This window comes from Colletotrichum abscissum (assembly GCF_030869225.1).
Source record: "Colletotrichum abscissum strain IMI 504890 chromosome Unknown Scaffold_60.1, whole genome shotgun sequence".
Lineage (NCBI taxonomy): Eukaryota > Fungi > Ascomycota > Sordariomycetes > Glomerellales > Glomerellaceae > Colletotrichum > Colletotrichum abscissum.
The window spans coordinates 1-238828 of NW_026850504.1; the positions used below are offsets into that span (position 1 = coordinate 1).

The 238828-nt window shown below is 54.0% G+C and overlaps 92 protein-coding genes across 92 annotated transcripts; 44 read left to right on the forward strand and 48 right to left on the reverse strand.

Annotated features, from left to right (window-relative positions):
• Window positions 1-408: 408 nt before the first annotated feature.
• CABS01_14912 (uncharacterized protein) lies at window positions 409-1098 on the reverse strand (the record flags this gene model as incomplete). The annotated part of the gene is made up of 1 exon (XM_060548250.1): window positions 409-1098. The coding sequence occupies one exon, from the start codon at window positions 1096-1098 to the stop codon at window positions 409-411; it is 690 nt and encodes a 229-aa protein (XP_060392246.1).
• Window positions 1099-2244: 1146 nt separating this feature from the next.
• Window positions 2245-2697, reverse strand: CABS01_14913 (uncharacterized protein; the record flags this gene model as incomplete). Its single annotated transcript, XM_060548251.1, has 2 exons — window positions 2245-2366; window positions 2520-2697. 2 exons carry the CDS (start codon window positions 2695-2697, stop codon window positions 2245-2247), a joined length of 300 nt encoding a protein of 99 aa, XP_060392247.1.
• Window positions 2698-3690: 993 nt separating this feature from the next.
• CABS01_14914 (uncharacterized protein) lies at window positions 3691-4768 on the forward strand (the record flags this gene model as incomplete). Its single annotated transcript, XM_060548252.1, has 2 exons — window positions 3691-3872; window positions 4018-4768. 2 exons carry the CDS (start codon window positions 3691-3693, stop codon window positions 4766-4768), a joined length of 933 nt encoding a protein of 310 aa, XP_060392248.1.
• A 73-nt stretch (window positions 4769-4841) lies between these two features.
• Window positions 4842-6677, reverse strand: CABS01_14915 (iron only hydrogenase large subunit domain-containing protein; the record flags this gene model as incomplete). The annotated part of the gene is made up of 1 exon (XM_060548253.1): window positions 4842-6677. The coding sequence occupies one exon, from the start codon at window positions 6675-6677 to the stop codon at window positions 4842-4844; it is 1836 nt and encodes a 611-aa protein (XP_060392249.1).
• Window positions 6678-7483: 806 nt separating this feature from the next.
• Window positions 7484-8254, forward strand: CABS01_14916 (uncharacterized protein; the record flags this gene model as incomplete). The annotated part of the gene is made up of 4 exons (XM_060548254.1): window positions 7484-7489; window positions 7565-7688; window positions 7769-7873; window positions 7968-8254. 4 exons carry the CDS (start codon window positions 7484-7486, stop codon window positions 8252-8254), a joined length of 522 nt encoding a protein of 173 aa, XP_060392250.1.
• An 819-nt stretch (window positions 8255-9073) lies between these two features.
• On the reverse strand, window positions 9074-10273 carry CABS01_14917 (uncharacterized protein; the record flags this gene model as incomplete). Its single annotated transcript, XM_060548255.1, has 2 exons — window positions 9074-9699; window positions 9754-10273. The coding sequence occupies 2 exons, from the start codon at window positions 10271-10273 to the stop codon at window positions 9074-9076; spliced, it is 1146 nt and encodes a 381-aa protein (XP_060392251.1).
• Window positions 10274-10930: 657 nt separating this feature from the next.
• Window positions 10931-12251, forward strand: CABS01_14918 (ran GTPase activating protein 1; the record flags this gene model as incomplete). Its single annotated transcript, XM_060548256.1, has 2 exons — window positions 10931-11122; window positions 11181-12251. The coding sequence occupies 2 exons, from the start codon at window positions 10931-10933 to the stop codon at window positions 12249-12251; spliced, it is 1263 nt and encodes a 420-aa protein (XP_060392252.1).
• A 503-nt stretch (window positions 12252-12754) lies between these two features.
• CABS01_14919 (uncharacterized protein) lies at window positions 12755-13366 on the forward strand (the record flags this gene model as incomplete). The annotated part of the gene is made up of 1 exon (XM_060548257.1): window positions 12755-13366. One exon carries the CDS (start codon window positions 12755-12757, stop codon window positions 13364-13366), a length of 612 nt encoding a protein of 203 aa, XP_060392253.1.
• A 1874-nt stretch (window positions 13367-15240) lies between these two features.
• CABS01_14920 (chitinase 1) lies at window positions 15241-17027 on the forward strand (the record flags this gene model as incomplete). Its single annotated transcript, XM_060548258.1, has 4 exons — window positions 15241-15677; window positions 15748-15846; window positions 15920-16168; window positions 16247-17027. 4 exons carry the CDS (start codon window positions 15241-15243, stop codon window positions 17025-17027), a joined length of 1566 nt encoding a protein of 521 aa, XP_060392254.1.
• Window positions 17028-17610: 583 nt separating this feature from the next.
• Window positions 17611-18448, reverse strand: CABS01_14921 (uncharacterized protein; the record flags this gene model as incomplete). Its single annotated transcript, XM_060548259.1, has 3 exons — window positions 17611-17749; window positions 18006-18249; window positions 18322-18448. The coding sequence occupies 3 exons, from the start codon at window positions 18446-18448 to the stop codon at window positions 17611-17613; spliced, it is 510 nt and encodes a 169-aa protein (XP_060392255.1).
• A 1321-nt stretch (window positions 18449-19769) lies between these two features.
• CABS01_14922 (uncharacterized protein) lies at window positions 19770-20644 on the forward strand (the record flags this gene model as incomplete). The annotated part of the gene is made up of 2 exons (XM_060548260.1): window positions 19770-20187; window positions 20292-20644. The coding sequence occupies 2 exons, from the start codon at window positions 19770-19772 to the stop codon at window positions 20642-20644; spliced, it is 771 nt and encodes a 256-aa protein (XP_060392256.1).
• A 518-nt stretch (window positions 20645-21162) lies between these two features.
• Window positions 21163-23888, forward strand: CABS01_14923 (fungal specific transcription factor domain-containing protein; the record flags this gene model as incomplete). The annotated part of the gene is made up of 4 exons (XM_060548261.1): window positions 21163-21234; window positions 21494-22459; window positions 22521-23693; window positions 23748-23888. 4 exons carry the CDS (start codon window positions 21163-21165, stop codon window positions 23886-23888), a joined length of 2352 nt encoding a protein of 783 aa, XP_060392257.1.
• Window positions 23889-26434: 2546 nt separating this feature from the next.
• Window positions 26435-28383, forward strand: CABS01_14924 (alpha amylase; the record flags this gene model as incomplete). The annotated part of the gene is made up of 2 exons (XM_060548262.1): window positions 26435-26829; window positions 26970-28383. Coding segments are annotated over 2 exons (1809 nt in total), but the record flags the coding sequence as incomplete, so codon positions are not given.
• Window positions 28384-29009: 626 nt separating this feature from the next.
• CABS01_14925 (uncharacterized protein) lies at window positions 29010-29696 on the reverse strand (the record flags this gene model as incomplete). The annotated part of the gene is made up of 1 exon (XM_060548263.1): window positions 29010-29696. One exon carries the CDS (start codon window positions 29694-29696, stop codon window positions 29010-29012), a length of 687 nt encoding a protein of 228 aa, XP_060392259.1.
• Window positions 29697-31716: 2020 nt separating this feature from the next.
• CABS01_14926 (histone acetyltransferase subunit NuA4) lies at window positions 31717-32312 on the forward strand (the record flags this gene model as incomplete). Its single annotated transcript, XM_060548264.1, has 2 exons — window positions 31717-32034; window positions 32097-32312. The coding sequence occupies 2 exons, from the start codon at window positions 31717-31719 to the stop codon at window positions 32310-32312; spliced, it is 534 nt and encodes a 177-aa protein (XP_060392260.1).
• A 1839-nt stretch (window positions 32313-34151) lies between these two features.
• Window positions 34152-36522, forward strand: CABS01_14927 (prolyl oligopeptidase; the record flags this gene model as incomplete). Its single annotated transcript, XM_060548265.1, has 5 exons — window positions 34152-34256; window positions 34358-34560; window positions 34618-35981; window positions 36034-36353; window positions 36415-36522. 5 exons carry the CDS (start codon window positions 34152-34154, stop codon window positions 36520-36522), a joined length of 2100 nt encoding a protein of 699 aa, XP_060392261.1.
• Window positions 36523-37305: 783 nt separating this feature from the next.
• CABS01_14928 (bromodomain associated domain-containing protein) lies at window positions 37306-38534 on the forward strand (the record flags this gene model as incomplete). The annotated part of the gene is made up of 3 exons (XM_060548266.1): window positions 37306-37867; window positions 37948-38171; window positions 38220-38534. The coding sequence occupies 3 exons, from the start codon at window positions 37306-37308 to the stop codon at window positions 38532-38534; spliced, it is 1101 nt and encodes a 366-aa protein (XP_060392262.1).
• A 949-nt stretch (window positions 38535-39483) lies between these two features.
• On the reverse strand, window positions 39484-41656 carry CABS01_14929 (triose-phosphate transporter; the record flags this gene model as incomplete). The annotated part of the gene is made up of 3 exons (XM_060548267.1): window positions 39484-40331; window positions 40386-40689; window positions 40769-41656. The coding sequence occupies 3 exons, from the start codon at window positions 41654-41656 to the stop codon at window positions 39484-39486; spliced, it is 2040 nt and encodes a 679-aa protein (XP_060392263.1).
• An 804-nt stretch (window positions 41657-42460) lies between these two features.
• Window positions 42461-42799, forward strand: CABS01_14930 (uncharacterized protein; the record flags this gene model as incomplete). Its single annotated transcript, XM_060548268.1, has 1 exon — window positions 42461-42799. One exon carries the CDS (start codon window positions 42461-42463, stop codon window positions 42797-42799), a length of 339 nt encoding a protein of 112 aa, XP_060392264.1.
• A 95-nt stretch (window positions 42800-42894) lies between these two features.
• Window positions 42895-43140, reverse strand: CABS01_14931 (uncharacterized protein; the record flags this gene model as incomplete). Its single annotated transcript, XM_060548269.1, has 2 exons — window positions 42895-43028; window positions 43083-43140. The coding sequence occupies 2 exons, from the start codon at window positions 43138-43140 to the stop codon at window positions 42895-42897; spliced, it is 192 nt and encodes a 63-aa protein (XP_060392265.1).
• Window positions 43141-45720: 2580 nt separating this feature from the next.
• Window positions 45721-48682, forward strand: CABS01_14932 (glycosyl hydrolase family 15; the record flags this gene model as incomplete). Its single annotated transcript, XM_060548270.1, has 9 exons — window positions 45721-45857; window positions 46183-46284; window positions 46381-46559; window positions 46620-47160; window positions 47260-47627; window positions 47703-47726; window positions 47783-47965; window positions 48133-48345; window positions 48414-48682. The coding sequence occupies 9 exons, from the start codon at window positions 45721-45723 to the stop codon at window positions 48680-48682; spliced, it is 2016 nt and encodes a 671-aa protein (XP_060392266.1).
• Window positions 48683-49135: 453 nt separating this feature from the next.
• On the reverse strand, window positions 49136-50320 carry CABS01_14933 (RNA recognition domain-containing protein; the record flags this gene model as incomplete). The annotated part of the gene is made up of 1 exon (XM_060548271.1): window positions 49136-50320. One exon carries the CDS (start codon window positions 50318-50320, stop codon window positions 49136-49138), a length of 1185 nt encoding a protein of 394 aa, XP_060392267.1.
• A 1234-nt stretch (window positions 50321-51554) lies between these two features.
• Window positions 51555-52214, forward strand: CABS01_14934 (uncharacterized protein; the record flags this gene model as incomplete). The annotated part of the gene is made up of 1 exon (XM_060548272.1): window positions 51555-52214. The coding sequence occupies one exon, from the start codon at window positions 51555-51557 to the stop codon at window positions 52212-52214; it is 660 nt and encodes a 219-aa protein (XP_060392268.1).
• Window positions 52215-53495: 1281 nt separating this feature from the next.
• CABS01_14935 (6-phosphogluconate dehydrogenase) lies at window positions 53496-55586 on the forward strand (the record flags this gene model as incomplete). The annotated part of the gene is made up of 6 exons (XM_060548273.1): window positions 53496-53509; window positions 53892-53933; window positions 53988-54007; window positions 54065-54591; window positions 54651-55404; window positions 55465-55586. 6 exons carry the CDS (start codon window positions 53496-53498, stop codon window positions 55584-55586), a joined length of 1479 nt encoding a protein of 492 aa, XP_060392269.1.
• Window positions 55587-56385: 799 nt separating this feature from the next.
• CABS01_14936 (uncharacterized protein) lies at window positions 56386-58692 on the forward strand (the record flags this gene model as incomplete). The annotated part of the gene is made up of 3 exons (XM_060548274.1): window positions 56386-56424; window positions 56496-56759; window positions 56809-58692. The coding sequence occupies 3 exons, from the start codon at window positions 56386-56388 to the stop codon at window positions 58690-58692; spliced, it is 2187 nt and encodes a 728-aa protein (XP_060392270.1).
• Window positions 58693-60026: 1334 nt separating this feature from the next.
• On the reverse strand, window positions 60027-60493 carry CABS01_14937 (uncharacterized protein; the record flags this gene model as incomplete). Its single annotated transcript, XM_060548275.1, has 2 exons — window positions 60027-60063; window positions 60156-60493. Coding segments are annotated over 2 exons (375 nt in total), but the record flags the coding sequence as incomplete, so codon positions are not given.
• A 462-nt stretch (window positions 60494-60955) lies between these two features.
• CABS01_14938 (uncharacterized protein) lies at window positions 60956-63098 on the forward strand (the record flags this gene model as incomplete). The annotated part of the gene is made up of 3 exons (XM_060548276.1): window positions 60956-61169; window positions 61238-62013; window positions 62070-63098. The coding sequence occupies 3 exons, from the start codon at window positions 60956-60958 to the stop codon at window positions 63096-63098; spliced, it is 2019 nt and encodes a 672-aa protein (XP_060392272.1).
• A 1885-nt stretch (window positions 63099-64983) lies between these two features.
• CABS01_14939 (glutaredoxin) lies at window positions 64984-65822 on the reverse strand (the record flags this gene model as incomplete). Its single annotated transcript, XM_060548277.1, has 2 exons — window positions 64984-65061; window positions 65124-65822. 2 exons carry the CDS (start codon window positions 65820-65822, stop codon window positions 64984-64986), a joined length of 777 nt encoding a protein of 258 aa, XP_060392273.1.
• Window positions 65823-66805: 983 nt separating this feature from the next.
• CABS01_14940 (SH3 domain-containing protein) lies at window positions 66806-69247 on the forward strand (the record flags this gene model as incomplete). The annotated part of the gene is made up of 3 exons (XM_060548278.1): window positions 66806-67001; window positions 67085-69064; window positions 69123-69247. The coding sequence occupies 3 exons, from the start codon at window positions 66806-66808 to the stop codon at window positions 69245-69247; spliced, it is 2301 nt and encodes a 766-aa protein (XP_060392274.1).
• A 323-nt stretch (window positions 69248-69570) lies between these two features.
• Window positions 69571-69720, reverse strand: CABS01_14941 (uncharacterized protein; the record flags this gene model as incomplete). The annotated part of the gene is made up of 1 exon (XM_060548279.1): window positions 69571-69720. One exon carries the CDS (start codon window positions 69718-69720, stop codon window positions 69571-69573), a length of 150 nt encoding a protein of 49 aa, XP_060392275.1.
• Window positions 69721-70230: 510 nt separating this feature from the next.
• CABS01_14942 (uncharacterized protein) lies at window positions 70231-70787 on the reverse strand (the record flags this gene model as incomplete). The annotated part of the gene is made up of 3 exons (XM_060548280.1): window positions 70231-70258; window positions 70321-70529; window positions 70695-70787. 3 exons carry the CDS (start codon window positions 70785-70787, stop codon window positions 70231-70233), a joined length of 330 nt encoding a protein of 109 aa, XP_060392276.1.
• Window positions 70788-75002: 4215 nt separating this feature from the next.
• On the reverse strand, window positions 75003-77390 carry CABS01_14943 (arrestin; the record flags this gene model as incomplete). The annotated part of the gene is made up of 2 exons (XM_060548281.1): window positions 75003-76877; window positions 76938-77390. 2 exons carry the CDS (start codon window positions 77388-77390, stop codon window positions 75003-75005), a joined length of 2328 nt encoding a protein of 775 aa, XP_060392277.1.
• A 3673-nt stretch (window positions 77391-81063) lies between these two features.
• Window positions 81064-82933, reverse strand: CABS01_14944 (cell division control protein; the record flags this gene model as incomplete). Its single annotated transcript, XM_060548282.1, has 2 exons — window positions 81064-82832; window positions 82885-82933. 2 exons carry the CDS (start codon window positions 82931-82933, stop codon window positions 81064-81066), a joined length of 1818 nt encoding a protein of 605 aa, XP_060392278.1.
• A 902-nt stretch (window positions 82934-83835) lies between these two features.
• Window positions 83836-86346, forward strand: CABS01_14945 (MOSC N-terminal beta barrel domain-containing protein; the record flags this gene model as incomplete). The annotated part of the gene is made up of 2 exons (XM_060548283.1): window positions 83836-83911; window positions 83969-86346. The coding sequence occupies 2 exons, from the start codon at window positions 83836-83838 to the stop codon at window positions 86344-86346; spliced, it is 2454 nt and encodes an 817-aa protein (XP_060392279.1).
• Window positions 86347-88006: 1660 nt separating this feature from the next.
• CABS01_14946 (uncharacterized protein) lies at window positions 88007-88649 on the forward strand (the record flags this gene model as incomplete). Its single annotated transcript, XM_060548284.1, has 2 exons — window positions 88007-88060; window positions 88128-88649. 2 exons carry the CDS (start codon window positions 88007-88009, stop codon window positions 88647-88649), a joined length of 576 nt encoding a protein of 191 aa, XP_060392280.1.
• Window positions 88650-88792: 143 nt separating this feature from the next.
• On the forward strand, window positions 88793-89203 carry CABS01_14947 (uncharacterized protein; the record flags this gene model as incomplete). Its single annotated transcript, XM_060548285.1, has 1 exon — window positions 88793-89203. The coding sequence occupies one exon, from the start codon at window positions 88793-88795 to the stop codon at window positions 89201-89203; it is 411 nt and encodes a 136-aa protein (XP_060392281.1).
• Window positions 89204-89857: 654 nt separating this feature from the next.
• Window positions 89858-90179, reverse strand: CABS01_14948 (uncharacterized protein; the record flags this gene model as incomplete). Its single annotated transcript, XM_060548286.1, has 3 exons — window positions 89858-89891; window positions 89946-90067; window positions 90126-90179. 3 exons carry the CDS (start codon window positions 90177-90179, stop codon window positions 89858-89860), a joined length of 210 nt encoding a protein of 69 aa, XP_060392282.1.
• Window positions 90180-93910: 3731 nt separating this feature from the next.
• CABS01_14949 (uncharacterized protein) lies at window positions 93911-94735 on the reverse strand (the record flags this gene model as incomplete). Its single annotated transcript, XM_060548287.1, has 3 exons — window positions 93911-94068; window positions 94123-94404; window positions 94459-94735. 3 exons carry the CDS (start codon window positions 94733-94735, stop codon window positions 93911-93913), a joined length of 717 nt encoding a protein of 238 aa, XP_060392283.1.
• Window positions 94736-97090: 2355 nt separating this feature from the next.
• On the reverse strand, window positions 97091-98488 carry CABS01_14950 (uncharacterized protein; the record flags this gene model as incomplete). The annotated part of the gene is made up of 2 exons (XM_060548288.1): window positions 97091-97665; window positions 97933-98488. 2 exons carry the CDS (start codon window positions 98486-98488, stop codon window positions 97091-97093), a joined length of 1131 nt encoding a protein of 376 aa, XP_060392284.1.
• Window positions 98489-100109: 1621 nt separating this feature from the next.
• On the forward strand, window positions 100110-101288 carry CABS01_14951 (uncharacterized protein; the record flags this gene model as incomplete). The annotated part of the gene is made up of 1 exon (XM_060548289.1): window positions 100110-101288. One exon carries the CDS (start codon window positions 100110-100112, stop codon window positions 101286-101288), a length of 1179 nt encoding a protein of 392 aa, XP_060392285.1.
• A 687-nt stretch (window positions 101289-101975) lies between these two features.
• Window positions 101976-102685, reverse strand: CABS01_14952 (uncharacterized protein; the record flags this gene model as incomplete). Its single annotated transcript, XM_060548290.1, has 3 exons — window positions 101976-102446; window positions 102508-102591; window positions 102653-102685. The coding sequence occupies 3 exons, from the start codon at window positions 102683-102685 to the stop codon at window positions 101976-101978; spliced, it is 588 nt and encodes a 195-aa protein (XP_060392286.1).
• Window positions 102686-104327: 1642 nt separating this feature from the next.
• CABS01_14953 (DNA-directed RNA polymerase II subunit RPB7) lies at window positions 104328-105030 on the forward strand (the record flags this gene model as incomplete). The annotated part of the gene is made up of 4 exons (XM_060548291.1): window positions 104328-104576; window positions 104635-104715; window positions 104789-104958; window positions 105015-105030. The coding sequence occupies 4 exons, from the start codon at window positions 104328-104330 to the stop codon at window positions 105028-105030; spliced, it is 516 nt and encodes a 171-aa protein (XP_060392287.1).
• A 1214-nt stretch (window positions 105031-106244) lies between these two features.
• Window positions 106245-107395, forward strand: CABS01_14954 (HpcH/HpaI aldolase/citrate lyase family protein; the record flags this gene model as incomplete). Its single annotated transcript, XM_060548292.1, has 5 exons — window positions 106245-106413; window positions 106509-106601; window positions 106659-106684; window positions 106777-107044; window positions 107130-107395. The coding sequence occupies 5 exons, from the start codon at window positions 106245-106247 to the stop codon at window positions 107393-107395; spliced, it is 822 nt and encodes a 273-aa protein (XP_060392288.1).
• Window positions 107396-107572: 177 nt separating this feature from the next.
• Window positions 107573-108047, reverse strand: CABS01_14955 (glutaredoxin-like domain-containing protein; the record flags this gene model as incomplete). The annotated part of the gene is made up of 2 exons (XM_060548293.1): window positions 107573-107701; window positions 107841-108047. The coding sequence occupies 2 exons, from the start codon at window positions 108045-108047 to the stop codon at window positions 107573-107575; spliced, it is 336 nt and encodes a 111-aa protein (XP_060392289.1).
• Window positions 108048-109174: 1127 nt separating this feature from the next.
• CABS01_14956 (CORD and CS domain-containing protein) lies at window positions 109175-110374 on the forward strand (the record flags this gene model as incomplete). The annotated part of the gene is made up of 2 exons (XM_060548294.1): window positions 109175-109280; window positions 109515-110374. The coding sequence occupies 2 exons, from the start codon at window positions 109175-109177 to the stop codon at window positions 110372-110374; spliced, it is 966 nt and encodes a 321-aa protein (XP_060392290.1).
• A 2946-nt stretch (window positions 110375-113320) lies between these two features.
• Window positions 113321-114387, reverse strand: CABS01_14957 (uncharacterized protein; the record flags this gene model as incomplete). Its single annotated transcript, XM_060548295.1, has 4 exons — window positions 113321-113582; window positions 113671-113817; window positions 113877-114149; window positions 114224-114387. 4 exons carry the CDS (start codon window positions 114385-114387, stop codon window positions 113321-113323), a joined length of 846 nt encoding a protein of 281 aa, XP_060392291.1.
• A 488-nt stretch (window positions 114388-114875) lies between these two features.
• Window positions 114876-115166, reverse strand: CABS01_14958 (uncharacterized protein; the record flags this gene model as incomplete). Its single annotated transcript, XM_060548296.1, has 1 exon — window positions 114876-115166. One exon carries the CDS (start codon window positions 115164-115166, stop codon window positions 114876-114878), a length of 291 nt encoding a protein of 96 aa, XP_060392292.1.
• Window positions 115167-115424: 258 nt separating this feature from the next.
• CABS01_14959 (uncharacterized protein) lies at window positions 115425-117759 on the reverse strand (the record flags this gene model as incomplete). The annotated part of the gene is made up of 3 exons (XM_060548297.1): window positions 115425-116823; window positions 117517-117564; window positions 117731-117759. The coding sequence occupies 3 exons, from the start codon at window positions 117757-117759 to the stop codon at window positions 115425-115427; spliced, it is 1476 nt and encodes a 491-aa protein (XP_060392293.1).
• Window positions 117760-118266: 507 nt separating this feature from the next.
• On the forward strand, window positions 118267-119705 carry CABS01_14960 (proline-rich; the record flags this gene model as incomplete). The annotated part of the gene is made up of 2 exons (XM_060548298.1): window positions 118267-118389; window positions 118458-119705. 2 exons carry the CDS (start codon window positions 118267-118269, stop codon window positions 119703-119705), a joined length of 1371 nt encoding a protein of 456 aa, XP_060392294.1.
• A 2301-nt stretch (window positions 119706-122006) lies between these two features.
• On the reverse strand, window positions 122007-123359 carry CABS01_14961 (uncharacterized protein; the record flags this gene model as incomplete). Its single annotated transcript, XM_060548299.1, has 2 exons — window positions 122007-123187; window positions 123254-123359. 2 exons carry the CDS (start codon window positions 123357-123359, stop codon window positions 122007-122009), a joined length of 1287 nt encoding a protein of 428 aa, XP_060392295.1.
• An 808-nt stretch (window positions 123360-124167) lies between these two features.
• On the forward strand, window positions 124168-124530 carry CABS01_14962 (uncharacterized protein; the record flags this gene model as incomplete). Its single annotated transcript, XM_060548300.1, has 1 exon — window positions 124168-124530. One exon carries the CDS (start codon window positions 124168-124170, stop codon window positions 124528-124530), a length of 363 nt encoding a protein of 120 aa, XP_060392296.1.
• A 1151-nt stretch (window positions 124531-125681) lies between these two features.
• Window positions 125682-127214, reverse strand: CABS01_14963 (RNA recognition domain-containing protein; the record flags this gene model as incomplete). Its single annotated transcript, XM_060548301.1, has 3 exons — window positions 125682-126015; window positions 126069-126673; window positions 126729-127214. The coding sequence occupies 3 exons, from the start codon at window positions 127212-127214 to the stop codon at window positions 125682-125684; spliced, it is 1425 nt and encodes a 474-aa protein (XP_060392297.1).
• A 572-nt stretch (window positions 127215-127786) lies between these two features.
• On the forward strand, window positions 127787-128194 carry CABS01_14964 (NADH-ubiquinone oxidoreductase 12 kDa subunit; the record flags this gene model as incomplete). The annotated part of the gene is made up of 2 exons (XM_060548302.1): window positions 127787-128012; window positions 128115-128194. 2 exons carry the CDS (start codon window positions 127787-127789, stop codon window positions 128192-128194), a joined length of 306 nt encoding a protein of 101 aa, XP_060392298.1.
• Window positions 128195-128760: 566 nt separating this feature from the next.
• On the forward strand, window positions 128761-129505 carry CABS01_14965 (uncharacterized protein; the record flags this gene model as incomplete). Its single annotated transcript, XM_060548303.1, has 2 exons — window positions 128761-129163; window positions 129249-129505. 2 exons carry the CDS (start codon window positions 128761-128763, stop codon window positions 129503-129505), a joined length of 660 nt encoding a protein of 219 aa, XP_060392299.1.
• Window positions 129506-129847: 342 nt separating this feature from the next.
• On the reverse strand, window positions 129848-131332 carry CABS01_14966 (uncharacterized protein; the record flags this gene model as incomplete). The annotated part of the gene is made up of 1 exon (XM_060548304.1): window positions 129848-131332. The coding sequence occupies one exon, from the start codon at window positions 131330-131332 to the stop codon at window positions 129848-129850; it is 1485 nt and encodes a 494-aa protein (XP_060392300.1).
• An 837-nt stretch (window positions 131333-132169) lies between these two features.
• On the reverse strand, window positions 132170-133217 carry CABS01_14967 (uncharacterized protein; the record flags this gene model as incomplete). The annotated part of the gene is made up of 3 exons (XM_060548305.1): window positions 132170-132636; window positions 132687-133077; window positions 133140-133217. The coding sequence occupies 3 exons, from the start codon at window positions 133215-133217 to the stop codon at window positions 132170-132172; spliced, it is 936 nt and encodes a 311-aa protein (XP_060392301.1).
• Window positions 133218-133710: 493 nt separating this feature from the next.
• Window positions 133711-134820, reverse strand: CABS01_14968 (uncharacterized protein; the record flags this gene model as incomplete). Its single annotated transcript, XM_060548306.1, has 1 exon — window positions 133711-134820. The coding sequence occupies one exon, from the start codon at window positions 134818-134820 to the stop codon at window positions 133711-133713; it is 1110 nt and encodes a 369-aa protein (XP_060392302.1).
• An 835-nt stretch (window positions 134821-135655) lies between these two features.
• On the reverse strand, window positions 135656-137375 carry CABS01_14969 (eburicol 14-alpha-demethylase; the record flags this gene model as incomplete). The annotated part of the gene is made up of 3 exons (XM_060548307.1): window positions 135656-136792; window positions 136858-137055; window positions 137130-137375. 3 exons carry the CDS (start codon window positions 137373-137375, stop codon window positions 135656-135658), a joined length of 1581 nt encoding a protein of 526 aa, XP_060392303.1.
• Window positions 137376-141456: 4081 nt separating this feature from the next.
• On the reverse strand, window positions 141457-143310 carry CABS01_14970 (uncharacterized protein; the record flags this gene model as incomplete). The annotated part of the gene is made up of 1 exon (XM_060548308.1): window positions 141457-143310. One exon carries the CDS (start codon window positions 143308-143310, stop codon window positions 141457-141459), a length of 1854 nt encoding a protein of 617 aa, XP_060392304.1.
• Window positions 143311-144257: 947 nt separating this feature from the next.
• CABS01_14971 (uncharacterized protein) lies at window positions 144258-144713 on the reverse strand (the record flags this gene model as incomplete). Its single annotated transcript, XM_060548309.1, has 1 exon — window positions 144258-144713. A coding segment is annotated over one exon (456 nt), but the record flags the coding sequence as incomplete, so codon positions are not given.
• A 1365-nt stretch (window positions 144714-146078) lies between these two features.
• On the forward strand, window positions 146079-146462 carry CABS01_14972 (uncharacterized protein; the record flags this gene model as incomplete). Its single annotated transcript, XM_060548310.1, has 1 exon — window positions 146079-146462. The coding sequence occupies one exon, from the start codon at window positions 146079-146081 to the stop codon at window positions 146460-146462; it is 384 nt and encodes a 127-aa protein (XP_060392306.1).
• A 3237-nt stretch (window positions 146463-149699) lies between these two features.
• CABS01_14973 (kinesin motor domain-containing protein) lies at window positions 149700-152600 on the reverse strand (the record flags this gene model as incomplete). Its single annotated transcript, XM_060548311.1, has 2 exons — window positions 149700-151807; window positions 151862-152600. The coding sequence occupies 2 exons, from the start codon at window positions 152598-152600 to the stop codon at window positions 149700-149702; spliced, it is 2847 nt and encodes a 948-aa protein (XP_060392307.1).
• Window positions 152601-157769: 5169 nt separating this feature from the next.
• CABS01_14974 (uncharacterized protein) lies at window positions 157770-158138 on the forward strand (the record flags this gene model as incomplete). Its single annotated transcript, XM_060548312.1, has 1 exon — window positions 157770-158138. The coding sequence occupies one exon, from the start codon at window positions 157770-157772 to the stop codon at window positions 158136-158138; it is 369 nt and encodes a 122-aa protein (XP_060392308.1).
• Window positions 158139-159679: 1541 nt separating this feature from the next.
• CABS01_14975 (uncharacterized protein) lies at window positions 159680-160927 on the reverse strand (the record flags this gene model as incomplete). The annotated part of the gene is made up of 1 exon (XM_060548313.1): window positions 159680-160927. The coding sequence occupies one exon, from the start codon at window positions 160925-160927 to the stop codon at window positions 159680-159682; it is 1248 nt and encodes a 415-aa protein (XP_060392309.1).
• A 4471-nt stretch (window positions 160928-165398) lies between these two features.
• Window positions 165399-169009, reverse strand: CABS01_14976 (cyclic nucleotide-binding domain-containing protein; the record flags this gene model as incomplete). Its single annotated transcript, XM_060548314.1, has 5 exons — window positions 165399-166604; window positions 166654-167087; window positions 167139-167685; window positions 167735-167877; window positions 167950-169009. 5 exons carry the CDS (start codon window positions 169007-169009, stop codon window positions 165399-165401), a joined length of 3390 nt encoding a protein of 1129 aa, XP_060392310.1.
• A 2963-nt stretch (window positions 169010-171972) lies between these two features.
• On the reverse strand, window positions 171973-174345 carry CABS01_14977 (uncharacterized protein; the record flags this gene model as incomplete). Its single annotated transcript, XM_060548315.1, has 8 exons — window positions 171973-172066; window positions 172124-172656; window positions 172720-172874; window positions 172951-172964; window positions 173323-173548; window positions 173604-173983; window positions 174211-174250; window positions 174306-174345. 8 exons carry the CDS (start codon window positions 174343-174345, stop codon window positions 171973-171975), a joined length of 1482 nt encoding a protein of 493 aa, XP_060392311.1.
• A 485-nt stretch (window positions 174346-174830) lies between these two features.
• CABS01_14978 (uncharacterized protein) lies at window positions 174831-176346 on the forward strand (the record flags this gene model as incomplete). Its single annotated transcript, XM_060548316.1, has 4 exons — window positions 174831-174887; window positions 174946-175015; window positions 175066-175564; window positions 175788-176346. The coding sequence occupies 4 exons, from the start codon at window positions 174831-174833 to the stop codon at window positions 176344-176346; spliced, it is 1185 nt and encodes a 394-aa protein (XP_060392312.1).
• A 693-nt stretch (window positions 176347-177039) lies between these two features.
• On the forward strand, window positions 177040-178299 carry CABS01_14979 (splicing factor u2af-associated protein 2; the record flags this gene model as incomplete). The annotated part of the gene is made up of 1 exon (XM_060548317.1): window positions 177040-178299. One exon carries the CDS (start codon window positions 177040-177042, stop codon window positions 178297-178299), a length of 1260 nt encoding a protein of 419 aa, XP_060392313.1.
• A 667-nt stretch (window positions 178300-178966) lies between these two features.
• Window positions 178967-180143, reverse strand: CABS01_14980 (uncharacterized protein; the record flags this gene model as incomplete). Its single annotated transcript, XM_060548318.1, has 2 exons — window positions 178967-179064; window positions 179312-180143. 2 exons carry the CDS (start codon window positions 180141-180143, stop codon window positions 178967-178969), a joined length of 930 nt encoding a protein of 309 aa, XP_060392314.1.
• Window positions 180144-180831: 688 nt separating this feature from the next.
• On the reverse strand, window positions 180832-181209 carry CABS01_14981 (uncharacterized protein; the record flags this gene model as incomplete). Its single annotated transcript, XM_060548319.1, has 1 exon — window positions 180832-181209. One exon carries the CDS (start codon window positions 181207-181209, stop codon window positions 180832-180834), a length of 378 nt encoding a protein of 125 aa, XP_060392315.1.
• Window positions 181210-182835: 1626 nt separating this feature from the next.
• On the forward strand, window positions 182836-183132 carry CABS01_14982 (uncharacterized protein; the record flags this gene model as incomplete). The annotated part of the gene is made up of 1 exon (XM_060548320.1): window positions 182836-183132. A coding segment is annotated over one exon (297 nt), but the record flags the coding sequence as incomplete, so codon positions are not given.
• Window positions 183133-184210: 1078 nt separating this feature from the next.
• CABS01_14983 (uncharacterized protein) lies at window positions 184211-186808 on the forward strand (the record flags this gene model as incomplete). Its single annotated transcript, XM_060548321.1, has 1 exon — window positions 184211-186808. One exon carries the CDS (start codon window positions 184211-184213, stop codon window positions 186806-186808), a length of 2598 nt encoding a protein of 865 aa, XP_060392317.1.
• A 1138-nt stretch (window positions 186809-187946) lies between these two features.
• Window positions 187947-188746, reverse strand: CABS01_14984 (emp24/gp25L/p24 family/GOLD; the record flags this gene model as incomplete). Its single annotated transcript, XM_060548322.1, has 3 exons — window positions 187947-188152; window positions 188225-188432; window positions 188549-188746. 3 exons carry the CDS (start codon window positions 188744-188746, stop codon window positions 187947-187949), a joined length of 612 nt encoding a protein of 203 aa, XP_060392318.1.
• A 1503-nt stretch (window positions 188747-190249) lies between these two features.
• On the forward strand, window positions 190250-191067 carry CABS01_14985 (ADP-ribosylation factor; the record flags this gene model as incomplete). The annotated part of the gene is made up of 4 exons (XM_060548323.1): window positions 190250-190397; window positions 190518-190762; window positions 190853-190918; window positions 190975-191067. 4 exons carry the CDS (start codon window positions 190250-190252, stop codon window positions 191065-191067), a joined length of 552 nt encoding a protein of 183 aa, XP_060392319.1.
• Window positions 191068-192260: 1193 nt separating this feature from the next.
• Window positions 192261-194618, reverse strand: CABS01_14986 (ATPase; the record flags this gene model as incomplete). The annotated part of the gene is made up of 1 exon (XM_060548324.1): window positions 192261-194618. The coding sequence occupies one exon, from the start codon at window positions 194616-194618 to the stop codon at window positions 192261-192263; it is 2358 nt and encodes a 785-aa protein (XP_060392320.1).
• An 830-nt stretch (window positions 194619-195448) lies between these two features.
• Window positions 195449-196545, forward strand: CABS01_14987 (ribosomal protein L6e; the record flags this gene model as incomplete). The annotated part of the gene is made up of 3 exons (XM_060548325.1): window positions 195449-195568; window positions 195975-196310; window positions 196393-196545. 3 exons carry the CDS (start codon window positions 195449-195451, stop codon window positions 196543-196545), a joined length of 609 nt encoding a protein of 202 aa, XP_060392321.1.
• A 689-nt stretch (window positions 196546-197234) lies between these two features.
• On the reverse strand, window positions 197235-199795 carry CABS01_14988 (peptidase family M49; the record flags this gene model as incomplete). Its single annotated transcript, XM_060548326.1, has 5 exons — window positions 197235-197503; window positions 197569-197680; window positions 197740-197932; window positions 197985-199409; window positions 199497-199795. 5 exons carry the CDS (start codon window positions 199793-199795, stop codon window positions 197235-197237), a joined length of 2298 nt encoding a protein of 765 aa, XP_060392322.1.
• Window positions 199796-201939: 2144 nt separating this feature from the next.
• Window positions 201940-202140, reverse strand: CABS01_14989 (uncharacterized protein; the record flags this gene model as incomplete). Its single annotated transcript, XM_060548327.1, has 1 exon — window positions 201940-202140. One exon carries the CDS (start codon window positions 202138-202140, stop codon window positions 201940-201942), a length of 201 nt encoding a protein of 66 aa, XP_060392323.1.
• Window positions 202015-202466, forward strand: CABS01_14990 (uncharacterized protein; the record flags this gene model as incomplete). The annotated part of the gene is made up of 2 exons (XM_060548328.1): window positions 202015-202162; window positions 202327-202466. The coding sequence occupies 2 exons, from the start codon at window positions 202015-202017 to the stop codon at window positions 202464-202466; spliced, it is 288 nt and encodes a 95-aa protein (XP_060392324.1).
• Window positions 202467-207140: 4674 nt separating this feature from the next.
• CABS01_14991 (thermoresistant glucokinase family carbohydrate kinase) lies at window positions 207141-207918 on the forward strand (the record flags this gene model as incomplete). The annotated part of the gene is made up of 2 exons (XM_060548329.1): window positions 207141-207416; window positions 207475-207918. 2 exons carry the CDS (start codon window positions 207141-207143, stop codon window positions 207916-207918), a joined length of 720 nt encoding a protein of 239 aa, XP_060392325.1.
• A 1451-nt stretch (window positions 207919-209369) lies between these two features.
• Window positions 209370-210970, reverse strand: CABS01_14992 (2-oxoacid dehydrogenase acyltransferase; the record flags this gene model as incomplete). The annotated part of the gene is made up of 2 exons (XM_060548330.1): window positions 209370-210736; window positions 210802-210970. The coding sequence occupies 2 exons, from the start codon at window positions 210968-210970 to the stop codon at window positions 209370-209372; spliced, it is 1536 nt and encodes a 511-aa protein (XP_060392326.1).
• A 560-nt stretch (window positions 210971-211530) lies between these two features.
• CABS01_14993 (ATP10 protein) lies at window positions 211531-212632 on the forward strand (the record flags this gene model as incomplete). Its single annotated transcript, XM_060548331.1, has 2 exons — window positions 211531-211883; window positions 211960-212632. 2 exons carry the CDS (start codon window positions 211531-211533, stop codon window positions 212630-212632), a joined length of 1026 nt encoding a protein of 341 aa, XP_060392327.1.
• Window positions 212633-212912: 280 nt separating this feature from the next.
• CABS01_14994 (vesicle transport V-SNARE protein) lies at window positions 212913-213747 on the reverse strand (the record flags this gene model as incomplete). The annotated part of the gene is made up of 3 exons (XM_060548332.1): window positions 212913-213416; window positions 213506-213619; window positions 213679-213747. The coding sequence occupies 3 exons, from the start codon at window positions 213745-213747 to the stop codon at window positions 212913-212915; spliced, it is 687 nt and encodes a 228-aa protein (XP_060392328.1).
• Window positions 213748-214761: 1014 nt separating this feature from the next.
• CABS01_14995 (ribosomal L29 protein) lies at window positions 214762-215290 on the forward strand (the record flags this gene model as incomplete). The annotated part of the gene is made up of 2 exons (XM_060548333.1): window positions 214762-214910; window positions 215014-215290. The coding sequence occupies 2 exons, from the start codon at window positions 214762-214764 to the stop codon at window positions 215288-215290; spliced, it is 426 nt and encodes a 141-aa protein (XP_060392329.1).
• A 3251-nt stretch (window positions 215291-218541) lies between these two features.
• CABS01_14996 (uncharacterized protein) lies at window positions 218542-218892 on the forward strand (the record flags this gene model as incomplete). Its single annotated transcript, XM_060548334.1, has 1 exon — window positions 218542-218892. The coding sequence occupies one exon, from the start codon at window positions 218542-218544 to the stop codon at window positions 218890-218892; it is 351 nt and encodes a 116-aa protein (XP_060392330.1).
• Window positions 218893-218936: 44 nt separating this feature from the next.
• On the reverse strand, window positions 218937-221078 carry CABS01_14997 (zinc-responsiveness transcriptional activator; the record flags this gene model as incomplete). The annotated part of the gene is made up of 3 exons (XM_060548335.1): window positions 218937-219229; window positions 219281-219427; window positions 219482-221078. 3 exons carry the CDS (start codon window positions 221076-221078, stop codon window positions 218937-218939), a joined length of 2037 nt encoding a protein of 678 aa, XP_060392331.1.
• Window positions 221079-221557: 479 nt separating this feature from the next.
• On the reverse strand, window positions 221558-222278 carry CABS01_14998 (uncharacterized protein; the record flags this gene model as incomplete). Its single annotated transcript, XM_060548336.1, has 2 exons — window positions 221558-221712; window positions 221900-222278. Coding segments are annotated over 2 exons (534 nt in total), but the record flags the coding sequence as incomplete, so codon positions are not given.
• A 1032-nt stretch (window positions 222279-223310) lies between these two features.
• Window positions 223311-225214, reverse strand: CABS01_14999 (phosphoribosylaminoimidazolecarboxamide formyltransferase/IMP cyclohydrolase; the record flags this gene model as incomplete). Its single annotated transcript, XM_060548337.1, has 3 exons — window positions 223311-223466; window positions 223518-225000; window positions 225069-225214. 3 exons carry the CDS (start codon window positions 225212-225214, stop codon window positions 223311-223313), a joined length of 1785 nt encoding a protein of 594 aa, XP_060392333.1.
• A 1354-nt stretch (window positions 225215-226568) lies between these two features.
• Window positions 226569-227026, forward strand: CABS01_15000 (uncharacterized protein; the record flags this gene model as incomplete). The annotated part of the gene is made up of 2 exons (XM_060548338.1): window positions 226569-226787; window positions 226868-227026. 2 exons carry the CDS (start codon window positions 226569-226571, stop codon window positions 227024-227026), a joined length of 378 nt encoding a protein of 125 aa, XP_060392334.1.
• Window positions 227027-227409: 383 nt separating this feature from the next.
• Window positions 227410-231162, reverse strand: CABS01_15001 (DEAD/DEAH box helicase; the record flags this gene model as incomplete). Its single annotated transcript, XM_060548339.1, has 4 exons — window positions 227410-230054; window positions 230130-230565; window positions 230628-230903; window positions 231019-231162. 4 exons carry the CDS (start codon window positions 231160-231162, stop codon window positions 227410-227412), a joined length of 3501 nt encoding a protein of 1166 aa, XP_060392335.1.
• A 678-nt stretch (window positions 231163-231840) lies between these two features.
• On the forward strand, window positions 231841-232785 carry CABS01_15002 (HCNGP-like protein; the record flags this gene model as incomplete). The annotated part of the gene is made up of 3 exons (XM_060548340.1): window positions 231841-231900; window positions 231962-232010; window positions 232070-232785. The coding sequence occupies 3 exons, from the start codon at window positions 231841-231843 to the stop codon at window positions 232783-232785; spliced, it is 825 nt and encodes a 274-aa protein (XP_060392336.1).
• Window positions 232786-234398: 1613 nt separating this feature from the next.
• Window positions 234399-235616, reverse strand: CABS01_15003 (uncharacterized protein; the record flags this gene model as incomplete). The annotated part of the gene is made up of 4 exons (XM_060548341.1): window positions 234399-234722; window positions 234777-234901; window positions 234970-235397; window positions 235459-235616. The coding sequence occupies 4 exons, from the start codon at window positions 235614-235616 to the stop codon at window positions 234399-234401; spliced, it is 1035 nt and encodes a 344-aa protein (XP_060392337.1).
• Window positions 235617-238828: the final 3212 nt, after the last annotated feature.

The window sequence follows — 238828 nt, forward strand, 5'->3', positions numbered from 1 at the left end:
CCCCTCTCCCCCATGAGAAATCTCCAGGACTCTCTTCACGTGGGATCCTGTTCTGTAGTCCCTTCTAATGCCGTAACGCCTTTGGGTATACCGTATGCTTCCGATAAACAAGACATTGTTCCTCCAAGACATTGTTGCTCGTGCCCCTTTTTCTTCTCCTGTATCTGACGAAATCCAACGGTGGAGAAGGGGTATCTCTCTAAACGAACGCTCGATCTGATGCTTGGAACCAAGTTCGTAAGTCGTAAGTGGGAACTCTTTTGTCCCCGGTGGGCAGTATACATCGGTGCCCATATGTACGATGCTCTTCTCTGCTCTCTTTCTCTCTCTCTCTCTATTCCTCTGCGCGCCGTTGGCTGTGCATGTGTGCATGTATACTTCACATACTCACTCACCACCACGATTCGGTCACAACACATCCTGGGTAATAGGCCTCATCTGCTTCTCCTTCCAACTCGCAAGCGGGACCTTCACCCAGACGCCGTTACTCGCTCTCATCCACGTGAGATTCCGCGTCGAGATGAGGATCCTCGGCTTCTGCTTGGGGTCGGCGTTCGCCGCCGCCGCCGCGGAGAAGGCGGAGAAGGGGGATACGCGGGCCGCGTGGAGCGCGACTTGTTGGTTGAGCCAGTGGTCGACGCGGGCGGCGGTGGCGTAGAGGGATGCGAATCTCGAGGGGTAGGTTCTGACTGGTGCCGTTGCCGGCGCCTCCGGGGTGGGCGTCTCCGAGACCGTTGACTCTGTCGACTCCGTGTCTGTTGTCGATGGGCTCCCCGCTGCGGCTGGGTGTGCCGGGGTCCTGGGCTCGGGAGACTGACGGGAGCCCGCGACGTCTCGGTGGCGGTGGAGTTTCCGGCGGCGGCTGGCGGCGGAGGCTGGAGACGAGGACGACGAGGCCTTGAGCTTGAGCTTGATCGCCTTTGGCTTGGTGCCGGGGTTCGGGGTGGTTGTGCCTGTTGTCGTGGGCGGGGTGAGGATGGGCTTGGAGGGCAAGAGTCTGATTTTGGTGATGGGCTTGAGGTTGGAGGCGTTGGTGTTTGGTGTGAGGATGTTGGGGCCGGCGCCGGCACCGGTGGATGGGGTTTGGGGGTTGGCCATTGTGAAGTCTTGTAGTTGAGGTGTTTGATGTAGTGTAAGTGCTCCCTTTGGCCTGGATTGGCCCCTTCGATATGGTGAAGTTGGTTGGTTGGACTTTGAGGCCGAGGCGGAAGTTTATACTTATTATGCCCGGTTGGAAATCGCAAGGCGATTAAAGCGGGAGGAGAGTAAGTTGAGATTGAGGAAGGATTTTTGCCTTGAGTCTTGAGCAAGTCGAGTTGGAAAAGATGTTGATATCGAGGCCCAAGTCGTTTTTCAAGTCTTCGTCGTTGTTACAATATGTTTGCGTTTCTTCTTCAGATCCGCAAGGTGTATGAAGGATGTAGAAAGAACCAGAGAAAGATGCTAACAATAGTAGGGCCCGAGTACGCCTTTATAGATCGTTCAAAGGACGAAAAGGGCGGTTTCTCGAATATGGGCGGTGGCCGAAGAGGTGAGTGAACGAAACAACGGAGATGGCTATTTGCCTGATTAGGGAAATTACACGGCCAAAATGGGACTTTTCAGATGAAGAAGTTGGAGGGGAGCTTTTATTCACTTCCTTGCCCGGTCTGACCTTGCTGGGCTGGGCTGAGCCATCTCCGTCACAATTTTGAGGGCGAGGCGAGGCAAGGCGAGGAAATAAGGTCGGGTGGGTGGTTGGTGGTTGAGAGTGAATGACCGACCTGCCTGGTCCGCGTGACTACCTCACCCTACCAACCTATCTCCGTATACACCTCAAGACTCGAAAAGCCCCACAAGGCTCCAGCAGTCACTCGGCCTCTCTGTGATTCAGACAGTTACCATGCCTTGTCTTTTCCTAGGTTTTTCCAAGGTTCGTGGTTTTCATGGGTTTTGACAACGGAGAAAGATCAAGTTGAATGAAACGGCTCCTTTCACGCAAAAACAATGTGTTGAAACTCCCCTCTATTTCGGGCATCATACAAGCTAGACAAAGAGTTGATGTAGACAACGTACTCTCAAACACACAATGAAGAGGTCAAAATCCTTCAATACCTCTCTTGTTCTTTCGTTCTTTCCCACCTCAGTTGCAGATTTTGAGCATGGATCAACGAATATCTTGAACCCCTCCCCTTCACTCCCCTTGAACCAACTGACCGACCTGATAAGATAGATCAAATGGCGACCTAGGCGAAATTTGACTCTTTAATTTCTTGCCTTGTACTCGGCGATAATCTTGTCGATGCGTCGCTCAGCCTCCGGCGTCGTCTTTGGGTTATTTCGGGGATCGGAGCCGCTTCTTGGAAGTAACGGGTCCGGGAAATGCTCTGTTTTTTGGAAGTATTTTTGTAAGCTTAGCCCTCTCATCTCTTTCTCTTGACTTGCTTCAACCATGTCGTTAAGGTGGGTGCCATCAAATCACCTCACAAGCGGGGGGGGGGGGGGGGAGTTTGGAATTGAAGCGAACGAGGTTCACTTACTGGGGTCGAATCTCTGGTCGAGAAGTTTCGCCTTGAAAGACTCGTACTCTTCTCTAAACTTCTTATTGTTCCAGCTGGGTGCGGCCGCTACCGCCGCCGAGGAAGCTTTGGGGTCGTCTCGGATGCTTCCTCCAGCCTCGGAGCTGGGGGTCTGAAGCTTTACGCCACCTGCTGCCATTGTATCTGCTGCTAAATAAATTTCCTTCAACGTTGTGTAAACGCGGGTTGCTGAAAAGTGATGAGCTGTTTGCCCATGTATATCCTGGGGTTGGGTGTTTGTACCACCGCTCAGCTGTAGCTCGTGAACTCACCTTGAATCCCGACTGGGCAGTAGGAGGATGTGCCAAGAACCGGCGGACAGGGTTTCAGGAGATTATTGAACAAAGGCCTCGAGAGTTAGGAGGGAAGTATTGAAATGTGGGACCTTTTGCTAAATCCTGTTGAAGAAGCTAAAGTTGAGGTTATTCCGTCACAGCTCTGCCCAAGCACCGCAGTGAGTGATAGAGTGGTAAGTCAGGTATGAGGTGAGATGGACATCGCTCGCCTGCCTCCAGCTGTCACCCGGGCCCAGCCAACCCCACCATTCCAAGGGTGTTTCCAAGATCCGATGCGCCTGCTGACCCCTGGGTGCCCCTCCACACAAGTCCGGAGAGAATACTTATGTAGTACATAATTTTTCGCCCAGATAGAGGCCAAAGTCAAAGTAAACATCATGTCCATGGCTCAGCTGAGGGGAGCTAAAAAAAAAAAAAAAAAAAGCCGTAGCCGCCTCGGACGCCTCTGACCAAGGCACAACCGACAAGGGGTCCGTTAACCTCACTCATCTCATCCCACCTTTTTTCACCCTTCTACCTTTAACATCATTGTGAGCATCGACTTCACCACCCTCTGGACAACCTGCCATTTTTGGTTCTTGTGTGCTCACCTTTATCCTATCCACCCATCCAATGCTCCCACATTAGCCCGAGATCACCGCTCGCCTCGTCACGGTCACAGCACACCTCTCTCCTCCCTTTCAGGTCTCAGCTTCCTCAACCGATCGATCGCCCACCACCTTTCTGCAGGCAGGCCTCGACACCCTAGTGAAGCTTCACCCACCCCCACCATCACGGTCACGTTATCACAAACTTGGGTCGCTTCAGGAAACACCACCCGACAAGAAGCTGAAAAGATGGTCAAGAAGGGCGGCGCTTCTCTCGTCCCTGACGCCTGGGAGGATGATGACTGGGAGTCCGCAGCCGACAAGCTTGACGCCCAACCCACAGAGGTGCAGCCTGAACCACAGGTACCGATGACCAAGGCAGAGCGGCTCGCCCAGCATGCCGAGCAGAATCGAAAGCTTTGGGAATCAGCGTATGTCTTTTTACCCGGAGTTTTTCACGTGCCCAAACTTTGGCCTTTTCTTTAACCTATTCCTTGTACTGCCAATGGCAATAATTGTCAATAGGGAAAAAAAAAGAAGAGGCAAGCAGCTAACACAAACTTCAACCTTCACTAGTGACTCCCCCACGCCCACACCAATGACCTTCCTCGAAGCCCAACCCTCAGTCCCCCTCGCCACGGGCTTCAAACCCCAGGTCAAAGTCCTGAGCCGAAAACCCGCGCCCCGAACAATCGCCCGGCGCGACCCCGTCACCGGCCTCCTCTCCCACCTCTCCCTCGCCGACGATGACGCCGACGATCAGCACGCCGAGAAGAAGCCGCAGCTCACGCCCGAGGAAATTCGCGCTAAGCAGCAGCGTGAGCTCGAGGAGAAGCAGCGGCGGTACGAGGAGGCGCGCGCAAAGATCTTTGGCGAGTCGAACCCTTCCTCTGGCGCTTCGAGCCCGAGTGGGACAGTCACGCCACCTAGAGGGGGAGGAGGAGGTACCGAGAACGAAAGAGGTGGAGGGCGCGGCCGTGGACGAGGACGGGGTCGTGGCGGCGGCGGCGGTGGTGGATACCGAGGGAACTCGAATCGACAAGACGACCTACGACGACCTGGTAGCAGTCGATCCGACGCCGTTCGCGCCGAGAGCGGTCGTGAGCTCTACGACCCCGGATACGCACCCCGAGGCGGCTTCGGGATGCAGAAGCGTGGGGGCGGCGACAGCCCAAACACGTACAACACGTACAACCCGCATTCTGGACGTTCAACCCCGAGAGACGTCGAGGACCAGCCCAAGCAGGCCATTCGAGCTCCACGCGGACCGGATGGGACTGGAAGAGGTGGATTCGGCTTCGCCAAGCGAGGCACAAAGGAAGGATGAAATTATTGCTATGCTAATTTGACTCTTCCTTTCCTTCACAGAGAGAGAAAGAAGAAACAAGCAAAAAAAAAGACTACCAGCCTCCACCAATCTTTCCCGCCAGCTGAACGACGCGCTCCGTGTCGCTGGCCTTGTCCTTGCCCACGTCGCTGACCACCTCGCGATACGTGGTGAGGGCCAGTCTACCCAAGTCTATGCCAGTGCAATCCGCCCAATGCGCCAGGGTATCTCGAATGTAAGAAGGCGAAATTCCGTCAACAACGTCGTCTGCTACTTGCAGACCGTCACCGTTTTGAGTAATACCGTTGCTCTCCTCGCCGTCAGAGTCCTCTGCTGAAAAGTAGGCCTCGTCGACCTCGGCCAGGAAATCCTTCTGCTCCAGAGGGCCCGGCTTGCTCTCGTAACCCTTGCGCTCCACGACGATCGGGTCGTCCACCTTGATCTGCCCACCGCCGTTGGTGCAGCCGCCGGGGCAGGCCATGACCTCGACGTAGGCGTACTCGAGCCCGGCAGACTTCCCTGTAGGTCTCCTAGCGGCGCCAAACGCCTTGCCGCCGGGCATACGGGACGGCCGCGCCGGCTTCAGCTTGCGGACCAGGTTCTGGATATTGCGGAAGCCGTAGTACCGCGCAGCCTTGAAGATGGGGTCGCCCGTGGCGGAAGCGACGACGAACTCGACGACGTCGGCGTTGCGGCCGCGGATGACTTGGATCTGGGAGTTGGGGTGCTTGGAGGCCACGGTCTGGAGGGTGAAGTAGAGGTTGCCGCCGGAGGAGCCAGCGGCCACGGAAGAGCGGTGGGCTCCACGGGCCGGGAAGAGGAACTTTTCCAACCTCGCGTCCGGGAACGGCGTACGTTGGAGAACACCGGCGGGTGGCTTAGCCCGCGGTAGATTAAAGAAATTGAAACCCCTTGACTCGGCCAGCATGAGAACCTCCTTGCTCGTGATAACGCAGTCCACGTCGCGGACCCCTCTACCGGGCTTCCCGTCCCCGTCGGGACCCCACACCGAATCCGTCAGCTCCTCGCGACTAGCCTCGAGCTTCTTGTCGAAGCACGGCATGACGGCCAGATGCCAGATCCTGCTGGGCGGGATCCCTAGCTTCTTGCTCAGCGTCGTCTTGAGGAGGGTGCCCATGAGCGCCTGGGGCGACTTCACGCGCGACAGGTGCGGGAGGACGTAGGGGTGCGTCTTTTCGGCGTAGCACACCCACCCAGGACACGAGGATGTGAGAATCGGCTTGGTCGCGGGGGTCGACGGTGACGGGGACGGCGAAGCGCCTGCTGCCGCTGGGCTGCTGCCACCGCCCAGGACCTCATCCGCCCCGAGAACAAGACACGCCTCGCGCGCAACGTTGGTATCCAACACCCACGTGAACCCGTTCCCGTGCTTTCCCCCGCTGGCAAGACCTTGCTCGCCGCCGAAGAGCGCGTCCAGCATATACCCCGCCTGCCTCTCCGTCGTGCCATCCCCCGCAGCAGCAGCCAGGCTCGCCCTCGTCTGCGGCGAGACGCTCGCCACGAAGAGCATCCTGCTCTCGTCCTCGAGCCCCTGGACGCGGAACTCGCCCGTGGTCGGGTCCGGGCCGACGATGCGGAGGGACGGGCCGAAGTCGAGGGTGTTGAGGACCTCGGTGTGGGATTGCATGCTCACGAGGACGGCCTCGGCGGAGGTGACGCAGCCCGAGCAGGCGAGGCAGTCCGTGAGGGAGATTTCGGCGGGGGGCGCGTTGCTCGCTGCGGCGTTGGCGTCGGAGCCTGGTTGGCCGTCGAGGATGACTTCGTGTTCGAGGGAGGCGTCGAGGGGGGGTTGCGGGGGCGCGGAGGGGAGGGTTTCGATTGGTTTTATGCAGGCTACGCCTGGACTTATGAAGTCGTTCAGGTCGTCTGCGGAGAGGATTGCGCTCATATTGGAGGATTTTCTGGTCGTAGTGTCGTGAGGCGTAGAGGAGGTGAGGGAGGGAGGAAGAGTGGGAAGGGAAAGGAGGGGAGGCGGGATGTCGAAGATGGCGGGGCAATGCGCGGATGCGATGCGATGGAGAAGTTGACGATAAGAAGTGTGAGTCGCAACGCAGCGGGGTGTGAGAGAGACGCGAGAACACAAGCCGTTCGTCCAAGTACGAGTATGAAAACGATGGGAGAGAGCCTATCTTGGTTGTGGAAGACCTGTGGTTCCTCCTTGTGTCCCGCGAGGCCGGAGATGCGCAAACCGAGTGGTGGATGGGAATTAATCGTTGATTGCAAATCCATCCCCCACCACTGGGTTTTTTTTTTCGCAGAGTCAACACTGCTGACAGTGCAGGCGCGCCTAGGCTTTGCGAAATCGGCATCCACTCAGTGGCGGGATGGTGAAAAGTGGACAGGGACCTGGGCGCCCCTCGCGGCATCGGCCCCTGAGGACCTGACAGGATTACAGGGGGCATTGCAGCTGGCCGACGCAGGCCGTCAAGTGGTAATCGAGACTATGGAAGCCATGGCGGGCAAGGGGACGCGGTGCCGGGGGCCCGTCCAATGACGTCGGTTCGTCGTAGCTCTCTCTTCCCTGAGCTCAACCTTGAAGTCACCTCATTCCACGCGAGGCAACGCTCTACGAAGCTTCATTAATACAGCAACGCAAGCTCTTACAGCAGTGATCCGTAGCCTTCAACTTTTCAATTCCACCTAGATCACTCGTCATACAAAAAAGAAGTCGAAAACTGCTCACCGTATCACCCAATGGACGTAAGCCATCTTCCATCCACCATGCTCGTCTCATAGAAATCCTAGCTGACATGTAGCCCTACCACGAACCAATAGGCGATATCAACCTTCAGCTTCGGAAACCTGGGCTGGCTCGTGACCCAGGCCGTCCCGCTCATCATATGGCCGCGCTTCATCACCAACCTCCTCCGCCCCGATGACTACCAGTACGCCGCAGGCTGTAAGTCTCTCCGTCGCCCCCATCCCACCCACCTCGTGTGAGTCCCGAAGAGTTGACTGACTGACCAACATAACCCCCAGCTCTAGAAGACTACTTCGCCCGTTCCCTAGGCTTTGCCCTCCTGACCCTAGGCCTCCTCGTCGTGACCCTCTCAGGAGCATTACCCCTCGCATCAGAGGACCTAAGTACGATTCCCGTCATCCCCCCTCCGTCCCCTTGATGCCCGGACACCAAATCTCTTAGTCTATTCCCGGTTCGCACAACTAACCTCCCAAACAGCACCCGCAGGAACAGTCTCCCCCTACGCAAACGCAGCTCTCATCCTCTCCTCCGTCCACCACGCCTCGGCCGGCTTCTACTGCTACAGCAGATGGCTCCGAACGGGGCAGACGGCCTTTGCCCTCGGCTGCCTCGGCAGCGCCATCTTCGCCGTCTCGGGGCTGTGGTGCCTCATGTTCGCCGGGGACAAGTCGCGACGCAGCAAGAAGCACGGCTACGACAAGGACACGAGCTCGTTCCCCTTTAAGAATACCGAGTCGTATAGATCCAAGAAGAAGGGTTTGTAAAGTGGAAACGGAAAAGCGAAAAGAGAGAGAGAAAGATTGTAGCTGTTGTAGATCGAGAGGATTGGCGGTCATCTGAATGCTGGTGAACACAGAATGGTGGCAAATTAGCAATAATGATTTTCCTTGATTATGTCCAATGGGCCTTGACTGTCATCTCGTGGTTAAGGTAATACAAGAAAAAATTCACCCTTCACACTTTGCGCTGCCAAAAAATACCTTTGTGAGATGGCATGTTCGGAGTCTTATGCAAGGTTAAACAGGCAAAGAAATGATAATGAGAAAAGCAGTCATAAGCTGCTTCTTTAAGTGCAAATTGAAACACTCTCCCTAGTGTACATATACTCCATGCGCCTATTCCCCTGGTCGCCTTCCTCATGACTCCCGTGATGCATCAAGAGACGTCAAGTTGTGCTGTCCATACTCTTTGCTTCTTCTTGGGATGCTTTAGTAGGTATCGTTTTACGTCCTCCTGCCAGACGCCCGCCTCCGTTTCCTGCTTCCCTTGATCTCATGACGGCCTTGACGAGGGTGCGCAACGTTCTGCTTCTTTTTCCGCTGTCTGTTGTTTTTGGCAAGTCGGAGCTGTATCGTTTCCTATAAATTCCTCGGCCACCTCGACCGCTTCGAACGCACGCACACCGGTACCGTCCTTCAGGTGCGTTGTGATAAGGTGATAAAAAAGCATAAACCAGCCGCAAAAGATGCACAGAACTGGGGAGTCACCCATTCCCTAGGGGACTCCTTGATATTGCCGCCGGCCTAGGTCAATCTGTCCAACTAGAACTGGACGCCTGGGTTCCAGGATACCAAGCGCTGACCCTAACTAGCTGCCGCTACTTCGGTGGATTTAGCTCCATTCGCCAGAGTCTCTTCGGCCTTGGAGGTTTCCTGGGAGTCTGCGCCTTCTCCGTTGGTGACTGTTTGGTTACCTTCTTGGCTCTCCAGCACGCCCGAAAGCTGGACATCTGCTGCGCCAGAAAGGACTGCCTGCCTGCGTTCATGCCAGTCGACCTCACTCTTGACAACCTGGGAGAAGAGAACCTCCTTCTCGCGCCACAGGTCCTTGTACTGCTTCTCCCAGTACTTGACCTCTTCCGCCAGCTTGACCGACTCCTCTTGCGCCCACTTGACTTGGAATCTACAGAGCTTGTATAGCCTCTCAAGGGGGATCTTGAGCTCTTCAGGAGTGAAGCCTTGATCTTCAGTCAAGGGAGTAAACAGGTCGGCAGAGAGCTCGTCGTCGTCAGCTCCGTCATCGATGGCATCATCGTGTCCCGCAGCGTGTGATTGAGGAGTCTTGATGATGATTTTGAGCTTTCCCTTTCCCGTGGGGCCCGCTTGCATAGACTTGGGGACAGGGTCGGAGGGACGCAGGGCCTCTGTCTCGTGGACGGTCCGCATGTGCTTAGCGAGAGCATCTGATCTCGTAAATGATCTATCGCATTCTGTCTTCAAGTTAGCCGGTATGCCCCAAGGCTCTGCAAAGGATGGTCACAAACCTGGTAGATAACAGTAGAAAGGCTTCTCCCTGGTATGGCTTCGCATGTGGGCTTTCAATGCGTAACCACTAGCATGCCCCATGCTCTTTCTACTGCATCCGGTCCATTCGCACGTGTATTTCTTCTGCCGGCTTTCGATGTGATCGCTGTGAACATGCTCCACCAACTTGTCCATGTTGCCAAAATCACCCGCGTCGCAGCCTTCCCAGGCACAGGAAGTTACCTGCTCCTGGAAGTCTTCCTCGTCTAGTTTGGCGTTGATGGGAGAGCTGGGAATGTCGCCAGACGTGTCCGAAGACACGTCCGACATGCCCTCCAAGGGATCCGGCTCGGGTACGGCTTCTGGTTCGGGTTCCGCGACCACCGCAGGAGACGTTGTCGAGGCTGCGCCTAGCTTCTGGCGCTTCGAGGGACGCAGGAGCGACTCATCCTCATAATCGTGGACCTCCTCCTCCTCGGAGGTATCGTTGTGGTCCGAGGTGAGGGGTGAGTCGGGCGGTGTTGAGTCTCCACGAGCCATGTTGGGCCGTTGAATGATGGAAACCTAGCACTTTGAAAGAGGCAGCGATGAAAGGCTGTGGATTGTTCGGTGATCAAGCGTAAGAATTATCGCTGCGAGAGGGGGGAGAGATCGGAGATCAATATAATGAAAAACAAGCTATGCGCTGCTATCGTAGATGGGATGATGAATTAATTGGGAGTAGCCAGCGGGATGCAGGTCAATCGCTAGAAAAATCACATCGGCCTCGTTCCTGACAACTTTAATGATGTTTGCGCCTGGGCTCAATCCTCAGGGTGTCGCGACGAGCAGCGCGGCTCACGGAGCTCATCTTGTGGGTCCACTTACCAAACCAACTCTGCCAGGTGTCAGGGGTACCCTCAGAGGGCAGCCAGTGGGAGCCAGCTGTCAGCGTAAATGACGGCAATCGCCTCCTAGCCAGTCGGTGCCTGGCACCCTGTGACCACAACCAGGCACACAGAGGCAAGCCGCACACAGGCACCCACCCGGGCTCACCCCCTGCAACTGTGACTCGGGGGTCGTGTGGAAAACAAAATAAAGTGACTTTGTTTAACCCCTCCCCCACCATAAACATCCCCGACATACACTCATTTTGCGCCTTCGCTGCCACCTTGCTCCCAGCCTTTTCAACACTCCTTGCTTATCAACAAATCTATCATGGCGACCACGCGCAAGGTGTTCTCTCTTGAGGGAAAGGGTCTCAAGCTCGATACTGGCGCCGACCTCGAGCCCCACATCGCCGACTTGCGCTCGACCGACGTCGAAGAGGTCAGGTTCCTGGGAAACACCCTGGGAGTCGGTGCTTGCAAGCTCCTTGGTGAGGTCCTGGCCACCAAGAAGAACCTCCAGGTAGGCGAACAAGAGTTTCCAGCACACGTAGAACCATCCACTGACCAAAAGTGACTAGTCCGCCGACCTCTCCGACATCTTTACCGGCCGTCTCCTGAGCGAAATCCCTGAGGCCCTTTCCTCCCTCCTCACTTCTATTCTCAACCTCCCTAAGCTCACGACGATCAACCTGAACGACAATGCTTTCGGTATCAACACCCAGGCCCCGGTCGTTGCTTTCCTGGCTGCCCACGTGCCCCTCCAGCACCTTTACCTGAACAACAACGGCCTCGGCCCCCACGCTGGCATTCTGGTGGCTGATGCGCTCTCTGAGTTGCACGCCAAGAAGGAGGCAGCGAGAAAGGAGGGCAAGGAGGTCCCATACCTCGAGACTGTCATTTGCGGTCGCAACCGTCTGGAGAACGGCAGCATGCAGGCCTGGGCCAAGGCCTACAGCCTTCACAACAAGATCAAGGAGATCAGGATGATCCAGAATGGTATTCGCCAGGAGGGAATCAGCCACCTTATTAGTGAGGGCTTGAAGACTGCGACCGAACTGCGCATCCTCGATCTCCAGGATAACACCTTCACCATTAACGGTGCCAAGGCCCTTGCCGGTGTCCTTCCCAACTTGACAAACCTGCAGGAGCTGGGTCTCAACGATGCCTACCTCACGCCCAAGGGTACCAAGGTTGTCGCCAAGTCTCTTGCTAAGGGCAAGCAGGACAAGTTGGAGACACTTCGCCTGGCTTTCAACGACATCACCCCCAAGGCACTGGAGAGCATCGCCGGCGTTGTTACCGAGTCTCTGCCTGCCTTGAAGAAGGTTGAGCTCAACGGCAACAAGGTTGAGGAGGAGGACCCCTCCATCATCGCCATCCGCGAGTTCCTCGAGGAGCGCAAGGAGAAGATTGGTGGCGATGTCGTTGATGAGGACGCTTGGGGACTTGACTGCCTGAGCGACCTCGAGGGAGAGGACTCTGACGAGGAGGAGGAAGAAGAATCCGAAGAGGAAGAGGAGCTGGATGCCGAGAAGGAAGCCGAGATCCTTACCAAGGAGGCTGAGGAGGCCCAGGAGGAGCCCACCGTCCAGCTCAAGGACAAGGAGGTGGACGATCTGGCCAAGAAGCTGGCCAAGACGGAGATTTAAGAGATGTATGGAAGCATTTTCTTTGGTTTACAGGTTTAGATGATGGAACGCAAGAGGAATGACCCCCCATTATACAGGAGTGAGGAGACAGAGACGATACCCCCCAAAATTACACTTCATCCCAAACAGTCTTGACCGTGGTTATTACATGCAGATTGTCATCTGACCGGCGGGAGTCCGATGCAAAAATATCTACGTCATTCTCCTGGGCATTTAGGCTTGTCGCAGTACGGGTGGTGTGTCCGGGGTAGCACCAATCCCGATCGTCACTCCACGGTCACCCCACGAAGCCGGCATCCACGGCGATGCCATATCACAAGATCAACGAAATGGAATCGCGTGAGCTTGAAGGGTAGTATATAGTATGCGAAAGACTGTCCCTTTAGATTGATAGTTGCAACTACGAAATGATTTCACGAATAACTCGGGTAACGAATATACCTTGACGAACAAATACACTGCACAGAAAGAATTCACCCCCTACTCACCTGAAGCCAGCAATCATGGACTACTTCTTCAAAACCACAGACTCGGTCATTGAGATCCTATGGGACGTCGCGCTCGCCTTCTTCGTCGTTCGCATCGCATTATCGTACTTCTTCTTCACCTTCACCGCAACAACGCTGCTCTCATGGACCGTCTATACATATCGCCAATACTTACGACTGCCCCTCGTCTCCGATCAGCAGCAGCGGTATCTCACAACCTCACAAAGCGACCCTTTCGTCTCGGCGGTGATGCTTCTACAGATCGTGGTGGGCCTCGTCGTTGCGCGGTACGTGGTGGCGGTCTACGACGTGCCGCGCGTGGCGTGGTTCCGGCTTGCGATCGGAGGTCTGGCGGCGGCGTTCCTGGCCGGCGCGGAGGGGCTGCTCGGGTTGATTATATCTGTGTATCTACACGAAGGAGGGGAGGACGGAAGGGATCCATGGGTTTGGGAGAGTGGGGATGGATGGGCGTCGGTCGCGACGATGCTTGGCGGGTTGGTTGCCTTTGCGGCGATGCCTGCAGTGTTGATGTGGCTCGAGAGGGCCGAGAGGGCTCCGGCTCCTGCTGGAAGGGCTGAGGGGAGGGAGAAGATGGGGACGCAGGGGCTTGGTGGCAAGGGAGTTTGAGGATGGGGAATTTCAAGCCAGGGAGTCAAAAAGTCGGAGAAGCCCTGGCTGTGAGGAATATCGAAACCGGGATGCCGGCGTTGCAATGGATTTGTGTTCATGTCAAGAAAAGGGAGTCTTATTGTCTAACGTTTTGGAAAGCGAGACATGGCTGGATAGGAATCATCAGGGGAAAAGGGTTTTTGTTGGAGTCTTTGGTGGCCCTGCGTGTAAGTTTGAGTCTTGAGTCTTGAAGATATTCACCATGAGGGCATTGTGGTTGGTTCGTCTGGGGTTGGAGTTGAAATTACAGTGTATCCCAAGTTTATTGCCTTTGCTTCAGCCTTGAGGTCGTCGTCACTGAGACTGTAGGACTAGGCTATTGGATACTGAATTCTTTTGGATCGAGCAAGGATGAAATGAAGAAGGGCCTCCGAGAACCGGTAGAAAGTCAGGTATGTCAGCCGAGACATTGTTCTCAGAGGCGGCGCAGCGTTTGTGGGCTGTCAGCCATGTATTGGCGTGTAAGCCAGGGCGGGTCAAATTTTTAATCTCTGGAATGTTACGGCCTTCCTACTTAAGCTATCCTCCGGGAAGGTTTTACGCCCTCGTGGCGTTTGGCCTGCCCTTGGATCCTGCTTGCTTGGATTTATGGAAAGCTACAATGGTGCTCTGGGAAAGTTCCAATAGATGAATGAAAAATCATCAGGATACAGCTGCAACGGAACCGGTAAAAGAAGAAAAAAGCATTCGATTCTGAGAACCTGCGAGGTTGAGGTGGGATCGGATGGCAGCTGTCAGCGGGCAAGGTACATCGGGCGCTCCCGCTGTGGTGTCGCTGGAAAAGTGGCAGGGTTTCCATTCTTCAGCGTGGCCACCTCCCCGGGAAAAGCGGGGGCATATCCGGAACCCCTAGGCTACGGATACATCTGCCGTCTGCACCTGTCCGACTACCACCGTACCATATTCTCTACCCAACCTTGCATACTCACTCATATTTTCTAGCAGCACTTGAACAGCCTCCGATCTGCCAGTGCCAGAGACACCTTTTCATATTCAAAGGCATCACAAGTGACTAGCGCTTGTCAACAGGCTCACACGAAAGGATTCTGTCCAATGCTTGGGATATGATCTATTGGACTGGGCAAATATCTCTGAAACTCCAATCAAGCGCTTCTGTTGGCAGTTGTGTTCAATTTTGAAGTCTCATCGAAGCATCATTAACACGATCAAAGTTGATTTGGGAAGAGAGAAACCTTGCTCCAGTCACATTATCTCCTGTCCTGTCTCCAGCCAGACGAGTGAACCAGAGTTGGTAAACGTTGATGGGCGTCTTTCCGGGAAACGTGTGCCGGAAGTCTCATATTCCCTTTGCCTTTTTTCTTTTCCAGCCCATGTTGCAGATGTTCCCTGGCTGGGGCCCTGTGGCCCTGGAGGAGATCCAGAACTTCGGGGTGGAGGTTTCTCATTCCTACACGTGGTAGTCGACTGCGATGTCAAGGGGGGCTGCTCACAAGGCCACTCCACCACCACCACCTTCTCCTCCTCCCATTCCAGTGCCTCCAATACTGCTTTCTAGCATCACTTGGAAAGGTCTTGGAGGTTGGTGAAACTCGCACCACCAGACTCTACTCATTCCTCGTCATGAAGCATCCACGCAATACCCCTCCATCGTCGGGAATCACTCCCCCACTCTCTCTGGATAGTCAACGTGGGAGTCTTGAGAAGGGGAAAGGGAGGCTCAAGTAGCACGACCATAACCCAGAAACAATAAGAAGAGCCGTCCATCTTCGCACCAACCCGTCCAGACCTTGCTCCCCCCTTTTCCCCTGTCGATCAAGCAAGGTAAATCCAGCCTTCTCCATTCCCAGAAAGCTGAAGCAGTCTCGCCCACCATGGTCGGATCATCCCTCCTCCTACCTCTCCTCGCCGTCCTGGCCTCCATGGCCGGCGCGGTACCAGTAAATGAGCGCCGCTCCGTCCGCCCGACGTGCGGAAAGCCGGGCACGGTGGTGTCCACCACCCAAGTCACGATACCCACCTCTCAAGCGGCGACAGCAGCACCCACGAGTCCGCCCGCGGTGTCTCTTCCTTCACCCATCACCGTCTCCTCCTCCTTTGTCACTTCTCGTCTCGCCTCGTCGACTTCGGCGGGGGTACCTGGCGTTTCCTCGTCGTCGGCGAGAACGTCGGCGGCGGCCTCCTCAGCTTCTGCTGCGCCGTCTTCTCTATCAAGTGTGCGAGTGTCCAGCACGGGCACCGCCTCTCCGCCTGCCACCGGCACAGGAACCCCGGCATCGGGATACAGGAATGTCTTGTACTTCACAAATTGGTACGTTAAATGAAAACCCCTACACCTGCAACGGGACCCCAGATGTCCTCCGTGCTAACTTCTGCTTCAGGGGCGTCTATGGGGCGAACTACCAACCAGCAGACATTCCAGCAGACAAGGTGACGCACTTACTCTACTCCTTTGCGGATATCCAAACAGACGGCACGGTGTAAGTTGATCCCAAAATACAAAGGTAGAAAGTTTGCAAGAAGTAGGGAAGAGGCTGACGAAAAGAAATTCAGAGTCTCGTCAGACCCCTATTCAGACACGCAACGCCAGTACTCTGGCGACGACAACCAAGCAGGTAACGCCTACGGCTGCGTCAAGCAGCTCTACGCCCTCAAGAAGCAGAACCGCCAGCTCAAGCTCGTCCTCTCCATCGGCGGCTGGACCTGGTCCAGCAAGTTCCCCGCCGTGGCCGCCTCGGACACGGCTCGTAAGCAGTTTGCTTCCTCTGCGATCAAGCTCATGATTGACTGGGGATTCGACGGGTAAGAAGAACCACATACACGCAGAGACTCACATACACTTGTGCATGCCTTGCGCTAACAAAACCCCCCATTTCGCAGTCTCGATATTGACTGGGAATACCCAGCCAGCGACACGGAAGCCGCAAACTTCGTCGCCCTCCTGAAGGAAGTACGCTCCCAGCTCGACGCCTACGCCGCGGCCAACGCACCGGGCTACCACTTCGCCCTCACAATTGCCTGCCCCGCGGGTCCCTCGCACTACAAGCAGATGAACCTCCGCGGCATGGACCCCTACGTCGACGCCTGGCACCTCATGGCCTACGACTACGCCGGCTCCTGGGACACCACGACGGGCCACCAGGCCAACCTCTACCAGAACCCGTCCAACCCGACGGCGACAAAGTTCGACACCCAGACCGCGCTGGCGTACTACCTCTCCCAGGGCATCGCCTCCAACAAGGTCGTCCTCGGCCTGCCGCTGTACGGCCGCTCCTTTGAGAACACGGCCAACGGCGTCGGCCTGCCGTACTCGGGCGTCGGGACGGGCTCCATCGAGCCGGGCGTGTGGCACTACAAGGTCCTTCCCAAGGCCGGCGCCGTCGAGGTGTACGACTCGACGGCGGGTGCACTGTACAGCTACGACAGTTCCACAAAGGAGCTCATCAGCTACGACAACCCGGCGAGCGCCGGCGTCAAGGCCCAGTATCTACTCGACAATAAGCTCGGCGGCGCCGTCTTCTGGGAAGCCGCTGGTGACCGCAAGGGCGAGGGCAGCCTGGTGGGTGTGTTGGCGGGCAAGATGGGCAAGCTTGATTCGAACCAGAACTTGTTGAGCTACCCCAACAGTCAGTATGCCAACATTAAGAGCAACCTAGCGTAACAGAGGGGCTCTGGTTAGGTGCAAGTTATTTGTGCCTTCTTTCAATTTTGTTTTTGGGCAGGTCATTAGAGGCGTTGGTATGCGCTATGTTGCATTTCTTGACGGGATATGACTTGTAATGAAGTCTTGGGACACGGGCTTTTAGCGATGCATATGAGATACGGCCGAATGAGGCCAATGAATTAGACGGCAGCATTCAAGTTTCGCCGAGTACTAAAGAGGACTTTGCTTGTAATGACCAACATTCAGTGGACTATTCTGTATTGGAAACTGACCAAAGTCACCGTTGAGTAGCCACAGCATTCACGTAGAAACCAACCTACCTCTTTGATCAGTTCAGCTCCCTCAAGAACATGGGCGACAGCTGAGGTTGCTGAAACTAGTCAAGAACTTAGTGGGACTTTTGTGATGCAGCTCAACGGGCGCACAAAAGAAGAAACAACAGCGGAAGTATGCCGAACGGTCGAGCACTACGGAACGGGAGAGTATTGTCATCGGACCCGAACGCTCTATCCACAACTGCCGACAGCCCTGGCTCAGGGCTCCAGTGCAAAGGTCGAGTGGACTACCAACGCCGTACGTTTTACGACGACTGCATGGCGATCGCCCGTGAGGAGCTTCCAGGGGCTTGGCTCAGCGCTTCGGCAGGAGCCGAGGACTGTATGAGTTTAGTGCTGACGGGAGGGGGCGAATAATCGGTGATTTGGGACTCGACCGGGTCGCTGTAAAGGGGTTAGTTGGGCCCCAAGGACCGCCCACTGGCTCGATCCAATGGCCTAGACTTTGTTCTTGGTTCTCCATTCGAGCCTTGTAGGGTGCGGTGGGAGCTTGAATAGACTTCTGTGCTCAGTTAGATTGTCGAACCGAATTCTTGGCCTTGTCGTCCAACCAATTGTCAAGGTCTTGGTCCAACGTGAGGTTCCCAAAGGAAAGGCTCGTCCCACCGTGCAAAGGCTCCAAGTGGAAGCGACCCCTCACCGATGGAGGCCGGGGAGGCTGCCGAGGCTGGCCGATAGATGGGCCGTTAATCCCAGAACAGTCTGGGGGAAACTGCCGACCTGGAGATGGGATGACGATGTTGATGGGTGGCCGTCGTCACGATGGAACTCGACTTCAGATGGTTTTGCGTTCTTCGGCGATGAGTCGCTGACAAATCGAGGAGGAGAGGGTAAATTGGATGTCGGAATACGACTGGCACTCGGCGATAGAGTCTCAGGTTCTCCTAATGGTAACGGTCCATGGAGTGATTATAGGTTGGGCACATGTGCCGTTTCGTCGACTAGATGAGTCACACGGCCAGCGACCGAGAAAAGGCGCACAAGAGTACCAATGGCACCCTTGTCGGCGTATGAAGAGGGGGAATTGGCGGTTGCGGAGGCAGCGGAGCACCCGAGAAGATCGGCAGAGGAGTTGGTTATCATGTTTAGGCTACCGTGTATTCGTATGTGCTTGAATGCCTGTGTAACTGGTGCAGGTCAGACTAGCTGCTGGGCATAAGCATTCGACATGATGTTGAGGTTGTCTGGTTTATTGGTGTTGGTCGAACACCCAGAGCAGCAGCCAATATTGGATCGGAGCGATAAGCCTGGGGAATTGGGGGGACGTGAGGTTGACGTCAAATGGAAAGGATTCCTATTGGAGGGTTACATTGCTATACGGGCTATTCATCAAGTGGGGTGTTCTTTCTTTGACTCCAAGCCTCCAAGCCACCCCGCTTTCGTCATCAGCTCAGCTGGCGGACCGTGAGCCATGTATCCGTACCTTACCTTTCCATGCCTGTATTTTTCTCCGCCAGTTCCAGCTCTTGATTGAGCGCAATATTGCAATATTTTGGCCCAGGCTTGCTTCATCTTTTGTGCGCGGGGTGATGGAGACAATGATGTTGCTTAGTGACTGTCCATCTCTTCATGACTCGAACCTTTTGCAGATAACCTACCTACAGTAAGGTCAGTACTGCGTAAGTACCTAATGTCTTGTCCCATATCTCTTGCGTGTAAGCCGTTTATACGCAACAAGAATAAGACCGATGATGATCCGGCCGACGTCCAGGTCACTGGGCCGTGGTAAGCCGGTAGAAACATCGTGCATGACCTTGCACTATTCCGCATACCCCATAAGCTTTCGTAGTATGACTCTTGCGCTGTACTGAATCTCTAACATGGCAACGTCAACCAAGGTTTCCAGACCAAGGACTGGATGGCCGTCGCTGACAGCAGTCCACTCTTAATTCCGTTAAGTCCGTCGCAGGTCCAGAATGCGGTTTTGAGCCGCTAGCACTCAAAGTTATTCAGGGTTCCATCCCAGCCAAGAAGTTGCTGGAGACTTCCGACACCAAGCTTGGGGACTGGGTTTATCTTTTTACATTGGTGCTGAAGTGCGCTTCGGGTTCCCTATCTGCTTATGGAGTGTTGTACCCATATGCAGGCATACAATGCAGCTCGGATAGAAGCATGTAAGAGACATGTTCCTAACGTCTTTGGACCTAGAACGTGTGGGCAGCAGGGAGGGGTATGAACGCTACCCGAATTATCCATCGCCCAATCTTTTGGGGTGAGCGTGTATCCGAATAAACTACGAGATATGCGAGTGTCGGCAACCCACCACAACTCGAGAGTTCAGGACTCGCCAGGTGTGCTATGCCACCCTTGTCTGCGTTGCATCTTAGCGCCATCTGGACAGGGTTAGCTGTGAGTAGGCATCAATACACGCGTATGTAAGCCGTCCTGATCAGCAGAACCTCCAATGCGGCTACATTGCGGGACGAGAGGAGGGGAGCAGGTAGGAAGTGGAAGGAAAGAGGAGGGAGACGAAGGAACATTGAGGTGGTGGCGGGTCTCTCTCAGGTCTTCCCCTTCACCCCCTTACGTACCTATCCACCCCTGCCTGTCGTTCGCTGATCATGCTGATGGCGGCCTGCGGGTGCTGTTCATGATTTTGTCGAATCTTTCGACTGCGATAGTATCCGTAGCAATCTCAACTCTTCCCCTTCATCCTCTCTCTTGCTTGACCTTTGCTCACCCACCCCGCAAGTCGCGCAGCTGCTGCAGACGTTACACGGCAATCTCTCGACTTGGACTTTTCTCAATTCGTGGCTTGGTCATTATTCCATTTTCTTCCTTCGCGCAGAGTCTAGTACAGGGCAAAAGTACCCCCAAAAGTGGTGAGTCTTGACTTGCTTGGGCAGTCAGGTTGTGTGGTCGCGGGCCACTCGAATCCTTCCCTTGCCCCAACCCGAACCACCAAAAGCTGACGCCGCCGCCAAAGACGCGATCGCAACCTTCCGACACCTCGCCTTTCTTTCGCCATCTTGTCGTCGCGCTGACTTGCGCTACCGCTTTCCGACACTTGCCACAAACACCTGCGGTATATCGAGTCTACCCTTGCATTGCGCCCGCATCCTAACTTTGGTGCCTCGACGCCGACCCTATCTTGAGACCCCTGCGCATTGCGGAACCTCCCACCGACTACCATCTCCAATTGCTCCTTACCTTGTATCCGTACACGGGTCGACCGATCCGACCTACGATTGCCGTTGCCTGTCAGAACCTGTGGCAAGATTGCGCTTTTACTGTGGCGCCTTATCACACTGCGACATCGTCAGCAGCCTCGACGTCTAGCTGCCTTGCGCCCTTCGCTCTCTGCGAAGTAACGAGCTTCCCAAGCAGTCACTGACCTTTGAGGCGAAACCACGGTCATTGGTCTTATTCCAAGACTTCGGACTGTGACCAACGAAATTCGAGTAGCGCATCTTTGAAGGCCGGACGGTCACATTACTTGCGCTTCATACACTTGGCCGGGCCTTGCTGAAGTACTCGGCCACTACACCAACCTGCCGAGACCGCTCCTCCAGGGTTAGGCTGCCGACGGTCTGGCCGTTGTCAACGTTTCAGTGGCTAAATTTGTACACTCGTCCTGAGTGTCTGACAGCCAACTTATCGAGCTCTTTACTCTTGCCTCGCCGTATAAGGGATCTTTGTCGGCCAGTGCCATCACTGGTTCCGAAGCGAAGAGTATACACCTGCGTGTGTTGTGCTAGATAGGACCTCGAGTCCGGAGCACGTTTTCATATCCGTGGAAGCCATCGCCAGAGGTCTTTTACGACGCATCTACCTGTTCCACGGATTCCATTGCCATCATGACTCCCACACCACCATCCACGACGCCCTCCTCGGGATCAGGTCGGTCACCCGAGGAGCAGTTTCGAGTCGTGAGGAAGAGGAATAGGGTACCTCTCAGCTGCTATCCGTGTCGGACTAGGAAGTGAGTGCCAGATAAATGCCCCATATCGACTCAACTCGCTAACTTGCTTCACAGATTGTGAGAAAAGATTCACGGCCCGTCACACCAACGCAAACTGACCGATTTGTAGGAAATGTGACAGAGGTCACCCGTGCAGTAATTGTGTAAAGCGTGAGGGTGGTGATGCGTCCTCATGTTCATACGCTACTCCTGCTACTCGTAAAAAGAACCAAAGTCAAGGCTCTTCGAGCCCCGATGACATGCAGAACCGTATTGACCGTTTAGAAGGCCTAGTTTTGTCTTTAATGCACGGAGGTGCTACTATTGACCCTTCTACCGCAGCAGCAGCGGCCGCCGTGACAGGCGCCTCGACAACCAAGTCGAATACTGACAGCACACCTACCTCGGCCAAAATCGATCCCGACGACGAGACACAAATGCGAGATGACGATGAGGACAGTGATCCTGATGGCGAGCTAGCGACATCTTTAGGCGTATTGAAGGTCGACTCAGATAAGGGCAAGTCAATGTACATTGGCCAGGAGCATTGGCATACGATACTGGCGGACATATCTGAAGTCAAGACATATTTTGCGAATCACAAGAAGGATTTGGAAAAGAGCTATGAAAAGGTCATGATGTCGAAACCGGCCAGCGCCAGAGAAGGACCTACGTTTTTGCTTGGAGCCGCGCCAGCTACTGAGATCGAACTGCGAGCGGAATTACCACCCAAATCGGCCGTCCTTGCGCTCTGTTCCAGATACTTCAACTCGATGGACAATGCGGTAAACATTATTCACGCGCCGACTTTCCAGCAACAACTTCGAGCCCACTGGCAAGATCCGTCAAAAACGCCCATCATGTGGCTTGGATTGCTCTATTCTATTTTGTGTCTCGCCATGCTGAGCTACCACAAGGTAGGGGACGAACCGCCGGAGTGGAAAGGGCGGACGCTGGACCTGGCCTCCGAATATCGACTACGCACCGTCCAGTGCCTCATTGCGGCTGATTACACCAAGCCGGTGGAATACACCGTGGAGACGATGCTTCTCTATGTGTTTGGAGAATACTCTTCGAGATGGGATGCTGATCTGGGGCTGTGGCTGATCGTGTCCTTGCTCACAAGAGTTGCCTTCAGGATGGGGTACCACCGCGACGCAAAGTGGTTCCCGACGATTACACCGTTTCAAGCAGTGAGTTGTAGTGCTCCAGATATATATCTCTGGGCAAGTCAGTGTTAACATGGTATTCTAGGAAATGAGGCGGCGTACGTGGGCACTGGTGAGGATGGCCGATGTGGTGTTCTCACACCAAGTTTCGCTGCCATCCATGATCTATGGTCATGATTGTGACACTCAGTTGCCGAACAACATCTTTGACGAGGAATTCGGTCCCAACACCAAAGTTTTGCCTCCTTCACGGCCGAAGACGGAGCCCACCCCTATTGCGTACATGATTGCCAAATCCAAGCTATGCAACGAGATGGGTGACATCTTGCAGGCCACCAATCGTGTGGGCAGGCAACTACCGTACGACGAAATTCTGCGGTTCGATGCCCGGCTTCGAGAGATCAACGACGAGATCCCGCCTCATCTCAAGGTTGCAGCCTTGGAGGGTTCGCACGACCCAGTCACTTTGATCATCGCGAGGTTCAACATCAACGTGCTCTACCTCAAGATCCTCTGTCTTTTGCACAAGAAGTACGTGCCGCGAGCTCGTACAAATCCACGATATGCCTACTCGCGCAGAAGTGCAGTAGAAGCGGCTTTAGAGACGTTGCGGCATTTGGTTACCCTCGACAGAGAATCACAGCCTAGTGGCAGACTTCGATCTTTGAGGTGGTTCGTGAACTCGATAGCAACCAAGGACTTCCTTCTGCCTGCCATGCTGGTTGCGCTTGACCTCCACCACGACCGGGTTGCGGAAACGAGCGATGACCGCAGGGCGTCAGAGTCGGCCATGTTCTGGACCCCAGAGCAGCGGATGGAGATGCTTAGCAACTTGGAGCGGACCAAGGAGATCTGGCAAGGGCTTGCAGACGGGTCGATGGAGGCCTTCAAGGCATCCAAAGTCTTGGACATTATCCTGGAGAAGATCAAGGGCCCCAATCCTGAAGCCGAGGTCTTCAAGAACGAAAGCTTCCCGGGTTTTGAGACAAACCCGGAAATGCAATCGGACCACAATGCGGCAATGACTCTGGGTATGCTCTCTGGTGGCATGACGCCAAACACGGCAGCCGCGCTCGAAAGCAGTATGCAAAGTACGAACTCGTTTAGCGGCATGGACTTTGGAGTGTCGTTGCCCATGACGGGCCCAGGCATGACGCCAAACTTCCAGGGCGACATTGGCATGAACAACGCGGGGTCTCCGTTCTCGATGTTTACAAACTTCGAGTCTGGCGGAGATTTCCCCGCCAACTTCGACTGGGTATGTTGCGATTCCGCCAATGGCATAATGACGTGGTGACTGACAATGTGCTAGAACGCATTTGAGACGTACACGCAGAACGCGAACTGGGCAGCTGATACAGGGTTTGGGCAGATCTATCCAGGTCAATCCTCGCCAGAAACAGACGGTAACGGGATGCCGTTTGGCAACGCCAATGGCGGCATGGCAGGCTAAGGATGCGTTAAAGGCCCGAAGCGCGGGGAGAGCAGTGCAATGGATGAGGGAGGTAATGTGACGATGAGATCAATGACAGAATCAGGAAGGCCTGAGCGATTGGTTCGTTCAGGTGGACAAAATGGGGAACTAGGCATACTCACCTCCGCGTTAGGCTCGGCATGGTAGGATAGAAAGATGAATCCAGATTTTTAGGACATTTGGAAAATACAATACCCTGCTCCCTTTTTTTTTACACGTGCTTCTTGTTCTACCTCTACCAAGTTACACGTGCCAGAGAGATGGGAGTGGTGAATCGTGGAGACTCCGCCTTGAGGTGACATTGGATGAACCGCGAGTGTGGTGGTTGGCCACATGGACGGGATGACAGGTCCCAAAGCGGGCGTGGGGAGGTGGCCGTCCGGCGTGGCATTCGGCGCCCATGCCGGCGGTATGCACAGGATTCGGTCCGTCCCTGACACCATGTGCGACGGCTGAGGTGGGCGGGCGGAGGTTTGGCGGAGGTGATGGTAGTGTTTGGTGGTGAGTGAGCGAGCGATGTTCTGCAGATGCCAGCAGCAACTCTCTTTCTTCCTAGGTTAGGTTTCCCCCCGCGCCGCGTGCCTTGCGTCAGGCCCAAAACGTCAAAGTGAAATGTTGAATCCTGTGCCTGCAGCGTGGAGGGAACAATGCGGGGAGAGGGGATCTTGGCTTGCGCGTATTGGTGGGGGTATAGGCAGGAACAGGAACAGGAAGTTGGGAACACTCGCGCGGCGTTAGGAACATGGCATGCCGCATGTCGCACCACGACCACGACCACGGGATCTTTGAGTCGTTGGTTGATGGTTCCCTCCCCTTCAAGCACCCGTGGACGCGGCGACGCGCGAGCACTGTCCACTTGACGTTGCCGAGTCATGTCGCCGGGCAGGTAATCTGTCCACTGCGTCCAGTACCTATTACTTTTTTATCTGTAATTAATAAAAAGCATGGACGAGTGATGGCTCGCTTTCTGATAGCTCTTGTTAGTTGCCGGTACGCGCCGACGAAAGCGAGGTACGAATATTAGTGAACAATAGCGCACAGTAGGTACGAGAATACATCAAAGAGAGAGAGAGAGAGAGCAAAGTAAAGTTTGCTGTTTGGTATCAAGATCAGCAACGGCATCACTTATTCGGTCTTGGCAACGGCCCCCTAAGCTTTCCAAGTTTCCATCTCATTTCTCGGCCGTTGCTTGCTTAACTTTTTTTTTTTTTCCTTCTCTCAACCACTCAAGGCAACCTCAACTCCGCCTTTTCTCCTGTTTCCCATCTCGGACCTCTGACCCCCCTCTCCCACCCTTCGCTTAAAGCCTCCACGACCACAACGAGCAGAAAGAACAAGACCCCGGTGGTAGTCGTTGACTTGACCTTTTCGGACCTTGGCAACACCGATACATCACTTCACCAGTCTCCAGGAAAGTCCCAACTACCCCGTTAGGTAGCGGCATCCCGGAGCGGTGAGTGATGGGATAACCCCGCTGATAGGGCCGATCGTGTCTACCTACCCCAGTTAATACGACCCCCCCTTTCAAAGCCGCCTTCTTGAAGAAAAATCGAAAGAAGGAGGTGGGGGGGCGGGCGTCCGCTCAAGAAGTTCTCCACGGGACCTTGCCCTGTTGACCTTCTCCCGTCACCGGCCCCGGGTCTGGGAAACTGCAACAACGAGAAAGGCAGAGGGAAGGGGAACTCGTATTCTTTCTCTTTCTTTTTCCTTTAGTTCAAAAGTCGAGTTGGTTCCTGGTTCCTGGCAAGTTTTTTTCTTAGGCGAGGAACTAGGACTCGACTTCAACCTCCTCAAAGGCTCCCGCCATCCATCTCTTCATAGTCCACCAACGATTATTCGATCATCATTATCCGACCCTTCTCAACATCGACTGCCTGGCAGCGAAAGAGTCAGAAACCGAGGTAGTCATTATCCTTTCGGATAGAAGACAGCCTGATTGGCTTACCCTACATCGCGCCCCGGCCCCTGAGGACCCCGAGAAAGAGCCAGACGTCGCCTGCTCCGCTGACTACGGCTTCGGGGGTAAGTCACCTTACTCAATCTCCGCTGTAGCTCATCTCTTATAATCTGTTAAGCTTTCGCAAAGCCGGCCCAGCGCCCCGGTTTCCTTCAACGCACATCAGCAAGCCTCCCAACGGGCGGCTGAACCGCAATTCTCGCCTACGCCATCTCAAAGCATCGCACTCTTGCCGCCGCGCCCTACTCCGTATTCCGCCGCCTTATTCGGCTCTGGGGGGATCCCCTGCTCCAGATCCGGCGAGAAAAGGCTTGAGAGCGCAGACCGGGCATGGGGCCAACCGTCTAATCTTGTCAAAAAAAAAAAAAGTTCAGACTGAAGGTCCGCCAAGAAGTCTATCCGATTACTCGTTGCTGTTCTAAGCCCATTTTGGGTTTAAGGTTGAAGGGGAGAAAACGAACATATAAGTTACGACTTGGACGCCTTTCACGAAGTTTCACGCTTTCTTTTCGCTGTTTAGACTTGTTCTGTACACTCTTTTTTTGTTTGTTGTTTCGTCACTTTTCTTTACTTTCTTTTCCTGTTTAGTCTCTTTTCTTTCTTTCTTCGAATATCGGTCACTCTCACTCTCACTCTCACTCTCGGAAACCTGAAAGCCCGCGGAACGATGAAGGCTCCCACGACTTGGTCGATCCTGGCGGCCGCCGCCGCTCTGCACCAAGGCGCCGTCTCGGCACTGAGCGCGGCGGAATGGCGGTCCCAGACGATATACCAGGTCATGACGGACCGATTCGCGCGGACGGACGGGTCGACGACGGCGAGGTGCGAAATGTCGGATCAGACGTACTGTGGTGGTTCGTGGTTGGGCATTGCGCAGCAGTTGGATTACATTCAGGGTCTCGGTGCGACGGCTATCTGGATTTCGCCCTTTGTGAAGAATGTCCAGGGCAAATCCCGTGACGGGTGAGTTGGTCCCTTTCCTTTTAAGTTGTCATGAGATGAGGCACAGGAAGTGGTGCTCTCATGAGACATGATGAACAGCTCCAAAGAGAAAACTTGGTCCAACTCGGGAAAATAGAAATCACTTGCTAACATAACATCAGCGAATCGTACCATGGCTACTGGGCGCAGGACATCTGGGAGGTTAACCCACGCTTCGGCACCGCCGAGGATCTCATCTTCCTCGCCAATGCCATCCACGCCCGTGGTATGTACCTCATGGCCGACGTTGTCACGAACCACATGGCCTGGCTCGGTCCCGGCAATACGGTTGACTACTCCATCTACCGCCCCTTTTCCAACGCCTCGGCCTACCACACGCCGCCTTGCGTCATCGACTATTCCAACCAGGACTCGGTCGAGAGATGCTGGCAGGGTACCGACGCCGCTTCGTTGCCGGATCTTCGCACTGAGGACCCACGCGTGCGCCAGGTTTTCAACGCCTGGATCAAGCGCGAGGTCAGCCGCTTCGGCTTCGATGGCCTGCGACTCGACAGCGCAAAGCACGTCGAGCCGTCCTTCTGGCCAGCGTTCGAGGCCTCGGCCGGTGTCGCCGCCTTTGGTGAGGTCTTCCACGGCGACCCAGTCTACGTAGCCCCTTACCAGGACGTCATGAGCGGTGTTATGAACTACCCCGTGTACTACTGGCTTACCCAGGCCTTCCAGTCGACGACAGGCAGCATTTGGAACCTTTCCAATGGAATCAAGACGCTCATCACAACGGCGCGTGACCTGACGCTGTACGGGGGCTTCCTCGAGAACCACGACCAGCCTCGCTTCCTGAACCACACCTCGGACCGCACTCTCCTCAAGAACGCGCTGACCTTCAGTCTCCTTATGGACGGCATTCCCATCATCTATCAAGGTCTGGAGCAGGGGTTCAGCGGTGGTGAGACACCGTACAATCGCGAAGCGCTGTGGCAGACGGGGTTCAACACGCAGTCGGAGCTCTATCTCTGGATCTCCAAGTTCGTGTCCCTGCGCTCGACGCTGGCGGCGCTGGATGGCGGGTACCTCTTTTACAAGTCCCAGCCCATCCACACGGACGACCACACCATTGCCATGCGCAAGGGCTTCGACGACGGGCAGGTTGTGAGCGTCTACTCCAACGTCGGCACCAACCGCACCTACAGCGTGTCTCTGGCCCAGGAAGACACGGGTTTTCGGCCGTGCAAGCTGATCCTCGAGGTCGTTCAATGCCGACCCTACGTGACGGATGCGACAGGCGTGCTGAAGGCGACGAGCGGGAGCGGGGAGCCACTCGTGTTTGTTCCGGCAGACAAGGTCATGGGGACGGGTATCTGCGCAGGTGGCATAGGCAAGCGTCCTCCTCCTCCCCCTCCCCCTCGTCGTCACAAGCCTTCTCCTCCACCTCCACCTCCCTCTGGGACATCCACCGCAACTGCTGCCCGCTTCTCTACCACGCGCCTCGCTGTTGAGAGTACCGATTATAACTTAGATTCTATAGGACGTTTTAATAACATCACTTTGTCGCCTTGCTTGACATCCCAGCTTTGATACGTGTTCCGAAAATTCGAAACTAAAAGAAACAGCAGACTTTACATGCGGAAAAAAAAAAAAAGCTCAAGACGAAAACAACAAAATCAAACTCCCGACCAAACAGCAACAAGTCTTCTTTCACAACGCTCATTCGACAACTTACTTTCCTAGATATTAGTGTGTAGTTTTTTGGTTTATTCCTTTCCGACCTCTCACCCACCTTGGGCGACGGACTTGTATATCGGTAGGCAAGCGACTGGGCGAGAAGCCTAGGGGGGATTATTCACTTCTCTGCTCTAACGGTTGGCAATCCAGGACAGCCTGAGGACACACACTCGAGGCATCCTTATACCCGCAAGACCACCTTTAGGCGTACATAGTTTGTGTGTCGTTTTTTTGCGACCCCGAACATAACTTTACAACAATGAACATATGGGAGTTCTACACTTGTAGAAGCCACGGTTTTCAATCTCACACTTCGTCATCGTGGGGGAATGGTTACTGAGACTGGTGATATATTCGTGATTCATATCCCTATCCGATGCTGCCAGGTAAATTGAAATGGTATATACAAGAAGTTGAAAAAGGTTGAAGATGAAGAAGAAACGATACAGAGTCCAGCTCCGGAGTATCGATCTCGTGATTTATGCCAGCCCGAAAGCCCCCTTGGCCCTAGCCCAGTACGCGACACGGTCCTCGGTGCCCGAGGTACCGATGCAGTCCATGTAGAGGGTGAACCCCTTCACCGTGCCGGCCGCGAGGTTCTCCCTGACGTCGGCGTCGCACTGCGTCGTGAGGAACCAGGCGGCGGAGCCCCAGGTGTAGTCGTCCGGCATCACGAGCTCGAGGATCTGGTTCTTCTTGTCGTCCGTCAAGCTGTTTCCGTCCGTGACGCCGCCCGCGATCTCCGTCGCCTTGTCTTTCAGTTCCGGGATCGAGAGGGCGTACATGAGGTTGTACCCCGCCATCTGGAGGTTGCGGGTGCCCTGCCCCGGGCGGCCTGGTTCGGGGAAGTGGTTGCGGTTGTAGCGGAAGTCGCCCGTCTCGAAGGCCATTAGGGAGAGGAGGGCTGCCATTTCGCCTTTTGTCGTGACGTTGTATTTCTGGAAGGCTTGGGGCAGGTAGGACGCCACGTGGGATGCTGTTGCGCATTCGTCTGCGAAGGTGGTTACGCCGTCGCAGGAGGTTGATTTGGGGGCTGTTGTGGCGATGATGGATGTTGCGTTTAGGGGGGCGTCTTCGTTTGCGCGGCGGGTTGGGAGGATTGGTTTGGCGAGGGTGGAGGGGAGGAGGAGGGCGAGGGCGAGGGGGAGGAGGGCTGTGAGGATCATGTTGGAGGTTGTTGTTGGTGTTGTTGTGGTGTTGGTTTGAGGTGGGTTGTAAGAGGTGTAAGAGGTGGATGGGTGATCTTGTGTAAGGTCAAGAGGAGAAAGCGTTGGATGGCGATGATGCTGATCGTGAACCGTGATATAGGAAGCCAAAGGTTACACTGGTTATGAGAGAAAGGCTTTTCAAACGAAACAAAGACCCCGAGTACAGACAGAGTACCAGAGCCGCAGCAGGTGAAGGAACGATTGTAAGGTGGCAGAGTGAGTGACACAGTCAGATCAGAAAAAAGAAGCGAAGGACTGACGAGAGACAGAGAGAATATGAGAAGATGAGAAAGCAGACGCAAGGAAGAGCGAGGTGTTTGTCTTTTTTTGGGAACCCCCCCGGGAAAGGAACCAAAGGATCAAATGAACCGGGCTGGGATCTGTGGGTTTTGAACAGTCCCGCCCCTGGGCACAGCATCTTTTGACGCGGGTTCACTAGAGCCCTGGAGGTGAGGTGGTCATGCGCGCGCGCCGTGTAGAAAGACTTTCTGCTTAGTCGAAAATGCAGGAACGAGAGCCAGTGCCTTGCTCCGTTCGGAGTTCCCTTGAGGAGTTCCATTCCCTTGGTGGAGGTCTAGTGTAGAAGAGAGGTGATGTTCCCGTCGCCCCTCCGCGCGCTTGCGCCAGTAAGATTTGCAGCTTTCCTCTCCACACGGGATGACCCTGTTCAGAATCATTGCCGCTGTCCGCATATTCGGCAGAAAGACGTCTAAAGAAGTAAAGTTCTTTTGGGCAAGTTTGTGAGGGGGTTCCCAGGATAGGGGGTAAAGAAGGGATGGGATTGGGAGGGTTCTAGCTAGGTGCAGCGTGCTCGTCAGCCAGAGATCTTCGGCGAGGCCTCTGCGAGGTGGTCGTGGTGAAACGAAACAGGGGCCAAGCCTACCCCCGTCGACATGTCAAAAGGATGCAGCTGCGCCGTAGTGATTGGCTGAGGGGCTGCGGCTGATGGTGCGGAGCTTCGTGATGTTGCCTCCCTCCCCCCCCCCCCCCGGCTCGGGGGGAATTTGGAGGGGTAATTGGGTGATGCCGTTGCTGCCGAAAGGGCGGCAGACTGAAATGCTTGAAGGAGGCTGGCTGGCTGGTGTGTGTTTTTCCCTTTCCCATCACCTGTTGTGTAAGTCTTGTGGAGTTTGGCGAACAGCATGGGCTGGCGAAAGCAAGTTGCCGCAGCAGCTTGCACGCATTTCGAAACCCACATACACATGATATGGCAGACTTTTTGCTTCTTGGGCGGCAAAGACTTGCTGTCATCCTGTCTTTCGTAGCAAGAGTCAGGGGCAGTCCCAGAACGACGCTCGTGTACTCTGCACTGTTGCAGATAGACTGGCGCGAGAGATGATGATCCGTCTTGGTTCATGCGCCTCGGACGGCCAGCCTTACTAAGGACTGGGGTGTGTCACTGTAGTACTATGTATACTACCTGTACTGGCGGCCTTGAAATGTACTCGGGAATCAAAGTTAATTTTGGCAGAGAGCATGACAAAGACCCGGTGGAGTCTCTGTCCGTGTTCAAGATGCTTTGATTGCGAAAGGAAACGCACATAACGTCAACAGGGAATTGTTTGAGCTCTGGCGAACATGGGCGCTGAGTGAGATGTTGAAGCGAAGGATTTCGAGTCCGATGAACTGCCCTGTTCAAAGCCCCTTCCTTGTCAACTGCAGCCACAATGCTCTGCCCTTGGCTGCTTGACTAAGCAATTCCCCGGTCTCCACCCAACCCGAAGCGGATCGACCAATGAGAATGTGTGCCTGGCCTAGTGACCATCAGCGCCAAAGTGGTCGGCTCCTCAGCCCATTGAAGCTCCGCGACCGCGACAAATCAATCATACAATCCTCCCCTCGTCGCGACCAAATTCAGCTTCGACTCGACCGCGCCGCATCGAGTCAACCCACACAATCCGACAACTTACGCGCGCCCGCGCGCAAATAACAACCGCGCACACGCACACGCACACGCACCTCTGACGAACAAAAAGCCATGGGCGAGAACCAAGCGAATGCCGCCAACGCGGCGCAAGGCCCGGCTCCGACAATGCAAATGTACAGAGAGGAACAAGTCCGCCTGCGCCAGATGCTGGACAAGAGGGCAGTGATCGCCAGGAAACTCGCCGCCATCGAGGCCGACATTGAGCAAAAGGAGACGGCCTACCTCGACACCACGCCAAACGGTAACATCATTGCCGGCTTCGACAACTACATCAAGGGCTCCGGCGCGGCCGCCCAGCGGCGCAAGGCCGGTGCCACGGAGCAGAACCGCGTCTTTTCACGGAGTTCGGTGTCGTATCGCCCTGGCAGTGTACGTCTCCCCATCAACCGATATCGCTCTGGACACAGCCGCTAACACAAAAAAAATTGTAGGAAGCCACGACGCCCGGCTCGACCCCCGCTTCGCATGCGCCGACTCCCTTGTCGACGTCCTTCAAGGACGGCGGCGGTTCGAACCACGCGACGCCGACCTCCGCGACGGCATCGAAATCCGGCAAGAAGAATAAGAAGCAGAACGAAGAAGACAGCGACCACGACTCGCAAGCGCCGAACAAGAAGCGCATCAACTTTGGCGCCGGACGCAAGTGAGAAGGTCTCTGTACGCCAGGCTCCATCACACATGTTGGATGAATCGGCAAAGAATGATGTTACGAAGATTTTCTTTCGGATTATGGCAATTTCATTTCGCCTATTGCTGAGGCGACTTCTTTCTGCTTCGCAGCGGTTGCAATCTTCGTAGGCTCCCAAGGACGTCTTACGATTGTGACGTGGGGACCGAGAAAAGCTGTTTGCCCAGCACCGCTTACTTTCAGACGTATTTGTATATAGTTCATGCACAGGCGACGAGTGTAGAAAGCTTGGCCTAGGAGGCAAAAACGTTGGTGGGAGTTGAGGAGTTCCGGAACCACGATACCCTAAAGGGCTTTTTCCAACAGGAAATCTCATCCCAATCACAAAGTGTTGGGCAATACATTGTGGCCCATTGGCTCTTTTTTCATCCAATCCGTCTGTCCTAGTAACACATCAGAGATGAGAGGCGATTCGACCAGAAGTGTGTATGTTTGGCCGAGGCTAAGGTCTGTTGCGGGCACTTTTGCACCGAGACGTTGCAAAAGTTCGTCTCCACCCGGTACTTTTGCGCCGTTGGACCCTTAATACTACGACGGAAGGAGAATCTACTCATATCTTCGTATTTAGGCATTGAGACCACCTGCCAACTTGAGAGCATCTCTCTGCCCAATTTATTTCAAAACACTCTATTTGGATCAGTAAATTACTGTGCGGGAACAGCTTCGGTCTCGATTATTGCCCTCCTATAGGGTCCTTCGGAAGCGAGCTGCCCTCCGTGCTCGTAGAATCTTGGGTTCGAGAAGAATCAAAAAGGAGGATAGACACTTAAAAGGGTGGACTATGGGGTGAAAGGACAATCTACATGGAGGAGAAAGATACCTACCTACCTAATACTAAAACTCAACCTATATTGGGTACATTGAACAGAGTAGAGAGCCACCCTACTCAGATGTTCTCAATTCCCAGGCCTGCAAGCTTCTCATATTTCCAGCGATATCTCGAACGATGGTCGGTTTCCCCAGGCAGCTACCTACGCACACTTTTATCTCAACTATTTTCGACCTTCTCACCCACCGCCCGCCGCCGCCGCCTCAATACATCAATGGGAAAGAAATTTGTTCATTGTTATCACCAAGGCCCATGGCGTGGCGGGGAATGACCTCGTTTGTATAGCCCCACTCCCCTGGGTCACGAGTTCGAGTTTGGTGAGAAATCGCTAGCATCGATACAATTGAGGAATAGTACGTAAAGAGTGAGCCTGGTGATTTTTGTAGGCCCCTCGTGAGGGGGGCTGAGCTTTTGTACTTTTTTGGAGATATTTATTGCCTAGAGTTTGATTGTGTGTCGTTGTTATGGCGATTCATGGTCGGAGGAAAAGGGCAAGATGCAGGTGGTTCCCTTGGCGGCGCCTTTGCATGAGGTAGAATCTGTCGTCTGACGAAGCTTTCTCTGAAGAGTAGCTACCGGGTTGCCTTCTCCCCGGACAGCTCTATGCAAGTTAGCATACCAACCGCTTCGGAGCCGACGGGCGGCGGCAGCGGGCCAAGCTGCAACGAGGGGCCAGAGTCTGTGCAGCGCCTGCGCAGGGACTGAGAACCTTGTCGGCCCCAGTGTCTCTAACAGCCGTTGCTAGCCTGTCCACAGCTAGTGCGGGGCTCTTCAACCGAGCTTCCATGCCAGTGGAGGTCGGATAGTCGATCCCCCGTCGTCATGTCGCAATTGACAATGTATGTTGACCGACATACATGTATACGACACCTTTCCCAAGCCTTGTATGTGTGTCCTCTGTCACTACTTTTCCTTTGAAACGTAACTGATTCCACGAACCACCTGTACAGCGTGGTCCTCTAGCTCCTCATGATGACGATTCAAGCCTCCAAGTTTACCCCAGAGGTTCTGCTCTCTGCCCCGCGCAGGTCCCCGGGCATTCCTAACCCATCTGGCACGAAAGTGCTCTATACTGTGAGTTGGCAGTAAACTGGACGAGTCCCAGACGTCGCAACATTGCTATAGGATTTCGTGCTTCTCAATTGAAGTGGTGAGCGCAGACTAACGTACCTCAGGTCTCGACCTACTCATTCGAAAGCCACAGCAAGACCTCCCAAACGCGTGTTCTTGACGTTGAGAGTGGTCATTCTAGCCTCCTTTACGAGGAAGCATCCTACAGTGACGTGACATGGATTTCGGACGAGGAGATCCTGATACTGCGAAGCGGTGACAAGGGGGCTACGACCCTTCTGCTGGGAGATGTTACGAAGCCGTCTACGTAGGTCGTCTCTGTCACCAGGCATGCTAAACCCTTCGTTGACGTCAGCCATTACAGAGTTACCGAGATCCGCCACTTTGAGGGCAGCTTGTCAAGCCTGAAAGCCAAGCGACTATCCGACGATGAAGTCGCCATTGCCGTCGCCGTCTTGACAACCCCGGAGGGTGCCATGTACAACCCGGTAGCCGAGAAGAAGCAGTTGACGACGGGCAAGGTGTACTCGAGCCTGTTTGTAAGACACTGGGATGCCTGGGTGTCTGAAAACCAGAACTCCATCTGGTATGGTCTTCTGAAGAAGAACGACAAGTCGTACAAGTTCGAGGGTCATGGTTTGACCAATGCCCTCGAGGTCTCGCGGCTGGTGTCTCCGGTCCCCCCCTTTGGTGGCAGCGGCGATTTTGATATCGGAAAGCACGGCATCGTCTTTGTCGCGCGCGACCCCAATATCTCCCCGGCCATTTACACAAAAACAGACCTCTACTTCCTGCCTTTGAAGTCCTTTGCCGAGGACAAGCCGGGATTGCCTCAAATTGTCAAGACTAGCAAGCTCCGTGGTTACTCGGCGGCACCCGTCTTCTCCAGGGACGGCAAGAAGGTCGCCTTTACCCGGATGAAGAGCGATCAGTACGAGACTGACAAGCCAAGGCTGCTGCTCGTTCCCGACGTCTTCGACCTGGCAAGCGTACAAGAGTTCTACCAGACAGACGACGGCGCCGGCGGCTGGGACGCGCGGCCCGAATGGATCACCTGGAGCAAGGACGATTCGGAGCTGTACGTATCGGCGGAAGAGCACGGGCGTGCTAAGCTCTGGAAGCTGCCGGCGACTCCGCACGAGGCGAAAGACCTTCCCGCAGCAATCTACGAGGAGGGTTCTGTTGTCGAGGCGAAGCTATTGGGAGATGATGGAGAGAAGCTCTTCATCAGCACGTCATCTAGGGTCGAGAACTCGGCTTACTCCGTTCTGGATCCCGTCAGTCAAAAGACCGATCTCGTATCCTCGAGCTCCAAGCACGGAAAGTCGTTCGGTCTGTCCAAGTCTCAGTGTGACGAGTTCTGGTACAAGGGAGCCGAGGGATACGACGTTCACGCCCTCGTGGTGAAGCCGTCCAACTTTGACGAGAACAAAAAGTACCCGCTCGCGTTCCTCATTCACGGAGGCCCTCAGGCCGCGTGGATGGATAGCTGGAGTACGCGGTGGAACCCTGCCATCTTTGCGGAACAGGGCTATATCGCAGTCATGCCCAACCCGACGGGAAGCACTGGTTACGGACAGCAGCACACCGACAATATCCAGAATGAATGGGGTGGACGTCCGTACGTGGACTTGGTGAAGTGTTTCGACCACATCGAGAAGAACATTTCGTACATTGATTGTGGCAACGCGGTTGCTTTAGGTGCTTCGTACGGAGGATACATGATCAGTGAGTTAGGACAGCAGTGTATCACGTAGCGACAGATGCTAATCCCTCGCAGACTGGATTCAGGGTCATGAGCTCGGAAGAAAGTTCAAGGCATTGGTCTGCCACGACGGTGTATTTTCAACACTGAACCAGTGGTCTACCGAGGAACTCTTCTTCCCTCTGCATGACTTTGGCGGTCCTCTTTGGGAGAACCGAGAGGGCTACGAGAAGTGGGATCCCGCCCACCATCTCGACCAGTGGTCGACGCCACAACTGGTCATCCACAACGAGCTAGACTACAGACTTCCCATTTCTGAGGGCCTCGCCATGTTCAATGTTCTGCAGGCGCGCGGCGTGCCTAGCAAGTTGTTGATGTTCCCCGACGAGAACCATGTGAGTGCTTAGCTACAGACGATGTTTGCTGGGTACCCTGATTACTGACGTGTGTGAACAGTGGGTTCTGAAGCCTGAAAACTCTCTTGTCTGGCACAGAGAGGTGTTGGGCTGGATCAACAAGTACACAGGACTCGACAATTCTGAGGATGTGGCTATTAGGCAGTAATATGGAGTAGGAAGGTCTGGGAAGGAATGGTGAGAGTAGCGATATGTTGTAAATCGTGGGTCGTGGCGGTACTCAAAAAGTTGAAATGCCATTCCTGATTGGAAATAATCAAGAGGATTCGTCTACCTTGTGTCGCTGAGGCAAGGCATCCAAGCATAAGGGGCTAGAGGAGTGCTGTGCAAATGTGAAGATGCCTGCCTTACATTGAAGTTGTTCGAGAGCATTCGTGATAAGGTAGTAAGTGCCCCGAGGGCAAGTACAAGGTAGGTACAGTATCCACACTGTCGGAGGAGCTCTCCCCAGCGGTTCCCCATCCTGCAGTAGCTCCCACCTCACCTCCTTCCGATACCTTTAGGTTCTGTTCACTGCTGGTCCGAGCTCCTTCCATTTCACCAAGGCTGAAATTTCGCGAACTTGCACCTTCTTCACCCACCCTTTAACTAAAGAACGACTTGCACATAGGGATTGACGTGACCAACGGCTTTCTTCTAACCTATATGTCCATCCAGTGACGACTTGCGACCCGAAAATTACGCGTCACAACATCATGCGAAGCTTCCTGAACCTACCTCAGAACCGAAGGTGACCGACGAAATCGCAAAACCCACGAACGAGCCCAGTCACAGCAAACCCGCGATTTCCTCTCGAGCCGCTTACTACCCTTGATTCTTGGCCCCGACAAAATCTTTGAGCTCTACGATACTCCCGAGGGCGGAAAGAAACAATAAGCTTAATTCAAATTTGAAAATACCCAAATACACGAAAGGACAAACGGAAAAGAAAATGACACCCCCACCAGTCCTCTTCCACGCCCTCCTCCGCCCCGCGGTCCTCCAGATCCTGCGCGCGACAGGATATCACGCCGCACGACCCGTGGTTCTCGATGCCGTCACTGAGCTCGCGGCGCGCTACATGTTCGCCCTCTGCCAGGCGACAGCGCGGCACGCGGGCGACAACGACCCGCAAGGCGACGCTGGCCCGGGCATGGTGGACGTACGCATGGCGCTGCAGGAGCTGGGTGCCGTACCTCCTGACGATGTGCTCACTGAGGGGAGAGGCGCGATACTGGGCGAGATTCTAGACTCGCTGGACGAGGAAGGAAGGAGCGAGGCTGGCGCAGAGCTCGCGGCGGCGGCTGCTGCTGCAGCTGTGCCGGACGGCGAGGGAGACTTGGCAATGGCGACGCCGACGGCGGTAACTGAGAGGGGACGCGAGAGAGAGAAGATCGTTGAGGATACGAGAGGCGTGGACGAGTTCATCAAGTGGTTCTCCGGACCGCGGAACAAGGCCATTCGCGAGGCGGCGGTTGGTGATGGGGAGCTGGAGTTGGGCGACTACTTGAACGGTTCGTTGCCTCGACCTCCCTCAATTCACGGGACGGAGAGGAAAGAGAGACTTGCGACAAAAGCTAACATGATGAGATAGTCCTGAAGAAAAAGCACAGCAAGACGGGCGAAGACTCCAAGTACCACGGCACGATCATCGGCAAGGGCAACGACGTGGGCGAGGTCCAGGTCGAGGGCGGCGACCTCCCGAGCATCCACACCTGGCGGTCCAAGATGCAGGGCCCGCCACCGGGCAGCGCCCCGTCGGCGACCTCGCCGCGGATCAAGGAGGAGTCGAGACCGCCGAGCTCTGGGCTGAGCTCCGTAGGCGACAGGCTGGGCGACGACCGCGACAGCATGGACTTGTCATAGGGGGCAAACATGCGAAGACGGACGCGCACCGGCAGCACGGCCAGCCAGGCGAGCGTTGTCAGCGTTGCCAGCGTCAGCACGAGTAAGACCGAGGGCCGCGAGGGTTGCGCGGTCCGCCCGAGAGGGGGCCGGGGCCGAGGCGGCTCGACGGCGGGCAGAGGCAGGGGCAACAAGACTAGCGGTGGCAGAGTCACCAAGAACAAGACGACGACGACCACGGCTAAGGCTAAGCCCAGGAGTAGGTCCAGCACGAAGACGAAGCAGAAGCAAAAGAAGAAGGACAATGACAAGGAGGACGGTGATTTCACGGCATAGCGCGGCGTTTTTAACAAGGGGAGGGGAAGGTATCATTACTGATTTTTCGGGTCTGGCACTTGAGCGAGAGAGACAACTCCTCCCCTGAACCAAACCAAAAAGTTAATTCGTCACTTTGGAGGCGGGAACGGCAAGCATGGATCGATATGCATGAATATGGGAAGTCATGGGCTTTCATGAATACGGGAAGGAGTGTGTTCCCTCTCCTTCCTTGGGAGGAAATGAAAGTGAAGGAGGGAACGGGAACTCGGATGAGGACAGCATTCATCATACAGACTTCTCCAGCCGAGGGCAGGCAGGCTGAGGAACGGGGTCTGGCTTTTTTTTTTGGGCAAAGCATTGTATAGAGGCCCTTATCTCTAAGCCAATACTTTTTCTGCTTCACCTTGGGCTCGTTACCACATTCAAGTTTGAGTTTCTATCGAAGTGTACACCCTTCATCTGCGTGATGTTACGCCAGTTTGACGAGGTCACGTGTGCCCAAGATGCTCGCTATCTGCAAAAGAATGCCATGGTGTCAAAATATGGTTGGTGTGCTTCTGATTCTCTCTGTGTCTATCCTCTCGATAGGGGCTTTGCACTACTATGATGATGGCCCTTTGATCATCTTTCGCCAATTGGTATATCCACCTCTTCTTCCCTTCCATCGGGAGGAGTTCTCTCTCTCTCCCCCTCCTTATATCCTCACGGGGGATAAACAAAACCCAACAACAGTTATGTACCATCTTCTTTACCAATTTCGTCCTGGGTGGGGTGCCCCCCTTTCCCGGAAAATGTTTCGCTGTGAAAATAAAACTCCTATGCCTGCCCTTATGTCTTGCCAAAAATCGGCGAGATATGCTGTATGCCTCTTCCCAAAAAAAATATACAGTTTGGGGCTCTTTCTCTTTCTTCCCTTCTCTTTCACCTGGATATATAAAAAACGAGAAATGAAACGAGACACGGCTGTCTAGTTGTCGCGGTGGGCTTGGGCCGTCCTCGACTCGTGCGCGGTGTGTCCCGGGTTTGGCAGAATATCGCCGTCGGCAGTGACGAGGTTGTCCTCGTAATCGGTGCTGTTCCTCAGCAGACCCGCCTCCTCGCCGCTGCCGTCGTCGTTATCGCTGCCGCTCGAGGAGGCGCCCGAGGCGTGCGCAACCTCCATGTGGCCACGCTGAACCTCCTTCTGTGCGTCCTCGCGCATCTGAGTGATCTTGATGTAGTTGTACGCGACGATGGCGCCCATGGTGGTGATGAGACCGACAAAGTTGACGGGCGTGAGGCGGTCGTTGAAGACGATGGCGGCGGCGGAAATTGTCACGACCTCCTTGAAGATACCGGCGATGGAAAGCGTCACGACGGAGGTACGCTGCAGCAGAGCGAATTCCGAAGCTGTCATGAGGAAGGCGATACATCCGGGGAAAAGCAGGAACAGCGGCGTTGTAATGGCGCCCCATTCGGCGACGAGGACTTTCAGGCCCTCGATGAGGGCGGGGAACCCCTCGACGGGGATGGCGATAACGATCAACGTCAGGAACATGACGGGCGCCAGGAAGAAGATGCTGGAGAAGGGGTTCGACGTTGCCGGGTTGCGCAGGAGCAGGATTTGCGTCAGGCCCCATCTGAAACCAGAGAAGAAGGCCGCAGAGATGACGAGGATGAACCCGCTGACCTTGAACTCGACTTCTCCCGACACCATCAGAACGACACCCGCAGTCATTGTCGCAATGATAGCCACGAGGCGCCACGTGGGCTTCTCGAGTCTGAACAAGAAGGCGAAGATCAAAACGAACGCTAGGGAAGACGATTTACACATGGCTAAAGAGGGTTTAGTTTTTTCGCGGTGAGCGTCGGGCGGCGCATATTACTTACTGTAGAATGTCAGGGTGATAAACTTGAGCGAGGTATTACCGAGTCCAATATCGAGACCCGTTGCAGCACCACACGGCCCAATGCGCGTCAGATAGAACATCTTGGTCATCAGAGGTCTGTCGGGCTCGGATTCGTGCCTCGAGCGGCCCAAATCCGAATTGCGCACTCCATTGGACGGGCGCAGGGAGGGTATTAAGAATAGCACTAATGATGCGAGGCCGAATTGTACCAACATATGGCAGGCCGTCGTGAAAAGAGGGAAAGCAAAGTTGAGGCGGTTCTCATCAAACATCCACTTGTTATACTGTGGGCCTCTTGTGTCAGCTTGTGATTCTGCGGGCCGTAACGACAAAGAGCAGCAGCGTATGGGCAAATGGGCTTACCAGTGAAATGCTGAGAGAAAAGAAGTACCACAGCAAGATCAGGGCGACGTTGACGGCGGATTTCCTAAAGACGTTTTGATCTGCTTCCTTCTTCTCCTCGGCCGAGATTTCGCCGCGGACGAAGCGCTGATCTAACCGCGTGTTGTTCCTCTTCTTTTGCTTCTTCCTCCTCTTATCTTTCTTGGTCAAACCCGTCTCCTCGTCATCATGGAGATCCTCGTCGGAAAAGCTGTCGTCGTCGATATTCTTGGATGCCGATGGTGTTGCTCCGAGATCCTCCTCCGATATCTTTGGCTCTTCAAGCATGTTCCCCTGATTCCTTGACGGGACTCTTTGGTGGTTACTAGCGCCGGCACTTTGCATGAGCGAGCTGCGGCGCCGGCGGTGGCCGGTTCCTTTCAATGGCTCCATTTCGATCTCGTCGTCGTCGGCGGCGACAGTAGGAGAACGTTCTCGAGCGGCGGTGTTGAGGGAGGAAGAAGAAGGGCCCTGGCGCAACGATGCGTGGGCAGTATGAGCGGTAAGGACGTCTCGTGGCCGTGGACCATCCGGGTTCGAGGGTGTGTTATCCGTGGTGGTCGCGTGTCCAGGCGAGGGTGCGGTGGGTGGTGGGAGAAGCAGAGGTGACGGGCTCAGGAGGCGACGGTTGGTGGTATCAGTAGTGTGGTGTTGGTCGTGTGAGGAGGAGGATGAGGAGGGGAGGGCGTCGTCGTGGTCAATGGGGTCGGGGGAGGATGACACGGCACTGGCAGCAGCCGAGAGGGAAACAGAGGCAGATTGAGATTGAAGTTGAGAATGAGAATGAGATTGGCTAGGGTCGGGAGGCAGCAGGACATGCACAAGTGAAGAGGAGGTCGAGTCGGAGGGCGAGGAGGAGGATTGGGGCATGATTTAATCTGGGAATCCACAGCGGGATTCACAAGCACAACCTAAGCTGCCGGGGCTGGTAGGCTGGGTGTATGCGTACGGTGTGTATTACCGGGTCAGATCCAGTTTACCGGCCGTCGTCTTCTCTGGGCGCCGCAATACCTTCGCAGTAAAAGGTAAGGTAGATCGGCCTAGGTCGATGGGGTCGGGACGAGGGAACTGGGCGCAGTTGATTTGCTGTCGGGGTCTGGGCTTGTGGTGCTTTGGTGCAATGTTTGGTGCATTTGGAAGCACATTTGGAGTTAGGCTGTCGAGAGGACAGACTGCGCGTGAGAAAGGTCCTAATCCTGGTTCACGGCCACGGCGGTGCGGTGCGGATCATTTCTCCAGTCACAGGTGTCGCGCGGGCGCCCACACGCGGACGAGGTGGGTACGTACCAGACACGCTGAGTCTCTACAAGTAAGAATGGTCCACTGCTAGGGAGAAGGAGAGGGACGGGGCAGGCGGGCTGGGAGGGGAAAAAGGGGACCGGGGACTGCGGTGTGGTGGGGACAGGCCCAACCCACCTAGCAGGTGTGGCAGGGTAGGTACCTCTGGAAGTTGCTGCAGGTACGTACCGCTGCCCACTGCCCGTCTGGCCCTGCAGCCCCCTGCCCATGATCTCGGTGGCTTATGCTTACCGCCAATTACCGCTACCGCACCCGCCTTCCACTCAACTTCTCTACGCATTACACAGTAGTATTCGCATGTACAGTCTGAACTTCTCCTGAGGACAGGTGCTTCAATCTCTGCAAAATGTCTCTGCTTCCTGCTCCCAAGATGAAATGTGGAGATGGCCTTGGCACGCCTCACGGTGGAGACGTCTCGTGGGCTTCTGCCGCAGCACTGGCACAACTGCACTTCGCTTCCAGGCTTTCTCCCATGGGCGGTCAGGGTCGTCATCAGGGATGACCTTTCCTTATGCTCCCTGTGACATGCCAGCTCAGAAGGACGCTCACCAAGGCACGCGAGGAGAAGGAGGCGACTTCTGGGTGGGAATCCGCATGCAGAGCGGCCTGGCGAGAACAACTGTCAACAAACAGTGCATCCCACCGCGGGCTGGACGAGGATCAATGGGCCTGGAAGAACTGAACGGAAGGAAGAATTGGGTCTGCCTGCAATAGCACCCGCTACTATGAGAGATTTCTCTCTCACGACTTCACCACGGTCACCATCCGGGACGAATGAGGTAGTAGCAATACGCGTGTTTTTTGAGTCATCATGCTTCTTCGTTCGTGGTCCCCGTCTTCAGCTGGACAACGTTCCTTTGTCTTTTTATGCTTTCCAGCGGCCCGTCACTAGTGTGTCCTTCTACTAAAGTATCTGAGATTACCTCGAGGTACGCGAAGTTAGCTGCAATGTGTTAGCCCCTTTATCCGTACTGATCCCCCCATCAACCTCACCTACACAGTGGTCCGTAACTCCTGGTAGTAGGTGAGGTCACAGACCGAGTAGTGTTAAGCATGGAAGCAATAGCATAACGCGAAAGTGGCCCAGATCGCCAGTAACTGAGGGTCGTCCGAAGATGTAATGCTTCAAGTTTCACGGGCGGTAAATGGACCCGTTCGTCCTACTAAAATGCTATCCGACACACACAAACCCAACACCTCCGAAAATGCAACCTCCCATTTAAGCTTGGCCCAGCCGTCTCTCACATCCAGAGTCACAGGATCTCTCATCCACTTGTTGGGGGCCCTGTCCAACGCAACCTTACCGCAACCCCCTCTCCCCCAGTCCCTCCTCTCCTCTCCTCTGCCCCTCACCGCGCTTCTGTAGTCAAGCTGCAGAGAGGTCATTCATCGTGGGCAGTAGCACAAGTCTCTCGGTTATGTTGCTAGCCATGTGCTTAGGTATCACGGTCGTCGGTAGAGCTCTTACAGTCTAACTACCTACCTACCTAGCTACAGGAGTCTAGCGGTCGGGACTATTCCAACTTTGCGACGAAGGTGCTCGGGTGACCAACTGCCCACAGCGATCCAACCCACCTTTGAAAGAGAGAGAGTCTCACAATGATCTCAGTCTCACACACCAGCCCGTGATTTTCTCAACCCAATTGAAGTCGCAACTCCCTCTCCCACCCAGTCAGCTTTCACCATGTTCCGGACCCGGATCCTCGGGCTGCACCCCAACCCTCTGCCGAGTAAAAGAAAAGAAAAAGCCCGCCCAGCATCCGATTTGTTTGAAGCATGTTGTCAGCCACCCCATCCCTCTCGGTCTCGAGGTTGCTGATTAAGTGATCAACCTCCATCCTGAACAACAGTCGCATTGTTTTCGTTTCCGAGTCCCATTTCTTTCTGAGACCTTCGCCTTGCAGATACAATGGATACAGCAAAAAAACATGCTTGTTGCCCCGGTCCGCATCCGTTCGCAGGGAGGCTGTTGTTTTCCCCAGCTCTCCCGTCGCCCTATCCTCTTGACGCATGGACCTAATATCCGCACGGTTGAATCCATCCCAAAAGAGGCATCGAACCTCACAGACGGCGGGCATGAGAGAATCCGAGTCCGATGGGTGCTCCAGAATCGGAACTATCGACTGACAGATGCAACGATGTCGGTAAACCACCGCGCCAACCTCCCACACAAGTCTGATTTTTTTTCTATCCTTCCTCTCTCCCCGCAGACGCGGAGAAAAAAGGAATAAGACGGCGTCACAAGCTACCACAGGTCCCACGAACCGTGAAGCTTCCTTGGCCCCTGAGCTTTCGAGGCCGTTGAAATGTCTTGTCTTACCCAGCCAACCAGCCCCGACGTGCTGTTTTGTGCGCGAGAAATCAAACCCGGCGCCAAAAGGATTGAAAAGAAATACCTACAAAAACCCAAGGCGGTTAAGTGAGACACCAAACCCGCCTCGTTCAGCCTTCCTGATTACCTACGCGTACCTACCCGCCGCTGCCCGTACGCCGTTGGATTTCCTTTTTCTTTCCCTTTTCCCGTTCCCCAGCGCGTGAGTGTCTCACCCTTTCGTGTAGGATGCTGGATGGGAGGTCCTGAGTGAACAAGCTAGACGTTCCAAGGGAGAGAAATAGGTCCAGACCCTTTTCCCCATGATGTCAGCCACCGTCATTCAACACCGTACTCTGTAGATCGTCCCCCGCATACGATGTTCAAGGTCCTTGCGATCGATCTCTCTGTTCAGGTGAGCGGTGGGTTCTTGGGCAGAATAGCTTCGGAAAATCTCCACCATAATCCGTATTCCTTTTCCATGAGAGTTTCTACATAGTACATAGTATTGGGTTCTATTTGATTTTCGTCACATTGTCTAAGCTCCAACAGGGTAGCTTTCGCGCGTGTTGTGCCTGGGGCCTGGGCCTGGGGTTTTGCCGATCTGGCAGCTCAACTTCATTTAGGTATCCATATGAGCTGAGCTGACTGAGCTGAGCTCCCAAAGTGGATTCTCACTAGCGGCTCGATGCGATATTGAACAGCGTCATCAGACTTTCGGGTGCTTGACATCACGCACTTTGGGTCCAAGTCACGCCCCCCTCTCTCAGAAGCTGTCTGCCTTGGGATAAACAATACAACTTTTCATCCGAAGTACAGCCTTTCACCTGAGAGCTCCTATAGCTAGTGCTCATCTGAATTTGGTAGTAGGCAATCACGCAGCGGGAGCGAGCGGCGCATCCGTTTCCGTTTATGCTGCAGCACGTCGGCTGCAGGTCGTGAGAACCTGAGCGCTAGGTGTTAGTCGGCGTTAATCATCGAGAGACGACACCATGACAAACGCGTCCGCTGACATGTGTTTTGTTGGTTTCTCCCCGCAGCCACAGTCGGGTAGCCGCAGATCGTGGCTTCCGCTCTACCCGTTCTCTCTGTGTAATCGCCGGGGTTTAACCCCCCCATTGCTTAGACCTTAATCTTGACTTCATTGCTTACGTTCAGTTGGTTTCATGGCTGTTCGGCAGTAACTATAGGCTGGATATCCCCTGTTGTTTTCTCATATCTATCATATTCATCTCACTGAAAGAGGTCTCATATGAGCACATATAATATTTGACCATATTTGATATCTCCAACTAGCTTCTCCGACGATCCGGGAAACGACATCATGGCTCAACAGTGCTCGACGAGGCATGTCGCCGGCAGCCGCGCCGGGTACCTGCCGATCGAGGACTATGGTATGATTGGCAACATGCATACATGCGCGCTCGTGGGGACGAACGGTTCAGTTGACTTTATGTGCTGGTATGAGATTGCCTTTCTTCCTCATTTTGTCTTGATACTACTTACACGTTCCCCTCGGGCCGACGTTACATTCGGCCGAGTGATGAACTTCCCAATGCTCTCTTCATCTCTTCCCATAGCAGCCGATGAGATGAATAACGGCATAAGATGCTACAAGAGGATCATCTCAATGTACCAAGATCTTGAGATCAAAATATCTTGAGACCAAAGCGGTTGAAAGGCCTATCTATCATCCGGCCCTCATGAGCTCAAATTCCCTAGTCGATGAGATACTGCCACTTACATCTCGCCCATGAACCCTGACATCTGACGCGCCATTGCCCAGGCCGGACTTCGATTCTCCCAGTATTTTTTGTCGGTTACTAGACCAGGAAAAGGGAGGCTTCTTCAGCATCTGTCCTCCTCCGTCCAAGCTGTGCACAACCAAGTGAGCAAATCCAACTACTTTCCCCCGTCGTGATAGCCCTGACCAGTTTCCAAAAAGACAACAATACCTCCCATCCTCCAATATCTTGCAAACTAGATACATCCACGATGACGGTGTCGTCGACGTTGTGGACTTTTTCCCTCGACCCAAGACTGCCACGGTCATATCGAAGAGCACCCGCCAAGGCGCATTCCGTGAGACGACCAAGATCCAGGAGGAGCTGAAGAAATGGCTCGTCCGTCGAGTCGAGTGTATCCGCGGCCGTCTCCAGCTCGGTGGGTAGCCACTGTTCGATACTCACAAAGGTTCAGTTCATGCTAAGCTGACATTCCCAGATATTGAGATTTTCCCGGCCTTCCAATACGCCAGCGAGTCCCACGTCACCACCATCATCGAGCCGACTCACACGGCAAACAGCCCAAGCAAAGCAGTCACCTTCCACAGCGAGCACTACAAGATGCAGCTCGACGTCACCATCGACGACGTCGTCCCCGAGTCCGAGGCGGACGCATCGGCACCGGCGGCGGCGGCACCGGCGCCCTCCATCACTTTCAGAAAGGAGAAGCGCGACGGTATGCTGGGCGAGGGCGTCGTCGCGCACCTGGAAATCACAGAGGGCCAGGCCGTCTCGTTCGTCCTGCGGAACGACAAGCCGGACCACGTCACGGAGAACGTCACGACGGCGGTGCTCGACGGGCAGCAGCACGACACGCAGTCGTTTTGGTACAACTGGATCTCCAAGAGCAAGTACAAGGGCCGGTGGCGCGAGGTCGTCAACCGGAGCCTGATGCTGCTCAAGATGCTGACGTACGAGCCCACCGGCGCCATCGTGGCCGCGCCGACGTTTTCTATCCCCGAGGATATCGGTGGTGTTCGGTAAGGCATTTCACATAATCCCGTTGTGCTTGTTTCTTCCCTCTTCTTCCCCTTCTTCCCCTTCAGCTCCACTAGAGAAAGCTCACTGGTTCACGACAGGAACTGGGACTACCGCTTCTGCTGGGTCCGCGACTCGAGCTTCACAATCTACATCCTCCTCCGCCTCGGCTTCTCCGCCGAGGCAGACGCCTACATGGACTTCATCAGCGAGCGCTTCGTCAAGTCGCGCGGCCCCAGCGGCGAGCTGCCCATCATGTTCACCATCCGCGGCGAGACCGAGATCCCCGAGATGGAGCTCGACCACCTCGAGGGCTACCGCAGCAGCAAGCCCGTGCGGATCGGCAACGGCGCGGCGTTCCATCAGCAGTTTGACATCTACGGCGAGCTCATGGATGGTATCTATCTGTATAACAAGTACGGGAAGCCCATCAGCTGGGATCAGTGGTGTTCTGTGAGGGAGATGCTGGGTATGTGTTGTCTCTTTGGACGTTGATGATGTTTTTCTTTCCTCTGCTGAACACTGGAGCTGACTTGCTGCATAGACTTTGTCCTTACTTTGACAGATCGTAAGTTGTCAACTTCTTGCCTATTGATGAAGGGCATGAGTATTGATGTTGACTAGAACCCGACATGTCCATCTGGGAGGTACGCAATAAGAAGCAAAACTTCACCTACTCAAAAGTCATGCTCTGGGTCGCCTTCGACCGCGGCCTCCGGCTTGCAGACAAACGCAACTTCCCCTGTCCCAATCGTAGCAAATGGCTCGAAGCCCGCGATAACCTGATGGAGGAGATAATGGAAAAGGGTACGTTTCCCTTATCCTTTGGCGCTAATCTACCCAACCTTTCGCAACTCTCTATCCCTCCATTATTCCTTGGCGCATACACATGCACACATGCCAAACATGACGCGGAAGAGCCGACTGAGAGCAGAGACGACAAACTGACAACCGCCCCACCGGCGGTATAACAGGCTACAACAAGGAGATGAAGTGCTTCGTCCAGAGCTACGAGAACAACACCATGCTCGACTCCTCCATCCTCATCGCCCCGCTCGTCTTCTTCATCGCCCCCAACGACCCGCGCTTCCTAAACACAATGGACCGCATCCTCATGCCCCCCGAAAAGGGCGGCCTCACCAGCACAGGCCTCGTCTCCCGTTACGATACCGAGCTATCAGACGACGGTACGCCCCCCAAGATTCCCCCATCTCTCGTGCGATGCGATACCTAACCTATATCGCTTACCCCCCAGGCGTCGGCGGAAGAGAAGGCGCCTTTAGCATGTGCACCTTTTGGCTCGTCGAGGCGATGACGCGCGCCTCCGTCTACGAGCCAAAGTACCTCGTCCGCGCCGTCAACCTCTTTGAGAACATGCTGAGCTTCTCCAACCACCTCTCCATGTTCTCGGAAGAGATTGCCCGCAGCGGCGAGCAGCTCGGCAACACGCCCCAGGCTTTCAGTCACTTGGCCCTCATCAGTGCGGCTTTTAATCTGGATCGTGTTACCGGGTTCCAGCGATGATATTCGGTCTGGGGGGTTTTTTTTTTTTTGAGTGACTTACCGAGTTGGATGGAGTGTGGGAGGGATGAATTTGAGCTTGGATGAAGGTCATTTCATCTTGAGTACCTCTGTTGTGCTACCACCTGTTACACAATCAGCCGCGTAAAAGGAGGATGGATCGAGATAAGGGGCCCTTGGGGGATTTATTGGGAATTCTCTGATGGTAATGTCTGACTTCCCACCTTCTTCACCACGTCAAGAGATGTAGCAATCAGTAGCATAACACGGTACATCGGAGAGGGCCCCGCCAGGAGATGCAGTTCATCACATCACACAGTTGGTACATTCATTGCAAACTCTGACCGAGAAAGTACTTCTATTTTATGTAATTCTTTGATTATGATGGGTATGGGTGACCTCCAACTCCAGAACGCCAGTCTAGCCGAATGAGCTATTTCGGAAACCAAATAAAAATCATCCAAGCAACTTGAGGCCGTTCTTGGTCTTCTGTCCAGGCTTGATGACACCGTGACTATGCACAGGGCCGAGGTGGGGTTCATACCCGGTACCATCTGCATTCTTGTTTCCTCCGCCACCACCGTTGCCAGAGTGCTTCTTGTTCTTGTTATTGCGGTTGTTGCGGTGGTCCTTGCCCTTGACGTTGGTGATCTTGATCTCCGTGTTCGCCTTGCGCACCGTGACGGGGTGGCTCTGGATGTACTTGCCATTCATCTCCTTGGCGGCCTGGAAAAAGTCGTCGGCGTCGCTGAAGGAGACGAAACCGTACCCCTTGGACTTGGCGGTGCGCTTGTCGCGGATCACGCGCGCCTTCTGCACCGACTGCCATCGCGAAAAGGCCTTGAGGAGGGATTCGTCTGTGACTTCGCCCGCGAGGTTACCGACAAACAGGCGCAGGTGACTCGGGTCCCACTCGGCGAGGGTGTCGTCGGTCCACTTCTTGCCGCCACCCTCGCGGACGACGGTCTTCTTGCGCTCGGGGGGTTGGTTCGCTGCTGCTGCCGCTGCGGCCGCGGCTGCGGGGTCGATGATGGGAGGGGTCGCGACGTTGCTGCCTGTTCCAGGGAAGCCCCCACGACCGCTGGGGACGACCAAGTCTTTACCGCTGGCGTCCTTAGTGCCGTTCGAGCTGTATGCGCTCTGCCACTGTGCTATCTGCATCGCCATGTCCGGGTCGTAGTCGGACGCCGAGGCGGCGGATGCGCCGGCGGCAGGGGCGCCGGTGCCGGGAATCGGGAACGGGTTGCGAATCTGCGGCGCTGCGCCGTAGGTCGAAGGCGGCGCATTGTAGCTCGAGGCCTGGCCGTAACGAGAGCCTGCGCCGGGTTGTGTGTATGAATCGTAAGAGGGCACCGGTGCTCCATAGCGGCCAGCGCCGCCTACCGAGGGCGACGGCGACGGTTGTTGCGAGTACGATGCATAGGATGAGCCATAATGGGGGGTGGGCGCGCTGGCATAGGTCGGTGCGCTCGAGTAGGAGGTAGGCGCGGATGAGGCTGCAGCTCCGTAGGCGGGTTTGAAGGCGGGCTTGAAGCCTCCGGATGACTTGCTCGGAGGGGGCCTCGCGGGCAGGGAGGGATGAGAAGGTGGATTGCCGGTAGAGGGGCCGCTTGAGATACCTGGAGGGGGCGGGTAGGCCATGATGAATGAACTGCGGGTATGATACGGTTTTTTTGTGCAAGCAAGGCGCGTGTGGCTTTGCTTGAGCTTTTTTGTGGTAACGTACCTCTGAGCCTGGGATGTTCCTGCTCAAAGAAGTCAAATCTCCTTTGCTGTTTGCTATAGCCGACGGTGGGCGTGCTGTTGTCGGGGCTGTCGCAAATGCAGAGGTGGGTTTTGCTGGTGATGTATTCGGAGAAATTGTGACGATGTCGTCTCAGCCTCGGCGATGGTGTGTGGCCAATGTGGCTGGTGGCTGAGTTTGATCTGTCACGTGGCGTCTGTGGCTTGTTCGTGAAAGAAGCTCGGACAGGGAAGTGTCCATTGCTTGGCACTGCTCTTCAACCTTCCAGGTGGGTGGACTACACCAACTGCCGCTCATTGCATCCCGCGCACCTAAATCAATGCTTCTCGAATCCCGAGGTTCACAATGCAGCCCATGCCGCCGATTAAACGCCCAGAGAAGTCTGAACTCGGAAAACAGGAATCCCAGTTCCGTCTTGAGCCATTTGATTATTTGGCACCGGCCGTGCTGGTCAGACTCACGTTCCGTTCGGCTGGGATTATCACCATCCCATTTAACCATGCTGTTCCTGCATCAGCTGCATTTTATCCGTCGGACATCTTCAGACGGACATAACGGATAATCAGTAGTGCAGCTATCGGTGTTTGCTGACTGACATCATGGCCTCCGTCGCCCTCCGACACGACGCTGCGTTTTCCCTCGGTCAGGGCCATGCCAATCAGTAATGCGCGTGGATTCTAAGCGGAGCATTAGCGGAGTTCTCAACCGACGACTCCGGATCGTGCGACCGATCCAAGGCCCGAAGGCGGCGGTAACCCCCACTGAGGTTGCCCCTCGTTTTCCCTTTGTGAGGGCCATATTTCTCGATTTGTGAGCAGCGAGGGACGGATTCACCGTCGGCGGTTGCGCTGCGGCTACGCTGCCTCCATCCACACCTTGAGGTACCTTGGGAGATGGAGGTGCGATATTTTCTGTCCCTTCTGCTGAGGGCGTGGGTCTCAACGAACCCAATAGATTGAGGCTGCTTCGGCCAAGCAGTCCAACTGGAGGAATTGGAGGGGTTCATTACGGCCAGCTTCGGTTTGGTTGGGGCCGACTTCCTCTGCACACCATTGGAAGCGCATCGTGATTTGTCGCGTATATCGAGCAAGGCCCGCTATCCGCTGTCCAGGGATAGGAAACGCGAAGCGCATGCGCATCGGCCGCTGTCTTTTTCCCATCCAATGCCTAATTATAATCGCAATCGTTTTGGTGGTTGGTAGTGGTGGTGGTAAGGCTGCGTCTTTCACGGCGTTCTCTCCGACTGAAGGCGGAGTGCCGAGCGCGCGCTCATGGATGAATAGCGACAACGCGACAACGCGACGTCCCAGTATCTCTCTGCACTGCAGGCCTCCTCCAGGGTTTGGACGTTCTCGAAGCTTTGCTGGAACGGCCCGGCAGCATGGGGGTCTCTTCTATGCTGAAGAAACGGAATTTCCTCCAATGCAGTCCGGAGCGAGAGACAGATGCTGCACGTGCAGGGCGGCTCTCAACTCAAAGTCGAGGGACGTTTGGGGCATGGCCATGGGCAAGACAACGATGGACCAGACAAATCACATTCCCTGTGGTTCCTCACCCCCTACCACCCAAGACGGTCCAGGAGCATACGAAGCGAGCGAGCGAGTACCGGAGCTCCGTTGGGAGGGCAATAATATTATATGCCGCCAGCAGACAGGCCGCAACGCCGCAGTGCGTCGCGCAAGATTAGCATTGGTGATTAGGCAGAGCCCCCGCGGCCTGTTAGACCGAGCGCAGAGGGTTCCTCCGCGGCCGTGGGTTGCGAAACGTCAGGGTCTGACGCATCGAGTTTGAATACCGGAGTCGCAAATCCCTCCCCTGGAACACGCAGAGTGTGAGACATGCTCACGGCGGCCAATGGGAACGGGTGCCTATCGCCGAATCGGACCACAACAGGACGGATCCAGAAGCGCCTTTTTGCACGACGGGCTTCGTCAGGCTGGCGCGCTGCTTGACTAAAACACCACCGGCGTGGAGCAGGCATGATGGTCGTTGCTGGGCCGCCCTCCGCCGTGCGGGCCGGTTCTCTTGCACAATGCGGTAACCGTGGTACATCGGAGTCGCAGTGGAGAGAAGGTCGGGTACATTTCATGCTCTCTGAGAGCATAAGTATACCCGGTTGGCGTAGGTGGTGTTTGGTGTCAATCTGCTTTGCCAGACACAGCCAAACGAGTGAAAAAGGCTTCTGGCTTATTTGCTCAACAACAAGAATGGCGGATGGCAGAGAAACGCGGGAAAGGCGAGGTGACAGAAGAGAGCATCGTCATAAGTGCCCCTCCTTGACAGGCCGTCCAATTGGAGCTGGCTGGAGGAGGGTCTGGTCCTCTCAATGGAGCTCCACGTCCTGAGCGGTGATGTATGTGTCCCTCTTCTTTCTGTATGCGTGTACATACTCCGTAATCCGTACGGAAGTGCTGGAAGTGAAAGTGGGATTGGATTGCCAAAGCATGGAAAATACAAGCAGCGCAAGGCAGAGTAAGGTACCTACATTCTGCGCATGTACCTCTTTGTCCATGAGTAAGCTCGTCCCGCCAACAGGAAAAAGCCAATCATCTCGAGTTAGTCCAGGAGAGTCCAGGAGGGGCGGCCACTGACCAGCCAAGTCAAAGCAGCAAAGCAGCCCTGTCGATGGTCGAACAAGCCGTCTAGTCCCGCTTTTCTGCCCAGTCTTTGAGATATATCCCACCCCCAAAGAAAGAATGGGAAGCGATGGAAGAGAGAGAAAAAGTTGTATCCGTACCGCAGTAGGTAGAAGGCCAAGCTGAGAAAGCACCGGGAGGTACTTGTCGACTTCCATTGGGAACTTGGAGGAGTGGGAGTGTGCACATCTGCGCTTGTCATGGGTGGCCCCTGCACTAAGACAAACCACCCCCCCTCCCCTCCTACCCCTCCGTCGACCCTCCCCCTACAAACTTCGTCCGGGTTGACGAAAGCTCCAGCTTCTCGTCTCCTTCTTGACACATTCCCTAGAGATAAATAACTCGACGCTCCCGCATATCATCAAAGATTCGCGCGTTTGAACCTCTCCTCCATCATACAACACCCCCCACCTAAACCACCGACACATCATTCATCATGTCTGGACCTGTGTAAGTAATACCTCGCTCTGCCTTCTAAACCCCTCTTCGCTCTCAAGCCAAAAGAAAAATTACCCCACCACCCCGCTCCCGACCTCCGATGCCTCACGACAATGACCACGGCTGCGAATTTCCCGCATGTCGACGTCCGTCGTGATGGCTTCGGTGCCGGTGCGGTCTCGGGAGGTGCCAATGCACATGTAACATTGGCCTCAAGTCATCGCCCTCTCCTTTCTCGACGCAATAACATACTCATGCTCGTAATGCAGCGCTCGTCTTGCCAACCTTGTGGCAGGCGTTGTGCCTGCTCCGAGGTCCCGCTCCGCTCTCCTTCTCCTCACACCTGAATAAGCAACGTCCGGCTAGTGAATACTCAAGCTGACCATCGTCACAGCGCTGATATGGGCCTCATCGGCCTGGCCGTTATGGGTCAAAAGTAAGTTCTACCAGATTTCCATGTGTAAGAATTGAATCACTAACTCTCTCATAGCATTATCCTCAACGCCGCCGGTAATTCCGATAATCACATCCCATACCCATATTCAGGTGGCTAATATCCTTTTCTAGACCACGGTTTCACCGTTGCCGCCTTCAACCGTACCGTCTCCAAGGTCGACCGATTCTTGGCCAACGAGGCCAAGGGCAAGTCCATCGTGGGCGCTCACTCTCTGGAGGAGTTCGTTTCAAAACTTAAGAGCCCCAAGCGAGTCATGCTTCTCGTCCAGGCCGGTAAGGCCGTCGATGACTACATTGACACCCTCATCCCCCTCCTTGAGAAGGGTGACATCATCATTGACGGTGGTAACTCTCACTTCCCCGACTCCAACCGCCGCACCAAGTACTGCGCTTCCAAGGGCATCCGCTTCGTCGGCTCCGGTGTCTCTGGTGGTGAGGAGGGTGCCCGCTACGGTCCCTCCATGATGCCCGGTGGTAACGAGGAGGCCTGGCCCCACATCAAGGACCTTTTCCAGAGCATCTCCGCTAAGAGCGACAACGAGCCCTGCTGTGACTGGGTCGGTGATGAGGGTGCCGGTCACTACGTCAAGATGGTCCACAACGGTATTGAGTACGGTGACATGCAGCTTATCTGCGAGGTATGCAACCCCACCCGAGCTCCTCGTAGCTATATGCTGGTAGCTAACACCACATCCAGGCCTACGATATCCTGAAGCGCGGTCTCGGCCTCTCCTGCAAGGAGATTGGCGATGTCTTCGCCAAGTGGAACAAGGGCGTCTTGGACTCTTTCCTGATCGAGATCACCCGTGACATTCTCTACTACAACGATGACGATGGAACTCCCCTCGTCGAGAAGATCCTCGACCAGGCTGGTCAGAAGGGTACCGGCAAGTGGACCGCTATCAACGCCCTTGACCTCGGTATGCCCGTCACCCTCATCGCCGAGGCTGTCCTTGCCCGCTGCCTGTCCTCCATCAAGGAGGAGCGCGTTAAGGCTTCCAGCAAGCTCCAGTACGTTGGTCGCACCAACAAGTTCGAGGGCAACAAGGAGCAGTTCATCGACGACCTCGAGCAGGCTCTGTACGCCTCCAAGATCGTCTCCTACGCTCAGGGTTTCCAATTGATGAACGAGGCCGCCAAGGAGTACGGCTGGAAGCTTAACAAGCCCTCCATCGCCCTCATGTGGCGTGGTGGCTGCATTATCCGCTCCGTCTTCCTCAAGGACATCACCAACGCTTTCCGCAGCAACCCCGACCTCGAGAACCTTCTCTTCGACGACTTCTTCAACAAGGCCATCCACACTGCTCAGCCCGGCTGGAGAGACGTCGTCGCCAAGGCCGCCCTCCTCGGTATCCCGACCCCGGCCTTCTCCACCGCTCTGTCTTGGTTCGACGGTTACCGTACCAAGGATCTCCCCGCCAACCTCCTCCAGGCTCAGCGCGACTACTTCGGTAAGCTTCTTGATACCACGAAGTCCTTTGACATTTTTGCTAATCATACTGTTTCTGCAGGTGCCCACACCTTCCTCGTCAAGCCCGAGTCAGCTAACGACAAGTACCCCGCTGGCCAGTACCACCACGTCAACTGGACCGGCCGCGGAGGTAACGTCTCTGCTTCTACATACAACGCTTAATGGTTTTCTGGATAGGTTAAATAGAGGGCTCACTATAAGAACTGGTATAAGGATGCCAGGAGAATGAAATGAAATGATTACACGTAATTGAAACAAAAAGTTCCACCACTTTCTCATTCCGAATCCTTCCAACGTGCGCCATGCCGAATTTATGAGGTGAAGCTGCTGAGCAGAAGCTCGTCTTAGCTATGACCAAAGGCGGACGACTATCTAGAAAAAAGTTAAAACACACACAGTCACACAGTGTGTCATGATGCAAGTCTCATGAGTAAGCATGTGTGACAACGTGTTGTACCTTGACTATACTCCACATCCTTCCACATCACTTTTCTTCTATGTAGAAAGATCTTGCGATGCGAAAGGAATCTGACGAAAACTTGACCCCTCCTTTACCGGCGAAGAGCCGGCTCAAGGTCGGGACTAACAGCGAACACGGAGCTGCTGGCACAGTGTGTTCGGAGGCTGGACTCACGGTACCCGAGAAATTGTACCCACATGCACGGACCCTGACCGGTACCTCTATGATTGGCCAACTGTCTACAAGGGTCACTCGTGGTGCCGCAGCCTCGTCGCGACAAATTTGGGGACCGCGAACCAAGCTGCAAGTCAATCAATCCATCAACCAACAGTAGCTTCCCCAATTGTCGCGCCATCTCAATCCTTCCCACGTCTTTGTCGATTGCCCTCCTCACAGATAATCACGGCCTGAGGAGACAATCGCTTGTTCTGCGCGACAAAAGCTGTGCATCAGCATCCGCCCCAACCCCATCGCATCATAAATCCCACGTCGCGATCCACCATGGCGCAAGACCCAAGTGATGGTATCGATCAGGAGCTGGTAGGTCACCGTAGCCAGCATTATATTTGGTATCGAAAAAAAATATCAACTCATCGCTAACCATCTTCCAGCTGAGCCATGCTCATCTCATCTCCGCCAACCACTATGCCGACCAGGCACGCGTCGACCTGAACCAAGTAACGAAGTGGTTAATGGCGGCGCCCCAAGTCGCGAAAGACAAAGCTCCCTTCTTCTGGACCTACCTCGATCGACCCCGCGACGGCCAGGTCTATCTTACATGGCAACCTCTCAAGAGGCTCGGAACCAACTTCGCTAGCGACGGCATGATCTGTGGACCCGAGCAGTACCATAGACAGGACGTTGGAAATGGATTGGTAGGCATCCTGTCGCGTTATTGAAGGAATAATCTGACTTTATCATTAGTCTCTCGAAATCCACTTCGTCAAGTCGGCATTCATTCCTGGCGAACAGGTCGCCATGCACGCTCGTCGCAGATTCCGCCTCGTACCCTCGCAGACCGGAGTAATGAACGCGCCCCAGCCAGACATCAGTCTCTGGATCGTTCACTACGGCCCTTCCGACCCCTCCGACCGCGTCCCTGTCAACCTGATCCCCGTGTCACAAGAGACCCAGCACATCATGGGGACTCGCAACCACCTCCAGAAGTGTGGTCAGATCGCACGAAAGGACTTCATGCTTTCGGATCGCGCGAGTTGGCCCTCGATCCAGTTCCCGCGTAATGGCGGACGGCCTCAGATGTACAACCCGCCGGCGCAGTCGCGGCGCGTACCGCAGCAGATGGCCTATCCCCCGGCGGGTCCCCAGGGACGTCGTGGCCGCCAACAAGCACAGGCTCAGGCGCAAGCCCAGCAGCAACAACAAGCCTTGGCTCACGCCGAGGCTCTCCATGACGACGAAGAACTCGAGAAGGATCTCTTTGATCATCTCACCCCTAGAGACATTTCCTTCGCACGGTACCAACAAAACCATGAGTGGATGGAGGAGATTGTGTCTTCGCCCTACGGCCTCAGTCAGATTGCGCCCCCTGATCTCGGACTAGGCCTCAAGGGAGAGCTGGCACCTTTGACTGATGGCATCTTCTCTGCGCAGAGCGCAAACGCACTCACTGAGCCGCCCCAGAAGCCTTACATTGGACGGCTAGAGCCTGGCCTGGCTGATGAGTTCAGAAAACGGGTGCAGGAGCACCTCGATGCCACCAAGGCTGAGATGGAGAAGATGAAGGCGGAGCATGCAAAGAACCTGGCAAGCCTCAAGGCGAGCTCGGTATTCGTTGATGCGGAGAAGGATGTGAAAAAGTCCGTTCAGGAGCGTGGACCAGAGCCGTGGCGTCTGGAGGGTTACTCTGCCGATGCGGATGATAACTCCGGCCCGTGGTCACAGAAGCACAACAAGAAGGTGGACGAGATTGTGGCTCAGGTTGAGGCCAACCTGGGGCGGCACATCGAGGTCCTCCACAATGTGCACCGCATACAAGATGGCGGTTTCCAGGAACCCGCCCCTGAACCTGTTAAGGAGCCTTCACCAGTCCCGCCGCCGGCGAGCTCACCTCCCGCCCCGGCAGCTGGTGTAGATGCGAATGCCTCGGGATCACGGCGGCCGTCTCAGGCTGGTTCTAACCACAGTGGCGTGATGGTAGGCGATTCGGATATTGATATGGGAGGCACGGCAGCAGGACTACTCGACGAGATGCACACTGGGTTCTCTGCCAACTCGACTCCTCTGAACAACTTCCCTACACCGCAAACACACATGTCCGCGTTGAACTCAAACGCAGGTACGCCAGCCAACGCAAATGTGCAGTCGCCCGCACCGGTCCCTCCTACTATTCAGGAGGAGACCGAGGCGCAGACTTCCACTGGCGCTCCTGCTGCCACGGGCGAGGATGTCACAATGGGCAACACAGAGTCCTCCAAAGATGCCTCTGCCACCGCGCCTGATCAAGGAACCGGCAGCGGTGAATGGGTCGTCGTGCCTAAGGGAGGCGCAACGCCCGACCCCTCCGCCGGAGCCGCCGCCACCACCGCCACTGCAACTGAGGGCGACGCTGCCAAGCCTGCTGTCAAGCCCCCGTCTGCTGCCGGAACGCCAGCAGATACTCAAACGCCCGGCGGCTTCAGCTCGCTGGGTGACCTGGACTCGGCCGGTGACGCCATGGCTGGCTACGGCGGGTCTATGGGCGATGGTCTGGATATGAACATGGAGATGGAGGACTCTGCGTTTGGCGATGCCTTCCACGGTGTGTCGAACACCAACACACCTGGGAACCAGTCTGAGGGCGGGGCTTAGGGGCCTATCGACCCGCATTTCGATTGGGATACCAAGTATTAGTGAGAGACTGGTGACTCGAAATGAGGGCAGTGTATGTTTAATGCGGCAAGGTGGCTCAGTCAGGCTGGTTGGGGCCACTTTTTAGTTTTGTTTTTGAATTGGAGACGACAGGGCCTAAGGCATGTATGGTATTACAATCCACACGGATGGTTAAAGAATGGAATGAATTCAGTCTAGTTCAGGCTTCATGCTCTATCCGTACTTGCTACGATGATGTGTGGTCATGGGTTACTACGTGTGAGCCCAGTGCCGTAAGGTGTTACATGTGAGGCGTGTAGTGAACAGGCCGCAGGAGAGAGCATTGGGTAAATATTAAGTAAATTGCGAGGTCTATTGACTTCGTCACGTAATGAATTGTATGATTTTTCCACGCGAAAAACCCCAGCGGCGTTGGATATTCACATGGTTCAAGATCTACAATACCGAACTAGAAATTTACTTCAACGAGCATTGCCACTACCAAGATCACTGCAACCCGGCATTGAGTGATGGGCTGAATGACGAGAATGAATACACATTGCTGAAGGCTTTGAGAGTATCCTTAAGGAGCTGGGATATATGCTTGCGGAAACAACAGGGCGCTATCATCCCAAGGTAGGAGATAATTGGTTGGACTCAATGGTGTGACCAGACTCTTGACCGTGTACCAGTATTGCAGGTGAGGGGCCAATGGTCAAGACCTCTTGCCTTTTGCTCTTGGAATCCACAGGCTGAACAGCGTCAAACACGGAGAAAGAATGGTGATACATGGCGGTTCATCCCACAGCGAGCCCGGATTACGTTGACAGGGGCCGTGACCAGTGCACTCCTGTTAGGGAGTAAGCGGGGAGAGAAGGCAAGGCCGCTAACACGGCCCCACCGTCTCCGCGTCGCACCGGGCGGGAGGTTTTAGGTTTGATCGGCGCTAGGTACAGACGTCTCAGCCGCAGGCTTTACACGAAGCCCCCCCCCCTTCCCATGTCATCCCGACTTTTTCAACCTCCCTCTTCCCTCGAAGGTTCGAATGAATTAGCCCTTGTTTTTTCCCGGCTGCTCATCACTAATGGGAGATTGGACGAAAAAACACGCAACAAGGTGCTTTGCTGCCCATGGCTTGGGTTTACTGGCTCGATATGGGGCATAGTAGGGAGGTGTTGTCTGAAGTTTTGCTGGGCTTGCCCCCTGTACCCTTCCCCTTCCTTCACGCGAGCTTAACTGTCCATCGTTAAGACGAAAGCTTCCTCAGGAGCTATGAAGAAAATCGACGAGCTTGATTTACATTGTGTTGATTGTCGAACCACGGGGTCTATGCTTTAATCTCTGCGTAATGCGCCACACTCTAGCAAGCGGCTAGTGGAAAAACAAAAGAGAGATGCCCAGCTGGAAATCGGCAAAAAGATGAAGCAAAGCCCAGGATCGCGAAACCACCCTTGACCACTTACGAGATCCTCTCCCGCCGTCCCGCCATCGCCGCCCCTCCTTCCACCACGCTTTTACCGCCGAGGTCCTTACCAAGTGGCTGAGTGTCGCTCTCGCAAATGTTTCTTGTGCCATCTGGGCAGCCATTGTAGTTCTTGGCCAAAGTCCACTTCACCGAATGGGACCAGGGGGTTTTCAACTTTGTGGTCCCGCCCTCTCCCCCGTCGCCGTACCGAGTCTCGGCCGATGAGACGTGGACCATGGTCGAAAACCCCCCCTGCCCAGCCTTTTTCTCCTTAAGCTTAGGATGACGTTCTAGGGAAATGGTGCGGTTTGTCCACGAGGCCCCCTGTCCAAGGAGTTATTGGACTTACACGCGCCGCTGCGAGAGAGAGAAAGATCCATCCCATCAAAACTCTTCCCGGGAGGTGAGGATCTCGAAGTGGCTCCCCCTTCTTTTGCTTCCCCTTCTCTTCTGCTTCTTACACTTGATCTTCGTTTCTCTATTCACTTCTTGTTGCGCTGTTTTCGAGTTGCTTTTCTTCGATTCTGTCTGCTAACTGTTGTTCACTTCTTCTTTGAACGCCCTTCTTTTTTTTCAAACCTATCCTGCAGGTCAGCTTCACTTCAAGCATTCCGTTCGTTTTACACACGCCCGCCCCTTCGACTTTTTTCGATACCCGAGCCCAAGTTGGCCGACTTTTTTCTCTCTAATCAAAAAAAAATTAACGATTCTCAATACGTGGTTGCTTATCTCGGGTGGAACTCGGTACGATCTTTATACTCGACGCAAAACATATTGAGGAAACAACAAGGAAATAAGATGCGGTTTACCACGTCATTGAGGCTTTGGGTTTGCGCGGTTGCTGTGTCGGTATGCAATGCGCAGATCTCGAAGCCGAGAGCCGGGGATGTGTTGATGCCGAACCAGCAATTTGAGGTTGAGTGGCAGACGGCGGGCTTACAGGCCCCCATCAACGTTGACCTGGTTCCCAGTGGCAAGACGGACTTGTCAGTCATTGCGGAGAAGATTGCAGGTGAATTTCTCCAAGCCAATTTGAACATCAAGTGGAATCTTGATCTGTTAACCAAAAATGTCATGCAGTGCAAGTCGACAACGTCGGCCGTCTGAACTGGAACCCCAGCGCCTCCATCACAGCCTTTGAGAGCTTCGCCATCGTCATTACGGATTCTGCTCAGGCCGTCGTCGTCTCCGAACCGTTCAAGATCACCCAGCTCACGCAGCAGCCCGTCGTCCAGACGATTCTCGGGGCGGACCCGGCGCAGGTGGAGATCCTCACCGCGGCTGCTGGGCCCCCCAAGGTTGTGTACTCTGGCGCGTTGCCCGCTGAGGCTATCCCCGCCGGCGTCGCTGAAGCGGAAGCTGCCCCCACGGAGCCCGCTCTCGTCCAGCCTGAGGAGTCTAGGAATACTATCTCGAACGGCACTGCGCCTGGAGCCTCTCCTTCTAGACAGAGAACCGGCAAATCCAAGAAGCAGCCCGCGACCCCCAACGAGGATGCCGTACCTCGCAACTCTTCCAAACCGCTCACGAGCATCGCCGAGAAGAACCAGACACCTACGCCGATATATTCGACCATCCAGTCCGCCCCCTCCGCGCCCGCGTCGTTCCCGACATTATCAGCGACCAAGAACCAGACAGGAGTCCCAGGACGTGGCGCTGAGGTCACGCCCACGCCGATATACTCCACAATCCCGGACTCGGGCCCGGCATTCCCAAGTCTCTCGGTCACCAAGAACCAGACGGCGCCCGCGAACGCCGAGGTCACTCCTACCCCTATCTACTCCACGTTGCCCGATACACTCTCGAAGTTCCCGACCCTCGCGCCCACGAACAACCAAACAGCTCCGAGCGCCGAGGTGAGTTCCCCCTGGCTTCTTTCCCCTAGTCTAGCAAACACTAACAGCAGATCCAGCAGCCGGCCAAGAGCAAAGCGCCCGCCGCCACTCAACCAGCAATAGAAGTCCCGGCAAACCGCACCAGCATCACGCCGGAAGCGCCAACCACGCCCTCCCTACCGATCGTAACTCTCCCAGTTCCTAAGAACAGCACCATCCCCACCTCGCCCCCGGCCACAAACGCGCCTCCCGTCCTCCCGAGCGCCGCGAACCCAGCATCAAACAGCAGCGCCACCCCTACAGGCCTGCCCGCCCTCCCCGTCACCGAGCCCGCCGCCGTGGCTCCCGTGCCCATCGCTGCCCCGTCGGCGCCTTCGAACCCGCCGAGCGACGGTACAGGCACGGCTGTGACGAAGCCTGAGCCCCAGACTTCTAACCCGGCGGCGGCGGCGCCGTCTGCCGCCAGTTCGAGCGGCGCGTTGCCTTACAAGGGGACTCTGCCTGCGGACGGCGGCGCGGTCAAGTCCGACGTCCCTGCGTCGACTACCGGTGGCCCTACCGATACGGCTAGCGGGGTTTCGGTGACGCCTGTGCCTAGTACCACAGCCGGTGGCGGCAAGGAAAGCGAAAAGGGGGGCGACAAGAGCGGGGACGAAAGCGGTGGTTCCGGCAGTGGTTCAGGAAAGGGGTCAGGCCAAGACTCCGACACCGAATCCGATAGTGAGTCCGGCTCCGGCTCCGGCTCCGGCTCCGGCAGCGGTAGCAGCAGTATCAGTGGCAGCAACACGGGAGTCGGGCAACCCAGCACGTCCGTCTCGTCCACGGCAGCCATCGTGCCTACGCCCCAACCGCAGCTTGGCGTCGGCATCGGCGCCACGCCCGTCGTCCAGATCGGACCCAGCATAACGTTGCCGTCGTCCCTCTGGACGTCCATGATCCTCGAGACGGCGGCCGGTTTCGCGGCGCCGAGTGGCGGGTCCTTTGCGGTGGCGACGTCTCCTGCTTTGCTTACGGTTCCTAACGCGGGGTGTAGGACGACGCAGGGGGGCGGGTATGCTGCTGCTGTTTTGGGTGCTGTGACTGCGCTTTTGGTTGTTGTTATGTAGGAGACGAGGGGACAGCGATTATAGGAACGGGGGACGGGGCGAGGAGGGTGGGTTTGGGTGTTGACTAGTGTGTGAACTCATTTTTTTCGCACCTTCAATGATGGTACTATCAAAGAGGGAGGATATGAGGTTACATGTAGACAAAATGAGTAAACCGAGTTTCGAAACATCTCATTTTGGACTTTGAACGATGTAGCTTTTGACGATTTCAGGAGTTAGTTAAGTGTAGGGTTCAGCCAGTGTGGTCCGATCCTCCTCGAGTTGAGCTCACGGTCATGCCAAAACGATTTAGTTTAGAAGAATATATATTCATTCTGTTGCTTGTATAATACACCACTAGATATGTTCAAGGTGCTGGATGACCGCACAATGATGAAGCAAAATCATTTCTCTAATGGGACGGAAAGGGGCCAGGTCAGCAGTGTGATTGGGTAACATGTCACCGCCACCTCACCTTTCATTCACGCAGTGCTGGAGAAATAAAGATTCTACGGCGTGCTCTCCAGACGATTTTGGTGGTGACCGTGCTCTGGGTGAATCGTCAATATCTCTTCTGAGAAGATTACATAAGTAGACGTTCATAGCTTATAGTTTAATACTTGACCCTCGTGTGAGCACGCCGCTATATACCTTTCCTTTCTACCCAAGAGGAATAAATCAAAAGTATGTAAACTACATGAACCAAAAAGAGTTCACCCCCCCGGTGCTGAACTGGGGGCTACATCTCTTGGTGCTCATGCTGGGATTCGAACTCGGGTACTCGTATGCGCTAAGCCTGTCGTCGAGTAGGCTGGTTGGCGTAGATAATTGATGTTGACCATTAACCACTCCACCACCCAGCCAGTTTGACCTGACCCATCGACCTAGACGGGCGCCTCCTGGCTGGTGACAGGAATGGATTTGAGGGAGGGTATAAAGGCTTCCTCACCTGTATTCCATCTGATCTCAAGGTAAACAAGGTAGGCGAGGAAGGACCGCTGCGGAAATCTACTGGAGATGAATCATCCACGGCCATCAAGGTGCCTAGTCTCATATGATACCGTTGCCCAGCACGGGAATGAAGATAGGTAAGGTAGAGTGCAATGCTGCAATGGCTCTTTCTTGAGCGTATCTATGGGAGCGATGGGAGTTTGATACGTCGACGACCATACCACCACCGTGATTGAGCCCTACCTCAATATTTGGCTAGGAAGTAAGACGATGCTTTTCATCACAATAGACTCGTTCTGTAGTGTATCATGTTCTGGGTGAGGAGTGGCGCCCCGCTGATCATTCTCTCTGAAAATCGAACCTCAAATAAGAATAAACAAGGTCCCAACACAGGAATTATGAAGCGCTGTATTCAAGGGGTGCATCACACAGAGTTGTGCCGTCTAACTTGAATGATTTCATTGTCATTGACGATAGCGTAAGTCGAACGAGCCCTAACTAAGGTACCTGAAAGTATCCGCTCCGTTTGAGATCGCCTCCGTATCTCATGTTCTCATGCCTTGAAATGCGTCAACTTTTGTGTGCCGGGCCTGTGTCTTGCAAACGATGATTACTCTGGCCATGCCGAATCTCTGAGCCCGGAATCGCAGCATCCTGAATCAAAGATATCTTTCAATCAGTTTTCCAAGTGTCTCTTCCCAGTCATATTTCTCAGATCGGGGACAACCTTGAAGACCTTTAAACGATGGCTGACTGACTGGCGAATGACTTGATCACACCAAGGGCTATATCGTCGCCCGATCTAAAAGCCAGATACGATTTGGAATTCGAGTGGCCAGGCGAGGATGTAAATCAAACGTGAGTGGGTATGTAAAGACTACGAGAATCGTCACGTCTTACACGGTGAGGACCGGGCAGGCGTGAATATGCAGGATATTGTTGATGACTAGGCGGATTACGCAGCGGCCTCAGCACTGGCCTTGATGCTGTAAGGGCCGAAGAATTCGGGGTCGTTGGAGAGTTCTTCCTTGACCTAGGAAAGGGATAACGTTAGTAATTGTGAGTCAGCAACGGCGCTGAGACTTTTCCACTTACGATATCAAGACCACCAACCAGCTCACCATCAACCCAGAGCTGAGGGTAGGTCGGCCACTCGGCATACTCCTTCAGGCCCTGTCGTACCTCATCATCTGCCAAGATGTTGAAGAAGCCGTACTTGACCGAGTGCTCTCTCAAGATGGCCACAAGCTGTCTTGAGAAGCCGCACTGAGGCGAGCTGGGGGTGCCCTTCATGAAGAGCATGACTGGCGCCGCCTTGACAAGGTCCGCCAGGCGCTTGAACAACTCCTCCTTGGCCTTGGCCGGGTCGACGGGCTCGTCGACTTGCATCGCGCTGGGACCATTCTCGACGCCCTGGTTGCCGTTTACCGTGGCAGCGGCGCCGGCGGGCTTCTTTGCGTGTGTCTCGATCGCGTTGCGGACCTTGACAGCGCTGCTGCCGCTGACGGTCTCGAGGACTTGACCGTTGCGCAGGAGAACGAGGAAGGGGACGGCGGTGACGTTGTATGTCTCGCTAATGTCGCTGAGCTCTTCGGCGTTTATGGAAACCCAGGATGTCTGCGGGGGGCTGGTGACGGGGTATTCGGAGGCAAGGGTCGAGAGGACGGTAGCCATCTGGGCGCATGGGGCGGCCCATGGCGCGTGGAAGGAGATGATGTGGAGGGTGGAAGGCGGGGTGGAGGCAATGTGCTTCTCCCAGTCGGCAAGACTGGTGATCTCCGTGATCGTCGACATTGTGCTTTTTTGGCGAATCGCGAATTCTTGGGATGGTCGGTTGTTGAAGGTGATGCGTTAAGGGTCTATTCGGGGTCAATCGGATAGAAGTGGCCGCAAGAGGGAATCGCGTGGAGTCGTAGAGTCTTGTGGAACGCACTCCAGAGGAAGGACGGGCTTGGTCGGACGTTGAATCGCGGAATGACAAGTCCAACGGCTGATAAACCACGGGTCTCCGATACGTCGGGTGGAGGGGTATTGTTTGGAGGGGCAAGTCGTGATTTTTCGGGGTGGCTGCGATAGTATCGGGTATAGCGATCTCCGCGGGCAGGAGATGGGGTTGTTGCATGGGTTGATGACTGTAGGGGAGAAAGTCTCGAGTTGCGTCATCTGTCGCGATATTTACATGGCATAATTACATATGTGAAGAATCCCACTCGGCGGGGACCACACGGGGGCATGCCCAAGCTGCCCCACTAGAGCAGCGCAGAGGCCCGAAGCGGAGAGCGAAAGCGGCAGGCACCTTCGGAGCACAGTGTGTCCTATACTACTTCGTACGCCGCCTTCTCTGGCCCACCCTGTTCCTCCCCTCCCCCCGTCCCCCTCCCAGGCTCCTAGTTACTGCCAGTCAGTCACTTTAGGTAGCTGCCCAGCCTGCCCCGCCTCGACACCTGGCCAGCGCTGAACAACGCTGAGCTGCGTAACCGACCGTCCGCGTATTGGATGCTGGCGGGACCGTGCTTCACCTCCAAGTTCTAGTTCCACCTGTGCTGCGCCTCTCCAACTCTCGGCTGTCCACGACTTTCTGCAATAGAAGAGAGGGCTGGTTTGCTACGTCAGCTTCTTGCCCGTCAGACATAGGCGACTCTCCGACGGAGACCTTTACGATTAAACATCTTCCACCCTACTATTATACCTCTTTCCCCCCTCACCAATCCCCCTCATCTACTGACGACTCAACGATCGACGACCACTGCTAGTCGAGCTTACTGCCCAAACTCGCAATGGCGTCACTCAATCTGTCCATCAACGGACCCTCGATCAAGAGCAGCTACCAGGGAGTCATCAACGGCCCGCCCCCAAACTCGAGCTCCCCGACATACGCTCAATGGGCCTTGTTCTCAGTTCAGGCTCCTTTGGCCAATGCTTTCCAAGACAGCGGCAACAAGGAGAGTGTGCTGAAGGTCCAGAGCACTGGTGGTAAGTTCCCCCGCTCTTTCGCCCGAGCTCCCGACCTCGCTCGGGGGAAGACAATGCGCTGACATGTGTCCTTTCCCACGTAGATGGCGAGCTCTCGGAGCTCATCGAAGACTTCAACGAGGGCCGCATCCAGTTCGCTTTTGTCAAGGTCAAGGATCCCAACTCTGGCCTCCCCAAGCACGCCCTAATTGCTTGGTGCGGAGGCGGTGTCCCCGAGAGGACCAAGGGCTACTTCACCACCCATACCGCCGCCGTTTCCAAGATCCTCCACGGCTACCACGTCCAGATCACCGCTCGTTCAGACAGCGACCTCGAGCCAGAGAGCGTCATGCGCAAGATTGCCGATGCCTCCGGTGCCAAGTACTCAGCAGGCGGTTCCACGTCTTCCGCTGCCCCACCTCCGGTTGCCTCTAAGCCCGTCTTCACACCCACCACATCATCAAGCGGCGTCAACCCCATCGTCGCCGCGCGAAACCGCAAGCCCGCAGGTGTCGACGAGGATGGCTGGGGAGACGATGCGCCTCAGGTGACTCGGTCCCAGCTGGAGAAGGTCGAATCTGCGTACAAGCCCACCAAGGTCAACATGGCAGAGCTCACAAAGCAACGGCAAGAACCCTCCGGCTTCAACGGAAACGGCTCCCAAGACAGGCCTGATGTCGTGAAGGGCGCATACCAACCCGTTGGAAAGGTGGATATTGCTGCGATTCGCGCCGCAGCGAAAAACCAGCAGGACGACAGGCCTGCCCCGGTCAAGGGTGCGTACGAACCCATCGGCAAGGTCGACATTGCAGCTATTCGCGCCAAGGCACAGAAGCCCTCAGAGGCTGCGGCACAGGAGCCCGAGGAAGACGAGCGCCCTAAGTCGCTGGCCGAGCGAAGTGCCGCATTCAACCAGTCAGAACGCTTGACGTCACTGCCGAAGCCCAAGGTAGCCAACAAGTTTGGCGGTGCGGCAGCTTTCACCGGCACCAAGGCCCCCGCGCCCGGTGGTCTTGGATTCGGCGCACCCTCCGCTCCGGCGCCCCCACCAGTGGGTGCCGCAAGCCGCACATTTGCCGACCAAGGTGGCAAGACGCCAGCTCAGCTCTGGGCCGAGAAGAAGGGAAAGCAGGGCGGATCCGTATCCAACGTTGTCTCGCCCCCGGTCACTTCTCCGATTGGCGTTCAATCGACCGGCGAGTGGAAGAGCGGCTACTCTGGCAAGTCTTGGGGACCCGTCAAGATGCCCGAGTACGGCAAGGGCTCCATCAGCCAGGAGAACACTGGCGAGGATGCCCAGCGAAGTGTCGAGACGCCCGCTTCTCCTAGTGGCGGCATTGGTGCCCTCAAGGAGCGCTTCACCGGCGGAGCCCCGCCTATTCCCCGCGAGTCGCAGCCTCAGCAGCAGCAGCAGCTCCAGCAGCAAGAATACGATGAGCCGTCTCCTCCTCCCCCGCCTAGCGGTTCCCGGCCTCCCCCGGCCGGTGGGTTCGCTCTACCCGGCCTGCCTTCTAGGCCAGCCCCTGAAGAGGAAGAGGAGGAGGAGGAGCCCCAGTCTCCCATCAGAGTTGCGCAACCCGTATCTCGCGGACCCCAGGTCGAGATGGAGGCGCCCGAGGAGAGGGAACCTCCCCGCCCTATCCCTACTCAGCAAGAGCTACCCAGGGAGGAGGACCTTCCAGAAGACAACGATGCCGGCCGTGGCGCTGCCGCAGCTGTTGCAGAGCAATCGTTTGGTCAGGAGCAGGTAGCGGCGGGCCAAACGGACACCGGCGGTAAACGCGCTGTGATTCAATACGACTACGAGAAGGCGGAAGACAACGAGCTTGAGCTTCGCGAGGGCGAATATGTCACAAACATCGAGATGGTGGACGAGGACTGGTGGATGGGAACTAACTCCCGCGGCGAGAGCGGCTTGTTCCCCAGCAACTACGTCGAGCTTGTCGAGGATGAGCCTGAACCGGCGGCGGCGGCACGAAGCGCCCCTCCTCCCGCACCGGCTCAAGCGGAGCCGGAACCGGCAGCTGCCGCTGGCGGCCGAACAGCCACCGCGCAATTCGACTACGAGGCTGCTGAGGATAATGGTAAGAAAAGCGCATTCCCTATCCTTTTGATGTATCAACGCTGACTCTTAGTCTGTAGAACTTTCGTTCCCCGAGAATGCAACGATCAAGGACCTCGAGTTCCCTGATGAGGATTGGTGGTTCGGTTCCTACGGTGGCAAGCAGGGCCTCTTCCCTGCCAACTATGTCCAGCTGGACAACTAGGGATGAATTCATTGGTAGCGGTTTAGAAAAAGTCTCCATGACGGCCAGCGACGAATCACGCCCTGGGCCTCCCAACCAAGAACAGTCTTGAGTTGTGAGGCGCTTAGTTGCGTTTGAGAGGAATAAAAACATCGGTCTTATTGTCCTGACTTTGATTGACGAGAAGCTTGCAGCATTCTGTGATTCCGCCATAACCGTTCGACGCTCAGTAAACGTAGATATAGGTTATGTGCACACAAGCCCATGGACGATAATGGCGACTGAACGTTGGTGCTTCAGTACATATCTTCATCTCACGTCACGTTGACCACAAGTTTCAATACTCATATTAGTGAGGTATACGTGTTGATTTGCCACAAAAAAAAAGAAATAAAGACTACTACAGAAAGGAAGTCATTACGGCGCATAAAAAATGCGCCCACCGACAAATAATTCATCCAGATTTGACAGGTAGGTGGAGAGAACAGCGCCATGAACGCCCGTATGGAAAAAGTAATCAACGAGGTCGCTGAACCATCGTGAACCCCGTCCCTCCCAAAGTTTTCCGCTTTCCTCCAATCGATTCGTCCCTATAACCATCCCAACTTCATTTCGTCGTCTCAGGTTTCGTGTTCTTTTGCGAATTTGCTTTGCGCCAGTCGAGGCCGATTGAGCCGTGCGAGAGGTCGCGTGGAAATAGAGCCGTTGATTTCCATGAATTTTTCCTTCCTCTTGCCTGTCGTCGTCGTTTGGGAAATTTGTTGGGAGCCAATTACAGTTTTTTCTTCGACGTTAGGTATTCGCCGTGATCCCGTCGGGTTCCCCACTTTCTTTGAACGGAAACCACAGACCGTACTTTTGACACACCTAGGATGTCAGGTTTTTTGCTGAATCCCGCAAGTGAATTGAAAGAGAGAAGAAAAAAACATCATCTCTCGCTCTGGCTCTCATTTTGTTGAGATGAGCTAAAGTGGGTGAGTGAAGGAGATTTTTTCTCAATTCATTTAGCAAACGTCGAAGCAGCACTCGCAACTGGGATATCGTTAGTCACCGTATAGATAATGGATTGAGATGAGGACAGCGAGACAACTCACCATTCTGCGCAGCATTCGCACGTCTCGTCAATGACGCAGCAACAGCACAGGGCGGCGAGACAGGCCGTCAAGCAGTTTCCGCCGCCCTGCTTCTTCTGCCGGGGCGCCTGCATGGGAGGCTGTTGCTGGTACTGCATGGGCGGCGGGCCGCCTTGGGGGTAGTAGCCGCCCTGCTGCTGCTGGTAGCCTCCTTGAGGGGGACCGTAGGCCTGAGGATGTTAGTGATTGTAGTTCGCATGTCAAATTCGTGATTGTGAGTAAGGTAGAGAGAGGCCCGGCGCATGTAATCAAGCTGAGGCATTGGAATGCGCCAACGGAGAAGAATTGTCTGGGCGTGAGGAATGGGGGAGGACAAGACGAGGGTGAGTGCTTACAGCTTGGGGGTGCTGAGGGTAACCGCCTTGAGGAGGGCCATAGTTTTGGTTGTTGTAGTTGCCACCCTGGTTGTAGTAGTCGTTGCTGGCCATCTTGTGTACGTGTGTACTTGTTGTTGGTTGCTTGAGATGTAGGTGAAACAATGAAGCTATTCAGAGAGCCGAATGATGGGGAGGATCTGATGGGAAAGACAGAGAGAGGCGAACTGGTGGATAAGAGTGAGTGTGTGAGATGGAAGAATTCCGAGACGGCAGCGGTAGAAGAAGAGCGGAAACGTGTGTCGATAAAAAGGGCTGTATGGAGTAAGGCACGGTAATAAGGCAGTGAAAGAGAGAAGTGGCCCAGTGACAGGTTCGAGGACATCCCTGCTCTGCATCGAAAGTGACGGGCTGGGCGATGCTGCTTGGTGGCTCCCCCTCCTCTCCACCCCCCGTCCCACCTCAGTCACAGTGGAGGTGTAAGGTAGGTACGACGCATCAGCCCAGTACTTTTCAGTCTAAGCATTTTAGTTCCCATAGGCACGTATAGGCACGTAGTGTAGTGTAGCCTGTAGGTATTCCGTCGTCGGATGGGTACTTTGGTACCCTTACCCAGCTGCCACTGCCAGCCAGTATGCAGAGTGAAGTGCCCTGCGTGGTGTAGTCTACCTAGGGACCTACACAATTTCTTTTTTGCCGTACTGAGGTCAGTCGGAGAGAGCGATGAGCTGCGGGGCCGAGGAATCGAAGCTTTTTTTTTTCTTCCCCAATCCCAAGACAGTGCCCCCCCGAGACAGCTGCGCGTGCCGTAAAGTAGGTAGCACTCCACTGGGACCGAATGAGCGAAAGAACCCCGACTTACCACCACGGACACGTTTTCAGGCGGGGCGGGGAGCCACGAAATACAATCGGCCAAGGCCCGATGAGCGCGATAGATTGAGGTACCCGCGAGTAATCCCGAACCCAACTAACCACTAGGCTACGGGGCCCCCGTGTCCAATAATGGGAACTTTGCAGTGCTTGCATAGCACTCTTCCACGGTACCTAAAGACTCGGTTTAGACCCGGCATGGCTGAAGGTGATGACTGTTCCTTGCAGACCTGACCCAAAGCGCAGCGCAGCAGGGCCACAGCCGACACCGCCAGCGCCCCAGCCACAACTTGGGGAAAGGTGGATACCGCCTGATTGGCTGGATGCGTGTCCCTGGTGGCGGCATGGTGATGCGTCCTCTCTCCCGTCTCTTTCTGTCTCCTTCTGTTTTTTTTTTTTTCGCCATTGATGATGCTGCAAGTCTTTGAACGCCGATTTGTTCCCATGACCACATTCTGTTTGGAGGGAGCAGCTCGTGGGCGATTACCTTACCTTACCGCGCCTTACAACCTTACCCACCTAAAAGCGCTCCGTCCCAATTTCCATCCATAGCTTTTCGCCATGGGCGCGGTGCATAGATGGACCGTCACTCGGTATATGCCGCAGCATTGAACGCCATGATGACAGATTCGATTCGCCCTCAACGATATTCGGATTCCGAGGTTCGCGTTCGTTGCGTACCAACACGAATGAGGCACCCTTGGTTCGGGCCAGAGTGAGTCTAGGTAGGTCGTTAGGTGGTTAGCTGCCGCCAAAGTGGCTAGGACGGAGCTGGGCTCGTCGTCGCGCTTGACTTTCGCTGCTCCCACCTGCGATATGCATCTCCGTGGGCGCTTGCGTCGCATGGGAGGAAAGGGAAGAGGTGACGACGGCCTGGGAAAGGAGAGTCTTGTAACTCCCAAGGTCGGTCGCACACGAAATGTAGTCATGCGACTGAGGCCACGTCCCCTAGCGAGACATCTCCAGCGTATTGTCTACGTCGCTCGTCCCGGCTGACCTGACCTTCTCACGCGGACCGGAGAGACACTTCTTCTTACTACTGTAGACTACCGGTAGTTATACTCGAATACATAACAAGACAGCCCAACATGAATAATACCCACACAAGCAGCACTGCAAGCTGGCGAGCCAGAAGCACCATGATGACACCCCAAATCCAAAACGTCAGGTGTCACTGTTTGAGGTTCTCTTCACATCTGATAGGGAACCTCCTAAGAAACCTCCACTTTGGTCAAAGGCATCGAGATGCCAGATGGATCCGGTACCCGCATGAACGTGCCGAACGAACTCCACCAGCAAACATTGGCGCGATTTGGGTGCCCTTCAATTCCCACACTTGCGCAGCAGACCCAACAGAACGAAGAGAGAACAGCGCACTGCAGCTAAGCCTCTTTTCTTGCCGCTGCGTCTGCTGTGTTCGTACCTATCGTAGGCCGTACAGCAGAATGGAAACCACGCACGAGACTCAGCCACCGAAGCATTCAGTGATCCCATCGTACTGCGGTAGAGAACCATGCCGAGCATCCGCCATTTCTCTTCTGATTGGCCGGAACTAAACCTCCCAGATCTCTAACGCTCACGAACGGGTATCACAGACGCACACCAATCAATCAATCACATGAGCTGCCAGATCTTACCTTTGGGCTAAGTGATCTCTACCTAGGTTCACACGCTTTTGGCTGCCACAGCCCCGCCTATCAGGAACGATGCCAGTAGAACCTTGGGCTCCAGTACTACCTGCCTTACCATGCGCAGGTATTCGACCAGGTACGGAGTACCAACGACAGAAACGATCTGACAATTCATGCCAAGCAAAGGGGTCCAGCCGCCCGGGCGCGGCCCCCTTCGAAGGAACGGTACCGTACCGTTCCTACCGTTCGAACCGCCAAGCTTTGCGGCGACGGCTGTCTCGACGTGTTGGCGTCTCAAACTCTCTCCAGTGCCACGCCCCATTCCCGCTCCTTGGCTGGTCTTGGTTCCCTTTGGAAACGCTCTCATGTGGCCTGCCGCCGACTACAACTCGACTTTCTGGCAGTTTTTTTTTTCTTTTTCTCTCGTCGGGTTTGGCCTTGGATAATTAGCCTACTTGTCAATAGCGTCATACCAGACGTCAAACCATATCTGGATGCCTACGTAACGCATATTCAGGTCACAAATCTCTAGGCAGATGGATTGGTTCGATTGCCTAGCGCAAGGTAAGAGCAGCAGTACCAACAGTTGACATGTTTGATCTCCGGAAATCTGCTCGCGCCGGCCTCGGGGGGCCGAAACGGTCAATACCCGCCCAACCCTCAACCTTCAGCGTGACATTTTCCTTTTGCCCAGAAACTCCGAAAAAGAAAGGGAATGCCGGAAAATCCGTCAACGCGGCGGAACGACAACCTGTAACAAGAATAGGAAGAAAAAAAAAGAGAGGAAGAGGACAAGACAAGGGCAGCAGCAGCGTTTGATCGCCCAAATCAAGCCTTCGACAAGCACTTTTTCTTCGTCGCAGCGGTGGATCACCCGTTCCCCCGTTCCCCCTTCCCGTGTTCCATGTAGCAGTTTCCAACAAGCAAAACAGGCGTAGGCAGCAAAAAGGGGGGGGGGGGGGAGCTATTGTACCTAGCCATTACTCACCTTACGTAGCTACTTACCAGACCGCCTAGTTCATTCCCCCCCCCCCCCCCCCCCCCCCGGTTTTCTATTTGAAGAGTTTCCACAAAAAAAAAAAGGGGGGGGGCAAAAAAAGGGGGGGGGGGGGGGGTTTTTTCCCCTGCCCTTTCCCCCCCTTCCTAGCTTCTTTCCCAGCCCGCTAGTTTATTCCCCCCCCCCCCCCCCCCACGAACCCGGAATCCCTAGGTCCGTCGGTGCTCTCCGGTTATCTCCTTCACTCCGTCCACCACCCCCAACCCGGGACCCGAACATTCCCGTCGAGTTCGCAACTACGACTCGAAAGGAACTTGAACAAACTTGAGACGGTTCGCAGCCAAGAGGTCGGGGGGCTGGAAGCAGCCGCCCAAGGCTGTGGTGCTGTGGTGGTGCCAAACACTCGGGACCAAATCTGATAATCTATGCAAACAACTTCGTGCCAAGATGGGTGGCTGCCGAGCGCATCGCATGTCAAATCGGCGGCTCGCCGCGCGCCAAATCTGCATGTGCCATGCGGCTGGGGCTGGACGAGCTACGTTCGCCAAGACTTGGTCCGTCATTTTTCATCATGTACCATTACGTATTTACAAAGATGTGGATGTTCCTCTGGTGCACAATGGTCCCCGCGACGAAATTTGAAATATATGTCATATTGCTTGCTGTATTTTTCGCTCTCAAAATTTCGTTTCACACGTTCGTGTCTCTATAGTTACTTTGTAGATGACGCACTTCGCAAATGCTCACAACAACCACACTTATTATACACTATTCACCCATTGTTCTTTCATGCCTCGTGCTCCAACCCCAGTCCCCCCTCCCGTTGTATCATCATCGCTCATACCTCGGCAGCTGTTCTGAGCCTGCTGCGTGGTGTTGGTGGCTGGATTGTCCAGTGCTTGCTTCTGTGCTGTAACTGTACTGCTGGCCGTAGTCGTCTTCATCCGCTAATACCGGCGCCGACGGCTCGGCGACGTCTGCTGGCGGTGCTGACGCCGATGCACTCGGCCCCGCATCGTAGTCGTCTGGGAATTCCGGTGGCGCGCTGGCTTCGACCAACAGCCGTTGCCGTTCGAGCTCCTGTTTGTCTTCTGTCCGCGCTTCTTGGTGTGGAGAAATGTCATCCAGCGTTGGCGCGGATGGCTCTTCCTCCACTCCATTTGCTCCACGATGATGCGATTGCGGTACGGGCTGGGGCTCATCCTCGGCGTCGTAGATATTCGGCTCCGGTGCTGATGCCCCTGACGGGCCTGCTTCTGACATCTGGGGCGGTCGACTCGGTAAAAGTCTCTCCTCTTGACGACGTGCCCGCTCTTTCTCCGTCATCCTCCCCTCGTCCGGAACTTGTGGGGGAGGTACGTAAGCTGGTGCTTGCATCTCCTCGGGAGGACTCGTGGGGTGTATCGTGATGGTGGGCTGCCGGCTGAGAGGAGCTGGCATCTCAGGAGGCTGCGGCCAGTAGCTCTCACCGTCGTCTGCGTGTATGTCGTCGGTCGGCCAGGGGCTAGAAACCTCTTCCCTGCTGAGCGACCCTTCTCGCATTTGGTATGTCCGCAACGTATTACTCCGCCCACGCAACCTTGAGCTATCCGTAGAACCTAGAATAACCTCAAAAACGACAGAGATGACCCCTTTTTCGCGTCGTAACCGATCCGTATCTAACACATTTCCTCCCCACGAGTTGAGCGCCGCGTTGTTGCCATCGTTGGCCCCTGACCCGGGTGCGAACTGAGCCACCCTAGACTGGCCTCCACCTTGGAGTTGGCTCGCGAGCCTGCCACCCAAATCAACCAGGACCTCCACTTGGTACTTGAAGCTGACCATATCCCCGGGCACGCCTTTGATGGTCGGGAAGACATCTTCGGGCACCTTGAGCGATGCTGTCACCGTCGTTTCCAATGTAACCGGATCGATAATGAGCGGGGCAACGGACTGAGATAGGTCCTTTCGGAAGACGCTCAGTGACGAAGTCGAGGTTAGTGACAAGCCGCCCAAACCGGTCCGTGACCGCGGGTAGTAGTCTTCTTTCGCCAGCTTGCGGGTCTCTTCTTTCGACATAATGTCTGCAAACATAGAGGCTGGCGGTGCCGTGTCAACCCTGCCTTGCCGGTACATGGTGACAATAACACCATGCATGCTCTTTATCCGTTTGATATGCTGCACCGAGACCTTAACTGACACTGTGTCACCTGGCAATGCGCCGCCCTTCAGCATCTCAATCGTTGCCGTGATCGTCTTTTCGTCGACCGCTTGCAATTTGGAGTTTGTCAGCGAGCTACTGGCCAGCTGAGGCTCAGCTCTTGCTAGACTGATGCCCGTGCTTGAGCTGACGGTACTGTCACCACTGACTTCGCTCTGTATATCCGTATGCGTTGGGCTTCGGGGGTATTCGAGCGGATCGTGAGGGTGATCTTCTGTTGGCGCTGGTGACTCTACCGCACGCTCGGCATCGTGTTGATCGACATCTGACCCTTGCTCCGTAGTTTCCACTGTGGCCGGATTCTTTTCGTTGCCAGCGGTCCGCTTTCGTCTTGATTTCTTGGAGATGGGTTCGAGATAGATGGTTCGGGGGCGCGGCGGCGCGAGGGATCCAATGTCTATTTGCTCAACCAACTGGATTTTTCGATCGCAGGACGATGTCGGAGATATCGAGGTCGGACGCGTCAGAGTTGCTGTTATCATGTAGGAAATCGTGCCTCGTTCAAACTAAACGCACGCGCGTTAGCAAGTATGCCTTGTCGTGTCAGTCGCGGAATCCGGACGTACATCAATGCTACTAGGTAAGCCCTTTTCGGGGAACACTAAGTCAAACTTGAATTCGTATTTTCCGGCCTCCAACCTGCCCTCACCACTGAGCACCTGCTCGTCCTGAAAGAGCGATGCATAGCCGTTGCCATGGTACTGCGCCGAGGAGCGTCCGGACAAGGCGGGTTTCGCGACGGGGGGCTCGCTGACGGCTGGCCCCTTGTGCACGCGAACGTAGCCATGCAGGGCAACAGTAAGATGGGTTATGCGGATGGGCTTGACTACGGTCAGGACTACAGCGCCATAGACATGGTCGCCAGCCGAGTACTGGCGGTGGGGGTCGTCGGGGCGGACGTGGAAGTCGGCGAGGTTACGCGAACGCGATCGGCTGGGTAGAGCGAAACGAGAGAAGAATGAGCGAGCGGAGGAGGTTGTTTCTTCGACGGAGCCGTTGGAATGCGAATATGCGCCCATGTATGCAACGACTTGTGAGCCGGGCCTTTGGCGGTGTCGTGAAGTTGTGGGAGTCGTCGGTGGTGGTGGTGATGGTCGTGGCGGGTGGTGACGAGAACGGTGATGTCGGCGACGGTGGAGGAGTTGGCTAAGCGGAGAGGGTGGAAAGGCTCAGGCTCAGGCTTAGGTTCAGGCTCGGGGTGGAGATGGGGAAGGGGGCGCAGCAAAGGCGACTTGAGTTGCAGCCTCGACGTCGACATGCAATGAGGGGATTCGCACAGCGACGCCTTGGTGGCTTACAGCTTTTGGCGGGGGGGTTAGTCGAGACTCGACGGTATTGTTGGACGTCCCAGTGGGTTTGTCTTGGCTCGAGGACGGGAAAACGGTAGGTCGGGCGGGCGGGTTCAGGACCGACTCCACGAGGTCTCGGTGTGTCGGGACGGTCAAGGGACCTGTGCTCTGGTCGTCTGGAGCACCTCAGTGTAGGGAGGACTGCGTAGGGAGTACTGCGTAGGGAGTATGGGCCTTGGGGGTGGTTTAGGCGGGCGTGGGCGTGGCGGGCTGGCGGGCTGGTTGGGAGGGGGAATTGATTTGATGATGGAATAGCTAGCAGGCAAGCTGGGATCTGAGAGATGCTGGCAGCGGATGTTCTTGGTTGCATATGCCAAGAGCGAAGAGGGAGCCTTGCCAAGAAAGCTTCGCTTTTTCTGGAAATCTCGAGGGTTCACAGTCTCAGATTGCCCGTGGGTGCCGGGGGTTCAGGAGAAAAACAACCTGAGGCAGGAGAAACTTGGGGCGACGGGGTCGGGGCCACGTAGTATGTATTACTGTACAGATGGTACGCCGGATGTAGATTGCGCGGACGCGGACTTTGATTTCCCAAACAGCCAGACGCTGGATGGACAGTAGTACTGTGGTACTGCGGTAGGCTGCGACGAGCAATCGGGAGAGACGCCGGCCAAACTAGTAGGCGAAGGGGAGGGGAAGAATAAGTGGACGGACGGACTTTTGGTGTTGGAGGCAGCCTGTCCTGTTGACTTTTAGAGAGAGAGAGAGTATCCATAAGTATCAGATTTGTACTGAACTATTGGAACGGAGTGCGAAGTATCGGAAGTAGGTACTTTGTCTGGAAAAGAGAGAAAGAGACAGGATCCATCGGCCGACATTAACACCCGAACAAGTGACACCCCGATCCTATAAAGCGGAAGGGCGGCAAGGAAAGGACGGGGTGGGGATGGTCTGGGAGGACCACTCGTTTTGGGCAGCAGCAGGAAAAGAACTGGCTGGATTGGACTGTGGGCTGTCTTGATCTCCATTCGGTGAATGAACAGGCCAGGGAAGCAGCCTTAACTTCTTAACCAGGGTTGGTAGGGAATGGAAGCGGATGGAGACGAGAGAGAGAGAGAGAGTCAGGATGCTGCGGGCTGCGGCATCTCACGGTACGGCGGTACGGAGGTACGGGAGTACATCCCCCGGCGCTCCTGCCCATGTCCGCTCAGTGCCCTGGCCAGAAAGTCCCTTCCTTTCTAAGTTCCCTCTTCGCTTCCCGTCTGCTGCTCAGCTCAGCTCAGATTGGAAAGTGCCCTCTTCACTCCTTGTCGTTCACACCCTCCATGTCTACATACCTACTAGGTAAGGTACGGGGTGATTTACAAAATACCAATTATGCCCTTGAACGCGCTTGGTGTTGGTAGCTGCCCAGTACCGTGTAACGTGTTGCCGCTCGCCTCATCACTGGGAAGCTACTGCCTGACTAAGGATTCAGAAATCGAGACTCCCGTCGGAAACACGCACTTGCCAACGCGGCCCCAAAAGTCGAGGCACGGGAATGTGGGGAGTTCTGGGACACCAGAGTCGCATACAACACGCGGCTTGGCCGAACATTTCATCTTCAATCAGCTATCTGCCCGTGCCTGGTTCCAACTTCCGAGACGATAATGATTGGGAGCCGGGGGGGAGGGGGGCAGGTAATCATGAAAGGAAAGAGGCAGAAAGAGAGAGAGAGCAGCAGAGACAACCTCCAAGACACGCCACTCTAGCTGGCGCCGCCCGAGACGCCTTTCCCCCCCCGCCTCCGTCTCCGTCCCGAGTCTTGCCATTCGACAATTCGAAATCTCTCGATATGCCCTGTGTCCTTGTTGTTGTTGCTCCTGCTATGTCTGGGCTGGCGCCTTATCCGAACCCTGTCTCCCGTGCCTGAGGTGATCCAATCTTGTTGGCCCTCTTGCAGCATCGCTTGCCCGTTTCTGCGAGTCGGCGACCACACTGTCCACCCACAACACACACACCTCTAGCAGATCCAACCTGTAGGCTGCCCGAAGGGTGGTATCCGTCATAACTCATTGCTTTTAGGATGCCGACAGCCGACGGGAGACCCTTTCCTTCGAACACACTGAGGGATTGACAACCAATGTCTGCCTGCCTCTGTCTGCCTTATTGCACGAGACCCCGACCAATCAGTCAACCAATGGCTTAGTTCCATTCGGCCAGAGGCCGTGCAGTGTTTAACAGACAAGCATACGGATGGTATACGTGAAGCATGTCGTCCCAGTCCACTCAGGATTCAGGAACAAGAAATGTAAAAATAGCGGAACTGTAAGGTAAGACGTACGGATAACATCCCATACCTTTGATCTCCCCCATTCACCCAATCCCACCCCCCGTTTTGCCAAAAATTGCTGTACGCAGATACGCCTTCGAGACATAAACTATGCCTCCTCTTCCCACTTCCTCGGACCTCAAGCATAGTCTCAAAGAGGAGAGGGGAGAGGAAACAACACAGAAACCCGCTAGCTTACCTCAGACCGAGAAGTAAAAGACCACAAACTATGATTCGGCCGGCACCATCCTCTGTGCTTCTCGACCTTCCCTCTGGGACCTAGGTACCCTCGTCGATATTGACATCGGCAAAATAGACGCAGGCCAAGACCAACGGCCCAAGATAAGCCTTGAGGTACTGCTGCGTTGAGTGGGATCAGGGCCTCCTCCGCTATACTGTGTAGTCAAGTCGTAGGCCCAGGCAGAATTCACCTTTCTTGGCGGTTACACCGTTTCTTTGAAGGCTGCGGATCTCCGCCCGATCTGGGACTCCGACGTGGAACCTTTCTTGGCTGGCGGGAAAGAAACAGTTCAGGGTTGACTTGTCAGCAGCAACATAGCACTCATAGGCAAATAAACGCCGGCACCTTTGGTCAACATCAGTGGAGCGCTGGGCACTGGGAGCACGGCCTTCCGTCTGACCCTTCGGCCGCAGCTCCTCATCCTCGTTTCGCCTCATCGTCACTCACTTCACATTTGGGCGTGCGCCGGACATACATAGTAAGCGACTCGGGTGATATTTGCCTGCTTCGACAAGCCTTGTTTCGTTTTAACCGTCTGGTATCATGCTATTAATGTCTCGTCTCTCTATTTCTTTCGCACCCCATCGATGCTCTCTGTTCGAGCATATACCATGTTGATGCCCTGGGCTCAGCCTCATGATCCTCAGTCCCTTATTTCCCCAAACTCTCAAGTGACGTTTCGATCAAAATCCAGACAACCTATTCTTTTGACATCCATTGCCCTGCCGACCGTGTCCATCGACCCGCAACAAATCCCCAAAAACGCCACGTGCCATGCCTTTCCGGACTCCGATGCCATGCAAAATGCACAATGAACCCAAGTACTTCTACACTTTTATGCTATGCTGTAATGATCAATCCAATGCTTCGCCGCTGAGAATGCTCGACAAAATACCCGCTCCGACACCCTCGGCAATGTTCTCCATTTCCTTCTCGCCAACGCAGCTGGCCACTCGCTTGTCCTCTCCGGTGGGAAGCGCCGCCTTGCGGCCTCTCTTGCTGGGTGTCTGTGTCATCACAAGTCCACCTGTCTTTCCATCAACAGGGTTGACCAAACCCAGTGTCTCCAGACTTCCGATGACCTCTCGAAACTCTGAGCTTGACAGCGGGTGCAAAACTGAGTCTCTAGTGCAAAGGATAGAATACGTCTCGTACAGAGTTTTGACTGTGGGTGCCATCGTTTGTGACTTGGTGGGGGTAGACGGGCCAGTGGTCATCCTCAGCGCTCGGTTGCGTTTCTCGAGGGCCACCAATGAGCAGAGCGCCGCCTTCTGTTGAAGGTTGAGTGCTTTCAGCCTCTGATTGGTTCCGTTGCTGAAGGCCGCCTGCGTAACTTGGTTCAAATGCTTGAGGAGCACACGGGGTGCACTCTCGGCTGTCAGCGCCTTAAGGGATGTTGCAGCGATGTGTGAGACGCTCCTCGAGGACCCGCTGGAGCCGGCCATATTCGCATTTTCGCCGAGAGGCTTCCGGGACGGTGTCATCTGCAGAACCTTTTCTCTTGCTTCGTTCTCGTGTTGCCGTCTGGTCTCTGACTCAACCACGTCCAGTGCTCTTCGGCAGATTTCGAAAGCCTTGCGCAAATCCCCAGTCTGACTCGAAACCTTGCGCGAGCAAAGCTCAATCGCCGCAGGATGGAAAAAGGGAAGCGTCTTGTCGCTACCGTCGGCCGGCAACAACGTCATCAGACGGGTGCTGATGATACTCTTGATTTGCGCGGCTGAGTATGGGTGGAAGGGAAGAAGATCCGGCTTGAGGTTCTTGGATTTCAGACGCGGCAGAAAGCGGTCGGTGAGGTCGAGGGCGTTCGCAATTCCAATAAGCACCAGTCGCGAAGGCTGCTGCAGAGACCATTCAAACAACCGGTACAGGCTTTCCAAACCCATCGTCAGGATGTGGTCGATTTCATCCAAGACGAGCAAGTAGACAGGTGAGCCCTTCTTCTTCGTCACAAAAATATTTTGTAATTCCTCCATCGCCAATGCTTCCGGTAGATCGCTTTCGTGTCCAAGAAGCTCTAACAAGGTATTGTAGAGGTCCTTTGATGACTTAACACTCATGCAATTGACATATGCTTGACGCACAGCGGTCGATTCTGTGGACTTATCCGTAATCTCCTTAACCATTGCGCTTTTCCCGGTTCCAGGAGGGCCGCTGACATAGAGACATCCATTGGGGGTTGTGGAGGAGCAGCGTTGAACGAATTCCGTCAGTTGCTCTCGTTCTTTCTCGCGTCCGACAAGCTCGCCTGGGTCGGCACCCCGAGCAAAGAGCTGCCGGGCAGAATGGTAGATGGTTTGGAGAGAGCCGGGAGTCAGGGGAGATTGGGGCGTCAGCCTCTGGAAAAGCTTGCCGGCAGACTTGACGACCTGGCGAGGGGTCGAGGGAGAGTTCGCGAAGACATCACGGTGTCTTGGGGTCTGAGGCGTGATTGGGATCGACTTCAAGAAGTTTTGGGAAGGGGAACGTCGGAGCTTCTTCGCAGCCGGCTCAACGTAGGTGTCGTCGAGATCGTTGTCGACATTTGGCGTGGTGGCAGTTACTTCGGGATCCGCGTTTTCGTCGTTCTCTGAAGCAGCTCGAGTTTGCCGTCTGGTACGCTTGGCAGGAAGGTCGACCAAATCTGGGCTGTGTGTGAGAAAGTGCGTTTGGCTTATAGGGGTGATAGGGCCTACCTTGATCCTGGACGGACCTCGTCCGCTTGCCGAGTGAGGCACGAGACATTGTTGCTGGGGATTATGATTATGGTGAAGAGGCAATCGTGACTGACAACTCCGAAGTAGACAACGCAGGAAAGCTTGTTCGAGGTACCAACAAAAGTGAAGTAGGAAGTATCGAGGTGTGGGAAGTCGGAAGCTGTAAGTGGAACCGCAGAGTCTTAATTAAGTGGTAGGCGCGCGCCAGCACGATGACCGGGGAACGACGCGATGCCAGGGTCGCGGAACGCGCTTTCTCGCGATTCAATTAAACACGGCTCGGTGGAGTTCCTTGGTCCGTGCGTACGCGACCCAGAAAGATGGGGTCTTGTCTTCGTGCCTCCCCTCCCCTACTTCCAGGCTCGTGCGCAGCGGTACCTTACATAATGCAATTGGGACACGGTTGGTTTCACAGTGTCGGCTCATATCGCCTACGACCGCACTGTCTACCCCTGTTTCCCCATGACGGCCACAGACGGCTTGTGGCAATCGACGACCGGCCTATTGAGGCAGCGGAGGTGCCCGGCATTCTAGCATGAACGGCGGACAAAGCCGCCATCCCACGATACCTGTCTTGGCTCATGGCAATCTTCCTTTTCCTCGCAGATGTGTTTTGATTCTCTCCCACAATGACACAGAGTCTACACATAAACTGATAATGACCCCCCCTAGTTGAGGTGAGAGTCCCGTGTCATGAGACACAGACAATCTCTGAATTCATATACACATTCACTCGGATATGCATGGGCTTGGACGGGCATTTCGTCTCACCTAATCCGGCGCATTTGTTAGACAGAGGGGTCACTAGGTCACTAACGTTCCCAACGTTGCTGTTTACCTACTTCCATATCCCTCCCTAACAACCCTGACTACCAACTCATATTTTGCCTTTTACGACCTGTGGTGTTCGTGGAAACACTTTTCACCGTCATGGTTGACGCGGATATGAGAAGCTATAACTCCCGAGTGGATGAGTTCAGGGATAGGGAGTTCCCCATGATCAAAGGTTCATTGGTTCATCAACTACAATTATTCTATCTCAACTTACTGACCAACAACACAGACTCCATATATCTCGACCATGCCGGAACAACGCTATATGCCAAGTCTCTGGTTGACAGATTCTCTGCAGAATTGACATCAAACTTGTTGGGCAACCCCCACTCCGCTTCGCCTTCTTCTCAGTATAGCACCTCTCGCATTGAAGATATTCGCCTCAGACTTCTCCGTTTTTTCAACGCTGACCCTGAGGAATTTGACTTGGTCTTCGTTTCCAACACCACAGCTGGGATCAAACTTGTTTCCGACGCCTTCCGAGCCTCACCAGAGGGCTTTTCTTACGTATACCACCAAGCTTGCCACACAAGTATAATAGGGGTTCGCGAAGAGGCGCGTGAGAGCAGATGCGTTGCGGATGGCGATGTGAGACGTTGGATTGATGGGAAATCTCCTCTGGATGATTCGGAAGCATCAGACTCGCCCACGCTATTTTCATACTCAGCTCAATCTCATATGGATGGGCGACGTTACCCGTTAACGTGGCCATCTCTACTGCGAGAGTCGCCTGCCGTCTCGCACCGGCAATTTTTTACGCTATTGGACGCAGCCTCACTAGTGGCCACTTCTCCTCTAGATCTCAGTAACTCGGAAACGGCACCCGATTTTACGGTTTTGAGTCTTTACAAAATCTTTGGCTTTCCAGACCTTGGCGCTTTGATTGTTAGAAGGCAGGCCGAGCCGATTTTCAATCAAAGGCGCTATTTCGGGGGTGGCACCGTCGATATGGTTGTCTGCGGAAAAGAAAGATGGCATGCTCCAAAATCGACGTTCCTTCATGAGAGGCTAGAGGACGGCACTCTTCCATTTCATAACATCATAGGACTTGATGCTGCTCTAGATGTTCACGCAGAGCTCTTCGGAAGCATGAGTAGCGTAGCATCGCACACAGCATTTCTTAGAAACCGACTACACGATGGACTTGCCAGCCTCAAACATGGAAATGGGCTGCCCGTCTGCACTATCTACTCAGAACGACGCAGCGAGGTTAATGGCTCCGTAGGAAGCGGGCCACTCGTCTCGTTCAACATTCGCGACGCTGCCGGAGCCTGGATCAGTCTATACGAGCTTGAAAAATTAGCCACGTTGAAGAACTTACATATTCGAACCGGCGGCGTCTGCAGTCCTGGAGGTATCGCTTCAGCACTCGGCCTGAGCCCATGGGAGATGAGGAAGAATTTCTCCGCTGGGTTTCGCTGCGGCACTGACCAAGATGTCATCGCTGGAAAGCCGACTGGCGTTATTCGAGCAAGTCTTGGTGCGATGAGCACTATTTCCGACGTTGACTTCCTGATCGACTTTATTGATGAATTCTATCGAGAAGAAGTGTCAGTTGATGACTGTCGCGCCGAAAACCAGACTTCATCGATAGGGTTCCAGGTCCAGGGCATCAGCGTCTACCCGATCAAGAGCTGTGGCGCCTTTTCTGTTCCGCTTGGTATGGACTGGGAAGTCATGCCCGAAGGTCTGGCTTGGGATAGAGAGTGGTGTCTTGTCCACCAAGGGTCAGGACAGGCACTAAGCCAGAAGAGGTATCCCAAGATGGCCCTCATCAAACCCACTCTTGACTTCGACGGTGGCGCGCTGCGTGTAGCGTACAGAGGGAGAAAATTCTCTCACCTACCCGACGAGATCTCAGTTCCTCTATCTGCGGATCCCACTTACTTCGAAACAAACGGCGGCCCTCGTGAGAGGTCCTCAAGAGTATGCGGCGACAAGATTACGACGCAAGTGTATGCCTCCGATCATGTCAACGGCTTCTTCAGTGATATTCTCGGTGTGCCATGCGCATTGGCACGATTTCCAGCGGGAGGACAGGGACCAAGTATGCGTCACTCAAAAGCCAAGGTGCAGAAACATCAGCACCCTCAAGTTTGGGTGCCAAAGGGGAGTTTCGGGGCATCTCCAGAGTTGCCTTCTCCGCCGGATTCGGACTCTGAACAATCACCAGCAAAGATTCTACTTTCCAATGAGAGCCCAATACTCCTGATCAATACATCGAGTTTGCGCGCCCTCAACGACGAAATCCAGGCAACTGGCGGGGAACCAGTTCCCTCCGAAGCATTCCGAGGCAATATCTTGGTCGGGCCAACTCAAGACCCTGACCATCTCCCATGGGCAGAGGATGGATGGACAAAACTCACGATTGGTGGTGAGGATTTCACTATGCTGGGATCCTGCCGCAGATGCCAGATGGTATGCGTCGACCAGGAGAGCGGCGAAAGACACCAGGAACCTTTCGTGACGCTGAGCAAGGTCAGAAGGTTCGACGGCAAAGTGTACTTTGGCACTCATATGAGCCATGATTCCACTAAGGCACTGCTCGGAGAAGGAACGCGCCGTCCAGTGATACGAGTCGGCGACATGGTCAGTGTAGGAGCATGATGTAAGGTACTTCAGAAAGGCTTGGCTGGCATCGGTCAAGATGAATGTCAGTATATGTTCTCAATGAAATACAGACCCCACAGCGGCTGCTCCGTTCAAATAAGCTATAGTTGCCCTCGCACCTTTGCTGTCAAGTTCACTGTTCCAAGGTGATAAGCCTCGGTGGTTGCTCCCATAAGAAAGAAAAGGACCTGTTGTAACCAATTAGATCCACCTGCTGGAATAGAATTCCACTTTCTTGATTCTATGGAAGTCAGGGCTGGTTTCTCGTACTCAAAACTCGTCAGGTATCAGGTAGTGCCAGCGAAGAAAGCCAGCAATTAATGATTGAAATGAGCATTTAGCTACTTAACCTACTAATAGTACTTAAGCTTTACGGATATGTACTGTGAAGGTAGGTACAGTGCGCGCTTTCCTTACTAAAAGTGACTTAGGTGAGGTACCTTGCCTTAACAGCGCCCGTGCACCTATCCTTTCCCGGAAAATGTCGCGTCCTGCAGCTGCAGCTTCGAGTTTATCACGTCTGTTTCCCGAGAAAGTAGGCTGTCTCGTTCCTTCGATTTTTATTCTTACCGTTAAACGTTTTTCAAACCTTTTTGGTCAATAATTGCTACTTTTCCAGCATCTTGCAGCAGCTGAGGGAAGCGCGCCAGCTTCCTAGTTTCCCCCGGTTGATTTACCACCACTGACGCGCGACAGGTCGGGTGCCCTGGCCCATGAAGGCAGTTTCCACCACCCCCTCCACACGTCCCTACAAATACCCACCTCTAGCCCTCCTCTCCCTCTTCGGCCTTCTCCCAGCTTCACATCCTTCAACACGACCTCTCGACGCCGTCAAGTCCCAGAGGCAATCAACAATCCCCCCGCACCATGGATGGTTGAGCAAATTTCCCGTGTTGTGCCTCTGAGCCAACAGCTTTCTTTTTTCTACCACCCTTTCACGATATTTGCTATCATTCGCAAGCTCGTTGATCCTGCTCCCTCCGGCCGGAAGACTTTCTATCCCGACAGGTCAGTCTGCGACGGCATGCTCCAACGATGACGACCAGACTGCTGCCTCTCGTGGCCAGTCGCAACATAAGGTGCTGCGGTAATCTTGAGTCGTTGCTCAAGGTACGCAGTCGCAGCCTTGTTCTGCTTGTTGGGCTTTGCCTAACGGCAACAGTCCCAGCTTCCAGACATGCTGTCGGCCGACAGAGCAAGTGAGCTCATATGAGCTGCCCTTTCTCTACCATCACGAATATATCACCGTACTGTGCTTTGCGCACTGATCAGGGGCCTTGGAGGCGCACGCGGTGTTAGGCTGGAGTTTAGCCTAAGACATCCGTTCGGCTTCGCTGGCCTTTTCTTCGTCACTTTGTCCTGGGCAGGACGTAAAAAGGCCTTGGGGTTGCATCATGGCAACGAATGGACGACATAGAGAGGCAAATACAGCCCATGTATTGAGGTTACGTTTATGATACTCGTTATGGAGTCACATGTGGTATGTCCCGAAAACTATAGCTCTAGCAAGACAGCTCCCCGACTAACCCACTTTAGCAACGATCTCTAGACTTGCGACGTTCCCAAGGCTGGGCAACCAAGACGTACGACACTATCTCCTTTCTTCAGCAATTAGACTTCGACATACTCTACCTAATTCTGATGACCCGTCACGATAATGACATGTTTGTCTGAGACTTTGGCATTCTTGGTTCTTTTCTTTTGCCAAACGGTATGGATAGTAAGTATTTTGTACCGTACTTGTCCTGCCTTGATCGTACCGCTAACCTGAGCTACAGGACATTGGATCGAAAAAGGACGGCGCCCTGATCATGATTTGTCCTGGGCAGGACTTTAAAAGGCCCCGATTCTCTACGTTGAGGATCGGCACGGATGGGTTTGCAGCTGCAGTTCGGGAATTATGTCTGTCTCCCTCTGCGAATAGGAAAGGTTATCCTGGCAACCCAATTACGCCATTTGGCGCACGAAAATGTCCAGATTATGCTCAGATCCACGGATCACCGGATCATGAGCGTTGGACAGGTGGGCGGCTCCGGCCCCCGCCCCCGAAGATGGCCGATGTGGCCCCGGTCTCCGGACCGGCTTCCAGGCCCGCCGAAGGCAACCTGGTTGAAACGACGATCGAGATCGACAGCAATGTCAGTATTTCTTGTCACAATCGCCCTCTGGGCATATACTGTGTTAAAATTCGCATTATGCGGAAATATCGAGATGTAGCACGTACTCGCGTACTGTGTTTGGTGCTCTTCAGCTGCGAAGCTCAAGAGTCCGACCCACCGTTGCAGCTTGTGGGCGACTGATGGAAAAGATTGAGCAACACAACCGCTGTCGGAATCCTGACAGACGGGGGTACGCAGGCTGTTATATATTTAAACAGTCTGCCTATCCAGTGCCTACAGACGGGGTCCTTTCTGAAGGAGATAAGCGCGATAGTAAGAGCGACATGCCGAGATCGTCACATCAACTCTCACGATTTCTCGCGGCAGAGGCTACTTTGCTCCGGAGCCAGCATCTCGGACTAGGCCGAGGAGGATCTACCCCACGATACACGCCACCACCCATCCGGGTGCCGATACGTGGGGACAACGTTTGTATTGGGGGCCCGAAAGGGCTCATGAGTTTGGGCTGGTCGCGTCTCTCTGATGTGGTCACATCTGTGGCCATGGAGAAAAGCTCGCGTCTCGATCAACAGTTTTGGGGTTCTACGGTGGGACCACGCGACAAGGGGAAGCAACAGGTGGGGTATTCTGGCTTCAAGCCATGGGAATGCAAGCCTGGCACTTGTTCCCGACTTTCGAGGTTGGTTAAAACTTTGACGACATTGGGGGACAGCGGGTGGAGGATTACTGTTTAGAGTGGGATGACTTTTGATTTCCTAGGATATAGTTCTGGCAGTCGTAATTCAGATCCGACATTTGTCCCCAACCACGTTCCCACTTGACTTTCCTTTTTGTGTTTTGCAACACGTTGACGGCAATGACCCACATCCAGCTTTGACGTGTCATGGTCTTCCTAGCGTCGACGGATTCTGCGGCAATGGACAAACTGAGTTAGAATTGAAAACTTTTGGTTACTGGAGTATGTGATCAATAAAATGTAGATCGACCATTTCTTCTGGAAGAAACACACCGCTGATCGAAATGTAAAACCCACCACCTTTACTCTCGGAGTAGAAACAAGTTGATCATCTACGAGCTTGTTGACGAAGGGCTGTATGCATATCATATAATACAGTCTCCAATAGATGGTTGAAACTCGCCGCCATGTTGAAGTCTTCCACAATGCACGCGTGGGAGGATAATGTGTTAGTCACAATCATCATGAAGGATATTTAGGCCCAGTCAATAGAGATTAGAATTCCATATTCTGTACGGCAAAATGTGACAGGCTAATGTGCCGTGTGACTTTACAAAACTGAGTACCTCAAAGGGCTTCTCGTCTGTCCCAAAACGCCAAACCCACTCAATCTTACAAACTCCCTTATCGCCATGCTCTTGTCACAAAGATCCTATTTCGGGGGGCTAGCAGGGCCACGAGTCCAGCTACAAAGGCGCATTAGTATGTAGTGTGTAATATAAGCATTGGGATAAACCTACTTATGCCACATCTGCCCGATGAATCCCGGCGCCGGCTTTGAATCTGTCATTGATTGTCTACGGGCTGCGTTGCCGTCGTGGCGCTTTTGGTCCATGAGACCTTGGAAGAGAGTTCCGGAGCTCTGAGGTTTACACGTGTGAGCAGCGTGGCGTGTGAAGCTGGATTCAAGGGGTTCTTACACGTCTGCGGCCGGTAGGAGAGACGGGGATATCGACGTTCTTGCTTGAGTCCATGATGACGGTTGGTGTTGATGTGTGTGTGATTTGATATCTAATCGAAAGTGGCTTGTGGTTGTAGTTGTCAAGGCGTTTGTAGCTGTGATGCAATGAGGAACCTCGAGGATATGAGGGGAAGAAGAGGAGGTATATAAGCAATCCGGCGTCACAGCTGGGTCGAAGCACCCACCACCTAGCTCGAGCTTCGACTTGCCATAGGGCATACGTTCAAGGTAGGTAGCTCGAACAAGGGCCCATGGTGATCCTGTACCACCCACACCCTGAGAATGACTTCACCAATGAGACCACCGCCCACTCCCCTGACACAAGGGATGCCACTGTTTAACTCCATCGTTTTGCATTACTAGAGGATTGCCGCAGTACATATAGACGCTACCCTGCCCTCGAATTCCGCACTGTTCAACCTCAACCCTTTTCACAAGTCACCCATCCTTTCCTCCATTCTACCCTCTCCCTCGTCAAGGGATCGCCAGAATCGCAGTTTCGATAGCTTGTTAGTAGGCTGGTACTACACACGGCCCTGTCCGTCTCGTTAGTACTAATAATACCCTTCTTAGCGTAGGACATGTTAACAATACTCTGCGGCTGCGTTACTACGCTTCGTAGATCGTGCCCAACGTTAGCAAGGATTCTGGCATTATCTCTTAGTTCGTTTCTTAGTTCCTCTATTAAGGCCGTTATCGTGGGGTTAGTTTAGTTATTAGTATTTTAGTAAGCATTTTAACTTAACTCGGAGGCTCTTATAGCTCTTAAAGAGAGGCTTTTAAGGGACTTATAATTAGACTTTTTACTTATTACGGGCGAAGCTATTACGGTTAAAGCTATAGCGCTACTTACGGACCTCGATAGTAGGTAATTAGTAATATAGTCATTTTTCTCTTATAGTAAGCTTAAAAAAGTATTTTAATTTAAGTACTGGGTGGGTACTATATTGTTTTATTAAAACTATATTCTTGTACTTATGACTCAGAAAGAATTAACTTTCTTCGATAACAAGGTACTTAGACACAAGGGATGCGGGAAAGCTTGTCGATGGGCCGGTCAGAACGATGACGGTGTTTACTCGTCTGTCACCATCACACGCTAGAAAGACTAACGCTACTTGGCTACGTGGGGAGCTACCATGCTAGTGTAAGGGGACTCGGGAACGGGGAACCCGCTCGAGGGAAAGGGGCATCGTCGAATACCAGTGTAGATACTCTGTAGAGTGCTTTGGCTTTGTTAATCGACGACGTAACGGCAGAAGGTCGAGCGCTGGCGCTCTCCTCCCTCCATCATTTTTGCTGTGGTCTGCCGTCTACTAACCAACGGGAAGTGCGTAATAGTCGATGGACAAGCAAGACATAGACCCCTAACTGCCCCTCGCTCTCGTTACCCCGCGCAGGTACATGGTCTGATCACACTGAACCTGGCATGATTGATAGCTTGCGATGCGATGCAATGGCTCCCAGCTGGAGACAAGATGCTGGATTAGTCTGACATCAAGAGCCAGTCAGATGTCGTCGATCCTGAGAAAATGGCACGGTCTATCCTCTTTGAGCATTGAGTTTCCCGCTTCCCGAAGCATCTTGGAATTAGCAAGGGAGACCCCATGGTTGGAACGGATGACAATCAAGTGCCAGGCTTCGCTACGAAACCCATAGAAACATCTGAGGGGAAGCTCGATTCTTCTCTGCGGTAGGTATTACTACGCTTGCTACGCTAGGCATGTCTGCGGCGTTCTCCATGCGAACCCTCGCGAATCATGAGCTCGACACGTGATGTTATGCCCAAACCGGTACGAGATCTACGTCCTGGTGCACATGTCATAGTAGCTCTGACGAAATGATTGCAGTGGATAGGTAAGCAGCCATACAGACAAGAGAGAAATGGGCAGAAAGGGATCATCGCCATTGGACATTCAAGCTGCGCCCAGTCTGGTGTGCTGCTTCTCTGCCACAACGATCATGTCAGTAGGTACGACATTGGGGACGTATGTACGGATCATCGTTCGTTGGCTCACGCTCCCGCCCACTCTCTCCACCGCGGAAGGCAACGATCGGCGGGGGAGGAGTAAAAGTATGGGGAAGCCCGCCGAACGGCAACTCTGCCGGCGCGCCGCCCAGCAGCAGCCATCATGCGTCTAGACCGATGCAGCCTGCCATCCTGCGTCAGGGTCCTGCTGTTCTCATCGGGGCCCTCGTTTCGGAGGCACTCAACAACACGCGCAGCCAGCCGTTCTTGTGATACCTATCACCGTGGGTTAGGCTGGACTTGTGGTGGCTAAGAAAGAATGTCCACGCTTTTTGAGCAGCTTTGTTCACCACCGACGTTGCAAACCGCATTCGGACAAGGTAGGATTCGGAAGACTCTTCCACCGTCTCATCCTAGGAGACCAGCCTGATCAGACAATCAGCAGACAGATGGATCGAGAAAGTCGTTCGAGTCAAGAACAGGAAGCCTCGATCACCGCGTCTCAATGGATGATGCCAGAGGATCCGCCGCGTCCCGCTGTTCTAGATTTCAGATAGAGCAGAGATTGACCCGATAGACGCGGCGGCGTGGGGTTCGCGTCAGGCATCGTCTGGTCATCTTTTGGCCCCGATTCTTGGGATTTCTTGGAAACGGCTGGGCCGTCAGGACCTTGCAGACTCGAGGCTTGCAGGAACCGGGAGAGCCAGAGGGCTGGAGCAGAAGCAACAGCGGCAATGCCGTACCCTTGCCCGGCGTGCCACCCTGCTCCTCTGAAAGCAAACGCCCGCCGCTGGCTGTGCGAGTGAGTGGCTTGACGTCAGGGAGCTCAAAGGTAAAAAACGAAGCTAGATGATGGTCAAAGCTGAAAGATAGCGAATTCGGTTTATCGATCGCAGAGGAGGCTTCGATGGATGATGTAGGTGTGTGGGGAAGGGGAGACGGAGAGATCGGGTACCCACTACCTGGCATTGGCTCCCTTGCAGCCCCTCAATATGCGCTTATCTCAGATAGCCCGATAGGGTGGCTGGCTATTCGATTATCGAAGAGTATGCATCCATTGCAACGACCAACGACGGTTCATCTCAACTTCTGCCCACCCATCCCTTCGTTCGCAAATCATTGCCACATGCAAACCAAACTGCGTTGATCAGCGAATTACATGGCTTTGGTACTCGATGGAAAAGACACAACTCGAAGGCAATATTGCCCAATTCAACACGCCTCTTCTTCGTGTACTGGACACAACGTCGGTTTGAGCTGATCTGCTAGGCATAATCGTACCGAATAATCAGCTGTTATCGATTCTTGCGCGGCTGGTCGGTACTATCCACTCATAAAGAGTATCACTGTGAGAGACGATAAGTTTTAAGGATCGACAGTTTTTATTGTGTTGTCCTGGGGGACATGTAGAAGAGAAGCTAGGTTGGTAAAAAATGATTAAAGACAAGAGATTAAGCAAGGCGAAAAGGAGCCGCTAGGACTCGCCAGATGCCCGCAACAAAGTTCAAAGTCCCCGGTTGATGTTGAATGATCACCGCTAAATCCCTCGCGTTCCAGTCCTTTCCTCTCAAAGTCTTCGGAAACTTTTTGCTATCATGCAGACCGCATGCTGGAAGTTGTGGGTGGAGTGATTGTGGAAAAGGTGCTTTGCGAGAAGCCCGGTCGACAAGCCGACGGGGCGTTGTCAATTATGCCGAAACTCGTCATGGGTGTGCAGTTCCGTGGCTGCAGAGTACCTGCCCGAATGAGTTACCGGCCTGCGACGATTCTCGAATTTAAGCACGACCACCACCGAGGAGGCCGCCGCCGAGGCCACCGAGAAGACCACCGAGGAGGGGTCCGAGAAGGCCGGTGATAAGGCCGAGGACGCCGGAAAGACCGCCGAGGCCGGAGGTAAGACCGCCGAGGTCGGGGAGGCCGCCAGTGGGAACGCCTAATTTGAAGTATTAGTAACTGTTCGAAGGTGAATGGCATAGACAGTACTCACCAGGAAGGGAAGGAAGACCGGTGCCAGAGACGAGAGGGGCAATCTGGGCCTGGATGGTGGCAATGATGGCCTGGATCTGCTGGAGCTGGGCCAAGCTGAGGCCGGCGGGGAGGCCGGAGCCAATGGCCGTGGCGTTGGCGACCTGGGCCTGAAGGGCACCGATCAAAGCGGTGAGCTGCTCGGCGCTGATAGCACCGGTGGGGACGGCGGGAACGGAGACACCGGGGATGGTGGGGATGGCAGGAAGGCCGGGAATCGCACCGGCACCGGGAACACCCTGGCCTTTTGGATTTGTCAGTTGAAACGGTTCGATCTACGAGCTCTTAATTCACTTACGGATGTTGCCAACAACGCTGAGGACACTGGCCAAGAGGCCGGTGAGGATGGCAACAACGTTGCTCGGGCTGATGGGGAGGTTAGAGAGACCAGGAAGACCCAGACCCGCCAGGGCGCCCAAGCCGGGAAGGGTGGCAAGGTCGATGCCACCAAGCTGGCGAGCCTCGAGCTCGACATTGCGCTTGGCGATGGCGTTGGTGTTGTCAACGTTGGCAATGGCAACGGGGTTGGCGGCGACGAAGGCCAGGAGGGTGGTGAGGACGACAGCGGACTTCATTTTGATGGTTGGGGTTTCCGAAGAAAAGGGGGATTGGTTTGAAGAAGAAGTGGTAGTGAGTGATCCGAAGACTTGAGAGTTGAGAGAGTTGAAGCGGCTGACTATCCTGTAGTGAAGGCGCGGTGTGATGATGAGAGAAGAGATATTACGATTTGGACGGCGGACGACGAGGCCTTTTATAATGAAATTAGGCTATCGACGAACTGAGGGATCATGGTGAGCTGTCTCTACATTGTCGTCGTCGGCGTTGTCGTCGATGAGCAGTCAGTCTGCCTTCCGTCTTCGTCGGCTTTGCCCTCGACTGGCCCACATCAGTGCCAAGGTCGCAAGGAATCCTCAACGTGTGGTTCACGTTGATCCCCTGCTGAGCGTGACAGTTTCGTGAAGTTCCCGGCTACATTTCCCGCAGAGGCCCATCACAGAGGTTTCGCTTCGGAACCTGACACCGAGCCAACCATGAAGAGGGACCCTTGGGCGGGCACGAAAGGCCAGGCTCCTTGGCTCCTAGGGCCAAGGCGGTCTAGGGAGGGCGGGAAGTCTGAGGCCAAGCGCCTTTGACAGCTTCCTCCCGTCAAAGTCGACCAATCGCTGACCGTCGCTCCAGCCTGCGCGCTACTAGATCCGTCCTGTCATGTCTCTGATGGATAACTCAAACGTGAGACATATCCACCGGTGGGAGGATCGTGGCATCTTTCCTCCTTGCTTCCTCATTGGTGCCTTTCATCTGCGAACAGCTTGCGGGAATGAGTCCCACGGGGGCTCACAATTTCCGCCCAGGCCCGATCTCCGTCACGGAAAGGCGCGAATCCCCATATCCACCCATATCCTCCGATGAGACACGAAAAGAATATCTCGGCCGAAGGCCTAGTGACGTTTGCGGGGGGGAGTTGTCGTGATCAGAGTCAGCTCATTCTTCGCCCGCCGTTGCTCCCGCCGCCGATCACCGGTAGGAACACATACCACACTACCTCTCGGATGATATGATGTTACGGCGTGGCTCTTCAATATCCGGCAGCGTCGAAGGAAAGTTGCCCCCTCCCGAAACGATCCACAGGAGATGATCAATGGAGCCCGCTTGCCAGGATATCCTCTCGAGAAGATGGCTTTCGAGCCTCTTGCTGCAATTGTCTCTCCGCCTGTCCTTTGCTGCAACTTCTGCTTTCGTCGGCGGGACACATAGGTGGATGCAATCGTGATGATTGTCGGAGAAATTCTTACGTAGGAGGTTGTGAGGTGAGAAAAACAATAAGTCTATTTTGTCTCAGCCTCCCAAAGCCTCTTAGCCTCAACTTGCCTCCTTTCCCGCTCTCCCTAACGGGAGCTTGCATTCCCGCCCAACCCCGTTTTAGCCGCCTAGACATAAGCGCCTAGAGCCGAAGTAAACTTGAGAACTGACAGCTTGTCTAGGGCAAGATTTTGAAAAGGTCTCACCAACAAGTCTGTCGAATCACGCTCCAGGCTTCCGCCATCTGACATGCTCAAGAATTCATCCTTGGCAAGAGGCGGTCGCGGGCCGACACGACACATTTCTCACTCTGACCAAGTCAAGTTGTGAATGGTAACTCCTTCCGCCTCTCACGCCATAGCTCGCCATCTTAGATGCGAGACATTGAGAACCGTCTTGGGCCGCAATAGGTAGTCGTGGGGCTGTGTCGGTTGGCTTGACTTGCCTGAGGTATTTCTCGAGCATATGTCGAATTCGCTCTTCGGAGGAGGGCTCCGCCTTTGTTGGCACCAAGCCATAACCAGCCCGGATAATAAAATGAGGGACATGAAGTACGGGTCGGGCATCTAGGAGGCTGAATCAACCTTCCGTATCGGTCTATTGCAAGCCACATCAGAATCCTGCCAAGATTTTGAGACGAATGGCTGTTCCCTCACTTGCCTTTCACTCCAAATTCAACATTCAGCACCTCTTTGCGTGAAGAAGGGGTATTCTGAGAGGAATGAAGGCTGAACTTGCACGTCATCTTAGGACGTCACTGACAAAGGGAGTCTCCCACATTCTGAGGACATTCAAAAAGAAGAGACATCTTGCTCATACGTAGGTGGAGGTGGTAATCTCAACCCAACTTACCGCCAGGAAACATGTCTGGCTTGACAGCTGTAACGTCACCCCGGTTGCTGTCACACGGCTGTCAACTTAGAGACGACTAAAAGGAGGCCACCAAGCGGATGTTGCATATCCATATTCATCTATTCCTGCCGCAATAACCGACAAATAATGTCTTTCGCCCTCCTTCACAGTAACCATTATCCAAATTAAGCAAAGGCTACTACTCTAGACAGATGGCACTTTGGCGGCCGCCCGCTCGTGAAGCACGCAGTATGATAGTGAATATAGCAAGCAAAGACTCAGCTTCTTCCCTCCAAGGTAGCAAGTGTCTCCTGCCGAGCCTCCCATACCGATATTTTCTCCTCTTCATGCAGCAAGCTGCCGGGTCTCCTTTCAGACCGCCGATCCTCGTTGCCGGCATCCGGGCTGGAAGGGCCCAGAGACATTCCGACGACCTGGCCTGGGGAGCCTTTGACGGGGTTCGTGGGAGAGCGATTGCGAGCGGGGACTGCAGCGAATACAAGCTTCTTCCGACTGCCATCTCCGGGAATCCTTCGCCTGCGGACCATCCCTCCCCCTTCGTGGCGCCGCTGCTCCTGGTCACGCCGGTCTTGGCTGCGTCCCGCATTGCCCAGTCGCGAACCCGCCTTCTCCTTCTCCTCCTCCACCTCCTCGCCAATTTCAATCCTCCGACGCTGCCCGAGCTTGGGATGTTTCTCCCGTAATTCCTCGTGTTGCCTCCGCACGTGGGTCCGTTTCTTGTCGCTGTCGCACAGCCTGCGATGAGCGCGGCCATGTGCCTCGTGGTCGTTGTGCGCTACGCGGTGCTGGTCCGTCTCCTCTCGTGCGAAAGGCGGCCCAGCCCCTTCTGAATCTGATGCTCCCGGACGACAAGAGACTCGAGAAATATTCCCTCGGTGTCCGGGATGCGGTCCCACAACTACCGAGACGTCTGGTCGAGGATGGCGTTGGACCAAGTGAAGCCTAGTGAGCACTTGCTCGTCATTCCGGGACGAGGACATCTCATTCCTTGTTGTGATTGTTGAGCAAGAGCGGGGGCTCAATGTGTCGAGCGTACGATTGGTTCGTGAACGACTGGAGAGATCATCTCGATCTCGAGGGGGAGGATGCCGAGCCTTACGTGACTCCCTAGTGTCTCTTGCCGCAGTCACAAACATCTCATCCCTGGCGTCTTCTCTACAAACCTTCGGCTGCTTCTGAGAACCCTTCGCGGTAGTGGGAAACATTGCGAATCTGGCATCATCTACGAGACGCATCAGAGCTTCCATCTCCTCAGCCAAAGGTCTCACCTCGTTGGAATCAGATCTCCTCAGGGAACAAGTCTCGCGATTCAACCTGCACCCAGTCATTGATCTCCTATAGATGGCACGTCGAACAATATCTCGGCGTGCGTCACAGCCCGTCTCGGTGTGACCAGTGTGATGAGATGATTCAGGCGTTCCGCTTTCTCGTACGATCTTGGGCAGCCGGCGAAGGTTCGAAGGGGTCTTTGGCAGGAACCACAGGGCCCATGACCTCTTCTCGGCGTATAGCCAAAGAAGATGTGTGACGACGCGGTGATCCCTTCTCGCAGGGACTGAAGTATTTGCAGGGTGCCATCGATCTTCTGATAGATGACGATCCTCGTTCTCTCGTCGATCCACACGTCCGTATATCTCCCTGCCTTCTGCCACCATACAGGCGCATGAACGAGACTGCTTCGCCGCGCGGTATCTGTTGACTTGTTCTCCCATACTCTTTTCCATTCATCACCCCATATAGTCAGCTGTTCATGAAGATCCTCGACAGCCCATTTTGCGCCGTTGGGCAACTTATTGGAGATCGCGAAGCGTCGAGGACCTGACGTGGACGCTCTTGGAAGCTGAATTTCCCCTCTCATTCTGTCGTAAGTCACCAGGTCTAGAATCCGGGAATCATGTGCATCGAGTAGCGAATGAGCTTCCATTGTGTGTTGTTGCCCGGGTTGATTACAGGCAAAGTTGTGATAGTGGCTGGATATTTGGCTGGATAATCCGTCATAGACGGGATCTGAATGGCTCTGCTCCATCTATGCTGCTGTTGGAGTTTGCATTGGCCGTGGTGTACCAGCTTCTTGAGAACTATTGCAGTTGCCACTCGATGAGACATGCTGGCATACGAAATGAGGATATATGCAGCTAGGTTCGATCAAGCGGCTGTGAAGAAATTGGGTGTCCTGAGCTAGAAATACATTTGAATCTGCCTGAGAGGCTGGTATCAAGATGGACTATCATAGGGTGAGAAGACAGGGGAAAGGGTGACCAGGGATTTCCGTAGGATTTTCGAGAAAGGGCTTAACAGTCTGGAACTTTCTTGGTGTAATCAAAAAAGACAACTGTGTGCCTAACCATGTGAACTATGAAACTATAGAAAGAACGTCGAAAGGACGCGACTGAGAGAACGAAGCTACTGCATTAGGCCTTCTGTTTTCTTGATGATTGGTCTTCTTCACAACTAGGAAATGGTCTCTTGATCAATGGAAGCGAACATTTAAGGCAGGCTATGTTCAGAACAAAGAACTTTTGTTACACCTAGTCTTGACTACTTAAAGAGGTTCGGTTACATAATCTTAAGAAGTCATTATGTTCAATACCTGACAAGCATGTAAGCATGTAATGTAGTAGTAATGGCGCTTCTTCGTTTCCAAAGTCAGCTGCACGTATTGTGATAAAGGTGGTAAGCTGAATATTTGCCTCGAGCTTGAGACGGGAAGCAAGACTCCGAAATACCATAATTGTTTGTCGAGGTCGAGTTGAGTCGCTCGATACCTTGGTAGTAGGCAAAGTTGATATGCAAATGACTCACTTGATCAAGTTATGAAAGAAAGTCACAGTCGTATGTAAGACTGCCTATCATAGTCTTCACTTATTACAGCAAGTTCGAATTGTGAATAGATACAGGTGTTCAAAGTCTCTTGTGTGTATTGTGTCAAAAGGCTTGGATTCTCTTGTTCGAGGCCACGGAAACAAAGAGATTATGCCAAACAACGGCTGTGTGCATTGTCATGAATGAAGAGAGTTGCAACAAATCTCATGCTTACCCTTTGTCGATGATCTTTGATCGCGAGTAAAGACTATATTGTGACAGAGCTATATAGAAGTATCCTGAACGAGAGAGAAGTCAGAGCCGGAGAAGACAAACCAAAGCAACCAAAATCACTTATATCACATCAATTGACATAACCGAAGACTTTCCCGGAGTAGGTGGACATACTTGAGTCTCCAAAGCCAGCATCACGTTCGCCATTGAAGGCAACTTCATCCAATAGGAGTAGCAGCAATGTGCTTCGCCAAAACGATTTACACATGCCAGCACCAAGAACGAAAACGCGTAACCTGCCGCAAGACATGGCGCCATCGAGCGGGCTGGTGCTTCCGCCCAGTCCTCTCCTTCTTCTTCGGCGACGCCCCCGAAGAGCCCTGCAGCGAGCTCCGCGCCAACGACACCGTCTGGCCCAACGTCACCTGCCCAGAGTGCCGCACTGCCGAGGAGACCGGGATCGCCACCAAGGGCATGGTCACTAGTACGACCACGACGAACAAGTACCGCGAGAAGCTCACGCCAGCGGCGCTGGCGGCCTCGCGGCGGCGTAAGGAGGAACAGGATAAGAAGGAGGAAAAGATGCGGACAAACTACTGGTCGATCCAGGAGGACTACCAAGAGGGGTTGAGGAAGCGGGAGATGGAAGAAGCTGCTCGACTTCAGGGCGGTGATGCTTCTCTTGTTGAGGGGAGCGAGAATTATGCTGATAGGCCTCTCCCCGCTCTTCCTACCTTTCCTGCTGCTTCGGTTGGTGACACTCGCGGGGATCCGGGATACCAGGACCCACGACTCCGTTCCAAGAATATGTTCCCTCCGCCACCGCCTCCGCCTCCTCCATCGACGCCCGGGAATAAGAAGACTACTAAGAAGAAGCGCAGGAGAATGGAACCGAGACGTCTGCCCACTGTAATCAGTACTGGTAGCCCGATCAGCAAATCATCTCGACGCTCACAAGAGCAAAAGCGACGATGCTCAGAAGACAAATGGAGACAACACCCACAAGAGAAAAAGAGACGGCGGGTGGAAGAGCAAACAAGACAGAACTCAGGCGAGCTAACGAGCCAAAGTTCAGAAGAGGGCCCATATGAACGGCCGACAAAGGAGAACCGCTACGGCAGAGACACGACCTCGGGTAGACAGGCCGCCGACGAGGCTATCCGGATCATGAAGGAAGCCGATGGGCCATCGCCGGCAAGGCAGTCTATCGCCGTGAGAAGAGGCAGGGAGATGAAGCAACTGGCCAACAGCTATCGAGAGGAGCGGGCCGCTCCGTGGCCCGAGGAGCCGAGTATTCAACGACGTCCCACGCCCCCGCCCTCGCCGGAGCCGGAGAAGGCGGCAAAGAAGAGTGGCAAGCGCAAGGGCGGTTGGAACCCGTTTGGTAACAAGGATCGCCGAGACGATGTGACCCATTAGGGGAGAGGCACCCGCCGCGAGGTTGTTTCTGACGCTCGTTCCGACGTTCAGTCCTTTGTGTGTTGTGACGCCCGCAAGATAGAGAGAGGGAGAGATCACCATTCTTAGGTATACCTTATGATGCAAAGAGACGAGGCAGAGGGGGAAGGATGAAGGAGATTTGGTGAGTGAATGCTTCATGTTTGTTGAACTATGTATGTGTTTTGAGGGGTTTCCTTGTTTAATTGACATGGACAAATAGAGGCTTCTTTCCCTTCCCAAAAATAAGAAGAACACGATAACCGAAAGCAAGCAACGCGCAAAAGGGGTCCGAATAGGAAACTCCTTTCCGACCATAAAGTATTGTAACTCGGCCGGCAACAGATCCAACGATTGACAATCTGTATACGCGTAAGCTCAAATTGGTATATGATGAAAGTACTCCGCCTATGAAGTGATGGCTCCTGCCCGAATGCTCCCACGCCCTGGGGCCTTAATCCTTCAATGTCTCTTCTGTTCGCCCGTGGCCTCCCTGTGATGGCTTCTCAGCCTTCTTAAATTTGCTCATCTCTGTCAGTGTTAGTTAGGTAGGCGGAGTAGTAAGCACTTGGCCATCGCTTGTAGTCTTTCCGATAGGTGTGTGAGTTTGGTTGAATTTACATCGCAAGACCGGGTAAGTATTTTGTCATCGGCTGGTCTGCAAAGACTTCATTGGGCCTTTCCGTTCTTGGCGTCGCCGTTCGCCTTGGAGGCTCTGAACTTGGCAATCTCCTTCTCGACGGCCTTGTCAACGCGGCCCTTGAGCTCCTGACGGTACCCGAGCTTGAACAGGAACTCAAGCCAAACAAAGAGAGGGGCCAGGAAGACAGCCTGAACCAGGTTGTCCAACAGCGCCGGCGCGCGCCCCTCGAAGGCGCCGTGCCCGATAAACTGGAAGATCCAGCAGGCGATGTGGATGCCGATGGCGGCCTGGTTGGTCAAGGTAGGGTTCTCAACCCTGAAGTGGTTGCCAGCGGCAGTGGCGGCCAAGCAAATGACGGCCAGGAGCGTGCCGGCAACAGGTTCGAGAAGAACATACAGACCACCCCAAGTCAGGGCTGCCAGTGTCCCCAAGTTAAGATCTAGATTAGGGACGGTGAGCCAGCTAGGGAGTGGAATGAGAGTTCCTGTGTTGGTGGCCTGGGGAAGTCTGTATGAGCTCAGATGAAAAGACTCGAGTTACATCTCATTGACTGCTTACAAGGCAAAATCCGGAAAACAAGATGATGGGCACACATGCCATGTGGATGCCGATGTTGACGGTATTATGGTGGTATGCACCATACTGTGAGCTCATTAGCAACCATGCTAACGACGTACTCTGGAAAGTCGGACAGTTCACGAACAAAGGTCAGGTGTTTTTCCAAGTCTAAAGACATGATGGCGGTGAATGAAATGAGATGGTGCTGAGACCTAAGCCAAGGGCGATGTGGTGGACTGAGAGCCGAGGTTTGTTGCAGGATAGATGCACCAAGACGAGGCTGGCTGCAGGGTCGAGGCTCAGCCGCGGGCGGATCGGCAACAGCTGGAGCGTGAGCGGGCCGGACGGATTGGTTGTGGTGCACTTTGGAACGGCCGTATCGATACCAGAAATTAGATTAGTCGCGGATGCACTATGGGCGACTGGGGAGAGAGTTGGTGATGTTGGCGTCGTTGCGAATGATGGAACTTGAGGGAATGCCGTCGTGTTCCGGACAGGGTTGCAATGGTGTTCATATGTGTCCCACCCAAGCACGTCGAGTTACCTTGCCTTCCGCCGAACCTTTGCGGTGCAAGTACCCGTGGGGCCGCTGGGAGCGCGTTTTTGCTCTTCGGTTCGGGGAGTTCGTAGGGATTCCACTAGATTTCCAGCAGTCCTGGAAGCGACAAGGTCCACAATGGCGGCTTCTGACTGGAGATTTTGGGGGGAATGAGTCCACTAAAAATCTCTAAACGTGCATGCACCAAACATACGACTGATTTCCTCCGCCCAATCTAACGTCGTGCATTTGTCGTGTGAGCGCGTCGGAGGCTGGGGAGGCTCTTAACCGACTCTTCTGATTGAGCTTGAAGGACATCCGGATGTCAAAACATGAAGCTGGCCAATTTTACAGTCCTCGTTGGATAAACAGACTGACTCCATGCGTGATCTGTGCCGCAAGCCCAAATTATGACGCCAGCTCCAACTCATTAGGGCTGGGCTCTCACATCCGCGGCCCAAATGGCGCCACTTGTCGCATCCTGCTGGCATCTGACAGTGCACTCTCCAGCATCGCAATCCACGAATGGGATTTGTCGCTCATTTAATCACTATTCAAGTCGCGCCTAAAATACCTGCCTTCCAAGGTTCCCGTCCTGAACATCGCGCTTACCCCGGCTTCGGAGCGACGACCTTTCCGCCACGGGCCTTCCGCGCTAGCGCAGTGTTTTAGCGCAAGCGCGGTAGAACGAAGTGAAAGGTGTGGCTTGAGCTCCTGCCAATCCCACTTTTCCTGCCTGGGGCATGTGTAGGTGTGGCTGCCCGCAGGCCAAAAAATTCAGGAGCCACTTCTTGCCGTAACAAGGCCATCTCAGCCTCGTCAGGTTCATCTCAGGACAACCTCTCCGTTCACTACCCGTCGAGTCACAACGCTGGCGGCGCATCTCCTTCAGCGCACCACAGAGGAGATATTCGTCAACATCCCGATTCCTCGCGCTTCTCCTTTATTCCGTCCTCGTGTATTTTCTTTCTCGGAGGCGTGTCGCGCGTTGCAACCCTCTAGCTTCAGCTTGTTCGCGACTTCTGACCCTACTCACCGGTCTGCATTTGGAAGCCGCGCATCGATTGTTTCACCCCACGCTTCCAGTCGTGTCACTCGATCGCGGATCGATTGAGACCACATCAACACGGGCACTAGAATTATTCGCATATAATACGAAGAGCTTGGGTTAATAACGCGCCGACGCGTTGTTGGAGGCAGGATACGGCCAACATCGCTGACGACGACACGACGACGATCCGCTTCTCGCCTCCGAGCATTCTGCGCCTTGAAAGCCGTCACGATGTTCTTCCTCTACAACATGGAGCGCAGGGTCACCCTGCACCCCTCCTACTTCGGCCGGAACATGCACGAGCTGGTGACGAGCAAGTTGCTGAAGGACGTGGAAGGCACCTGCGCAGGAAGTTACTACATCATTTCCATCATGGATACCTTCGATATTTCCGAGGGTCGCATTCTCCCAGGCAGTGGCCTGGCCGAGTTCACGGTGGGATACCGAGCCGTGGTTTGGCGACCCTTCAAGGGCGAGACGGTAATTGCTATAAATCTGCCTGGCTTTGTCGGGGAAGCGGCTTCTGACATGAACCCAGGTTGATGCTGTGGTCTACTCAGTCAATCACCAGGGCTTTTTCGCCCAGGCGGGGCCTCTGCGGTTATTCGTGTCGGCACATGTAGGTTCTCGCTTCCGCGCTGGCCAGGCAGTACCTTTTCGTCGATAGCTAACCGCTGCTATTTCTTTATCAGCTGATCCCTTCCGAGATCAAGTGGGATCCCAACGCGACACCGCCTCAGTTCACCAACAATGAAGATACCATCATTGAACCAGGAACCCACGTGCGTGTCAAGGTAATTGGTACGCGCACAGAAGTCGGTGAGATGTGGGCGATTGGCAGCATTAAGGAGGACTATCTCGGGTATGTCAATAACTGCGAAGCCTTGATTGGGTCTAACTCACATATCCTCGCAAAAGCTGCCTCCAGGACTAAACGTCACCCACGATGGGGAAGAGTAAGGAGACGGGCCACGAACGACCACGCCCAACGCGACCTATACAGGCTTTGGTCGGCGAGAGGTGGGTATTCGACACTCTACGCGAGTGGATCCTTGGCCGTTTATGGCAACAAGTGTTGCTACCGCGCAGAGCAACCCTTTTGGACAAGGCCCGGACGAAAATATCGAGAGAGTCGTCTTTGGGCCACAAACGAGACATCGCTACGCTGACCAATCTGCATCCGGGAAGTCAAACATAGAGAAAAGTTTGGAGAGAGAGAAAAGAGGGCATACGCATGCCTACATCGTACAGGGCTGGCGCATTTTTTGCGATCCGCAGCGTCAGATCTGGGTTCCTGAAAGTTGTACAATAAGCTGTTGCTTTCCCACATTCAACGAAATAAAAAGAGCAAAGCTACGAGCAAACACAATGTCGCTCGGGTAGGCTTCTGGAGCGGCCATCCTTTGACGGCGAAGAGTTGAAGTCCCGAAAGTCTATATTGTGACCAGATTTGTGTTCTTTGTGAAGTTTCGAAGGTCTCAAGCTTGGACTAATTGCACGCACTTATCTAGGTAGGTACCTACCTTTCTGTGTATACCTTTGGTGACATCAGGTAGCAAGCACCTGACGAGAGCTTGCTGTGGTGAGGTCGCGGGAGCCGGGAATTCGGCTAGCCCCGCCCAAACATACCTCTTCCCCCACGTTTCCTCCCTGGGTAAGGTAGCTCTGATAGACTAATAACCCCCAATAACATCCGACAATTACCCCGCCGCATGAATATCTCCGTCCCGTGGGTCTTTTCTACCCATGGTACGGATACTGTGGTGGGAATGGACCGAGTTCCTGTCCTAGAAACCCGCTTTACCTCCCCCGGCCCGCCTCTATCTGTTATCCGCGTGCATGCGTAGAATGGGGCGCCATGGCCGGCTTTCCCTCCGAAGAAATCAGTAAAGCACCCCCGCACTCGACAGACAGACAGACGCCTACGCGTATCTGACATAAGGCGCGGGTGACACATTGGGTTGGAGGGGTTGGTTCACATCATGAGCCGATTCCGGTGCTTGATCATGTAGTAAACCTATCAGAAAGGAAAGAAACAAAAGATTTGTATCTTACGTCGCCCAGGAACTGTTGCCACTTGCAAATCATATAAACACCATCATTATAATTCGTCAATTTACCACTTCACATTCGTGTATACAAACTACAATGTCGGCGATGCAAGCGGCCAACAAGCTCCGGACGGCCTTCACCAAGGGTGCCGGCCCCAGTTTCGGGTTGTGGCAGATGATTCCCGGCGCCAACGTCTCCCGGGTGCTTGCCCGGAGTCCCGGCGTGGATTGGGTCTTGGTCGATTGCGAGCATGGGAACATTGACGGTGAGCTTGATTGAGTTATCAGAGCAGTGTTGATGCTGAACGCTGAAGGAGAGGATTAAGATGAGAAGCTGACTTGTTGGTGTCCTACTTCCCAGATGGCGCCATGCACGATGCCGTCCCTGCCATTGCGGCGGCTGGTGTATCTCCCATTGTGAGGTTGCCGGACATGCAGAGCTGGATGGTGAAGCGTAAGGGCATTACCCCTTCCTCATGACTGGGGCAAATCAGACTAACCACATATTCAGGTGCTTTGGATTGCGGTGCTCACGGGGTAAGCAGACAAGCCTCATGTGAATAGAGAGAATGTTTCATTTACATGCGGTGTTCGCAAACAGAAGAAGCTTGGCTGACGCTTGGAAAAAGATCCTCGTTCCGCTGCTCCGAACCGCCCAGGAGGCAAAGGACCTGGTGCAGTCGGCCAAGTTCCCGCCGTGGGGACGACGTGGGTTCGGGTCGCCTCTCGCCATGGAACGCTTCAGCCCGGCGCCCAGCATGACGGAGTACCTGCAGCAGGCCAACGACAGCCTGCTGACGATTGTGCAGATTGAGACCAGGGAGGCTCTCGAGTCCATTGACGAGATCGCGGCGGTGGAGGGTATTGACGCGCTCTTCATTGGCCCCTTTGATCTTGGTCAGTTTATGCCATCTCTTGAGCCATGCACTTTGGGCCGCTTGTTCACTTCAAGTTGGACGATCTTGGCTGACCGGCATCACAGGAAACAACATTGGCCACCCAGTGATTAACGGCGTCATCGAAAAGGAGCTGAGCGATGCTATTGAGCGCATCCTCGAGGCGACGCACAAGGCGGGTAAGAAGGCCGGCATCTTCTGCACGAGCGGCGAACAGTCCAAGTTCTTCGCGGATAAGGGGTTCGACATGATTAGCGTGGCGACGGATTACACGGCATTGCAGTACACAGTCTCGGAGTCATTGAGCATAGCCAGGGGAGGGGCGAAGCCGGCCAAGGGTGGATCGTACTGAGCGATATCGTAGGAGATGCCTAGAGATTCTCGAGAGTAGAAGGGTATCGAATATGGTAGAGGAGTAGGCTGTGCTGCTTGGTTGGTCGAACTCTTGGCTCGCCTGCTGGCCACCTCCTATGAGCCAAGCAACGCTGCGGCCGCTCTGGATGAGTAAGAAAGACGATCTTCACAGAGTTTACTTTTCTCCCTCTACTTGATCCATCTTGGCTTCGATCTGATCTGGGTCGAATCGATGCATGAGCTTGACAGCTTTGCCCACGAGTTTGACATCCTCCTCAGGGGCCTCGGCTTTGCTAATGTGGATCTGGGGTAAAGGGGCGCACGTCAACGGATTAGAAAGGTTTAAAGGCTCACTTTTGCAGGAAACTTTTGCGAAGGTGGATGTGCATCATCGGATGGCCTCCTTTTCATCCCACGCGGCAAGGAAAGAATGGTGAACTTACCACGGGCACGTCGAAATCGTAAAGGTCCCTCCACTTCTTGTTCTCTGGCTTCGTGATGACGACCTCCGTGTAAGCAAAAGGCCGGCGATCCCAAACGTTGGAGAGTGCCGATTTGGCCCGCACGCATAAGCCGCACTCATCGCGGGAGAAGAGGGTGATCCGACATGGTTGGACCTTTTGAAATAAACGTCGTGTTGGTGCAAACATTTTTATGATTGCTGCAGATCAAATTGCAAGTCTGCTGTGGACGTCTCGCGATTAACTCGAAATCTGACGTTTATCCCACCGTAGTGTGTGAGCACAACCTACTCTTGAACCGAGAAAAAGAAGGAGGCTCGAAGGCTGTGAAACAGCCTCGTTCTCGGTCAGCTGGGAAAGGAAGACGAGGGGAGGAGAGAAAGGATAGGAATGTCAAATATGACGACTGGTATCAGGGATCAGGGTAGGTTGGTGTTGGAGTTGAGTTGGAGGGGCGTACAATGTCTGTGGTTGTATTTGAGATATGTCTGTGAGATTCAAAGTGAGATGATGTGACCTGCCAATGTCTGCCAGTTGCGAAGGTGTGGAGAGAAACGCCCGTTGGTTATCGTTTCGAAATAGTCCGATTGATTGAATGGTTGGATCCGCCACGAGGAAAGCAAAATTGCTGCTCGTCCCAGTCCGTCTCGTGATGATGATGAAATGGGCAAAAAAAGGCAAAAGTGTGGGCTGAAGATGCCTGGTCTTTTTTGGGTCGTAAGTTTGAAGTTTCCGACTGAACTTCCACCCCGGCCGAGTTGCAACTCTGAACCTGCAAGGACAAGGCCGGATGTAACCTGTCATTGTCTTCGGTCAATTCTTGCCGAATGTGGTCACATTACGGACGTCTTCTTCAGGAAGGCGGTCAGGACTTTGAAGCAGTCGCACCCCACCCTTCGTTATCCATCTCCGGCGAATCAGCAGGAAGATTTGGCGGAGCTTGTGCCCAACATGCATAATTTTGAGCCGCTAAATCGCAGTGACGACGACCCCTGGGAAATTCTGGAATCCTGGAGAACATAGCAACCCCTCCATCGAGGACAACCACCCCTCACTCATCACTTCCACTTACGGGGGCCCTTTTCGACAATTTACATCCTGCCAGACCCGCCGCCTCTTTCATCCACACCAATTCTCAAACGTCGCCCGTCGTCAATCTTGAATCTTGTTCATCCTTAACAATTTTTTCCCCCTTCCTTCCACTCCAATTCCTTGGAGCATCACTGTGTGTCCAGCAAACTTCGATTGCATCTCACCTCAGCACGCGAAAACGGTAGCGAAAGCCAAGCAGCATAAGCTCATCCTGCCAGCCCATCATGGCAGAAAAGTGCGTCCACCAGGGCTGCGGCAAGCTCTACTCTGATGCTGAGGAGCCATGTGTCTACCACCCCGGTCCTCCCGTCTTCCATGAAGGCCAGAAAGGTACTCACTCCTAGCCCCCCAATCACCATACAAACTCTACACAAGTGCTACGCCATGCTCCATGGAGAACGCGTCCTTCCCGTTCTTGTCCCGTGCGGATGTCATGGGATTCCCCTTCGTCCAATTGCACCTCTCCCATCCCCTTGCCACGAGCCCCGTTCAACCGCAATCAATCGCATTGGAAACATTTCACACGAGACACCGCGGCTAACCTCATTCACCACTACCAAACAGGCTGGAAGTGCTGCAAACCCCGTGTCCTCACCTTTGAGGAGTTTATGGCCATCCCCCCCTGCACAACCGGCAAGCACTCCACAACCGACCTCCCCCCAAAGATCGAGCAGAAGCCCCAAGCGGACCCCGCGGACGCGCCTTCTCTCCTCGATAAGCTCGCATCGGCAGCGGAACCGGCACGCAAGCCCCTCTCCCAAGCCACAGCCGCTCCCTCCCCTCCGCCTCCACCCCCGGAGTCCGAGTCCGACGACGCTTCCCTCGAGATTCCCGACGGGACCACCTGCCGTCGTAAAGCCTGTTCGGCCACCTACCGCAAGGCCTCATCGCGCGATGGCGAATCCTGCGTCCACCACCCCGGTGTCCCCATCTTCCACGAGGGCTCCAAGGGCTACAGCTGCTGCAAGCGCCGTGTTCTCGAGTTTGACCAGTTTATGAAGATCGAAGGTTGCAAGACCAAGGGCCGTCACCTGTTCATCGGAAGCGGCAAGAAGAAGAACGCTGCGGCAGCTGGCGGCGAGGAGAAGCTCGACACAGTCCGCACCGACTTCTACCAGACCCCTTCTACTGTCATCGCCTCCTTCTTCCTCAAGAAGATCGTCAAGGATTCGGCCAAGATCGAGTTCAAGTCGCAGTCCATCGCACTTGACCTGCCCACCTCAGACTCGCCGCCCAAGCGCTACACCACCGAGGTACCTCTGTTTGCGCCAATCGATACGGAAAAGTCCACCTTCAAGGTGCTTGGCACAAAACTTGAGGTGAACCTTGCCAAGGCCGGCGGTGAGTCGTGGCCTGTCCTGCGCAGTGATGACCGTCTCACTGGTGAGATATTACAAATCGGCAAGGCGGGGCGCTTGCAATAGTCCAAGACACCACCACAGGTACGGACTTACACTCTCGCGCACTCGCGTTCCCCGGGAGAGCATTGATGCGGGCTATCGGAGTTAGATGGTCACAAACCCCAGGAGAAACGTCAGCCAAAAGAGATGTTGAGATGACGCGAGAGAGAAGCGAATGAGGAAACACGTGTGTGAGACACGGGCGACCTCTAGACGCACAGAAGGGGAAAGAAAAAAAGAGAAAGAAAGATGCACCAGATACCTCTAGATGGGTATGTGAGACATTCATGTCCCACCCAAGGATGCGGTAGCTACTGTAATCCAAGAAAAAACCGTAAAACAAGAAGAAAAAGTTCAAGACATGCTCCTTGGCCCTGACCCCCTACTACTCGTAACTTCGAGGTTCCTTTGGCTCTTCTGTTTTTGATGACGCCTCTGACTCTGCTGGAATGCGTGCTATCTATCTGCCATCTGCCTAGCCAGCCCCATTACCGTGCGGCGTGCTCAAAGGTCATGCTCTGAGAGGCCCGGAGGAGGACAAGGCCTTAGGCCTCGGAGGGGGGATCGACTCGAGCCGTGATCTGGTATGTGCCACGGCATGTGACCAAGGGTCTTGGCAGACAAAACGTGATACGCGGCCCCCTCCTCCGTTGACTCGGTGAAGATCCGTGTGAAGTGGTAAAATGAGTAGCGAGCTTCTTCTCTCTTCCAAAAGATCAGCCTCGCAAGAGAGCGGCCTCCAACTCCAACCAAACCACCCCCCTGAGAGCACGAGCACAAGCACGAGCACGGATTGTTCTGTCCGTCCGTTCAACCCCAAGACAGAATACAGAGAAAAAAAAATCAGAAACGTTCTCGCCGTGTGTCACCTTGGGCCTTTTTTCCTGCTTGATTATTACCATGGTAGACTCGCGCTTCAGGATTTGTTCTAAGAATACTCGGCCTAGAAACCCGTGCGCTTTCCTCTGTGCTCTTGCGACATGGCCGCCTGCGGCGTCAAGTTCGCCACTGAACCAAAAGATTGTCACCTTTTTTTTATTTTGTTGAGATGACGGAAGGTGATGATCCGTGGACATATCTCGATGTTCTGTAAGCAGGCCGTGAACATGTCTTGGCATTCGAACCGCTGTCCATTGCGTCTTTTGGCGGTCAGATTTCCTTTCCTTCTTCCTTCCTTCTTCTTCTTCGATAAAAAAAAAAAAAAGGGTCCCACGTTGTCTAGCTATTGTTGCACTGCCGCCTTCGTTGTACTTGCCTAGAGGCTAGAGGCTAGAAGACTAGAATGTGCCGCGAAATGCTGTTCTTGCCAAGCAGTCGGAAACGCTGCTAACGACTCTGGTTGCGCGCGCGCATGGGGGGTTGGTTCACCAACAATCACCAGAGACATCACTTTACTTAGTCTGGAAGATAAAGTTGGCGATCATCATGACGGGTCCTTCAAGTGCCGGTGGACGGTGTGCACCTTACTACTTAGTGGCTGGTGCCAAAGCTTGCCTTGTCACGCTTGTAGTGTACGGATAGTTGTCCGTGTGTGGGATTTGACAATTTGTGTAATGCTCAATTGGCTTATCTGATTTCCGCAATCTACCTAGTACTCTAGCCAAGGCCAAGCTAGCTAGCTTCAACCGCCCCTTACGGAGAGTTTTCTCAACAGCTTTTTTCTTGTGAAAGCAAACCCGAAAGCCAAGATAATAGGGGACGTGAGTACCCCCCTCCGGCAAACCACAAGTGTGTGTGTGTGTGTGTGTGTGTGCATGTGAGAGAACAACACACACCAAGGCAGTTCCCGGAGTCCCGATGCAGCTCTACCCGCAAACTAATACCGACGCTAGTGACAACACCCCTGGCACGACTGACATATCAGATAATCAGTCAGAACGAAAGGAAAGCCAGGGGGTGGGGAATTTTCAATGACTGAAAAAAAAATGGAGAAAATAAAAAGTCTTGGCTTGTTGCGGCCTGATGCAATTGTAAAGAAAAACAGATTGATAAACCTTTTCCAACTCCGAGCCTAGCTGCCCATACAGCCAAACTTGCCAGGGATGATGGACGCAGGCACACGAAGCACGGATAGTGGTGCGCGCAGCACACACCGTCCGTATCTAGTGTCGAGTCAACCACCCCCCATAAACTGCATCACCCAAAACGCCAAGCCGGTGATGTGGATACAACAGGCATGAAAACATGTAGATTGGGAATCTGTGAGAAAAAAGAGGAAGAATAGGCAGGGAGGGCAGATCGAGTGCCGCCGCCGCCACATGAAGGTGGGAATTGTTGGAAATCGCAGAACGCATGCTTGGTAAAGAAAAAAAAACGGAGTCCTCAACGAAGCGGAGTCCGTCACCCCCGCTGGACCGGCGTCCGTTGATGGAAACGCCCTTCCACTGCCGCGTCAGGATCGGCTTCGTGCTCCGCTTGGCTATTGCCACGAACTGGTCCGTTGTGGTAATACGGCCAAGACGGTGAAGTCGGCGCCCGCCCGGTAGTCAGGTGACAGTGGCTTTGCTCTCTAGCGCGGGAAGGGAGGACGTGTGCCAATGTGCCCGCCGGAGCTAGCAATAGACTCTACAGTCGTAGCTCTAGACCAGCCGCCGTGCCGCTCCCTATGTGGCAGGGATCACCCTGATAAGAGGCCGAAAAGGGATAAAGCCAAAATGGATAGGACGCAGGCCAGTGGAGAATAAGGCTTCAGAAGGGCTGTGCCATGACTGTGGGCGGTAACGGGCGTTGTTGGTCATAGTCGTCCAGATATGTGTATGCGTGGTGTAAGCTGGAGAGTGTGGTGTAAGAGTGGTTATGGCGACCCGTTCTGCAGGGACGCAGCTCGTTTGTGCCTGGTGTTATGACGTGGGGTGTAGCCGTAGGCGGCTGATCTGACGGGATCTAGACTTTTGTTTTTGACTTCGCCGCACCAATGCAAGGGTGGAGCCTGCCCGCTGCGGGATGCAACGGAACCGGCGCCCCTCGCCCTCAACCCGTGCTCTTAGTTGCCGGGTTAGGAGAAGGCGCTCTCTCGTCCGTGCCATTGTAAATCAGCTGGAAGCCATCGCGGCGGCAGATAACAATGGGCTTGTCGTTGGAGCAGCGCCCGATGATTTCGCTGTTGTTCGGCAAGTTGTAAGGCACGGCGTCCTTGAAATGGATGATTGGGCCGCCGTCCATCGTGAGCCCGATAATTTCAGCTCCTTGAATGCCATCATCCTCATCAGAAGACTCGGCTTGAATAGTGTTCCTGTATCTCGTGTTAGCGCACATGTTTTCATCTTGGCGGGGGGAGGTTGGGTAGCAACCAATTTCCCGGGGTGGAAAGGTGCACGTACACTTGGCTCATGGGGAGCGTTCCGGCGTCACTCATCTTCCTCTTTCTCGCTGACGCCTTCTTGACTCTTCGGACCATGCATGTGTGGAAGTAGTGGAACAAACCCGCGATGACCAAGACGGGTGTGCCGAGAGCAAGAGCCCATGGACTATAATGATACGTTAGCGAAAACATGAGGCTTGCAAGTATGGCAGGGAGGCTACACACGGGTTCTTGCGTTGTCTCAGCTGGTGGACAAGGGCCAGAATGACTCCGCATACTGCAATGAGAGATCCGACCTGAATCATGGTGAAAGTCGACCAGTACAGCGACATGAGGTCCTCGCCGTCGCAGAACTGCAATGCCATCAAGGTGAAGACCTCCATAATGACCGTCGCTAATGAGACGCAAACGCATCCCAGGTTGAACCAGATGCAATGCTTGATGGCTTTTTTCCTTTTTGCGTCCGTCTCGGGGAGTTCGCTCACAGCGTCCAATGTCCTGAACAGTTGGTCAGTGAGACTGTTTGAGGAAAGATGACCGTGAGACGCAACGGTTTTTGCGGGGGAACTCACCGTGTGTAATTCCATGCTGCCAGGAATAGGATGAACAGATTGAAAACGAACAAAAGCCAGTACATGACATCGAACTGCCATCTATCCAAGTGAGATGCGAATCTGGCATAGTGCTCACACCGCACCGGGTCGAAAGGTGTAAAGTCTTCTTCGTTGGCCGACATCGTGACTGTTGTGTGCGTGTTGATCTGGTTGTTGGGTTGTAGAAGATGCTTTCACGTCTTCTTTTGAAAATCGTCTGGTGCTCCGGATGACAGAGCGTTGATGATATTGGCACTTGACAGATGGTGATGCAAGAGGCTCTGCTTCTTTATAGGTAAAGAGGCTCGTTTTGTAAAGTCACCGATCTGCAGGGTTATGATGAGTCGGTGCGGACTTGTCCAGGCTTGCGTGTGCGAACAGGGAGGCGCTTTCAGTCAGGCTCTGATGGCGGGCAGGGGTTGCCGTGGTGCTAAGTCTGCCGAGGGACACCCCGGTGTGTTCGTGCAGTGTGCGGACTATGAGGCGAGGGGTGTATACTGAGATAATCTGTACGGTGGAGGTATAGATCAAAGCTCCTATGGCTTGTCAAGCAGAAATGTGAGATTAGCTCAGATTGAGATGGCAGAATGGCTCGTCACTGCCCAGGGGACTACTGCAGTTCTGCAGTCACCTAGAGGCCGTTCGCTCCACTCGGCCTTAGACCAATGTGTGGATCCAAGGCCAAGTTCAAACTCATCTTGTCACCAATGATGCACCGATGCTGAGTCGAGAGAGGAGGGAGGCCAGGAATAGTGCTTGAAACAAGACGATAGTGACAGCGTCGTCGACATGGCTGGTGGTGATCCGCATGTGGATGGCGATGCTGTCTGGGCGATGTCTGGGCAGTCTCTTGGCAAGATGCGCGGGATAGGACGTAGATTGCCGATCTGTAGGCGGGCCCTTGGTGACGGCGCATGTGCATTTGGATTGGTCGGCCGCCGCATTATTCTCCGGACTAGGGGGGGCTTAGCAACGACGTCCAGACTTTGCAACTCTGTTGCACAGATATTCCATGGTTCCCTAAGCTCCAACGACGAGCTTCCCTTGTCCAACAATCCATTTCTTTCCCCCCATTACCCCGTCCCATGCCCGCTCCGACGCCGTCAGTGGGAGGCCACCCCGCGTGCCCGCAGTGTCCGCACGTCTCATCAACGAACCCTCAACTCGAACATGTGGTTCCTCAACTCATTCCCTCCATCAGCTCAACTCTATCAAGCATCATTCCCTTCAGACCAAGATACTCCTTTAGCGAGTCCCACTCAATACCGCCCTCCTCACCGTGTCGCCATTTCTCTCTGTAACCCCAGGCGCATGCGATGTCATCCATGCCCGCCCTCTCTTCTTCACGCAGCCAGCGCTGGTGCAACGGAATACCGGGCGCCCAAGTGACTCGTCGCATATGATCATTGACAGTGGTTTTGGCAACCATCCCAATCGTCGCTGTGAACCCCAGATAAGCCAGGATGGCGGCGAAGGCAAACTTTGTGGCTGTCACGGGCTCCATTGTGTTCTGGAATGCCGAGAGATTGGAGGCAAGAGTGTAGACTCCAAAGGGGGCCGCTGCCACGGCCGAGACGGGCAGAAGCGCCTTCCGCAGAAGCTTTTGGCGGTAGAATGCTTGTGTTGCGTAGCAGGCCTCAACGATGCCAATCGCAGCGTCCAAATTCTTGGCGTCGATGGCGGCACCCAGAGCTGTTTCGGCCACACTTGCTTCGATTGCCTTGTCTGCCCTATTTGGGTTCTGCTGAACATAGGAGATTGCACCCTCGACCGCCTTTGGTTTGGGCTTTGACGCATACAATTCGAAAACATGGGGAAGTGTCTCGGGCCTGCCAAGCCTAGCTTGGATGTTTACGTATAAGTCCAAGACCTGGGGACCAATGGAAACGGTGGGGTGGGCGATAATTTCGTATGCTGACTCGGAGATTGTGTCGACTGTATCCTTGACAGAAACTGACGGGATCGACGCGCTACCAGATTTAGCTGCAGTCAAGTTCGAGTCCAAGGATAACAGATTGGAAGCGGTCGATGCTGTGAGTGTCGAGGCCGGACGATTCTCCGACCTGGATAGATAGGGTTGAATCGCATTTGCGGCGCCTTGGCACGTTTTCAAGACTGCAGTGACGAGCTGTGTGGTGGGAATTCCGTCTGTAGAGAGGAAGTGCTTTCTGCTCTGCTGAACCACGGCCGCCAGCTTGCTCAGATCAGGGAGTTCCTTGGACGACGGACTGGCCGTTGCAGGCCTCTCGTGACCATTCTTTTGCAAAGCCGAAGCAGGTACCGTGCTCGCCAGGCGACTTTTCTCAAAACCCCGTCTCAATGTGGTATTCTCGTAGAGCTGGGCAGATCGAAGAGGGACGATCGAAGGCACGTTTGGCTTGGCGGTATGTTGGAGTCGAGTCTGTTGACCGGCGCGTGATAGGCCCACGCATGATTGACAAACGAAGCGAGGCTGGCGAGCCGCTGGCCGGATGAAGGCGGTCCGCATCATCTTCGTAGCGGAGAGGATAGTGCGCGAGGTCGGGTCGAGGAGGAGGATGACGAGCGTACGCGTCTTCGGTGACTGAGGATTGGACGATCTGAAGCACACAACGAGCGAGCGGGCGTGAAGTCGTAGACTGGCCTCTCTGGGCTGCAGCGGTAGAGCGAACAGCGAAGCAATCGGGATAGATAGTCCGTTTCGTAGCGAGGCAAGCCAAGAGAATCAAGCAAAAGGGGGCCGTCGGGCGGGTGAGGCAGAAACCGTGGGGGACAAGCAGCCGGGAGAGGCCGTCTTGGGGCTTGGTACTGGTTGAGGAGAGAAGGCCGACAAAGAATCCCGGGTGATGTGAGGCACTGGTACCGTGGGACGGTGGGATGAAGCAAAATTGGAGGACGGGAAAGGACTCTCGGAGCTCTGGACGCGACGGAGGTTCCGGGGAAAGCTGGGAGCTCATGCAAAATTTCCACCTTGAGCCCCATACCCCCCAATAGCACGTCGTCTAATTACCCGCACCTGCCCCCCTAGCCTTACAGGCGATCATTCACGCGGCAGGGAGGCTCTCGCAGCTCGGGACAGCGCGCCGCGCCAATGAGATTAGCAGTTGCCCCTCCTAGGCGGGGTCGCTTTGGGGCAAGTACAGGAGAGTACAGCGCCCAGCCAATACTTGAAGGTGCACTGAAGAAACGTGGCCGGCAGCAGCCACAGCCGTCCACTGGCGTTACATGCCGAGTATTCTGAGAGCCTACGCGCACCTCTTTGGCGCGAACTGTTACACTGCCACTTTACTCACACCGTCTGCTGCGTGTTTCTCAACACCATTTCTTCCAAGACGTTAAAGCTGTAGATCTTTATTGTAGCTCTGCATTAGATACAATTAACATCTTTAGCAATGAGTTGGTCTCTTGGGCCTATTCCGGTTTGTTCCGCAAGTTGTCTTGGCTTGCGAGAGTGCTCATACCCTGGATCACTATTCTTCCCATACGCCACATCGCATGCTTACGTACTGCCCAGCCACAGGTACGTGGAGAGACATTTGAGGCTGATGGGCCAGAAGATACTTAGGCTGCTATGGCATCAGCCCGCTAGTTGGAAGTACCTCAGACCAGGCAGGCGCCTCAGCCCACTTTGACCGTAACGGTTGCACTGCCAGCGCCTAACAGCGCAGCGCCTTTGAGCGAACGACCAAGATACTGCCCGAAGATGACGAAACACCACGCGGCTGAAAAGCGACCCCAGAGTACCATCATCCCATCGACCCTTGAGGACACGCTGATCGAACCCCTCGAGAGCCTCAATCTCCTCCTGCTATTGAAACAGCACCCTGTCGCTCCATTCTACTGTATCTGAACGACATCTCTCGCTCATTCTCGCCATTGAACCCAACCTATCAAGCTTGGCTTGCATGAGCCTCCGTCCAATTCCGGCCGACGACCTAACCACCATCAACCACCTCTCCATCGACGAGAGTCAACCACAACAACCATCATTTACTCGATATTGAAAGCGCAAACACACAAGAGACATAGAAACAAACTGCATCATGCCCCCTCCACCTCCGCCGCCGCCGCCGATGCCTGCGATGGGCGGCCCTCCTCCGCCTCCCCCGCCGCCAGGAGGTCCTCCTGGAGCTGGCAATCTACCTTCGAGACCACCGGGAGGCAGAGTACGTGTTTGAAGCTCACAAGTGGACTTGAACGCTTTGTCACAGCATCATACTGATACGGGTCACAGGGCGCTCTACTCTCCGACATCACAAAAGGCAAGGCTCTCAAGAAAGCCGTTACGAACGATAGATCTGCGCCGGTAGTTGGGGGTTCGTCTGGTGGCGTTTCCTCCGGAGGACCGCCTCTAGGAGGTGCGCCTCCGGTCCCAGGCTTTGGTGGTGCCCCTAAACCTCCCGGTGGCCTCGCTCCTCCGGTGCCCGGAAATCGAGCTAGAAGCAATAGCGACCAGAGCGGGCGAGAAAGCGCGCCTGCACCGCCCACACAGGCAGCACCACAATTAGGGGGACTCTTTGCGGGAGGCATGCCGAAGCTGCGGAAGACTCGTGGCGCCGTTGATACCGGTGCTTCTATGGACTCGTCATATCTGTCGGATCCCGAGAGCAATGTGCGGTCGTCCTCTGCGCCGAAGCCGCCCACATTCGGAGCACCAAAACCTCCTGGCGGTGCGGCGCCGGCCCCGCCGGGAAGGCCGCCTTTACCTCCTCCCAACGCCGCACCGGCCCTGCCACCATCCATTGCCAACTTGCGCAAGACGCCCAGCGATCTACCTCGGCCAGGCTCTTCAGCATCGATGAAAGGACCTCCGCCCCCTATAGGCAAGAAGCCGCCGCCACTGCCAGCATCCCGGAAGCCCTCGACTACGCCCAGCCACCCGCCTCCATTACCTGGATCGCCAGCTCCAGGAGCACCCCCTCCACCACCTCCATCGTCTGCTCCAGCACTTCCGTCCGCACCCCCCTCGGCGCCGCCACCACCCCCTGCTGCTGCCGCTCCCAGAGCTCCAGCGCCATCGCCTCCGTCGAGGTCCCCAGCACCTCCACCTCCTCCACCGGCCTCAAACGGACCTTCGCCGCTGGCAATGCAAGCCGCTTTACGAGCAGCCGGCCAGGCATCTCCAAGTGCTGCTCCACCGCCTCCCCCATCGGCGGCCCCCTCGCCCCCCGCCTCTGCACCTCCTCCACCAGCAGCACCCCCTACGAGGGCCCGTGCTGGTTCTGGTCTACGATCTTCTATGCTAGATCCAAGCGCCTTCACGCTTGCTCCCAATGGTGCAAAGAGTCCAAGTCCTACTCGAACGAACACGATGAGCAGTCTCAATGTCGGCGGTGGTGGTCAACGATACATCGTACAAGATCCTCGATGGAAGTTCCAGGATGATGCCATGTTGCCAAAGCCAAGGGACTTTGTAGGCGGTCCCCGGCGATACAGAGCCGGCAGAGGTAGCAGTGTTCCTCTTGATCTCAGCGCCCTATAAGGGGGTCGGACTAGATACGGATTATTCCGTAGCCTGATCAGCGTCAAGTTCTATCAAAGTTTGGGTCTAGAGTGGCGACCAGCCTCGGGCAATCTACATGAATCAAACGATCTGCACTGCTATGATTCTTGGTGGAAACGCACCCCTTGTTGCTGCATGGAAGTCATCCGGCTGGGATTTCTCGCAGAAGACGGAGAGGGTTCAATTTCGACGCCTTTTGCCGGTGGGCTATTGTTAGTCGCCAAATTGAGGATATTCTGGAGGATTCGGGCTCCGCAAAATCTTATACAACGGAACAAGCATTCGCAACACATCCTGAAGGCGTCGTCGTATCGGCACTTCTTGGCCCCGTTACCTTGGCGAAACGATCGACTGAGACGAATCTAGATCTCTCGGCCGTACTCGTCTTGGGAAATCTCTTGGTATTCTTGGTATTCATGGTACCAAGAACCATGGTTGCTTGTCGAATGCTTACACTCAACGTCCTCTTCTTCGGATGGAACGGGGGGTTTCTACAGATTCTCTTACAGGGTCGTCAGGGACTTTGAGGGGCAGACGGGCTTGGCATGCAAGCAAGCACTCGCAGCGATCTGGAGAGTGAAGAAGAGCAAAGGATCACGTCATTCAAGAGAGCCATCACGCTAGCGAGATGCTCGGTCTTTCTGTTAGACATTGGTAGAAATCAGATTACTTACAAGATCCGGCTAGATTCTAAACCTGATCGTTGCTGGTATATTGATTACCAACCGCTCCATCTTGAACATATGGGCAGAACAAGTACTGGAGTGGATCCGTCGTTGTGTATTAGTCACGTCCGTCCGTCTTCGAGGCAGCCCTCATCTACCTCAATCCCTGAATGCCAGTCGCCTCCGTATAGGCCCGAGGGGAAGAACGTTCAACCAAGCACGATCACGATCACGATCCTACCTTTCACAAATTGATAATGATAACCCCTCATGTCGTCCAGTTGAACCTGGCATGCTTCATCAACCGGGCACGTGAATCAAAGCAACTCGGTTCAACTTTCCGACTCAGGTAGTAGTAGGCCCCATCGCGTCTTCAACGCTTCAGACGAAGGAGTTCACCTAGTTACACAAAACGCAACACAGCCTCGTCGACGCAACTGGTAGTCAGTAATCAGATCTTTCGTTCTGCCCTTGAACTTTTTTTTTGACAAACTCGCGACAAGAGACTAAAAAAGTTGAGACGAGAATCTCTCTCTCTCTCGCCCGGGCCCGCGTAAAATTGACCGGTTGAGCCAAGTCTCAGCATCTGTAACCGAAACTTGCTTCGGCGCGAACCTCCAAAAAAAGACTCGACGTTGAAGAGAGAAGAGAGAAGAGAAAGGCTATCCGTAGAAACCCCCAGAAGACACCCCTCCCAAAGGGGTCAAGTTACGAACAAGGCTCAGGCTTCAAAACGTTCCAAAACAGGCATCATACGAACTCCTCGGGGTCCGGGGGAAAACTCACTGCCCAGTCAAGACTACATCTTATCACATGCACAACATACGTAAAGCGGCGTCCCCGGGAGACGAAGGAATCTTCATGTGAACCGTGCCCCGTTGATTGATTAAAGCTACCTCCTGTAGGGCGTGTGTTTCGGAGAGGAGAGAGGAAAGAAAAAAAACACCCCGTTGCTATCCCGCAATCGAGGGTTTCAAATACGTCCGCCGGCCGATTGCTTGCAGAAAAACGAAGAAAAAATCACTTTAACCCATGGGTTCGATAGCCCCGCGTCGAGGTTACGATCGATAACCTCACACCTTTGAACAACTCCCCGCCCTGATGCTTCGAGCAAATCAAAAAAAGGAACTTGTACGCGATAACCCCCCCCCCCCCCCCTGAACTGGACCTAGACAAGAGAAAAAAGCTTTCACGCCATGCCGGCCCAGATCCTTGGCTGGTCTCCTCCACTTCCACTCCTACACCCCAGATCATAGATCGTTGATCATTTCAGATGAAGATTCAAAAAAGATTGATAATGTCCCCGCACCACACAAGCCACCCCGGTTTGAACCCCCGTTTTCGTTTGCCAGGCATATTCCGCGTTTCCTTCCCCCGTTTGGGAAGAAGAGGTATCCATGAAAAGATGAGAAAAACTTGCAGTCGTCTATATTCGTCAATGTCCGCGCTCATACCCGTTCGTGACGAAAAGAGAAGAAAGCTGACAAGAGGTGTATGAAGAAATAGGTCCGGAAGCCCAAAAGATCCAGTACCCCGGATCCGCCTGTACGTAAATAGCATCCGACGCTTCATGATTCAGACGACATGTTCGACGATCGACGCAGATTCAAAAATCTCAGGCGACGACGCTTCGACCAACCCCCGCACCCCACCTCAGGCGACGAAGCCCGCCGCCGGACGATCGAATAACTTCCCGTCCGCACGAAGATGAGTCCGCAACTGCCGAGGCGTTGACACCTACTCCTGCTGATAGTGCTTCCTGACGTCCTACTTCACGGCCGATCACATATCCCGCACCAAATCCTACCACAGACACCAACACCACCACGCCAGCACTGACAACCCATGTCAACAACGTCGGGCTGATGAGGGCATCCTCGCTGGCCGCGACCTTCTTCTTCTTTGTCGCACGGGACGAGCGTGTCTGTGAGGAAGAGGTTCGCTTGTGCTTATCGACACCGTCGGTCTTGGGTGATGAGGGGGCAGAAGACGCCGCCGTCCGTGACGGACGGGCAGCGGGAGACTTGGCAGGAGAGGCGGTCTGAGGTTGGGTAGGTCTTTCAGCCATGAGCTCAGATTCGGGCATCAGCCGTAACTCAACAGGTTGAGAGCTAGGTCCGACTCCGGTATGCGCGGGTGGAGCGCCCTGTCGCTCGGTAGTATCCTTATACTTGGGCAGACCACGGGCGGCAGCGGCGCACGATAGCAGAGTCGTGAGGGAAGCACGGAGAGCCGCGTCATTATCGGCTTGATATGCGGGGGACATGAAGTTTGGCGGGCCCCGGCTAACTCTAGTTTGAGATCGTTGGGATAGTGCGGGCCTTACACCGCTGTGCGGATGCTGGTGGATCGCCGAGCTGGCCGAGTGTCTCCTATCCAAGCCCGAGGGCGGATGAGAGAATGCGTTTGGCTGAGGTCTGAAGACCGGATCATCGGAAACGCGACCCAGGGCGGTAGCAATCTCATCGCTATCGTCAGAGTCCTCCGAATCCTCCTGCGCCGATGGTTGCTGTTGGAACGACGCTCGCACCGGAGGCCGAACGTTCTCGGTCGAGCTCGTCAGACATCGGTCCTCCTCGCTTTCACTCTCCTCGTACTCCTCTTGGCTACTTGTACCAGCGTGGATAGCCGTCTGGTCGACATGAAAAGATCGTGGCACAGGTTGGTTTTGGTGATGTAAGCGACGTCGGCGGGCGGCCATGGACCCACCGACTCGGAGACCGGTGGTGACGATCTCGTCGCCGATGGAAGAAAGAGAAGATGAAGAAGGCTGCGACGAGACCTCTACCCACGAATCTAAAAAGAGAGATGTCAGCATTCTGTCAATCTGACTAGCCGAGTGGCTGTCTTCTAGTGACTGACCGTCATTCCGTCTGCGAGGGCCCGCGGCGGGCTGTGATCCGTTCGCCGACATTCTGTTGTTCTGGAAGTTGTGTCCTGCGCGGTCGTCGCGCTGCTGTCCATCCATTTTGAGGTTTATATTTTTTTTGACGCCGTTGAATTTCGAAAAGAAAAAAAAAGTAGCCAGAGATATAGAGAAAGGTCGTTCGTAATCGTCAGACGTCGTTGTCGTCGTGGTCGTCGAGGGAGGTGGTTGGACGTATGTGGGGGGGAGTACTTCCTCCGTCCCAAACCCCGCGTTTTGGAGATAAGATACGCTCGTGAGATCTCCGTAGCAAGGGGTCCGAGTTGTCTGTTCGCTCGACGTTGAAAGTGGTTTGAAAAACGCGCTGGTTCACGACGGAAAAGGAGTTGAAGTAAGAAGGGGGAAACAAAAAAGTAGGTAAGAAAGGAAGGGTTGCAGCAGACCGCTTCGACTATAGCCGGCTCACCAGGCACGCAGGGTCGGTGAGATGGTGTTGAGGCCCGGCTGGTGGATGGCTGGCTGGGCCTTTGTGCAGCACGTAGAGGTCGGGGAACCTGGAAGGAGGGGAGGGGCCTCTCTGTCTCTGTGTCCACCTTGAGCGTGCAATACGGCAGGTGGGATAACGGACGCTAGTAGATAATCTGGAATGTCACTGGATGTACATCTGCAGCAGTCATTCGCGTGGCAGATACCTGGTCCTCCGAGCCGGCGCTTGGAGGTTCCGGCCACCGTACCGTGTCAGGTGGCATGGCCTCCGCCTTATCAGATGGGCGTTGGCCGGCTGCAAACAGCGCGATAAGCACAGTACGACATTTCTCTGATCAAGGGAACGTCCTTGATATGGATGACGCTATCGTTACGGTCAGGGGGGGAGGAGAGACAGCCATACACTGTTGCGTACTCCGTACGAATGGACGCATCCACGTCCACGTCCCGCCTCAGAACATCCCACTTTGGCACTTACACACCGTCCGGGCCGCTAAGTGCAGGCGCTGCAGGGGGTCAGGTGGGGTCGAGATTCACGGCGTTTTGCAGCGGGAAGCGCGAGCTGCGCCCACCACGAGTCCCTCGACCACTTAACACCGTGACACCGACACCGGCTCTCCAAGTTTCGGTCGCATATTGCGTGGTCTACCTCTGTACGGCAACATGGGAAATGCGGAGAGGATTGCCGTCCGGCGCTGCTAGTGGTCTGCCGACGCCGCGACATGCATCCCACGACAAGGGCGATCCCAAGACACGCCGTGATTCTCGTCTTATTATCGTTCCCTAAGTCATGCCAGATTCCACTGACGTGCTGTCGTAGGTAGCACTGGACTGCTGCCCTACTCCTTGTCCTTCCCTTCGCACCACCGTTTCCCCAACAGAATAGCCTCCGTTTGGCGCCTTGGAGAAAGGCCACCTAACTTAGTCAAACGGCTGAGCAGGTTTTACAACCATCTGCTGGCGAACGGGTGTTCTCCCGTGACGTTTATTAGCTGAGAAGGGCAGGAGTGACCAAAGGACGGGTGTTCTAGTGGGATGGGACATTTCAGAGGAAGACACAGCTTTGCCCGTCATCACGGGGCTGAATACGCACCTCGTGCCGCCCAATGACGCAGAATCGCACATTTTAAGCTGGCCACGAGGCTACCGTTGTATAGGACCGAAATCGGGCAGTTCGCCCCCCCCTCCCCCCAAATGAGACATGGAACCACGTTCCCGTCTTAGAACACGGCCGCGATCTGAGATAAGGTCGCAGACGACATCAAACATCACGTGTTAGGTAAATATGCATAGATGAAAGAGGATAAATGTGTATTCATCGAGGAAGGTATCAAAACTTTTATTACAATTAGAGCCGTTCCTTAACGCCGAATCCACCTGGCAATATATGCCTTTTTTGAAATGACATTCACGGGGATAAGTATACTTACTCCACATCCTGCATCGCATTGCATGGTATCGTTCCAAGTTCAAGAGTAACCGAAAGGGAAGAAAAACGCCTGACTAGCCACATCAACAGCCGAAGCCGTTGAAAGCAACCCCCAGAGCCCACAGAAGCCGTCGTCATCTAGAATCATCGAGTCCCCTCCGTCGAGGTCTGCTAAGCTGGCAGACATCGGGAAGGATCTTCCCCAGTTTCATGATAATAAGCCGTCTGCCCACTGTGAAGATGTTGCAGTGCAACGAATGCCCTCTTGGTCAACCCACAATAGCGTACAGATCCCGCACCGTCTTCTTCCATAGAAAGAGACTTGCCACAAGCCTACGGTCCAAATGAAAAGCCCTCAGGTCCATCTTGTCTCCCAAGAGACTGCTCTCAAAGCCCACAATCCCAAAAAAGGGAAGAAACTTGTGTCGAACCGACAGCCCACAGTAGCCCACAGGAATGCCCGCGAAGTGCCCTCTGATCAATCATCAATGTGCGGCATGCATCACCGTTTAGAAGGTGACCTTGGAGCCCTTGAAGTCGCCGAAACCGCCACGGTTGGTGGAGGAGAAACCACCACGGCCGCCACGGCCACCACGTCCACCGCGGTCACCACCGCCACGGCCTCCGAAGCCGCCGCGTCCACGACCGCCACCACGGCCGCCACCGAATCCACCGCGGCCGCCACCCTCACGCTGGGGCTTCTGGCCGGCGTAGTCCAGGCGGACAGCGCGAGCACCGCGGCCCTCACCAAGGTAACCACCGTTCAGCTGAGTAAAGGCAGTCTTGGCGTCCTCGACGGAGCCGAAGGAGACGTATCCGAATCCCTTGAGGTTACCCGACTCACTACAAAGGCGTTAACATTGATCAAGTTGGTACAAGTTGTGGAATATACTCACGGGTCAGTGGGCAGACGGACGCTGGTGACCTCAGCAGCCTCAGTGAAGAAAGCACGGACGGAATCCTGATCAATGTCGAAGGGAAGGTTGCCGACGAAGAGGGTGTCGCTCTCGGGGGAGACCTGGTCGCCGTGCTTCTGGGCGCGGTCGAAAGCGCGGGCGGCGGGGTTACCCTCGCCCTGGGGCTTCTGGCCGGAGAAGTCGATGTTCATGGCACGGCCAGAGAGCTCACGGCCCTGAGCGGCCTCGAGGGCAGCGGCAGCAGCCTCGGGGGTAGAGAAGTCGACGTAACCGAAACCACGGCTGCGGCCAGTGTTCTTGTCGGTGACGACGCGAGCGCCGGTGAGATCGGCGAACTCCTCGAAGGCGGCGTACAGGGAGTTGTCATCGACAGCCCAAGCAAGGGAGCCGACGAAGAGGGTAGAGCTCTTGTCAGAGACATCGGTGCGTGCCTTCTTGCCGGGGATGACGGGGTCATCAAGGGCCTTGCGCTTCTTGGAGGGCTCTTCAGCCTTGGCCTCAGTCTCGGATGCTTCCTTAGAGTCGGAGGTCTCCTCCTCATCAGAGTCGGAAGAGTCGGAATCGGAGTCGGAAGAGTCGGAGCTCTGTGAATGGATTGTTAGAAAGTGTTATGGTCCTCAAGACGATGGTTAAACTCACGGCCTCAGCCTTCTTCTCAACCTTCTTCTCGGCCTTCTCCTCCTCAGACTCGGAGTCGGAGTCCGACTCGCTGTCAGAAGACTCAGCCTTCTTGGCGGCACCGTTGGTCTTGGGAGCAGCCTCAGCCTCAGACTCGGAGGAGTCAGAGTCAGAGTCGGAAGAGTCAGAAGACTCGGCCTTCTTGGCGGCAGCAGCCTTGGGGGCAGCCTTCTTGACGGGCTTCTCCTCCTCAGACTCGGAGGAAGAGTCGTCGCTGGAAGCCTCAGCCTCAGACTCAGAAGAGTCGGAAGACTCGCTCTCGGAAGACTCAGACTCGGGCTCGACGACCTTCTTGGACTTCTTGGAAGCCTTCTTCTCGACCTCCTTGGCAATGGCCTTGGACTTGGCCTTGGGGCTCTCAGAGGCCTTGGTGACGCCAGCGCCCTTCACCTTGGTGAGAGGGTCGGCGGCCTTGGTGGCCTTGGTGGATGACTTGGTCTTGCCCATTGTGATGATTTTGAAAGGGTAAACGGAAGGGGTATCAAAAACAAGAGATTGATATTTGGAAATAGGCAAGAGAAAGACTTTTTCCAGAGGGGTTGCACAAGAGAAAAGTTGATAGAAGCTTGGGGGTGGGAGCTTGACTTTTAAGGCCAGGGTCTCGGTGGTTGGGGCGAAGGGTCTTGCGACAGAGATTTTTTTTTTGCGATTTGCCAACTTTTCAGCGGGGCTTCTCCCTCGACTGCGCGGGCGGTGTGCGAGGGGCTGCAAGATAGCGGGTCCATCCAGGTACGTACCGAAAAGCCGCAGCCGAGTCGCTCTGGGGGAAAGCAGGAACGACGGCCGTGGTCCGTGAGCAACGGGGGCGCGACTGAGCCTGCGAATTAAGGCCGCCGGAATCTGGCTGACCTCTCTAGCTGCCAGGTTCCTCCACTCCCGACAGCCAACGGTCCCGAAGTCGACCATTGCGAATCCACGAAGCTTGACCACACTCCGTCCGCGACCTCCGACCTCCTGGCTCAATTCGAACTTCATTCCTTCCTCGAGAAGACGACTTTTGAATACACAACTCAGTCATAATGCCGACCCCCGAGTCCGCGATGTTCCTGGCACAAAAGCCCAAGGTGCCCCCAACTTTCGACGGCGTCGACTACGACGACACCAAGGCATTCAAGCAGGCACAGGACGCCATCATCCGTGAACAATGGGTCGGCGCTATGATGCTGCGCCTTGTTGGCGAGGAATTGGGCAAGTGCTACAAGAAGGAGGGCGTGAACCACCTGGAGAACTGCGGTCACCTCAGAGGTTAGTAGGCCTTTGCGAGAGACGGAGGGGAGAGCTCGATTTGCAGTCCACCAGCGGGTGTATCTTGGCCGGGTGAAGAAAAGACGCTGATCAGTGATACAGAAAAGTACCTGCAATTGTTGAAGGAGAAGAAGGTTAAGGGCACACTGTTCGAGCAGCAGAACTACATCAGCAAGCAATAGATATGCTGTACGATGGGACGGAGTAGGAGGGACTGTTGTGAAGCAGGAAGCGGCGCTCTCGAAGACGACCTCTCTCAGGATTTAGAAATGAGGAACGCAGAGACGACGCTGTGACGGTACCACGTCAACGAGCCGGAGCGTGATGGGCGATATCCCTCACGATATGTACAAATGAATCAAACAGGGCTTTTGAGGTTATGCATCTATCCGTGTCCCAGCTTCTGGTCACCCAATGGCTCTCGAATCAGCCAGCTTTGAGAAAATTTCCGCTGGCTTCTATCAGATAATTCAAATTATTATCTTATGTTCATCAATTGACTTCAATGACGGGTTGTAAGTGAGGGTGAAGGGCCGGTGAAGCGTAGTGCCCAGAGCCTCCCATGCCAAGTGCGCAACAGGCGCGTTCCGCCCGCCCCAGAATTTTTCCACCCCCGAGCTCCAAGCTCACGCATCCTGCAACACCACCAAAAGTTCAAGGTGATCCTCGTCGACGAACAACCCACAAAGATATCCAGCACCGGTGACGCAAATCGGCCGCGCTCGGCAACCCCCCAGATACAGAAGCCATGATTTGCAGAACGTGCATGCGCCGCGGCGCCTCGGCCTTACCCCGTCTCCAGGCCCCTCGCGCCTCGTCCCTCCTCATCAGACCCTTCTCCCTCTCCGCGCCCTCAAGAAACGCAGTAGAAGCGCCTGCTGCAGGAGCTGCTGCTCCTGCTACTCCTGCCGCCACCAACGCCAAGGACGCGCCCCCGAAGCTCTCCTCGTCCACCGCCGACATCCCCGAGGCCGCGGCGCCCATCTCCTCCTGCCCGCCCGGTACCGTCCTCAACGGCCTCAACTACTTCAAGAACAAGACGGACCCCGTCGCTCTCCCCGATGAGGCGTACCCCGACTGGCTGTGGACGGTCCTAGAGTCCAAGAGCGAGGCTGTAGAGTCTACGGATGACCTCGCCGCCGAGATGTTTTGTACGTTTCCCTTTTCCCACCCAATTTGCCCTGGCTCAAGAAAAAAACCATGTTGAGTACAACATCTAACATACAAAACGCACAGCCAAGTCCAAGAAGCAGCGCAAGGCCGCCGCCAAGAAGCAAAAGGCTCTCGAGGCCAAGGTTCTTGCCTCAGGCGACCTCGAGGCCCTCGCACCAAAGGTCCCGCTGCCCCAACAGTCCATCAACTTGCCCGGAGAGAAGGGTGGCGACGTCGAGCACAACCTCGAGGCGGCGACCAAGAGAGACGAGCTGCGCAAGGCGATGCGCAAGGACCGCAAGGCCAAGATCAAGGAGTCCAACTACCTCAAGTCCATGTAAGCGGGGGGTCGTGGTGGCATCGCTGTGGTGGCTTGTTGCATCTTGTATGGTTGCTACGTATGTGGCAGGAAGGGGTCGAGATTGTGTATCATAGAGAGCTCTCAAGAAGGGGGCTCCTGTACAATATCTACGGTCGTCATGACCGGCTTGTTATATCATCACCAAAATATCAACTGGACGAGTAAGAAGAACGATGTTCTTAGAGCACTGCGGGCTCTGGTTTCCAATATTAAAAGCTTGTGGGCATGATAACTATACATGGCCGTAGATAAAATTGCTTTGAAGTGGATATTCTTGCCCTTCCGTTTGCAATCTTATGTGGGCGCTTAAGGCGCTTCTGCCTTAATCGTCGTCCTCCTCTTCTTCGTTGATAGACGTTTGCTTGAGCGCCAATTCTGCCCTCAGCTGCTTCAACCTGTCCTCCACACGCTTCCGCAGAATCTTGTTTTGTTGGAGAGCCTTCTCCTGCTCCTTTTTTGCAATCTCTGCCTTGAGATTCACGATATCTTCTCTGACGGCCTTGATTTCGTCCTGAGGCGGCTTGTCCTCGTCGTCATCGTCGTCATCGTCGTCGTCGTCGTCATCTTCGTCCTCTTCACTAGCGACGGACTCATCCCCATCACGTGCGTTGGCTGCCGGTGTGCCGGCGTTCATAGTCATCGGCGTGGCCCCCTCAACTTGTGTTGCTGGTGTGCCAACCTCAGTCGTGGCCTGGTTCAACTCCTCTTCGAAAGCAGCCTCGAGCTCTGCCTCCAAATCATGATCATCGTCGTCAAATAGTTCGCCGTTGGCATAGCCCTCAGAGGGGAAGTAGCCGCTGTCATCGGCCTCGCCATCGGCATCCTGTTCGTCGTCGGAGTACTCGTCGCCAGACTGCATCTTTCTGTCGTCGATGAACTCATATTTGGAGGACATAGCGGCCGCATCGGCCTGCAAGAGTTTCTTAACCTCGTTCTCCTTCAATTCGATCTCAGAGCGACTGATGATTTTTGCGAATCTTTGATTCGTTGCGTCGTGCATCGGTGGCGTCAGTCCGTGAGGCCACTTGAAGCCTGGCTGAATCATCGCAGGCAATGGTGCCTTCTTTGCCTCTTCGTCACTCTTTACAGGCTGGAAGACCAGCAGCATATGGCAGATGTCGGCTGACTTCATGAGCGTCTTCCGGTCCCAGGACTTCATTCCTTCCGTGATTGTCGGTAGCTCAACCATGACCGCTGCGTACGGTTGGTTTTTGACGACAACGACCGCGCGCCGGCTTTCGTCGTCGAAAAACTTCATCATTATATCCGCGCCACCATCTTTTCGAGTGAGGCCCACCTTGCCTTCTTCGACGCACTTCCTGACGTATTCGCAATGCTCTCCTGGCATCATGCGCAAAATGAACTGCTCCTCGATTGTAGGGTCCTTCTCTTGGTCGCTGGCTTCCGAGTCGTAGCCATCACCAGGGGGATGTACTGGTGGTTTGCCTTTCGACTTGACAACGATGTGACCCGATCTAGGTGTCGATACGTTCGGCGTCTTGAGAAGCTTGATCTTTTTCGAAGACGGTTGGTTTGCGCCGTCGTCATCTTCGTCTTGTTCCCTCTTCTTCGACTCGATGAGCTTGCTCGTGGGCTTCGATTGACGCCCAGCTTTTGTCTTGATTGGTGTTGGTGCTGCCGGCCCAGCCGGCGTTGGCGGTTGTGATGATTTGAGTTTAATCTTCATCCCAGAAGGTGTCGAAGCTGTAGGTGTCGCGCCGTTCTGTTCGCTGAATGATGTCTGTCGCGAATTCACGCTGAGCTTCAGCTTCGGCCGTGGCGGCGGCGGCGCACTGATGTCTGGCATCTTTCAAGGTCGCTCGTCGAAAGTGTTACGGGTGTTCGCAGTAAGGTATTTCTGTTTGTCGCATCCAGGGGGTATAGTCAGAGTTAAGAGAAGGATTTCGTTTGTGTAGATCGGAAAGGCAGGCGCGCCTCGATCTTCGCGGGGAGGTTAAGTGGAGCGCATACGGGATCCCTTTCTGATTGAATGCGCGGGAAACAATGTTCAAGGACTCGTTGAATCATGTGCGCCGGAGTTGTCGCCTTGGAGAAACTCTTGGCAGATCCGTACGCAATAGAATTCTTGGGTAGAGATTCGAAGGTGCGTGCATCAAGACCGGAGGCGCAAAGTTAGAAGCGGAAGTTGAGATCCATGGGTAATAAGGTACCTTAGGTCCTAGCTGACCACGGTACTTACGCAGTAGAAAGGTACCCGCACCCTGGAAAGTAGCTAACTTTGAGCAAGACCAGCCTTGCAGGTCGCGTGTGGTGAGTGGAAGCTTTAGCGTGACAAACGCTGGCGGCATGGTGCACAGACCCGACTGCTCTCTCAGGCAATGGAACCAACCGCATTCACTTCAATCACCTTACTGGAGACGTTGCGGTGGAACGGATACTCAGATCCATCTTGGTACGGAGTCACAGACTCCGTAAGGTAGTTGGTTGAAAGCAAGTCTTTTTCAGTATCTAACTAGGATAACTCTGGATATAAGCTCTGTTGCCACGCTACCTGTTAAGTTCCATCATCGCTATTTTCTCATCAAACATTGCGTCCTCTTCTACTTGCCTTCTGTTGGCCGACAACCATTCTATCAATGTGCTTCACCCAAATATCGAATGTTCTGCGCTTTGAGCCTACGTCTCACTCCAAATCATCTCGTAGCTTCGGGTCATCAACAACCTGACTGATATCTTCCCATTGGAGCTCATTCCCTATGGCAATGAATCTGGATCCTTTGCGGGTCTTGAGTTTCCGAACTGAGCCAGAAAACTGTTTCAAGAGGTTATCCTGCACAGAATTGGAAATTCCTTCGTCTTCAATGCCCTGAATAAAATCGTTGATGAATTTCCTCAAATCGTTGCCCCTCCTGCGAGGCGCTCGGTAGTACTCATCCATTTTGCCTTGCTTGTATCTCTGGAAGATCTCGAATTGCGTTGGGAGGCGCTTGGGAGCATTGGACTTTGCCGGTTTGGACTTGGGGGCTCTAGACTTGGATTGTTCGGGGACCAATTTAACGCGTCTCTTCGGTTGCTGTTGAGGCTTGGGCGGCGCTGAGATAGGCTCCTCACTGTCGACAGCTCGAGGCCTCTTTCTGACAACAGCCCGAACTAACACATGTCAGCTTCGTACTCTGTGTTTTGGGATTTGGATTTCCTACAGTTATCTGGGTCATCCTGCGTCGCCTGCAAGGACTGCTCAGCGACGAGTTGTGCAACCTTGCGGTCCAAAGCCGCCCTCTCTTCATCGCCCTGGAAGAGCCTATCTGCAAAAGCTCTAAGCTCTTCCTCCTGCTTCCGGATCTTTCCCTCTGCTGCTGCATAGTGATTGTTCAGTTCGGCTCCCAGATCATCCAGTCGCTTGGGCATGGGCTGCAGCTCCTGCAGCCTCGTCTCGCTGTTTTTGTTCGTCTCGTCGCTCTTCTCCTGGCGACGAGAAATGTCATCAAGAGCACGACGCATGGTCATGAGCTCTTGATAGATGACAATGTGGCTCATGCCAAAGGCCATCTGGGTTGCGGGAATGGTATTAGTTGCAGCGGCACCATTGTTCTGCATGTACCGTGACGTATTAGAACCAACGGCATCATACAAAGAGCTCTACTGTTGCTTACAGACGGTCCGGCAGGGGCAGCTGTGTGTTCGAGGTTCGACGCTGTAGCTGACCGTTTCTTCGACGTTGCCGGCGGCATTGTGATGGTTGTGGCTTCTACTGGTTTATGTAAGAGAATAGGAAGGCACCGAGAGGAATGACGTGATAGAAGAACACACACAGAAGTGGTTGAACAGGACAGAAGAGAGGAACGTCGAGCCGGTTGATGATATACAGAATGAGGGCTGAAGAACCGCCTGCGTCTTGTTTGGCGATGTGTGGAAAGGGGTTGAAAAGAAAGGAGGGCTTCGATTGCTCCCACAGAAGTCGGGGATGGCAGGTCAGGTGTCTGGTTCCAGGGTTTGCATGGCGTCGGAGGAAGTCAGGGCAGGTGCGAGAAGGTTCCTACCATTCCCAGATGTTCGTTGTGGGAAGGAGCCCAAGCCAGTCATTCATGCACCTGCTCTTCCTTGGGGGAGCTGAATCTAGAAGGGGCTCGAGGCATTCAGTGGCTTTTAACGATCATGTGTATTAGCTTAAACTCCTACTGCAACTTAGGTATCGCGTACTGGAAACTTGCAAAAGGCCTCCTCTCATGCGTGTACCTGGCCATTTGTCCCCGATCCTCCTCCATTCGTACTTCCTGCCGCTGGCTCTTTCCCATTCCTCGAAGACACGCCTTGCCTCGAAGTGCGACCACCCTGCATCGAAGACTCGGCATCCTCCAAAGTCATAGACGGCTTGCGGTTCGGGATCTCACTCCCTCCACCGTTCCCCTTGACGGCAGTCCACTTCCCTACGCTCGTTCCCTTCTCCCGCTCCTCAGCAATCCAGCCTAGAAACAGCGCAACGTCCTTAGCCACCACGCCAATGACGGCCTTTGCCTGAATCCACGCAGGCAGCACCCCCTTCGCGTCCGACGCCGTAGCCATAATCCATTCAATCGCCCCCGTCGGCAGCTTTCGAACCCTCTCGACGCTCACGTACGCGCCCACAACCACACCCTTCTCCTTGACGAGCTTCCCTTGCTCCGACGCAGCTAGGTCCGAGACGGGTATCGACACCACGACGAACTCGTCCACCGCACCCTTGGCCCTGGCCGAGATAATGAGCACGGGGAACACGCGGTTCTTGAGCGGCATCCCGAGCTTGTGCTTGATCTCCGACACCCCAACCTTGAAATTCTCCCACGACAACCCGCCCTCGTCAACGACGATACCGCTGCAATCCCACGCGAGCGCCTCCCGCGCCTCCATCACGTTGGGCGTAAACGCCTTCTCGGCCTCGACGTGGTCGTCCTTGAAACACTTGACAAACTCCTCCCACGCCGCCGTCCCCTTGCCCGGCCGATCTTTGTGGATGCTCCGCCGGCACGCCCACGTCTCGCTCGCGACCGAGCTGCTGTTGGGCAGCTGGTTCCTCGCCGCCTCCTTCTCCAGCTCCGCCGCGGGCACGATGCGCTCGTACAGCTCCACGGGCGCCGTCGACTCGGGAAACGTCTTTGTGCCCTTGGCCTTCCACTCATTGGGGCGCGCCGTGCCGTCCTTGGGCGCCACGGCGTCGATAAACGGAACGGCTTCTTGGAGCACGGCGATGAGAAACGGCGCCAAGTCCGCCGTCGTGGCGCTCGGCGCCGGGAGCTGCTCCGTCCGGAGGCCCCATAGGCGGACCAGGGGTCCCAGGTTTTCGTCCTCAGTGTTCATTCCGGCAAGGTCCGGGGGTTTGTTGTACGCCTAAGCTTCTGACTTTATGAGACTGTAGATCCTGGTTGTCATACGAGTAATGCGTGCTTCCGTCGCAAAGAGCTCAAGGTCCCCCTAATCCTGTCGCAATCGCAAATTCCCGACGGGGATCTTATATGAGACGGGTAGATCGGAACGCAGTCTGTGGGTTAAGTAGATGTTGGCTACGCGACGTCAGTGAGCAAAACTCAAAACCCCACGTTTGGTACGCGGCTGTTCGTCTGGCGATTGCGCGAGGTGGTTTGACAGTGACGATGTCAAAGAATAAAGCTCAAGCTCAAGCTCAAGCTCCAGCTTTGGGATGAGTGTGAGGGGAGGAGAGGGATGCGAGGGGGAAGGGCGGAAGGGGATAGCTATACCTAGCTGTCTGAGACGTCCTTGCCAGGTTCGCCGCACTGACCTTGAAACAAAACCAGGCCGATCAGCCGGACCACTCAGCGACGCACTCGATTGTCGTTATCACCACTCTCAGTCATGTCAGGACCCCGCAAGCTGCCAATGCTAGTCTACCATGCTCCAAGTGCATAATTATTCTCCGAAATCTTCTATACTGAAAAAAAAGATCCATGGTCTGCACTAGTTGGTGGATGGCCGGTTGGATGGATAGTCGTGATGTCATAACGGTCTTTTGTATTAATATTATTCGGTGGTGACCGTCTAGTCTGCCACCTTCTGGCGCCGTAGCGCTGTCATGTCTAAGTCTCTTTTATCCCTCTTTACCATGTGATATATAGTCATAATGGCTTGCAATGTACAGTCCTCAACCCAGAATCCCTCCTTTAAAAATACTCATCATCTAGGGGTTGCGCTTCTCCCAGTAGATGTTGGCGGGCTCCAATGGCCGTGAGAAAAGGGAGGCGTAGTCTGTGCCGTTGATCTTATTGCTGCCATCGGCGTTGCGGAACTTGAATTCTCTGACAATCATGGCGGTAATGGTCTGCAGCTGCAGGTTGGCAAAGTGCTCACCGATGCAGCGGTGACGACCAGCGCCGAATGGGAGGTAAGGCGATCCGGCACCCTTGCTGACCAAGCCGTAACCGTAATCGATCTTCTCATCATCGGCATCTTCGGGGCGTCCGAGTCTGGGGGCGATAGGAGAGTCGGCGTCCCAGCGGTGGGGGTTCCATTCCTCGGGCTCGGGGAAGTAGACGGGGTCGGAGCCAGAGACACCAGGAGCGGCGAGGAGGGTGTGGCTGGTAGGAATGACGTACTTGGTACCGGGAACGGGCATGGGAGATGTGACGGCGCGCATGATGGAGTGGATGGGGGCGTGCAGGCGAAGAGTCTCCTTGATGATGGCCTGGTTAAGGGGCAGCTTGGCGAGGTCTTCGTAGGTCAGGGGAGGAAGGTCGGCGCCGAGAACACGGACCTGCTCCTCGTAGAGCTCCTCCATAATCTGAGGGTACTGGGCGAGACGAAGCATGATCCAAGAGCTGGTGGAGGAGGAAGAGTGCTGGCCGGCCATGAGGAGGGCAATCATCATGTTGGCGATCTCGTGGTCGGGGACCTTGGTGCCGTTCTTGTAGGTAGAGTTCATCAGATGGGTCATGATATCGAGTCCGTCGGTGCGGCCTTGCTCGCGGCGCTGCTTGATTTCATCCATGTAGATCTGAGCAACGGTGCGCTGGGCGTGATCACGCTTCTTGTTCCAGGGGAGAGGAGCCCAGTGCAGCACAAAGTTGATGGAGGTGAAGCCCATGTCGAGGTCGTGGTAGAGAGAGGCAAGGGACTCGTCAAACTTGTTGCGGATCTCGGCGCCCTGAAGAGCGTGGGAGGCGGTGAAAATGGTGATCTCGGCCAGCTTGGGGGGCAGATTGACGACGCCAGACTTGCCCTTGAAGTCAGGGCTGCGCTTGAAGTAGTTGGTAACCTCGTCGGCAATGATGGGGGTGTAGGAGCGGAAGGCCTCAGTGGTGAGGGCAATCTTCATGAACTGGAGGGGCGCGTAGCCAGTCAGCATACAACTTTGCGCAAACAGAGTTTGGACTGTCCGCATACCTTCTTCTGCTCCATGAGCTTGGCGTTGGGGCAGTCGTAGACAACATCGCGTCCAAAAACGGGAGTGGTCAAAACAGTGTAGATATCCTCAGCATTCACATCCTTGAGCTTGCCGTTGAGGATGAAGTCATTGCCCTGAGTTCCGAGAGCGACCGTGGTCTTCTTGCCGAGGAGAACGAAAGTGAAAACATCGCCAAACTATGGGAGCAGCGTGCGTTAGTAAGAGACCACACGAGGTAGGTGAGAGTTAGTTTCGGTGGTGGTGCGCATACCTTTTCGCGGTTGGCCTTGAAGAAAGCTGGGGGGTCCATGCCATAGATGACGGTGCTGCCGATGAAGGGGAACCAGTGGAAGACCATGGGAGGCTCATTCTTGTTCTTGAAGAGGATCTGGTTTGCGACGTTGAGGATGACAGAGACGACCACGACAGCAGCGAAGACGATTGCGACTTGCGACGCAGTTCCCAAAGTCTGGAACTGCTGGGACACCGGTCCCGCGACTTCTTGGAGGAGACCCATACTGGGCAGATGAGGGTCTGAGGACAGAGGATGCGTCAATCGAAATGATCTGGCGCGGTTGTCGAGGTTGCCTGTGTTTTCGAGAGCAGTGACCGCACGCACAAGTCGAATATCAGTAGCACGAAGAAAGTGGAAGGCATCGAGAAGGGGGGTCCAGCAGTGGTTTTAAATTATCCATTAATGAGATTAGATACCTGCCGCGTTTTGTTGGGTTCCACATTTTCTTTGCGTAACCAAGGAGCACCACTACCTTACGTCTGTGTGCGCCTACCTTACCTCACCTTACCTGGCCAGCCAGCAGCTAGGCCAATGTACCTAAGTATCCGTTGCATAGCGGCCATGGCTAAGGTAGGCGGTCAAGCATTTCGCATGTCAAAAATTGTCGTGGAGCCAAGAAGCTGTGACATCTGGCCACCCGAATCAATTTCGAGGCGTCTGTCACAGGGTTTCTAGCGCATTATGGCAGAGAAAGCCGCGCCGCAACCTCTTCTTCCTTTTGCTTTCTGCCCTTTCTTTCCCATGTTTGCTTCCATGAGATGCCAGGTGCCCCCCAGTGGCCCCCTTTCCACTCGGAAGCACCTGTGCGTCCCTGTTGGTCCATGTTGGTCGTTGCGCCAGAAAATCGGGAACAGGGGAGGGACCAATCGGTGGCACCAGCAGCTCATCCAATGACGGGCCGTTCGTATTCGTATCTGGAGACCCTCCCTGCCTATTCGAGCAATGGGAGATGGGAATGATTCGATGTGTGCTCCAATTCCCCAGACTCTGGAAACCACCTTTGAACGCGATCAAGCCATTTCAAAATTGCCTCGCCGGTGTCGTCAGTTTTGTCATTGCATGCTGCTGTTGTTAACTTCTTACCTCTTTACCATCTTCAGGGGTTCTGGGCTGGATCCTCTTTGCTTCTCATTTGTTTCCAACCCACCTCAGCCCAGCCCATCCGTGCCATCCATCCCACTTTGCTTGACGAAAATCTGCGAATCCTTCCGAGGCAGGTACCAGAGAAGCAGAGAAAAACGGTCTGGCCACTCACATGTGCTCAATTGACAACCCTGGCAACCCGAATAAGAACTCGAGCGGCTCATGCCGTCCACCTCTCCGATGTCCATTATCATTGCCTGCGCCTCCTAACGCGTACTTGTTTCTCATACAGTCTTCAGCTACACAAGGGAAATGACAAGCAGCATATGTCTGGAAGCTCAAGGTCTTATCTGCGAGGAAGCTCATGTCATCTCAAAAGTAAGTATGGACGTAGATGAGGGGCTGCTATTTACCCCTCCATGAGTCCATTCCTCCTCTCATTCTGAATTCACTGAGCTAGGAGTCTAGTCTCTTGAGCCACGGGCAGTACAGGCGTATTGGCATCATCTGACTAATGCATCACAACGGTCTGAGCAAGACATCCTTGCACAACAGGTTTCGACGACTAAGTGAAAGCCACATCCGTTCGAAAACACTGTAGAACCTCACTATACTCATTGTTGCATCCTTACAGATGGGAATTTCATTATCGTTGCTACATGTCTGCAAGCGGTGCCACTTTGCCAGTCGTCCTATGAAGCAAAGATCTTCCTAGATAGCAATAGCCAGACGAACACACGATCTCTGCGATCGAGCTCTGCTTGACACTTGTTGCGGGGTCATGGGCAAACAGCAAGTGGCAGTCTACCTACTGCGAGGGACGAGGAGGGTGCCGTTAACAACGATTACTTTCAACTGATCATGATAGATAAGTAGAAAGAAGCATTGCCGAAGTATCCTTGAACTCTTGTTAGCTTATGACTTGCTGAGTGGTGACGCATGGTGCAAGTCGTCGCGCCAAATTGATTGAGTATGTTCATGTTGCTCGCAACAACTCCGGCGCCGACTCTTATGAACGGGCTCAGCTTTGACTGTTGGCATGAATCAAAGATCAAAGATGCTAGACTCGTCTTATTAATCTTGTCAAGTTGAAGACTCATCGCAGCGACGGACTCTACAACCGGGTCAATGTTTCAAACGCAAGTAACGGAAGGGAAATTTGGACGCATGTGCCGGCGGCATTCATTCGATGGTGTTTCTTCGGGAGTGAATCACCTTCGGAAAGATCAGTATCGACCCCGTTGCGACGCGACACAATAACAAGCTCACCCATAAGCTGAATATAAGCGAAGAACATTCATGTTATATCCCTGCGTTACGAAGATACGATACAATCGGTATATGATGAGAAACCGCCGACGGCCTTATCGTTACGCGAAACTCGGCCCAAGACGGGAAAGGGCTGACAGATTCTCATACATAGGGTGGGGGCTGGGGCTGGGCTCCGGCCTTGGGCGAGGCGGACAGGTTGCCCGCTCGGAGCACTAGAGTAGATTTCATGTCAGCAACATGAAAACAGAGTAAATTAAAGGGTATTAATGCAGAATGAAGAAACGTACAGGTAACCGCCTTAGTGACATGTGCGAGGGCGATAAGCGGAGGGCAAACTCGGTCCTAGTGCTATAAGAGGATCTATTTGGCTGGCTGGACGCATTCCTCTCGGCCAGAAGATGGTGTCATGTCAGTCGAGCTCTTTTACTGAAGCACAACAGTGTCATCCGAACCTGATCCTGGTGCTCATGGCTGCTGCTGTCGTGCAAGACATTCCTTCGGCACTTCGCGTCGATCATCACCAGCTATACCAAGCATATTCCATGGAGAATACATCACCAAACTTGACGGCGACTTCTGTACCATTCACTACATCTGTCGCCTAAATGATACTTTGATAACCTCACGAAGCCAGATAATCGCTCGCCCATAACTCATGGCGAATTGCTCAGCAAGTTGTCAGCAACTTGTCAACAAGTTGCCATCCGACATATTTCTCTGTGCCTGGGACGAGTATTACACGGCACCGTGCCTCCTATTTAAACCGTCATCGCAGGCCACATCTCTTGACCCTTGCGATTTATCAGGCCCATATAAAGGAAGTCTTGTGCTTGCATGATTGGTATTGGAGGGCAGGGTATGCGAAAATGCCAGCTCGCTTGTGATCGAACGCGTTCGGCTGCATAGTCCCGGATGCCCGTTGAGTCACGACCATCGCCCATCGTGGGAAACACTCGTCACCAGAGTGCCTTTTCCTGTTGCCCGACGATACCCGGGTAGTCATTCTTGAGTTGTAAAAAGCTGCAGTAGCGTTTGCCAGCGACGGACGACGCACCCAGAAGCGACTTGCAAAAGCCCACATGGTCCATCGCATGCTTTTTACAGAGTTCCTAGAAAAAACAGGAATGGCAAGGATATGACGCATGTCATGCCCTGTCCTCGACCCTTCTGCTTCAATACATGAGAAAGACTACAACATAGACAATAGCGATCTCTTGTCACAGACAAGATAGTGAAATGCTCACAAAGCCTGTCTGGACAGCATGTTGCAAATTTGACATATGACGGTGCCAAATGTTAGTATGCTTGTTCATGGGACCAGTCTTACCTACAGTTACAAGGTCAGGAGATTACCGCTTTGTAAAGATGTTGGTCTGAAAGGGCACGAGTACTGTATGGCGGATGGTGTTTATCACATACCTCATAGCAACATAATCAAGTTTCCTTGGTAGCATAAGTACTCATCAATACATGATCAGATCACACGGAGAACAAGCTAAAGTTTAGAGAGATGTCTTTCTTAAGACATTGATTCTTGCTATCTAGCGTCTAGACTATAAAGTCTGCGCTCCTTGTTTGATGTTTGTCTGGTTGTTTTTTTGTGTAATATAATTAGTTGATGCAGTAACGACCGTCGGCCATGGCAATCCGCCAGCCCTGAATGCATGCAGTTGGTTATGATATAAAGAAATCAAACTGCAGAGGTATCTCTTTTGTGTAAAAACCCAGAAAGGAAGAATCCACGCCAGAAATGAAAAAGAGGAAAACAGAGAGAAAAAAACAAGCAAGGTACTTTTTGCCTTTGTTTGCTTTGGACGCCGTAAACACCGGAAACCATGCTATGATGAAAAATAGTTGAATGCTTTCCTCATGGCCCGAAATATACAAGCCATGCATGCCCTTCCTTTATTGTTTCTGTAGAAATGTAGGCGGCAGTCATCGGGGTAGCTCAGAAGGACATACCAGTCCATCCATAAGGCCCGTCGACGTTGACCCAATTGTGTGCCTCCATGGCGGACTCCCAGCCCATCATGACGGCAAGCAGGCGGCAACCCATGGCGCTGACGGTGCAGACAATCGCATCGCTGGCGTTGGCGAGCACAGCAAGGTCCATCATATACGCGCGACCAATGTAGCCGCGTAGTCGAAGAGTCTCGGCCGAGGGAGCCAGCTGCATGTTCTTCGCCGTTGCAGCGTTGGACGCGCTCATTGAGGAGAGCCCAAGATTCCAGAACATGGCCGCAAAGAAGCCACCCTCCCATCCAAAAGACTCGTCCTCGAAACGGTGCATGACGTGCTTGTCCGTGGCGGGCTTGTGGGTCTCCTGCTTGGAGGCAAGACGGATCTGCTCCTGGGCACGCATCGAGCCCTTGAAGTCCTCGGAGTCGTACACGGTCGGGTCATCGGATGCCATGACAATCAGCGACTGCTTCTTGGCAAGTTTGTCGTCTGCACCATCTCTACCGGTGTTGTTGTAGTTGGCGTCAATAATCTCCTGGGCGCGGTTGGCGATGATCTCCATCGGGATGTATGTGCCGCGGTATTTGTATTCCAACGGGTGACAATCCCCATGCCGAATATGCACACCAACTACAAGACCGTCGTTGGGGTTGGCGTCTCCTGTGAGAGACTTGGTCTTGACCTCCTTGACCCTGTTGATGACATACTGAGTGTCATCCTTGTTGAGATCAAATAGTGCCCGGTAGCCGTCGTGCGCGAGATCGAATAGTTCGCGAAGACCTTCCTCGTCCTGTGCACGGAAGTCGGCATAGGGTTTGCTCAAAGAACCGGCCCAAAGAGACTTGGCCGTTTCTGAGGTGACCACCAAGTGGCGAGCTCGGGGAGGACAGGGAATCATCTCATGACGTGGTGGTGGGCGGCAGTTGGGAATGGGAGGCGGTTGGAAGATGTCGGTGTATTTGCCATACGCCCACCGGGAGTCGTCGATGAAGAAGGCTCGGCCCTGCCTCTGTGCAAGCCCGTAAAAGGTCCAAAGCTGCATGATAGAGTGTCCGATTCCGGCGTCTTCAGTCTCCAATACGAAAGTCATTGACCTCTGGCAAACAGGCTTCTCAACCAGAGAGTCCTTATTCTCTCCAACGAGGTCTCCGTCTCGGCCCTGACCCTTGCTCGGCCACTGACTAGTGGCAAACTCCGGGAGGAGACCTGATTCCTGGGCTTCCGTGACATCGATAAAATATGGATCGGCCGGGGCATCGTTGCTCAAGAGGTTCTGGTCGGTGACCTGAGAACGGTGTCGCATGTCCCTCACACGGGCAGCCACCTCACGGCACTTGCTACACATGTCTCCATATTCCTTCACTGACAATGGGAAGTCGTAACTCGGGGGGATCGAGACAGTCCATTTCGATTTGCCACTCTTGTCGGTGATGACGATAGGAGTTGGGAAGTCTGGCAAATCATCCTGCCCTACCATCTCAAAGTCATCGTTTTTGCCAAGATGAGGCAAGTTGAGCTTCGGCACGCCGAAGATGCTCCGGAAAGGGAAGGTCGCAAAGTAGAGGAAAAGCGCTCCGAATGCAAACCAAAACGTGAATCGAAATACGCGACTGGGCCGCGGGTGGATGGGTGATTTTCGGGGAGGTGGGATGAGGGCCGGTAAGCTTGGGGACGGCGGCGGCGACGAGAAGAGCAGGTGATTGAAGCTGAAGCGGGACGAGGTGGCGGACAGCGGAATCTTCTCGTAGTTGGTGTTACCCGTATGTGAGGCAGACCGTCGCAAGTTCATCCGCGGGTCAGAAATCGACAGCTTGGATTTGCTGAGATCCAGAGGAGCTGGCATGTTTGCTCGCATTATAAGCAACGGGGTAGTAGAAAAATTGTTGGTATCCAAAAGAAGTAGAATTCGTAGAGTCGTCGTTGTTGGGGGTCGTGTCCACTAATAAGAAGCGGTCCCAATGGGTATCTTGTAAGAGGGTTCGAGCTTGGAGCTTTCAGAATGGAAAATAGACTGATGATGGTCTTAGTAAAGGAGTGTCGGATGGCTTCGAGCCTGGTTGGTCATTGGCAAGAGGATCTCCTTCCTTCTAGGAGGCGTTCATGATAGTAACTGTTCCAGCAACGGTCGCACAGGATCGGAGGTCGACGTGGGCAGGCGGCAATGCGGTGGCCAGCGCGGTGGAAGACGAGCAATGCAGCGTGCGTTCTGTGTACAGGACGAGACCGAGGCCGGGGGCGCGATCGGGTCAGGTCTGAAGGAAGAAGAAAGGTATGGTGAAGAAACCGGGGGAGGCGGGGATAGAAGTAAGGTCGTGGGCAGACAGTGAGGGACGGAGCAAGGTGAGGCAGACTCGGCCAACTTCTTCTTTTCGGGCCAAGACTCCAGGCAAGGTACGAACACTCAGTACGGATACTCCGTGGCCTCCAGGGTAGCAGCTGCAGGAGGAGGAGGAGCTTAAAGGTATCCAGCGGCTACGCAGAAAGTGGCCGACCCTTGTCCGAAATCAAGCAGAGAACGCAGTGAAAAAAGAGCCAAGGGGACCCAAAGGGGACAACCGAAAAGGATGAAAAGTGCGATCAACTGCGTGAAGTAAATGACTGATGGTGGGTCTTGGCGGCGATCATCAGAGACCAGGGTTCGGTTGGAGTAGGAGCTTCAAGCAGTGGTGGACTCAAGAGGCTGGTATTGCCCCGTATGTTCGGCCGGACGTTGCGTATGGAGCGGGAGAAACTGGATCAGGCTGCAGCCATTGCTGTAAGGGAAAATCGGGAGGGTAGAGAGACGACTACTTAATAGACTGGGTTGGACGCCGGCTTGCCGACCGAAACAGTCTTGTATGTCATGTAATGCTGCTGGGTGCGTCGTGGACCGGTTGTCTCGTCCGCGGTCTGTGGTATATTGTTTGCAACAATGTGCCCCGTCTTTGCCTGTGTTCGGCCCTGGCGTTCCCCTCTAGGCTTTGGCTCTGGCTTCCCGGCTTTTGGACAAACTCTATCCGATGCCAGTCCGAGTGACAGCGAGAGGATGAGGGAGTATGGTACTGCGCGGTAATTGGGCAGAAGCGAAGGATGAAGATGGGACGATGAGTTGTTCGTCCGGGCCTTTGACTTGATACCCGGTCCAGCAGCGCCGAGAAGGGGGAAGAACCCAGAGGCGAAAGTTGAGAAGGGGGGTGCGGCGTGCCGAGCAAAAAGATGGGCCGAAGGATGGGCAGATGGGGAAGGGCGGGAAGATTGGGGGGACAAGAGGTGTCAGAGCTCCTAGGAGTCTAGGAGGTGTCGTGTGGTGTGCGAGTGAAGCGCAAGTGCAGCGTCAATGTCCGTGGGATGAGGTGTCAGCTGTTGCTGTCAATGCCTTGACTTCTTGCTTTTCTGTGATGGTGTTGGTGCCGTGATGGTGCCTCGTCTAATAGAAACTCGGGTGTGGCAACGGGCCTTGCGTTTGCAACAAAGGACAAAGACTATGTTTCTCACGCTTTCTTTCTACCTGAGTTCGGTTAAGACTTGAGAGGGAAAGGAAAAAGTCTGGGGCGCCCGTTGTCAAGAATAAATCCAATTCAGCGGTCTTTCGCATTCAGCCTGATCGGCCTGCTTTGGTCTCTGCCCTTTTTTGGCTCAATTGCAACGGCGGGGGTAAGGTGGACCAACAAAATGCGTCAAACCCGGTGTGCTTGACAAAAGGTATGACGATTGGCAATGGTCAATAGCTGAGCATCCCAGAAAACCCAACTGCGAAACCATGAACCGAAGCAGCCGCGTGGCGGTGCGAGGTTCCATGGTGGAGGGAGCAGCATTTACAGGCTACAGGCTCCAGCAGTAAGAGCAGTGAGAGCAACAGTAGTAGCAGATCGTCCGAGGCTGGGCGGGACGGAGTTTCTGATTCTTGCAGCATCATGATCGTCCCCCGAATAGAAACTCAGTTCAGGGTTTCCCCTCGAGCCCCTCATCTTCAGCTGGCCCTTTCACGTCGTGTCATTGCTCCAATGCTGCTCTCACTATTGCCAGGGAGCCAGAAGAAGCAAGAAGCGAGGGAGATCCCACGGGATCGTCATACCCAAGGCGATCCCGCAGCAGTGACCACACGGTCGAACCCAGGCAGATGCCAAAGAGCCCCAACAACCGTCGACACGTCCCTACATTGTGACGGGCGGATGGACGGTTGGCGTTGTATTTCGCATGGGGGGTTTCGCGAAAGTCGGAACCTCGCGGCGAAAGTTGCAACACCATGAAAAGTGGGCAGTAGCTTTTTCAAGGCCAACCTTGACAGACGGAGCCCAACGGTGAGCCCCAAACCAACCTAGCCGTACTCCGTAAAAGAAGTGGAAAATTCGCCTCCAAGAAGACACCGAGGTCAGAAGGGGGAGCAGCGCGCATTGCATCTGCGACACTGGTTGACTGGTTTGCGGGACCGGTCGAGTACGCGCTGAGTAAGTTCCCAAAAAGGAAGCCGATGGTTCAAGGGTAACCCGCCGCGCAAGTATTTTCCTGGTATTGTGCATATGCCATCCACACAAGGTAGGTGCTAACTTGGTACTTGCTACCTCTTTAGAAGTCAGGAAGTGTGTGTGGTGTTGGGCGGAGGAACCTCACCGTTCAGTCGCAGCTTCCCAAATGCTTCTCCCCCCACCTTATGTGGTCGCCGGTCACGATTTTAGCACGTTTCAGAACCTCCGGGGTGATGAAGCAGCCAGTCAGAGCCCGCATTCTTGTGTCCCTGAGCCGCAGGGGTCCTCGGATGAGATCCGCCCCTCTCCATCCCAACAGGCCAATGAGAAGACGTTTTTAGTGCCTCCCGCAACGTCTTCTACTCCTTTCGGCGCTCTTACTCTCATCTCTGGCCTCCCATTGGGCATCTTGGTTACCGCACCTCCATCGCACCTCCATCTCGTTCCTCCCGGACCTTCTCCCGAAGACGGTCATCACTTCCTTTCTCTAAAATCTGAAAGCGCGTTCCTCCTCCTCTCGGCTGTCAGTGTCACGAGTGTCAACTCATGATCAAGCGCCGTTCCAGTTCGCTCATTCCCAAAAAGGTCATAAGACGGTCCTTCGGAATATTTGTGATGGGGATTGCGGGACCGCTTTGTGACTCCTTTTCCTACCATCTCTTCACCCTCAATCTATGACTTGTGCAAATTCTTCTCATCCCGTCCGCTTGGCTTCCCTCTCGCAAGTCCGTATCCCCAACGCGCTTCTGCATTTTCATCTGCACGTTACAAGGGTACAGAACCGCCGTAATAGGCTCGGACTCGTCGTCAAAAATATGTCACGATTCGAGGCACACACGCACACACATCCGCACTCCCAAATCCAGAAGGCCGCACGTGGACATCAAAGATGGGGAACTCACACCCCTGTCGCGACCCCTTTCTGGATCCCCCAATTTTGGGTCAATTCCGAGCAAGGAAAAACAGAGGGAAAAGGGCACTGCACAAACTGGGTTACTGAGCGTTGACATACTGAGTATATACCAGGCCGTTGGAAAGAGAAAATCTGCTCTAGTTCATTTTCCCCCTCCCCGCGCGCGCGGGATCCGCCGTCCTGGACTCCTACCTTGCTCGCTGTCACGCTGAGCACTTTTTAAAGTGGCATCTAAGCTCGGCTTTCCCGCCCGCGCCGTTGAAACCTTGAAGTATGACCCAATTACGAGGAAATCAGCGAAGCAAAAGGTAAAATACACAGCAAGCTGCAAAACAAGGCGTCACCATCACAATTACTATCGTCAGACGGGGGAAATAGTACAATGTCGTACCACCTACTGTGTAGTCTCTCACAAAGGCAGAAGGGAGCAAACAACTTCTTCAACTAGCCAAACACAGCATCTCTGTGCTCAGTCACAGACTCACAGGATCGCCCAAGCACCAACCAATGGATCAGCAATTACACCCACCAACCGAGACAGACAGACGGCAGCTGAGAGACACGGCTCCACGAAAGAGTCAGGGAGAGTCAGAGAAATGAGGCCAACGACTGGTCGGTGATCAATGATTGACAAGAGACAGAGAGTCATGAGTGACAATCTAGGTTTCGTCCTTTTTGTCTGCAGATCGCCATACTTCGTGCTGCGCAAGGTAGGTATTCGGTACTCGGGACCGGGGGGTGCAAGTCCCCATTTGCGTCATATCAAAACAAATTTTGATATTGCGATCCATCATCATCAATCACGCAGTGCAGCAAAACCGCGCCCATGCCCGTGCCCGGCAGGCAACCAGGGAATCAACAGATATCGCGAACCCACTCCCGACTGTTCCCTGTTCAACTGGGAAAGAAAGGCTCCATCGCAAGGCGCACGCGTCAATGACAAGTCATTGTCTCTTTTCAGAGTTTACGCCAACAAACACCAAACCACCCATCACAAGATTGATGATGGAGAAGCCTAAAGTCCCATGGGAAACCTAGATAGACAAGAAAGAAGAAAGAAAATAACGAAACCGAAAGAGGCATGATCCAGGTTTACAAGGCTTTCAAGGCTTCATCCGAGTCAAACCCCATCACCGGAAACTCAAATCAGCTCGCTCCCTCACAGCAAGTCTCGAACCCGTGTCCCTGCCCCATTCAGCCTCCTTCCACATGGGCAAACAAACAACTCTCTGTTCAGCAGCCCGTTTTCCAAATCTCACCAAAACTACTCCGTACAATCAGTCATCACCACCATCAATCCAAATTACACCCCAACGCTCCGCGCGCCCGTGCTCGCTCCCGACCGTGCACCCGCCACTTCCGTCCATCGGGTCTCGTCTCTGCCGCCACGCCGCGATCTCTCCGTATTCAAACCCCTAAGCCACACGGGAAGAACTTCAAACCACCACCACCAACAACGTTAATGCTCTTTGAGATTTTGCTCTCTCCTTTTCCCCGCTTGCCATCACAAGCATCCCCCTCCCTTCTCCTTTCCCGATCCAGCCATCTAGCCTCTCGCCCAAAACCACAAGATTCCCATGTGCAAAATCAGCGAGGAAAGCAGAACTAAAAATAAGCTCCTCAAAGTTTCGCGCGCCCGCCCGACCCAAGCTCACGCACCCCTCCCCTCCTTCTCCTTCGATCCGCCTCGTCAAACCGTCATCTTGGGAAGAACCTGCATCCCGTAAACTCTGTTTGCTCACCCAAGAAAGCACTCTGAAAATGATGGTCGGGAATCGCCGAGATTGCACCTTTGTGATGGCCATGTGATGATCTGATATCTTTGTGATGGTCTGTGATAGCTTTCCTACGTTACCGTTGAGATTCTCGAGTACTCATTTTGCATGAGATGAGAAACTCACGCTAGGGTTGAACTAAGACGCCTTGATCTGACATCGCGACTAACATGCGGCCCCCCCTTCGATATGGCGTTGAGAAGGGTCGCCCCGTCTGCCATCCCCCCCTTCCCCCGCCCCCTCTCTCAACGGTCGTCCTCCGCCTATCCTATTCTGCAATCTTAGATTCACCAAGTCCCGGCTAGCACTCCGTCTCGTGAGGCGACCTGCGTTGCCATCAAACAGAACTGGTGGTCACAATGGCTAGCAAACAGAATGCAGCAATCCGCGAGGTGAAGACGTGACACATTGTGACGGGTCCTTGCGATTGGCACACCGTTTCCCCAAGTCGATTATACATGCGCGTTGTAGGTCCAACGGGCATGTAAACCAAACGTACCGAAACAATCATCTCCGCTGTTTGGCTTCGATCACGGCCACAGTCACGGGTACGAGCACGGGTACGGGAAGGATGGTGGCATTTGATGGATCGTGGTATTCTCTTCTTCTGGATGTCGTAACCGCTCATCCGTTATTAGCTAGCTGACCAGGCCTGCTTTCTGATGTACGTGAGCCATCATAATCATCCATCAATCCAATATTAAACTGCCACAGGCAGGCCTCGTCGCTTTTCCCAATCCTTCTCTGAAACTTCCGCCAATATCAATATCCTGAGCCTGCCTAATGCACTGGGACCACACCTGGTCGTGCAGTGCCTGAAATCTCTGCCGACTCCTCCTTCATGGGCGTATCAGTACGCTAATAAAACAAACCGACAGTCTCAGCTAACGTCGAAAGAGGGTGGCTTGAACCGCCGTTCTTCCAACCAGCGACTACGGCGAAGTAAAGTGTAGGGTATAAGAAGAAAAAAAACAAAACCAGATCGTTGTCGACCTTTCCCGAACGCCTTTCTGGCCTCGTGAGGCACCCTCGCGAAGTCCAACCATTCCCACACCAGATATAAACGTTGAAACTCACACTCCCGACAGAAAAGACCGTCTCACATGCCCATCACCGAGACCTTGTTGGTTTCATCAAATGATGCTGCCTTCCTGAGGGGTTCGAGATCCGCAGGCAACTCTGGATGCACCTCAAGTTTACGATCGCTGACGACGCGAATGCTTCCCCGTGCTCCCTTCACGAGATGGCCCGTCTCGACGCGGTCCTGGATCATCTCATCCAGGATCTTGCTCATTTCATCGACACTCTTGGTACGGTTGCGAGGAGTGTTATGGGCGGCGGATGGTGCTGGTGGCGGGTTCACCGTCGGTGGTGGGCTGTGTTCGTAAAGGGCCGATGTCCTGCCATCGGTGTGGCCCTCTGCCGTGTCTCGAGAACGCGCTGCAGACCGAAGCGCACCCAACATGCGATCCTTGTCGTCCAGTCTAGCCCGAAGCTCTGCGATCTCGGCATCCTTCTCCCGCAGAAGCGTTGACACACTATGGTCTTCTCCGACCATGATGCCCTTATTCGGGGCGGAGAAGCCAACTGAAGTCCTCGAAGAACTGGCTCTTCGTGCCTGCATAAGCCGTTTCTCCAGCGTCTGGATGTATCTTGTCTTGTCCGCTAGGTCGGCTTGCAAGGCGCGGTTCTGAGCTGATAGGGAGGCGCTTCCGTCACCATATTCGCCAATGCTGTCGTCGTCTGTTACAAGCCCTCCTTCGCCACTAGATTGGCGTTGTCCTCCACTCGATCGACCGCTAGAACGACGGCCTATGGTCGATGACGCCGATGTCATTGATGCTGTCCTTTCGAGAAGTGGCCTGCCGCCATTAGAAGTGGCCAATGATGATCTTGCTGATGCCATCGAGGACCGAGGATGGATGCCAAGAGCGCTGTAAGAGCCGCTGACGTTGACACCAATTGATTTGGAACTCAAGATCAGACGGTTGAGGTGATCGATCCGTTCTTTAAGCGCTGTGCGAGCCAGCTGCATTTCGAGCATTTGCTCTTCATGCCGATGCTCAGCCTCAAGTTCACGGGCCTTCTCCTCCAAGACGTCTCGCTCTCTTTCTTCCTCGGCATACTTTGCATTCTTTTCCTTGGCTTGTGTGTCGAGCTGTTGCCGTAACTCAAGGATCTCCATGCGATACCGCTCCAAGAGAACTCTCGCACCGCCATCACCACCGCTTCCGAGAGCCTCTTCCGCCTTCTTGGCATGACTGACAATATTATTCTTTGCTCTGGATGCGAATTTGAGGGTGTTGATCGTCTCTGATGTGTGGGAGTTCGAGGACGCAGCGCTGCCAGCCGCGCCAATCTGAATAGTGCAAAGAATGCTCACCAGCGATCCGCCTGACAACGCGCCTTGCAAAAGCCTGGTCAGCTTGCTGTCGCGATAAGGCAGATGCTTCCCGTCCTTGTCGGCCGCCTTTCCATCCTTGTCCTTGTGCTCCGAGAGTTTGGAGATGACAGTGCCCAAAGTGAGCAAACTCTTGTTGATGTGCGAGCCTTCGGTTCTTCGCTCTTTGGACTCGGCAGCCTTTTCGGATCCAGCGAGATCGATCAAGCTCAATGTTGACACTCGCACGCCACCGGGTAGCATTCCTGACCTTTTGCTGTCGCCACCTCCAGGGTTCCCTGGTATCCGCTCTCGGCTCTCCACCACGATTTGTACGACTGCATGACTTCGGGAGCTCCTCGCATTAAACTGGGTGCTTGCAGTTCTACGCGCTTGGTCTCCACGCGCAATTACCCTAAGAAGCTGGGTAGGACTCTGAACAATCTCCTCTTTCAAGGGGCTAGCGTAAACACCGCGCTTGCTGTCTTCGCGTAACTTGATCTCTTCCTGCCCACCAGCGGGTGCGCCGGGCCCAGTTGACATACTCAGCAAGTCGTGAATCTTTTCGTTGTAGATTTCCAAATAACTGACACGAAGCAGGAATTCGCGGGATGGTGTCTCTCTGATGTAGGAAAAGATATCTGTAATGGCGAGCGGGATCACACCAGGCGAAGAGGCGGTTCCTTGCATCGAAAACGTCTTTCCGGTACCAGTCATACCGTAGGCGAAAACCGTTCCATGATAGCCTTCCATCACACGGCGGACTAGACGCTTTGCTAGGCAGTCGTATACTCGGCTGTTGTCGTCGTGTGTTGTAAAGACATTATCTGACGTCTTGGGTTAGAAGAATTTGCGTAGTTTTGCGGAGCAATAAGCCTCACCATAAAAGTAGTCTCCGCCTTCCTTTCCTCTGTACGCAACAAGAGACTTGCGTCCATCAACCATCCACTCGCCCTCGGCTTTGGTATTCTCGTTTCCGCTCGCATCTGGTCGCACTCTCACACTGACAATCACATTACCCTTGCCGTCTAGTTTGGAACCTCTCTTGTCACTGCTGCCGTCAGATGAGGATTTTGCCGCCATTCCATCGATAGGGTCATCATACGTCGTCGCGGAAGTTGAATACGAGTCCTGGGCAGAAGAGCTCCTGCTTTGGGGCGGTGAAGAAATGCTGATAAGGCCATCGGACATACGCACACTTGCGCTTGATATTGACTTGCCCTCGGCACTGTTGTTCAACAGACTTGGCGCGCCGTTGCTTTGCGAATACGTAGACGCTACGGAGCCCTTTGACTTGCGTGTAGAGTTCCGTGAGGAGTCAGCACCAAGTGGACTCGGGGGGAGGCTACTGATGCGATTGTCGCCTCGGGGCGGTTGGGGGAATGAGTTGATGCTCACTGTCTTACGCAACGTCCGCACAGAAGAATTACTCATGGCAGAGGCTGTACGTGGTTGCGGAAGGGCTGAGGTGGGTGCGGGAGTTGTGGGAGGCAGAAAGCCTGCGGAGGGAGCTCTGAGGCCACTCTTCGAGTTCGGTGTTGACGGTGCCCTGGAAGCTGTCGTGGGAATGCCCCCAGTACTTTTCCTCGTTTTCGGTACAGGTAGAGCGGGCAGTGCCATGGTTGGCGGGCCATTCGACGGCCGGGCCGGCCGTGGGAGAGTCGCCATATCGTTGAATAATTGAAGGGAAGGAGCCGTGATCCGTACGCAACTACGAAGTCCCGAGTTGGGCAAGCAACCTTCTAGATTGTCGAGAGCAGTCGAGAAATTGGCCGGTCCATGAACTCGGAGGGTGGAAGAGGGTGGGTGATCGTCGGGATGTTGATTACGTCGATAAAGGGACGTCTTCCGCGTGGGTTGTATTCGTCCGAAAACCACGAGTGTGGACGGGGACCTGGCCTGCGAATATGCCTGTATCCCAGTACTCTGGACCAATTCGAGAACAGGGACGTATGAAACGTTATTATGCGTTGAGGGTGTACAGAGTGAGGTGGGAAGTTTTCATCGGATTGGGGGCTCGACTGTCAGGAGGGTTGTCAGTGCACCTGGACCATGACAATTAAGGCAGCGGGCACGGGACTTGGGCATGACTTGCAGATGCGCCGGCATAAGGGCGATCCCAAGGGGCGGAGCGGATAAGACCAGGGAGGAAGAACCAAAGGGAAAAAAACTTACCAAAATATGATTCAGTGGACAACGCTTGTGTTGTCGTGTTTGGTGGTGGGCCGAGATGGGGTTGGTGAGAAGAGAGAAAGGCAGCGTCGAGCGATTTGAAGGGGGAATCCTGGGATTGAGGTGGCTTCGTATGTCTCGTAGAGTGTTCCTTGCGGTTCAAACCGGGACCCTGTCGGCTCTGTTGGAAGCAAGTGTGGAGGGAAAACAAAGGTCTGACTGTAGTGGATTTTTTGTCGTCGAGCTGTATTCCTTGCGCTAGCGGGCGGCGGGCGGCGTACGGCTTGGGGTTTCTTTTTCGTGGGCTGTCTGCAGAGCACGGTGCCTCTGGTGTCTCGCGCAGCTAAAGTCGCAGGACTGGGATGGCGACGGGTACTCAGATTGGGCGGCAGGTCGGGGAAAGGCAAAAAATTGAGGTGGACGCGGGAGGAAGGGAAGGGGTTGGTTTCGTCGAGTGGAAATGTTTCGACAGCAGAGCTGGGCGCGGGATTTGCGAACGCGGATTCGCTGTAGCTTCGGAGCGTCTGAGCTTCACAAAGGAGAAGTAGGAAACAAGTCCACAGAGTTTGGGTGACGAAGTGCGGAAAGATATTCGACCGGGGCCGCGGTAAGGTAGAGTTGGGACGGAATTGCGTCAAGTCTGAGAGCTGGCGGATGCGATGAGCTCTGTGATGCCGATGGGGTTGCGATGGTTTGTGGAAAGGAGAGATCCGAGTCTCGAGCGCTGGGCTTGTTTGCGTCTCTTGGTCTTGGCGGAGTAATCCGTAGGTTAAGGTAAAGAAGAGGAGGCGGCGGCGGTGGAATCGTACAAGGCAAAGAGTCAGGTTAATTGAGGCGTCCCGTGGGCAAGGTAAAGGAGACGCAAAGCGTAAAAGCGCACAGCGAGACGAGATGAGTAAGGAGTGTTTGGTCGAGAAAATGGAGAAGGCGTGAGTGAATGTGGTGATGAAAAGTGCGTTTCGGTGCGATTAGTGCAGTGGGCGGCAATGTAAGCGGGAAATGGCCGCTATGTGCAACGACGTGGGCGGCGCGAGGAAGGTGAAGGAGTGGCTGAAGGTACTAGGCAGATCCGTCGGATAAGTTGGGAGCGATCTGAATGTGGACGGACGTGGTCGTGAAAGTAGACGTAGTGTAAACGTGGGCGGCAGGCAGGAGGGGGAGAACTTTGGAAGTGAAAGAGGTCGAGAGTCGAGGTGTTCCAGACCAGTGGGATCCTTTCCTCGAAAAGGTCTGTTCCGTGTTAGGCGCGTCCTCGATGCGAAGGATGTCCAATGTTGGACGTTCCTTCCTCTCTTTCTTTCCCTTTTCTCTTTTGCTATTATTGCGAGTGGGAAAGAACCTGGACAAAAGAGAGAGCACCTTCCTCCTCCTCTTCTCCTCTCCGTCTGCTCCTCCTCTCTTCGTTGGTCCTACTTGCCCGGGGCAAAGTAGCGGACAAGTGACAGGGTGCAGGAGTGTAAAAAACAGTGGACCCTTGTACGTACCGTTAAACCATTCTTTGCTTTTTCTGGACGGGAGCTTGTGAGGAATCCACAAAAAGTTGTGCTTGGATATGCCGACAACGGGAAGTATTGCGCAATAGGAATAGAGGGATAAGCTGCCAAACCCAGTGACAAAGTGACGATCCTCGATATCAGCGTCAACTAAGATTGCGGGACGTGATATCTGCAAATCGTAGAGGAAAGAGATAGTCGTCGTCTCTGAGTCAATCGAGAAAGAGCTTGTTCCCCAGAACTAGGTAGGTATTCTAAAGTACCTTGGCTGAATGTGAGGGGGGAAAAGGAAGGAGAAGACAGGATACAACCGGGGTCACGGGTGAGATGGGCAAATACGTATCCATGTACGAAATACTCGTGCCAAATACCAATAAACACAGAAAGGGGAGGAGGGAGGGAGACGAAAGAGAGATGTTGCCTCCCCTGGTCTTCTGCGACCTTGCCCCCGTTTATCGCTTGTATTTCTCGTGTCTGTGTCATTCCCTGCCTTCGTCTCGATTCTTCCCATTTTCACTTCCATTTTCTTTTCACCCCTCCAGCTGGCCGGTCAGGGCTGAGGAGGGCGTGCAACACGGTTGTGATTTCCCGTCCCCGCCATTCACACTTCGATTAGCACGTGCAACTCTCTCTCCGGCCACGATGGACTTTCAAGAACAAAAGCACTATTTCTCTCTCCTCTCTCGACTCCGTCACGAATTGCTTCCCCATCGGCAACTAGTCAGGTACTAGAGACAACGTCCAAGAAATACACCACTCATCACAACGCCCGCAGCCCAACCCAGGAAGTTTTCCCTCGCTAGTCTGATCATCGTCAAATTGGTACCCAGACTTGGAGATTCTACCCCTGTCACATCCCCAGCAAGGACCATCGCTCAACTCAGGAACAGCAAGGGGGAAATCCCTTTCCAGCTTAGTCCCAGAATATACACGGTGCCGCCACGAGCTACCAGCATCAGAGGTACTCGGCACATTAGGACGCCCCTTTAATCGCGAGAGACTGCGCGAGCACTTGGACCATGAGCATTGCTTCCCACTGCACAAGCACAAGTGTCTCGAGACACGGCACTACTATATCCCTCCCTCATGGTCCTTGGATGATAAGCCACGCCGCTCTGTGGCCTGACTCCTGGCCACTACTTGGTCCCTAGGTCTCGGGATACTTCCAAGACCCCTGCTGTCAAATCCCAAACTGGCTTGCATCTGCGAGAGAGAGAAAGAGAGAGAGCTTGTGGGATGATGGATCGTCTACCTCGCTGGGACCGACGGCACTTGATCCACGACAAGACGCGGATGCACATGCGCGAGCTCCGTACCACCGTCGCACGCATATGCGCGTGCTTTCCAACCCTCAAGCAAGCAGAGTAGCAAGCGTCCGCCGTCAGCATCCAGAGCACAAGGTGCGCATGTAACGAATTGTGGTGATATTGCGCAGCCTCACCTGTCCATCCCACGCCGAGACATGGTGCTGCCACATGTCTGCCTCTTTGTCTCTCGCAAATTTGTGCAGAGTATGTGTTCTGGGTAGCACAGGATACCAGGTATAGCTACGGATACGCGTCACTCCACTCCTACCGCCCAAAGAAGCCTACTTTGTACGGGTTTCCCACGAGCGCCAACAGCTCGGGTTCCCATGATCCATCTCCATGAATCTTCCTCAGACCCGCTCATCACCCTCGGTGCTTTCTCGATCTGTCCCCGAATCCACAGAATCCTCGACAACGTTGACTCGATCAACAATTGGACAGAGCGCGGCAAATGGACTGACTGGGGGCAAACACTTTAAAGTGCCAACCGTTGTTGCAATCAAACAACGTCTACGAATTGCCAGAGACCCCCATATGGACGGACCACGCTGTAATTTCCGGATGCCATCACATCACTACCTCTTCCAGCCAACGAGCTGCCATCTATGGCGTCCCCGTGCGCAAATCTTCTACTAAGCACGCCGAACTAAGACCTCGATAACAGCCATCATATGCAACACTTTCTGCACGACTGCAGGAGCCGTCTCCGGGAAGCTTCCTAGCACGACCCAGAGTTGGAGAAGACGCTGTTGGCGTAAAAGTCTGTGTGACGACAAGCACCTTAGCTGCACTGCTGCAGCCTCGTCCATTCCCCGCCGAACCTCATTCGCCAATGAAGCAAAACGCGACCATGGCCCTGGTCTGGCAATCTCACAGAGCCTGGGCCTGTCGCACGAATCCTACGAAGCCCCCCCCCCCCCCCTTCGAACTGGTCAGATTGGCACCATTGGACATTGCGTCTTGGGGTCTGGGGCTCTGAGTACCTTATTATCGAAGAAAGTTAATTCTTTCTAAGTCATAAGTATAAGAATATAGTTTTAATAAAATAGTATAGTACTTACTTAGTACTTAAATTAAAATACTTTTTTAAGCTTATTATAAAAAAAAGATAACTATATTATTAACTACTTATTATCGAAGTCCGTAAATAGCGCTATAGTTTTAATTATTATAGCTTTAACTATAATAATTTTATTTATAATAAATAAAAAATCTAATTATAAGTCCTTTAAAAACCTCTTATTAAGAGCTATAAAAGCATACTAAGTTAAAATACTTATTAAAATATTAATAACTAAACTAACCCTATAATAATAACTTTAATAAAAAACTTAAAAAAAAAATACTAAAATCCTTACTATTATTAAGTACGATTTATAAAATATAGTAATATAATTATAAAGTATTATTAATATATCCTATACTAAAAAAAGTATTATTAATATTAATAAAACAAATAAGGCCGTATTAATATAGCGCTTTAACTTTTTTTTATAACTCGAGAATAATTATTTTAAATAATATTAAAAATTTATTAAAAAGCTTTTTTAAATACTTTAGTATATTTATTATTATTTTTGTAATAATAAGATTTTTAGCGTTTATATATAAAAATAAGTTATTTATTTTTAAATAATAATATTAACTTATTAATAAGCTATTAAAATTATAATTTTAGTAATTCTTTAATGAGGGAGAGGGTAGAATAGAAGAAAAGATAAGTAATTTATAAAAAAGAGTTAAGGTTAAATAGTGCGGAATTCGAGGGTAGGGTAGCGTCTATATATACTGCGGTAATCCTCTAGTAATACAAAACGATGGAGTTAAACAGTGGGGTCTGGGGCTCAGGCCATCAATCTATCTGTTGTTCGAGCAGAAAACGTTCAGAGAATGACGGGCGGGATGGTAGAACCCCCGACACCGGGTCACTCTCGGCGAGCCGTCGTGCCGGACGTTCATGTATCACTGCCAGACCTCATCCCGTACTTCACTGTTCCCGTCATCCGATGAACCTAGCGTTCTGCCGCGTTGCTCCGTCTCCGCATTCCCACGTCGCAGGATGGTTGCGCAAGTGCCTCACCATGCTTAGCACTTCGATCCTCTGTCCACATCAAAACGGTACCTGTACTGGCGAGCTTGGAACTTCGAGTCCCGTTCAAAATCGAGCGTTCCACGAGCTCAGTTAGAAGCACAGGCGATGGATGGCCCAAGCTCAATTTACCTCACTGGGACTGAAGTCGGTATCCGTTCCCCAATACTGCACCTCAAATTTGCTTTTTCTACGTTTGGTTAATGCACGCAGGCAAGCTGCAACGTCTTGCGCCCCCAAAGAGGATGTTGGAGTTTCCAATACTTTTTCCTGGTGGGCTAAGAGCCTAGTCTACGGGGCAACGGGGCTGTCGATCTTGGATCATGTTCCTTCCGACGATCTCTGCCGAGTGTTTGCGAGCTTCTGACAAAACAAACGCTCTTTTGATTAATGAGCTCTATATTATCTATACACTGACTAGTCCAGGTGTCTTGACTCTTGCACGGCTGCCATAACATCCGAGATATCTTGGCTGATTGGGTGAATTTGGATTAGCTTTCTTTGCTCTCCCGCCCGACCTCGGATGGCGGGCTGAAGTACGGCAAGCATTTCAATTTGACAGTTGTGAGCCAACGTCTTCTTCGCTCGGACAATACTATACTCTGGAACACTAGCTGCAGATGGACATACACTATCGTACCTCTCTCCACACAGCCTTTGTGTAAGTTTCGAAAACCTCAAATACAAACCGAAATTTCTGGCGACTCAGCCAATGCAGTGTGTTGTTTGGTCTTCCATGTGGAGGCAAAACGAATGGTGTGTGTCGCTTTTTGCTACCAACTACACCTTTAGGTCCCAAGCCTTTCAACTTTTGACAGCAGCACGCAAATCGATGCAAAGAACGGATGAGAGGCGGTTGACATTCATGCTCTGGCTTTCACAGGTCCGTTCATGACTCAAGAGCCTATACCTAACGAAGTCACATTTAAAAACCGGCAGTTCTCGTCTAAACGTTGGTCCAGTTGCACGATGCTTCGCGACTGGGCGAAGCATGGAAGATCAAACCCCAGGCCCTAGGATTTACCTAGGTGAACCTGGAGCCGCATCACCCTCCGCCTCGCCTTCAAGTGCGACCCTTCACCCTCTACAACAATTTTCGTGCTTGGCAGATATCGACAGGGAGCCGGGGTTCTGGGGAAACTTCACTAATCAACAGGCTTGTTCCCCTTTCAAGCTGGCCGCGCAACCTTCACGGGTTTGCCGTCTATCTAGCAGTTCAATGATGTATTTCGAGAGTAGGGAAGTAATTTTCTTCTCAAATTACGGAAAGAAACGCTGTTAGCAGATAACAACAGCAACTGACTCAATCGGGGTGTGTTATACGTACTATGCTACAGTAGCTCTATCTCTATGATTTTTTCTCTCATCGAAGAATGTTCCCGAGAAACGACCCTCGGACGAACATGCCAGGAGGCGGCCATGGCATCCCAGTCAAGTTGACGTGATGGGGGGCTAAGCGACACGGCAGCTTGTCAAGAGGCAGGTTTCATCGACGCCGATGTTCCCAACATTGTGTCTCTGGTCGCTAGCGACTGGTCGAAGAACATTTGGGATTTCCACGGTATCAAGCTTAAAACCTTTCCCCCGCTGCAGCAGACGACGTACACGGACTCCGGGGTCTCACCCACGATCACTGTATCACAGGAGGCGGACTCCCCTACCTACGCTCCGTGTCTCAAAGACTTCCACGACACCGGCGCCCATGGCTTCCTCCAACACCCAGTTGAACTCCAAACCGTAAAACTCCTTCCATCGTTTGGTCCTCCCCGGCAGCACGCCGGCGAATTCTCCCCTGGCCCTCCTTGCGAGGCGTGCCTCGTCACGGGCTACGCCACCCTCCCACCGCTCCCGGAGCATAGACACGGGCATCTCCCTAAATTGAGACTTGGACAGGAGATGGGCCAGGTGCTCCACAGCGGCGGCGGTCAGTTTTAGAAACGACCCGTTACCGGGCACCGCGATGGTGAATTCGGCCCCCGAATAGGATGACGCGTCGGCGGCGGCGCCGCGGGATAGACGCGGCGCCCCTCCCCCACCACCCGCGGCGTGTATTCCTCCTTGTCCGCCCACGGCGTCGAAGCTTCCGGATGCTGCGCGGGAGACTGCTTGAATGCTCATCAAGCTACCGCGGTCTTCGGGCCGCAAGTGTAAGTTCATCAATGGTGTATTTACGTGCTGCGGATGCATGCTGGATGTAAGAAACCCGGCCCGCACCAGGGCATCGGCCTGTATATGGCCGCCGCAAGCCAGTCGCGGCATCGTCTGCGCCAGCGGGTTCTCTCTCAGGAACTTGACATACGCGGACCTCGCGTCGTCGTCAAGCTCCGCCGATTTTGCAATCATGTCCTCCAGCTCAGACGTCTGGATCAGCGCCTCGCCCAGGCCGCCGCGGCGTTGCACGTAGATCTTGCGCAGCGCTCCGCCGCGCTGCAACTCTGCGACCTCGCGCTCCACCGCCGTGGGCGAGGCGAGGAGGGCGTGTAAGTGCGATGTTGTCACTATGCCCGGCATGGCTCTGCGGTAATTGAGCACCTCGGCGATGCGCGTGGAGTTCATGCCGGCCGCCTCCGTGGGGACGGGGCCGAACATGCGGCTGCGGGTGTACTTTATGGCCTGGACGACGTCGCGCAGCGACATGTCCGTCGCCAGCGCCGCGACGAGCCCTGCGTCGTCGAGCCTGTCGTGGAAGAAGTCGTCGTCGTAGTCGCCGTCGTCATCTTGGACGTCTGATGGGGTAGTTGTATTCCTCTTGGCGCTGCTGCTCCTGCCGCCGGCAGACTTACGGGGGCTACTTGTCCCGCTATTCTTCCGCGGCGAAGCTGATGGCTTCGGCTTTGGTTTTGGCTTCTTTACTCGGCCGCCGCTTAATATTGACCGCAAGCTCATGTTCTATTACTTTTTCTTTTTTTTATTCTCATTCTTCTCTAGGCGTGTTCCCTAGCGTAATTCGGAAAATGACAACGTCGCAAGAAAATGAGAGAAGAGGTAAATAAGGTTGAGGATTCGTACGGATGGCCTGGGTGTGTAGTGTGAACGTGGGATTTCCGGTACGTCAAAGTCCGGGCGGCTCCACTCGTGCTTTTATGCCCTGTTGACGGATTGACGCACGTACGCCGCCGCGCCCTTCCGGGTGTAGAATTCGGGTGCAGGACCCTTTTTTCGTCCCTCCTTCCTTTGGTTGGTATTGGTGGTGGCGAATCCAACGACTCGGTGCCGCGTCCTAGTTTCTGCGTGAGATTTCCCTTCGTTCAGAGGACAAAGTATTGTTAATCAGCAGTCACGGTACAAGTAAGTAGTCGCAACTCGGGCCCTCGCCAAGAAAGCTGTCAATTTACGTGATGAGAAAAGAGACAACGAGGCTGACCGGTCCGTGGCCTTTTGATTTTTCTGCCTGAAGTCTGTCTTATTCTGCCCAGAATAGGGGGTGAGAGTATGTCAAGTTCCGGTCCGTCTGTTCTTCTTTCGGCTTCCTTGGCTATGGTTCGGCTATGTTGGCGAAGGACCGAAGAGGTATCGGAGAAGAAGAAGATGACAGGTGAAATGCTTCTACTTCTCTCGCATTGTTACACAAAGCTTAGATTCTTGGAGAGAATCAGTTCTGGAACAGAGGGTTGGGACGAGAGGACGTCCACGTTCGTTCTAGCACAGTAAAAGAGATACCTCGCCAACCCTAAGAGCATCGATCTTGGGACGAACATCAAACCCGAAGCTTGGCAATCTTTACTGAAATTCGTATCCTATACTGTGCTTATGGGTTGGAAATTGTAACAATTATTCTCTGCAAAAACGCGCCGACGCTCGTTACTTCATCATGCTGAAAATGCGACTTTTTTCCAGGGCAGCGTTGAGCTGGTTGACGGCCGAAATTTGAACGTTGTCTTCAATGGAAGGTTGCTGGTGAGTTGCGGCCGCAACTTTCCTTGTGAGTATCATCAGTCCGGTCAGTGTTGCAACTCGGCTACGTGAGCACATAAGACTTGAAAAGAGAGTCTCGCCGTCGCGCTGTTACGCCGGGCCGAACATGCCGCTCCTCTGCATTCGACACGAAGGATGGCCGAGGGCCATTGTCCTTTTTGCTTCTCTTTTCGTCCCCCTTTTTTTGGTTTCCTCCACCCATCCTAGTTGAGGTAGCACCGTCATTTGATAATGTGTTATCGTGGTGAATGCTATATCGTCGGAATCCGGCCCCCAGGTTGCACGCATTAATCTCCCAGAATTCAGGCAGAACCAGACTTCGGCACGGCATTGATGTTGGACGGCGGTGACATCGGGATGTAACGCAATGAGTTTGCCTAAAAGGGGGAGGAGTCTAGGAGGTTCATCTGAACTCTTTTCTGCAAAAAAAGAGCTACGGCGAATGTTTAAAATGGCGGCAATGATGTTGGTCTCCTCGACGACGAGGGATCTTTGCGTTGCAATGAATTATAAGGGTCCCGTATCCGTCCCGAACCTACAACAAAGGGGGGCCTTGATACCTTTCTGCGACCCGGTGCCGAATGTTGCGTGAGACTACCGCCAGAGCTGCTGCACATTCTGCTGCGCTCAAGTATCTCTCCATACCGTGCCCAGTATCCTAGAGCTACGTATCGGGTGACAAACGAGTCCTACGTCGACAGAACTGTTACTATTCTATCTAATACGATTCTTCAACCGCTCTTTGCCGTTCAAGACATGGATGGAACTGGGCTCTAGCAAGTCGGGCGCCCACTCTCCGTAGCGTTCAAAGCCAGAATAGTACGGCCTGCCTTCGCATCCGGAACTGCCGACGTTGGAGTCTCCTATTATCAACATTTGGTCTCCGTTCAGTGTCGCAGAAATCAGTTACCAGGTCTCCTACTGAGTGTGCTGCATCGCCCGCCTCCGCCTCCGCCTCTGAGAGTCGTGATGCTTCAATCCTCATGTGGTCCTCTTATCGACGACGGCGACGACTGCTGCTGATTGCCGATTCATCGTATAGCAGCATTTGGCTTCTTTGGATGTTCTGTGCGGTTCAGACTACCAAAAGTCAAATTTTCTGTTCCATTGAGAGTTCTACTGTGAAACATATCCTTCGAGTATTAAAGCGTCGGTCGTACTCATTGCAAGAAAGGCGACATGCTACCCTCTTCTCTTTAATATTCTGCCCAATTCCGTTCAACGATGACAGAGTTCTGGGGATATGACAAAGAGGTCGTAACACGGTTGCAGAGGCAGAAGCCCGCCTTAGATCTCGATTCTCCTGACCTACCTCGGTTATGGCTCCACCAAGAAACCTGCCACTCTTCTCGATAAGTATGAAAGTCGAGGTCGATGGCCCGTTGATATCATTCTCGAGTCCTAGGAATCGTACATGGCTCCGAGCCGCCCCTCTAGCGTTTACGTGTCACCTCACGAAGTCGTCGGGGCTCGACTAAAGGCTTTGACTCTGTAAAGGTATCACAACCAAGCTCTCAGACAGCCTCGCTTCCCAATGCGAGAAAAGCCACGGCACTGTCAGTCAGACCGTAGCATATTTCTCCAATATGGTTCTCACTGTGGCTGAGAATAGAGCCCGGTTGCTTAATCATGCCGCAGCCCGAGTACCTATATCGCGGGCATCTGCGTTTCGTGTAGTCATCAAACTCGAGGCTCGCATGACACTCATAAGTCGCGACCATGCCCTCTATACCGGGAGCTCTTGTCTCTTGCGAAAGCGTCGCAACTTGTGGAGAGTAATTTCACCGCGGGGATGACTGATATGCTTCTTCAAAAGTCCTCAACATATGTTCATCTGAATATTTGGAAGTCTCCGCGAGGTGATACTGGCACAAAATCACTGTTCTCGGTGTCGATTTTACTTAGTGGCGAGCAATCTTTAATCGTTGCTTGTAGAAAGACATTGGTTTACTCTCACGCCACGTCCCGTTGTGTTCATGATGCCTGTGGTCTTCTCATGCCGTTGGTATGGCTCCCGAGCTCCTCGCCATCTAGTATCGTAGAATGCCAAAGCATGGTTGGACATTTCCGCTACTCTTCACTGGTCCTGGATATTCTAGTTAGGAGGCTTCAGAGACAAATCCCTCAAGGGTACTCCCCTGGCGGTTTAGGGATCGGAGTAATAAAAAGTCAACCTCGACATGCCAGAAAACGAGAGATACGCGTGTAATTCCTGACTGCACAAAAGATATCACGTATTCTTTATACTGGCCAAGAGTGAGTTCATCTCCATGACCCATCGAGCACTGGTCGCTCCCCGTTCCAAGCTCCCAAGAGCTGCCGCCAAGTTTCTACGGGAATCTCGAATTGAAATCCAGGATACGCAGCATAGCTAGGCGACTCCAGCAAACGTCCTTTACCTAGCTTTTGTAGAATGCCAGATGATACGTCCAAGGAAACGACGACACAGGTCTCTTAACTCGGGATTTACAGGTATCTTCGTCCCGCGTCTGCCTGATATGAGAAGAAGACTCCGACTCACTCCTATGAAAGCGCACCAAGCTCAAGCTTGCGGTTCCGCGAATCCCACTCCAGACAGGATATAGAAAACAAATAATACGAAAGACAGCAAGAGCCATACGATTGCCCATCCCCAAGTCCAGCCTGCCATCAAGGTCACGGACTCGGGCATGTCATAGAACCAGCTAGACGTCAGACGCAACATAACAATACCAAACCTCACACGAGCCTAGAAGCCGTCCCTTGATGAGACCAACCCAGAAGAATACGGGGAACGCGGGCCAAAACAGCCCAGCGTCAACATCACCACAGCTACCAGAATTTCATAGCGAGCGATGCTCCCAACAATAGAGAATGAAAATAAAGAGAGCACACGACACCAAAACATGTCCCCCCGAGACAAAAACAAACCAACGTTTGGGCGGAAATCAAAGGGTCTCAGACACCCCGGCAAAACCAACCAAGACATTGTCTCTTCCTGACTCGACTCTTTTTCCATCCGCTTCTTATCAATTTGTCACTGCTCACTCAACAGTCCAAAGGACAATACCAAGAACGAAAGAGCAGACTCAAAGTTACAAGACAAGCGATCCTCTTGTTGATGTTAAAGTTTTTTTTTCTTGCTTCTTCTGTAAGCACAGAGGGAGGAGTATTTCGCACTCTGTGATGCCTGATGTCCAGGTAAGTAGGTAGGTAGGTACTCCAACAAGGGAGTAAAAGCTATAAACAACAAGAAGTATGTAAAATAGCACAACCTTCGCTAACGGGAAGTCCAAAATCAATGTACCGGGAAAAGTAAAGACACCCTAAACCCTTTTACACAGCCTTCTCTACTTTTTTAGTATCCTTACAACTCCAATGACATAAAGAAAAAGAAATAGGTAAAGTATCTCGATAAATCGCGCTCGGTGATCGCGTGAGAGATACTTCGTCCGTAAGTTGCCTAGCCGGCAGTGGTTAAGATGTACGAAGTGATGGAGGACATCCGCTCACTCGTCAACTTCAACGAAACTCTCAACAACTCCTGCGCAACATCCGGCTGATCTTTCTGCAGCCGTTGCCATCCCTCCTTGTCCATCCGCCAGGCGACGCAGTCCCTATCAACCGTCACCGTGGCCGTCCGGTCCGTCTCCGAGAAGAAGGGCAGCTCGCCGCACGTCGTGCCTGCTACAATGCTCTCTGTAAGCTTGCCTTGCGGCATGTCGTAATCGGCGCGTAGGATGCCCTTCTCCACGAGGTAGAAGCCCTTGGCGGGCTCGCCTCTCGTGAACAGGACTGTGCCGGCCTGGTATTCCATCCGTGAGAAGTACCCAACGGCCCGGAACCAGAAGTCCTCGTTCCTCTCGCTCAAGCCCTGGAAGATCTGCAACATCAACCGCAGAGGCTCCTTAAAGCTCTGCCACCTCTTCGTGCCCGAGGACTCTGTGTTCGCCAGCGCGTTTCTGGCAGCTTCGTGCAAATGGTTGCGTCTCGGTGAGTTGATGACCAAATCGAACGATCCCCGGTCTGGCTTCGAAGGGACGTCGAGATTCGCTGTTGGTGCGTGACGAGAGCCGTTGTGAAGCGCCTCCTGGCTTGTGTAAAGAGTCTTGAGCAACTCGTTCTCGCAGCTCTCCAGAGCCGAGTTGAGGTCGGGAAGCAATGTAACTTCGATGCTTTCATTGTCCTCATTACCCAGTCCCATGGCCCGCAAATTGCGGCCAACTTCACTTTCCGCGTCCTTCCCACTCAACACCATGACGATGCCCTTATTGTCGAGCAGCCTGCTGATAGTATTGAAAGCTTCACCGGCGGAGTAATCAAGACCTGTGACGTGGTACAGGTCGAGAACGAGATATTTGATGGGCCTCTCTGCAAAGGCACTGTCGTCGATGAGAGCCCGGATCTTTTCTTCTACACTGACGACGGTGCCGAAAAAGAGGAAGCCAGTGAGCTTTACAATGTAGATTTGCCGACGCACTTCCTGCAAGTAGTGATGCTGCGAGGGGTTTCTGCGTACGGTTGAGCCAACGATTTCGCCTGTATAGCTTGCTCTTACAGCAGATACTCTCGAAGTCTGAATGATTAGTGACGCAAAGGCGAGGATAATGCCCACACCGATGCCAATGACGAAATCATAGATGCCCATTACTAGGACAATTACAATCACCTGATTAGGGAGTTAGCAAAGACTAGTAAAAGACAGACAACAAACATACCGTCAGATACTCGGCCAGTTTCAGCTTCTTCCTTGGAAGCCACACGGCTTCGAGAAGAAGCTCGAAGCCAAGGTCGAAGATAAGAGTGCCGACCATCATGATGGGGATAAAGCCAATGATCTTCGGGCCAATCACCATGACACCAAAGGTCAAGGCTGCTAGCATGACGCCAGCAAGCCGGCTGTCTCCGCCAGACCGCATGAAAAACACGGTGTTGGCGTAGACAAGATAGTTTTGAATACTACCGCATAGGCCAGAGATAAAGTTGGAGTAGCCGTGCAACTTCAGCTCACGGTCGAGGTCAGCATTGTCCTCACCAGTCTGCAGGGCCAGGGCCGGAACATTGATGGGAACGTGGAGGATGCCGAAAAAGGTGAGTGCCAGCATGGCTGGAATGCACTCCAAGACGGCATCCCACTCGACTAGGTTGAATTCTAGATTTATACGTTAGCAATAGCTGGATACGTGAGGCATAGTTCGCTTACTGTACAACGTATAGAAGTACCACCAAGGCTCATCGGCCGGCGGTCCTTCAAAAATCCAGCCATGATCTCGGAGAGTATCGGGCTCTAGCGCATCCAGAGAGAACACAAAGAAATAAAAGACAATCGGGATGGTGATGATGTACAGCGGCAAGAAGTACTTGGAAGCACCTCTTGTCTGACTGTAGAAAAGAACAATGGCCAACAAGAGGGGGATCAGCCAGAGAAGTACTGTGTCGGACTGGAAGAGTTTGTGGAGGGTGTCCATGTCGTATTCCAGACTGCCATCCATTCGGGCAGAAACTTCGAATCCCGTGGCAACTAGGAACCAGCCGACACCTCCAATGCAGCCGATCAAGATATGCCTGGGGATGAAGCCAACCATGTAGCCGAAGTTGAACTTGCCCATGAGATAGAACACCGCGCCAGTCATCATAGAACTGATAGCATACGTGACAATCGTCGTTGCGATTACAGCGTCTGGTTGATCCTCGCCAATATGGTCCGTAATTGTTTGGGCCATATTATGGAAAAAGGGTACGACCTCGATCTGCGGGAGAGTGAGCGAGGGCCCTATTGCATGATCTGGAAGAACTCACCAATTCGGAGCCGACGCCTCCCTTGAAAATACTACCAGTTGAGAAGGTCAATTGAGAAACAATGGTGCTAACATAGAAAATGGATATGCCCGCTGAGCCCAGCCCGGCAAAGATGGGCTTGCCGAGGGGGAAGAGAATCATGCCTAGTCAGTCCAGTTAGAATAAATGCCGTGGATTTGTGTACCGATTTCTTTTTTAAATAGAGAGGGGCATACCGTAAGATAACGCATCGAGAACATTGAGCAGCAATCCAACAATGACAGCCGGCAAGCAAGATACCGGAGCCACCACGGCATTTTGCCATAACGCTTGGCGGTCCCATGCTTTGGGACTCGTCGCAATCTGGTAACCATGAACGATGCGCTCTTCGACGTTCACGGTGAGGTCCTTCAGACCTCCTAACCACCGCTTCTTAGGTCGCTGTTTCTGCCCTTCCACGTCGACTTCGGTGCAAGCTCCGCTCGTGTTGTAGCTCTCGAGACTATCAGACGATAACCTGGGAATCAGGGGAGTACGCTCAGTAGGCTGTCTGACAACGACCCTCGCCGGTTGCTGCTCCTCTCGTTCCTGCCTCTCCGCAGAGAGCGCTCGCTTCGGTTCGGGGCTCGATGGTTCCAATGGCTCGGAATGGGGTTCTGGTGACGGGTCTCGGTGCGACTGAGGAGGTGACTTCTTGAGTAAGTTCGTCAAGATTGAGGGGCCGTCCTCTGGTATTTCATCCTCGTTTCCATCCGGCGACGGAGGCTCCGATACCTCTTGTATCGTCTCGGAGCTAGTTGCATGCGTAAGTTCGTCATCGTCCTCCTCCTCGTTGTCCGAAATAGCAGTTTCTCGTGCGAGAGCTGACGACTGGGCGCGTTGGCGCGACAGGAAAGCCGGGCTCTGACCCGTCTTCTTGTCGGACAGCAGATACGAGGCGAGTTCAGCCGTATCTTCGCGCACGCTGCGGGCGAACTGGGCGCTGTCGACGGGGGCTACGGATAGCATGTTAGCTGGTTGCGTGTCCTGTATGACGTATGCGCCGACAACGGGATGCTTGCCTAGGTGGTCTCTCACGTTGCCGTGAATGAAGGAACGGATCGGCTCTCGGTGACTCGAGCTCACGGAAGAGGATAGTAAAGTTCTCGAATCGGGAGCATTCTGCGAGTTCCGGCCGGGACTGAGGAGCGAATTTTCCGGGTTAATCTCTGCACTGTTTCTCTGAGATCTCTGGGAGCTCAAGGAAGCGGCTCGTCTCCTCCATGGAGAGAAACCGGCAAAGTTGGGAGAAGACATGGCCAAGGTAGCTAGCTAGCTGGGTGACTGAGTATGCGAACAGTTGGTGTTTGGGCGCCGAGGGTCACCGTTGCACCTCTTAAAGGCGCCAATTGTCAGGATGCCAGGCCGGTGGTGCGGCTGTTCTTGCAGGTTTTACGTCGTGGAAAACATGAGAAGCTGAGCTGGGGTGTGCGCGCGCGAGAGAGAAATGTGTGGTGGGTTTCGGCGCAGATAAGAGATGGGAAAGTGTAGCACTCCGTAGGAGATAGCAGACAGACGGGGCCAGATCTACGGGAAGAGCCAGGATGGCCCGTGTAAGTCGTCCTGGTTTCTGGGTCGTGAGCGGAAAGGCTCCAAAGGCTAACAAAGCCAAAGAAGGGTTGGATGGAGAAAGATGGAAGAAGAGCACGAACCTGGAAACAGGCTGGAAACAGGAACAACCAAGTGGGTGGACGGGCTGGTTTAGAGCAGACGGGACGGAGATGGAAAGCGTGGAGACCGTGGAGAGCGTGAGAGCCACCTGAGAGGTAAGTTGAGGGTAAGACGTGAGGGAAGTAGTGGAAGTGTACCAAAGAATTGGACGAGGTTCAAGAGGTTGTCGTCAACATGGCAAGGCATGGCGCGCGCAACGCAACAGCATGCAGAACGACGCAGCACGCAGCAGGTAGCACGCAGAATTAGACGAACGACAAACCTTGATCCAAGTCAAATTTGCATTTTGCATGTGGCCCCTCGCCCCTCAGTAGCGTGCCTCCTACGGCATGCTACCACTTTTACTGCATGGGAGGCACGCAAGTGCTGGGTCCAAGTCGCCCAACTCGCTCAAGCTTGCCAAGTTGCCTCTGTACCTACCTTACCTCAGGAGGTACTTCACTTGAGGTACCTACCGGCTAGGCTGTTACTGAGATGCTTGTCCCTCTCTTTACGGCTAGCCAGCGCAAATCCTCGTGGTATCTTGGTGCGGGCATTCCGTAGCCCATCGCAGTTCGGGTTGCCGTAACCACCGCACCCTGTATCATATATGTTCATGAACCATGAAGACCTTCGCAGTGTGTATTGTGGGCATCCATTTCGCTGACTGCCCGCGGATGGGTGCCGATGGCGCTCGACTCTCCAGTTGCACTACGTAACGCCCGCGAACAATCCCTGCACCTACAGCACGGCGACCCCTCCAGTGAGCCACTTACAGCCGCTGCAAGGCGAATAAATGGCGAAATGGGTACCGAGTGCTCTGTACCTCAGAAAGTATTCCGTCCGGCACAATGAATGGTTGGACTGGAAGCACGGCAGACCAACTGGGTAGCCCACCCTCTCCAAAGTCGGCTCCCCCACTTCGGATCCAAGGATTTTTCCCCCCCTTCCTCTGGGCTTCGGCGGCCGGGGCCACACTCTGCACACCCTCACTTCTTTCTCCCTCCATCGTGGATCGTGGTGCGGTACCTACCTGTGCCTGTATATCCGTACCTACCCTCCGCTCTCCATGACTTCCCAACAACAATCCAAGCATCAGGCTCTGGACCGGGGGCTATCCAGTGGGCCGTGGGCCGCAGGCAGCATACGGAGGGGAACGAAGGCCAAACGCCCGCACCGTCGAGCGGGTGTCTCCGTCTGGTGTAACAAGATTCATGAGTGACCATATCCTAGCCAAAGCTCACGTCTGAAAGAGCCAATGCAATGCATCTTCAAACTCTGCTTCCTTCACAAGTCTCGCGTGGGGTAATACGGCGTGTCAATTGGAGAATTTGGCGTCAATTGCTCGTCATCGTCTCCCTTCAATGGCTCGACATGTTCTGCAACGCTGCAAGATGTACTAATAAGCTAAGGTCACAATCAGCAGACTAACACCTTTGGCCGTCTCCTACTTCGGCCTACATCGGCCCTCCCTTGCCCAGTTGCTGAGGTATACTGTGGGTGTACCTAGCTACCTCATGTCCGGGACTACAGGTCGACAGTCGACCAACAGCGACTATGATGCGGCGCATGATGCAATGCAGCGCACAAGGCCATGCCTGTGCTGTGCAACTGAGCTGTTTTGTCCACAACCGACTGGCTACTCTTATTGCGGCTCCGGCTCGTTAGATGACGGCCCTGCTTCGAATTCGCTTCAAGAGATGTCCAAGGTCGTAGACATGTCTGAGGTTTCAATGCAGCCCGATCTTCCAATGTCGTTATCGCTTTTCGTTCTTCTCATCCGCCGCCGATATCGCGACATCCGATGTTCATTCCCCGCGCGCCACCACAACTGGTCCAAGCTGCCGCACACTGGCTTATTATCGAGGTGGCCCAAGAAGTTGAGGTGCACGTTTGCCTGCCACATGCGAGACATATTCCCCAATTCTCCCCTCATCGCTGACAGCCCAAAAGCAAGGAGCCCGTTACAGACTCAGTCAGCCCAGCAACCCTAGATATGCCGCATGCCATCTTGGCCCCGGATTCCGTTACTTGAACCTTCATCAGACCCTTTTTGCGGGCCTCATTGTGTTGTTGCTATGCGAGCCACTAGATTTGGCCCCGAGTCGGCCGCATCGGAAGCCGTCCGCGATGATGCAGATCTTGGCCCCCATGTTGCTCAGGACCAGGCTTCATGTTGGCAATAACGTTACTTTGATCCATGGAAAGAAGTCGCCTGCACCGCTTGGTCTCTTCTCGCGAGCCCGATCGCTCACAGCCCCTTAAAACTGCATGTGTGCACCCCGCGTACCCCGCGAAGTGCCAGCAGAATATTGCTCACATGTCGAGATGCTCGCATCATCTTGACGCATCGCACCAGGTCATTTTGCCGGCAATGGTGCCCCGCCTTGCTTTTGACGAGAATTTCGAATCTTATCATCCGTGCAAGGGTCTGGTCAAGGCAGCCGTACTTCCGTACCACTTGAGCTCCACAGATCTCCAAGAATGGTAGAAATGAAGACACATTCCTCTTAATATCGTTATCTTGAGACTCCGAGGTCAACCAGCCAGGTCGAGGTCGTTCATGAGCATCAGCTGAGTTTCTGGAGATAACCCTGTGCTATGAGCCGCTCCACGTCGCCCTGTCTGACATAGAATTGACTGTTCTTGGTCAAGTTGATGGCGCTGGATCCCCGGCGTCAGACGCAATCCTTATCTGCGGTTCAAGAGGTTCGAACTCACCCGTATTCGGTCTGGATCTCTCCTGCATCCTTCAAGACTCTCACGTCAATGAAGAGGTCTCGCGGTGGCTCCAAGCTGCCCGTCAAGTCGATGTCCGTCCATTGCCCTTTGTAGGCAGCCAACAGATCGCCGTACTGCCTCACATACTCCTCCTCTTGCGGGCTAAGGCTGCTCGTAGGACCGTCGGCATTGCCATTAGGGCCCCCCGTTGATGATCCCGCATTGCCTCGTACTTGTTGCCCGGCCAGGTCAAGCACATCGACTCCCTTCCATGCTAGCTCCTCCAATTTATCTGTCCGAGTTCGGTGGTATGCAAGAACGCATCGCTTATTCCTTCGCATGGAGAGATAATTGACAAGGACTGTGCAGGCTGTCGCTTGGTTGGCGGCTGGGTCGAAAGAGCCCTGGAAAGGTTCAAGAACCTCCGTCACATCTTTTTCTAGGTCTCGTACTTCGCGCGTAACGGCGCGTACTATCTCGGCTTGGTACGCTGGCAAATGCGAAAGGTTTTGGGTTCGTTTAGCATGTTGCACCTGGCAAACGCGTTAGCTCTTTGCAACTACGTGACGAAAGGCTGTCTTCGGGCCTGGTCGTACCAACTTGTTGCCCAAATCGCCGTACATATTGACAAAAAGTACTTCAGCCTGGGCAAGCGAATGTGAGCTGGTTGTGTTGCTGCGGCTGGCGCGTCTCGTGTCGACGTTCGCGTTGTAAGTTTGAAGCTGGCGGGTACGCAGGCACGGTTCACAAGCTACTCGAGTCGCGTTGCATTGGCTTGCTTACCCTCCCGGGAGGGCCCTCGATGGAAGCGAAGAATTGCCCCTCACTTAGCGCCGCCCCACTTTGATACACAATTCACCTTTGTAAGATTTTGACTGGGCGAGAGCAAAGAGTCATCAAGGTCGAGAGGTGCCAATTCGACCCCTCAATCAGGATCAAGGAATCGAGACACAGAGAAACTAGGGATTGGAACAGAGGTATTATCTTCTTCAAAAGGTTTTCATAACCTCATTTGTATTCATAAAAGGCCTTGAGCCCGCACTCTTTGTGCGACAAAGGACGCTGCCTTTGTTGGTGCCAGAAACTGTTGCGTTTCCTGAGCCATAACCTTTCTTGTGAGGATTCTATGGATTTTTTTTCATGTCTCCACCATCATGCCTCGTGAAATCATCCCTCCCGTTCATCATAAAGCCCCTTACAGCTTCTGCATAGCAGCAATGTCCACAGACTGGACGTAGTCCTCAAGCTCGGCAATCTCCTCCTCGAGATCAGACAAGCTGATCTTCTCATCCTCGACAACGAGGTTGATCTGGAGCTTCTTGATACCGAAACCGACGGGAACAAGCTTGGAGGCACCCCAAACAAGACCGTCGTGCTCGATGGCACGGACACCAGCCTCGAGGGCAGCCATGTCAGTCTCGTCATCTGCAATTGAGTCAGCGCCATATCCTTGATTTGCAGTTCAAGGAGAAATCCTTACCCCAAGGCTTGACATCCATAGTGACGACAGACTTGGCAGCGAGCTTGGGCTTGTTGTCCTTCTTCTTCTTGTACTCAGCAAGGCGCTCCTCACGGATGCGGGCAGCCTCAGCGTCCTCCTCCTCGTCGTCAGAGCCGAACAGGTCGACGTCATCCTCGTCCTCCTCGGCGGCGGGGGCCTTGGCGGGGTTCACGGGGAGCTCAGTGGCCTCAGGGCCGTAGACGGAGTAGGACTTGGAGGCATCACCGGGGAGGGTGGCGAAGTCGCTCTCGTAAGAGGCGATGTGCTTGTACCATCTGGCGGCGTGGGGGTACTTCTCGGCATCAGGAGCGGACTGAAGAGCCTTGAAGGTGGCAACGTCGGCCTGGGAAGGGGTGGAGCTGTGCCGATTGTTAGCGGCAATGTCTTGCCCAAGTTTGCTTTTGCGAGATAAAAGTGAATGGGTAAGGCGGGGGTCAGAGTTGCACGAAGTGCTGGTTTTGTCGTCAAATAGCAGGTCTTGAGGCTGCCTCCGAAACACGGACCAATTTTCCTCATCATGTAATGCCAAAAGGGAGTCGAGAGAGGATAATTCGGGAACGGTGAATAGGGGGGGTTGCAAACTTACCCGACGATGTAGGAGCGGGTGGTGAGCCAGCTGTTCAGCACTGACACGATTGTCAGCCCGTGAAAGAAAGAAGAATCATCGCTGCAGAAACTTACTGGCAGCACCAGCATCAGTGAGAAGGTCGGCGAAGCCCATTTTTGCGTTTTGAAGAGTGTGTAGAGGGAAGGGAAAGGGGTATCTGTGGAAGAAGCAGAAGAAGGAGGATGTGTTGAGGTTCAGGTAGAAATAAGTAAGTGAAGGTGGGGTTGGAAAGGACCAGGTCGAAAATTTTGAGATTGCGGTGCTCTTCACTCAGGTTCTGAGCGGCACGGACCCCACCATCTTGGTTGCCCAGCGCCAGACCCCTCTTCGGAGTAAGGACGGGCCGGGAGAGCAGAGCCCCCTGCGGTGGATCCAACGACGGGTGGGATGAGGTACCTGATGGATCCGACGCCGCCAACCCACCTCAGGCGGTAGGCAGGGAGCTCCTACGCAATTGCGGCCGATAGCTCCAAACGAGACAAGCTCGACCTTACGCCAATCGCCCTTCTCCAAATCACCATACAAACGACTACCAAAACCGGACTTCACGACAACAACCCGCTGTTCCTCATCACCCAAATCCAAATCGAAGACACACCATGTCGTCGTCGATTCTGCCGATAATCACCTTTAAGGCTGGTATCTGCGAGGCAGACGTCAGTAGTGCAGTTCCACAATCATTGCCAGACCCTGGTTCGCTGACATCTATCATAGACCTCCAGCAAGCCTTACAAGATCAAGCCGCAGGCGACACCTGGCTACATCTACCTCTACTCCGAAGATGGTTCGTATATTCGCTACCGATATCTCTTGCAGATGCCTAATAAGTCACAGACTTGATTCACTTCTGCTGGCGAGAGCGCACCGCCACCATGGAGAACCCCGATCTCGACCTCGTCATGGTGCCCATGGACGGTGAATTCGTCGCTCACGCTGCAGCCGATCAACCCTCAGCAAAGACAAACGGTCGCGTCTTTGTCCTCAAATTCGGTTCTTCCTCCCAGAGACACTTCTTCTGGCTCCAGTCCAAGCCTCAGTCGCGCAACGGAGACCCCAGCTGGTTCAGCCCGCGCGACAAGAAGATTGGTGAAATCGTCAATGCGCTTCTCCAGGGCGAGGAGGTCAACGTGAGCCGCGAGCTGGCGCAAGTTCGCAACACCGACGACAGGCGGGACGATGACGATGACGAAACGATGGAGGATGCTGAGGGTCAGGGTGACCGGCACGAACAGTCCCAGGGAGGCAGCGGTGGTGCTGGTGCTGGCGCTACAGGAGGCGATATCAGAGAAGAAGGCGAGAATGCCAGAGAAGGTGGAGGTGATGGAGCACGAGCGTAGGTTACTTCCTCATGCATGGCTCTGGCGGTTGGAGCCTAGGGTCGTTAGAGTTACACGGGCTACATGGGCACTGGCGAGGAAAAAGACGGCCCGTCTTATGGCGTCACCTGTACTTTTAGAGCCTTTCAAAAGACAAGAGGGTTCGGAGTTTCGGCTTTTCAGCGCAGTGCCCATGGCTTGACTCTTCCATTATATGCTCATGTGCTAATCGCTTCATAGTGCTGCTGGTGGCTCCAACACTGTCGCGGATGCTGCCGTTCGGAACTTCCTGGCATCATTACAAGGCAACGCCAACTTGAGTGGATCACAGCAAAGCGGGCAGCAGCAACACGCAGACAAGCCTTTCCCGTACCTAAGCCATCTTCTTCCGAACGAGATCACCATTCCAATGCTTCGATCGGCATCGGAGGAGTTTATCGACAGCCTTTTGAGCTTTCTGCCACCCGCAATCGTCGTGCTTGCCACGGAGGCGGATGACCTGGGTGACTCTGAGCCCACGGCAGACGCTGCTGCTGCTGCCACAGCCACGTTGAGCCTCGCAGAGAAGAAGAGCCTGCTGGAGAGAGTGCTCAGAAGTCCCCAGTTCCATCAGGCACTTGGAAGCTTGACCATGGCGCTGCGTGATGGCGGTCTTCCCACAATTGCGGAGGCTCTTAGCGTTAAGGTGCCCAATGGCGGTTATATGAGGGGTGGTGCTATGCCCCTGGGCGGTGGCGAAGCGGTAGAGGCCTTTGTCGAGGGCGTCAAATCAGCCGTCAAGGAGAAGAAGCAGGGTTAGATGTGGCTTGGATGTTGAGATGATAGAAATCGAAACAATAGACTGCCTGATATTCAGACCCTCGTCTGGCATCTTGCGATGATGATGATGATGTATCTGGTGAAGACCCTCGGACCTGTCTGCAGATTGAGTGCGAGAAGTCCCAGGAGAAACTGAACATAGCAACACATTGTAGGTGCCTTGGGACTAGGCATTGTATGCGTCGGACATATTGAAGGTAAGGAAGTCGACACACGCCCCAGCAATTGATTAACACAAATGAGGTTCTACAAAGACAGACAGCACATTCGACATGTCTGTTCGAAGCCGCCAAATGCTGATTTTACCTCGCTTCCAGTATCGAGAGCATTTTCCATAAGTACATTTATCCGTATAAAATATTTGTTATTTAGCAGGTAATTCATTCCGATTACACCTACTCCCGACGTATGGGAGAACATGGAACCTGGAAAATCGTGTTGTTGGGTACGTACCCAAGGTTGAGGGACGACAGGACCCCACGTTGACCCCAGTCCCTGCACCGTTGGCCCACTAACGTCACTGGAGAATGCGATCGGAATTCGTGCCTAGATTCAAGCCAAAAGGTGCATTCCAAATTCAGACACTTTGAACATCACACCAGACCTTCAGAGCGTTCAAAAGTTTTTACCTCGAGGGATTCTTGCCCTGAAGCCCTCAGCAATCCTTCGCACGATGGCGGATCAGTTGAAGGACCCTCTACCGACGTTCGTCGAGGACTTTGGCAGTGACGAGCGCATCTCCTTCTCCAAGCTCGACAACAAGTACCTGGCCGTCCTTGACGACGGCACCGAGCTCGAGTTCGACCCGGCGACATCCACGTGGGCCGAGGCCGCGGACGAACCCATAGAACCACTCGACGACGAAGACGAGACCGCGGCGCAACTGGCAGACCTGTCGAGAGCCGGCGCCGGCCCGAGTTACAGCAATGGAGGCAGCAATAACCCAAGGAAACGGAAGGACTCGCCCACGTCAGGAGATGCGGGCGGCAACGGCAGCAGCAGCGGCGGCGCGGACAGACAACAGAGCGGCGGTGACGGTAATGGCGGTAACGACAACGGCAACGGCAGGGCGCGGCCAGCAAAGAAGGCGAAGCCAGCGCGCGCACCGCCGCCGCCGCGCCAGAACACAGCCGTCTACGTCACGGGTCTACCCGCCGATGCGACTGTGGACGAGGTCCACGACCTCTTCTCCCGAAAAGCCGGCGTGATTGCCGAGGAGATTGACAGCGGCCGGCCGCGCATTAAGATGTACACGGACGAGGCCGGCAACTTCAAGGGCGACGCGCTGGTCGTCTTCTTCAAGCCGCAGAGCGTCGAGATGGCCATTATGCTGCTGGACGACACCGAGTTCCGCTTCGAGCCGGGTCCGGCGGGGGCAACGCCCAGGATGAAGGTCCAGGCTGCCGACTCGAGTTATAAGAAGACAAAGTACGACGAGGACACCAATAGCGCGGAAGGGGGGGATAAGAAAGGGGGAGACGCTGCTGCCGCCCGGCCACAGCGGAGCACGAACAACGGGGACAAGCAAAAGATTATCCGCAAGACGCAGAAGATGGCCGCGAAGCTGGCGGACTGGAGCGACGACGACGTGGCGGCGGCACCCGTAGAAAGCACCTCGAAGCGCAACCGGACGGTGATCCTGCGGCACATGTTCACGCTGGCGGAGCTGGAGGAGGACCCGGCGGCGCTGGTGGAGATCAAGGAGGACATTCGCGACGAGTGCGGGAAACTGGGGAGGGTTACCAACGTGGTGCTCTACGACGAGGAGCCGGACGGCGTGGTAGCGGTCAAGTTCTCGGATACGCAGGCCGCGCAGGCGTGTATCCAGCTCATGCACGGGCGGGCGTTTGACGGGCGGATCGTGGAGGCGAGTATAGCGAAGCCGAGGGAGAAGTTCAAGATGTCCAGGGGACAGGTCAGCGATAGCGACTAGGTACTCTGTGGATTTCGTCTTATCTTGTTTGGGACGGTTGGTTTCCGGATTGGAAGGCTTGTATATATAGAATTGTATTACTGCAGACCGCAAGGACGCATGGTGCGGAAAGAAGAGCCTTCAATGGCAGAATACCATATCAATTTTGGGCAGCTTCAAACGTTTCGTTCAGACCTCCAGACCGCGTTTGCCTTGCTTTTTGAAGGGCCAAAACGCAATGCAAGGAGGGTTATCAACTGAGACGGCTCATACGTCGATGAGGGGGGAGAGAAGCGAAGCATTAGACTTGCCAGTATTTTGGCTAACAAAAAAGGAAGGAGTAAGAGATGTAGAGTGAGGGCATTTTCAGGATCCTTGTCTCGATAGCTCTCCCACACCTGCAATCCCTGTATTCGAGGTTCTCCTCATCATTGAACAGATACATTTATCGCCCGTGAAGAAGACGAAGATGTCAATGAGTCAAATTGTTTTTTGTTTCATCTACTTGTTTCTGTTCTATCAAGACTCCTCCAACTCCAGGCCAAATTTCAACTTCATGCCAATTGCCAAACGGACAAAATCAACAACCCCTGATTTTTTATTGCTGTAAACTGTTTGTGTGTGCGTGTATGTGTGTCTTGATAAGCGCTTTCAAAGCGAGTAGCGTAAGACTGCTCGAGGAAGAGTCTCAAGCGGCCCTCTCGGCTTGGATGTCTGTTCGCTCGGAAACGACGTACCATATAGCCGCCTCAATGATCTTGCACACGATTCTCAACTCGTGGTCATCTGTAAGATACAGTCAGCATTGGTGAAAAACGGTATGGGCCAGACCTGATTTCTTCTCTCCTCCTCTCCCTTTCCCGCGACGATGTATAAATTCTTGTTCGCCTTCGTTGTTGGCTCTCTGCTGGAACCAGAAAAAAGAGTGAACTGTGTGACATCTAGCCGTCACCCGCCGCCGCCTTGGAGAGCAAGGCAGCGTTTTCTTTCCAAAATCCAAAAAATCATCATGTGTGTGTGTGAAGAAACGTACCTCGCGGAGCATATACCATGACGAACTCTTCCGGCACGGGCATCCTCACCAACGTCCCCTTCCACGCCAACGGATGCCGCTGGCCCCAGCCCTTGGCCAGCACCTCTCGAATGTCTTCGGGATGGAGGTTCATGTGCAAGCTGTGGTCCGAGTCGTGGACGTGGCAAACCTCGCCGTTGCACGTAACGTTGACGGGGTGCCGCGCAAACAGTGCCAGGCCGTGCTTCTCGAGACAGGACCTCGCGGTACCGAATGTTCCCGGGTTCGCGGCCGCGAGCTTCTGCAACGTCTTGCGGAGGGCGTGGTAGTGCGGCACCGTGCCATGCTGATCCAGCTGCCTCTGCGGCGCGATGCCGGCGACCTGGGGCCGGGGACCGGGACGATATGGTAGTCGGGTGAGGTCTCCATCCTGGCGGAGGATGCCTCGCTTCGGGAGGATGTTTGGCCTCGCCTCGGGCGCCGTAAAGGGGTCTCGGAGTGCCCAGAGCCGCAGCCAGGCTATTCGAACGTAGCCCTGGAACGTGGCCGGTGTGCCGCCCGGTCCGAGGCCGAGGAAGTTGTGGTAGTCGTTCCGCACGAGCAGCAGGATGGGGATGATGACAAGAAGGGTCTCGGCGATCCTAGGTTCGAAGAAGTGGATGATGAGAGCCAGAGTCATAGACAATGTGAAGATGGCGGGGCCATTGAGAGTGACAGAAATGGCTTCCTGCTTGAGGACGCAGCTCACGGAGGCCTGATCGAGTTCTAGGCCCACGCCGCAGGCATTGGGGGAGGCAATTGGCTCTTCATGGAGGAGAGTTGAGGCCGACGAGGTAGTGATAGCGACGGACATGGCTGGCTTTTCTTGTTCTTACGAGACGTTGAGACGCATGGGCACTAATATGCACAGCCGCCAGGCTCAAGAGGATGGGATGAGGTGAATTCGAGCAGCGGATTTACAACGATGTGGATGAGATGGAGCACGATATAAGTAGGTGAAGCAGCAAGAAGAAGAAGAAGAAGAAGAAAGGAAAAAGATAGGCGAGGAAAAGTGAACGCAAAGTAAGGGTATGTGGTCGACCGGACCTGACACACGAACGAGTGACCACGAGGTTCGACTACCTAGCCACCGGGGGGTCTTGTCGCAAGTCAGACTACCTTATGCGGGGTCGTGGGAGCTGGGCGTCGAGGTGACTGTTGATCAAGTGACGGTGTTTGACAAAAGCGTCAAATCTGAGTGGCCAGTTTTAGGTGAAGGGAAGTCTGAACCACAAGCCGCATATAGCCTTTGGCCTGCAACTCTTCACACTAGGCTCGTGCGAGGTAGAGATAGGCAAAGTTCCCGCCTCGGCGACCAAGCTAGGGCAAAGCCAGTACCGCGTACCGTGGCCCTGTATGCATCAGGCCTCCTGTCCACCGACTTTCTGAGGCAAGCAAGAAGCCGTTGTAATGCAGCCCTCAGTCAACGCAGGACCCTTGCCGAGGCGAGATTACTCCGCACGCTGGAGCGGTGCACTTGTCGACCGCGTTTTTGAGCCTGATCAACTACTCGAAGTGACCGGAGTATTCGTAGAAGTTGTCGGGCGTTCAACGGTAGCCGTCCCACGCCTCGGTGTTGAGTTGAGGTTGCAAGGTTCCACCGCCAGTTCGGGGACAATGTTACCCAGGCCGCCGGTGCCGGAGGGCTTCCTGGGGCCTCCGGGACGGTGAGAGGTCAGGAGGATGTGCTTGAGTTTGAAAGGAGCCGCCGGAGCACTTTGGGGCCAACGGATGCTTGTCTCCACCGTGAGGGGCGCACTTGTACAACTCGACGGCGGCGGGTCAGCCGATTCCCTTCCGAATTTGTCTTCATTGGCTGGCTGCAGAGTGACGACTCTCGTAAAGTTTCTCAAAGGACGATGTGTTGCTTTGCTCGACATCTGATGTTGTTTGATCCTCAGCTCGTATTCTCAGGTGTTGGCGGTGCACTGCCCCTTGGACTATTTACAGGTTTTCAAACGCAAGAAGCTTCCAATTTCAGCAGCGAGTGCCTAACCAGAATCCTCCGAGTTGCACACAGTTGGGCAATAACAACAGTGCAAGAGTCTCGCTGAAGAACTCCAGACCGGAATTGCGTTTTGCAGTCATGGTGACCACGTCTCTGGATAAGTAGGCCGTGCGACTGTGACTATAGAGTTTGCGCATGCCCAAAAGCATCGAACTGCCCTCTCTCTCCTCTTCTTGCCTCGAGCATTGAGCGACCGAGGAAGTGATTGGGAGTGAGAAAACGGCACAGTACATGAACCGGCATGAATCTATTAGGAATGTGGCTTGCCGTTGTCGTGAAGTTTGCTGAGACCGGGAGACTATTCTTGTCGGCTGCGGGCCGTGTTGGGTAAGACGGGACGCGTCAAGGTCTTGCCATCGGAAAGCGCCAATCTATCTAAGCGATGCGGCGCCTTTTGGAAGCGATTAGATAGGTACGCCGTTATGCAGGGCTTGGGAGTTGGGTGGACTAAGTGGGTGAATGTATAATACCTACCACCTCGCAGCCACGAGTTCAGGAGGTAGTGTTGATCAGGGATGAACATAAGGTATGGATAGGGGGTTGCATTGGGAGGGCGACTTTTTCTCTGTACGTACGGAGAACACAGCGAGCGTACCACTGTACGTTGTTAGTGCTACAACGCAACCACAGTACGGGGATGCACCGTAACAACTTCCGCCCTCAGCCACATGCATGACAAGATGAAAACTGGGTATGCAAATCGATATTCGCCTGCTAAATCTCGGCGTGTTCTAAATTTGTTCTCCTGGAATCTGCAAAGTCGGCGAGACACGATTGACGGATTGGCGGATCGGTATGGCATCTCATTGCGATAATCTCCTTTGTCGCACTGGCACACTGCATCGGTGCTTTCTTTGGGTAATGTTTGAAATGAGGTGATGAGTCGCGGTCCGTAGGGATAGGCGTTCTTCGTTGGTGGTCTTGCTCGAAATTCGAATCCATCCTCCCTCACCAAACAGCTTGGCAGCATGACGTCGATTTTTTTGGAGATACAATAGGAGACACTGCGGGGTGCATGGATGGATCAAGATTCATGCTCGAGATTGAAGCTGGCTGAAGAAATGCCTCCCTCGAGTCGGACCGGTAGTTGTAGGTACACTCACGGAATAATGGAGAGACCATGTCTCATGGGACAGCCAAGAGCGTTGGAGCAGGACTCAGGGCTCAGGAGAGGCTGAGACGAAACAGAGCAGCGCGTCCGAACTTGTTGCAGCTTCATCCAGTCTCATTGTGCAGGTCAGATGAGAGTTGCGACAAGACAGGAAACGATTCCATATGTGGCGCGGGTTGTGATTGATTCATTCATCGGCTGCAGTTGCAAATTGCAGACAATCCCTCCTGTGGGCTGAAGCGGAGTGCGAATTGCGATTGGGGGCCGGCGAGTGATCCCTACCTGGCCACCTAGTCAGTTGCAAGTTGGAAACCCAGTAAAGTAAGCAGCGTCGGTGTCAGTTGTCTTCTTTCATCGTGATGCCATGGACCAAGAGACCAAAGACGGTCAAAGCTCGAAAGAGGAGTGTCCAGACAGTGTCAGGATCCTTCATTTTGGAATTCGAGCGTCTTGGATTTGCTGGATTGCAGGAGGACGGGAAGTGGAACGCACCTTCAACTCAAGGAGCCGAACCGTAGCGGGCAACCAGTCCCGGAGTTGGTTAAAATGGTTGTCAGGGAGACCCCAGTCAAGCTTTTAGCGAGGAAGTCGAGACCAAGGCGACAACCCTTGCTGTGCTCCTGCAAGTTCTGGGCGACCCGCATTGGCGCGCACCTAGAATCCAGTCGTAGCCGGCGGGCCTAGGAAGAAAAAGCAGGAGAGGGCAGGCGTGCATCTTGCATTTTGTTCGTCGCTGCTTTGGGCCAAGGTCCCGGTGCGGCGCTGCGGCCCTTGAACCTTTCTTGGTCAACATCCAATAGGCAAGAAAAAAAAAAGCCTGGCACAGACAGGACGGGGGGAAGGGGCAAGGCTACAAGCTGGAGGGGAGTGGAGTGTTCGTAATTCTGCCAAAAGTCACCGCCTAAACACCCCCGTTGCTCAGAGCAACATGTAGTTGGCCAGTCATCGTCTGGGACCCCCACCAATTCCCCAATCAGATCCATTCTTTTTAGTGGCGATGGCGTGGGACGCGGATAGGGGGGCCCAGGAAAGAACCAGCTCCACACCCTCACCCTCCTTCCCGGTCCAACAAAGACAATGAACTCCCCCCGTCTCTTCAAATGGAAGGCTCAAAGCAAGGACGACACACACCATTTCACAGTGTGCATCCCACCCAAAATACGTAGTTACTTGGACTGCCGAACCACACTGGTCAACCTTAGCAGCAACGAAATACGTACCTCTCTCAGGTTGTCTTTCGCTGTTGTGCTCCTGCCTTTTTTTCTCATGTTGTCCCGCGGTCGCTGGGTCGCTCATATCCAACATTGATAGATCCATATTACTCGAGGTGGACTCTGTTGGCCCAAACTAACCTCCGTCGTTCGTTCCCCTGCTGCGCTTCATTTCCATATGATGCCCTAGCACCGTGCCCCCGAACCTCATCCCCATCTTTTTGGCTTGCGACCTCTACTTTATTCTGTCCAAAGCATTCATTTCCCATCTTCACCCAATACTACCGACTTCGCCTTTGCTGTATACTATACTCTACGACAACTTTTACCGGAAACCTCACAGGTCTTTCTGTAGTATTACGCGAATCGTTTACACCCAGGCGAGTGTCAGGAGAGCCGCCACGCCCGTCCACCGGGCCTCTACCAACAGCACTTGGAGGTGTTCACGGGTTTCTCGTGGTAAGCAACCACCGACTGACACCGCTATTGTCGTCTCTGTCTGCCCCAGAAACTAACTCTGGGAACCTCAAGACTCCAATCCAGCACCAAGAATGGGTGTTTTTTCAAACCCATTGCGGTCTCGCGAGAACCGCACGGGCAGATTACCAAAATACGAGCAGCTCAGTCCTCTGCGCACCAAGGAGCGCCTCTCAAACGATGACGACGACTATTACTCGTCCGACGATGAATCGGAAGACTACTCGACATCCTCCTCGCCGAGTGCGAAGAGCTCACGGCAGACTTCAGGATCGCTCTCGAGCGCAGCCATGATGCTCCCGAAGCGGGCTCTCGCGACAGCCCGCCGCCCGCGTACCCACCTTTACCGCTTCCCAAACCGAATCATCCGATACTTATGCTTAGGACTGCTTACGTTCATGGTGGTCATGATCATGTCTCTGGTACGCGCAAGTCACGTTGAGAACAAGATGATCATCGAGGGCAAGGTAGAGAAGAAGCCAGACCCTCCGCCGGTATGGGAGTCCTTTGGCTTCATTCAAAGATACTACGGAGGTGTTCGATCTATAGTCGCCCCTTCCAAGTACATCCCCTCGTACCCCCGCTCCTCAGACGAACTTCCCTTGGACCAGCTCGACATCAACACCACCGTCACCACAACGAGTGAGGATGGCAAGGACGATGCCGTCAGACGCGCTGTGCCCAAGAGCAAGGAGTTCATCGACCACCCTGGCTCCATTTTCGTGACAAAGCCTGAGAAGATGAACGAATGCTTCATCGACAAGGACAACAAAGTTCACGTCCCGCCTATTCGTTACCTGGAAGGCCGCCCTCAAGGTTTCCCCCAGCACGTCGAAGGTTCTTACGATCTACTCAACTTGCCTGAAGATATCTGCTACGAACGATTCGGACGCTACGCGCCCTATGGTTTTGGGTACTCCGTCCCTGCTGGAGGTCTCGGAATTGGCGAGCACGGCGAAAAGGAAGGTTCCGATGCTGTGTGGGAGAAGACCCCTCAGGTGGACTGGCGGCAAGTCGATTGGGCAGACGCTCAGCGCCGGTGCTACCAGTCAAACAACGAGAGATTCAAGCCGATGCCCCCCAAGACCCCCGCCGCACGTGGTTTCTTCGTCGACGAGCCTGCTCAAAATGCCACCTTGGTGACGCGCGATCCTCTCGACAACTTGGAGCCCGGCGCCAAAGCCACCCAGTCAGATACGAAAGCCGACCAGGAGCAAAAGCCCAAGGAAAAGATGTCCCGTACAGCTGTAGTAATCCGTGTTTGGGACGAGTACAACTGGCGCGAGGAGGATATTATGAACGTTCGCTCGGTCATTTCCGAATTGGCACTGGCTTCAGGCGGACGCTACGATGTCCATCTCCTCGTTCAGATCAAGAACGACGCAGCACACCCCGTCTGGGCCGATCACGAGGTTTATGAACGCCGTATCAAGGAGCGCATTCCCGAGGAGTTCAGAGGCCTGGTCACGCTGTGGACAGAGACGCAGATGTTGTCTCTGTACCAGGGCATCTTCGATCTCTACACTCGTGGACCTGACTTGCCAGTTCACGGAGTTTACCGTGGCCTTACTATGGCTATGCAATACTTCGGCTACCAGCACCCTGAGTACGACTTTTACTGGTCCTGGGAGATGGACATCCGCTACACTGGCCACTACTATGATCTCTTCTCCAAGATGGAGAACTGGGGCAAGGAGCAACCGCGAAAGGGAATGTGGGAGCGCAACTCTCGATTTTACATCCCCAGCGTCCACGGTTCCTGGGAGGACTTCAGACAGATGGCCCGTGTGCAGTCTGAGATGGGAACAGATGGCGCTGATAACGTGTGGAAGAACATTCCTGGCGCGAAGCCTAAGGAGAACCAAGATCCCACCAAGATTACTAGAGGCGAGAAGACCATCTGGGGACCCGAGCGCCCTACCAATGAGGATGACTGGTTCGAGATCGAGAACGACCCTAAGCCGCCTACCACGTACGAGAAGGACAAGTACACTTGGGGTGTCGGCGAAGAAGCCGACTACATTGCCTTCAACCCCATCTTCGATCCTGAGGGAACCACTTGGTTGCTATCAGAGGACATTACTGGATACAACAAGAACAACCGGGACGAGCCTATGCCGCCTAGACGAGCACACATCATCACGGCTTCGCGCATGTCCCGCCGCTTGCTCATGACGATGCACCGCGAGACTGCTTTCAAGAAGCACTTTGCCTTCCCAGAAATGTGGCCTGTTACCGTCGCTTTCCAGCACGGCTACAAGGCAGTATTTGCGCCTCATCCCATGTATGTCGACAGAGAATGGCCCACGGAATATTTGGCCCAGGTTCTCAACGGCGGCAAGAACGGAGCTAGCGGTGGTGCTCGCACTGCAGTGTTTGGTCAGCGTGAGCACAACCTTCGTGGTCTCAGCTGGTTCTACAACTCGGGCTTTGCTCCGAATCTGTACCGTCGCTGGCTCGGCCTCAAAGTCAACAATGATGGTGGCGAGGAGTTCGAGAAGACGGAAGATCTGAGCAAGGATGGGTCCAGTGTTGGCCAGATGCGTGGTGGTGAGGGCCGTATGTGCCTGCCTCCAATGCTCATTCATCCTGTCAAGGGAGTTGATATTCCCGTGGAGAAGATACCCGAAGAGACAAAGGAGAGCGTTCCTGAGTCTGATCCGAACGCATGAACATGAGGAGGCGACTTTGGAGGTGTATGAAGCATGACCTATTTGCGTTGCACTTGGTGTTGTTTTGCTCTTATTTCAAGGGCTACATTTGGGACATACAGATGGTACGGCGTCTTGGGGTTAGCTTTGTTGGATTCTATAACGCATACTTTTGAGGCTTACGAGATGGACTCGTGGCTATTGTAGGAAAAGGCATTAATGCGTTGCCGTATACATGATGTATGATGTACATAATGACTGTCAGGTTAGAGGGAGTCATGATGGCCACATAGGATGGCTAGCAAAAATCTTGCATCACAATTCGATTCAGTAAAATGACCACTTGTTCTTTTGTGAAGTTGTTGCCTTGTGAAGTTTTCCCTAGGCAGCCGGTCAGTCACCGTCCCATCTCGTCGCTTCGAACTGACTTTTGGCAGCGTAGCAAAACGGTACCTTGTGTCATCCATAGGTGAGACAGTTATTGCAACGGTATGTTAGCTTCTGGACACGGTGGTGAATTCGAGCTCGTTTATGGCAGCCTGCCTCGTAGCGCAATCTTAGAGGAGGTCATCCAAGTACATTCTCATAGAGGAAACCCAGACTGTGATTTCGTGTGAGTCACAAGGACTACACAAGTGCCATCACAGCTGTGCCTAATGAATCCGTAGATGGGGTATTTAGACGGCTTCCGGTGGCATTGGTGTCATGGATGGAAACCTCCTGTAATCCCACATGGCACGCACGAACAATGCTGGCCGGTTCCGGCTTCCTGTGTGGATGTTGTAACACAAATATTTCCTCTCGAGTAACGAGCTTGTCTGCCAATTGTTGTTATGTAGATGCTTAGACAATGCCAATGGTGCTCCAAGGCTGAGAATAAAGACTCTGTGAGGAGTCTTGTGGTCAAAGACGCTCAAAGGTTCGCCGGTATTGCACTCCATATCAAAATAGCCAAGCCTTGCTTCATGTTCAGAACCATTCGTGTCATTCATGTGATCTATGATACACTATACATCTCAATCTCATCTCCAGGAGTGTTGTTGGCATTCGGGTCTCGAAGAGTGTCCTGCCAAGATCCCATCCCTTTTTTGTGCGCCTTCGACCTGTCGTCCCCAGCACGGGTATCCGGAAAACGAAAAATGACGACGCCTTTTTATTCTTAAACTACCCTCTTGACCTCGAAGAATCTGCGAAGCCACCACACCTGGAAGACGGACTCTCCAACGACGAGACCAATGACGAACAGGTTCCACCACTTGACTCTGCTGTTGGTGCTCTCGGCGGTATTACGGTGAGTGCGCTCGCGAAGGACAATGTAGGACTGCTCATCCTTGACCTGGGCGAGAAGCTCGGAAAGGTGACGGACTATAACGAGGAAGTGTTAGAGAAGCCTAGAAACCCCACTGATAAAACCCATTGCGCTGGCGTGCTCCTTACCTTCAACTTCGAGGGGGTCGGCAGGGACATCGGTTTCGCTAACGTAGACAATGCCGTGGACGTTGAAGGAGACCTCCTTGCTGTGGGCGCCCCAGTGCTCGTTTCCGAAGCAGTAGGTGTACTTGCCGTCGTGCTTCGCGTCGAAAGAGAAGTCGCCGTTGGAGACACTCTTGTCAAAGGTCTCGTACTGGCCTTGGGGGTTCGTGATCTATGGGCGTAGGGAGTCAATCGTTAGTCTTGTTGCCTTTGCCATGATGCAATTGCGCGCAAAGTACGCGATTCGAAAGGGGGTGGTGGTGGGGTAGGTTGGAGCTGGATTCGTACCCAGAAGTCAATGTCTAGGTTGCCGGCGCTGCCAAACTCGCGGTCGCCGACCTGGAAGGTGACGGTCATCTTGTCATCGCGGTGCAGCGACTCGTGGAAGCACTCGCGGCCGTGGGCGGGCAGCTGGATGTTGTGGGCCAAGGCCGAGTGGACGAAGCCAGCTGCGAGGAGCAGCTTGGCGACTGAAGGGAAGAACATGGCGGGAGCTTCCAATCTTTTTTTCCTCAGGGTGGTGTAAGAGCTCTCTGTCGTGGCCGATACGAAAAGACGTCAGACTCAAGCTGGTCGGCAGGCACAGCAGAGTCGAGCTGTTCTGGAGTCGAATGGTAGAGGTCAGGGCCGGAGGAAAAAAGGAGCGACGTTGGCTTGTGTCCAGGCTGTTCTCCAGATCGGTTCCTGGAGGTGATCCCTGTTCCTTGAGTCTGGACACTTTGGCGACGTCTGGTTGGACTTGAGGCTGAGCCAAAAGAAGTCTAGCTCGGGGGGCCAGACGTAATGGACCGATGCTTTTCCGACTTTGTTTCTCACGGTACATTGAAGCCGACCCCTGCACGTGATGCGGGTACTTTGTGCTTCAGAAGGGCCCTTTAGCGGTTGACAACGCTAGAAGGGAGCCAACAGGGAGCTTCGAGTGGCCTGCCTTAACCTATCTTATGGTCTGTGCCCAGCTTGGCTTGGGGCCCTCAGCACGCAACCTGAGGTACCTTAGGTACCTTACCTTATGGAACATGACAGCGTGGGCAGTTTTAGGAATCCCAAGGGCAAGTATTGCCAGACAGTAGCTTGCTAGGGAAGGTACCTCAGCGGGCCACAGGGTGGCGTCCGTTTGTAGCGGTGGTCGAGTAGAAGTGGGGACACAGAGTTTGAAAAACATGGCCTTTCTGAAAATCACCACCAACCTCGTTGAGCCGAAGATTATCTTAGCAAAGCCCACCCCCTCTGCTCGCCTCTATTCCACCCACCTAAACTAATCCTCTTGACACTTGGACTGTCTCCCCCCCTTCACCGACAATCACACCCACGACCAAAAAAAACCACCACCACTCGTCTCCAGTCTCCCGTCGCAGAGGGACTTCGTGAAGAAGTAAGTCACTAGTATTCTCGTCATCACCTGTTCTTGTTTCGACTCCGTCCCTTTCTTTCCAGCCTCTGTGTCATCTTCAGTCGGTTCTTCGTCCCCCTCAGTCCCCTTTCCCACCCCCTCGGCCAAAGTTGCTCTTGCGCGCGTGCCTGCATCGGTCTGGACACGACACCTCAGGATACAGTAGAAAGGCAGAGCAGCCCACCACACGCCCCCCAACCCAATCCAATATCCCTATCCCTCCCTCCCTCCACGTCGCCTGTCCACATCCACTTCTTCTATCCCGCTATCTCCTCTCCTCCATTTGCGAATTGCGGCAGCCTGGTTCTCAACTCCAACCTTGACCAGTTCATCATCGCATCATCTTTCTTGCCTTCGCTCAGCGCCCAGGCAGACTTTGGTCAGTGACCCGATCCTGCCCGCCTCCGTTACGATCTGTCCTTTCCGACTGTGCTCTCTTCGTTGATTTATATCCCGCCCGCATCTTCTCTCGACGTCACTGCCATTTAATCTAAATTCATCAATTGCGCGCTTGCTTACACTGTCGCTCCTCAACAGATTACTTCTTCCTACCCAACGCAACCGACACTTAGACGTTCATCACAGCCCGAACCGCAACCATGGGTCTCGCATTTTCCAAGATCTTCGACAAGCTTTGGGGAAAGAAGGAGATGAGAATTCTGATGGTCGGTCTTGACGCCGCCGGAAAGACTACGATTCTCTACAAGCTCAAGCTCGGTGAAATCGTCACGACCATTCCTACCATTGGTACGCACCACCCCTTACCACCCTATTCTGCCTCTTGTCATCATCGAATCTCGCGCCCCCGCTGTCGATAGGTCAATGCATCGAGGAGGCGAATGGCGTGCTAACATTCCGCCCTTTCAGGTTTCAACGTCGAGACCGTCGAGTACAAGAACATCCAGTTCACCGTGTGGGATGTCGGTGGTCAGGACAAGATTCGTCCTCTGTGGAGACATTACTTCCAGAACACCCAGGGTATCATCTTCGTCGTCGACAGCAACGATCGCGACCGTATCGTCGAGGCCCGTGAGGAGCTCCAGCGCATGCTCAACGAGGACGAGCTGCGGGATGCCATTCTCCTGGTCTTCGCCAACAAGCAGGATTTGCCCGTATGTTACCCCACCACCCCCTCCCCCCTACTTCGGCGCTCCTTGAGGCTTCATCAACTCAAAGCATGCGACTGACCTTTTCTTCTACAGAACGCCATGAACGCCGCCGAGATCACAGACAAGCTTGGCCTTCACTCCCTGAGACAACGCGCCTGGGTATGTTTTCCCTCGAGCATGACGAACTACGACTCTCATACTAATCCCCCCAATAGTACATCCAGTCCACTTGCGCTACCTCCGGTGATGGTCTCTACGAGGGTCTCGAGTGGCTTGCCACCACCCTGCGCAAGGCGGGTCACCAGTAAATGCCGCGAAGAGAAGCCGAACGGACTACCTCTCTTCTGCTACTCTTTCACGTCATCCCTCTGGTACGGTTGTAATTCGCAAAGCTACCGGTCACAAGGCAATCGAATAGTCCATAACTCATTTTCTCGCATTTCCTCGTCCTTCCATCCCCTCCTCCCCATGGTGGTCCCTGACATCACGTGAGCCACACTCCATTGGCATTCTCGACGCAGCAAGCACACACATTCTGGTCTCAAAAGGACAAGTTTCGTTTTGGAAGAAAGGGGGCGTCTTGGGTTGGGAAATCTGTACAGTCCTCACGCAGCAACTCTATACGCTTCTCCGTCCAAATGTGACGGAGAAGCCTACTCATGAACACCCTGGCTTTCTCGCCTCCGCACAATTCCATGAAGACGGTGTTTTCTGCTCTTTTGATGGTCTGGTTTGCCCACCATTCTCGGTAGGGGAAGGGATGAGACCTGGGCTTAACGATTTTCTTCATGACTGGTCAGTCCCCCTATGAGGGGTGGTTCGCCCTGCTTTCCTCCAGTTTGTCGTCTTTGTTGTTAGGTATGGAGGGGGTTCAGGTAGTTCTAGCCTTGAGAGTTGGGACAGAATCGTTATAGACTTGTCTTCCTTTTTTTCTCACAAAGTTTCATGGTGCCACGGGATATGCGATAACGTTCTTTTTTTTTTTTTTGGTGCTGCCGCCGTCCCAACCCCTCCATTCCTTGAAAGGCCCCTTTGTGGGAAATGTCTCGCGGCATCCTCAGCCTAGAATTCTAGCCCCCCCTCTTAAAGCGTACGCTTCAACGCCGTCTTACCGCAGAGCCCCTTTGTGGAATGCTGTCTTGGACGCGTGGGTGTGGGTACTCGACGTCACAGGGATGGGATGTAGGCAGATGCGACTCAAGAGGACAAATGGCTACTCGTGAAAGGTGGGTTATAAGTGCACAGGCTCACTAGATGAGTAGGATCGAGAACGAGTATTGTCCGTGGGTTACGGGGTGGAACTTGTGAGTAGAATGCACGTATAAATACGGTCTATCTGTGATTTTACAGTCTTATGCGGCGTTACAGCAATGCTACAATGGTAGTTGACAGACACTTTCGAGAGAGGGGAATCCAGCCTTTTCCTTACATGTACTCCGTGCGCCTAAACAATGACTCAAAACAAAGTAGTGGTACATGTCGTAATTAGATGATCCCCTTTTCACGCCTTTGACTGAGCCGCAACTTTCAGGCCCGAATTATCCTCATTGATACTGACAACCGCCGTCTCACCGGAGCGCAACTCGCCGCGGATGATCTTGTCCGCAAGCCCATTGCCAATTTCGTTGGTGATGAGGCGGTTGAGCGGTCTTGCGCCGAACTTGGGGTCGTAGCCGCGCTCCGCGAGCCAATCTCGCACCTCGCCGCCAACGTCGAGTATGATGCGCTTGTCGTCGAGTCGCTGCTGCAGCTCCCGTAGGCGGATGTCGACAATGTCCCGAAGTGCGCCGAGGGCGAGGCGCTTGAAGACGATGAAGGAATCGATGCGGTTGAGGAACTCTGGCGGGTAGTTCGCAGCCACGACGTCCATAACAGCCTTCCGGATGGAAGGGTCGATCTCGCCGTCAGCCGTCTCCTTGTACGGGTGGATGGGGTCCGCGCCGACGAGTATGTTTGCGCCGAGGTTGGATGTAAGCACGATGATGGTGTTGCGGAAGTCGACCTTGTGCCCCTGGGCGTCGGTGAGGTAGCCCTCGTCGAGGACTTGAAGGAGGAGGGCAGAGATGTCGCGGTGGGCCTTTTCGAACTCGTCGAAAAGGAGGACGGCGTAAGGCTTGCGGCGAACGGCCTCGGTGAGCTGGCCGGCATCTTCGTAGCCCACGTAGCCGGAGGGCGCTCCGATGAGGCGCGAGATGGTGTGCTTCTCCTGGAATTCGCTCATGTCAAACCGGACAACCGCCGACTCGGTAGAGAAGAGGAAGCCCGCGAGCTTCTTGCAGAGCTCCGTCTTTCCGACACCAGTCGGTCCCAGGAAGAAGAAGGACGCCAACGGCCTATTCTCGCCGCTGAGACCGGCACGCTGGAGGCGCACAGCGTTGGAGACGGCCTTGATTGCCTCGTCCTGGCCGCGGACAGCCTCACGCAGGGAATCTTCCATGTGCACGAGCTTCTCAATGTGGCCAGAGGTAAGCTTGGAAATTGGAATGCCCGTCACCTTTGAAACGACCGCTGCGATGTCATCCGCAGTGACGGCATCGTGAATAAGGCTGCCGTCTGACTTTTCGCCATCTTTGGGAATCTTTTGCTCAAGGGCGGGGATGACGCTGTATCTCAACTCAGACGCGCGGCCGAAGTTTCCTTCTCTCTGTGCCTGGTCCAGCTCGATTCTGGCCTTGTCGAGCTCCTCCTGAGTCTTCTTGACGGCCTCGATCTCGCCACGTTCAGCCTCCCAGCGCTTGGTAAGCTCAGCGATGTCGTCTTCGTACTTCTTCAGGTCCGTCTGCAGCTTGTCGCGACGCTCTTGACTGGCCACGTCCTTTTCCTTGCGCAAGCTTTCGAGTTCAACCTGAATGGTCATGATCTTCTGGTCGAGGGCCATGATGTCTTCAGGTTTCGATTCATGCTCGAGCTTGAGATGACTGGCAGCCTCGTCCATCAGGTCGATTGCCTTGTCGGGCAAGAATCGGTCGGTGATATAGCGGTTAGAGTAGGTAGCGGCTGCCACCAGGGCACCATCGGTAATGCGGACACCGTGGTGGACTTCGTACTTGTCTTTGATACCGCGCAGGATGCTAACTGTGTCCTGGACGGTGGGTTCGTTGACAATAATAGGCTGAAATCTCCGGGCAAGGGCAACGTCCTTTTCGATAAGGCGGTACTCCTCCAATGTAGTTGCACCGCAGCACTGAAGTTCACCACGCGCAAGTGCTGGCTTCAGCAGGTTGCTCGCATCGATCGATCCTTCGGCCTTGCCGAGGCCGAGCAATGTGTGCAGTTCATCGATGAAGAGGATGACTTCGCCCTCTGCCTGCTGGACCTCGGTCAAGACCTTTTTCAGTCTCTCTTCAAAGTCTCCCCTGAACTTTGCGCCCGCAATCAGCGAGCCTAGGTCCAGGGCGATAACACGCTTATTCTTGATGCTCTCCGGGACGTCGCCACGCACAATTCTCAGTGCAAGGCCTTCGAGGATGGCTGTCTTGCCGGTGCCGGCTTTGCCAATGACGACAGGATTATTTTTTGTCCGCCGTGATAGAATCTGAATAGTTCGTTGGATTTCAGCGTCGCGTCCAATGACAGGGTCGAGCTTTCCCTCCTTGGCTTTCGCCGTCAGGTCGATTCCGAATTGCTCGAGTGCCGGTTTCTCTGGCTCGCCACCCATGTTCATGCGGTGTGTACCGCCTGGAGGATGAGGTCTTCCATTTGCATAAGTCCTTATGGCTATCGTTGGTAGAAGCCTGCTACTGCTTCTGAGTGCAGCAGATTCGTTGATGATGGCTCTTGAGATTAGTCGTGTAGGTCTGGGTGACGATGACCCGACGATACGCCGGGCGGATGAGATGAGTTGTCTTCTGGCTTGCATTGTGACTACTGGTCAATGCCAGGTGTTACAAAAGTCGTTCCAATATGACAATTGTACAACAAGCTAAAGAGAGACAAGTACACGGCTTCAAATATCCTTTGAGCAACCCCCTAGTGTTGTCAAGTCACGAAGTCGGAAGATTTCACAAGTACATTCTCGCACTTTCGCTGAGGTCTAGCATGTTCCGAAGCTTTATCTTATCAGCACGTGGCCCATGCGCATGACGAAATGCGAATACCGCCAACGCTCTTTGCCCATCATAGGTAGGCAGTCTTCTGACTACTCAGTAGAACTACATTCATGGGACAGAGGCTGTGTTTGACGGGGTCAAGAAAATACCTGAATGAGAGCTCTTGAATACTGATATTTTTTCGGGTAATCAACAGCTCACCCACCACCTAGGGATTAGCAAGAGAGGGAGTTACGTGCTGCTTCTTCGAGGTTGTTGACGTCCAGTGACATCCGACTCCGGCCCTGAGCTGGGAAGCAGACCGATCAGTGGGCCCTGGGGGTCTGGCCCCGGAAAATCGGGCGCACAATCTCCCGTTGGAAATTGTCGGTATGGGAAGGGGCCCTGGCTTACCGCCCGCGTCTACAGAGAGTGCAGAGGTTTCTGCCGCATGCACTCTGCCTAATCCGGACTAGCGGAGGGCTTGCCTTCCACACCCGCCGCCCACACTCGCTAGACATTTTCTGAGAAATCGATTTCCCGCCGACCCGACCCCAACAACCAAAGCCTCTCGAACGAGATCAACCACTTCCTTCTTTTTCGTTCACGATCCCCATTCTCCGCTAACCACAACAGCCCTCCACGAGGACCGAGAGCAACCATGTCGGCGAAGACGGAATCCACGACCAAGAAGTTCGGCTCGTCGACTCGGGTCGTCCCCGCCCCCTCCCAGAAGGCGCAGAAGTGGTACAACGCCGACGATGAGCCCGAGGCCAAGAAGGTGAGTTTACTACATCTGCGTGCTGGCGCTGCTTGGAATTCTGCGCATGTGCGATGGAAGGAGGGAAATGTCATTTCGAGAGCGGTCACGAGTTCGGGCTAGGGATGTAATTGGGAGGACACGACAAAGCGAGCGCAACAATTTTTTCGAATTACGACGCAAAACTTCAAGAGTCCCAAGTCGGGACAGCCAAGAGATTGCAGGAGGGAGACAACACTCAATACGGGCACAACAACCAATCGCAAAATCGACCAACGCACACAATGAATTGGAGGCATGGAGGAAGAAGACGCTCGTGATCTGCGGAATGACATGGCCCCCTTTATCACAAATGTCGAATTGCAAGCAACACGCACAAAAAATCTTGAAAACTGGCGACGGCGATACTGACGACGATTGTCACTAGGTCCGCAAGGCCGTCCGCCCCTGGGCTCCCCGCCAGACCCTCCAGCCCGGTACCATCCTGATCCTCCTCGCTGGCCGCTTCCGCGGCAAGCGCGTCGTTCTCCTGAAGACCCTCGACCAGGGTGTCCTTCTCGTTACCGGTCCCTTCAAGATCAACGGCGTTCCCCTCCGCCGCGTCAACTCCCGCTACGTCATCGCCACATCCTACAAGGTCGACGTCTCCGGCGTTGAGTCCAAGAAGATTGAGGAGATCTCCGCACCCAAGTACTTCACCGCCGACAAGGCCAAGAAGCAGGTTGGCGAGGACGCTTTCTTCAAGCAGGGAGAGAAGCCTGAGGTACGATTACATCTTCTGGGACATCCAGATCCAGGTTGAATACAATGGAAACGGGAGACTGACAGTACATGTGTTTCTACAGAAGAAGGAGATCAACAGCAGCCGTGCCGCCGACCAGAAGGCCGTCGACAAGGCCCTGCTCGCCAGCATCAAGAAGGTCGACATGCTCGCCTCCTACCTGGCGAGTTCCTTCAGCCTGCGCAAGGGCGACAAGCCCCACGAGATGACCTGGTAAACAGTTTTTTTCCTACACCAAAAAAGCTGTTGAGAGGGAGGTTTCGTTTGGCGTGTGGGCTTTTCGGGGGTTTGCTCTCTTCGTCGCTGGTCGTTTCAAAAATCAAGGCTTCCGGATGATGTGGACATAGAGACTCCGTGGAAAAGGAAGGGGACAAAGTCAATTGGGATCAAAAAAAGAAGAACCACACATTTTTTTACGCCCAGTTCGCAACGGTTTGAGGAATGTTGTTGTAGACGACGAAGAACTTATGGCTACACGGGCTGGGCTGGTTTTGCCAATTGCATTTGGAAGTCGACGGCATCGGTCACATTTGGCGTCTGTAATGAGGTTCTTCACAAATCCAACACACAAAGAAGATAACGCATCCGGTCCAACGACGACGTGCCTCCCCCTTTACGAGGGAATGACAATATTTGACATGAACCATACACTGCACTTCCTCGACTCGTGATGACTAAAGTGGATGATGTCAAGATTTGATGCAAGGAGCCTGACGAAAATCTCGGAAACGTTCAAACAGCATCCACTGGGCTTCACTTTATGCGAATGGTCTACGAAACTTTGAATGTTCTGGCCCCTTTTAGGAGCATGGTATTACAAGGTTTATTATGGTTGATGCAGGGACCCCTTTCATTCTCTTCACAGCCAGCCTCTCACAGTTTGGCCGTCTCGGACTTTGGGCTTAGTCACAAGTCACGATCGACCCAGCTCTGGATGATACCTGCCGGAGACGCCTCGTAGTGCTTGATGCTGACCTTGCCGGTGGCCTCGTCGAGGTAGGTGTTGGCCTGGACGAAGACCTTGCGGGGCTGCTTGTTGGCCAGGACGACGTTTCTGGCCTTTGTGCCCCAGAAGTCCATGTCCACGTTGGTCATCTCCTTGTAGAAGGCGGTGCCGTTCTCGACATCAGCGGTGGCCTTATACACGTGAAGCTTCTGAAGATACTTTCCAACGGCTGCCAATTGTCAGTCAGCATTGATGTGCCCTAAAGTGCGCGTCACGAGATTGGGAACAACATACCCTCACGACCAGTGGTCAGAATCTTTGAACGGTCAAGCTTGATCTCCAAGTCGGACAGATCATCCTTCTTGTACTCCAGCTTGCAGAAGTCGTCGCCAGCCTGGAGGAAGCACTGCAGAGAGTGATAAGTCAGCATTTGGGCATTCATAAGCGTACGTCATTGTCACCAACCTGCAGGATAGAGAAGCGAGCCTGCGAGTGCGCTTGGCCCCACTTTTGGCTCTTGGGATCCCACATCTCCAGGGACACAAGACCGGCGCGGGCCATCTGGAGGTACGCAGCATACAGGACGTTGCCAGCCTCGTTGTTGATGTCGGTGCTTCCGTCGCCGAAGCCGAAGATCTTAAGAACGGGGAACTCGCATCTATGCCCAGATTAGTCAGGTGTTTCTTCACAGCCGGTTGCAGGATACATACCCAAGGTACATAGCGACGAGCTCAGCGCGGCACTCCTCGTATGAAGCAGCAAGACTACCGAATACGGATCCCCATGTCTGTCCGGGCTTGTACCATGTGGTCACGGGCTTGTCAGTCAAGGGGCTGACGGGAGGGTTCTTCTCGTCAAAGTTGTAGGTTCCGGGAGAGGTCTCCTGAAGAAGCTTGCCGCAGCCGTGGCCAGTCAACTCGTGAAGGCCAACCTGCACCTCAAAAGCAGGGTCCCTGTACTTGTGGTACAACTCCAAGTCGGCTTCGGAGATGAAAGGGATCTTCTCATTGGGAGCCTTGGCGCTCAGAACGTTGCCGAGAGAAACGTTCTTGAAGCCCTCAGTCTGCCTAATGTCATCGTAGTTGGGGATGTTAATTCCAGCAGGAATTCCAGATCCGGCAAAGGTCAGAACCTCGAGTGATGTGAAGTCGGGCGACAAGAACTTGTCCTTCTCGAAATCCTTGCTCCACGGGAGGAGGGGAATCAGTTCGGGCGCAGCGGATACGAGAGCGCCAAAGGCGCGGGTACGCTCCAGGTTGACCACAGATGCAAAGCCTTCCCACTCGCCACGAATACCAGCGGGATCTCTGTAGGTCTCGATGAAACCAATGTTTGACTCAACCATAGGGCCCTTGTCTCTGATCCAGAATCTCTGGCTGTCCTTGAATGCGAGGAGGGAGCCACTTGAGAAAGACTTCGCGTATGCCTCGTGCATCTTTGCTTGGTTCTCGTTGTCGCTATTCTCCTGCGCCTTTGTGATATACTCGGAAATAGCCTTCATCTCAGCGGCATAGTCGCCGTATACCAGCTTGATCGTCTTGCCTTTGAGAAGACCATCCTCCACCTGGAACTCAGTCTCCTTGCCAATGTCACCGCCTTCAGCGGGAACGCTCGTGACAGCCGAGGCAATGAGAATTTCGAAAGTGCCCTCCTTGGTCTTGCGGAGACGGTTGTTCTCGGGGAGAAGGCCCTTCTTCTCCATCCAGGCGGACACGGCTTCGATCTCCTCCTGGGTAATGTGAGGCGAATCGGGGTAGTAGGTAGTCATGTGACCCTTGTCAGGGAATCCAAGGTGCATCAGCGCCTGTTTGTCAGAGCTGAAGATGGCACCGTTGGTCGCCTTGTAGAAGCGCTCAGCCTCAGGAGAGGTAGCAGCAAGGGCCGCGAAAGTCTTCTCATCGGCTCTAGGGATGAACTTGGCATCGCCGAAGCTCTTGTAGTTGCCATTGTTGCCCAAGAATTGGGCAGCATACTCCAGGAAGTGGGTCAGTTGGCTCTCATCGACACCAGCCTTCTTGGCAAGGCTATTCCAGTCACCACCACTGCTCTTGTGTAAGGCAATGATGAAGTCGTAGATGGGCTCTGACTCTGGAGAAAGTTGTCTGAGCACAATACGGGTTCCCGCAAACGAGGCTCTAACATGTCCTTTAGCTTCCGCTCCCCCATAAAAGCTTGGCATAGCTAACACCAAGGATGACATGGCATCATAACGGGGTTCTTACTTGCTGATGAAATGCGCATAGCGCTTCTGCTTGTCGGTGAGGGGTTCAAAGTGCTTCTCAATCTCCAAACGGACGACGCTCGGCGGCGCGTCAGCCAGGTAGTGCTTGAGCTCCTGAGCGTTCATTGTGGAAAATCTCTGCCGGCAGGGTTTCGCAAGCAAGGGGAAGTGATTTCTAGGTCTCAAAGTCTTGGGAGAAGTGTGAAATAAAGAAGAAGTAGCTCGCAAAGATGTCAGCCTTTGGAGGGCGGAAATGGATGAAACCCGCATGAGGAGTCGAGATGGTGCCGCACTGGTCATTGGTCACTGATGAGGCAGGTGCAGTGGATGAGCAGACGACAACTGTGTTCAGGCGCCGCCAGCAGCGGGGAAGAGCCACACAAGCCGCAGACGGAGGTTCGTTATTTGAACAGGGGAGCGGCTCTCTATGCACAGGCCAGGAGCTTCTCTATCGTGGCGCTCCGTGGCTTGACTTTCTTTTGACTGTGACGATTGGCCATTATGTTGGAAGCCACTTCTGCTGGCCACGAGACCTGTGGAAATAATTCCCCAGTCTGTAAATAATCTCGTATGCCATGGGGAACATATTCACCTCCCCAAACAGGCTTGGAGGCAGGCGACGACGTTGGAGCTTCAGCCACAATGAGGGGCAATACTGGTACTTTTGTTAACGAAACAACTGATTTATTTACAAAACTACAACCAATAGAGAAGGAGGGGCAAGCGATGGGAACATTAGAAACATTCCTCCAGTGTATTCCACTATACCCGGACACATGATTTGCTGTGATTTCAGTTCGAGTCTTTGATATCACACAGGTCTGGGATCTCGCCTGCTCGTACCTAGTAGAGAGCCCGGTTGACCGCGGTTTGTGTTGGCTCATAAAATGTGAGTGCCATCCACATGGGGCTTCGCAAGGAGCGAACCACCAACTCGAAGTCAACTTCAACACCAACACTATCGGTTGGATGGTTGAAAGGACAGACTTGTACTTTCTGAGAGACACTGAAACGTCTGGCATTGAGACACAAGAATCCAAGAGATATAAGCGCATGATATGAGCCGTTTGCTTGCTTGACAGCTTTACCCCTTTTGCCCGCATTTCACAGTTCTGGTGCTTTTAAGAACGCACTAATACTTAAGAGTAACGTCCATAAAAGCAGCAGGCTAAACCTGTCATGAGAGACACGACCATTGATTGCTGAGTAGAATGGCTCTCTCAATAGTCCGAGTGAATAACTTATACTAAAATAAGCTGGAAGAACGGACTTTGAAGTTGTTGTGAAAGCATTCTACTTGGCGACAGACCACCGACACCCCAGTTCATCGCTGGCGAAGCGATGCCGACTCTTCCCGTACACCGTTCTGCTCACCGAGAGGATCTAGCTTACAGTCTGCACCTGAGTCTAAGATCTGCAGATCGTGCCTGTCAATTGCAGTCTGTCGTTCTATGCATACTTCAAGAGCCAATGGATAGCTTCACGTGAGCTACCTACTCGTGCATGAGCAGGCAGACAGCATTGGCAAGCTGCAATGCGCACGTCTTGGTGGTTGCTTGCGCTTCGTTCAAAACCTGGTTCTCGCTATCATATCTGACATTCATCATCATGTTTTCGCGTCGCCACTGACATCCTATATTATTCCCAGTCAAGCCGTGCAGACGAGACGCCTGAGGGTGTAGCATGAGCGGCTTTGAGAGGGCATAATCAAGTGAACGCGCCACCAAGTCACTTGATATATATCCCTCAACCACGACGGAGCAAGGAATGTCGACGGCCGGACGGTATGCTGCAGGAAGCGCAATATAAAGTCGTTGTCGCATAGGCTGGTAGACAAGTTGGGCGAGTTCCCCTTGTCTAGAACGTAGCATTCGGCCAACTAAGCCACCAATGTCAAATTTGCAACGCAGCGTCAGCATAGCGACATTTGACGTGTCCTAGAGCTTGCGGCCGAGAAGCTCCTCATAGGTACCGGTACATCAGGTACCTAATGTAGGCTTTCGTGGAGGTTTGAACAAGTCTTTAGAGCGATACTGACAGACACACAGGCAGCATCTTGATCAGGCGGTGCAACCAGCCGTCCAAAATCGGTTCACGTTTCTCTCGAAATTCGCAAGGATGTCGCTCACGTTGCGTCTGTTGTGCGACGGATGTGTGGATCCACAGAAAGGAAGAAGTGTGTCGACTCGGCCGGGAAGAGGAGCCGACTGGTGCTGCATGCCACTTCGAGTTGCGCCGAGTTCTCGACCGGGGAAGTGAAGAGAGATCCCGGGGATTCCGAGTGTTCGGACCATTTACCTTGGCGTCTCGGAGCGAGCAGTGCTGCAGGTCAGTTCAAGCGCCCTTGAAACCAACGACGGTGACATGGATGCTCAGACCGAGGGCGGTCACCGGGGAACATCCCCCGCGCCGCCGTGGCTTGGACAAGCAGTATTATTCGAGTTTCACTCTTCTTCTCGCAGTTGCTTCAGTACCAACGAGAGTATCCGTGTCTGTGTCTGCGGTGTGTGGAATCCGGAATGTTGGGCGCATTGCATGTAGCCTTCGTCCAGGCCCTCATCGGGAGCGATCTGCCTGGACTGCAATGTCTTGCATGGGCCTCTATCGTGCGTGCCGATGATGACAGGACCGGTGAGCGCGCTCATTGCCAGTTTGCCTCACAGGTTGGTAAGGAATAGAGGAGTTGTCGCAGCCTTCCATAGAGTGGATATGACCGGAGCCCGATGACAATACTGCTGTGATGGCAAGTAACAATGAGATGACCGTTAGAAGAGGACGAAGCTAGGCAATGGTTGCATTACACCAGTGATTCATTCTCTCGATTGACACAGGTACGGATGAATGTGATGTTCAACTTGATAATCGAACCACGGTTACTTTCTCACTGTGTTCAGAGACCCCAAACCACTGTAAGAATCGCCGAGACCTTCTCATCCCTTGTCAAAGAAACATGGCGTTGTGGGGGTTTTGACTTTGAGCAAAGCACTGTTTAACTCCATCGTTTTGCATTACTAGAGGATTGCCGCAGTACATGTAGACGCTACCCTGCCCTCGAATTCCGCACTGTTCAACCTTAACCCTTTTCTTACCCATCCTTTCCTCTATTCTACCCTCTCCCTCGTTAAGGGATCGCTAGAATCGCAGTTTTGATAGCTTATTAGTAAGCTAGTATTACTATCTAGAGGTAAGTAACCTATTCTTATGCGTAGGCGCCGGGAGTCTTACTATTGTAGAGATAGCGGTAGATATACCGGAGTACTCGAGAGAGCTTTTTAATAAACTTCTAATGCTATTTAAGGTGATTATCCTCGAGCTATAGGAAGAAGCCGAGGCGCTATATTAACACGGCCCTATCTGTCTCGTTAATATTAATAATACCCTTCTTAGTATAGGATATATTAATAATACTCTACGGCCGCGTTACTACGCTTCGTAAATCGTACTTAACGTCGGTAAGGATTTTAGCGTTATTTACTAAGTATTTTATTAAGGTCGTTATCGTAGGGTTAGTTTAGTTATTAATATCTTAATAAGCATTTTAACTTAACTTAGAGGCTCTTATAGCTCTTAATAAGAGGCTTTTAAGGGACTTATAATTAGACTTTTTACCTATTACGGGCGAAGTTATTATAGTTAAAGCTATAGCGATTAAAGCTATAGCGCTACTTACGGACCTCGATAGTAAGTAGTTAGTAATATAGTTATCTTTCTTTTATAGTAAGCTTAAAAAAGTATCTTAATTTAAGTACTAAGTAGGTACTATACTATTTTATTAAAACTATATTCTTATACTTGTGACTTAGAAAGAATTAACTTTCTTCGATAACAAGGTACTCAGACTTTGAGCAAAGTGTCACGAAACTTGCAATCGATCCCCCCGCAATAGATGAGATGGGCGGGGGCCATACGGATGCCGCCCGTTCATTGAGTATATGTATATGATGGCAACGGCGTGAGCCTATTTGGTGCAACGTCCACATCACTGCGGTGTATGCTTTCTTGTCAGAGTTGAGGTCAAAAGCCGAGCCGATAGTCGATGGAGACAAGCGTTCCCGATGCATCTATCGCAGTCGCGACGCAATTTTAATAGACTGCATGCTCCACCGAGATATCAGTCACCTGGCTCATGTTGAGAGCGGTGAGAGGCCGATGTGCCGATGAGCGCGGTACTGATTGGTATCGGTACTTGTGGACAAAAATATGCACGTATTTACGTAGTGTGGTCCGTATGTCGAGACATTAAGAAGGAAAAAGAATTTTTGGAAAGGGCCCATCCTTGTCCGCTCGCGTGTCGCATCCTCTGACCGTTGGGTTGGGTTCAGTGTTGGGGAAGCTGGCGGGGAGTGCTTGGAGCGGTGGTCGATCCACTTTGGGCTTGGAGAAGGCGGTCGAAGAGTGGTGAGAAATTTGGAGACTTGGAGGAGCGAAAAAGAAAGCGGGCAAAATAGGATGGGACAGCAACGACAAGACGAGCACACGAGCTGACTGCTGGCAATGCACCACGGCTGGTTGCAGCAAGACCAGGACCAGGGCCTAGCGGAGTCTTGCGGAGGGAATTGGAGCCTCTGAAGTCTGAACAGCGTGACAGCGTGGGCTGTGTGGGAAGAAAGAGTGGACGCAGACAGAGGCAGAGGGCCGATGGTGGAGGAAGAGAGGAGCGCGAAAAAAGAGTCTCAGGATGATAGGACGCAATCCGAATGGCTGGAAAGTAGTCAGTGCGATGAAGGGAGGGGGAACTGTTTTCAGACTCCAAACCGAAAACCACATTTTCCCAAGTTCAATGGGTGGGCCAAGGACTCGAGCCGCCATGTGGTGACAATGGTGCCGGCTCGTTATGAGCCCCGCCCGGAGCTCCAGCCGAGCCGAAACTTGAAAGAGCACCTCAGACGCCAGAGTCAGAGCATGCAGACTGCACCTCATGACCCATAGTCCATGGTTGATGACGGGACCTTAGGGCGACGGGGCCAGAGTGGACTGGGCTGGCACGGCTGGGAAGTTAAGATGCAGGTGCATCGGTACGGACCAAGGAGAATGTATGTACTGCCGTCTCGCAAGTTTATATGAATGGACGAGGGAGCTAGCCCCGGTGGCCACTTTCCTCGGATCGCAAAGTGTCAGCCGGCTCTCCCCCGCTTGGCTGTCTTCTATTATTCGTTGGCAAGGTAGGTAGGTACGGGGAGTACGGAGTAGATACCTCCAAGGTATTGACATCGTCCTCGTGCATTCGGAAAGAGAATGGAATGGAAGGCAGCAGCCATAGAGCGGGAGCAATCGTACCAAGTATCCGTAACTACCTCTTTCCCCACGACAGAGTACAGACACAGACACTGCATACCCAGAAGGCAGGTATGATGTAATCCTTGCTTCTCGGTGCTTGCCCGAGAGCCAAACGCACTTTATTGCACTTTCCCCCGTCCATCACCAGTTCCGGACGGGGACCAGGTCTGTTAGCCAGGCTGGTCGAGCGAGAAACGGACAAGTCACTGCACTTGTTCCAAAGGAACAACACGGAGTTACAAGCAAGCATGCAGGTGTCCGCAGGTCATTAATGATTAAGGTATTTGGCTACTAGATGAAAGGTGTTCCGAGCTACCGATCCCAATTACCGTAGGTAGGTGTGCGGGTTTTCTCAACATGACCTAAGGTACTGTGCAGGTGTTTTACCTTACTCACCGAACCGACCCCCACTGACCAAATAGGGTCTTCCGACTTCAGAAGCAGGGAAGGATGTGAAGTATCTTCAGTTGCGTTTACTTGAGCAAAAGGTCACCTCATATTCACCTCAGGTCAAAGCTTGCTGTTTGCTGCCCATCATCGGATACTTTCCCCCCACCGAGGCTGGAAATTTGGTCAAGGGCCTAATAAGTTTTTCCCCCTTTCTTTCTATTTTCCGTCTTTTTTTGCGTGTCGAGTGACCTCGCTCGATTCCCTGGCCCCTGCCCGATTCAGGTAATTATTCCCTAGTGCCATGTTCTAGAAAAAGTGTGTCCCCCCACGCTGCTTCCTCCACAGTCCACACCTCGCCAATGGCACCCCCTCGTCCACCCTGCCCGAACGCGCTCATCACTTTCCCCCTTCTCTGCCCCCCGCCATTCAGGTCTCTCGAACCCTTTTCATCCTCAGCATCGTCATCTCCTCTGTCTCTGACCAACTGGAGTCTCCCATCTTCCTTGACCGAGCCCCGTCCTCCGCCCTCCCCGGGACCCGCGACACAAGTCCTGTCATCGCCGCCGGCTTTGCCTTTTCCCAGCACTACGTACACCTACTGCGTAATGCCACACCCTGCTCTGTGCCAATGTGCTAACACTCAGCACAATTGTTTTAGGTATCGGCGTTTGCCCTGGACAATCACTTTCCCTGGTACGCCTGACACTCTCATCCTGGTCTCGTTGAGATGCCGTATGCACACGACGCAGCGTACCGCATCGCACCGCACCGCGCACCGCAGACTGGTACACCACCTTGGGGGAGTGGTACGAATACACTAGAAACACACAGGGGATTCGATTCGCGAATCGAATACAGACACGAAATACCTTTATTCGGCTCTCGATGGTTGCCGTTGTTGGTCTCCCTCACCCTTCCGCCATCACGGTACAGACATAGGATGTTCCGAAGGCCATCAGACTTATTCTGGCTATAGTACAAGACAGCCTAGTGGACAATCTTGGAGGGCCGGCCTGAGCACGTCTACCACCTTACCTAGTTGCCGTACCGCAGCTACCAAAGATGATCCCAATAGTCGATTGCGCGCCATTGCTAGGTGCTCAGTCTCAAAACCTAGACACCTGAATGCAGTTACCCGTCGCAACATCTCATGCTCCAACAGCCGGATATTGTAACTTAACAACGGATTCGTTTCGTCCAACGATTTGCCCTCCATCAGGCGCAACTCTGATCTTGTTCCATTCGTCCCACGTCTGCCCCAGATGCGACCTCCTTGGCATTTGGATCCCGCGGAGAAAAAGTACAAGGCGAACGTATCCGTACATGGAGACAGCAGTCAAGGACATCAGACGCAAGCACACAGTCATCTCTGAGCGCACCCCCACGGATATGGGCTTGACCACCCTCCCCCAGTGCTTTGTGGAGTAACGGATTTCTCCCCGCTGGGATATGCAACACCTTGATTGGCCACCATGACGACTAGGGGACGCCGCTCTTTGGGATCCGGGTCAGTGACACCCCCCTGGTCCCTCTCTACCCCTGGCCCGAGAGAAGTCCGCTGAAGTCCAGGTACTGGAACCTGCTGTGCGCTCCCCCCAGGGCGTTTTAGTTGCCGTCAGGGCACCCCTTGAGTCCCGGTTGGAATTTTTTACCTCATCGATCCCCCAGACCCAGAGAAGTCTCGTCCGTGACACTTATAAGACAGGAACGCCCTACACTTACACTCCGATCAACGTTTCCTTGACTTGTCTCTGATCTTTTTGTCACCCTCACAAGAATTATCCTACATATAATACTGCACGTCATCTGTTGAATTCTTCAATATCCCATAACTATCTCCTAGATCGTGTCAAAGACCTGAGCTGCTACCTACGCCCCTCAACCTGTCTCCTCCAGACAACGCAACAGCGCCATAAACCCGCTCCCCTCAAACAGTCTATCCGTGACCCGTTCCTCTTCACGATAATATTACAAAACAATGCTTTCCTACGACTCCCCGATGCCTGTCAGTGGACAAACCCCCAAGTCTCCTTCGGGACTTACCAACGGCGTACAACAAGCCGTTGCCTCCAAGACCCAGCCTAGAGTTCCTGGGGTTCCGACTACGGCAAACAATGGCGCACACGTAAACGGATCTCTCGACACCAAGTATCACCACATCTGGCTAGTTACTGGTCCCGCTGGCTGTGGCAAGACGACTGTCGCCGAGTACCTCGCTCAAGCTCTGAAGCTGCCCTACATTGAGGGTGACAGTGTAAGTGGTGCTTTCTGGCCTCGTATTTCGGAATTCTGTCTGACTCGCGCCTGAAAAGTTCCACCCTCAAGCAAATATCGAAAAGATGGCCAATGGCATTCCTCTTACCGACGCCGACCGTTGGGACTGGCTTGTTGCCCTGCGCGAAGAGTCCCGCCACCAGCTGGCTGCGGGCTCCGACGGAGTCGTTCTCACTTGCTCGGCTCTGAAGCGCAAGTACAGAGACGTGATCCGCGTTGCTGGATACTACGATCGCTCGATCCTCATTCACTTCATCTACCTGTCGGCCTCCGAAAGCGTTCTGGTCCAGCGTGTGACGGCTCGCAGCGCTGCCACCAACCACTACATGGGCGCCAACATGGTCCGCAGCCAGTTCCAGTCTCTCGAGGCCCCCATGGCCGATGAGACCGATGTCATCAGCCTCGACGTCAGCCGCTCCCTTGAGGAAGTCAAGCGCGACGCCTTGGCCAACGTCAAGGCCGCAATGGAAGAGGAGGCATGAGTTGAATACCGGCTATAGAAGGCGCACTGTCATTGGTCCTTTTTTTTTTTTTGGCAGCTTCTTTTTTGGCAAATTATCCTACGGGATATTGGAGTTCCGGGCATAGAAGTGAGCGTTTACTTTTGGGTATTCATGGCGTCAGCATTGGGATCTGGTTCACAAAACTGCTGGCTTTGACAAGTCAGCCTGCATGCAATGTACGGAGATGAAGGGGTGTCACGAGGATCTGCGCCACGAATGGCATCCTTTGCGCAACCCAATCAGCGGGATGGAATCATGCAACAGGGAGGGAGGAGGGACAACACATGGCAACCTGATATATCAAGGCCAGACAGGTTTAATGGGCTGGCCATGGAGGCGACAACGGCGACGTTGAGCCGGTTTGGCGCTTGTTTCCTCACTCCATGCAGGGGTTCGCAAAACAGAGAATTCTCAATGGTCAGGCTTTGGCCGGGTAGATTGTTGCGTTTTCTGTCACTTGCAACTTCTCTTAGTTCAGTATTATACAATATTATAACTGACGAAATATGACTACTACTACTATCTTACTACATCTTCCCTCTCAACGTGCCCAATCTGCCCCTCCTTCCTTCCTCCCCCTTCTGTGGTGTACTCATGTGCAAACCCTTGTTACTGCTTGAAGTGGTGGGCAACCTGCCGGATCGAGGCACTTGCATTGCTACGGAGCATAATCGTTCACGTTTGCCGTTCAGGGATTCTTTAGCATTGGCTGGCGTCGACTCGGTGAGGATGTGGAGAGGCGTTCGTCCGTCGTCACTGGGCCGTCACATATGTCCCTGCCTACAAGTACACCGAGGAGAGGGGGGTCGGCCTCGGGGGGATGTTGGCTCTGTGGGGCAGCCTGGAGCGCTTGGTTGATGTAAGGTATCAATATCACGGCCTTCAACGCGCAAACGCATACGGTCGTACGTACTTGGGTACACTGCCTTATTGGGTGTTGGGTTGCACACGATACAGTTGAATGCTTGTCAGACGTGCGTCGGGCAGCAGCCCAATCTTGTAGATTTGATGATGATCCTCGTTTTCGTTTGAACTCTTGGATTTGAATTTTTCCCGCAAGCTATTTTTGCCCCTTATTGGTGCTTGCAGAGTAGGTAGGTAGTTGGTTACACCCACCACTGTAGAACCCCTGCTCGCCCTCGCCTCACATCTACAAATCATTAGACGTCTAATTGTCAAGAGTCTTGTAAGTCATCCAGCCCTCCGCCCGCCGACCCACACCTTCATGGAATCCTCGGCCTCTGGCTCCGCATCACGCGGCGGCCGAACGGCGTCATCCATAAGGCGCCTTACTGAGGGTTACCTTTTCCTCTCTCACCATCTCTCTTGGGGTGGTGGGTGGTCCCGGAGTCATAAGGTAGATACAACACACACGCACGCTTACTCCCTTTCCCCCAAAATTCCTTCCAGAACAAGTTTTGCAACGCTTCTCACCTCATATGCATGACCATGACGTCGGGCTCCTCCACAACCCGCCGCACCACCTCCGCGGCCCGGGCCATGGTCGCGCCGTCCACCACGCGGTGGTCAGCGCTCCAGCTGAAGTTGGTAACGTGCTTTCTCACCACCCTGTCCGAGTCCTCTCCCTCGAACGCCGGCACGGCGCGCATGCGGCCGATGCCGAGGATCGCGACCTCCTTGTCGACGATGACGGGCGAGAGGTAGGTGCCGCCAATGTTGCCAATGTTGGAGACGGTGATGGTCCCGCCCTTGAGGTCCGCCGGCGCGAGCTTGCCCGCGAAGGCCGCCTTTTGCAGGCGCGTCAGCTCCGAGGCGATGGAGAGGATATTGAGGGAGCCGACGTCGCGGATCACGGGCACTAGGAGGCCGGCGGGAGTGTCCATTGCTACACCAATGTTGTGTTGGCTGCGCATGACGAGGGACGGCTTTGACGACGGCGAGGAGAAAGGGTCGAGATCGACGCGCGCGTTCAGGATGGGGTATTGGTAGAGCGCCATGGAGACGGCCTTGATGATGAAGGGGAGGTAAGAGAGCTTCGCGACGCCGGCCTCGCCGCCGCCCACCTCGGGGGACGTCGCGAGGACGCGGTTGAGGCGGGTGCGCAGCTGGACGAGGCTGGAGAAGTCGATCTCGTCGGCGTAGAGGAAGTGGGGGATTGCGAGGGAGCGGGTCATGGACTTGAACATTTGCTGTTGGGTGTTCGTGAGCGGGACCCGGGTTTCGAGTTGTGCGGCGCCGGAAGGCGGGGCCGCGGCGGCCGGGGATGGAGTCGTTGCCCCAGCGGGCCTGTCACCGGCGTCGCGGCGTTTGACAAAGTTCTGTACGTCCTCTTTAAGAACCCTCCCGTCTCTTCCCGTGCCGTTAATCTCGGCAATGTCTACGTTCAGGCTCTTGGTCAGATGCCGCACCGCCGGTGTAGCAAGCGAGGCATGGCTACCCTTTGGCCGTGGGGCATCCTCAGTACTGGCCGCATCCTGAGATGCCACCCCCGATTCTTGTCTGCTTTGGTCCTGTGTCTTGTCTTTCTGTTGTGACTTGGGCTGTACAGGAGGTTCCGGCGTCTTTTGTGAGGGCTTCTCCTGTGCCGCTTCCGTCGGGGCTGTCAGCGCATCCAGGTCCTCCTTCTTAGCCCCGCCTTGTATGTCAATGTCGACAAAAGGCTTGCCGACCTTGGCCATGTCGCCGGCATCGTAGTGCAACTTCTGTACAACGCCTGAGAATCGGCTGGTGATCTCCACAGACGCCTTGTCGCTCTGGACCTCACACAGAGGGGAGAATTCTTCGACTCGGGCGCCGGGCTCGACGAACCATTGTATGATTTCGCACTCCACGATGCCTGTGTAAATCGGGACTGTTAGACATGTCTCTGTGAAACAAGGGGTAGAACTGGGTACTTCTAACCTTCGCCAATATCTGCCAGCAAGACAGGCTTCACAACCCGCAGATGCCGTGTGCCGTGGAACTGTCTGGAGGGGTAGACGCCGGCAGCTCTTGCCGCGGCCAGGCGAGCCATGCTCTTGGAGACGTGCCATTGCGTCCGGACGGCGCGCGATCCTCTTTGAAGAAACATTTTGGTTTATTTTTTGAAAAGTTAAAAGGATAAGAAGCCAATTCCCAACTTCTAATTTTTGTTCTTTCTAAAAGAGAAATGAGAAAAAGGGAAGGTACTCCCCAAGGAATGTGCGAACGCACTTGCAGGAGGATTGAACCGCTCGGCGACGGCATTGTCCTTTCCCCCAAACACTCGGCTATTCACGGTGTTCGGCCAGTGAAGGTCGATTGAGTCCCCCATGACACAATGTGAAATGCCCCTCGGGGAAGCTGCAGGGTGGCCCGAGACCCGCTGCGTCGGTTCAGTGCGCTTGGCTCTTTCCCCCTCGTCTCCGCATTGAAGCGTCGCTAATCCACTCTGTTATCGCTCGCGGCTCAAGGGCCTTGGGCTTTTGTCAAATTGTGGCTGGAGACCTTGTGGCGCCAGCTTCGTGCGACAGGGAAGCCGGAGTAATGTGGCGCGATTTTTTTGATGTTCAACAAGGCCAGGACAGACCAGACCTCGACAGAATTTGAAAGTCGAAGCCAACTACACCAAAACAACCAGGCGCAATGGTTCCAATCACACCGTTACGGACAATGGCCCTGTCCATGGGGGCCTCTAGAAGGACGATGGTCTCTTGCACAGTCTGCGCATGGCGACGGCACCTGAGCACCTCCCGACCTTACCTGGCCGACAAGCTCCCGACCCCGGCGCCCGGCGCCGCCCCCGTAGAGGCTCCGAAGCCCGACCTTCCCGGATCTGCCATTCATGCCCCGAGAGCATACGGCAAGAAGATCACCAACTTTACGCCGCAGCCTCTGCCGCGCCCTATCGGCATGGCGCACCCGCCTCACCCAGAGGACAACTCTGGCGTGGATAGGAGGTCGCTGAAAGAACGGAGGGATGACTTTGTCGACTACGACAAGCATCTCGTGCGTCGTAAAGAGCTGTGAGTTCCCCAGTGATAATGCCTCAAAGAAACACTCAAGACCGTATGGCTGATTGGTATGTCCTTCCTTGTGTAGTAAGGAAAAGATGGCGCGCCCCTACTTCCGCGACTGGCGCAACATGCAGTTCCACGAGGGCAAATCCTTCATCGCGCCCCCTCTCCCCTTCAAGGCCGACATGTCCCTCTTCTTCCCCAACTTCGTTGGCGACACCCTTGCAAAGAACGCAAATAACCCCCGCGACACGACGCGGACGCTGCTCGGCAAGGTCTCCGTCGTCGCCGTTTACAGCAGCCAGTGGGCCGACGACCAGGCAAAGACCTTCATCTCCCCCGAGGCCAATCCGGAGCTGCATGAGCTCCTGGCCAAGACGCCCGGCAAGACGCAGGTCCTCCAGCTCAACATTGAGGACAACAAGTTCAAGGCGTGGATCGTAAAGATGTTCATGGGCAACCTGCGCAAACAAATCCCCGAGCACAATTGGGGAAAGTACTTCTTGGTACCCCGCGGCATCACAAACGAGATTAGCGAGTCTATTGGATACCTCAACAGCAAAGTAGGTTATGTTTATCTGGTGGACAACCTGTGTAGGATAAGATGGGCTGCCAGTGGCCCTAGTCACCCCGATGAGAGGGAGAGCTTGGTAAAGGGCATGAAGCTAGTCCTCCACGAGTGGAATAAGAACGAAAAGGCAGCACTTGAGGCTGCTCAGGTCAAGGACGCAGCGAAGGGAAAGAAGGAAGTATCCTGATAAAGAGGACAAAAACTTTTCCTCAGGTGGCTCAGAAAAGCCAACCTTGTATAGCAGTCAGGCTCGTGTAACCTGGCTATGGCTTACAGATATTCGTGTTCTTATAGTGTACAATATGCACCAAAGATACCCCCTATCCGATAAAAAAAAAGTTCAAAAACAATCCCAATAACGCCTCCGCATTTCCCTTATGCCAATAATTCCCTAGTCGTAACGGCTTTGTTGAACACATAACAAACACACGAGGAACGTCATTTCAGCCATGCCGGGCCTCCGCTTATTACAAGAACCACCAGAACATCAGGAAGCAAAACGCAATGAATGCGCCCATTATGATGCCGTCCCGGCGCTTCTTAGCTGAGATACGGCTAATGAGACTGTTCAACCCCGGTACCTGGCTGGCAGCCATGGTGATACGACGGTTGATGCTGGCGAGTGTCTCGCGCTGGATATTGAAGCTGTCCTGGACAGCGTATGCCTGGGACAAGACGCTATCAGCCATGTTGTGACTATTATCGATGCGGCTGCGCTCAGCAAGCATGTACTCGGCCTCGGCGTTTTCGGGGTTATTGGCACGGTATTCGTCGATGTCGGAGCGAACGTTCGTAAGAAGGTGGGCGCGATCGCGAGCCTCGGAAATGGTTTTGCGCAGGCGCACGAGATCGCGCTTATGCTCGGCGAGCTTCTCACGAAGGAGAGCCAGGTTGTTCTGTTTCAGAGCGGATGAGGTGAGAGCAGCTTCTGAATCGAGGAGGCGGGATAATTGTGAAATGACGTTCTCGCGCTGATGGTTTGGCGGCCATGTTAGTACGGACGTTCAAGGCAGCGAAGGGGGTGAGAGCCGAGGTCTTTCGAACGAGGGCTTGAGCGTACTTTTTCGAGGAGATCTTGGAGCTTCGCCTCTGTGGTCCTTTCTTCTTCTGTGGGCTTTGCCGGGATGTCGGATACCGTCGAGAACTGAGAGTAGGTGTGGAATAGCGTCTCTGTCTGTGGAGGCCGGATGTCAGGGAAGCCTGGATGACGTTCTGAGCAGAGGAATATCGTACCTGTGTTTCTAGACTTCTTGCCTGTTGCCGCAGCTGGGCCCAGCCGGTGTTTCCAGTAGCTGCAGCCATAGCGCCTCGATGCTAATTGTGTATGGTTTGGTGGTTGCTGTACGTTGGTAGCCCTTTGATGTCGAGATGTTGTCTTTCGCTGGACTCTGGCATGTCCGCGTGTCTGGGACTGTCGGCAGGGACCAGACGCAGCAGGGGAGGAGCTCGGCGTCACATGGACCGTGCACATTGAATGATTATGTAAGTGCCGAAAGTGTTGCACGAGAACTGCGGGTGCGGGTAGAGTCGCATTAAAGTCTGGAGCATCAAGGATTTGCTCATGATGTGCTAGAACGCCATGAAAAAACTCGTTTGTAGAAGGCATTGTTACTCGGGCATTCTGTTTGCCTCATTAGATACTTGTTGACACAAAGTCTTCTGACGAGGGACAGATGGCATGAAACGGGAATCAAGCCTGTGATATCTTTATGCCCAAAGGCAAAAGGGCTAATTGATCAACTTCGAAACATTTGTGCAATATCGCCAGATTCCCTAGATGTCTCCAAAGATTCGAGACAAAGTGTTGCAACTACATGTCGATGCCATTGATATCTCGCTCAGTCAAGCTGCTTTGGCTTGATAACGGCCAGCCCCGGTGACAGACTGTGGCTGGAGTCGCTGTGGCGCAGTTCATGACCAGCGACTTCGAAACCCCAAGGCCCACATGCACCCAATCACAGCAGGCCCCGCGCCGGGTCCCGAATTTTTGCGCACAAACTAGGGCAACAGCTTTTTGCCAAACTTTCAAATTTACGATCGATCACCTCAGCCTCTCTCACGACGTGTCGATACTAACCCAGATATCCAGCGCCACCCCCCATATCAGTCAAGATGGTGAGTGAACCCCTTTTGCTCTCCCTGATGGAATTGGCGATCCTCGAATAGCCCGACGCAACTTTCCCGCCGAATCCTCGACACCCCGCGCCCGAAATAGCCCCTTCCCGACGAAAAAAGCGAACACCAGAGGCGGCAGGAGCTGCTTGCAAGGAGCCGCATAGGAGAAAAGAGAACCCGTTTCGCTGACGAGAATTCATCATGTCCCAGTCGTCCGGAAAGGTCAAGGCCGTCGCCCTTTGGAGCAAGAACAAGGATGATTTGACCAAGCAACTTGGTGAGCTCAAGACCGAGCTCGGTCAGCTCCGCATCCAGAAGATCGCCTCTTCCGGCAGCAAGCTGAACAAGATGTGCGTTTGATCCCCCCTGTCCTGATCCGAGTTGATTGGAGGAATCGTCGATCGAAAAAAGAGAAACCAAGAGGACTGACCGGTGAAATTTTCCGCTCTACAGCCACGACATCCGCAAGTCGATCGCTCGCGTCCTTACCGTCATCAACTCCAAGCAACGCGCCCAGCTCCGCCTGTTCTACAAGAACAAGAAGTACGCTCCCCTCGACCTCCGCGCGAAGCAGACCCGTGCCATCCGCCGGAGATTGTCCGAGAAGGAGGCCAGCGCTGTCACCGACAAGGCCAAGAAGCGCACCACCCACTTCCCCCAGCGCAAGTTCGCCGTCAAGGTCAGTAGAGTCGGAATATCTGCCATTCGAATGGAGGCTAGGGAGCCATGAGAGGAGCGATTGACGAAGGCCGCATCATGAGGGGACGATCTTCGACACTCTGTTGAGCGCTACTTCTCATGTTCCCTGGCCGAGATCACGAATGGCATCCTTAGGAAACATTGAAACTGACTTCTTCATACAGTCTGCTTAAATTTAGACCGACCGCTGCTGGGTTAGATCTGGGGATGAGGAACAATGAAAATGGTCACGGAGGCGTAACACGTTTTTGGCACACGGGGATCCCGAATTACTCGATGATGCATTGCATGGTCACGGAGGGAAATTAAGGGTTTATTTGCACTTTTATCATTTCTCCCCCCAGTGCTGCAAAACACGAAATGGATTTCTCTCAAGACGGGTCAAAACATTGGTCAAGCGAAAAACGAAAAAGGATGGGCTTCACAAGAATCCCCCTCTCTTGTTCTTTCCCACCCCTCCTTTCTTGCGTGGTGGGAGGGAGAGGATTCCCTCGGGTGTGTGTGGTGTGAGGTAGCATAGAGCTGCCAAAATGATGGGGCCCAAAGATGTCCCGACTTCAAAAGTTTGCTCCTTTTTTCTTCTTCAAATGTGATGGAGTCCCTATACACTGATATATGACGTTGTGTGATGATTACCATTGCTTAAGAGAAGTAAGCAGACACAGGCCAGACGATGTCCATGCTCAAGCTTGTAGTCCCCTCTCATTCGTCCATGTCTACTGTCTATGGCCTATGTCCATTTTTGATGTCGACGCCTTAGACTTGATTTCAAGTTGTGTTACTGCCCTCCTCCCCCATTTAACTGCTTGATATCTGGACACATGTCTACCTTACGAGATTGGCGTCTCTATCGCTGAATTTCGACGTGGTAGGTAGATGACAAGCGCCAATCCGAGGCCTCCGCCACACTTCATCGCCCTCGAGACTGGCCTCTGAAGCTCACGATTTCATTCGCAAACTACAGCAAAGAACACCAAGGCACATTGCCTCATGGAACCATGGTTTTCTTCAGAAGATGAACACTTCCACGCGATGATATGACATTAGTCGGTGATGAGTGGTCATGCCGTCCCCGTCACCACAGGCACACCTCTACTTCCTTCTCGCCGATGGCGATATCGTCTAGAGTCTTCTTAGTGGCAACTACTACTGGAACAATTTTATTCAGCGCAGCACGCTTTTTCTTAGTAGACCAGACTAAAGCCAGACAAACGCTGCTCCAGCTCCTGTAGTTTCCTGCAGCTTACCCCATTTTCTCTTCCCAGACCTCCATCTCCCTGTGAAACGCTGTGTGGACAATAAAAAGAATCGACCTCGGGATGGGGCAAGTTGCGTGGGAGGGGGCATCCCGCCAACACAAGTACGACCATCTTCTCGTGCCTAGAAAAAGGAAGTAGCAACATGATATTCCGAGGCTTGGCTCCATACAACGTGCAATGCCATGAAATAAGATACTTAATGCCGTGGTGAGGAACAACGGAGGCACGTTTCGAGGGCGGTCTCAAGTTCTTGTCAAATGTGTATAGACTCTACAAAGTCTTTACTTGTCTTAACGTTGAATTAAGACGACAAGGATACTGAAGTGGAATCGCTCACAATGATTGGTTTACGGGTATTGGACGCCGTCTTCTGGCGATCTCATTGAGGCTTCATCCAACGCTCTACCCTCGATGCCTTCCTATGGGTGGAACGGGTCTGGACACCAGGACACAGCACTCGGTCATGGAAAAAGCGAAGTTCACAATATTGTCAGTGAAGCGAGGTCAGCCCATGGAATACTTTCATTGCTATCTCATCCATTTCAGCCCAGTAAGGGACAGGCTTTAACTTCACGTTCTGTTACGAGTCTCTCCACCCATAGATAACAACTCTCGTCGGCAAGGCACATCAAGTCCAAAGACAGCCTGAACTCAAAGGATTCTTCACGATCGGCACGAACACGACAGACAGACAAAATAGGACCGACTTGCCGTTCCATGGCGGTTTTTGGTTATCATCAGCATTCACCTCACTTGAGACCCGCTGAACAGCCACCAAACTTGTCGAGCATCACGAACAACGCCCGCAGCCAAGTCCAGGGCATCATTTCCAAGAAGATCCTCCCCAAACCAACGCAAGAATTTCTCCTCAACGCGGCAAATTTCATCATCATATGATGCCTCCCCTTTCGTGAAGCCACAATACAGAATCTCGCCGAAGCATCGCCAGGAGGCAGGAAGGGGAGAAAAAGGGGGAAAGGGGCACGAGGGGTAGGGTGCAGAAGGGTAAATCTACCAACTTCACGCCCCCCCACCCCCCAAGGTACACCATGTCCCTCATCCGAGAGTTCATCGCGTCGGGTATGTCCCTCTACGACCAAAGCGATTCCCCTCTCCACCTGACAGAACGCCTCCAAAGTTACATTCACCGTACTACCTCTCTCTCGGAAGATACCGTTCACGAGAGAAAACCTTGTTCGCTCTGATTCGTGAGGAAGGCCGCAGAACGTTTTATTCGTGGTTCGCCAGATATGAATTTTGTCGTCAAAGTCTCCTACTCCTTGGCTGCCTCGCCAGTATGGCGAATAAAGGCGAAAAGTGGGACATGAGCTCGCACATAGTCACCTTCTGTACCGATGAACGAAGACTTCGTTTGTAATCTGATCATCACCATGCCACATGACAATCCTATCAAATTCACTGTCATATCTAGTGCCGTGTAATACTTGATCACAAACTGAAGCGATGACGAGACTGGCAAACTATAGACACCACATAGAAAGACTCTCACCATCTCCAGCTCGTATCCATCAACGCCTCAGGAGCACGGAACCAGGACGAAAACCTACGAAAGAAAAGGCAAGAACACTGCTCTGTTGCCTTGCGCGGCAATCGTGGTCATGTCATTCATATGTTAGTAACGCTGCACAAGCCTTCTCCCCCTCCCTAGCTCATACGTGCCCCCGAGCAGAAGGTTGACAACATGACCGGGTCGCTGCCCACTCACCTACTCTGGTCGCAAACCCGGTTTCTGGGGTTGTGATGGCCTGTGATGGCCTACAGGGTGCGTAAGTCCTACCGAGACAGAACATAGATAGCCATCACCGGAATCTCAATGACCCGTCCTTCCCTATTTTCCATGGCAGGACCGGAAAACCATTCTACCTGTGGAATATTTGCTCCCGAAAGGATCATCTACGGATTGATACAGATCTGTCGTTCAATGATAATATTGGCCTCTGGGCCGAGTGCGGGCATAACCAGGTCCACTAATTTGGAAACAGAAAGATACAACTCGAAAGCCATGGAGAACACCCTCAACATATTTCGTCAATTAAGCGTCATTCATACGGTATTACTGCTAGTACTGTATTGCTACAATACTAATTCTATCCTCATTGCTGACCGTACCTACCGTGAATTCGTCATGAAAAACAGAATGTTTTCCCAAGCCCACCAAAGTCAGAATAAGTCCAAGTCCCTTGAACTTTTCGCCGCCGCCTTGAACACCGAAGTCTGTTATGCCGTCCTGACCTCATCCATTTCTCCATGTAAACGCCAGTCCGGTATCTTGGAGCCTATAAGGGTATTTCATGAGACGTCGACAAAGAAAAAAGCCATCCGTAGTGTGAGAATGCCCCCCCCCCCCCCCTGAACCACAAAAACCACCAGCGAAGCGATCAACCTTGTCCACGTTGATCACTTACTGTTTCTTCGATCTGCTGTCTTTGTAACTCGACCGCCCTGTGTCTTCTTGATAGACGGAGTAGAATTATCAGCCTTAAGCGCATCCGCGACCTTACGGTGAATCTTCTCATGTCTGCGTTTCTGGTCCAGTCTATGAAAGTCCTTGTCACAGAAATCACACTTGAAAGCACCCTTCACGTTATGCGTCTTTCTGTGTTTCGACAAATTGGACGATTCGCCAAACGCCTTGCCGCAAACCTCGCACTTGAGTGGCTTTTCGCCTGTGTGGGTTCGCTGGTGCATTGCTAGAACATAGTTAGAAATTATTTGGACCCAAGGATATTGGTTTCACTTACTCAATGCACTCTGCTGCTTGAAGGATGCTTTGCAATCGGGAAACTTGCAGGTCCAGGGCTTTTCTCCAGTATGAATCCTCATGTGCTGCGCAAGAGACTGCTTGGCAGACAACGGGGTATCGCATATAGTGCACCTGACCGGTTTGACTAGACGCATTATCAGCATACTTGGTCATTGAAGATGATGAGGTCGTGACTTACAGCCGGTGTGTGTCTGCAGGTGACGTTCAAGCTTGCTCTTTTGCGTGAAATGCCCTTCACGCGCACATCCCTCCCAGCAGCATTTGTATCCTGCATCTGTCTTTCCAAGGTTGACAATGTGTCTCTCCTTGCAATGCATCTGCAGAGCGTCATCGTTCGAGTAGCTCATACCGCAAATCTGACCGGCGATTACCCATTGGCAAATGAACACTTCAGCCCCGGGCTTATCAGGGCTGGGCTGGGTTTGTGCAGTGGCCGGAGACGGTCGTGGGGACGAAGACGCCTGGAGCCCTGATAGAGGAGATGTGCTGGGCTCCTTACCTTGGGCAGCATGGGCCGGGTCAGGAAGACCTCCTGGAAGGTAATCAGACTGACGATTCGGCGCCATCAGGTTTGGGTAAGAGTGTTGCGATGCATGGGAATAGTTGGTATGCTCTCCTTCTGGCGCAATAACATGTTGTTCTTGGAAATGGCTAGCCCAATCCTCGACGCCGTTGAGCTCAGCGCCGCAAGGTACAAACCCTGAGCTTGGGTCGGGAATGCAAAAGGAGAAATCAAGTTCACCTTGATGAGCATGCGCTTGGTGAGGAAGCGGGCACCTGGTCGGCAAATTCCGGTTCTCTGTCATACAAGGCCGTATACAGGTTGTCTGAGCGTGTGCATGATCGTTAAGGTGCAAGCCAAGTGCCATCCATCCTATGGGCTCAGGCATGCTAGGATCCTGAAAGTCGATTACAGACTCGAGGGCAGTGTGAAAGAGGTCGGGATTACTCTGAAAAGAGTTGCCCATATTCATTGAATGAGCCATCGACATGGTCATCCCGCCGGCGTGGAAATGACTTGGAGTTGCTGCTTGGATTCCTCCATTTTGATAGGAGCTTTGGGTTGCGTAATATTGAGCAGGCATCGACGGCATCGAAGACATCGACGGAGGTAGCATGCCATCCTGGCTGAAAGCGTCCCCAATAGACGCCAGCACATCGGCAGCAGCTTTGTCCTTATCAGAGATGATGTCGTTGGCTGGACACTCGGCGTCTGTACAAAGCGCAGCAGCTTCGTCGCAGTCGTCATCGTCGCAAGCTTGAGCGCACTCTGCATCGGTGCAAACATCGCCAGCTTCACTAGCGCCACACTCGCTAACACATCGATTGCAGTCCAAGCTGCTGCAAGCCGCGGAGGTACTATCATCCTCGAGCTGAGGGCTCGAGTTGGGGGTCGAGACGCCAAAGCCTATGGCCCCCGTTGGTGACATGATGGCATTCGAGCCGAAGCCCAAGGGCATTTGGCCTCGGGGATCGAAGTAGTTGGGTAGTGTAGGCATCGTGGATAGGCTGTGGTGTCTTCGGGCATGCATCGGCATGGTGTTCAGGGTGAGAGGGTGGTTGTGGTTGGGTACAGGGTGGTGTTGGTTGTTGCTATCCGGGCCTCTGCAGGCAATATGGTCGAAGTTCAAATCCATACAGGACTCATCGTGCGATACTGGCAAAGTGACGCCACCGGTGAAATGGTCGTTAAGATGTTCCACGTCCAACGGGTCGAGAAAGAAGCCGGAGGCGTGGCCACCGAAGGACGGTAAGCCGTCGTGCTGGCCGTCCATAACTCTGATATGACGATGTTAAGGATCTCTGAATCTTCCATGCGGCTCGGGAGAAGTTCCACGGAGACTGTCGATCGACCGGCAGCTTGGGCCACTGGAGGTCGGGGGGTTCTTGGAGAAGGTGGGAAGAAAAGAGCCGCAAAACTGAGACCCTGGGGACGGAGAATTCCTCCAGGTGTCAGAGTCGGGGAGGGTAGATGTAGTAGTAACGGAATAACGTTGTGGAGGAAGGTCCAGTAATGAATGCCCTGACGAAACAGAACCAAGACTTGGGTAGAAGGGTAATATGAAAGTGGGATGAAAGCTTCAAGGTTGGTACGAAGCGAGGCGAGGCGAGGCGTGACCAGGCGAGTCAAACCGTTGACAAGGCTTGAGGGGCAAGAAGTCGAGAATTGAAGAATTGGATTGGACTGGGCACCACTGGTTCCTCTTCTCAGGACTCCCAGGGACCAAGGGCAACCCGCAACGGTAGGAAGTTCCTACCCACGTTGTGGGAAGGCGGTGTTGCAGGCGCGCGATGAGCAGGTGCGGTGCGGCGTGAGAACCTTGATGGCCTCTGGCGCGAAAATGCGGCCTCTCTGGCTGGTGACGGAGGGGCTAACCTGCCAGCGTAACACCAGAACCCCTGTCATTGCTGTCAATCACCTTGCCAAATATGCGCTTCATGATTTAATAGGACGTACCTGTCGGTATAATTGAGGAGCGATGGTTGTTGCGCCGGGCTTTTTCTTCCCTTTTTTTCTTGTTCGCGATATTGCACTGCAAAATTCACTCAGTCTCTTGAGAATGAGTCTTTGCCGTGTCTGTTCCTCACTTCCAACCGCCCCAAGGTGCCGACTGCCGCTGCCTTATTATACTCGTCAAGGTCGACTGGAGAAGAAGCCCCAAAACCTTAAAGCCGTAGGAAAAACGAGAGGGCCGCCGAGATGAGGCCCTTTCTCCGGTCCTCATGCCCTCGCCCATGTGTCTCTCGAGAGAACTGGCGGGCCCGACTCCAAAAGAGACTTCGTCACTTGGCTCTGAGAGGCTGACCACAGGGGTGTGGGTGCCACCGGGGGGGTTTCTGTAATCACTGGCCCGTGGTTGGTACCTGCCCCACCATGTGCCCTTTCTCAGCACATGAGCAGCTCCCCATTGGTTCGGACTGGCTTGCCAGGGTCTGCGTATGTAAGCAGTGTTCAATATCAGATTGCGTGCGTGCCTGTTTATTTGCACTGGAAGACAATATCTCTGAGAATAATACGCAGTAATACCTAAGGTACACAGTAGGTGACGCTAATGGTCAGTGCGCTAGGGACCGTCCTTTATCAACCGCGAGGGGGGCGTTCAAGAGGCAGCAGACCAACTGACGGGTAAGCAAGAGACAAGGCAACATCCGTCAATAGTTCATCCGACTCTAGAACAATGGCAAGCCACTGGGCTGTCAGACACACGGAACAATGACGCGCAATAAAGTTCCGAGGACGACGCCATTGCATGTTTTCACTTCAGAAAATCTCCACGATGCCGCCTCAACACCAAAATTGACTTCTCGAAATGCCCCAAGTGGCGTCCGGGTATGGTAGCCAGCCTTTAGGAGCGGTAGATGTCAGCCACACGTGAGGGGAACGCCATTATAGAGTTGCATGTCTTCGTATGCACATCTTCGTATTACCTTGCGAATAGACTTCCGTCTAGAGTCGCCTTGCCATTGATTGCCATACCATGTTTGCGTCGACGAGCTTGCTTTAGATCCCGCGTCGGGAGCTATTGCGAGATCGGCAATTCACGCATCTGAAAGTAGATATCATCTGCTTCGTAGTCAAAGAGGAAAACTCTAAATCATACGCCCGATGCCGCAGGTTCTGCATAGCACGTGAACACAAATTTCTCATCTCATAATGGCTTTTATTTCCATGCAGCCACCGATTTCAGGCTCCGCTAAACTAAACTCCTTCAAAGTCCATCCCATTGTACTCCGGATATATGTTGAATATCACAGTCATCTGACAAAAGCGGCCCAACGTTTTTTGTAATCTGTGCTTAGCAAATGGTATCTGCCACCTCACATGGCCAGCCGACATGCCGCCTAACGTGCCGCTCGCATGCTGCTCGCATCTAGTTGCGAAGGCTGTTGGGTTGCCAGCTATCATCATCATTTGTAACTTTTATTCCCCCTTTCAGGACCAAAATCCGTCCATTCTCATGCCCAAGTTGAATCCCGCAACACCGATTTGGTATAATAACAGACGCTTAATGATGGAAGAGGCGGACATTCTGCTCAACAAACGTAATGCCAAGCTTCTCCGCAGTCTCGAAGACAGCGCCGTCATTCTGGCTGCCTCCGGGAGCTGCAATGTACTTGACTCCGGATCGAGATGCGCGGAAGACGTTGTCGACGAAGGGGAACTGTTTCTTGTCAGAAGGTTTTCACTCGAAGCAGGTGCGAACTTTACTCACGAAAGCATCACTTGACACAGCGACATTAGTCAGCTTGCCAAGCCACTCTTCTCTCTCCGCATCAGTAAATGCGGGCGGAACCTCCTCGAAGACAGCCTCGAACATCTCGCGCTCCGCACCGGACTTGGGGAGCTCGCCGCTGACCAACAGATCGATGGCGTTGCTCTTGTCGGGGCGCTTGGTGCCCTTCTTCCACTTGATGCCCAGAACACGGGGGTGGAAACGAAGCCACCAGTTGTCTGCCTTGTCGCCAGCGAGGCGCGTGCAGTGGATTCTGGACTGCTGACCAGCGCCAAGACCAATGACCTGTCCGTTGTAGGCGTAGCAGACAGAGTTACTCTGAGTGTACTTCAGGGCAATGGTGGCCACGGTCAAATCTCGGAGGGCGGACTCGGAGAGAGGCCCAGACTCCTTGGGAGTGATGATTCTGTTGAACGACTTGGGCGCAATCTCGATATCGTTGCGGCCCTGCTGCAGAGTGACTCCGTAGACGGTCCGGGTCTCGGTCTTGGCAGGGACGTAGTCGGGGTCGATCTGGAGGACGAGGTACTTGCCGCCCTTCTTCTTCTTCAGGAGCGCAAGGGCAGCATCCTCGAAGCCAGGGGCAATGACACCGTCAGAAACCTCCTTGGAGATGATGCTGGCAGTGGGGAGATCGACAATGTCACTCAAGGCAATCACGTCACCGAAGCTGCTCATGCGGTCGGCACCGCGAGCACGGGCGTAGGCCTGGGCAAGAGGAGAGGAGTCGATGCCCTCGATATCGTTGACGAAGTAAACCTTCTTCTCGTCGTCGGTAAGGGGAGTGCCAATGGCAGCACCGGCAGGGGAGACGTGCTTGAAGCTGGCAGCGGCAGGCTTACCCAGAGCCTGCTTAAGCTCCTTGACGAGGGGCCAGCTGTTGAGGGCGTCAAGAAGGTTGATGTAGCCGGGCGAGCCCCCGAGAACCTTATAGGGGAGCTCTCCACCACTGACGAAGGCAGCAGCAGGCTTCTGGTGGGGGTTGGCGCCGTATCTCAAAGCGGAGAACTGCTTGCCATCGGCGGCGTATTGCTTGCGGAAGAAGTCGGAAATGGCAGCATCGTAGTCGGCAGTGTGCTCGAAGGCCTTGAGAGCGTAGCGGTTACGGCTTGCCTCGGTGATCTCGCCAGCCTGGAGCTCCTTGAGGAACTCGGCGTAGTCGTTGGGGTCACTGAGGATGGTAACACGGCTGTGGTTCTTGGCGGCAGCTCTGATAAGAGTGACGCCACCAATATCGATCTCCTCGACAGCCTCGGGGACAGTGACATTGACCTTGGCAACAGTATCCTTGAAGGGGTACAGGTTGCAAATGACATAGTCGACCTTGTTGATGTTCTGGTCGGCCAAGTCCTTCTCGTCGGACTCGAGGTTTCTTGCGAGTATTCCGGCGTGGACGGCGGGGTGCAGAGTCTTGACACGGCCAGCCAACATCTCGGGGGCCTTGGTAATGGCAGAGACGTCCCTATCAGAAAAAAGCCCATGAGCTTCGGGTTGCACGCGTGAAAGTTTCGGCAAGGACTTGCAACTTACTCAACGGGGAAGCCAGACTCCCGGATCATCTTGGCCGTACCGCCGGAGGCGAGAATGCGGACATTCTGCTGGTTCAGGCCCTTCGCCAGGTCCAGCAGACCAGTCTTATCGTAGACGGAAACGATGGCAATCTTCTGACCCGACATCTTTGCTTAGGTGCTCTCGCAACGACAAGTTCTTGGGGAAGGAAGAATTGTTGTTTAGAGGATAGAGCAAGAAGAGGAAGAGAAGAGGGAGGAAACAGGAAGGATCAAGGGAAACAAAAATTTGCCTTGCGCGATGATGCCTGTGGGTAGGAGGAGAGGTTGCGCAAAATCGGCTTCCGATCAAGGAGGGGGAGGGGCAGGAAGCTACGAAACTTTTTCTTGTTGGCTACGTGATGGGTACGGCGAGATCTCATACGCGTAGGGCGGCAGGCAAAGTATTCTCTAGGTAGTTTTGCCCCACGTAGCATCGGCATCGCATCCGCTGGAGGCACGAAAAGGAAGGGGAAACGCTACGTTATGCGACGGCAGCAATGACCTCAACTCCAACCACCTAGCGGCTCGAGTGGGACATTGGACGGCCCAGGACTTTCACTCGCTCAGATCTCGTATCATTGTTTTCTACCAAGCACTCACCCATCTTCCCTTCCTCAGGTCACAGATGAAGGAACATTATAATGGAGGAGAAGCAAACTATTTCATTGTATGTTGCTCATCCCCCACCTACTGATTCAAGCTCATCAAACCTTGTGGGAAAAAAAGAATTGGAGTTTCGGCCATTGGCCCGTCAACTTTTTTTGGAGCATCCGCCTCTCTTTTGAGCCAATGAGCCCCGCCCCCGCCGTAGTCTCAAAATGAGCACAACGGCAAGGGAGGGAAGGTAGGCAGTGTACGACCTGAATGACTGTCACTGCGGTGCACTGGACGGCCCGGCAGGGGTCCATGACTGCTGATGCGCCTTAACCCCAACACCGCTAGCGTGCCCCTCGTACCGGGTGGCACAGAGCACTGTGGCAGGGCAATGGAATGGGCGGGAGGCCGTTGTGAACCAGTGAACGTCCCGTCGCAAACCTGGGCGGTCTTGGCCTCATATCGATAGACGAGGTTACCTGACGCGGCCACGCTGATTCTCCGGCTAAAAACCAACAGCCTACCTTTGACACTGCCTTACTTCCTTCCTCGTGACCTTTTTACTTCAAAATAGCTTCGCAACCCGCAAAGCCATCTATCATAGCTACGGATTTCCAAAACACCGACCCGAGCGTAGAAGCGCATTGCGACAAAAACTGACCGCATCACCTCCGAACCGCACCTTCCCGGGAACCTGCTCGAACACCTTACGTACATCCGGCCCCGAACACCTCCGTCCCCCGACCTCACCCCGTTCTCCCCCGAACGACTCGCGCCGAAACGACCTCGCCACTCCGCGCGCGCACCACCACCACCTCAGCGATCCTATAACCCTAGATACCATATCGCAATCGCAAACTATCCGAACTCTCCTACAGAAACCGTAATGGGCTCTGTCTGCGGCAAGGAGAAGGGGGACAACTTCGACTCCCCGGGTCGCCCGCTTGGCACCGCTCCCCCGCCCCAGCCCAAGACCGCGCCGATTCCTGCCAGAGTCGGCGGTCCGCCACGGACGCTGGGCGGTGGTAGCGGTGGCGGCGCATCGGGACAACAATCGTCTGCCGATGCCGCAGAAGCGCGGCGCAAAGCCGCGGAGGCAGCCGAGGTGAGATTCACCTGCCCTCTCCCTCCCTCTTCTCACAATACTGCGCGAATAAACCTACTAACACCTACGCCCCTCAACAGGCCCGAGCAAAAGCCGCAAATAAGTCCACCGGGAAGCTCTCCTCGCAACTGAACGCCCAGAAGAAGCAGACTCAGAGCGATTTGCTCAAGGACGCGAGCACCCAGCAGCTGAGACAGCGTGATGCCGATGCCGCTGCGGAGGCTAGGACGTACAATTAAAGCCAAGATACGTAGTAAAGGGGGAAATAGAGAGAAGCGGGGTTAGCGACTTTTCTTGATGAATTAGATAATGGATTTGGGTGGACAATGTTCGTTGATAATACCTCTTCGTTTTGGTATTGAAGCTTGGTTTGGAGTTCATACATTGGTGGCGTCTAGGGTGATCTAAGTCATTAGTTACTACATTTCTTCATTTCGCTTTCTCAAACTGCGCTTCACTCTGGTGCTATTGATCTCCGCGGCGACTGCTCTCATTATTATCCTAAAAAATTCGAGTGCACATCAAGAACGAACATCAGCATCAGCGTTATCATTGACTCCTCTGCGCCCCTGCCCTATTGCTACCATGGCATTATCTGATATACTACAAGGACCCGGGCAATTTACACGACATTATAACGTCCAGAAGCGGGAGCACGGCTGTCGGCCGTAGCCGCCGCAACAGTTCCCTCACTGAGAAGTCGGGTAAGCTCGGTCATAGCAGCGCCAACCACAACCTCCGTGTCACCCTCAACGAGAATGTACAGCTTCGGGTCCGCTCCGGCCGGGACTTCCTTGCCAGCAGGATAGAAGGTTCCCTTTGTCGTGATTGACACACCAGTTGCCTCCAAAATCTTGGCCACGTTGGTTCTGTTTGTGACCGCCCATCTGGCCTTCTGCGGGAAGTCGTTGATCTCGAGGGTGGCGTGGTACGCACCGGCGTCGGGGCCCTTGTTGTCGATGGGCTGTCCTGACCGAAGCTGCCCGGCCTTGCCGAGTCGCTCGTTGATGTTCCTAATGGCTGCGCTGACCATGTCGAGAGGCTGTCCCGGCTTGCCTCCGGCGCCGCCGGCAGCCGGTGTATCCTTACCCTTGGCCTCTTCAGGCTTGTTGGCGGCACGGGACACAACGGCTGATACCTTGGACTGAATGTCGATGACAGCAGACTTGCCCTTGTCCTCGGCCTTCTCCTCCTTCACGTCATCTTCTTCGCCCTCGGCCTTGTGAGTCTTGCGCTCACGAAGACGAGCAGCTTCACGCTCGGCATCGAGTCTGTCCAGACCCTTTCCACCAAAGCCAGAGTTATCCTTGGCTTTGCCTGCCTTGACCTTTTCTATCCATGCTTTACGCATCTCTTCCAGGCGCTTAGGGACAGGAACACCGCTTTGCTCCAGAGCCTTTGCGATGCCAGGGGCGCAATTCTCCTGGTCTTCAGAAATGTAAGTCACTGCGGTTCCAGTGTTACCTGCTCTTCCCGTTCGTCCGGATCTGTGCACCATGTCCTCGTGGTGAGAGGGTGGGTCATAGTTCACAACCAACTTGAGCTGCTTGACGTCCAGACCTCGAGCTGCAACGGACGTTGCGACCAGGATTGGCACGATACCGTTCTTGAAATCGGAAATTGTAGAATCACGATCGACCTGGTCTTTACCACCATGGATCGACATGCAGGGATATCCCTTGGTCATGAGTTCCTTAAGAAGATCGTCGGCCTTCTCCTGACGTTCGACGAAGATTAGAGTACGGGCGTCCTCATCCTTTTCGTAAAGCTCACCAAGCAGGCCTAGTAGATGGTAGAACTTTTCAGTCTCGGGAATAACCTCAACAATCTGCGTAATGTTTGCGGGCACGATACTGCGGCCTCCTACGGTAATCTCAACTGGAGACTTGAGTACCTTCTTGGCCAAGGAATCAATGCTGCGAGGCATGGTTGCGGAGAACATGATGGTTTGCCGGTCAGGGCGGATATTGGCGAAGATTTTCATGACTTGTGGCTCGAAACCCATGTCGAACATGCGATCAGCCTCGTCGAGGACAGCGTATGTGACGCGACGCACATTCGTAACACGGCCCTGGTTGGCAGCCAACAGGTCAATCATGCGGCCGGGAGTGCACACGACAATTTCGGCACCGCGCTTGAGCTCGGCGATTTGATCTCTAATGGGAGCTCCACCATAGGCACAGACAGCCCGCAAACCCATTGCCTTCAGAAAGGGTTTACAATCGCGATGAATCTGGACTGCCAGCTCGCGAGTCGGTGTCATGATGAGACCAATGGGACCGTCGGTGTCCCTGATGGGCGGCTGATCCATAATGTGACGGAACATAGGAAGGAGGAAGGCCATTGTTTTACCTGATCCAGTCCTGGCAACGGCGACAACATCACGCCCCGACATGAGAATGGGCAGAGATTGCATCTGAATCGGCGTCGGCTTTTCATAGCCAAGGCCGGCGATGACGTCCAATGTCCGCTCATTGAGACCGCACTGGGCCCACTTCTGTACCGGCTTAGGGACGTTTTTGCCCGAGACTTTGATGCCGTCAAGCTCCGCGCGCAGTTCGGTGACCTCTTCTTCGCTGAGAGCGGCAAGCTCCGCTGGTTCGACCCAGAAATCCTTACGAATAGGTAGTAAGTCTATCTTGCTGTAGTCCACCGTGGGAATATCTTTCTTCTTGCGTTTCGCAGCCATGGCGAGAGCTGCATTGGCGTTGGGGCCATCGTCTGCTTTGAAAGCGTATTCATCGTCACTGAAGTACGCCTCAGGCTCCTGGACCTTCTTCGTGGATGTACTTGCCTTGGGACCCGGCGCGGCTTTTGTATCCGACAGATCGGCCATGAAAGCGTCCAACGGATCAACATCGTCCTCTTCGGCTTCCACGACCTCCATCTTGTCGGCGACTGGAGGCTCTTCAACTAGCTCAGCAGTTTGCGTTGGCGCAACATCTTGCATGTCGACATCTTGCTTGGACTCTTCTTGCGCCTCCTGCAGCTCTCTCTCGCGTCGTTCGTGCGCAGCACGGGCAATTGCAGCAGCTTCTTCTTCCGTTTCGGCAAAGTTGCCACCGTCCGACTCATCGTCTTCATCTTGATCAGCGTAGGGGGTGTCATCAGCCTCGAGGGGAAGTGCGGGTAGCTTTGTGAGTTTCCTCTTCGTCCCTTCCTCCTCATCGAGATCGAGCTTGCGCTTGTTTGCGAGCTTCTCACTGTCGGCAGTCGCTTTGCTGAAACCAAAAGCGCTCAGGTTTCGGTTGGCGGGAAGTGCTGAGGCTATTATGCTGTTAGTATGTGTCCCTCTCATGACTGCCCCTTGCGCATCTGCATAGGAAGGGGGTGGTAGCTTACCCTTCGTGATTGGTGCAACAGGTGCCGTGGGCTTCTCGGGCCGGCCTTCCAGCGCGCCCAGCACACTATTCGTGCCGGTGTTCTTGTGAGACGCTGCCGATTTCTTCGCAATGGCCTTGGGGTCAAACTTGCCCGCGAAAGGCACAGCTGGTGATGCATTTCCAGAAGTATTGAGCGTTGGCGCTGGGGATGCCGCCGGGGACGCGACTACGGGAGATGCGACAGCAGGCGAGGCGACAGATGGCGAAGCGGGAGCCGGGGACGCCACGGACTTTTTGTCCATCTCTGCGAGGAGATTCCTAGTCTGACTTGGATTAACCTCATTCTCTTTATTGGCCTTGTTCTCTCTGCTCTTCTTCCAGGCCTCGAGCCTGGCGAGTCGTTCGGCCTTTTTGTCAGCTTCAGTCTGGGCTGGGGCAGGCTTGGGCTTAGCAGCCTGTGATATTGAGTTAGCGATCCATGATGGAAAGGGCATGGTGATCGGTCTCACCTCATTACCAGGGGTACTGGTTTTCTCTGGAGGCGCTGCGCCGCGTGGGCGGCTATCATCGCGCTTGCTACGCGGACGGGAGTCAGCAGTTCCCTCTCGCCTCGCGCGAGCTCGATCCCTGGAGTCGTCTCGCCTTGGACGATGGTCCCTGTCGCTATCACGATGCCGCCGTCTGTCGAGAGATCGGTCTCTGTCGGCGAATCGATCGCGAGACCTCCTCCGATTGTCTCTGTGGCGGTCGTTGTCTCGTCGGCCTCCGCGATACAAATCGTCGTCTCGTCGGTCTATGGAGCGATCTCTCCGGCGGTGAGAGTCGCGATCGCGCTCGCGATCTCGATATCGTCGCTGTTGGTACCTGTCAGAGTAGTCCCATTCTCGTTCTCTGCGGTGTCTTCTCACATCGCCAGGGCTCCTGGACCGCGAGCGACGACGGTAGTCTCTGCCTCCATCATCACGGCGGTCCCTCCTGTCATCGTCTTTGCGGCGTCTCGCGTATTGGCTTCCTGCAGGCGATGGTGAGCGCGAGTCCCTGGTCCGAGCCATGTTGTAGGTCTCGAGCTACTTTTTCGACAGGGTCTTCACTCGTGTATTTGTTTCTTTGCCACTGTTTATTCTGAGAGTTCGAAACCTGATGGGCAAGTACCGCTGTACGGGGCCGCTCTTCCAATGTACTAGGTCTGTTGGCAAGCGAATGACGGATCTGGCATGAGGGGCGGAAAAGTTGCGACGTGACGATTATCAGATTAAAGTTGATGCGCCAGGAAACGAGGCCAACTCCACCGAGCTTTATCCGCGATAATGCACGGACCATTCCCCAGCCACATCGCAGGTGTGGCTGGTTGCAGAGGGAAGGCACCTCATTCTCACTTAAAACTCTTTTGGCAATGGTTAGTGAAAGAGTTCTTGACTCACTATGTTCAATACCTATGCCGGTTCAGTCATTTAAAATTCACAATAGGGGACTCGACGAATTTGAATATTACAGGTGATATTAGCAATAAGAAAGGCTGCCTTAGGTGATACCTCACCACCTTAAGGCTCGTGCATTCCCCAGATTTTGTCGCCTGTCGCGTGGGGCGTTGAAGCACACCGAGCTTCTCACCTGTCCCCAATTATCTTGTCCCTCCATCGAACTCATTCACTTCTCAACCTACGTCAATCTAACCTAAAAGGACATCTGTCTTAGACCTTCTTTGACATAAAGATCCCCGAGTCGATACAATGGGTGGTCTGGTGGCGTACGCCAGCAGTGACGAAGACGATGAGGTCGAAGATGTAAAGGTGCGCTCACAAAGATGCTCCTCTTCTCACTCAGAAAGCCAGTCACTTACACAATGTCTAGACTGAGATTGCAGAGAAACCCACATCTCCCAAGAATAACACAGGCTCAAGTAATATCTCGCCAACTAGTTCAGGCCTTCTCACAACCTCGTACTAATGAGCCTCTCAGATAATGACAAGCCACCATCAACATCACCTGCTGCTGCTCCTCCTCCTACCGCCGCCGCCGCACCTCAACCACCAATAGAGCCTCAACCATCCACAGAAAACATAACAATAGGCCCAGTCCAACAACACTCCGTCCCACTGGGCCCCTCCCTTCCCCCAATGGACACTCAACTACCAAATCTCCCCTCAGGAGAAGATCCGTCCCAACCCCCAGCCTCGCCATACACCGCCTCCCGCGCCCTCCTCCGCGATCTCACCCTGCCCCCGGTGCCCAACTTCGACATACCTCCCTCGCCGCCGGGCTCCCCACCCCCCGCCCTCAGCGCCAAATTCACCCAGTTTCTCGACCTCAAGAAGAAGGGCGTCCACTTCAATGCCAAACTCGCCCAGTCCGCCGCCCTCCGCAACCCGAGCCTGACGGACAAGCTCATGTCCTTCGTCGACCTCGACGGCCGCGCGGGCTACGCCACCACGCTACCGCCCGCGCTCGGCTGGGACCCGACGTCGGAGGATCTCTTGCCGGAGTGGGCGGGCAGGACGGCGCTGCGACAGAGCCAGGATAAAGTGCGCGGCGCGGGGGCGAGGAAGGGAGGCGGGCCCGTCGAGTTCGTGCCGGCTGCCGCAGCAGGTGCCGAGTCTGCTGCTTCGCCTGCGGCTGGGATTGAGCAAGGGGGTCTCGTCTCGCGTGGGGGAAAGAGGAAGGCGGGTGCGCTGTGAAGAGCAGCAAGCTGGGCCTGGTTGGTGATTCCGTTTGGCAAGGCATCCGGGCTGGTTGGTCACTGACGTCTGTCAGCTGCCTCAGCTTCGGCTTCAGCTGTTCATTTACTACGGTTATCTTGCTTGACAGGCGTTTGAGGGATTCAGCAACTCGGCAAGCTGACTGCTGGGGTACCCATCAGTCACCAGCATCGATCCTTCTTCCTCACACTTCTGTGACAGGGGCTACTCTACGGGAACTTGTCAGACATCGCCCAGATGGGTCCAAAGCGTCCTGCTCTTTTCATTTCCCGCTCAAGGTTGACCTGCTCGGGGAGTTTCCAGGTTATCGATGCAGCTATCAGACGTCTCGTGTCATTGATTGGGGGCTAATCCTCCACATCTCTGCCATCGCCAAGCGAACTATTTCTGTGTTAATTCCATCCTTGATCCTCTAATTGCAACCCATCCTCGAGTCGCCCGAAATCTCCTTCTCGATTGGCAGCCGCAGACCTCGGTGTCTCTCTGACGCTCGCCGTCGATCTCCTCGGCATCACTTTATTCAATCAATAGCAATGAGGGGAATAAGAGTGTGCTGGCATGCCTAGCCGCAAACAAACACACATACGCATACAATGTACACTAGTGCCGTGGAAAAAGAATATCATTATAACTCGAGGGGGGTTACATGGTCCGCATTGCCGCACAGTGGGGTCTAGAATGGAGACAGAGTTTCGTAACGGCGTCTCAGGTGCTGGGGGGTTGATTGTGTAGCCTCGTTCCTCCTTCTCTGGCCTTGGGAGCCGAGGCGCGCGTCAACGTTGGTTGCGGATCTTCAGCACGTGGGATTGACGACGGCTATCGGATCTCTGGTGCGGCTTCCCCGCGCCCGACAGCAACTTGAGGCGGGGTATCACACCGCAAGAGGTAGCAAGAGATCTAGAGGAAATATCACATAGCCCCAAAAGCCCTCTAAAATCTTCGCGATTGATACCCCTACTTCGGGATGATGACTGCCCTGGCGGAAACGTTGTGCGCTCGTGCGCTCAAAGAGGGTGTGCTCTGAAAACCGTCATTTGTTGTCAGATGGTCGAGTTCTGGGACACGGACCGAGAGAGAAGGAAAAAGGGGTATGGATGGGATTTCTCTTTACTTGGGACGACAGGTTGTGTGTGGTAGATGCGTCACTTTTTCTATTCCGTCAGGATTGAGGCTGGAAGTCGTAGGGACGAGAGGGAATGACGTCGAATCTTAAAAACAGAGTACGAGTTTGCGACACTGTCAGTTGAAGGTTATCGTGACATCGTATGTGATCTTACTTTAAGTCGCGCTTTGATCAGCCCGGGCAGTAGAGTCAGGTATCAAGGTATCATATTCCAGCTATGTTACGGCTCTACGCCGTCATAGGTATCTAGGGTCGCTAGATTATCACCACCGCAAAGGTGTCCGATCCATCGCTCTCAACGCTGCCCCAGAGTCGCAAGAGCTTTCCAAGCAACATAATAAAATTCATTAATACTTTCATATTCGTGCAGAACTGTCAACCTTGCCACCCACACTCGTTTCTCAACGCGCAAATAGTGTGCCCCCTTTTCGTTCAGTCCGTAGCAGACTTAACAAAGTCGCTTGAGAATCTAGCTAGTGCAGGTGAACGTGATGTTCAGAGACCTCTTCAACGATTCGCCAATGTTGATATCCGTAACAACCTCGCCAGAGGAGAGAGCATCGGAAAAGTAGGACAGCCTCTGGCCATTGCTGGTAACGTTCTTGCCGCGGAGGCTGAAGGGAATGATACCGTTCTCGCAGGCGGGCTTTTTCTGCATGGCGGCAAGGACGGGGGCTTGAGAAATATTGGCACGCATGGTGACGTTGTTGATGCCTGGGTGGAGTAGGAGATTGTCGAGGTAGACGGTACCAATGTCCTGGCCGTCCAAAAGGTTGACAAACGAGGCGTTGCCCTAAGAACCTTGATGTTAGTATTGGTTTTTGTGAGAGAAGTTGCATAAACGTACAATTTCCAATGTGAGAACAGAAGGGTTGGGGATCGAGACGTGACCCTTGAAGTTGTCACCCTGAGCGTCCGGTGTGAGAGAGATGGTGTTATCCGTCACATTAAGGCCCTTGAAGCCGTTCAGACCTAGGTTTCGTTAGCAACGTGTATCATGGACGCAACCTGGAGATTAGTGCAGTGGCGGCGGAACTTACCCTTCAAGGTCATTGTGTTCTTGAAAGTAACCCCGTAACGCCTGGCAATGCCATTGACCTTGATATGAGTGTCACCCTTGACCGTAACTCTGACAGACTCATTGTTTTGAAGCCAGGTATTGAAGGTGGTGAAGGCGGGCATGTCGTTGATTTCGATGGGCTGGCTAATGTTGACGGTCTGTAGCTTAACTGATTTGGTCTCGGGGAACGTGAGGTTCACGAAGGCAACTTCTCCTGGAAGGTCCGTCAGGAACATTTTGCCGTCGAAACCCTCGATCGTGGCCTTGACTGAGCCGTCTGATCTCAGCGTCGAGTTGATAGCCATGTTGTATGAAGTGGGTGTTGTCTGGGAGACGATGATGCTATCAACTGTGAGCTCGGCATCATCGAGCTTCTTTTGTGCAATCTTTGGTACGGCAACAAAGATGCTGAGTTTCGCGTTAGAACACTTGGGATTTGGACCGCCTTGGGGAGGATGTTGACACTTACATGAGAAGAACGACGAGAAGGATTCCTGCGACGCTACCGATCAAATAGAGCCACCAGAACCTTGCACAATGTCTCATACATGTCTTCCTCTTGCCACCGCCGTATGCAGCACCACCACCGACGGCATTCTCGGAGTGAGAGATATCGTGTTTACTCATGTTGTCCGAACTGCTTCGTTATGCGCGTTATATCGTGCGATAAAGCTGTAGGGTTATCCTTCACTTCCGTGAGTTCCCGATGTATGTGGGAGTGTGCGTGTGTACGTATTCGAGTGAAGGATAGGAGGAAACTGTCTGTCAAACCTCGATGTCGATGACAGCTCAACAGTTTTTGTCTGGTATGTCAGAGAACCAAGTAATCGAGTGGGACCGAGGGTTCTTAAGTACAGAGATCGAGAGAGATGCTTTCTGGGGTAAAAGCTGGGGATGCCAGGGAATAGTAGGCACCCTATGCATCACACGGCAGCGATAGCTCGAGATCTCCATGTCCACATCAGGTATGTAACCCTTCCCCTTCCTTACAGACCCATCGACTAACCCAGCTCGACTCGGTAGGGTAGGCAGGGTAGTGTAGGTTGGGATGTGCTGCGGACCTGCGGTACCTGGGGCGTGGAGCAGGCATCGTGTGTAAGTGCAAGCAAGGTCGCAGCATGTGGTCCGTTAAGCGTGGGTGTGTATGGGCCGAAAGTGCCTATCGAACGGATACATGGCTAGAGTGCGTAACGAGAGAGAACGGATCGGCCAGTCAGATGGCAGGCGTGGCAGGCTGTCCACAGACCAACACAGAAGAATATGCCAGGTCAAATCTTTGACGTCCGAATCTGCGATGGAGGGGAGGTCGAATTACAAGGGCAGACCGGGGCAGCGTTGCCAGATTGGGTGGCATGCCGAGCTACAAGGTCGACACCATCTTCCTACCTAAGCGGATGCCCCGCATTGTGTGTCGAGGAAGAGGTAGGGGGACCCCTTGCCCGCTAACACCAGAGTTACAATCCCGCTGGGCCACCAGAGTGCGGTCCCTCGGCATCTCGTGAACAAGATTGAGCATATGAAAGTGATGTTGGGTGGTTGTGTGTGACTGGGTGTTTACACAGGTCCCCCTTCTGCGTTACCACGGCGCAATATACCGACCTGCGTGGCTTGCCCGCCCATGCTGCAGGGGTGTTGATGAGATTTACCCTGTAGTGTACAAGTGAAGGGGCGACGGATACGAAGTGAGCCGTAGACACGGTCCAGCCGTTGCGAGGAAAGCCGGATCATGTTGGGAGGCAATTGACGATGGACTGGCTGAGATTTGATAGCCTCGAATGAAATGGTGAATACCTAGCCAAGAACGCAGCGGTCCTCTACGCCGTGGTGCTCTCGATGAGACAACCGTCAAGGTGGAGGCGAGTAAACCAGTGGACGTTGTCAACTCCAAGGATTCAAGAGTGCGAACGCCGCCCACTAGGAGGCACTCCGGCGGGCTTCTAGCGTTGGAGAGGGTATCCCCGGCTACCCAATCAAAGTATCATGACCTTGAGGCTGATGGCGTTCCTTCTCTCGTTTTGTGCCACTGATGAACCTCTTGGGGGTATCCGTATCGTACTGTGTGATACGAAGGGCCAATGGAGGTTCTCAAATTGTACGGTTTGTCAGGTTGACTTTGATGGAAATCTCACCGAGTCTTGGCTTCATTTTGCACGAAAACGACAGAATTGGTAGCGCGGCGAAGTCGACAATCACATGGTCACGAAGTGTCAGAATTTTCACGGGGGAGCTGAGAAAAAAGAGAGAGAGAGGGAGAAAGAAAGGAACCGGAGGCAGTGCGGCGCGGAAAGGAGCTGCAGCTGTAAACGGCCAAAATGGGCAGATGATGGGCCAGGATTGGTCGAGCCAGACGTGCCAGAATGAATTGGCTCGGAGATTTGACGCAGAAGGCCAATGATTGACATTTGGAGATACGGAAGGACCTTTGCCTCGCCCTCTTTCCCTTGTGCCCTCGTGAGCTACCTTGTCGTGCAGCCGTGCTTGCCTTAGGTGCCCAATGTTCCCACTACCTACTCCGTACCTTAGGAAAGGCAAGAAGAGGTCGACGTCCCGCTCTCGCCTTGCCCGCGCGCCTCCATTCGCCCTGCCAATGTCCCACTCATTTCTCCCCCAGCATCCCCCAGAGTCTGGGCATTTTTCGGGTAGGAGCGGGGACGGGGACTTACACTAGTAGAATCTTAGCTACCTGGGGAGCCACTCAGAAAGCGCCCGTTACTGAGGGGGAACCTGGAGAGCCCCCGCCTTCCTTACGGAGTATGTAGGTATGTACACAAATTGGTGGAGTCGGGCACTTCAGAAGTTCAGAGCTTAGGTACCTAGGTTGGGAGCCACTGTGGGGCGTCCTTCCTAAACGACTTTTTATCCACCGGAATCATACACCACCACCTTGGAAGTCACTATCAACAGGTACGGACCTCGCGGACCCGAAGGAAGCTCAACATTAGGTAGGTTGGATGTCCACGTTGCTTCCGTTTTAAATACTCTCTGCTGTCATTACAAATGGCCTCATGAAGAGCTGCAAGTGAACACAACCCTTACCTTATCTCACTTCTTCTCGACAGTTGAACAATCAACCCGTCATATCGGCCTAAAGTACCTACCTATCTGTACGGATCAGCAGTACCGTTTTTTGAGTTGTTTTGCCTTTCCCCAACGTAACATTCGGCCGATTGAGTCAGCCAAGCTCATTTTTGGGCAAGAAGCTTATGCCAGTCTGCTAGTACTCCGTGCATCATCAGGACACCAGGGTCATGACGAACAGAGACGACAACATCCCACGCGGCCGTGCTTTTGTACTCTAGGCCCCGAAATGCATGGAAAGGGAAGACAATTGCCTTTCTGCCCATCACCTCATTGATACCCCGCGGGGACCCCAATGGCTCGTCATGGAGGAAACTTTGCCCATCGTAATTGTGGCTGGATCCCCCGATCCGACCAAGACTATTTTTTCCACAAACACACAGACTTGTCACCGGCAGCTAAGGAAGAGAGGTGAGAGACAACAATCCCTGTTACACCGCGACCGGCCTTAGCGGGGAAATGGAAGCTTCAAAGTTTATGGTTTATAGTGTAATAAAAAGTCCTCACGCGACGAGACACACTACCACGCACATCGCGCTACCTCCCCAACCACCCTACACCGGGCCGCCGTCTTTTCTTCACCACGGTTCCTGGCCTATCAGACACGATGTCGACGTAATTCGTCTCGAGTCGCCGCTTTGCTACCCCATACATCGCTTCTCGAAGCAAGCTCTTCGAGGATCCGGTTGCGTTGGATGAGGCCGATGGCGCGTCTGATTTGCATGAGAAATGTGAAAACTGCTTGGTATTGGGCAGCTGTG